Source organism: Heptranchias perlo, chromosome 3 (assembly GCF_035084215.1).
Source record: "Heptranchias perlo isolate sHepPer1 chromosome 3, sHepPer1.hap1, whole genome shotgun sequence".
Classification (NCBI taxonomy): domain Eukaryota; kingdom Metazoa; phylum Chordata; class Chondrichthyes; order Hexanchiformes; family Hexanchidae; genus Heptranchias; species Heptranchias perlo.
Window position 1 is genome coordinate 117,950,825 of NC_090327.1, and position 288,358 is coordinate 118,239,182.

The 288,358-nt window shown below is 47.2% G+C and overlaps 4 protein-coding genes across 8 annotated transcripts; 2 read left to right on the forward strand and 2 right to left on the reverse strand.

Annotated features, from left to right (window-relative positions):
* Positions 1 to 10,635: 10,635 nt before the first annotated feature.
* On the reverse strand, positions 10,636 to 45,203 carry pomgnt2 (protein O-linked mannose N-acetylglucosaminyltransferase 2 (beta 1,4-)). 2 transcript variants are annotated; one of them, XM_067981706.1, is made up of 2 exons: positions 44,672 to 45,203; positions 10,636 to 18,812 (listed from the first exon to the last, which is right to left on the reverse strand). In XM_067981706.1, the coding sequence occupies exon 2, from the start codon at positions 18,736 to 18,738 to the stop codon at positions 16,984 to 16,986; it is 1,755 nt and encodes a 584-aa protein (XP_067837807.1). In that variant the 5' UTR covers positions 18,739 to 18,812; positions 44,672 to 45,203; the 3' UTR covers positions 10,636 to 16,983. The 2 variants fall into 2 exon arrangements, with proteins under 2 accessions (XP_067837807.1, XP_067837808.1); XM_067981707.1 differs by lacking the exon at positions 44,672 to 45,203 and adding an exon at positions 32,328 to 32,410.
* snrka (SNF related kinase a) lies at positions 44,778 to 77,216 on the forward strand. 2 transcript variants are annotated; one of them, XM_067981704.1, is made up of 6 exons: positions 44,778 to 45,015; positions 51,930 to 52,651; positions 63,871 to 64,012; positions 65,809 to 66,021; positions 67,929 to 68,063; positions 74,117 to 77,216. In XM_067981704.1, the coding sequence occupies exons 2-6, from the start codon at positions 52,063 to 52,065 to the stop codon at positions 75,309 to 75,311; spliced, it is 2,274 nt and encodes a 757-aa protein (XP_067837805.1). In that variant the 5' UTR covers positions 44,778 to 45,015; positions 51,930 to 52,062; the 3' UTR covers positions 75,312 to 77,216. The 2 variants fall into 2 exon arrangements, with proteins under 2 accessions (XP_067837805.1, XP_067837806.1); XM_067981705.1 differs by lacking the exon at positions 44,778 to 45,015 and adding an exon at positions 45,292 to 45,357.
* Positions 77,217 to 80,502: 3,286 nt separating this feature from the next.
* ano10a (anoctamin 10a) lies at positions 80,503 to 163,461 on the reverse strand. Of its 2 annotated transcripts, none has more exons than XM_067981709.1 (13): positions 163,355 to 163,461; positions 159,476 to 159,628; positions 157,333 to 157,515; positions 153,703 to 153,834; positions 153,425 to 153,544; positions 142,035 to 142,604; positions 141,275 to 141,330; positions 138,662 to 138,736; positions 135,080 to 135,262; positions 110,407 to 110,598; positions 106,769 to 106,897; positions 97,143 to 97,259; positions 80,503 to 81,087 (listed from the first exon to the last, which is right to left on the reverse strand). In XM_067981709.1, exons 2-13 carry the CDS (start codon positions 159,612 to 159,614, stop codon positions 81,013 to 81,015), a joined length of 1,971 nt encoding a protein of 656 aa, XP_067837810.1. In that variant the 5' UTR covers positions 159,615 to 159,628; positions 163,355 to 163,461; the 3' UTR covers positions 80,503 to 81,012. The 2 variants fall into 2 exon arrangements, with proteins under 2 accessions (XP_067837810.1, XP_067837809.1); XM_067981708.1 differs by having other exon boundaries at positions 153,703 to 153,837.
* A 20,950-nt stretch (positions 163,462 to 184,411) lies between these two features.
* On the forward strand, positions 184,412 to 217,443 carry abhd5a (abhydrolase domain containing 5a). 2 transcript variants are annotated; one of them, XM_067981710.1, is made up of 7 exons: positions 184,412 to 184,750; positions 190,299 to 190,384; positions 192,180 to 192,552; positions 204,753 to 204,907; positions 208,517 to 208,631; positions 213,505 to 213,691; positions 216,348 to 217,443. In XM_067981710.1, the coding sequence occupies exons 1-7, from the start codon at positions 184,680 to 184,682 to the stop codon at positions 216,435 to 216,437; spliced, it is 1,077 nt and encodes a 358-aa protein (XP_067837811.1). In that variant the 5' UTR covers positions 184,412 to 184,679; the 3' UTR covers positions 216,438 to 217,443. The 2 variants fall into 2 exon arrangements, with proteins under 2 accessions (XP_067837811.1, XP_067837812.1); XM_067981711.1 differs by having other exon boundaries at positions 184,697 to 184,715.
* Positions 217,444 to 288,358: the final 70,915 nt, after the last annotated feature.

Here is a 288,358-nt window from a genome sequence, read left to right on the forward strand (position 1 = left end):
TTATAAAGGTTCAATATAACTTCCTTACTTTTGTACTCTATGCCTCTATTTATCAAGTCCGGGATCCCATATGCTTTTTTAACCGCTTTCTCAATCTGTCCTGCCATCTTCAAAGATTTGTGCACATATACCTCCAAGTCTCTCTGTTCCTGCACCCCCTTTAGAATTGTACCATTTGGTTTATATTGCCTCTCCTTGTTCTTCCTGCTAAAATGTATCACTTTGCACTTTTCTGCATTAAATTTCATCTGCCATGTGTCCACCCATTCCACCAGCCTGTCTATGTCCTCTTGAAGTCTATTACTATTCTCCTCACTGTTTACTACACTTACATGTTTTATGTCATCTGCAAGTTTTGAAATTGTGCCCTGGTCACCCAAGTCCAAGTCATGAGTATATATCAAAAAAAAAGCAGCGATCCTAGTACTGACCCCTGGGGAACACCACTATACACCTTCCTCCAGTCCAAAAAACAACTGTTCACCACTACTCTGTTTCCTGTCACTTAGTCAATTTTGAATCCATGCTGCCACTGCCCCTTTTATTCCATGGGCTTCAATTTTGCTGACAAGCCTATTATGTAGCACTTTATCAAACACCTTTTGGAAGTCCATATACACATCAACCGCACTGCCCTCATCAACCCTTTCTGTTGCCTCATCAAAAAACTCAATCAAGTTGTTAAACGCGATTTGCCTTTAACAAATCCGTTCTGGCTTTCCTTTATTAATCCACACTTGTCCAAGTGACTATTAATTTTGTCCCGGATTATCGTTTCTAAAAGCTTCCCCACCACCAAGGTTAAACTAACTGGCCTATAGTTGCCAGGTTTATCCTTACACCCTTTTTGAACAAGGGTGTAACATTTGCAATTCTCCAGTCCTCTGGCACCATCCCTGTCTCCAAAGAAGATTGGACGATTATGGCCACCATCTCTGCAATTTCCACTCTTACTTCCCTCAGCAACCTAGGATGCATCCCATCTGGACTGGGTGACTTATCTACTTTAAGTACAGCCAGCCTTTCCAGTACCTCCTCTTTATCAATTTTCACCCAATCCAGTATCTCAACTACCTCCCCTTTTACTATGACTTTAGCAGCATCTTCTTCTTTGGTAAAGACAGAGGCAAAGTACTCATTTAATACCTCAGCCATCCCCTCTGCCTCCATGCGTAGATCGCCTTTTTGGTCCCTAATCAGTCCCACCCCTCCTCTTACCTCTTGGATTCCCTTTTATGTTGGCCGCCAGTCTATTCTCATACTTTCGCTTTGCCCCTCCAATTTCTTTTTTCACTTCCACTCTGTACTTTCTATATTCAGCCTGGTTCTCACTTGTATTATCAACCTGACATCTGTCATATGACCCCTATCTCTGCTTCATTTTACCCTCTATCTCTTTCATCATCCAGGGAGCTCTGGTTTTAGTGCCCTACCTTTCCCCCTCATGGGAATGTACCTAGACTGTACCCGAACTTTAAAGGCTGCCCATTGTTCGATTACAGTTTTGCCTGCCAATCTTTGATTCCAATTTACCTGGGCCAGATCCGTTCTCAACCCACAGAAATTGACCCTCCTCCAATTAAGTACTTTTACTCTAGATTGCTCCTTGTCCTTTTCCATAACTTATCTAAACCTTATGATCACTGTTCCCATTGACACTTGCTCCACTTGGCCCACCTCATTCCCCAGAACCAGATCCAACAATGCCTCCTTCTTCATTGGGCTGGAAACGTACTGATCAAGAAAGTTCTTCTGAGCACACTTCAGAAATTCCTCCCCCTCTTTGCCCTTTATAATATTACTATCCCAGTCTGTATTAGGAAAGTTGAAATCCTCCATTATCAATACTCTATTGTTCTTGCCCCTCTCTGTAATTTCCCTGCTAATTTGCTCCCCTATATCCTTCCCACTAGTCGGTGGTCTGTAGAATACATCCATAGTGTAATGGCACCTCTATTGTTTCTTAACTCTAACCAAATAGATTCTGTCCTTGACCCCTCCAGGACATCCTCTCTCTCCAGTACAGCAATATTCTCCTTAATCAATACTGCCATTCCTCCTCCTTTTTTTCCTTTCCTATCTTTCCTGAACACCTTGATTCCAGGAATGTTTAGTACCCAATACTGCCCCTTTTTGAGCCAGGTCTCTGTTATCACCACTACATCATATTCCCATGCAGGTATTTGCACCTGCAGCTCACCAACCTTGTTTACCAGGCTTTGGCGTTTACACACATGCACTCTGAACCTATCTTAGACCTTCTCGTATTCTCCCTTAGTCTGATCCCACCTCATATAGTACTATTTCTTACTCTAATGCTATCTGTCTCTCCCAATCTTGTTTCTCCTTTATAATGCTACATCCTGGTACCCATTCCCTGCCAAATTAGTTTAATTCCTACCCCACAGCACTAGTGAAACTCCCCACGAGGACATTGGTCCCAGCTCTGTTGAGGTGCAACCTGTCTGTCTTGAACAGGTCCCTCCTGCCCCAAGAATCTGAAGCATTCCCTCCTGCACCGTGTCTCTAGCCACGAATTAACCTGCCTCATCTTCCTATTTCTGTACTAACTAGCGTGTGGCACTGGGAGTAATCCAAAGATTACTACCTTTGAGGTCCAACTTCCTACCTGGCTCCTGAAACTGTAGCCACAGGACCTCATCTCTTTTCTTTCCTATGTCGATGGTACCCACATGGACCATTACTTCTAGCTGTTCCCCTTACCACCGCAGAATGTGCTGCACCCTCTCTGTGATGTCCTTTACTCTGGCACCAGGGAGGGAACACACCATGCGGGACTCAGAAACGCCTGTCTGTACCCCTGACTATCGAATCCCCTATGACTACTGCATTTCTACACTTCACTGTGCTCCCCTGTGCAGTCCTCTGCCCCATGCTCGGGACTGCACTCCTTCGTCACCCTCGCTAAATACCAGTTTGAGAATGCCACACACCCAGAAGATTCCTGCACTGCCTGCCTCTTCCTATCCTTTCGGATGGCCACCCACTTGCTCTCCTGAACCCTCTGTGGCTGCAGGGTGACCACCTCCTGGAACATACGATCCAGGAAACCTTCAGCCTCCCTTATGCTCTGCAGTGACTCCAGCTGTCCCTCAAGCTCAGAAACCCTCAGCTTGAGTTCGAGCAACTGGAGGCTTGAGTTCCTGCACATGTGGCCCTCCTGAGCACATGAGGCATCCTGAAGTTCCCACATGGCACATGAATTGTAGGCAATGGGTCTCAGCTGCCTGTCCATTATATTTAGAAACCTTTTTTTTTCTAAACTCCCTTTAGATACTCGATTATTATTAATTTACTTACTATTTACATACCCCGATTAACCTACCCTTTTATTACGGATCTCTCAGAGCTTTTCCTCTCTGTTCACTATCCTTCCTCAACAGTACAGAACAGAAACCGTACAGGCCATTCGGCCCAACTGTTCCATGCCGGTGTTTACGCTCCACACGAACCCACTCCCACCCTACTTCATCTAACCTTATCACCATATCCTTCTATTCCTTTCTCCCTCATGTGTTTATCAACCTTCCCCTTAAATGCATTGGTTATTCGCCCCAACCACTCAAAGGTCGCTAGGTCAAAATCCTGGAACTCCCTACCTAACAGCACTGTGGGAGAACCTTCACCGCACGGACTGCGGCGTTTCATGAAGACGGCTCACCACCACCTTCTCAAGGGCAATTAGGGATGGGCAATAAATGCTGGCCTTGCCAGCGACGCCCACATCCCATGAACGAATAAAAAAAAAGTTCCACGTTCTCACCACTTTGTGAGTAAAGAGATAAACAATTGTAATTGTTTATTTCAGTCATGAAATAGTTTTCATAATTCAATTATGCTTGCAATGCACTGAATTATGCCTTCATAGAATCATAAAAGGTTAGGGCACAGAAGGAGGCCATTTGGCCCATCGTGTCCATGCCAGCCGAAAAAGAGCTATCCAGCTTAATCCCACTTTCCAGGACTTGGTCCATAGCCCTGTAGGTTACGGCACATCCAAGTACTTTTTAAATGAGTTAAGGGTTTCTGCCTCTACCACCCTTTCAGGCAGTAAGTTCCAGAACTCACCACCCTTTGGGTGAAAAGATTTCTCCTCAGCTCCCCTCTAATCTTTCTACCAATCACTTTAAATCTATTCCCCCTGGTTATTGACTCCTCTGCTAAGGGAAATAGGTCCTTCCTATCCACTCTATCTAGGCCCCTCATAATTTTATACACCTCAATTAAATCTCCCCTCAACCTCCTCTTTTCCAATGAAAACAAGACCAGCCTATCCAATCTTTCCTCATAGCTCATAGCCTTTCTCACATTCATGAAATAAACCCAGTAATATACTAACACAATGTCCTCCACTAGACAAACTGACATAAGAACATAAGAAATAGGAGCAGGAGTAGGCCATACAGCCCCTCGAGCCTGCTCTGCTATTCAATCAGATCATGGCTGATCTTCGACCTCAACTCAACTTTCCTGCCCAATCCCCATATCCTTTGATTCCCCTAGAGTCCAAAAATCTATCTATCTCAGCCTTGAACATATTCAATGACTCAGCATTCACAGCCCTCTGGGGTAGAGAATTCCAAATATTCACAACCGTGTGTGTGAAGAAACTCCTCCTCATCTCAGTCTTAAATGGCCACGCCCTAATCCTGAGACTATGCCCCTTAGTTCTAGACTCTCCAGCCAGGGGAAACAACCTCTCAGCATCTACCCTGTAAGCCCTCTTAGAATCTTATATGTTTCAATTAGGTCACCTCTCATTTTTCTAAACTCCAGAGAGTATAGACCCATTCTACTCAACCTCTCCTCATAGGACAACCCTCTCATCCCAGGAATCAATCTTGTGAACCTTTGTTGCGCTGCCTCCAAAGCAAGTATATCCTTCCTTAAATAAGGAGACCAAAACTGTACGTAGTACATCGGGTGAGGTCTCACCAAAGCCCTGTACAACTGTAGTAAGACTTCCTTACTCTTGTACTCCAACCCCCTTGCAATAAAAGCCAACACTCCATTTGCCTTCCTAATTGCTTGCTGTACCTGCACGCTAACTTTGTGTTTCTTGTACGAGGACACCCAGATCTCTTTGAACACCAACATTTAATAGTTTCTCATCATTTAAAAAATGCTCTGCTTTTCTATTCTTCCTACCAAAGTGAATAACCTCACATTTCCCCATATTATACTCCATCTGCCACTTTCTTGCCCACTCATTTAACCTGTCTATATCCCTTTGCAGACTCTTTGTGTCCTCCTCACAGCTAACTTTCCCGCTTACCTTTGTATCATCAGCAAAACTGGATACATTACACTCGGACCCTTCATCTAAGTCATTAATATAGATTGTAAATAGCTGACCATCCTTGACAAATCTAAATACAATGGAAGCTTACATTCAATCTCTTATCAACCAGTCCTATCAGTGACACTTGTTAACAATTTATGGATGGTCAATTACTAGATGTAATGTAGAAGCTGATTCATTTCTTAAATTACGCTAGTGTGGCACAGGAGACTTTCAAGAAGGTAAATGTTATCAGGTTCAGGATATGTAGGTGAGATGAATTGTAAGTTATGCCTTCCTCAGCCAATAGTGAACTGTGTAAAGCTTTTCAGTTACACGGGGAGAGAAGGTGAAATGTCTATCCCTCCCAAAAGAGAATTTCTGCACTGTCTTGCCATAAAATAGCTGCTCTGCTCTCAGTTCTTTTCATAAAGAGCAGCTGCACTATCACCTCCGTGTGCAGGTTCCGCTTCGAAAGGTCTGCCAAGCAAGCTGATGAGTACTGGGGTGGGGGATGGGGAATTGACGTGATTTTAGAATCAGCCAGAAATGGAAGAGACAAACCATTAATAATAGTGTCTCAGCTGAAACTGGAACTGTTGCAGTAGATCGCGTCTGCTGGTTTAACCTAGCAGAAAATAATCTCGAGTGAAGAGATGAAGGGGAGCAGAATCTGATGGGAGACTGTCTTCTGATACAGACATCCCTTAATGCATACTGTACTTACAGAAGCAGGAGTCCGCATCAAAAATGATGTGACGGAGACAAAGCATCGAGGGATGTCATTATTTTCTTATTCTCTTTTTCATTGACGTTATGTATCTCCTAGGTTTATAGGTGCCAAATATACATCCAACTAGAGAAAGGCTAAATTACAAGATGACTTAGTATTCGCTGTTAAGGCAATTACCCTCAGAATATCTGTCCAGAAGCTGCTTCTTACGTAAAGGATGCCACAGGCAAATGGATTAACCAGGTAGCATATTTCCAGCATGGAATGTAAAGGGAAATAAATTACCATTGGGATGAAATGCTGGTGCGTTATATTAGCTTACGGTCTGGGTTCAGGTCTTCATTGATCTAGCAGACACAAGAATTTTCCTAAGAACACATCAACACATCAGTGTGCCAATATCACGCCGCGCAATTTCAGCTCATGGGTTTTGTAATCGGTTGCATCTTGTGTGACCTGAGAGAGTACGCTATTTGAAAGCCAGGATTATTTCGAATGGCCTTTAAGACCGCAAGTTGACTGCGTTGTTTTCACTATTGTAACAATAAGTGAATAGAATTACCAGTCCTAACTGAAGTAAGGTTCCAACCTCCCAGCTTAACGCAGCAGATTGTTTCTCATTCCCAGGTTCAGTATCAGTAATTCCGTGCACAGAGCACTGCAACCCATATTTTATACAACGTTGCATTTCTCTGTAAAATAACTTTTTTTTCCAGGGCAGATAATACAAAAAAGGAAACATGGTTGATACCAAATTGCCCGCAGGTTTCCATTGTAACCGAATATACCTGGGGGGTTTTTCGGGGGTGGGGGGCGCAGTAGAGAAACTGTTCCAGTTTACTTACATTTGTTTTTAGTCAGTCTTTGCTTGACTGCCGAGGTAATTGCTATCAGGAACAGCCATGTATCAGAATTAAATCGGAAAGGGACATGTTTATGTAGTGCTTGATTTTCAGTGCATCAGTGCCGTGTTTAGAGAGATAGGAACAGGAGATGACCATTCAGCCCACTAGAGCCTGTTCTATTAGATCAGGGCTGATCTGCACCTCAACTCCATTTACCCGCCTTTGTTCCATATCCCTTGATTCCCCTCCCTAACAAAAATCTATTGATCTCAGTCTTGAAAGCACCAACTGACCCCCAGTATACACAGCCTTTTGGGGAGTGAGTTCCAGATTTCCACTTTGTGTGAAAAAAGTGCTACCTGCTATCACCCCTGAACGGCTCTGATTTTAAGATTATGGCCACTTGTTCTGAATTCCCCCACCAGAGGAAAGAGCTTTTCTATATCTACCCTAACGAATCATAGAAACATAGAAAATAGGAGCAATAGTAGGCCATTTGGTCCTTCGGGCCTGCTTCGCCATTCAAAATGATCATGGCTGATTGTCTAACTCAGTACCCTGTTCCCGCTTTTTCCCCATATCCCTTGATCCCTTTAGCATTAAGAAATATATCTATCTCCTTCTTGAATACATCTAATGACTTGGCCTCCACTGCCTTCTGTGTAGAGAATTTCACAGGTTCACCACCCTCTGAGTGAAGAAATTTCTCCTCATCTCGGTTCTAAATGGCATACCCCATATCCTGAGACTGTGACCCCTGGTTCTGGACTCCCCAGCCATTGGGAACATCCACCCTGCATCTAGTCTGTCTAGTCCTGTTAGAATTTTATATGTTTCGATGAGATCATCTCTCATTCTTCTAAACTCTAGTGAATATAGGCCTAGTCAACCCAATCTCTCCTCATACGTCAGTCCTGCCATCCCAGGAATCAGTCTGGTAAACCTTCGTTGCACTCCCTCCATGGCAAGGACATCCTTCCTCAGATAAGGAGACCAAAACTGCACACAATATTCCAGATGTGGTCTCACCAAGGTCCTGCATAACTGCAGTAAGACATCCCTGCTCCTGTACTCAAATCCTCTTGCAATGAAGGCCAACATACTATCGCCTTCCTAACTGCTTGCTGCACCTGAATGCTCGCTTTCAGCGACTGGTATACAAGGACACCCAGGTCTCGTTGCACCTCCCCTTTTCCCAATCTATCACCATTCACATAATAATCGACCTTTCTGTTTTTACAACCAAAGTGGATAACCTCACATTTATCCACGTTATACTGCATCTGCCTTGTTCTTGCCCACTCACCCAACTTGTCCAAATCACATATGAGCCTCTTTGCATCCGCCTCACAGCTCACATTCCATCCCAGCTTTGTGTCGTCTGCAAACTTGGAAATGTTACATTTAGTTCCCTCATCCAAATCATTGATATATAGTGAATAGCAATATATATTAATAGAATCCCTTAATCATTTTGAGTACCTCGATTCAATCACCCCTCAACCTTCTAAACTCAAGGGAATACAAGCCAAGTTTATGCAATTTGACCCCATAATTTAACCCTCTAAGCCCTGGTATCATTCTAGTGAATCTGCACTGTACCACCTTCCAAGCCAATATATCTTTCCTGAGGTCAGATGCCTAAAAATGTACGCTGTACTCCAGATGGGATCTGACCAATTGAAGCATCACTTCCTCAATTCAGTTGAATTCTAACCCCCTTGAGTTAAATGCTAACATTCCATTAGCCTTTCTCATTACTTTTTGCACCTGTGCACTAGCTTTTAGTGATTTGTGTGCCTGGATACCCAAATTCCTTTGTTCCTCCACAGCTCCTAGTTTCTCACCATCAAGAAAATATTCTGATTTGTCTTTCTCAGCTCCAAATTGGATGACCTCACAATTCCCCACATTGAACTCCCATCTGCCAGTTTTGCCCACTCACTTAATCTGTCGGTGTCACTTTGTAACCTCCTGCTCCCATCCACACAACTTATTATGCCTCCTAACTTAGTGTCGTCTTAACAACCTGGACACAGCACTAATTCTTAGCATGGGGTTTAGGATCTGAGACAGCGAGTTTAAAAAAAGTGTTTTATTTTTAATTTTCTTTGACTACTTTTGTTTATTAGTTATAAAAATATTGATGGGGAAAAAGGCTGTTTGATTGACAGTCAAGAATCAGCCAATCGGGGAACGAAGAGTCTATTCGCTTTCCAATTGGCCCTGGGAAGGCGGGGCACCATGAGGATGGACATGTTGGACGACCAATGGCGGGAGTATGGGGGGCGAGACGGTTGGAGACAGGCAGTCATGTGATGACACCTCCAGGAATACTTCCAAATAGAGTTGGCAACCCCACTCCTAGTGGATGGCTTAGGCCAAGAAGTAGATTGCTTTTTTACACTCTTGATGAGGGACATCAAACTGTCACTTAAAAAGCCATGATGTGGAGATGCCGGTGATGGACTGGGGTGGACAAATGTAAGGAATCTTACAACACCAGGTTATAGTCCAACAATTTTATTTTAAAATCACAAGCTTTCAGAGATTATCTCCTTCATCAGGTGACTCACTCACCTGACGAAGGAGACAATCTCCGAAAGCTTGTGATTTTAAAATAAAATTATTGGACTATAACCTGGTGTAAGATTCCTTACATTCACTTAAAAAGGGTTAAAATGTCTGCTTGTTTATCTCTGTAAGCCAAGTCCCTTACTGGTGGGCACTTCTGGCTGAAGATGGTTGAAAACACTTCAGCTTTGTCTTTTACAAAAGTTCATAAAGTGAGCAGTAGGTCCAAGAGACACATTGGGCAGCTTTTTCTAAAAAGCAGTTTTGACAACAAGCAGAATGAAGCTGAAACAGGACAATGGCTGCTGCAGCTAGCGTGATTGCTACGCTTTCACAATCACTGATTAGTTTGCTGGGGCACCATGCACCCTCTGTAAACTTGAGCTCATCTAAAACTCTGCTGCCCATATCCTAAGTCCCGTTCACCCATTACCCCTGTGCTCACTGACCTACATTGGCTCCCGGTCCCGCAACACCTAAATTTTAAAATTCTCATCCTTGTCTTCAAATCCCTCCATGGCCTTGGCCCTCCCTATCTCTGTAACTTCCTCCAGCCCTACAACCCTCCGAGATCTCTGCGCTCCTCCAATTCTGGCTCTGGTGCATCCCCGATTTCCATCGCTCCACCATTGGCGGCCGTGCCTTCAGCTGCCTAGGCCCAAGTTCTGGAATTCCCTCCTTAAACCTCTCTGCCTCTCTCTCCTCCTACCTCTTTGACCAAGCTTTTGGTCACCTGTCTTAATATCTCGTTATATGGCTCGCTGTTAAAGGTGCGATATAAATACAAGTTATTGTTGTGGGACCAAATCAGAATGTGAATTATAACACCAAAGTAGAACAATTCAGAAATTCCAATTTGATTGCTGTTAATGAACTAAACCTCTGGTTTAAAAAATTTCCCAGTGTTCGCGGTACATTCAAGAACTGGCATGAATATCGGGCAAGTTGCATTAAGAGTTCAGCAAGGCGATGATGGTAAGAATTACTAACTGGGTTGTGTGTATGGGGGGGATTATTACTCTCTCATTTTGCAAATTATTAAATCATAAAATGAGTAAATACTCATTTGGAGAACTTTGCCAATTTCTTTTTGGAACAAATTGTTCAACGTCACGATTTCAAAATGAATGTGCAGATTAAAAAGATCAGAGAAAAAAACAGAACTGAATGCAGAGGCAAAATTTGAATCTGCTAATCCTATATTTAATTACCCAGGTACAGAAACGTCACAGCAGATTCATGTTAGCACTGAAAACAAACTGGAAAAAAAAAATCACACTGCCTTTGGCTGAAATTTTGCTGGAACAAATAAATGCACATATGTATTTGGACACATTTTAAATAACCTGCAACATCAGAATTATAATAATATTTTTTTTTGTACAACTCATGATACCCTGGTCAATATAACAATACGATTCATTAATAACTGGTTAATATTCCCTGATCCAAAAAAAAACTAAAGCACATACATTACAAACCAGACAAATATTAAAGACATTTCAAAACATTCACAATATAGCTCTTACACCCTCTCACAACACTGTCTATACATTTTGACATTAGTTTGATTTCACTATTTTTGCATGGCTCCCAAAATTGGTGCATTTTTTGAATTGTTTTTATGTTCAGCTCACTTACTGATTTAAAGCACATGCAGTTGACTATCAGTCAGTCATGCTACCCAGGGCAGTTTGCACTTTATTAGTCTTCTATCCAGGTGCTTATTTGGCTGTAAAGAGCTTTGGGATGTCCTGAGGTCATGAAAGGCGCTATATAAATGCAAGTCTTTCTTCTTTATTCCTCTACTGTAATTGATGCTGTTCAGCACTATTCACATTTAATCGATATCATTCATGCAATTCAATCCTAGTCATCAGTACATCACTGCAGCATATAGAAGACTGCCATTCAGCAGCATTAAGATTGCAATACCTGTGTTAGCAAAAGGTTCTCTACCCAAAGCATTAACCTGCCTTTACAGGTGCTGGCAGCCCGGTCCTGTTTTAACTAGCACTGTAATCTCATTCAACAACCTGAGAGAGCTGACAGCTTTTTGTATTTCACGTTCCCATCGACTTTCAGAATGAATCGATTTGGATGATTCATAACCGGCTGCCTGTTCTTTTCATGTTCCTTCAATAAAAGTTACAGATTCGAGTCAAGCAGATTCTGTTACTCAGCTGCTGGGTTAAACTAATGCTGTGAAAATTTACTCCCAATCGTTTGCACCACTTAAGTGCCAGGCAATGACCATCTCCAAGAAAACCTACTCCTGACCTTCAACAGCTTCACCATAGCCAAGTCCTCCCCTGTTGAATCCTGAGGATCATCACTGACCAGAAGCTTAACTGGACCAGCCATATCAACACAGTGGCTTCAAAATCAGGGCAGACACTGGGTACTCCGTGACAAGCGACTCACTCCCTGACCCCTCGATGCCTTTCCACCATTTATAAAGCTCAAGTCAAGAGTGTGATGGAATAGTCACCATTTACCTGAATATGGTGCAGACACAATAACACAAGCTCAACACTATCTATGGCAAAGCAGTCTGTGTGATTGGCGCCCCTACATCCGAACTCAACATCCACCCCTTCCGCCACCAGCGCAATGTGGCTTCAGTATGTACCACTCACAGGAAGCAGTGCAGCGACTCACCCAATTTACTTTGACAGCACATCCTAACTACGCAAACTCTACCACCAAGAAGGATGAGAGCACCAAGATCACGGGAACACCATCACCTCCAAGCTCCCCTCCAAAGTCACACACTATCCTAACTTGGACATATATCGCTGTTCCTTCATCAGCACGGTGTTAAAATCCTGGAATTCATTGTACTCCCACAAAGATAATATTAGGCAATCAGCACAAGGACCGCACCAGTTCAATGAAAAGGCACACCACCACCTTCGCAGGGAAACCAGGGATGGGCAATAAATGTGGCTCTGCCAGTATTGCCCAAATCCTAAGAACAACATTTTTCTAAAAAATGATAGTTCATAGATACTGCAGTTTCTTTAAGGATATTTTGACAGAAGTGGTTCTTGGCTGGTACAAACAGAGCTTTATACATCAGTAGAAGGGGAAAATGTTCCATTGGGTTCACTTTTAGTGTGAGCGCTCACACCAAATTCCTGCCAGTATCATCAGACTCACAGCTCCCTCAAGCACCCACCAGTGACTCAGGCCAAAACGCTCCCCCAGGTCCAGAGATCTGCATTATAGTCAGTAGGGGGTTCACATCCAGTGATCCATCAGCACATTGCAATACTGATTTCAAGATAGCTGCCGACTTTAAAATCAATGCAGAGCCACTCATTGGCATGGCAGCCCAGTTAAATAGCTAGACTGTACATCATAAATTGGGAGACTTACGCCAGTTCTTTTTAATATAGAATTAACAGCACTAAAACTGGCCATTCGGCCCAACAGTTCTATGCTGGTGTTTATGCTCCACCCGAGTCTCCTCCCAATCTAATTAATTTTTAATGTTATGAAAAGTAGTTTTTGGTGGACTGGTTGCTTGTACTTCATTGGGACCAAACAGTCCATCTGGAATTAGCATAATTAGCTAACTCACTTTAAAGGTAACAAATTGGCCTCAGCTGTGTGATTATTTGCAACTGGTATGTCTTATAACCCCAGCCTCCTGAAAATACAGCCCATAGTTTGATTTCTGGGATCGCTGTGGTCACATTGTCAATTGTGAGCCTGTCAAAGTTGGTTGCTATCGACAAAAAGGTTGCTTCTACATCAAAAGAGATCAGATGAATAAAGCTCCATGGCTGTTCATTTTTAGTTCTGGTATTTAGCTGATAAAGCTTTGACAAGTATCATTTCACAAGGTGCTGGGAGAATAACAGGCTCTTTTTCAACAGTCATTCCAATGTATGTATTGTAAATGACTATCTGTACTGCATGGTATTTTATCCACAGAGTGCTTCTAATTCTAAATAAGCTCAATTAGTATTTTGGACTGTACAAAATGGGTTTAATGTTGGAGATTTGCTGCAGCCAGGATTAACAGGAGATGTGATGGGCATCCTACCTAAATTTCAATGAGCAATTTATGATCAGGATTCACTGTAAGATGCAAAGTTAGAGGGAGAGAAAGTGAAGGGAAGAGACAGTTTGTGAAGAGGGGCAAAAGAAAAAGAGGGAGAGGAAGGAAAGAGAGGGAGAGAGAGAGAGAGAGAAAGATAAAGGAAGAAAACAAACTGCAATGGTAGAACATCTGAGTCTTCAACCAAGGTCCCTTTTAACTCCTCAGCCTCAACAGCTTGAAACACACACAGAGCAAAACACGCAGAACAATGTAATGATGTCTTTTTAAGGATATATTCCAAATAAGGAGAACACAAGGTACCAGTGATGCGGGTTCCCCTCATTACTAATAAAACATATACTTGTAAATAGTTGTAAACTAGTAGTACAGTGTTTACACTAAAAATATTTCTAGAACTACCTTTAAGGTAATGGGCCAGATTTTGCTGTCAAAATAATGGTGAGGCTAATGGCGCTTGCTGTTATTTATGCGTAAATGGTACAGCAATTTCAGGCGAGGGGTAGATGCATGGTTAAATGTGAATTTCCAAAAGTGGCTGTCTGGGTTGCTTCACGAAAATGGCATCTCGCTGTCTGCCTCACCATTGAAATGCCGTGAAGTTGCTGTATTTGCACGGTAGATATGAACTAAACTCGCCACAGATATTTAGGGCTAGTAATTACGAGCATAAATACCCTTTTAACGTGATAAGTGTTAATGAGTGCCGATCAACCTCTCTGGCTCTGAAAATGAACTATTACAAGTTTGGAGTGTCATTCCTTCAGGTTTTGAATTTTTCAGGGAGATTTTAATAATGTCAATTTTTTTTTCCAAAAAAAGTTTTTCTTAATTTTCCTTTCTGTCTCTATCTTCTCTCTCTCTCTCTTAATCCAATCTTTCTTTCACTCTCTATTTCCTTTTCTGTACCTGATTTGACATTGAATTCACCCTCTTTAATTCACCCTCCTTCTCAGTCCTTCCACTGTTTATTTCCCAATCCTTAAATCTCATCGGCTAAGGAGATACCCCGTTGCTTGCTCCGTTCACTCAGGTCCCAGATGCCCTGTTTCCCTCGCTGTGACGTTATCAGCTCGCACTTTCAGCAACTTTGTGGGCAACATTTTTTTGAGCTGAAGGGTGCGGGGGCAAGTCTAAGTAACGGCAGGTGCCGTTAGATGCCCTACTACAGCAAATTCTGGCCCAATATTTGCTATCAAGGCTGTACAATGTTTGGCCACCAGTGACGTTTACACCCAATCCTGTAGAGATGAGCAATCTTTCCTGTGTCCATAGGAGCACAATGCAATAATCCAGAATATTCGGTATTTAAGTGTGACACTGGCAAAGGCAAATGTGCAGATTTTGCTTTTTTTTTCACTTTAGAGTTCATAAAGGATCTATTTTATTCCGGATCAGATTGGCTTGCTGATTTTAAACTGCTATTGGCTGCATCAATGTAAATAGTTAGATTTCCTGTAAACCATAATGAGCTAATAGCGATCCCATTGTGTTGGCCCAAAAACGTTGAGTGAATAGGAGGCAAAAAATGGATGTTGCAGATAGGATGGTGCGAATGTTATCTTCCATCAGGTTTACCCATATACCTGCTGTTAAATGCAGCTTTTCTAGTTCTGAATTCTCTCATTAACTTCACCCGATAACCTCACTTCAAATGAATCAAGTAATTAAATACAGGATTAAAAGCAAAATACTGCGGATGCTGGAAATCTGAAATAAAATCAGAAAATGCTGGAAAAGCTCAGCAAGTGAGGCAGCATGTGTGGGGAAAGAAACAGAGTTAACGTTTCAGGTCAAAAGGGTCTTTGACCTGAAACGTTGACTCTGTTTCTTTCTGTTTTGTGTTTCATATTTGTATTTAATTAGTGGTTGCAGTCTGAAAATTCTAATCTGTATATTTCTAATATGCTAAATTATCATACACCAATCTCAAGTGGTCATTTAGCACAAAACTACTGGGGTATTTGGCTACTGAGGTCAGCAGGCCTGCAAGACTTTCTATCCATCAATTTTCATTAGAATCATAGAATGATACAGTATAGAAGGAGGCCATTCGGCCCATCATGCCTGTGCCGGAATTAAATACCAATGACCTCCGTGCACTAATTCCCAGTGCATGATGCTTCCCGTTGGGAATGCAAATCTGTCAAATCTACTTTTACATTTAATCCAATAAAATTACTGCAAGTAAGCACAATTGTTAATGCAGAGTAAGAGTATAACATATAAACCAAGGGGAGATTTTAAGATTGTAATTGGCTTTGGCAGGCCCACATCTGAAGTATAGTGTTAGTAGAGAGGTTCAGCAAATGAAGATCAATACTAGAATTTAGCGCATTGTGCTGCAATTGTGCACATTGGGCTGTTTTTCTCTTTAGAAAAGAGACAGAGAAAGCTTTGAAAGAAGGTTTGAAGATTGTAATTTAAAACCAGTTAATTTAAAAAAAAATCATATACAGGATTCCTTAACTAGGGGAATCGATTCAAGGTAAGGAAGACTGAAGCCAATTGACACTTTAGTCAGGTTCCTTCAGCATAGGCTCATCGATTTATGGAACAAACAATCTGTGGAGATTGGGAACAGAAAGCTTATAAAGGAACTTGTTCTTAGCACTGAAGGGAGTCATGGTTGTTGTATTTTATACAGAATACAGAGATGCTCTTCACCTGACTGAAATACAGTAGTTTTAGCAAAGTACAGTTTCTGATTGAAGACGGACAAACTCTGCTGATGGGAACTTCTATGAGAAAAAAAAATTATAAAAACTCAAAATTGTTGTAACAAGCAGGTTCACTTTAGCTAATCTAAAAACCAACATGTATCCTTTTATGTAAGTGTGGCTCAGATCACAAAACGCACATGTGCAGCTCTCAGCAGCTAAGGTTCACGACGTTTTTGGAGGATCGGTTGGTTGATGAAGCTTTAGTTTGTTTTTTCACTTCAGTCAAATGACGTATAATACTTCTACGTCACACGTATGTGCGAGGTAACCGGTGTTGCTTCAAAACCCCAAGCATTGCCCTCATCATGAACTCAAACATTCACACTCTCTCTGGCTCACATACTGTTCATAATCAACTCACCCTTTTTAGACATTGAACTTCTGATTCGAGAAACCCCTCTGCCCCGGGATTATATCCATCCACTGCTTTAGGAACCAGTCCAAAACAGTTATTACTAATTTTAGTTGTGATCCATCACAACCAGGATGATCTTCATTTCAGCCACATCTTAATTGGCTTCGAACCTGTGCCTCTTTGCATCAAATCAGCACTAGACTACAGGTTCACTGAACTGTGCAAAAAGCCCCAAAACAACCCATTATTTAAGATCTGTCCCGTTATTCGCTACACATTTTTTCAGCTACAGGGCTAACAGAATATTGAATTACACATTTTTAAGCCACGCAACTTATTGAAGTACAAGATGTTTCTTCCTTGCCCATCCAGCAATCTTGCGTTATGTGTTGCAAGCTAGTGCATCTGCAAATGGGCCAAGAAGGTTTTTATTAAAGATGCACCTTATCCAAACCAGATAAGTTGTAAATGGTTTAATGTTTTCTATGAATGTGTAGTTCTGGTGAGGCAAGATGTATGGCATGTATGTGTTCTCACCTTGTTCCTGTATCCATACCTCATACTTCACCTCTTTTACTTTTAAGTACTTCAGATTCCAAGGTACTTGCCATGAAATGGACAACTTTGCCTCATTGGTGCCCTGGACAGAGGCTTGGCACTTGGAATCTCTCACCTTTCCAGGATATATTAGACTGTTTGACTTAACCTTTCTGAGAGGAGGTTTGGATTTCACTGACTGATGAATGGCGCTCATAACTGATGGGATATCCACCTGGGTGTCCTGATAAATCCGAAATAGCCACTCAGGATTTCGGCAGCACAGATGGCGAGGGACCTCCTTGCTCTTTTTTATACGCTCTTGTTCAGCTATATCGAGATGAGCAATTCCGCCTTGCTCCCAAGACCTATCAGGATAGGCAACCGTATTCTCTTCCTTAGTATTCTGCCAGGCAACATACTGCAGGTCCATGCCTGGGAGAGATGCTAGGGTTTTATACGGCGTGTAATGTTCTGGGTTAACAGCATAAGGGAAGAGTTCAACAACCACAGCACCCCGGGGCAAAAAGAGCGACATCACCAGCTGGGATCCGTGCATGCTGACCAGCATGGCGGCTCCACTAATCAGTCGTACGAGGTCTCCAAAGGAATGGTCATCCAGGGACACTGCGATAGTCTTCATCTGAAATTCCTGTGCAAAGCCCAAGATCAATTCCGCTTCATTTAGAATCAACCTATTGATTGTGCGACTGAACACCACAATATACCCTTCACTACTGGAATCTGTAGTAGTGTTTAACTTATCCATTAGGAAGTGTGTGAATTGCCTAATTTCATTCCCAGACACCAATATGTTTGCTTTTGGTCCCTGAGGCTGGTTGAACCCATACTGATACCAAGTTGTCATTTTTGACAACCCAACGTAAGACTTTGTAAAGCAAAGCAACTTCCCGAGACTTTTCAGTTGTTCCCTCAGAAGAGGTTGCTTGTTGCTAAGTAATTTGTAGAGGTCAAAGTGCAACCCTTCATTCCACCCTTCCATAAAGACCAATCGCGAGTCTCGGTCCAAGTCTGGGAACTGCTGCATAGTGTAGTAGATTGGGAGGAGATCATCGTGAAAGATATGCATGAGGTTGTCTGCGTTGAAACGGTTCATGATCAATGCAACATCTGGCACAAAGACAGGCTTTTGCATGAACTTAAGAGCAGCAACAGGCAATTCCACAAAATTGAAGTATTGCGTGTTGTGATCTTCTACAGAAGATAGGTCTAACAGAGCAGGCTGGAAACGTCGGGAGCCCAGATTTGGCAGCAAGACAGAAGCATTGCTGTGGAAGAAGACAAACTCCTCAGCCTCGGTAGAGTAGCAGAGGGACTCGAACCTGCATATCCGCTCAGTGTGAATTCTTCCTGTGCAAACCATCCTGGTACCATCTTCCATGAGGGCTTGTAGCGCGGCATGGTAGTCAATCCTCACTTGGGACAACTCTTGCGTCTGCTGGGACAGCATTAGCTCTTCCTCTATAGACACGGCATGTTCCCACAACTTAACGTACTTCCACAACACAGCTGCCAGGATGGACACGAGCAGAGCGTTGAAAATAGCCGCAATGCTCATTCTGCAGCTTGATCTATGCATGTAGGGGCAAGTGCATTTCACAGTGAGGAGATGGTGATGATAAGAGCTCTTTCAGTCAAGGCAGAAGTCAGGACCTTAAAAAAGAACAAGAAAGCATTATCAAGCAGTTACTTTTAGTCAAAGCCATTGAGAAATTGAATGACACTCCTACTGTAAGAGGGACTACTTAAGGGGGCAGGAAGAAATAGAGGCAACAATAACAACTTGTATTTATGTAACACCTTTAACATAGTAAAATGTCCCAAGACGTTTCACAAGAGCGTTATCAGACAAAATTTGACACCGAGCCACATAAGGAGATATTAGGAAAGGAAGATGTAGGTTTTAAGGAGCATCTTAAAGGAGGAGAGAGAGGTAGAGAGGTGAAGAGATTTAGGGAACAGAGCTTAGGGCCAAGGCAGCTGCCAATGGCAGAGCAATAAAAATCGGGGATGCGCAAGAGGCCAGAATTGGAGGAGTACAGAGATCTCAGAGGGTTGTAGGGCTGGAGGAGGTTACAGAGATAGGGAGGGGCGAGGCCATGGAGGGACTTGAAAACAAGGATGCAAATTTTAAAATTGAGGCATTGCTGGACTGGGAGTCGATGTAGATTAGCGAGCACAGGGGGTGATGGGGGAACGGGACTTGGTGCAAGCTAGGATACAGGCAGCAGAGTTTTGGATGAGCTCAAGTTTACGGAGGGTGCAAGGTGGGAGGCCAGCCAGGAAAACAGAATGAGATCCCCTTGGCTATGAGAAATCTTTCTCTTTCTCTCCTCGCTGGCAGCCTGCTGGACAACTACCATGCCACGTGGAAAAGAGCCATCCAAACGATGCAAGTGGCAGTTCCATCAGCTGCTGACTCAGCACCACTCAGCCCCGGGTGCCATTCCCAGAGCCTGGTGCTGAACTCTTATATCATTGACAACTCTAGGACCTGCATCCAGCCTGCACAGATGCCAATCCTGCCTCTAAATTCATTCATTAATGCATCGGTCCCCTGCATCCACATCAGGCTGACAGTAAGTGGAGAGCGACGAAGGTCTCTCCCAACTGCTGCTGTCCCTTTCCCCCTTTCTCCCCCACCAGCCTCTTCTCCTGTGTAGCTGGGAGGGACATATTTCGCACTGAAAACATTTGCTCCTGCAGCACTGTTCCATCTTAAAGTAACTTTAAAGAGAAGTAAATTTTAAAATTTTTGCCATACGATTAGTTTCATAAACAGCAGATGAATACATAACTCAATACAGGTGTTCAAGATCATGAATGGTTTTGATGGAGTAAATAAGGAGAAACTGTTTCCAGTGGCAGAAGGGTCGGTACACAGATTTAAGATGAACGGCAAAAGAGCCAGAGGCAACATGAGGAAACATTTTTTTTAAACGCAGCGAGTTGTAATGATCTGGAATGCACTGCCTGAAAGGGTGGTGGAAGCAGATTCAATAGTTATTTTCAAAAAGGAATTAAATAAATTCTTGAAGGGAAAAAATTTACAGGGCTATGGGGAAAAAGAGATGGAGATTGGGACTAATTGGATAGCTCTTTCAAAGAGCCGGCACGATGGGCCGAATGGCCTCCTTCTGTGCTGTACCTACCATGATACATCCGTTCTTCCTAAAATACAGTTTTTCCTACCCAGGAAGAAAATTGGGAAAACCCTTCACCTCCTGACTCGGAGGCGGGAACGCTACCACTAAGCCAAAGGCTGGCTCCCCTAATAAGTCTTGTACATCCACAAAAGCTGATCATTGGATGGGACCAATACGCAAAGATCTTGAGGCTCCCGCACTGTATCCCACAACCATTACAAGTGTGGTCCTCTGCTCCAACTATGAAACAGCAGGCAGAACAACAAAAAAAGTAGAAGCCCAGAAGGACGCCTCATGAAAAAGAAGTCTGTGGTGACACTCAGCAACCACACACTGTCCTTTTCTTTTCATTTCTTTATGCTTGCCTGCAATAAACTGTCGGAATTTTATTTTCTCATTTAATCGCCTGCCGTCAAGTGGCTAGCCACAAGGTAACATGGGCGGGGTGGGGAAGGCACCTGATTGTGTAAGCACACAAGTTCCATGTGCTTGCGGGGGTCTGTTTTCAAAGCATTTTGGGACAACTTCAGGTGAACAGCAAGGGAGCGTAGAAAGTTTGCTGACACGTGAATACAAACTTAAAAAGGCTGAGGATGAGTGTGAAATCCTGACAGTTGGCATTTACAGTGGTTTATTTAGATAGAGTGCGGCCAGCCCTCTATCAGTCATGAAGTGAAAAGGACAAATTGTCCAGAAACACCCTACATTGCATGATATCATGGCATTATGCACAAGGCTGGATGGCAATAGCGTAGGAGGCAAATGCATATTTACTTTAATAGTCAGACCGCAGACTCTGAGGTTTTCAAAATAGTAGAAGATGTTATTTACTATATTAGGGTAGTGAGTGAGCAGCTGTGATATGGTTTTTGAAGACTTTTTTCTGTTTGGCCTTCTCCCCACTAAAATAAACATCACTTTCTTCCCAAGCTATCTATTTTTAAAAATTTGTTCTTGGGTATGTGGGTGACACTGGCAAGGCAGGATTTGTTGGCCATCCCTAGTCGCCCTGAGGACAGTTAAGAGTCAACCACATCGTGTGAGACTGGAGTCACGTGTAGACCAGGCCAGGTAGGGGTAACAAGTTCCCGTCCCTGAAGGACATTAGTGAGCCAGTTTGGAGAAAAGCCTGTGTGAAGAATAGCAGAATGATCTTCAAATGGCAGCACGGGAAATAATGGAGGAGAGCTACACGTCAGCCAGCAATGGAGTTGAGTTTGTAACCAAAAGGAGACTCTGGCAGTGGGCTCACATCTTTGTCAGCTGAAGATGCGCTTGCAGCTGTCACAACTCAAGTTATTGCTTCGTGAAGGAAGCACAGCCTTCTCAAGCATTGGCAAGAGTCACGGTGAAATGGTTCACCTGAATCTGCAGATGGGGAAGTGTGAGTACTAGTGGATAGGGACTGGCAGCCACCTACGGAGCCTGTACAGCCTGGTATCTCTGCAGTATTCCTCCTGGTCCCATTCCTTTATCAAGAGAGACCCCACTGGTTGGTGTCAGTCATGGCTCAGTGGGTAGCACTCTCGCCTCAGTGTTAGAAGGAGATGGGTTCAAGTCCCACTCCAGAGACTTAAGCACAAAATCTAGGCTGACACACCCAGTGCAGTACTGAGGAAGTGCTGCAATGTCAGAGGTGCCATCTTCAGGATCAAACGTTAAATCAACATTAACTCCCGTGGCACTATTTCGAAGAAGAGCAAGGGAGTTCTCCCCAGTGACCTGGGCCAATATTATCGCTCAGCCAACAGATTATCTGGTCATCATCACATTGCTATTCATGGGACCTTGCTGTGAGCAAATTGGTTGCTGCGTTTCCTACATTACAACAGTGACTACACTTTTGTACTCAATTGGCTATAAAGCGCTTTGGGACATCCTGAGATCACGAAAGGCGCTATATAAATGCAAGTCTTTCTTTCTTTTTCCTGAGGCCCACCTGCAATATTAAAACTTAAAAATATGGTAAAATCCTTAAAATAGGGACAAAATAATTATTGAAAAATTTGTACAAATTTTAAAAACAATAACCGAGAAGTTCTAACTATCAGGAAAGACTGAACAGGCTGGGAGTCTTTTCTCTAGAAAAGAGAAGGCTGAGAGGTGACCCGATAGAGATCTTTAAAATTATGAAGGGATTCGATAGGGTAGACGTAGAGAAAATATTTCCACTTGTAGGGGAGTTCAAAACTAGGGGCCATAAATATAAGATAGTCACCAATAAATCCAATAGGAAATTCAGGAGAAACTTCTTTACTCAGAGAGTGATTAGAATGTGGAACTTGCTACCACAGAGAGGCAAATAGCATAGATGCATTTGAGGGGAAGCTAGATAAGTACATGAGGGAGAAGGGAATAGAAGGATATGTTGATAGAGTTAGATGAAGAGGGGTGGGAGGAGGTTCGTGTGGAGCATAAACACTAGCATAGATTGGTTGGGCTGAATGGCCTGTTTCTGTGCTTTACATTCTATGTAACTTTAACATTAATTTTTTTTAAATGACCAGGTCCATAGGGCCTTCAAATATGGAGTGCCACAAGCCTACCTCGAACAGGCTCCAACATCTCTTCTCCTGAGGCATTCTCCACCACTACCAGCCACTGGGCAGTTACTTGGTGAAATGTCGCCCGGCATATCCCTTACTCCTTCATCACCATCAAACCAGATGACCAACCCTGGTTCAATGAGGACGTATGAACATACGAATTAAGAGCAGGAGTAGACCAATCGGCCCCTCGAGCCTGCTCTGCCATTTGATAAGATCATGGCTGATCTGATTGTGACCTCAACCCTACTTTCCCATCTACCTACTATAACCTTTGACTCCCTTGTTAGTCAGGAATCTATCTGACTCAGCCTTAAAAATATTCAATGACCCTGCCTCCACCGCTCTCTGGGGAAGGGAGTCCCACAGGCTCACGACCCTCAGAGAAAAAATTTCTCCTCATCTCCGTCTTAAATGGGAGACCCCTTATTTTGAAACTATGGCCCTTAGTTCTAGTCTCTCCCACAAGGGGAAACATCCTCTCAGCATCTACCCCTTCAAGTCCCCTCAGGATCTTATATGTTTCAATAAGATCACCTCTCATTCTTCTAAACTCTAATGTATACCGGCCCAACTTGTCCAACCTTTCCTCATAAGATAACCCCCTCATTCCAGGAATCAGTCGAATGAACCTTCTCTGAACCGCCTCTAAAGCAATTATGTCCTTTCTTAAATAAGGAGACCACAACTGTACACAGTATTCTAGATGTGGTCTCACCAATGCCCTGTACAACTGTAGCAAAACATCTCTACTTTTATATTCCATTCCCCTTGCAAGAAATGACAACATTCCATTTGCCTTCCTAACCACTTGCTGTACCTGCATACTAACGTTTTGTGATTCATGTACTAGGACACCCAGATCCCTCTGTACCTCAGAGTTCTGCAATCTCTCTCCATTTTAATAATAAACTGCTTTTCTATTCCTCCTGCCAAAGTGGACAAGTTCATATTTTCCCACATTATACTCCATCTGCCAAATTTTTGCCCACTCACTTAACCTATCTATATCCCTTTGCAGTCTCCTTATGTCCTCTTCGCAACTTACTTTTCTACCTTCCTTTGTGTCATCAGCAAATTTAGCAACCATACATTTGTTCCCTTCATCCAAGTCATTGATGTAGTTGAGGCCCAAGCACTGATCCCTGTGGCACTCCACTCGTTACAATCTTGCCAACCTGAAAATGACCCATTTATGCCTACTCTCTGTTTCCTGTTAGCTAACCATTCCTTTATCCATGCTAATATGTTACCCCCTACACCATGAGCTCTTATTTTGTGTAGTAGCCTTTGATGTGGCACCTTGTCAAAAGCCTTCTGGAAATCCAAGTACACCACATCCACAGGATCCCCTTTATCCACATTGCTTGTTATTTCCTCAAAGAACTCTAATCAATTAGTCAAATACGATTTCCCTTTCACAAAGCCGTGTTGACGCTGCCTGGTTGCATTGAGATTTTCTAAGTGCCCTGCTATAAACTCCTTAATAATAGATTCTAGCATTTTCCCTATGACAGATGTTAAGCTAACTGGCCTGTAGTTTCCTGCTTTCTGTCTCCCTCCTTTCTTGAATCTGATGGGACCCTTCCAGAATCTAGGGAATTTTGGAAAATTAATACCAATGCATCTACTATCTCTGCAGCCACTTCTTTTAAGACCCTAGGATGAAGTCCGTCAGGACCCGGGGACTTGTCAACTTTTAGTTCGAATAATTTTTTCAGAACACTTTCCCTGGTGATTGTAAATGTTTTAAGTTCCTCCCTCCCTTTCACCTCTTGATTCACAATTATTTCTGGCATATTATTTGTATCCTCTACAGTGAAGACGGACGCAAAATATCTGTTCAATTCATCTGCCATTTCCTTATTCTCCATTATTAATTCCCCAGACTCACTCTCTAGAGGACCAATGCTCACTTTACTTACTCTTATCCTTTTTAGATACCTGTAGAAACTCTTACTATCTGTTTTTATATTTCTAGCTAGCTTTCTCTCGTACCCTAATTTCTCCCTCATTATTCTTTTAGTCATTCTTTGCTGTTTTTTATATTCTGTCCAATCTTCTGACCTGCCACTAATCTTCACGGAATTGTATGCTTTTTCTTTCAATTTGATACTATCTTTAACTTCCTTAGTTAACCACGGATGGCGCATCCTTCCTCTAGAGTCCTTCTTTCTCACTGGAATGTATCTTTGCTGAGTGTTATGAAATATCTCATTAAATGTCTGCCACTGCATCTCTACTGACCTATCCTTTAACCTAATTTCCCAGTTCACTTTAGCCAGCTCTGTCTTCATGCCCTCATAATTGCCCTTATTTAAGTTTAAAACACTAGTCTTAGACTTACTCGTCTCTCCCTCAAATTGAATGCGAAATTCAATCATATTGTGATCACTGCTATCTAGAGGCTCCTTTATAATGAGGTCATTAATTAATCCTGTCTCATTACACTTTACCAGATCTAGAATAGCCTGCTCGCTTGTTGGCTTTAGAATATGCTACTCTAAGAAACTGTCCCGAAAGCACTCTATGAACTCATCTTCCAGGCTACCTTTGCCAATCAGATTCTTCCAATCTATATGTAGATTAAAATTACTCATGATTATTGCTGTTCCTTTCTCACAAGCCCCCATTATTTCTTCCTGTATACCCTGTCCTACAGTGTGGTTACTGTTAGGGGGCCTATAAACTACTCCCACAAGTGACTTCTTGCCTTTACTATTTCTTATCTCTACCCAAACTGATTCTACATCTTGGTCTTTAGAACTAAGGTCATTTCTCCCTATTATACTCATGTCATCCTTAATTAATAGAGCTACCCCTCCACCTTTTCCTAGCTTCCTGTCCTTCCGAAATGTCAAGTACCCTTGAATATTCAGGTTCCAGCCTTTGTCATCTTGCAGCCATCTTACGAATGCTACGCGCATTCAGATACAAAGCCTTTAGTTCTGTCTTTTTACTATTTTTGCAACCTCTAGCCTTATCTGCTGGCGCACTCTTAAGTTTGCATGCTCTGTCCCTTCCTGCCACTCTCTGATTATCATTTCCCTTATTGCTACCTTGCTCTCTTGCCTTGTCTTCTTTCTTTAATTTATCACATCTTCCCTTACTTGATCCCTCACCCCCATTATTTAGGAGTGTAGAAGAGCATGCTGGGAGCAGCACCAGGTGTACCTGGAAATGAGGTACCAACCTGGCAAAACTACAACACAGGACTACATGCGGTGATAAACAGCGAAGCAGCATACTATAGGTAGAGCTAAGCGATCCCATAACCAACAGATCAGCTCAAAGCTCTTCAGTCCTGCCACATCCAGAGGCTCCATGAACATCCCCAACCTAAACAATGGCGGAGTCCAGCACGTGAGAGCAAAAGACAAGGCTGAAGCGTTCGCAACCATCTACAGCCAGGAGTGCCGAGTGGATGATCCTTCTCGGCCTCCTCCTGAGGACCCCACCATCACAGATGCCAGTCTTCAGCCAACTCGATTCCACTCCACACAATACCAGGAAGTGGCTAAGTGCACTCTGGGAAACAGCCATGTTTACCACAAATCCTTATTGGGTCAAAATAAACTTCAACCAGCAAGATTTTAAAAATGTTTATCGAAGCAAAAGTAATTGCATCCTTGGACAATGACAATAGACCTCCATCCCATCTCAAGTCGCAGGAGATAGATTTGGTGCCATTTGTGGTTAGATCACTATTGCCAAAGACATCTTTTCTATCTTCTGCCTAGCTCTGTCCTGCTTTCCTCCCCTGTCTGACACAGATACTTAAAACCAAACGTTTCTTCCATCAAGGATTAAACTGCAACAAAATCCCAACCTTGGGCCTGTCCATCTTCAGCCAATTCCACATGGATCAATAGTAAGTTGGAAGTGTTGAAGGTTCTTTTATAGCTATCAGATCGGTGCTATAATCCGAGCTGTATCCAAGCTACTTCCCTGTTCTGAGCCTGCTCTATTGGTTCTACAGCTGGCTTGCCTTAATTTGCCAGCATCCCAAAGGTTAATCACATGCAGTGCTCCTGCAACCCCCCAAGAGACGGGAACAAGGACAGAAAAAAAACACAAGGTCAATTTTTCCACAGCCAACCAACTGATGCTAATGCAGAAAAGAGCTGCTAACCAGCCTTGTGAGCAGCATGAATAAAACAGCGCAAAATATTTTTCTCAAATATATCAAAGCTTTTGTGTGAAATACTGTTTGCCTGTCTGCGCTCAGAGTAGAGCAACTTATGTTTATATATCTACCTTCTCTCTCTCGCACACCCACACAGGTTTCCTGTGATACTGTTCACGATGAGTCAATGTTTTATAGCACGGTCACACCAAGCCCCTACAGCAACCATCTGAACAGAGCCAGAAGTAGCTTCCCGCTCGCCCACAGGGCTTCTCCCCAACTCTCCTCTCCTCACAGCTCAACAGTTTATGTCTCTCACTGTCTCTACCCATCCCATGTTAACAAGATCTTTTCCCTTTTTCTCCATCCCCCAACAGGTACTCTCTTTCCATCCACCAACCCAACAGGATGTCTTTCCATCTCTCGGCGAACCCCAAACCAAGTCTCCTCTCCATCCCAAAAGTAACCATCTCCTGTCCCTGATCCTGAGCAGCAGAAATGTTGAAAGTTGGGAGTTTGTTCATCAGAGGTGGCATCCTGGGTTTGCACATATTGGAGCCGGCACTGGTTATATTAATCATCAAAAAAAAAATTCTCATAGCTTCTTGCCCATCAGCAGTGACAGGATCATTTCCAACCAGACACTATCGCGTTTGTACTGCCAGATAGCTCGCCAAGGATCCTCAAGCACATTTTATCCTGGATTTGACTCTGAACTCCATTCGCTATCAAACTAACTCCTCAGAAGGTCTCACACTGCTGGGCTCTGGAGTCGGGTGGGACTTGAGTTCAGAGTTATAACTTCAGTGCCACTGCGAAGTAGAAATTTATTCTTGGCATTGCAGTCTAACTGCATCCTTACTTACGGTTCACAGTTTTATAATGGATTGGCTTTCAAAGTAAATGAAGCATCAAAAGGCAATTTTGATGTCATGATGACTAATTCCCAGTTGTAAGTGAATGTGCTCTAATTGGCTGTTCTCAAGTGGAAACCTAAGGGACGCCAAAAAATATTCTGGTTTTGCATTAACTACTCGTCAAATAATGCAAGATTCCAGCTCAGTTTCTATTGATGCCGAATTTCATTGATGTAAGCATTGATACGAGGACCTTTGTTGAGCAGAAGGATTCACTACAACTGGCAGATGGGCACAGCATCTTGGCAGTGAGCCCTTCAATCGCCAAACTATTTTGCTCAAGACCCACCCAAAAACGCCTGAAATTCCGAAAAATGTTCCAACTCCATGGAAACAGTTTGCCAAAAATGTACAACTTCCTGCTCCAGAATTCTTTACAATTTATTAGAAGAGTATTTGGAGGGAAAAAAGATCTTATGAAACTCATAAGGAAATAGTTCCATATCTGTGTGTGGGGCTCAGTGGCATTTACTTTCTTAGCTTATTGTTGCTAAAACAACAATACTTGAATTCACTGATGAAAACTGAGAGTGTTATGGATATGAAATTATTCTGAAAGGGTTGAAAGGGGTGAGGTACATAGCATGTCACTATCGATTGGTTGGAATGGGCGTGCATTCACAGGTCTCTACATGGCAAGTCCCGTGTTTCAGCCAAGCCAAGGGAATTCGCAGGCCAGTACATCCAGACTGCCCTTGTGCACTCCTAGGAGGCAATTACAGTGTACATTATAAAAGAGACTGGGTACTAGCTCTCCAGTCTACCCTTGATCTTGGAATGGTATGAGGTTTGAAGAGCAGGAACCAAAAAAAAATTAGTCATGGATGAAATTAATTTTCATGCATACCTGCACACTAACTGGAAATACTTTTGGAGGTGGCGAGGTGCCATGGAATATGCCACAAACAGGAACAAATGCAGGTTCAAATCCCACTCTGCTTAGTTCCTCGGTCTGGGCCTCATTGAGCAGAAAGATGTCCAGCCCTGTAGCATCTCCCAGTGGGGTGGAGGAGAGAAGAGGCGAGAGTCAATTAGACATTTCCTGGCACCTAGCTCTACGTGGGACTGGCAGCAACCTGAGGGCAGGCTGAGAGCTTGCCCTCTTCATCGCCCAGCCTAGTGCTTACAATCAAAAGAAAAAGCATAAAAATATAACCTAAAGTTTAATCAATACATTTCCTACCCGATTTTAATCGCTCCACCATTGGCGGCCGTGCCTTCAGCTGCCTAGGTCCTAAGTTCTGGAATTCCCTCCCTAAACCTGTCCGCCTCTCTACCTCTAACTCCTCTTTTAAGATGCTCCTTAAAATTTACCTCTTTGACCAAGCTTTTGCTCACCTGTCCTAATAGCTCCTTATGTGGCTTGGTGTCAAATTTTGTTTGATAATCGCTCCTGTGAAGTGCTCTGGGACGTTTTACTATGTTAAAGGCGCTATATAAATGCCAGTTGTTGTTATTGTAGTAGAGTTGATTTCGTCATTTTTATACAGGTGTCTACTTACATTTTGAATCTCTCAGAATTGGTAAACAATTTAAATTTTTGCCCAACTGGATATGAATTGGTGCAATGTTCTTTAACAGTATATACAGGGGTCTCCATACAGCAAAATTGCAGGGATGAAGGGAAAAAATATATCAAACCTTCAGAATAGTGTACAGTATTGTAACACACCGCATGCGTGCAGGAACTGGTTTATCTAAACTGGATTAGCCAGTGAACAACATAGATCACAACAGATTGAAAAAATTGACAAAATAGTGTATATGTAAAATATTTGGCTGGTTGAACTGGTTAGGTGCTTACAAAATACTACAGTACATACGGCAAAGTTGTCACCAAAAAAAAGACATTGTCTTTCTTGCCTTCAGGCAGTTATCCTTTCTTGTTCAATTATTCTTTGCACAATCAGGCACGATTGCAAATCACCGTCGTTTAATATTACAGAAAATCTAGACAGTTTGTTCACCATTGGCACTGCCTGGCTTGAGCGGATGACAGGTTCATGAACACTGTCATTGTCATCCTCTTCCTCACTTTGAATCCTCTCTGCACTGACAGCAGAACTGATTTCTGCATCTGTAAGCTCAGCACAGGTCTCAACAATCATCTATGCTCACTTAAAGGTGATAGACTACGATGCAGCGTTTAGGGCTTCCTGGTCCTCCCGATGGCCATACGAGGGAGGGGGGGGGTCACGCTGAGGGCCATACATTGGAGGGGGAGGAGGGGTCACGCCGAGGGCATGTCCGAATAAACACTTGTATTGGTGCCATAATAAGCAGCTACTTTCATTTCCAGACCCTCCAAAATATTCCCTCAAAGAATAATAAAATCAATACAAGAGAGACTGTAATTGCTACAAGGTGCTTACTCCCCTCAGGGGGACATTTAGTGTTCAGTTAACAATGTACAAGTACCATACATATCACATAGATGAGTGTGAAAATACTTGGAATAAAATGCAACCAGATTCCGATAGGATATTTTCACCCCTTATAACTATGACTTTGGAATTATTCTATTAGTATTCTGCCAATTCAGTATCTTGCTGCATCATTTGGCTTCCCTATACTAATTAATCTGTAAATAAATCTGGCTAACAGTTTTAACTTGAACACATTGGCCTGTCCCTGTATTTTTCTGTCTATTTGGAGAATATAGTGGCCATGATGTGGAGATGCCGGTGATGGACTGGGGTTGACAAATGTAAGGAATCTTACAACACCAGGTTATAGTCCAACAGTTTTATTTGAAAATCACAAGCTTTCGGAGGCTTTCTCCTTCGTCACACTTCACCTGACGAAGGAGAAAGCCTCCGAAAGCTTGTGATTTTCAAATAAAACTGTTGGACTATAACCTGGTGTTGTAAGATTCCTTACATTTGAGAATATAGTGGGCATCATCCTGCATGATCTCCAAACCACACCTAGGAGTTAACTGTTAAAACTGGGCACATTATCCACGCATGGCATGTATAAGGGTTTTGTATCATGTGAGACTTGGAGGGTGAACTCGGTCTGGACTGGTAGGGGCAAAACAGGAGATAGCGAATCGGCGGCCCATTTTACATTTCGCCCGGTTCTCTGTTCCATTGCAGTCAATAGAAAAGAAAACTAGGCAGGGTGTAAACCACGCCGTCCATTCAGTATCCCCGGTTTTGCGCTACCAGCCAAGAATGATTTCACCCTCTTGGTCTGTTTATTGAAACCACCTTCCTTCCATGAACGCAAGACAAAAGTATTACTGAGAAAGACGGAAACCGGTCACACTCTTAGACAGCGATGACTTCCATAATCAAACACTCACAGTCCAGATTCGGATATGAAGGCAGCCAGCAACCCCGTTTGGACCTCAGCAAAATGATATCAACAGAGTGCCAATCATGGACTATTAAAGATAGAAACAAAATCAATGAACACTTACACCCAGCACACATCGTTTACACAGCATAATATTTTAGAGAAAAGCAAGGATGATTGTAGGCTGGAGATTGGAGTATAATTTTGGGGAGCAAAACAAAAAAAAAATCACAAATGATATTATACTATTTGTTTTATACTATTCAGTTTCACTCCTACTCAACCATCAGAATTTAACACTTGTCTGTATAACTGCATGACTACTGCACTTTAAAATACTTTATCAAATGCCAAGTGCTTTGGGACTTTGAAAGTATGGTAAGGCGCTATGTAGATGCAAGTTCTTTAAAGGATCTCTTGTGGCTTTGCAATAGGGTGGTCTCAAGTCTGGAGCACAGCTGTGAAGTGTAGCTGCTAACCTGGTATATCCCTTTAATACTACGGCTGTAAACAGGCAATTCTGGGTAATCATATACAGTTATTGCGAGATCAGATGGTAGCTTTAAGGGCTTGTAAATTTCAGGCTGCAGGTCAATGAATGACTGGCTTTTCAAAAAATATATTGTTCCTTGATCTATCATACTTTGTCACAGATGCACAGCAGATTCAAAACATGAATATTAAGGGACTCACATTTTTCTAAGAACTCTCCCCCGGCTCCCCATGAAATAAATGCATCGCTAGGTGCAAGACGAGAAGGGAAGCAATGATCTGCTCAGGCCGCAGGCAGTAGGTGCTCTGCAAAAAGCACCAGCAGGTGTCTGAGTGGGCCCCATTAACTCAGACCACATTTTCTTTCTCCATTTGTGGCAGCATCTAGCTTTGATTGGCACAGGCCGGAGTTATCTTTGTAATAACAGGCCGTAATATCAACCAGCGTGAATTCAGCAAAAACCATATATAATGTATCGAAAATATACATTATATAGAAACATATACATTGCATCAATAGCATATACACTGTATAGAGACATATACATTGTTTCAAAGCATATGCATTGTATCAAACACTGAACACCGTCATTTATTGTATCTCTTTCACGAACAGACTCTGCCTGCTCCCATACACTTACATCTGGTTGGTACAGTGACAGCGCTGCTTATGCTCACTGACAGCCGACAATCCGGGCCCGGCCCAGCCCGGCGCCGCTTCCACAACACAACCATCTACCTCGGACGCACCGTACGCCGCACGTCACCACACGTCCCTCTATAGCAACCCCCTGCTCTGCCGAAATAGGAGGGGAGTTCAAGTGTAGAAACGGTCGCTGCACTTGTTCTCTAGTTGTATAGTGCTGTGCTTACGCTGCACCGTATAGTTTTGGGTGGGTGAAAAAGGCTGAAAGGGTTCTGAATCTCTCGGTTGTACTGCCATATTGGTCACAGTGTTAATAGAGAAAAGAAACATCTCTCTCGACCCCTCCACTGCCTCTGTGTTGTCATGATGTGGAGATGCCGGTGATGGACTGGGGTTGACAATTGTAAACAATTTTACAACACCAAGTTATAGTCCAACGATTTTATTTGAAATCTACAAGCTTTCGGAGGCTTGTCCCACATCCAGTCCTGTATGAGCTGCAATTTCCTCCAATGAAACATTGGGAAGATTAAAGTCATTATCTTCATCCCTCGCTACAAACTCCTTTCCCTCTTGCATTTATATAGCACCTTTAACGTAGTAAAACGTCCCAAGGTGCTTCACACCAAGCCACATATGGAGATAATAGGGCAGATGACTAAAAGCTTGGTCAAAGAGGTAAGTTTTAAGGAGGGTCTTAAAGGAGGAGAAACAAAGAGGTTTAGGGAGGAATTCCAGAGCTTAGGGCCTAGACGGATGGGAGCACGGTTGTCAATGGTGGGGCGAAGCAAGTGGGAGATGCACAAGAGTTGAAGGAACGTAGAGTTCATGAAGGGTTAGGGTTTGGACATAGTGTTGTAGGGGGTCCACTTATGGCCCTTGTAAGCCAAGCAGATCCACTTCATGTCAGTGTACTTACCCATAGTTGTATAATAGGCGGAAGTGGCAGGATTTCTGGGGGTGCCGACATCCCACCAGTCCCAGCTCTTAAAGTGACATCGCAACAGAGGGGATTCAGGCAGAAGAAGCAACCCCCTTAACTATCAGAATTTGTGAATGAGACCAAATTTTTTTCATTAGCTCATGGGATGTGGGCGTCGCTGGCAAGGCCAGCATTTATTGCCCATCCCTAATTACCCTTGAGAAGGTGGTGATGAGCCGCCTTCTTGAACCGCTGCAGTCTGTGTGGTGAAGGTTCTCCCACAGTGCTGTTCGGTAGGGAGTTCCAGGATTTTGACCCAGCGACAACGAAGGAACGGTGATATATTTCCAAGTCAGGATGGTGTGTGACTTGGAGGGGAACGTGCAGGTGGTGTTGTTCCCAGGTGCCTACTGCCCTTGTCCTTCTAGGTGGTAGAGGTCGCTGGTTTGGGAGTTGCCGCATGGTACACACTGCAGCCACGGTGCACCGGTGGTGAAGAGAATGAATGTTTAGAGTAGTGGATGGGATGCCAATCAAGCGGGCTGCTTTGTCCTGGATGGTGTCAAGCTTCTTGAGTGTGGTTAGAGCTGCACTCATCCAGGCAAATGGAGAGTATTCCATCACACTCCTGACTTGTGCCTTGTAGATGGTGGAAAGGCTTTCGGGAGTCAGGAGGTGAGTCACTCACCGCACAATAACCAGCCTCTGACCTGCTCTTGTAGTCACAGTATTTATATGGCTGGTCCAGTTAAGTTTCTGGTCAATGGTGACCCCCAGGATGTTGATGGTGGAGGATTCAGCGATGGTAATGCCGTTGAATGTCAATGGGAGGTGGTTAGACTCTCTCTTGTTGGAGATGGTCATTGCCTGGCACGAATGTTACTTGCCACTTATCAGCCCAAGCCTGGATGTTGTCCAGGTCTTGCTGCATGCGGGCACGGACTGCTTCATTATCTGAGGGGTTGCAAATGAAACTGAACACTGTGCAATCATCAGCGAACATCTCCATTTCTGACCTTATGATGGAGGGAAGGTCATTGATGAAGCAGCTGAAAAGCATTGGGAACAGGTTCTGGCCCCAAATCCCCCCCCCCAACCTAGATTATGTTAATTTCATGCCAATAACAGTGCAGAATTTCTATGCTATTGTGTTACTGTTTACATAGTAATCCCTAATATTCACATATTTTTGTGCTCATCTTGACACCAATTCCAGTACTGAACTCTCCACTATCCTTTACTGAACAACTTTCATTCAGGTCCTTCCTTCTAGCCTCTTGATCAAGGCTATCATGGCTTTCAAAAGGGAATTGGATAAGTACTTGAAGGGAAAAAAATTAAAGGGCTATGGGGAAAGGGCGGGGGAGTGGGACCAGTTGGATTGCTCTTGCAGAGAGCCGGCATGTACTCAACGGTTCGAATGGCCTCCTTCCGTGCTTTAACCATTCTATTCTATTCACTACTAAATTGGTGGAACATAGAGTAACGTAGAGGGGCTGGATATGGTGGAAGGCGGGAATGTCACCAGTACACGTTTGCCCATCAGGTGAAAGACGTGTTGTTGCCAAGGATGTCACACGGTTCTAGTGAAGGTTGGGAGAAGGAACAGCAAGAACACCAGCCAGCTGTGGCTCAGTAGGTAGCACTGTCACCTCTAAGTCAGAAAGTCATGGGTTCAAGTCTCACTCCAGAGACTTGAGCACAAAATCTAAGCTGACATTCCCAATGCAGTACTGAGGGGGTGCTGCATTGTCAGAGGTGCCGTCTCTCAGATGAGACATTAAATCAAGGTGCTGCCTGCTCTCTCAGGTGGATGTAAAAGATCCCATGACACTATTTCAAAGAAAAGCAGGGGTGTTCTCCCCAGTGTCCTGGCTAATATTTATCCCTCAATCAACGTCACTGAAACAGATTAACTGGTCATTATCACATTGTTATATATTACAACAGTAACTACACTTCAAAAGTACTACATTGGCTGTAAAGCAACTTAGGATACCCTAAGATTGTTAAAGAAAAATAACTTGCATTTATTTTGCACCTTTAACAGTTGAGGCACAATGGAGCAAGAAAGCTCACTTCCTCTTTCTCTGCCTGCTGGGCACCTATCCCCACTTTGAAAAGTGCCATCACTTTAACTTTACTTGCAAAGTGAATTGTTTTAATTTTTTTTAAAAGATAAATTAGCTGTCTGCAGATGATGGCATCACAGATCTGGTTGTACACGAGCCAGCTCTGGTACTTTTCCACAGTGCCATCTGCCTTCTATTGGTACTCACCGCAGTGGACCATTTATCCACTGTTCTGTTAATTGACAATCCATTAACTGCAGTCCGCCTGCACCGTGGACTCTGCAGGTGATTTTATTAGGGTCAAGTTACATGTGACCTTTTCTGCCTTTTGTGGTCATTTAGTGTACAAATCCTAACCCATTCCTAATGAGTTACTGGCACATATTTATAAAATATCAATTATATAAGATCCCAGCAGATTATTTCTGGAATTTATCAATTAAAAAATGAACTTGTGAAACATTTAGCAAATCAGCACATAATTAATTGTATGCTACATAAAATTAAGGTTAGCTACCTGCTAGATGTTGTTGTGGGACTGTTTTTCATGCTTATTATGTTACTGGACTTGTTAGCCATGCAGCCATTTAACAGCTAACTTTGTTGCACTAGGATTTTATAGGGGTAATTTTCCAACTTCACACTCCCTGTGGGGAGCCTAACCCATCGGGAGTGTATACTGGAAATTCAATTGTGCATCGCACATGATTTTCCAGTATGGGCTGTCGACTGGTGAGACTCCCTACTGGGAGCGGGAAATTGGAAAACTGCCCATAATATTGACAGGTTACAGAAATTGGGGCTATTCATCCATTGTCAGCAGTGGCGCAGTGGGTAACACTCTCGCCTCAGTCAGAATGGATGAATAGTCCCAGTTTGAGTGGGTTTAAGTCTCACTCCAGAGTCTTCAGCACAAAATCTAAGCCGATGCTCCCTGTGAAGTGCTGAGGGAGGGCTGCACTGTTGGAGGTGCCGTCTTTCGGTTAAGCCGAGGCCCCTTCTGCCCTCTCAGGTGGATGTAAAAATCCCACGGCACTATTTTGAAGAAGAGCAGGGGCGTTCTCCCCAGTGTCCCAGCCAATATTTATCCTTCCAACTGGTCATTATCACATTGCTGTTTGTGGGAGCTTGCTGTGTACAAATTGCCATTACAACAGTGATTACAAAAGTACGTAATTGGCTGTAAAGCATTTTGGGATGTCCTGAGGTCGTGAAAGGCGCTATATAAATGGAAGTTCTTTCTTTCCTACCTGCAGCGGGCGGGTAAATACCGAAGTTCGCCCCCAGGTTATTGGGGGTGAAGATTCAGCGTTACCCACTTTCCTCCAATTTATTCTCCTAGACTGCCTGAAAAGAGGTGGATTCCCAGATGACAATCTAGTCCCGAACCAGTTTCAAAAGCTGGCCATTTTGAAAAAAAAATCTGCATTTATTTATTTATTTTTGATCATCATCCGCAAACTGCGGCAAGTAGGGGCCGAAATGAATTTAATCTTCGGAGCCTCTGTGTGTATGAGATTTTGCAGCATTTCTCACTCACCAAGCTATTGTGAACTTCTCAGCCTAATATGTATTGAAGAGGCTGCAGAAGGCATGCAAGAACTGTTTTCTTCTTACAGTGCTCCTGTGGATGCTTCAGACATTTACACATCCTGTTAGCTTTGTGCACAGTGCCAGCAATGAATTGCCACAACAATCGTGTTCTTCAAAGGGGATCAGAGTACTGCTGTATTAAGCTTAGACTATCAGTTCGCATCAACCACATTAAGTGTTGGTATCAATTCAGCAAGAAGATGGAACATTGCCAGACACTCTGTGGTGAGAAAATTGCATCAAGAGCTTTATTCTCACACTCTATGGTTGACAAATGCACAAGTTTATTTATATTACATAGAATTACACTACATAAAATTTACAGTACAGAAACAGGCCATTCAGCCCAACAAACACCAATGGCCTCCTCCCACTCTATTTACTTCATCTCACCCTATCAACATATCCTTCTATTCCTTTCTCCCTCATGTACTTATCTTGCTTCGCCTTCAATGTATCTATGCTATTCGCCTCAACTACTCCTTGTGGTAGCAAGTTCCACATTCTCACCACTCTCTGGCTAAAGAAGTTTCTCCTGAATTCCCTATTGGATTTATTAGTAACTATCTTATATTTATGGCCCCTAGTTTTGGACTCCCCCCACATATTTAGACCAGGTAGATGGTGAAGGAGAGAGCAAGAAAATAGCAAGAGAACTTGGACAACTGCAAACAGGCAAAGAAAAAGCAGTGTGATTATGCCATCTACAATGACCAGTACAATACATTTTAACATTCTCAGTGCTTGATATAACAGAATTGGAACACAAGAAATCAGAGGGTAGATTTCCATGTAAGGTGCACATATCAATGATTTTGGCAGCAGAGGCAAAGCAGGATATCCCGTCCATTAAAATTAGTTTGTAAAATCTATTCTCACGCTTTTAAATACACACACGCTAAATGTTGCCAACAGGAATCATACAGGTGCACTAAAGGGTTAATTCTGTGAGGCTTTGATTCCGGCGGGAGCCTCGCTGGTGCTCAGTGTAGCCCCGCTTTCCTGGTGAGGCTCTGTAACGGGAGCGGAGTCTACTAGAAGAGTACTATTAGTACGATAAAGAGATATTGGGGTAAATTCTATGAGTTGGCACTCCCACCGTGAAGCTTCATTTGATGGGAAGGCAGTCGGAAAATGGGGTGGAGAGGTCAGCACACATGATTCACAGCTTTCCCAATTATGCAGTCATTAAAATCAGTAACAACAACAAAGGAGGTTAAGGGGAGATTTAATAGAGGTGTTCAAAATTATGAGGGGTTTTGATAGAGTAAATAAGGAGAAACTGTTTCCAATGGCAGGAGGGTCAGTAACCAGAGGGCACAGATTTAAGGTAGTTGGCAAAAGAACCAGGGGGGAAATGAGCAGAAATTTTTTTTACACAGCAAGTTGTTATGATCTGGAATGCTCTGCCTGAAAGGGTGGTGGAAGCAGATTCAATAGTAACTTTCAAAAGGGAATTGGATAAATACTTGAAGGGAAAAAATCTACAGGGCAATGGGGAAAGAGCAGGGGAATGGGACTAATTGGATAGCTCTTTCAAAGAGCCGGCAGAGGCACGATGGGCCAAATGGCCTCCTTCTGTGCTGTATGATTCTATGAACTTGCATTTATATAGCCCCAATATCTCTTTATAGCGCTAACAATACTCTTAAGGGATAATATGATCGCCTGAGGGGTCGGAAAAGAATTTTCCAGAGATTTTTTCCCTTATTGGCCGTTTTTTTTCCTGCTTCTTTGCCTCTCTTTTGTCCCTTAGACTGATGTCATATTCCAGCCATACAGACCCACCCCCACCCTTCGTGCCCACTGAAATGACACTGGATGTGACAGACAGCACACACGGCCAAGTAGTCACCGCTGCATTGGATGTAGCGGAACCAGTTGCATCATCTCATGACCTAGCACAAGGAGGTACAGATCCTCCTCAATCCCAAGACACTTCCACTCACACCCAGCAGCAAGTCCCTCACACTATGGAAGCACCTAGAAGGTGCAATGTGATTGTCTTTCTGGAACCTCTCACCTCCGCACGCTCTTACTAAGAGCAAGCGATGGGCTACAAAACAGTATAACGCACACGCACCGGTTGCTTACAAGAAAATAAATTGGTTTCACTTTATTTCAGCTTTGTTGAGAGTGCACAATAAGGTAGCAGCAACAGCAACGACTTGCATTTATATAGTGCCTTTAAAGTAGTAAAACGTCCTAAGGAGCTTCACAGGAGTGTTATCAGACACAAACAGACAACGAGCCACATAAGGAGATATTAGGACAGATGAAAGAGGTAGGTTTTAAGGAGCATCTTAAAAAGGAGAGGCAGAGAGGTTTAGGGAGGGAATTCCAGAGCTTAGGGCCTAGACAACCATGGTAGTTGACGTATTGCAAAGGAGAATGTTAGGGAAGGTGTTTTTTTGTTGCCTTTCCACCTTTAGAGCACTGATTTTAATGGCAGCAGCTGACTACCTGACAGCAGGCAGCGTGCCATTCCAGTTCTTGTCTACTAGGTACTTATTGTATCAGTTCTCGATTTTCTCACAAGAGGTCAGATTTACTGGGATCTGAACTCCCAATGTTGCACAATGAGGCTTCCAACCAACTATTTCGACACAACCTAAACCTTTCCCACTAAAACCTCTGGGGTTGCACCTAATTAGCTATTCTATGCGAGTTCCTGTGCCTACAGTGGCTTCACACGATTGGAGGTGGGATTTCCTGGACTTCCAGCTGCCATTTAAAGGGCAAAGTTACGGAGTGATGCACTGGAACGGCATCTTGCTTTGCCAATGAAGCAATAGAGGTGATGCTGCAGGAAGTGGCTGATGGCAAGGTGGCCCTGTTTGGCATTCCAGGGTACCCTTTCTTTAGAAAAGCCCTGCAGCAGGCCTGGGTGGAGATCGCTGCAAGGGAAAACGCCCTCTGCACCACCCAGAGGACACAGAAGGAAGTGAGGATCATCTGTACAATGCCAGAAAAACTGGCAATGCAAGGTTCCTCAACATCTGCATCTATCAAGTAAAGAAAGAAAAGAAAGAACTTGCAATTATACAGCGCCTTTCACGACCTCAGGACGACCCAAAGCACTTGACAGCCAATGAAGTACTTTAGAAATGTAATTACTGTTGTAATGTAGGAAACGCAGCAGCCAATTTGAAAACACAGCAAGTCCCACAAACAGCAATGTGATAATAACCAGATAATCCGTTTTAGTGATGTTAGTTGAGGGATAAATATGGCCAGGACACCAGGGACAACTCCCTTGCTCTTCTTTGAATAGTGCCGTGGGATCTTTTACGTCCACCTAAGAGGACAGATGGGCCTCGGTTTAACGTCTTATCCGAAAAATGGCACCTCCGACAGAGCAGTACTCCCTCGGTACTGCACTGGAGTGTCAGCCTAGATTATGGGCCCAAGTCTCTGGAGTAGATGGGTAAGGTATGCAACCTACAGAGTGTTTCCTATCATTCTTGTAAGAGACAGTCAAATCAACAGAGCTAGGACCAATGACCTTGTGGGGGAGGTTTTAAACTAATTTGGCAGGGGGTTGGGCACAGAATGTAGCATTGGAAAGGAGAAATAAGGTGCACAAAGGACTGGGAGAGACGGAGAGCACTAGAGTAAGAAACAGTATGGTATTAGATGGGATCAGACGAAGAGAGAATACAAGGTCTAAGATAGGTTTACAGAGCGCAATTAGCCACATGGGAATATGATGTTGCGGTGATAACAGAGACCTGGCTCAAAAAAGGGCAGGATTGGGTACTAAATATTCCTGGATAAAAGGTGTTCAGGAAACATAGGGAAGGAAAGAAAGGGGGGGGGGGTGGCAGTATTGATTAAGGAAAATATTGCAGTGCTGGAGAGAGAGGATGTCCTGGAGGGGTCAAGGACAGAATCTATTTGGTTAGAGTTAAGAAACAATTGAGGTGCCATTACACTACTAGGAGTATTCTATAGGCCACAAACTAGTGGGAAGGATATGGAGGAGCAAATTTGCAGGAAAATTAGAGAGAGGTGCAAGAGCTATAAAGTATTGATAATGAGGGACTTCAACTATCCTAATATAGACTGGGATAGTAATAATGTAAAGGGTAAAGAGGGGGTGGAATTCTTGAAATGTGTTCGGGAGAACTTTCTTGATCAGTATGTTTCCGGCCCAACGAGGAAGGAGGCATTGCTGGATCTGATTCTGGGGAATGCGGTGGGCCAAGTGAAGCAAGTGTCAGTGGGGGAACATTTAGGGAACAGTGATCATAGTATCGTAAGGTTTAGATTAGCTATGGAAAAGGACGAGGACCACTCTATAGTAAAAATACTCAATTGGAGGAGGGCCAATTTCAATGGGATGAGAACAGATCTGGCCCGGGGAAATTAGAACCAAAGATTGGCAGGTAAAACTGTAAATGAACAATGGATGGCCTTTAAAGAGGAGATGGTTCAGGTGCAGTCTAGATACACCAGGGAGAAAGGTAGGGCAACTAAAACCAGAGCTCCCTGGATGACAAAAGAGGTAGAGAGTAAGATGAAGCAGAAAAAGAGGGCGTATGACAGATGTCAGGTTCATAGTACAAGTAAGAACCAGGCTGAATATAGAAAGTTCAGAGGTGTTTGATAAAGTGCCGTATAATAGGCTTGTTATCGAAGTTGAAGCACATGGAATAAAGGGGGCATTGGCAGCATGGATATGAAATTGGCTAAGTAATAGGAAACAGAAAGTAGTGGTGAACAGTTGTTTTTCAGACTGGAGGGAGGTATACAGTGGTGTTCCCCAGGGGTCGGTACTGGACCATGGCTTTTTTTGATATATATTAATGACTTGGACTTAGGTGTACAGGGCTCAATTTCAAAAGATGACACAAAACTTGGAAGTGTAGTGAACAGTGAGGAGGATAGTGATAGACTTCAAGAGGACATGGACAGGCCGGTGGAATGGGTGGACACGTGGCAGGTGAAATTCAACGCAGAAAAGTGTGAAGTGATACATTTTGGTAGGAAGAACGAGGAGAGGCAATATAAACTAAAGGGTACAAGTCTAAAAGGGGTGCAGGAACAGAGCGATCTAGAGGTATATGTGCACAAATCATTGAAGGTGGCAGGGCAGGTTGAGAAAGCGGTTATGAAAGCATACGGGCTTTATAAATAAAGGCATAGAGTACAAAAGCAAGAGGGTTATGATGAACTTTTATAAAACACTGGTTCGGCCACAATTGGAGTATTGTGTCCAGTTCTGGGCACCGCACTTTAGGAAGGATGTGAAGGCCTTAGAGAGGATGCAGAAGAGATTTACTAGAATGATTCTGGGGATGAGGGACTTCAGTTACGTGCATAGATTGGAGAAGGTGGGGTTATTCTCCTTAGAGCAGAGAATTGTAAACAATTTTACAACACCAAGTTATAGTCCAACAATTTTATTTGAAATTCACAAGCTTGCGGAGGCTTCCTCCTTCCTCAGGTGAATGTGGAAATGAAATCCTCGAACGGTTTGAGGATTTCATTTCCACATTCACCTGAGGAAGGAGGAAGCCTCCGAAAGCTTGTGAATTTCAAATAAAATTGTTGGACTATAACTTGGTGTTGTAAAATTGTTTACAATTGTCAACCCCAGTCCATCACCGGCATCTCCACATCATTAGAGCAGAGAAGGTTGAGAGGAGATTTGATAGAGGTACTCAAAATCATGAAGGGTCCGGACAGAGTAGATAGAGATAAACTGTTCCCACTGGCGGAGGGGTGAAGAACCAGAGGTCATAGATTTAAGGTGATTGGCAAAAAGAATCAAAGGCGTCACGAGGAAAAACTTTTCTTACACAGCGAGTGGTTGTGGTCTGGAATACACTGCCTGAGGGGGCGGTGGAGGCAGATTCAATCATGGCTTTCAAAAGGGAATTGGATAAATACCTGAAGGGAAAAAATATGCAGGGCTACGGGGATAGGGCGGGGGTGTGAGACTAGCTGGATTGCTCTTGCAGAGAGCCGGCATAGACTCGATGGGCCGAATGGCCTCCTTCTGTGCTGTAACCATTCTATGATTCTATAAAGGGCATCCTTGTAAAAAAATGTGCACATTCTGTTATTTCCAGTAGTAACTAATTAGTATCCTTGTACCAGCTCGAGTCACTATTGAGGACACAAGGTAGGTCATATGTCATGACCCTTAAATTGATAGGGAGCCCCCTAAATAGGGAGCTATCAGTACGACGTCTCCTTCCAATTATTTATTACTTTCCCTTTTTCACCCAGTGATTTAAATGCTATCAGATTGTCGTACAAACCCAACTGATTCACTAATGTCCATTAGGGAAGGAAACCTGCTGTCCTTACCCGGTCTGGGCCCATATGTAACTCCAGTCCCACACCAACCTGGTTGACTCTGAACTACCCTCTGAAGTGGCCTAGCAAGTTCAAAAGTACTTCACTGGCTGTAAAGCACTTTGGGACACCCTGAGGTTATGAAAGGCGCTATAGAAATGCAAGTCTTTCTTTTCAGTTGTATTAAACCGCTATTACACGGACTGCAGCGGTGCAAAAGCATGCATCAACACGTTCTCAGGCCAACTAGGAATGGGCAATAAATGCCAGCCTTGCCAGCAATGCCCACATCCAGAGAACAAATTTTTAAAAATGTACTGCTGTGCCAAAGGAGATGTTAGGAGGGGTGACTAAAATCAGCCCCTCAAACTATATTGCAACAGGTTATTTACTAGCTCGTTCTAAGCATAGCGGGAAATCAAGCAGAACAATTAACAGAGAAAATACAGTAAAACCTAAAAGAAAATATAGAGTACACACAAATTTAGCTGTTGCTAGGAAGAGAAGACGACTAACATGGACTGTTGTACCTGTAATGATTTAGATATTAAGTGCAGCCTTTTCAGAGCTGCTGGCACCAAATATTTAGCCCTCTGACCACCCTGTACTCTCAGCGATTCATGCACGGTGTAGAATTGGTGCTGAAAATTTATTAAAGTGAACCCTGCTTTACAGTATGAAGTCAGCACGACATTCTACAAGAATCTTTTGAGAGCTATCCTGGATGAAGCTTTACCAACAGTTTGCATTCTTGCCATTACACCTTTCTGTTGCAGATTGGTTACAGGACAGGTGTTATTAGCAACCTGTTGGTGCTAACCAGACTTACAGTTGAATCAGCTGATAGGAAACTGTTTCGCTCACACCAAGTCCCATTCACCCATCACCCCTGTGCTTGCTGACCCACACCGGCTCCTGGTCCAGCAATGCCTCAATTTTAAAATTCTCAGCCTTGTTTTCAAACCGCTCCATGGCCTTACCCCTCCCTATCACTACAACCCTCCGAGATCTCTCCCTCCAATTCTGGCCTCTTGCACATCCCTGATTTTTAATTGCACCACCATTGGTGGCCCTGCCTTCAGTTGCTTAGGCCTTAAACTGTGGAATTCCCTCCCTAAACCTCACCACCTTTAAGACACTCCTTAAAACCTACCTCTTTGACCAAGCTTTTGGTCACCTGTCCTAATATCTCCTTATGTGGCTCGGTGTCCAATTTTTGTCTGATTACACTCCTGTGAAGCGACTTGGGACGTTTCACCACGTTAAAAGGTGCTGTATAAATGCAAATTGTTGTTGCTGTTGAGAACCAGCACACCCTGTTTTTTTTTTGCACATTATATCGGACTCTTGTACGATAGGTTATTTACTTAAAGTGCGAAAATAAATACATTCAACACTTAGCACTGGATATCCTCACCCTTGCATTTCAGGAGGGTTGCTACTAACCTGCTGCATGCTTTAATGCTGATTCCAACACAGCCCCACCTCTACCCTATGACGCGTTCTGAACGCTGACCCCGCCCCCGCTGCGCGTTGTCTCTGACGTCGGAGAGGATGCGCAGTTGAGCATTGCGCATGTAGCTGGATCCTTCGCTGGTGTTTGCGGCTGTTCGTTGAGCGGCGGGCGAAATTCCGCCCGAAAGAAAAATTGCCTCAGAGCCCGGGTACGTGCAAGGCGCTTTCCTCCTCGGATCTGTCCGGCCGTCGGTCGTGTGTTTAAATCGGGAGAAGATAAACCGAGTGGTCGACTTCAGATCAGGTGAAGCGGGCGAAGCCGGGCCCGGAGCCAGGTGAGGTGAAATGCCTTCCCCGACCATCTCTCTGCATGCTGTCCCCCGCGCTCGGGTCGGGTGTGAAGCGGCTCCTGTCGCTTCATGAGCGGGCTGTATGTGGCGCTGCTAGCGGTGTCCGGGCCCTCCTCCTCCTCCTCCTCCGTCGTTGTCGTCTGTCGAGCGCTGCGCGAGAGCGAGGCGCTCGCCATCCGGGGCCTCGAGCGACAGAACGCCCGGGAGGTGCGGTTGCTACGGTAACCGGATCAGTCACGAGCAAGGGGGCGGGGCCTCCGCCGCCGCACCTTGTCCTGATCCAGGTTGCTACTGTCGCCACACATCGGAACGGCATGGATGGAGCCCGTGAGTATAAGAGCTCGTTTAGCTCTAACCACTAATACCGTGTTTTACCGGCATTTATTCGCTTGTTGATTCCTTCCTTCCTTCCATCCATCCATCCATCCATCCATCCGCCCGCCCAGGCATTCGAAGAAACGAAAGCTTAAGGGGAAAGTTTCACTTGTTGTCAAAGTGAAACGGGCAGCATTTCCTGCATTGCAAACATTTGAGAGATCCTCAGCAGATCTGGCTTTTCCTGTCTGTGTATTTTTTTTAAAAAAACAAATTCAATTATCTGGCATTTTTTTGAGATTAGTGGCTGTACTTAATTCTGTGGCGTTGTGTTATCACAAAATGTTAATAGCTGTCCTGTAGCATTGCTTGCGGTAAGTCAGATAATGTGCTGTTTCATAAGTGTGATGTGGAGATGCCGGTGATGGACTGGGGTTGACAATTGTGAACAATTTTACAACACCAAGTTATAGTCCAGCAATTTTATTTTAAATTCCACAAGCTTTCGGAGGCTTCCTCCTTCCTCAGGTGAATGGTGTGGAAATGAAATTTTCAAATCCTTCGCATTTGAAAATCACAGAACAATGCCTGGTGACTACTGCCCGTTGCCAAGGCGGCCTTCGAGACACACGACAACACACAATCGTCGAGCAGAAATTGATAGCCAAGTTCCGCACCCATGAGGACGGCCTCAACCGGGATCTTAGGTTTATGTCACACTACACGTAACCCCACCAGCGAACAAATGTTATCTGTTTTTAATATAACGGGTCATTGACTGTCTTCCTTCTCTTTTTTTGGGGGGTTTGTATATTCGGTGGCCTTTTAGGTGACACTTTTCTGTCTGCTCACTGTGATTGCCTTGGCAACGGGCAGTAATCACCAGGCATTGTTCTGTGATTTTCAAATGCGAAGGATTCGAAAATTTCATTTCCACACCATTCACCTGAGGAAGGAGGAAGCCTCCGAAAGCTTGTGGAATTTAAAATAAATTTGTTGGACTATAACTTGGTGTTGTAAAACTGTTTGCAACTGTTTCATAAGGGTAGCAGTGTTATTGTGTATTATGCAGCCGCGGTGGACCTGTGTTCCTTTAAGGCCATTAAGTGTAATTAAGCCAACATAGGATCCAGGTACATCTTGTTGCAGTTTGCCACAATGTAATTCCTGATTTTTTTTTTAAATGCTAAATTTGTATGTACTGGCAACTCTGCTAAATGTCTGTTCAACTTTGTTTGCCAAGTGTTCTCTTAATACATGTTTGTAACATGCACTTAAATTGGGAGCATCTAATCATATTAACATGCAGTGAGAAGGGTGCTCATTTAAATTGTTACAAGCTGGTGGTATTACCATGCACTGAGTCTTTTACATCTGTTTATGAAAGTTGATTCTTGCCCTCATCTATAGTGATGGAGTTCATTTACTACAGGCTGCAAACAATCACAACACCAAATATTAAATGTGGTGCTTGTGATCATTGTCTGTGCTTCTTTCTTCCCTTGTAGAGCCACTTCAATGGAAATATAGGGTAGTGATGGCCACATTCAGCATATAACTGCTCTCCCTCGTCATTGTTTCAAATTACAATGACCGTACTTAGTTTGAGGTTGCGTCGATCATCCCTAATTCAGCCACACGCTCAAATTCGTCACTTCACTATACTGAAAATGTGGCATGATGTATGCTGCTGATATCTTTTGACCAGCCAGCAGGCGTAGTGGCTCAGCCCAGCTATAAGAAAGCAGCTTAAGTGCTTGTTAATCTGTACAAACTGCCTCAGCCATTATCGCTGCCAGCTACATAGTCGCGAACAGTGACATTAAAATTGTTTCACTTTAAAGGAAAAATGAATAGTGTAGAAAATACCTCACAATATAAACTGGGCGGTTCTTATAGCATTTGAGATATGAAGTCATTAAAGTGCTGTCAGCTGAAGTCCAGAAACAAGTCAAGGAGGGAACCTTGGTCCAATCAGGGAATAGAGGGAAAAGTGGAGGTGAATATGGGTCTGAATGGCTGAATTACATACTGTTACCTTGTGTTTGATGTGGTGGAAGGAAATATAATTCTGCATTCATCATGAAGCTTTGAAACTTTAATCACCTAAGTAGTTTTACAAATGCATGGAGAAATGCCTGCTTTTTTGAAGGAAGTTCAGAATTTCTTTGGGAGGTTATAGATTTCTGTTAGTAGTTTAATGATAAGAGTATTTATATTCAGTAGAAACATCTTGGTAGTCTGCATGGTGCTCTGCACTCTAACCAATCTGGGCTTGTGCATATGTGTGTGTGTGTGGTTTCATGCGTCATAATTGAATGTTTCAGATGTAGAGGCAGGAGTTGATGTGAATTATATCAGAAGATGTCACAATCTGGCCTGTTTAGATTCGCATCAGATTATAGTATTTCTCCATTTCTTGCCTTTTTCCCCTGATGCTTCCCGTGTAATTGCAGTGTTGTCACTAGGATTTCAACAAAATTATCATATTACATCCAATTACATTTTGAAAAAATCTCAGCAGTATAATTATAGAACATTTTGAGCTATAATGCCTGAGTGAAGTGCTGGTGGTTATAGATTTGCCAGTGAAGGTGTTAGTTGTGGTGAGATAAATGAATAATGTACATGCCTCGAGGATTGCAGAGGTGATTCTGGTCATTGCCTTGAAGGTTCTGCGCATCTGAAAAGATTTTGGAACTAAGTTTGTAAAGATTTCTCCCCAGAAAGTTTTTTTTATTCAGTCCTGGAAAATAAATAGTATTTTCCTTATTCACTACAGGTAGATAAATGTGTTCCCTCACGAATCACACTTAAGTAAATATGGAAATCTCTGCATGTAAAATAGGGCGCAGCTCATTTATTTAGATTAAGCTAATTTGCGTTTCTTCTTTACTAAATATTTTTCCAGCATTACTTGAGGTTAACTTGAATAAACGTTTCAATTCAGGTTTATTCCGTACCTCCCTTCAAATTTGAACAGTAGTAAACTTCATCCGGAATTTGCTACTCTTTATATTCTGAACTCAAAAACCATTTATTTATATATAAACATATTGGGCTGGAAATTGTTCTAAGTTCCATTGATTTATACTCGCCCACAAACTTACCACGGTCTTTACTGTGGGAACATCCTTTAATGCAAACCTGAAAAGAGTCCAGCGTTAATTCCAGCGAAGCTGGGACCCATGTGAGCGATGAGAGAATCTCTCTCTCCCATCGACCAATCAGATTGCAACATTATTGACAAGCCGCGAAGAGTCAGTGCAAGCTGCAACGAGTCAAAGCCAGGAAGTGAAAGCTACAACAGTAAAATCATTGTAAAAACAGTTAATGACGGCAAAATAAAAAGAGGGTAAGAAATATCGAAATAAAAGATAAAGAAAACGTTTTTAAAAAAAATATTAAATTAAATGTCCAACAACTATTAAAATTACAATGACTGAGACTCCACATTTTTAAAACTTAATTTTCAGTGCCAGAAAGGTGGTTTGGCAGTCATTAAGACTTACCACGCTGTTAGAACTTACTTTAGACCTGATACATTTGAGCATACTTGTTTTGTGACAATATTAATTAGTTTCCAGCTGGGCAGGAGTGCAAGTTGTCGCTGGTCCATTGATTCTATTGATTGCATCCGGCGATGCCCCTTTAAGGTGAAGCTGTCAGATTGCCAGCGAATCAGGAAGCGCAAGTTCCGGATTTCCGCGTTTGTGCGTGTGCGGTCGCCGAAACTTGCTCTTCGATTTCACCACTAACGGTGAGCGCCGTTGGACTCACCATTATTTTGAAAGCAATTTCGGCCCATTACTCTTGAGCCCTTCTCCCCAGCCAACTGTTATCTCAGCTGTATCATTAGTTGTCTTGATGCAGTTATGGGACATCAGCTAGTTTTGCTTTCAAAGTTACCTCCAGCCCATTGTGCCTGTGTCGATTCTGGAAGAACTTAGTTCTGTTTTTCTTCCCTTTCCCCATGTTCCTTTTAATTAAAGAAAAATATTAATCAATTAATGTATCTCACCTATTCTAACTTTTTATACAAAACAATTCTGAGAATACTAAAAAAGGTTTTCCTGTGAGTTTTCTTTCTAATATATCAATCACTGTTTTTTAGACAATGTACACATGAGCAGGGAGTCAGGGCCTCAGTACAACATCTCATTTGAAACATGGCATATGAAAATATGGGGTGATCTAAAAGAAATTAAGTGCGATGCTAAGAGAGGGAAAATGGAAACCTTTTAAAAGCAATTCAGGTGTATACTAAAGAGAAATAACTAAGCTGAACAAGGTGGAATGACAGAAAGTCAAATAGAAAAGTGAAAGAAAAACATACTACATAAAGCACATGGGAAAAGGGAAGACTGACAGGAATATTAAAAATGTATTCGGCTGCAAAAAAAAAAGCTCTGGAGGAATACAGCAAAGGAAATTAAGCACAATAGTAATTTTTTTTCAATATTGTGATACAAGTGATTGGGGAGAAGATTGGTCTTTGGAAGAGAAAAGTGGTGGAATAATTGAAGAGAGATCCTCCTTCAGGTGTCATCTTGATACACTGTACAACTCGAGCTTCTCTACTGTTTCTTCATGCTTCATCCCCATTATGCTTGGGGTCACTCTTGTTGCTCTTCTCTGCGTTCACTTGTGTGTGTTTTTTTGTAGCATGGTGAGCAGAACTGAGCACAGAACTGCAAGTGTGGGTTGACCAGTGGCTTGTATAGTCCCAGCGTAACCTTTGGCGAGTTATACTCTACTCTTAGGGCTATGTATCCTTTATTCTATTTGTTACAATGTTCAGAAACTGATGATGAGGCTACTATCACTCCTAAATCGTTTTCTATGTTGCTTCCTACCCATTTAATCCCATTTATTGTATGAATACTTACTTATAAAAGCACTTTTTCACCAATGTACAATACTTAATATTTATCAATTAAATTTCATTTGCTATTTATCTGGCCAATTGTATAACTAATGTAAATCCTTGTGTAAATATTCTGCAGTATGATCTTTACTTCTGCTCTCTCTGTGTTTGTGTTGTAAGCCTGTCATATTTGCTGATATTTGTTTTTGATATCCAACTCATCAAGCAGTGGCCTTAGCAGGACTACATTCAACACATCCTCGTAGTTTGATATTTAGGCTGTCACGAGGGACCTCTGTTTTCCTTTTTTAATTAACTAATTTTACAGCCCAATATTCTACTTTGGGTTCCTATGGATTTTAGTTGATTAAAAGTCTTTTATGTGGAACTTTCCCAGAAGCTTTTTGAAAACCAAAGTAAACTATATATTAATGTTAGATATTTAAATTTGGACTATACTGGTCCTTTTTGAATTGTTTCCTTCAATATACTTCCTGATCTTATTCTGAAAGATTCCTTGCATCTCACAGATGAGTTTTTTCTGCACTGAATGTAGGAGAATGAAGTTCATTTGTAATCCATTCTCTGCTTCTGATTGTAAAAATGGGTGCGACGCCTTTTAATTATCGCTGCAGGTGTTTCTGAAGATGAAATCTTTTTAAGTTGGGGATATTTGTAAGCATAACACAGATAAAGTCACATAACTGCAGCGAAAATAATTTCGTCAGGCCCTATAATGGTATGGTGATCTTGCACTAGCTTACACGAGCATGAGACATATTAACAAATTGCTACATATATTTTTTGCCGCTTTTGTGCTCATTCTTAGTTTGAGCTTTACCCTCTCCTCTGAAGCTTTTGAGCCAAATATTGAAGTTATTCCTGAATATAGGAGAATTAAAATAGCTTGAATGGAGAGAGTTTGATATCACGTCATTGTTCCTCACAAAACTAATTGTGGTGCTCTGTACCAAGATGACCTTTGCAAGTACGTTATCATTAAGTAAACTTCTGATAACTCATGAAAGTTACTGAAAAATGATTTCACAATTTTGTTTGGTAATGAACAGCTCTATTTCTAAATCTTTAATGTATAAATAACTATTTAGCATATGAACCTAATGTTCAAAGCCTCAGCATCTGATTTGAATTGGGGAATGGTGCACCTTTAGCTTTTGTACTAAAGAATTCCTTTGGTGGGCAAATTAATCTATTTGAGTTTTAACAGCTGTGTAATAAGAAAATTTCAAGTAATAGTTGATGATGACATTAACCGTAAAGGAAACCAAAAGGAAATGTGATGTGGAAACAGTAGAACCATATGTACAAGATTGTTTACTGTGGTTATTTTCATATCACTACATTTACTAGGGAATTTTGAAGTATTTCCATGAGTTCTTGGTATGTTTTGGTGCATCTGGTGAATACTGGTCATTGTAAGTTTGAACATACCTTAGAGACCCCTTGAGTCAGTAACAGAGCTAAGTATTTCCAAAAAATTAAGACCGCAATGGTGAAGTCAACTTGTTTTTAGAAACAGAAGCAATTAGTAAGCATTGTGTGGTGTGTGAGAGATGGATGTGTGTATGTATATAAATTTAAAATAATTTTCCCATGTAGGCATTGATTATGATGGAGAGCATTTATACCGTAGTGCTGTACCCTTTTTTGTACTTGAACACATGTGAACTTAATGTTTTCCTCTTTTGTATTGCAGGGTTCATCGTATTAAACAGCAAGAAAAATGGATTCTTTGCCTATGATGGACTTTTTGAAATAATTGCAGATCAGTGCATCTTATCTGCTATTGGATAAACGTTTAATGTTCTGCTTCCAGTTCCGAAAACAGCATGGCAGGTTTTAAACGTGGGTATGATGGAAAAATCGCTGGGCTGTACGATTTGGATAAAACATTGGGCAGGGGTCATTTTGCTGTAGTGAAACTTGCACGCCACGTTTTCACTGGAGAAAAAGTAGCGGTGAAAGTCATCGATAAGACAAAACTGGACGCTGTAGCTACAGGGCATTTGTTCCAGGAAGTACGATGCATGAAACTGGTGCAACATCCCAACATTGTCCGTCTATATGAAGTGATTGACACTCAAACAAAACTTTATCTTATTCTGGAATTGGGAGATGGAGGTGATATGTTTGATTACATCATGAAACACGAAGACGGTCTTAGTGAAGACCTAGCAAAGAAATATTTTGCACAGATAGTGCATGCAATATCTTATTGCCATAAGCTGCATGTTGTTCACAGAGACCTGAAGCCAGAAAATGTGGTTTTCTTTGAACAACAAGGAATTGTAAAACTTACAGATTTTGGGTTTAGCAACAAGTTTCAACCTGGAAAGAAGTTAACAACAAGCTGTGGGTCACTTGCATATTCTGCACCAGAGATTCTGCTTGGAGATGAATATGACGCGCCTGCAGTAGGTAGGTTCTTTTTAAAATATGGGGTTTTGAGATAAGTAATCAAATTGCTTTTTTAATAATATAAATGGGATTATTTCTTCATGTTTAAATAACGTTGCTAAGCGCTTTATTTGTCAGTAACTGTTAAATTGCTCATAGTAGTTTGTTTAATTTTGAATTTAAAAAGTACCACTTCTACATTGCAGTGGTGCTTTTTAAAATTTGCCCCATGTTATATACGAACATACAGAAAAGGAGGACAGTGAAAAAAAATGAATTGGTCCATCTTCTGAAACTTTTCATTGTTCTCAATATCCCCTGCCATGTGAAGGGACCAAAACAGGACACGGTATTCTAGATCTAGCTAAACCAAGGTCTTGTACAAGGCAAGAACTCTAATTCTTGTTTTATATTTAATTGTCCTAGCTATACACCCAAACGTGCTGTCACTTTCATAACAGCCTAGCGACACTGGTTATGGACCTACAATATTTCAAATCTTTCTCCTGTTCAGCCTTGAGCAGGCAACCCTGTATGGCGTATACATGCCTGGAATTACACCAGTCCAAGTGCACCATGCTGCGCTTGACTTTATTGGAAGACATCAGTCACACATGGGGCCCATTCCCCCAATGCTTCTAGATTCGCCTGCAGACTAATCAATTTGTCCAAGGTACTAACTACCGCACGTATCTTTGTGTCATCAGTAAATTCCCCCAATGCCTGCATCCAGATTATTACTAAAAACGAAGAGCAATGAACCTGATGAGGATTCCTATGGGACTCCTCTAGTTCCCAGCTCCCCATGCAGAGCTACTACCATTAATAACTACCCTTTGTCCACGTGAATGCAATCATTTTGCTCTCCAACCTAAGGTCTGCCCAGCAATCCCACAAGATGGAACCTTATTTAGCAGCCTCTTGTGTGGCACTTTATCAAAGCCTTTTGAAAATCAACATACACATTGCTTACTGGACTGCAATCATCTACCAACTTTGTATCGGCTTTGAAAAATTCGATCTGGGTGGTGAAATAGGACCTCCTTTCTAAAAGCTATGCTGGGATTCCCTAATAACCCTTGCTCTTTCTAGATTATACAACATATCTTTATTAATACCTTCTAGCAACCTGCCTATAAACTGAAGTTAAACTAATGGGCCTTTGGTTTCCTGGTTCTGAATTATTGCCCTTTTTAAATATAGGGACCACATAGGCGCCTCTCCTTCTGTTCCTGTATAACTTTATAAATATTTTGTATCTGTCATGGACATTGAGTCTGTCCAGGTACACATCACTAAAAGCTAGTGCACAGGTACAAAAACTAATCAAAAAGGCTAGTGGAATGTTGGATATGTGCAGATCGACAGTGGCAGAATTATTCTGATGAATGGAGGCCCAAAGGCTAGGCAATTGAAGCGCAGTTGTAAATGGCTTGGGAGGAGTGTTTTTTCCTAGGGATAGACACAGAAAGAAGTGTGGTTGGAAGAGGGTACCGAGACGTGGGCGATGAAGGATACAAGGAAGCCGTTGGAGATGGCCTTGTGTGGGTTTAGAGAAGCTACATGATATGGCAAGGTCAAGGGGGTGACTGTTAATATGGGTAGGAGAGTTTATATGGAGGAGGGTGTTAAGGAAGGATAGAAGATCAGTGAATCCAGAAGAGATAAGGCTAGGGAAGCTGAGATGAAAATTGAAATCATTAAGGATGAGTTGTTCAGCGAAAGGTGCTAATCAAGGAAGTCCCTCCATTAAGAACTTGTTTATTATGAGATCCTCAGCCATCAAAAGCCTGACTCAACAGTTTCCCAATTCTATTAAAATAGCTATTGCCCACCCCCATTAATCATGCGAGCCCAAGAAGGGCATTCTCACTGGACATTAATTTTGGTACATGTGTTGATACTGGTTGTTGCCAGGGCAGTTTTTGTGTTATCTGAAGGTAACGAGCTATGCACTCCCAAGACATCAAAGCAAGTGACTATTTTGCAAAAGAGCAAGTGGATTTCATCATCCTCTGAGCAGAAGAGATTTGGGTGGGGTGCTTTCATTCAGGAATTTTTCCAAGAACCCGTAAGGTGGGCTGGGGCTGGAATGTTGAGCCAGCTCACGTCTTATTTCAGAAGAATACCAGGCTTTTCTTAATTGGTGATCCAGCTATAGACACACTTGGGAAGCGCAAGGTTGTCATAATGAGTCCACTGGTCATTTTTCTGCAGAGTTCCAATTATCCCCTGTGTGGCTGATAAAAACAGAAAGCGGAAGTTTCCTCTGGGCTCTTGTAGCATCCGGCCTGGTAACCACTCTATCCATGATCATTTTGCGTCACAATCGGGCACACAACTGTCACCATCAGTATTATGATTTATTTATAGAATCACACTTTTGCATGTAGGTCACTCCCTGAATCTTGCAGCTGTTTAACTCAAATGGCTGTTTCTTGTGCTAACTGGAGGGCCCTTTCTGCTATGTTTCTTTACTCTCTCACTCGTAAAAGTCACTTTGGACAATTTGTCCAGTTCTTTTGCTGGGTTAGCAGATCATATGCACAAGCACAGATTGACCTGATCAGGAATGTAAGGATTTGAAATTCATCTGCGCACTTTCCATTGATCTGTACAATGCGATAGATGTTAGTGAATCCTGTAAGTGCCTTACGGTATAGAGTAAGGTAGATGAGTTCTTGGGTATGGAAGGACAAGGATGATTCCAAGGCCTTATGAAGAGAGAAACACTGAGCTAAACCTGTTTTCCTTTGAGAAAAGAAGATTGAGGTGGGATCATGACCCAGGTCTTTAAAATGCAGAGACTTAAACATCATTGATATAAGCCATCTGAGACCAAGCACAAACTAGAAGAGAGAGGTTTAAAATTAATAATCCACCAAGTACATGTGGAAATGTACACCTAGCAAAAGCAGTTATTTGTTTGTCAATTACTTCAAAAGGAACTAGATACATACCTGATTGGGAACAGGAATAAAAGTTCTAGGAATGATATGACCAAATATTCCGTGTCATTTAATTATTTCCAGTGCTATTGAGTGCAAAATGGATTCTCGTCTTTGGAGACTGAAGTGCCTGGTCTGGGATACAACTGTGGTTGTCTATCAAATGACTCAGTGGACTTCAAGTTTTGGTCAGCAACTTTGTATTTGATCCTGAAAGATTAGGTTATTTCAAAACATAATGTTAAATTCCTTCCATAGATTGTTTAAAAACTATCCAGAAATATAATCCAGATTTCTGTAGGTGTGTCTGCTTGGTAAATAAACCAGATCACCTCTAGCCAAATAGCCTAGACTTAGGTCAGACTACTATTGATTGGGTAGTCAGGCTTGGATCCATCCATTTTATTAATTAGTCTGGTTAAGTCTGTGTTGCATTCTCACAATCTGATTGTCTAAAAGAATTTTATGATCCATGGCCTCCCCCCTTCCTTTTCTGACGATCTGATGGGTCAGTGAAAACCATGTGACATTGGAGTTGGATCTTGGGATTTATTTCCTTGCAGTAGCTGTGGAAACTCTTGCATGTTGCCTCTAACTGGCCATGTGCCACCCTGGAACTTGTTGGTATGGGGTGCAGATGTACCATTTGGGGCAGAGTGTTGGATCGTCCTTGTCGCTCTCATAATTTTTTTCAGAATTAAAAATATTGAATATAGTGCTGCTGTAGCGATCTGATATTAGCTAGAAGGGGGAAGGAGACTCCCTCGCTCTTTGCTCCCTTCGCAGATGCTCTTTCCCAGTCCAGCTTCCGGCTTGATTCCTCCTACCTTGCGGTGACTCCAGTCAACATAGTGGAGAAAGAGGCTAAGTGGGCCTCGGAGATCCACTAGGCTTTTTTTTAATACATCTCATTCTTATCTTCGGTTTTCTTTGCAACCTTTTTAAGGGCTTAATCAGTGTGGCCACTTGTGCAACAGTTCTGTATAAAGGTGCAAGGAAATGACTTACTGTACTGTAATTTATTTAAAGGATGACTTAATTTCTCTGAAATTGCTGACTAGTCACAGGTGTGGCTACGGCGACACCCTTTTAGCCACATGCACTAGTTTTAGTGGAAAACGCCCGTCATGCACTTTCACAATATGGGTAAATGTACTTCACGTATATTTATTTAACAAACATCTACCACCATTCAGTAAGGAAGTAAAGCACTCAACTATCAAAAAGCACTTGCACACTCCTTTTTGTCTTACCATTTTACAAACACATGCACAAAAACATTAAAGTACACATGCATACGCCGTGCGAATATAGGTATTGAGATCACATGCTCAACTAGGGTGTCTGTTACTCTTTTTTAAATTTACTAATCAGTCATGTACTTAGCCACATCTGGATTCCCAATTAGCCACACATATAGCTAGAGTGGTTATGTCTTTTTCTGTTTTTCTTTAATTACTGGCATCTGTAATATTTTGCTTTTAACTTGATGGATCTGTGTATTTGGCTGCCACAAGAAATAGGAATGGACACACTCTCATTTGTTACTTCGTTGGCTCAGTTTTCCCAGTGAATAGTTGAGCTATACAGATTGGAAGATCCCAGCTTCAATCACCAGTCAGCTAAATTAGCTGATCTCAGCCAGTGCAACTGTTGGGAACTAAAAGTAGGAGGGGAAAATTGCTTCTGATTGCTGTTCAGTAACCCTTGGTGGTAGTGCATGTGTAGACTTAAGATTAGAACATAATCTAGCTCTGCTGTGTTGTCCTCCACTGTCAAACGGCCTGCCAACAGTCACTGAGTAGGCTCCTGCTGGAGTATGGCACCACATGCATCAATCAGGAGAAGTGATAGAAGGAGGGGGTTCATTTGATGAATTTGGTTTTTTTAAATCACTCGCTTATTCAAAGGAGATGTTAGTGCCCAATATCTGAGACAGTATGGATGAGTGAATTACAAAATCTCCTAATTGAGTAAATTCACTTTATGTGCAAGAGCTTCCTCCTTCAGAACACAGTGTGTAATTTCTATTTCTCTTGCTTGAGGTATTGTTAGAGGTGTGGTTGGAATGTGCTACAGGTATGTTTTTATTAGAGCTGGGTTAGCTGCAGTAAGTGTGAGACAGTTTTTTTTTGTGCTGTATGACTGTTCTGACTTGTTAGGATGCCATGGGTATTTCTGATTACATACCTGTGAAGGAAAGAATGCTGAATACAGCCAACATAACCAGTTATCTTACATTCTGAAGATGTTGCTCAAAACCTTTGCGTGTAGAGCAATTAATTAATTCTGTTTTTTGTATACAGTGTTCAGTTTTTAATGTCAACGGTAGTGGTAACTTACTTTTTAAGCTTATTTGTCAGCATTAAGCGCTCCTAACTCAAATATAGTTAAGTACAGAGTATTGTTCCCTGTACTCCATCCCAACAATGTGCCTGAGCCTTTTACCTTAGAAGATCATGCCCTACATTAGTTACCCTATGCTTCTCTTGAGTCAGTTAACACCAGGAACTGAATTCAGACTGCAAAACTTATTGGGGCCCTTACAAACTACTGACTGAGGAAATTTTCGTCCCATCAGCCTGGGCTGGAATTGAGCGACGGCCTTGGTGGTAAAAGCTCATTGTGTTCAGCACTTCACCTTCCAGTCCCTTGAAGCCCAATGTAAAACTACTGCAGATTGGGTGATGGCTTTGCTAAACATCTCCGTTCAGTCTGCAAGCTTGACCCTGAGCTTCCAGTCGCTTGCCATTTTAATTCTCTGTCCCACTCCCACTCTGACCTCTCTGTCTTCAACATCTTGCACTGTTCCAAGGAAGCTCGAGGAACGGCACCTCATCTTTCGATACAGCACTTCACAACCTTCTGGACTTGCCATTGATTTCAATAACTTCAGATCACAACCACTGCTTTTTTAGACAGCAGGTGCTGGTAATGGTTCTGCTGTTGCCATTTACATATCCTCTAGACCCATCTTTTGTTTCTTTTACTTGTTCCATTACCATCCCCCTTTGCCTTGCACCATCATCCCTTTTGTCGTTTAATCACTCCTGCCCTCCACTCTATCAGAGACCATCCCTTTTGTTCTTTCCTTCCTTCCGCAGCCCTCCCCCCACCCCCCCCCCCTTCCCTGGCTCTGTACTTGCTTAAAAACTGTTAAATCTTTACTACTTCCAGTTCTGACAAAAGGTCATCGACTTGAAACATTAACTCTGTTTCTCTCTCCACAGATGCTGCCTGACCTGCATTTCTTTTTTAGTTCAGATTTCTAGCATCCGCAGTATTTTGCTTTTGGTAAAACCACCTTAGGTGGGTTTCCAAAGTAGGCAGCCAGAAAAACCACTGATTTTGCTTTCCCATTACTTTAAATATTGTGTTTGATTTATCACTCTAAAAGGTATACTTGCATTAGAATGGGTACAGAAAAAAATCCATGTTGGATCACAAGTGTAAGGGAGATGAGCTATGAGGAAAGTTTAGAAAAGCTAAAGCACCACAGCCTAGAAAGACTGTGGTGGGATGTTTAAATTAAAGTGTACGAGCAGCTTGGCACCTTTTGTGTCTCTGTGCAAGCCCTCAGATTTGATGACATTGTCTCAAATCTTTTTATTTTGACCTTTTTAAGGAGTGCAAAATTCCAATACTTTGCAGCAGTTACAATGCCATTCCTCAAAGTGGATTGCAAGATACTTCCCACAAAGGGTTTTGACCTTCTGACCAACCTATATGGCTCCAGGAGGAAAGCCATGCCTTTGACCATGTAGATTTCAGAATTTGTAGCATGTGGGGAGAATGAAATCCTTGAGAATCACTTTTTAGCTACTTTTGGCACATATTTGGGAAGTTGCATTAATAGGAGCTGCACTAAACCCACTTGATTTCCCTTTATGCAGGTAACATATTGCTTTTATAGCTGACTCCTGTACATTATTATTTTTGATTGTCCTTTTTGGAGCTTTAATTACAAAGTTGGCTAAGTCCAAGACAATTTGGCATGTGGTTTCCTCCTTTTCCTGAAACCTACTTTTTATTTGGACCAAAGAAAGATTTAAATATTTAATTCAACTCAGACCTGGAAAAAATCATGATTACTTGCAGAAATTAAAAGTTTACTGGCAATACCAGTTGACTCATGGGTAGGACACTCTGCAGTACACTCAAAGTGAATGATCTGTCTTTCTGTGAGAGAGGGGATAAAAGTCACGTGGCACTGTGACTAGTATACTATTTGGCATCTAGTGCTCTGGGGCTCCTTCACTGTGGAGATACCTTTTGAGTACATGTACATGGAGGGAGGGATTTAGATTCCTGGGACATTGGGACCGGTTCTGGGGAAGGTGGGACCTCTACAAGTGGGACGGGTTACACCCGAGCAGGACCGGGACCGATGTCCTCGCGGTGGTGTTTGCTAGTGCTGTTGGGGAAGGTTTAAACTAGAATGGCAGGGGCATGGGAACCTGAGCAGGGAGACAGGAGGGGGAAACAAGGATAGAAACAAAAGACAGAAAGGGAAGAAGCAATAGTGGAAGGCAGAGAAAACAAGGGTGAAAAACAAATAGGGCCAGAGTGCAAAATAAAACTAAGATGACTAGCAATCTTAAAAAGACAAGTCTAAAGGCATTGTGTCTAAATGCGCGGAGCATTTGCAATAAGCTAGATGAATTAACAGCGCAGATAGATATTAACGGTTATGATATAGTTGCGATTACGGAGACATGGCTGCAGGGTGACCAAGGATGGGAACTGAACCTCCAGGGGTATTCAATATTTAGGAAGGACAGGCAAAAAAGGAAAGGAGGTGGGGTAGCGTTATTAGTAAAGGAGGAAATCAATGCAATAGTGAGGAAGGATATTGGCTCGGAAAATCACGATGTGGAATCTGTATGGGTGGAGCTAAGAAACACAAAGGGGCAGAAAACGTTGGGTGTTGTCTATAGGCCCCCAAATAGTAGTGGAGATGTAGGGGAGGGCATTAAACAGGAAATTAGAGACGCGTGCAAGAAGGGTACAACTGCAATCATGGGTGACTTTAATCTACGTATAGATTTGTCAAACCAGATTAGCAATAATACTGTGGAGGAGGAATTCCTGGAGTGTGTACGTGATCGTTTTCTAGACCAATACGTTGAGGAACCAACTAGAGAACAGGTGATCCTGATCCTAGACTGGATATTGTGCAATGAGAAAGGATTAATTAACAATTTTGTTGTGCGGGGTCCCTTAGGGAAGAGCAACCATAACATGATAGAATTCCTCATTAAGATGGACAGTGAAGTAGTTGAATCCGAAACTAGGGTCCTGAATCTAAATAAAGGAAATTACGAAAGTATGAGGTGCGAGTTGGCTAGGATAGATTGGGGAACTTTACTAAAAGGGATGACGGTGGATAGGCAATGGCTAATATTTAAAGAACGTGTGCCGGAATTACAATTATTCATTCCTGTCTGGCGAAAAAATAAAACCGGAATCGTGTCTCAACTGTGGCTTACAAAAGAAATTGGGGATAGTATTAGATCCAAAGAGGAGGCATATAAAATTGCCAGAAAAAGCAGCAAGCCTGAGGATTGGGAGCAGTTCAGAATTCAGGCTGTGCATTCCAGATCATTACAACACGATGCTTAAAAAAAAATGTTTCCTCATGTCACCTGGCTTTTTTGCCGATCACCTTAAATCTGTGTCCTCTGGTTACTGACCTTTCTGCCACTGGAAACAGTTTCTCCTTATTTACTCTATCAAAACCATTCATGATTTTGAACAACTCTATCAAATCTCCCCTTAACCTTCTCTGTTCTAAGGAGAACAACCCCAGCTTCTCCAGTCTCTCCACATAACTGAAGTCCCTCATCCCTGGTACCATTCTAGTAAATCTCTTCTGCACCCTCTCTAAAGCCTTGACATCCTTCCTAACATGTGATGCCCAGAATTGAACACAGTACTCCAGCTGAAGCCTAACCAGTGATTTATAAAAGTCCAACATAACTTCCTTGCTTTTGTACTCTGTGCCTCTGTTAATAAAGTCCATGATCCCATGTGTTTTTTTAACAGCCTTCTCAACTTGTCCTGCCACCTTCAAAGATTTGTGAATGTGCACCTCCAGGTCTCTTGGTTCCTGCACCTCCTTTAAAATTGTGCCATTTAATTTATATTGCCTCATTCTTCCTACCAAAATGTATCACTTCCCACATCTCTGCATTAGGGTTTCATCTGTCATGTTTCTGCCCACTTCACTAGTCTGTCTATGTCCTCCTGAAGTCTGTTACTATCCTCCACATTGTTTACTATATTTTGAAGATTTGTGTAATCTGCAAACTTTGAAATTATAGCCCCTATACCCATGTCCAGATCAATAATATATATCAAAAAGCAGAGTTCCTAACACTGACCCCTGGAGAACACCACTGTATACTTCCCTCTAGTCTGGAAAACAACCGTTCACCACCACTTTCTGCTTTCTGTCTCCCATACCCATGCCGCCACTGTCCCTCCAATCTCACTGGCTTCAACTTTGCCAACAAGCCTACCATATGGCACCTCATCAAATGCCATTGGAAAGTCCACACACACATCAACCGCACAACCCCCATCAACCCCCTCCACCATACCATCAAAAAACCCAACCAAATTAGTCAAACACGATTCTCCTTCAACAAATCTGTGCCGACTCTCATCCACTAGCCCATACCCCTCCAAATAGCTTAAGTATACAGATGATCTCAATGCCTTTGCTAAATCTTGGAAACATTATAAATTAGGGATTTTGGTTGAGTGCATGATCAGCTAAGGCAATATTGAGGCAATATCAAATGGATGCTTTACTTGAGTTTTCTGTGGGCAGCCTGAAACCTGTATAATTAAATCTTGTCTTCCACGTCCATTGTTTTATTTCCTCTCAAAGGCGTCTCACAGGGTAAAAATGATTGGCTGCACATGTCTATTAAGATACCAGTCAAGTAACTGATTCACTAAATGTGAATGAGTCAAAAAATAGCGAAGTACCAATGGGAACAAGTAAGCAGCAGAAAACTGAGTATGTAATACCTCGTTTTTCAAAACTGCCTTTCATGAATTGGCAAGTGCCATAAAACCAACCAATCAAATTGTTCAAATTTCTTCACAATCTTGGGTGCCTCCTAGTTATTTTGTAAATAAGCAGAGTGTGACTATCAATGTTGGGGTGACACAAGCTGTGGAAGGATTTGTAGATGAGCCGGCTTTTGAAATCTGTACTGTGGTGCATACCAAGTTAGCCGAGATCAGCGAGCACAGGGATGATGGGTGAGTGGAGCTTATTTATTATCCACTAACTTCCCTCTCTCTCCTTTCTCCGCCCCCCCCCCCGACCCCCAAAAAAAATCCTCACTACTTTCCTACAATATTTAAAGATTCTGCAACTTAAAAGTGGATGAAAGTTTCTGGATGATGCATTACATTTAGTGTAATTAACCTGTCCACTCTGAAATTTGCAAATTCTGGATGCATCCAAATGGCTTTGGAGCTGTGGATAGTTGCTGATGGGTCTCATCAGGTCATTCTTCAAAATAGGCTAAACATTATACTGCAGTTTGGTAGCTTTTGATCGTCTTTTGTTCATGGAAGTGAGGGAGGGTTAAACCGTGTGTTTCTTCATGCAGTTATTGCATTATCTTTAGACAGTTCCCTCTTTCCCTTTGATCTGGAATTTACAGGGGAGTAATGGGTAAATGTGAATGATACCAATTACCTCAGTGAATTGCAAAAGTAATCGAATTGAGGGAATTAGCTTGAACCTTGAAATCAAAGCCTGTGGGTGGTAAGAGCTGGCACAGACATGGTGGTCCAAATTCTTGTACTTTATCCACTTGAATGGTGGTAAAACTTTTGGCAGTATAATTGGGTTACAGATTTTATTCTTTCAAATTTGGTTTCTGTCTGGAGAGTGTAGATTGAACTAGGATAAAGTATTGAAGATTACAGGACTACTGGTGCTGGTGGTAGGGAGAGCAGTTTTTCTGAACTAACTTTAAACACACATCGGTCATACATTATTGAAAATTTCTGTTCTTAATTGGGAACAGTAGAGACTACTGTTAGACAAGTTCATGATGTTTGTGGTAGTAATGGAGTAACACTGAAAAATTTATCAAGGCAAATAATTCACAATTAAAAGTGTAGAATTCTTGAACTCTTCCAAAAGAACCAAAACATCTGTAGGTATGTGGCCATTTTCTAAATGTAGGTTTACAGTTTTAAATAATGCAGACTGTTTTACCTTTTTTTCTCCCCCTCTTTCCCCCCCCCCCCCCCTTTCTGCAGATATTTGGAGCTTGGGAGTTATACTTTTCATGTTGGTATGTGGCCAACCTCCATTTCAAGAGGCAAATGACAGCGAGACTCTTACCATGATCATGGACTGCAAATATACAGTGCCATCGCATGTCTCTAAAGAATGCAAGGAGTAAGTGGAAAAGGCATTGCTATCAATTTTAAGTTTTAAATTGACTATTTCTGTCCTATCTTCAATAAATTATGTAAATGTTTTAAAAAATATTTTGTATTTATAACAGCTGTACATTACAACACTTTTATTCATTCATGGGATGTGGGCGTTGCTGGCAAGGCCAGCATTTATTGCCCATTCCTAATTGCCCTTGAGAAGGTGGTGGTGAGCCACCGCCTTGAACCACTGCAGTCTGTGTGGTGAAGATACTCCCACAATGCTGTTAGGGAGTTCCAGGATTTTGACCCAGCGACAATGAAGGAACAGCGATATATTTCCAAGTCAGGATGGCTTGGAGGGGAACGTGCAGGTGATGGTGTTCCCATGCGCCTTTGTCCTTGTCCTTCTAGGTGGTAGAGGTCGTGGGTTTGGGAGATGCTGTTGAAGAAGCCTTGGCGAGTTGCTGCAGTGCATCTTGTAGTATGTATAAGCTGCACATAGGTTTCAAAATGGTAATGTAAGGGAAAATATGATGTCACCTAGTCATCTCATGATATTTCTTCATAAACTTTATATCCCACTTATATATGGGACATTGGAGTCACATGTGAGTTTGGTCAAATCTGTCCATTTTATATGGTAATCTGTAAGTTACTAATCTCTAAATTGAGCAGAACATTGCACAGGTCTTGATCTGAATTTGGCTGGAGGCCAATTTGAAGATACCTGGAGTGAAGGTGTGGGCGATGATGCCCACATTATGTACACAGAGACCGCTGCTATTTCCTTCCATGCAATTTCCCCCCTTTTGCCTGATGCCCAAATACTAGCAAGAGAAACTTGAAATAAAATGTCAATGTTTCTGCTCCAGTGCAATGTTTATTTCAGTGGTGAGTGTAAAGTTAGGACCTTAGTATGAGCAGCAAGCCATCCACATTAGGAGAGGGGTGATGGGCAAGTGGAAAGGAAAACCAGACTTTTTAAATAAGACTTCAAGACTATATATTTAAAGAAATAGGCCACATACAGCATTTAGCAGAATGTTCAAGGTTTAAACTGAAATTGATAAATGAGTAAATGTAAATTATTTTCATTGAGAGCAATACACTTTTCATTTAGCCATTAATATTTAAATAATCGCTAAATTGAAGCATGTAACATCTTTTGGAAGCATAAGTAATATCTAAGATTGCCCTGATGTGTCCTAATTCACTAGTTTTGAATCCATTTCCTACACTCCAGTGATGTGGGCGATGGGGAAATCCCAACAGTGACTTGTCATCGCACTTTAACAAAATGTATTTATTTTAAAAAGCTGTCTTTCATATGCATGAAATATTTCCTCTAACCCCAGAAATGACAGTAGTAACACTTTTAACTATTTCTTATGTTCTGTCCTTATCAGAATCTTGAGTTTAGTTAGAAATTTTCATTTTTAGTCAATCCTAAAATTAGTATTTTCTGTTCACTGATAATCCTCTGCTAACTTGTTAAATTGCATAATGATAGCATATCAATTAAAAAAAAAGTGCAACACTTTTCAAACTGGGTCCTATTAGGAGCGGGACAAGGAAATAGCACTATCAAGTTTAATTTTACTATCTGGGTTTAGACTATCTTCTGTATTAATTCCGTAAAGGGGATTTTCCTGAGCATTTCTCACATCTAGTTCTATTTTCAGGCCCAACTACAGTGCTGCTAAATGTTTTAAGTATTCCCAGTCCCTCAGATGAGTCATAGAAGGCAATGATTCTGAACTGTTTCAGAACACACAACTTAAAAACAGACTTTTTTTTAATATGACTTTCCAACAGTCTTATTAATCGGATGCTGCAGAGAGATCCAAAGCGAAGAGCCTCACTGGAAGAGATAGAGAACCACCCCTGGCTACTAGGAATTGACCCGTCGCCTGCAACTAAGTGCAACATACCTCTTGTCTCTTACAAGAATCTCTCCGAGGAAGAGCACAATGGCATTATCCAGCGTATGGTGCTTGGTGACATAGCAGACCGAGAAACCATTATTGAGTAAGTGTAGAGAAAGGCTGGCGACAAGAAGCAAGTCTTTATCACAATACTGGCTTTGTTTTCTGTAGGGTATTGCGAATGTGTTGTTTACAATACTTGAACTCTGTCTAATTCTAGGCATTGATAAGTTTAATCACTTGCATCTCACAACTCAAGTTTATGAATTACATATTAAACAGGCAGTTTTCAGAAAAAAATAAGACTTTGATTAAAAGTTATTGAGATGTCAGTTGTAGCCGAAATGTACTTAAATACAAGGTATCAAAATATTCTTATAGGGAGATATGGAATTGTGGGAGAGCATGTTAGAAATTGTGTCACTGCAACAATTTTAACACCAAGGCTTTAATTGTAGGTGTTCACTGCTGAACAGAGATGAGGAAATGAAAGTAGAGGGGAGCATAGTCATAAAAATACAATGTTGGGTGGAGAAGTGATACCTTATTAACTGTCTAAAATTGTGATCAACTTTCATGTCTGCAATTGAAAAGTTGTTGGCCTCTATCAAATATCCTTTACTAATTGTCAGTACACTACACATTTCTGTAACACAGATTTGATTAGTAGGTCAGCTTATTCATGACTAAGGCGAGCAAGAGATGAGGAGGGCAAATTAGTTTGTAGAGATGTCTTGTTAGCTCTCCCACTTTCCCCAAAAATAAGAGTTGATTTTATTTCAAATACAGTGGTTGCAAATAAATTAATTAATTAAAAATATGTATATGTTCAGCAGATCTCTCATGGCATGGTTCAAAGGTAAGTGGGGGTCATAATGTTTTATAACAGTAGGTGTTATACAATGTAATGCACTATTGTATTATGCTGCTACGGTGAAGCTGATTCTTGAAGGCTATAGTCTTAATTTTGAAGTAAACACTGGCTGAGATCAGAGTTTAATTATTTGGTCAGGAAACTTTGCAATTTGGAATGTGCTTGTTGGTTTCAGGCTGTAGTTCAAGAGCAACCGTTCAAGATTATTTTGTATTTGTGACAAAATGTGATGTCTAGAATATTAATCTGTGGATAGACAGATATACTGTATAAAAACATTACATTTAGTCCACATTTTCTCCATCACACTGTAGATGTCACGTTTTGTTACAGATGGAGATCAGCCTTCAGAAGAGAGAAAGGAACCCCATCACTCAATGCTGGGCGCTCCTTACCCGAAGCCTGAAACTTAACAGCATTTTCCATCGGCACAGTTGCTTCACGGAGCAACAATTAACTCTGATTAACCTTGGATTCTGTTTAATTAACAACAATTGGACTTTGTGGCCTTGGAGACACACTTCCACCTGAGCAGAATAACACATTATGCATTACATGGAATAATAGCCCTGTCCTGAAAAACAGCATATCATCTGACTTAATGTGAGCAACACCAGGGGGAGATATGCTAGTATAAAGAATCTACAACTTGACACAAACGTACAACAAAAGCTCTGCTTCTTTATGGCATTTCTCCAGCACGTTTAAAAGTGTATTGCTGGTGGTGGAAAGGTTTTGTTCATGTACAGCATTATTTTAGTGCCAAATTTGCTATAATTCTGGCTGTAGTTTGTAAGGTATAGATGAGTCTGTGAATTCAAGTTACAAAGATACTATTCAATTTTAGCAAAATTGCATTTTACGTTTTAGAGTACTGGGAGCTGGTCATACAAGTTATAGTCCCATTTTGTACACAAATAGGATAAAATTTGTATGTGAGTGACTATCAGCATGTCATCTGTGGAATTACTGCACAGCAATTACTGCTTGTTACAGGGAATTCCAATGAAGTACATGGCTTTTGCAACCTGTTTCAAATTTATTTCACATAGGGTGTGCACAAAATGTTTATTAAACATGTAGGTTTCTAAATGGCTACTGATGGGTACTTTTTGCTGCTTGCTTATCTTCTTAAGGGCCCTGGAAAGTAATAAGTACAATCACATCACTGCCACTTACTTTTTGCTGGCTGAGAGGATCTTGAAGGAAAAACAGGAGAAAGAAGTCATGAACCGATCTGCCAGTCCAAGCAATATCAAAGCTCACTTCAGGTAAGGACAAACAGAGACTAGAATGATAGTTAACATGGACATTGTAAAGGAGCAGACATGCACAATCAAACAAATGCTTTTTTTTAATGGCTCCAACATAACTCTGCACTGCTTGTGTTTGCCAGATTTGCCATTCCCACTGGGTTGTAGGAGGTGATGTTATACCTAGTTTGTCAACAATACTGCAAGCAGCTGATGTGCTGAAATCCAACACTAACACATTTGGATTAGAACTGCTGCAATATTGCAAAAATCAATAATCCAAATATACCACCAGATTGTATTTTGTGTGTTTTACTGCAGCTAGTTAATGGAAATGTGTTTGTAATAATCTTTTGTGTTTCGGCTTTTGATTGAACATCCTCACACTGCTCTACAGTGTGTGTGTGTGTAATGTATTCCCTTTGAGGAGGTTGACAGTTAACCACTGCAAGGTACACTTGGTGAAACTGCCTTCTCTTACTGCTTGGGAATCTGTCCTAAAGCAATCATTACAAAGACTAGGACTGGCCAAATGGATCGCAATGGTCTATATTCCTATATCTGATTCATTTAATTCCAGGGCACCCAGATGTTGTACAGGGGTGCTCTGAACAGGCTTTTCCTATTTCCTGGCTTAGTTTAGAGTAAGGAGCTTCTTTGTAAAAACTAAAGATACTTTTCTACTGTAGGGTTACTGGATTCATGAGAAAGGAAAGTTTGAGTAGTCAGTTTTCACCTGAGGAATCCTTTTCTCCATGAGGGCTTATCTCCCTGCTTCTAGAATCTTGAGTGAACTGCTCTGCCAACCCACTTCCCTGCAAGTAAAGGTATATGAGCTCTTGAATTTGAGATTAAGTGATTTGCAGAAATGACTAGAGTAGACCCCTTGCTTTAACTAAGATTTTTTTTAAAGCTAGAAATATGCATTTTGAATAGAGTGCTTGAGGGAGGAATACATTGATACATTAATATTTCTTGGGGTGGTTGTACATGTGCTGGGAGCAATGTCTGGTTAAGTACCTGTTTGACTTAGTGATGGCACTCTTGCCTCTTAAGTCATAAGGTTGTGAGTTCAAGCGCCACCGCAGGACTTGAGCACATAATCTAGGCTGACACTTCAGTGTAGTACTGAGGGAGTGTTGCATTGTCGGAGGTGCCGTCTTTTGGATGAGACGTTATTCATGGGGAAGTATAAGATGTCATGGCACTATTTGATGAGGAGCAGGAAAGTTCTTCCAGTATCCTAGCCAATATTGATCCCTCAACCAACACCACCAAAACAGATCAATTGGTCATTTATCTCATTTGCTGTCAGTGGAATTTTGTGCAAAAATTCATTAATTTTGGATTGCTTAAACAAAGAGCCAGCACAGAAACTGAGCAGAATGGCCTCATTCTGTGGCTATGAAGGGCTTTAAGATGTTCTGAGGATGTGAAGGCACTATACAAATACAACTTCTTTCTTTCTTAAGGTTTTGTTTTTGGTCTCTGGATTTAGTTTGCAAGGAGGTTCTGCCTATTAGTTTCCTTCTTGGCGGGGCCTGGGCTCTGATTGATTGATTGGGTGGCGGGGCCTGGGCTCTGATTGATTGGGTGGCGGGGCATGGGCTCTGATTGATTGATTGGGTGGCGGGGCCTGGGCTCTGATTGATTGGGTGGCGGGGCCTGGGCTCTGATTGATTGATTGGGTGGCGGGGCCTGGGCTCTGATTGATTGATTGGGTGGCGGGGCCTGGGCTCTGATTGATTGATTGGGTGGCGGGGCCTGGGCTCTGATTGATTGATTGGGTGGCGGGGCCTGGGCTCTGATTGATTGATTGGGTGGCGGGGCCTGGGCTCTGATTGATTGGGTGGCGGGGCCTGGGCTCTGATTGATTGATTGGGTGGCGGGGCCTGGGCTCTGATTGATTGATTGGGTGGCGGGGCCTGGGCTCTGATTGATTGATTGGGTGGCGGGGCCTGGGCTCTGATTGATTGATTGGGTGGCGGGGCCTGGGCTCTGATTGATTGATTGGGTGGCGGGGCCTGGGCTCTGATTGATTGATTGGGTGGCGGGGCCTGGGCACTGATTGATTGATTGGGTGGCGGGGCCTGGGCTCTGATTGATTGATTGGGTGGCGGGGCCTGGGCTCTGATTGATTGATTGGGTGGCGGGGCCTGGGCTCTGATTGATTGGGTGGCGGGGCCTGGGCTCTGATTGATTGATTGGGTGGCGGGGCCTGGGCTCTGATTGATTGATTGGGTGGCGGGGCCTGGGCTCTGATTGATTGATTGGGTGGCGGGGCCTGGGCTCTGATTGATTGGGTGGCGGGGCCTGGGCTCTGATTGATTGATTGGGACAAACGCATCGGTTTCATTTTACTTCCTGGTCTGGCCAATTAGCTGCATTTCCTAGCAACGTGGTGAACAATACAGCAGCTGGGGCCGGAGCCACAAGATCGGACCTCCGGACACTCCCGAGCACCAGAGGCAGAACAGCCCACCTGGGGCTGGAGCACTGGGGACTGGGCTCTGATTGATTGATTGGGTGGCGGGGCCTGGGCTCTGATTGATTGATTGGGTGGCGGGGCCTGGGCTCTGATTGATTGATTGGGTGGCGGGGCCTGGGCTCTGATTGATTGGGTGGCGGGGCCTGGGCTCTGATTGATTGATTGGGTGGCGGGGCCTGGGCTCTGATTGATTGGGTGGCGGGGCCTGGGCTCTGATTGATTGATTGGGTGGCGGGGCCTGGGCTCTGATTGATTGGGTGGCGGGGCCTGGGCTCTGATTGATTGATTGGGTGGCGGGGCCTGGGCTCTGATTGATTGGGTGGCGGGGCCTGGGCTCTGATTGATTGATTGGGTGGCGGGGCCTGGGCTCTGATTGATTGGGTGGCGGGGCCTGGGCTCTGATTGATTGATTGGGTGGCGGGGCCTGGGCTCTGATTGATTGGGTGGCGGGGCCTGGGCTCTGATTGATTGATTGGGTGGCGGGGCCTGGGCTCTGATTGATTGGGTGGCGGGGCCTGGGCTCTGATTGATTGATTGGGTGGCGGGGCCTGGGCTCTGATTGATTGGGTGGCGGGGCCTGGGCTCTGATTGATTGATTGGGTGGCGGGGCCTGGGCTCTGATTGATTGATTGGGTGGCGGGGCCTGGGCTCTGATTGATTGATTGGGTGGCGGGGCCTGGGCTCTGATTGATTGGGTGGCGGGGCCTGGGCTCTGATTGATTGATTGGGTGGCGGGGCCTGGGCTCTGATTGATTGATTGGGTGGCGGGGCCTGGGCTCTGATTGATTGATTGGGTGGCGGGGCCTGGGCTCTGATTGATTGATTGGGTGGCGGGGCCTGGGCTCTGATTGATTGATTGGGTGGCGGGGCCTGGGCTCTGATTGATTGATTGGGTGGCGGGGCCTGGGCTCTGATTGATTGGGTGGCGGGGCCTGGGCTCTGATTGATTGATTGGGTGGCGGGGCCTGGGCTCTGATTGATTGGGTGGCGGGGCCTGGGCTCTGATTGATTGATTGGGTGGCGGGGCCTGGGCTCTGATTGATTGGGTGGCGGGGCCTGGGCTCTGATTGATTGATTGGGTGGCGGGGCCTGGGCTCTGATTGATTGATTGGGTGGCGGGGCCTGGGCTCTGATTGATTGATTGGGTGGCGGGGCCTGGGCTCTGATTGATTGATTGGGTGGCGGGGCCTGGGCTCTGATTGATTGATTGGGTGGCGGGGCCTGGGCTCTGATTGATTGATTGGGTGGCGGGGCCTGGGCTCTGATTGATTGATTGGGTGGCGGGGCCTGGGCTCTGATTGATTGGGTGGCGGGGCCTGGGCTCTGATTGATTGGGTGGCGGGGCCTGGGCTCTGATTGATTGGGTGGCGGGGCCTGGGCTCTGATTGATTGGGTGGCGGGGCCTGGGCTCTGATTGATTGATTGGGTGGCGGGGCCTGGGCTCTGATTGATTGGGTGGCGGGGCCTGGGCTCTGATTGATTGATTGGGACAAACGCATCGGTTTCATTTTACTTCCTGGTCTGGCCAATTAGCTGCATTTCCTAGCAACGTGGTGAACAATACAGCAGCTGGGGCCGGAGCCACAAGATCGGACCTCCGGACACTCCCGAGCACCAGAGGCAGAACAGCCCACCTGGGGCTGGAGCACTGGGGACTGGGAAGGCAGAGCTGGAGAAGGGCCTGAAGCCCGGGGACTGGTCAGTGTGGGAGAGGGGCCTGGCGACTGGTCATTGATGTTGAGAGCACTGTTTTCGTGCGCGGACGGTATGATTAAGTGTGCGGCAAACAACAGACTGCTGCGTGGCCGTACACGCGCGCAGCTTAGAGGGAGCAGTGGATATGGACTAATATATGCAAATTATGGTGGTCCTGTAGCGGCATTTAAGATAGATAAAGGAATGGAAAAGGTAAATTTGGACTATACTTCAAAATAAATTGAGTGTACTGTGGAAGAGCAGAGGGATTTGGGGGTTCAGGCTCACAGGACATTAAGGGCAGCATCTCAGGTTGGTACGGCTGTAAAAATGAAAAGCTTATGGAATTCTAGGTATAGAATATAAAATCCAAGAGGTAATGTTAAGCCTATATAAAACCGTAAGACCTCAGTTAGAACTGGAATGAGTGGAGGAATTACCTCATCCCAGGCAATCTCCAGGTGAATCTGTGGTTGTACCCTCTAATGCCTCAATATCCTTCTTAGTGTGGAACCCAATACCGCACAGTACTCTAACTGAGGTCTTATTTTTAAAAAAAGGTTCCAGAACCTACATATCTCTCTCTCTCTCTCTCTCTCTCTCCTATCGATCTGCAAAACAAACTATTGCAGGCCCTTGTATGAAGCAATGTAATGTCCCTAGAAACTGTACAACTAGGCTATGCTCCTACAGTGTGCAGAGGATGAATGAAGACTCTACCAGGTGGGTAATCTATATTGGCCAATTCTACAGGTTTAGACAAGATGATGTGAACATCTGCCTGTCCAGCTTCTAACAGGCTAACTTATCACATAAGTAAGGGTTTTCCGACAGCTGCATGATGAGTGAGGTGGCACTTTTCCTTGTGTAATTTTGTTTCAGAATTTAGTAGAAGTTCTCTAGGGTTTGCAAGTATCATGGCTCCAGTTTCTCCAGTACAACAGTAGGCCAAGTCATGTATTTTTTGGGGGCTGAAAGATGGCCTTGTTTCTCACAGATGCTGGTCCACATTTTACCTGTTAGGTTTGGTACCTATCTAGTTAAAGATCGTTAAGTGACACCCACTACGTGTCACTCAGCCTTCTGATTTGACCTATAACTCTCCGCTACTCATCGTTTGCGAAAACATCAATTCAAGGATCTACTCCCTTGTACCAGCATGTGAAGTGACCTGCATACTGGTCACCTAGTTGAAGCAACAACACCATAATTATGTCATCAATTCCAGTCACAATGTTTAACCAGCTTCATCTGTCGGGTATTATCACCGCAACAGATTGAGTTGAGACTTAAATGATTTTCTCATCATTGGATAAGTTAGTCACATCTTATCATTCTGCACCCCATGCCACCACCAAAAGGGACTGGTTCTTACGCCAAGTGACAAACGCTCAGGCTGAGAGTGTTGCTTGCGGGGAAAGTAAGGAGTTTTTGATCCATTACTCCACAGTGCTTGGAGTTTGATCTGTCTGAGCATAAGCTTGAAAGACTTGAATAACTTTCTGGAAAGAGATGTTCAAGGAAGTCACTATCTCAGCTTTGTTACAATAGATATAAATCTGCACTAACTGAAGTGCCTACATTGATTCTCCCTTGGAATTCAGGAATTGTATAGGTACTATTCCTTTAGCATAGCATATACTCCTGTAGTTTTCTTCACTATGGAGTATTTCATAGCCCAGCATAAACTGACTGTGATGTTAATGGATTTATTATGAAGAGGCAGGATTAGCCTGGATGTCTAATGTTAAATATAATCAATTCTGAGTGTTAGATAGCTGAAATATAAATCAAAATTGAAGTTAGTACTGTAAAGGCTCAAATAAATGAGAAAATGGGTGACTAAAGTTTTTTTTTCCCCTTTCTCCTTTTTTGTTTTCAAATCTAGGCAATCCTGGCCTACAAAAATTGATGTGGCCAAGGATATCGAAGATATCACATCACCCATCAGCCATCCTGTGTCTATTACTGGCAGCTGCTCGCCAGCCCGCACTGCAGAGTCCATTATTAACGGGCACCGAATGAAATCTGGTGAGCCCGCAAGAAAAGAAGAATCGTCAACAACTGGGACAGGTGGAAAGACTAGTGCAAGCAATAGGACATGTCTATTCAGAGTGGAGGAGGATGAGGAGGACGATGATGATGACAAAAAAGCAATTCCTCTTCCCACTCAGGTGGTTTTGCGGCGTAAACCTTCCATAACAAACCGTCTTACTACCAGAAAGAGTGCTCCTGTCCTCAATCAGATTTTCGAGGAAGGGGAGTCGGATGATGATTTTGACATGGATGAAAACCTACCTCCCAAACTCAGTCGACTAAAGATGAATATAGCTTCTCCGAGTACCGTGCACAAGCGCTACCATAAACGCAAAAGTCAAGGGCGAGGTTCAAGTTGCAGCAGCTCAGAAACTAGTGACGATGATTCAGAAAGCCGCAGGCTTCTAGACAAAGATAGTGGATTCACTTACTCCTGGCACCGTCGTGACAGCAGTGAGGGGCCTCCGGGAAGTGGAGGAGACGGAAGTGGGCAGGGCAAACCGAGCGATGGGAATGCTGGCCTTGACAAGAGCAGCCCAAGCGATGGTAACAAAGGCGGGAGCAGCCCTTCCAACGACTCTAATGGGAGTACCAACAACACAGGATCAACAACTCGCACCTGTGCAGCCCAGGAAAATTCCTCCCAGTCACCCAAAACGGCAGAGGATTTAGTGGAGAGCCTGAAGCTGATGAGCCTTTGCCTAGGGTCACAATTGCACGGTGGCAATGGTAGCAGATACATCATTGAGCCAAATGGCACAACGTCCGGTATCCGAATACATGAGAAATCAGCCTGGAAAATGTGCATCACCTCGAGCAATATTGTAGAGCGAGCCTCTCCGTCCGGCAGCAGCAGATCCTATTCTGACCAAATGGCTGACCTGCTGAATGAGCTTGAAATGTCAAAAGAGAACAACATGAACTTGAAAAACAATGTTCTGCAGCTACCTCTCTGTGAGAAAACGATTTCTGTGAATATTCAGCGGAGCCCTAAAGATGGGCTGCTGTGTACCTCCAGTCAGACTAGCTGCTGTCAAGTTATTTAAGTAGTTTCAGCCTGATCTAACTGTCATTCTTACTAGTTACAGTTTGTGACTTTCTTAGCAAAGTGAAATCCTTTTTCAGTCTTGAGCTTTTAAATGGGCTTTGAGAGTTATTTATTGCTATGTTTAAATTTGTTTGCTAGATATCTGACAATGCATGGTCTTTGTGCATGCTGCTTGCTACTGCTCTCATTTCTCAACAAGAAAAACATGAGCAGTGCAGAGTTTTAAAATCTGTATTAACTTAGGAGTTTTAACCTGTTGATTGTACATTGTTAATGGAGCTAAATGCAGTTTAAGTAAATGGAGCACTTTGTAGCTCTACATGTAGCACTTAAGGGAGAATACAACAAATCTATATTGTTTTAAACCGTCTGATCAAAGAATGCAAGATCAAATGGCATACTCCAGTGCACCTGACAGAAAAGAACCAAAGCAATAACAAAAATATTGCAGCTCCTGAGAAAACATTTCAATATTCCACAGCCAATAAAATGCTGTCTGCAAAACTGCAGAATAACCACACTGGAGAGTCTTAACATGTTTAAAGCAACCAGTGAGCTCACATCAGTGCAAGTCAGTCTGTGTTGACTTAAACTCAGGATAAGGCAAACATGAGCCGGATTTTTAAGGTGCTATAGACAGAGATAGTTGGAAGTATCTCTGCTGGTTATTAGTGTCCATGACACCATGCTGCCCCGTAAGGGAGAAAGCACTGCACTCAGGCTAGCCTGTCTCTTAGTCTATATATATGTTTGCATCTACTTGTTCTGTCAGTTCAATGGGGTAAGCCATATGGTGTAGTGACTGGAAATATATAAAGCAAAGTTGCATTGTATCTTGTATAAGATGTGATTTGTTGGAAGGACAATGTCAGTGTAGTGGTAATTTAAATGTGAAGTACTTGCTGCTTATGTCCTGCAGTGTAAGTTTTGAAATGCTTCCCACCCCCTTCCTGCTGTTAAAGGGATGATCCATGGACACCTGCAGATTCACATTTAAGGTCCCAGAATCACATTTGTGATGATGAGGAGGGATGGTCAGTCCTGACTGTAGCTGCATTGAATGATTTGTAATCAGAACTTCAGTCATTTATAGAAAGTGTCTGTGGAATGTTTTCTATTAAACTCACTGGGGAGTAGCTTTTAAAAGTAAACCCTTCCTAATCCATCTGTAAATCAGCTGTTTCAATCAGTAGTGGATAGTGGATTATTCTGTTAAGGGTTCCCCTACTTAACATCAGTAGAAGGCTGGAGAACTTTGCTTTTGCTTCCCTAAAATGTTGATCTGCAGGACTCTGGGGGAAAAGCCTACCAATTAATTATTCGGTGGTGGAAGTATGTTCCAAAGCAAACACTGTGGGGGAAATGGGGTGGGTTAGTAATTTACACTTAAAAGTATATTGGCATTCCAGTTTTTAATAACTTGTTTTTAATTGTGGAGAAATATAAATAGTGAAGGGAATTCACAGCAATTGTGTAGTTGCAGCTAAGTTTCTGGATTATTGTAAATAGTTTTGTTTATATTTTATGATGTACAGCCTTGTGATGGCACCTTTTAGAACTCCTACCCTGTGTATTTGTAAAAGAAATGTAAATATTTGTGTATACATGGTACTGAGTATAACAGTGACTATATACAGCTGTAGAATCGTATTAGGTTAATGGAGGTGAAAATGCCCAATCTTAAAACTTTGTCTGTATTCTGTAGGAGCTGTCCAAGTAAATGATGGTGCATGTTGTATGTTGTGATGCATCGTTTGGTGCAAAGAATGGAAAGAGTAACCACTACTTATGAATGTTATTGGACCAAATAATGTAACAGTCTGAAAATGTGGCATCCCGTGCCCAACCTGTCTTCAAATTAGTATATTCATGTCTGAATAAAACATTGTGGCTGACTTCTAAATGGTTGTGTCTTTCAAATTACAAGAGCATATAAACTTTTTTTTGGAGTATGAAGACAGACAGTCTAACCTTTGGGTTGACTTTTGCACATGTACATGTGCTGCTTTGGTAAAAAAGTTCCAAAAAAAATCTCGTTAGGGCCTGCAAAAAACACAGGCAGATCACTTAGTGATGTAGAAGTCACAAGTTCCCCATACCGTTACTGCTCTGGTATTTGTGACAGCAGCAACATACCGTAGGGGATTCTGGAACCGACACACAGGGCTTAAGCAACCGATCGGATTGGATGGAGATGCAATCCTGCAGCACTAGTACATTGACCCCAATGCCTAATATTTGCATGCTGAGAGAATGGACTCTAAAGTGGCCATATCAAGAGCTTTAGAAGCACTATCAGCACTTCAGTGTCTGCCCAACTGTTATGCTGGGAGTTTTATTTCCTCCTCAAATTCTATTCCATTATGGGTGCCTGGTACTTAAATGTCAGTACACTACCCACACTTGTTTTGGGGAATTTGGCTTGAATACTGCTGATGCCTGCTGCCCTAGTGACACAGTGGAGACAAACTTGTTCAAGGTTTCTGTTCTGATAAATGCATGGGCTGTGGCTTTATCTGGATCCCCAACCAGAAAGTCACTATTTGAGGCCACCCACTTCTTTCATAAGGCTTTCAACTTATCCCCTTGGGGTTGCATGAAGAAACTCAAAGCTATTGCAGTATATGATCAAATTTATTTAGATTATGTACTCCAGCCCCAGGATCTAGGTAAGATGACTTAAGGCAAGATCACCCTTCATATTCGATGTCCTTGTAAACTTGAGCTAATCCAAAACTCTGCTGCCTAACTCACACCAAGTCCCGTTCACCCATCACCCTTAAGCTCGCTGACTTATGTTGGCTTCTGGTCCGGCAATGCCTCGATTTAAAAATTCTCATCCTTGTTTTCAAATCCCTCTGTGGCCTCGCTATGCCCTATCTCTGTAACCTCATCCAGCCCTACAACCTTCTGCTCATCAGAGAGGGCCATATCTTCAGCTGCCTATACCCTAAGCTCTCATTCTCTCCCTAAACATCTTAAACCTCCATCTCTTGTCCTATAGGAAGCTCCTTAAAACCTACCTCTGACCAAGCTTTTGGTCACCTGTCCTAATAGCTCCTTAAGTGTCAAATTTTGTTTGTTAATCTCTCCTGTGAAGCACCTTGGGATGTTTTACTACATTAAAGGCACTATATAAAATGTCCCATAGATTGACCATTGAGGATAGGGTGGGATTATGGTAGGTGCCATATTATGACTGGTTCATGAGGCTGTCAAAGGTACTGATTGGAGAAAATATGCATTCATATCGACACCTCGGGGTTCTGGTGGATGCCCACTGAGTCAAGCACAGTTCATCAGGACTGGGCTGAGGAGGAGCAAAGGACACTGATCTCATTGAAGAGATGAAAAGAACAAAGCCCTGCTGCAAGTTAAGCTTGTGACTTGTAGGTTCTTCATGGTTTGAAGCCCTTGGGTATGCAATGCAAGGGCTTTGGTCCTTGCAGAAGATCACTGCCAAGTTGTGAGGTAGCAAAAAGAAAGTAAGATTTGCATTTACATAGCACTTTAGCAAATTCAGTGTGATAGAGGAATGAGGAGAGGAAATATATACTAAATGGTAAAACTTAAGCATAATGGAGCAGAGAGGATGTTCATATACTTAAATCTTTCAAAGTGAGAGCACTCGGGGGTGTGTGTAAAAAAAACACCTGGGATCCTAGATTTTTTAAATATATATATGCATACAGTATAAAAGCAGAAGTAATGCTAAAGCTATACAATGAATGGTTAGGGTGCATTTTGAATATTATGTCTAAATGTGGGCACCTTTCCTTGGGAAGTATGTCATGTCCATAGAATCATAGAAGTTACAACATGGAAACAGGCCCTTCGGCCCAACATGTCCATGTCGCCCAGTTTATACCACTAAGCTAGTCCCAATTGCCTGCACTTGGCCCATATCCCTCGATACCCATCTTCCCCATGTAACTGTCATAAGAGACAATACAAGAGATTTACTAAGATCATACCAGTGATGTGACTTTACATATGAGGAGTGACTAGAGAAACTGTGATTCTTTTCACTAGAACAAAGGTGGTTGATGAGGTACATAGGGAAAAACTTTCCCCTGGTTAAGTTGGTAAGCAGAGGGGATCTTCAAAAGAACAAGGAGGGGTTAGGAAAAAATTGTTAGAAATACTCATCAGAATCAGTGGTGGGAGCTTTTAAAAGGGATATGGATAAATGTGTGGGGAACAAACTGGGGAATGGGACTAAGTGGATAGCTCTGAGATTAGGGCAGGCACTGTAGTTCTATGATTCTAGCTAAGTAAAATCAATAGAAAAACATTAGCATTATTAAAAAAAGTGACAGGAAAAGTTTTGCAGGAAAGAGGTGCACCAGTTACAGGAGATACAGAAGCAACACTTTAATGTATTATAGATAAGTAGCTATGTTATCACAGTTCAAGGTGAGGCCTAACCAGAGAATTATATAGCTTCAGCATAAAGGCTGATTCAGCAATTTGGTGTAGCACTTTTGTGGATTGCTGCTTGCTCTGCAATGACAAGTGTTGAGTCCACCACCACTCCCAGATCTCCTGAAGTTTGTTTTATTGAAGGAGAATGTGCCCTTACTGCATCTATGGACATCGGCCCTTCTAGTGTACTCCTGCCGTAACTCCAGCCAGTGAGTGTGCTGGAAGGGCTGCAAGTGAAGCGGGAACGAGGCCTGGAACCCTGGCGCTGCAGGTAAAATCATTAGTTTTTGGGAGCTGATGGGGGCACTGTAAGATGTTGCTGGTGGGGTGGAGTTGGGTGCTCAGCACAAACATCCCCACTACACAAGCTTCCTCCCACCTTACTTCATCTAACCCTATCAGCATAACCACCTATTCCTTTCTCCCTCATGTGTTTATCTAGCTTCCCCTTAAATGCATCTATATTATTCACCTCAACTACTCCTTGTGGTAGCGAGTTCCACATTCTAACCACTCTTTTGGTAAAGAAGTTTCTCCTGAATTCCATATTGGATTTATTAGTGACTATCTTATATTTATAGCCCCTAGTTTTGGACTCCCCCACGAGTGGAAACAAATACACAATCTTTGTGAACTGCAAGGGCTACCATGAAAATTCGGTGTAAAGTAACAATTTACAATAACTTCAATATAAGCAATTTAGACCAGAAGCCATTTACTTTGTACACTGTTTGCAAAGAAAGGAGCTATCAGGTCAAGAGCAATTATTTGTGATTTATACAAGGTTTATTACTCAAGCGCACCACCTTTTACAGAATTCAAGACAAAGACCAGGAGAAACTTTCATACACTCGTATGTCCTAAACATTCACCCGCTGCTTAATGCCAGTGACCGAGAACAGCTCCATCCTTCTGCTTGTGATGTTGATCATTTGGAAGTGGCAGCTCAAATGTTCACCTGCTAGAACAAATCTTCAAGTTATACTTCACCATCCATCCACGCTCTGGTATATGTTTTATTCTACAGCAATAATTGTTGATTCATCATTCTCATTTTATACGCATAAACCACCCAATAATGCATCACGCAAGTTGTGTTAGTGGATAATAAGTTTACAAAAGAAACTGAATATATTTAGCACCGTGCTGAGGAGAGTTTTCATGCAATGAATACTTTCACACCCACTACTTGTCGATTATTAATCTTGGTATATGGCTTAATCCATTTGAGGGCAGTAATGGGTCACTTTTCACAAACTTCCCTTTTCTATGCTTTATCTGCTTCTCTTCTTTTCTTCATGTTCCTGTTCCTGTTCCTTTGCCAGTGACTCATCAGCTTCCTTCATTTGCTGTAGGAACAAACAAACATTTGTTTACCAAAAGGTCTAGGAAACTTTATGCTTACTGCCTTAATTGGGGCAAAAAATGAATAACTACAGCATTGTGTTCAATGCCAATAGTTATGTGCATCCTTGGAGGGAACTGGATAATCCAGTGGACTGGTACAGTTGTTTTACCTCTGGGACATAGAATGAAAATCTTCTCTGTTACCTGCAAGTCTAGGAGTCCTCAATGCAGTTCCTCATGAGCAGAGACCCACAGCACAAAACTTCTCTGGATGCGGCAATCTCAGTCAGAAGAACTGAAAGGATGACTGATGTCAGAGATGGAAACATCACACTGCTATAGCAAAGAATGATGTGCGGTGGTTGGGGCTAATGCGCGTTGTTGGGACAGAGAACGGTTCGTTCTGTAGCTGGTAATGCAGTACCTACCTTGAGACTGCTTGATAGTGAACATGAGGTACTTGTTTCTTTGACTGAAAGGTTGTGGTGAGCAGTGTTCCAAAGTGGTGTGTTATAATTTATTTATGCTTAAATAATCTGGACTTGGGAAATTGAGGAAACATGGGCATTTGGTCATGACACCAAATCAGAAGTGTGGCAAATTGTGACAAAGTTTATGAAAGACTGCAGGAGGATATAGGTGGGCTGACGGGATGTGCAGACAGGTGGCAGATACAGTTCATATGGAACAATGTGAAGTAATACATTTTGGAAGAAAGAATAGGGAAAGGAAACACACCTTAAATGGTAAAAATGTAAATGAATTGAAGAGCAGAGGAACTTATAGGAACAGGAGGAGGCCATTCAGCCCTTCGAGCCTGCTCCGCCATTCAACTAGATCATGGCTGATCTGTACCTTAACTCCATTTACCCGTCTTTGCTCCATATCTCGATACCCTTACCTAACAAAAATCTATTGATCTCAGCCTTGAAAATTTTAATTGACCCCCCCAGCATCCACAGCCTTTTGAGGGAGAGTGTTCCAGATTTCCACTACGCTTTGTGTGAAAAAATGCTTTGTGATTTCACTCCTAAATGGCCTAGCTCTAATTTTATTATGCCTCCTTGTTGGGGATTCCCCCACCAGAGGAAATAGTTTCTCTGTATCTACCCTATCAAATCCCTTTATCATTTTAAACACCTCAATTAGGTCAACCCTCAGCCTTCTAAACTCAAGGGAATACAAGCCAAGTTTATGCAACCAGTCCTCAGAATTTACCCCTTCTTACCAATCTACACTACCCCCTCCAAGGCCAATATGTCTTTCCGGAGGTTTGGTGCCCAAAACAGAGGGACCCTGGCGTGCAGACACACAGGTCATTAACAGTGGCAGTACAAGTAGAGAAAGTCGTAAAAAAGCAAATGGAATTCTTGGTGTTGTCTCTACAGGCAAAGAATACATAAGTAAAGAGATAATGTTGAACTTGTACAGGACCTTAGTTAGGCCATACTTGTATGTGGATAGTAAAAGCAATGAAAAAGCTATTTTGTAGATTGACTGTAGGGGGTTACAGTTATGAAAGACTTAAGTTGGGGCTTTTTGCACTAAAGATGAGAAGGTTAAGAGGTGACCTGATAGAGGTCTTCAAAACTATGAAGGGTTGGTGATAAGGCAAGTAGCGATAGATTATTCCCATTCGTCAACAAGATGGTAACAAGAGGGCAGAAATTTATATAATCACAAAAAAATTAAAGGGGAGATTAGAAAGATTCCTTTATGCAGAGGGTTACATAGAATGTACAGCTCAGAAACAGGCCATTCGGCTCCAACTGATCAAAGTGGTTAGAATGCAGAATTCTCTGCCACAAACCACTGTTGAAAGAGTCTGTCAATTCTTTTAAAATGGAATTTGATGGCTGCTTCAAAAAGAGGATCGTTAAAAGGTATGGGGAGTGAGCCAGGAAGTAGATGAGCAAAATACCAGAAGAGAGAGTGCTGAATTGGCAATTTCTGTGCTGGATAGTCTATTATGGTTTCTTTAACTGTTAGAGCCATTTATTGCCCCAATACTCTAACCATAGGGAGTGCTGCTGATCTCTCGCCACCCTTCCCTCACGCCAAAGTTGGATAAAGCATCTTCTGCTAACAGAAGAGGTACACAGGCACAAGGTGAGAATTAGCATGCAATTCTCATGGGAGACTACAATGTACACACAGCAGGCATACTTAATATATCTCCCAGAATTTTGTGGAAAGGAAAGTTGTGTCAGAAGACTGGAGGATGGCAAATATGAATTCTCTCTTCAAAAAGAGGGGCAGTAAACCAGGAAATGATAGGCCAGTTAACCTTACATCAAAACTGTTGATAAGCTATGCTCCCAAACAGTGCCATTTCTATATCATCTTTTTTCTTCACATTGCTAAACTAGATTTCAATCCATCTACTCGATTGATATTCTTGAAAAGTTTTACACATGCCGTCTAAAAATCTGAAGTTATATTTAGGGGATATTGCCTGGCTGATAATTTAGTTATCTCATCAAAGGATTACAGATGATTTGTGGAGCAGGAGTTACTGCTGCATTAAATCATCTTGAATACTGGGTTCTGCACCCTTAAGATAATCAACATCATCTTGTCCCAGTGGGTCACAGAACAGAATAGCTCCCAGAAATACTGCATAATCAACATGAAGACATTATCTCTACAGTATTACATGTAATATTTTTGCCAAAAAGACATATGATTTGGACTTAGTCAGATAGTCCTCCTTGTATCCAACGTCAAAAACCAGTTCCCACAGGCGGGCCTTCATAGGAACTGAAGTGATACCCTCAGTGGGTAGCACTCTCACCTCAGTCAGAAGATCATGGGTTCAATCTCCACTCGAGACTTTAGCACAAAATCTAGGCCGACACTCTCATTGCAGTGCTGAGGGAGTGCTGCACTGTCGGAGGTGCCGTCTTTCAGATGAGACATTAAACCGAGGCCCCGTCTGCCTTCTCAGGTGGACGTAAAAGATCCCATGGCAGTATTCGAAGACAATCAGGGGAGTTCTCCCCAGTGTCCTGGCCAATATTTATCCCTCAAACAACACCTAAAATAGATTATTTGGTCATTATCACATTGCTATTTGTGGGACCTTGCTGTGCGCAAATTGGCTGTCGCGTTTCCTACATTACACCAGTGACTACACTTCAAATGTACTTCATTGGCCATAAAGCACTTTGGGACATCCTGTTGTTGTGAAAGATGCTATATTAACGCAAGCTCGCTCTTTCTTTAATCTGGGATAACATGGACAAGTGTGGACAATTAACCTGCTCAGTGTCTCTGGATTTCAAGTATGCGGCTACATCATTTCAAAGGCTGATTTACATCAGTCACACCAGATACTTCCATAACAGAGTGACCTCCCAAACAGCTTTATTCAGAGAGAGAATCATCTACAGCAGCAAGCAAGTGCAAGCAGTTGTTGAAGTCAGTCCAAATAACACAGCAGATTTGAGCCAGCACAAGGACAGGTTAAACAGACAAACTAGTCAGTGGAATTCCTTTGAATGGCTTTGAACAATAGGCAAACACTTTTTTTTAAAAAAAAGGGGAGTAGCCACCCAATTACAATCTTACTAGGAATTATGTAGGCATCTTACCCCAGAGCTGTATTTTGCCTCTGAATCTGTTGCAGCTGGATCAAAGTCATAATTAACTGGTCCATCCAAGCTTCCCAATCCTTATGCCCTTACCAACCTTGTGAAATACAGTCTCATTGATAAGTTAAGATACAGGACCGATCTCTCCAATGATGTGTTGCAGAGGTTTAATCTTTTTTTGGGATAGAATTTGGTATATCTTGCTGCAGGTATGACTATCACAAACGAAATACCAAAATCATGTGGTAATTTTGCAATTAGGACTATTTTAGGGATGGGCAATAAATGCTGGCCTTGCCAGCGACACCCACATCCCATAAAAAAAATTCTCCACAAACAAAATTCCTGTCAGCTCACACCATATTACAATTATATGGCAACTTATTTCCATGAAATCAGTCTTTCCCATCATAGGGTTTTAGTCAATGCCACAGGGTTGGGAGGTGCTTCTATTTACACCTACGCAATTTAGGTTTAAATCCAGCATGGGTGCATTAATACAATATAAACCAATGTGTTGTTCTCAGGCTCTTATCCAGTTCTTACTTACCCCTAGAGTGCATAGGGGTGGAAGTTATGCTCTGGTTAGACACCATCTGGAGAACTGCGTTCGGTTCTGGGCACCACACCTCAAGAAGGATATATTGGCCTTGGAGGGGGTGCAGTGCAGATTCACCAGAATGATACTGTGACTAAAAAGGTTAAATTATGAGGACAGGTTGCATACAGTAGGCTTGTATTCCCTTGAGTAAAGAACATAAGGAATAGGAACGAGGGGGTCAGAGTCTCAGGTTATGGGGTAGGACATTTAGGACTGAGATGAGGAGAAATTTCTTCACTCAGAGGGTGGTGAACCTGTGGAATTCTCTACCACAGAAGGCTGTGGAGGCCAAGTCACTGAATATATTTAAGGAGCTAGATAGATTTCTAGACACAAAAGGCATCAAGGGGTACGGGGAGAGAGCGGGAATATGGTATTGAGATAGAGGATCAGCCATGATCATATTGAATGGCGGAGCAGGCTCGAAGGGCGGCATGGCCTACTCCTGCTCCTGTTTTCTATGTTTCTATGTTTAGGAGTAGGCCATACGGCCCCTCGAGCTTGCTCCGCCATTCAATAAGGTCATGGCTGATCATCTACCTCAACTCCACTTTCCTACCTGATCCCTGGATTCCCTTAGTGTCCAAAAATCTGGTAATCTCCGTCTTGAATATACTCAATGACTGAGCATCCACAGCCCTCTGGGGTAGAGAATTCCAAAGATGCAGAACTCAGTGACGAAAATTTTCCTCATCTCAGTCCTAAATGGCCGACCCCTTACCTTGAAGACTATGACCCCTAGTTCTAGACTCTCCAGCCAGGGGAAACAGCCTCTCAGCCTCTACCCTCTAAGAATTTTATACGTTTCAATGAGATCACCTCTCATTCTTCTAAACTCCAGAGAATATAGGCCCATTCTACTCAACCTCTCCTCGTAGGAATCAATCTAGTGAACCTTCGTTGCACCACCTCTAAGGCAAGTACATCCTTCCTTAGATAAGGAAACCAAAACTGTACACAGTACTCAAGGTGTGGTCTTATCAGAGTCCTATATAATTGCAGCAAGACCTCCTTGCAATAAAGGCTTAGATACCATTTGCCTTCCTAATTGCTTGCTGTACCTGCATGTTGACTCTGTGATTCATGTTAAAGGACATCCAAATCTCTGACTAACAACATTTCTTAGTCTCTCACCTTTTAAGGGGTGATCTAATTGAGGTGTTTAAGATGATTAAAGGAGTTGATAGTTTCTCTCCATCAACCCTATCTCCTCTGGTGGGGGAGTCCAGAACAAGGTGGGTATAACCTTAAAATTAGAGCTAGGCCATTCAAGGGTGATGTCAGGAAGTGTATCTTCACACAAAGGGTAGTGGAAATCTGGAACTCTTCCCCCTAAAGCTGTTGATGCTGGGGGTCAATTGAAAATTTCAAAACTGAGATTGATAGATTTTTGTTAGTCAAGGGTATTAAAGGTTACAGAACCAAGGTGGGTAGATGGAGTTAAGAAACAGATCAGCCATGATCTAATTGAATGGCGGAACAGGCTCGAAGGGCTGAATGGCCTCTTCCTGTTCCTATGAAAACCTTTGGGACTCTTCTCTCAAGTAAATTATGTTTTTTGGCAGGTAATTTCTAGAAATGTTTATAATTGACAGGAAGACAAATCATTTACAGAGAATGTTGGTTCATTGCCCCGTCTACATTCTCAGAGATACAAAAATTGCTGACTGAAAATATAAATTATTTTTTTATTAAACTAGCCATGCAACTATTTCCCATTCCAGAAATGCAGAGACAGTGAGTGGAATCTGTACATTTGCTGGTGTAGCTGTGATATTTGCTTATATAAGGGAAATTGTATTTCCCCAGGAATCAATCATAAAACAATTAAATCAACGTCTGCAGAGATCTATCAGATAGATAGAAGCCACTGCTGCCAGATCTAGGACCCGCTTCCCACAACCCAATCACATTTTATTCCCTTTCCCCTTCCCACTGTTGAATGACTCCAATATCCACCAGTGAACCAACCCCTAAACTCCCCCCCACTAAGTTCCTCTTCCATCGTGCTCCTGCATCAAGCCAACAAGTCACCTCCTTCCTCCTGATGCCAAACCCTAACATCTCCACCCCACTGCTACCAAACTTCAGGACCCCCCCCCCCACCCCACCCCAATGCTACCAAACTTCAGGACCCCCCCCCCCACACCACCCCAATGCTACCAAACTTCAGGACCCCCCCACCCCACTGCTACCAAACTTCAGGACCCCCCCACCCCACCCCAATGCTACCAAACTTCAGGACCCCCCCCACCCCAATGCTACCAATCTTCAGGACCCCCCCCACCCCAATGCTACCAATCTTCAGGACCCCCCCCACCCCAATGCTACCAATCTTCAGGACCCCCCCCACCCCACTGCTACCAAACTTCAGGACCCCCCCCACTGCTACCAAACTTCAGGACCCCCCCCACCCCTACCAAACTTCAGGACCCCCCCCCCCCACCCCTACCAAACTTCAGGACCCCCCCCCCCACCCCTACCAAACTTCAGGACCCCCCCCCACCCCACTGCTACCAAACTTCAGGACCCCCACCCCACTGCTACCAAACTTCAGGACCCCCACCCCACTGCTACCAAACTTCAGGACCCCCCCCCCACCCCCACCCCACTGCTACCAAACTTCAGGAACGCCCCCACCCCCACCCCACTGCTACCAAATTTCAGGATCCCCCCCACCCCACAGCTACCAAACTTCAGGACCCTCACCCAACCCCACTGCTACCAAACTTCAGGACCCCCCCCCCACCCCCACCCCACTGCTACCAAATTTCAGGATCCCCCCCACCCCACAGCTACCAAACTTCAGGACCCTCACCCAACCCCAATGCTACCAAACGTCAGGACCCCCACTCCACCCCCACCCCACCCCACTGCTACCAAACTTCAGGACCCCCACCCCACCCCCACCCCACCCCACTGCTACCAAACTTCAGGACCCCCCCCCACCCCAATGCTACCAAACTTCAGGACCCCCCCCCACGCTACCAAACTTCAGGACCCCCACCCCCACCCCAATGCTACCAAACTTCAGGACCTCCCCCCCCACCCCACCCCAATGCTACCAAACTTCAGCACCGCCCCACCCCAGTGCTGCCAAACTTCAGGACCCCCACCCACCCCACTGCTACCAAACTTCAGGACCCCCACCCCACTGCTACCAAACTTCAGGACCCCCACCCCACTGCTACCAAACTTCAGGACCTCCACCCCACTGCTACCAAACTTCAGGACCCCCCCCACCCCAATGCTACCAAACTTCAGCACCGCCCCACCCCAGTGCTACCAAACTCTCTCTCTCTCCTCCCTTGGTGTTGTTACATCTTGGGTACCTACCTCTGGCCTAGTACTTTTGTACCCCATCTTGCAGTGTATTCTTAGCTTTAAAAAGGTACAGGATAAAAATGATAAAGTAAATAGGGGAAAACGATTCCCACCGGTAGTTGAGTCAGTAACTAGAGAGAATAAATTGAAGATTATCACCAAAAGGAGGATGGGAGAGGTCAGGAGAAATCTTTTTGCTGTAGTGAACTAATAGAACGCCATGTCAGAAACAGTGATGGAAGCATAATCCATAACAGCTTTTAAAAAAGGAAAGAAGATAAATATTCAAAAATATAAAAGGGAATGGGGAAAGGGCAGAGGAATGGGACTAAGTGGGTGGATCTTCCAAAGATATCGACCACCTAATAGAATGAAGAAAATGGTCAGTCTCTTTCCATTGCAAGTGAATAAAAATATTACTCCCCAGCACTGAGTGTTTCTCACTATGAACAGTATGAAATAGGGACAAAAAAATAAAATTAAACCGTCGAAGAGAGCGACACAAGATTTAACATTCGGGGGCGAATTTTTATTTTTTTTACCATTGGGCTTAAAACGGGCGGGAGTGGATCGGGCGTCTGTTTCACACCCGCCCGCTGAAGTCAATGGAAATGGATATCGGGTGGGGCAGAAAACGGGCAGCTGATCCACTAACTCCCAACAGTAAAAGTGAAAATTCACCCCGCAGATTTCACATGCAGCCTCTCGGGGTGGAGAAACACACTGCTCGCCTATTTCAAGCTTCATTCTGTGTGACGGACGCAAGTTTCATGTTAGCTTACTCAGTGCTATTAAAAAGACCTAGATTAAAAAACGTAGTTGAGATGTGAATAAATTATAACTTTACAGTTTTGAAAATTGTGTCTCGCTAGCTCAGGCTGAGATTAGTCACTGCTGATCTCTCTGCCAAATGAGGAATTAATTTCTTATCAACAAAACAGCAGATATAACTGAGCTCACTCACTGAATAATTTAGCTCTGCGGGAATTGTACTGTATTTGTCACTGTGACTAATCAGACTGATTACTGTGAATATATTTGATTAAAGTAGATTAATCTGCTGCTTAATTTTGTTAGTGTTTATAGAACAGCCTTCTACAGATAATGTAGGATCTTTTGAAAGGGTCTGTTTGTAATTGCTGTGATTGGATCTGAAGCTGCACATCCATTTCACAAGAGTCAGTAAAGAAATCGGTGACTGGACAATTTTGAGCTGTTCATTCATTCAACCTTTTGAACGACGTTAAGTATTTCTAGCTGGCAGGAAGACACTGGGACATTTACCAGCTGCGATTTTAAATCACTCCTGTGGTACAATGCATTTCTACAGTTGCAACTAAGGCAGAAAATGCTTTGAGTTTGCAGCCTTATTCTTTCCGTGAACAAAGAAAATCCTGCTGGAATAACATTACACGATGCAAAAAAAAAACAACCAGCTGTATCCCAGAAAAACCTGGCCAGTGTCCAAGCTCGGTGGGTGGTCACCTTTTCCCTGTGTTTTGGTCAGCCGCCCATGCGGTATGGGCACATCTTGGGTTCCGCTAGAGAGGTGGGTGGGGGAAGGAACATGGGCTGTTGGGTGCATGTTTGGGGATGAGGCTAGTGGGCCCCTACCAAAAGTGAAACATCACCAGCAGATTTGGCTCCTTTTATAACTTGGCGGCCAAATTGACCCATACAATTAAAAATGTCTAGTGTTTAGTGCATATTTAGATACGTACATTTTAAAAATTCATTCTCAGGATGTGGGTGTCGCTGGCAAGTCCAGCATTTATTGCCCATCCCTGGTTGCCCTGAGAAGGGTGGTGGGCCTTCTTGAACCGCTACAGTCCATGCGGCAATTCTCGTTATTCCTTGTAGCCTGGATTGATACAACTGAGGGCCTTGCTAGGCCACTTCAGACAGCAGTTAAGAGTCAACCATGTTGGTGTGGGACTGGAGTCACAGATTAGACTGGTTAAAGATGGCAGATTTCCCTCCCTAAAGGACATCCTTGAACTAGTCAGGTTTTTATGACATTCTGATAGCTTTTACTGATACTGTTTTTTAAATTTTCAGATTCTAAGTATCCAGTCATATATTACACACATTAACAGATTCCCCATGGCCAAAATGGGCTTGGGCTGACAAAGCCAATGGGGCTCAAGAAAACTCATATTAGTGGGGCTGGGATATAGCTACAGGAAAAAAGAATTTGGATGGTAAATGTTGTCAAGTTTAATTCACAATGGTACAGGCAATTTGTAAAAAAGACTTGCATTTCTATAGCGCCTTTCACGACCTCAGGACATCCCAAAGCGCTTCACAGCCAATGAAATGAAACTGTTCTAATGTAAGAAAAGTGGCAGCCAATTTGTGCACAGCAAGCTCCCACAAACAGCAATGTTATAATGACCAGATAATCTGTTTTAGTGAAGTTGGTTGAAGGATAAATATTGGCCAGGACAAGTAAGGGAGAACAAGCAGGAAGTGGAGCAGAAGAGGAGCTTTTCAGGCATTTCTGGCACAGGCTCAGCAGCTGGGGAGATGGACGCACTGCAGCACCAACGGTAGCAGGACTACAACTGCATTGTGACAAGCTAGGAAAGGTTTACATCTTTAGATAGGGTTTTCCCGTTAAAAATCCAAATGTAAACATTTCTAATGACACAAAAAGCATTATTCAAAATTGTGACGCAGGACACAAAGTTTTGTGGACATGAAGTGTGCACCATACCCAAGGTTTTGAATATAGAATAGATTTGGCTATAATAGTATATTAAAAATCTTGCATATGGCATACACTTCCTGTCCACAAAAACTTACTTCCGGTGTCACGATTTTATAATGGCAAAATCATATCAATATTTGCTGTCACGATATAATCGCTCCTGACACGGTTATAGTTTCCCGGACTCGCTGAATGCTGGCTGAAAATCTAAGCTGGGAAAGCAACAACTTAAATTATTTTATTTTAAAATTTTGAAGCTGCATTACATTTTAAAACTGTTTTCACGCTCCCTGTGACCTCATTAGCCAACAATTAGACATGCGTCCCTGCAGCCCCCATTGTAAACCCACTACTTGCTCCCAGCTTATGGCAGCCCCATCTGCCTTTTCTGCTTCCCACTCATGGTGGCCCCATTGCCCACTCCACCTTCCTCTCCATGCCTATAGTGGTTTTGTCCAGCCTCAGTACCGGCTCCCCAGCTCCATTATTTATTTGTCAAATGTGGAAACAGATTCAAGTATGATAAAACAAGTCAAATCTCTGTTCCTTGTTATAAGAGTACTACACTTGAGCTCATCAGATGTTATGAAGGGTTTTAGAGAAACTGTTTCAACTGGCAGGAGTGTCGGTGACCAGACCACACAGATTTAAGGTAATTGGCAAAAGAACCAGAGGGGAGACGAGAAGAAATTATTTTACGCAGCGAGTTACATGATCTGAAATGCTCTGCCTGAAAGGGTGGTGGAAGCAGATTCAATAGTAACTTTCAAAAGGGAACTGGATAAATAATTAGAAAGGAAAAATTTGCAGGGCTGTGGAGAAAGAGCAGGGGAGTGGGACTAATTAAATAGCTCTTTCAAAGAGCCGGCAGAGGCACAATGGGCTGAACGGCCTCCTTCTGTGCTACAAGATTCTACGAATAGGCTTCTCTTTGGGTCCCATCCAGTGCTCCTGCCTGATTTGCCTATTAAAAGGATATGGTGGCCCAGTTGGCCCTGTTTCTTGGCTCCATTGTTTAAAAAAGGCAAGATGCAATTTTCAAAACATATGCCAACAAAAAACTTTTTAAAAATGCAATTTATTTGCAATATCCCAATTACATTTAAAAATAAAGAGCTTTTTTTTCAAAAAAAAAACACTGCATAAACTACCAGGGCACACATAAAACTCATGTCAAGTAGTGACACAGGCACAAAGAAACAATTTGTTCTCATTTAGTTTGTTAGTGACATCACTGGGATCAACTAGCTATGTTAAAAGTCTTTCATATAGCAACTACTTCCTGCACGTTTTTAAAAATTCATTCTCGGGATGTGGGCGTCGCTGGCATGGCCGGCATTTATTGCCCATCCCTAGTTTCCCTGAAGGCATTAAGAATCAACCACATAGCATGGGACTGGAGTCACATGTAGGCCCAGACTGGGTAAGGACAGCATGTTCCCTTCTCTGAAGGATGTTGGTGAAGCAGTTGGGTTATTACAACCATCCGGCATACTTTCATGGTCATACTTACTTGCTATAACACTTTTGCCATCACACTTTACTGATAACACCCCTATTGTTATTAAGCAGCCTATCCTCTGACTCACTATGAACGGCAGCATTATATAATATTCTGTATCTTTAAAGGTATAATGCTCCTGCCATTATAAAATACTATATTCCCCAACTTCCATTTACAAGGCCACAGGAGATCTGCTGGTAATATGTAATGTTTGTAAACAATTTTACAACACCAAGTTATAGTCCAACAAATTTATTTTAAATTCCACAAGCTTTCGGAGGCTTCCTCCTTCCTCAGGTGAACCGTTCACCTGAGGAAGGAGGAAGCCTCCGAAAGCTTGTGGAATTTAAAATAAATTTGTTGGACTATAACTTGGTGTTGTAAAATTGTTTACAATTGTCAACCCCAGTCCATCACCGGCATCTCCACAATATGTAATGTGTGTGTCATACTATAATTCTCCTGTTGAAATAAAACAGTGTATCCTCCGACTTACTGTAAAGGTCACAGGAGATCTGCAGGTTTATGTTATTTTTAATCTCCATTCATCCTGTAGCTGGACTTAAATTATAAAGCATTACAGAAAGTCTGATCCTCTTCATTTACAAATACCTTTTACACAAGTATCTGGTATCTCAGCACCTTTACCAGAGAGAAACAAAATAATGTGTAGTTTTATTATGCCAGTGCCCAGGGCTTTGTAATGAATAATTAATACTAGTATTTAAATAGCATCTCATCATGTTGAAAGTCTCAAGTGCTTCAGACAATGTCATTTTGAAATGCTGTATTTAGTCCTCTTAGTCTATTTTCGCCCCTGCACCCTTTAATCCTGTTCGCAAATATTTAACAGTTCATGACTGTAAAATGACACCCCAAAGCTCATCCATTACATGCTTTAGGTGGATGATTTGTACATTAATTACAAAGGAGGGAGGAAAGCAAGCCTTTGGTGAACAGTATGTTCCTCCAGAGACCTGAACCACCTGTTGCAGCTTCCGAGAGGAACTATGCCACATTTCACTCTAAGACAGTGGACGATGCTTGCAAGAAAGAGTTAAATATCAATGAAGTCTAGCTCTAATATTACAATTTAGCCTTTTAGAGTAGTCAAGCCTCCAAGAATGGCATATTATGGGAGTTTCAATATAGAAACTCCAATTTCTTAACATCCTTGGTGATGTACCCAATGTCAGCATTGGTTTACTATACTGATGACGGACTCTGTATATTGACACAGGAGTCATTTTGTACACCTTCATGTGAAAGTAATTGCTCAGCAGCTTGTGAATGGGTTATTGCAAGCCTGAACTTATCTTTCTGACTACATCCAAGAAAATGCCTCCTTTGAAAGGGGTGGGGGGGGGGCGGGGTCTATCTAGACAGCCGTCTTTATTCCCAAGTCTGACAATCTTCCCCTTGTTAGAGTGTAATGGTAGAGAATCCAATCTGATTCATGGCTTGCTCTAGTGGAGGTGTCTAGCTCCTGGTGGTCTGGGCATATCTGATTCCTGGCCTACTGGTGAAGGTTGTATGTGTCTGGTTTTAAAACACCAAAAAGTTCGACACAGCCTCATTTAACCAATCCTCGATAGTCTAGCCAAGAGTCCGATCCCTGGCAGTTTTCTACCTGGTGAACGTGACCTGGGACGGTAATTTGTCCTTACAGGGCTGGCTCATCAGTACTATTGCTAAACAACTGCTGATATTTTGGAATGTGCTGCCACAGCATTCAAATAAGGACTTTGGTTTTGGAGAATGTGTTTAAAATCTTGCAAAGCAAAACGTGAAGCTGAATTCCGAAGTAACCAGTGATAAAAGGATTCAATAGGGTAGATATGGAGAAACTATTTCCTCCGGTGGGGGAAACCAGAACAAGGGGGCATAATCTTAAAATTAGAGCCAGGCCATTCAGGACTGAAATCGCACAAAGGGTAGTGGAAATCTGTAACTCTCTCCCCCAAAACGCTGTTGATGCTGGGGGACAATTGAAGCTTTCAAGACTGAAAACAATAGATTTTTGTTGGGTAAGGGTATCAAGGGATATAGAGCAAAGGTGGGGAAATGAAGTTGAGGTACAGATCAACCTTGACCTAATTGAATGGTGGAACAGGCTCGAGGGGCTAATTGGCCTCCTCCTGTTCCTATGTTCCTAACCAGGTGTGGTATGCGGCTAAATGGGTGGCCTATTGCTGCCAGCCTTCAAAAGAGAAAGACTGAGTGTCAAGCAAAATATAACTTTTTAAATCATCTCCCCCCCCCCCCCCCCCACCATCCCCCTGCCAAAGGTTGTTGGTGAGGAATATTCACCTTAGTGAACATTTTCTATTTATAGTACAGGCAAATGCTAAATGATAAAAATTTTGATATTTTCCAAAAGACCAGCGAGCCATTGGATTCTAGTTGAGAAGGTCATTTATCTTCATGCCTTCTGTTCAAGGAAAATGTGGGCAGGGAATAATTTGAGGTTAGAAATTGGAATGTTACTAAGGACATACACAAATCTGTGAAGGTGGCAGGACAAGTTGAGAAGGCTGTTAAAAAGGCATATGGAATCCTGGGCTTTATTAACAGAGGCACAGAGTATAAAAGCAAGGAAGTTAGGCTGGACCTTTATAAATCACTGGTTAGGCCTCAGCTGGAGCATTGTGTTCAATTCTGGGCACCACACATTAGGAAGGCTGTCAAGGCCTTAGCGAGGGTGCAGAAGAGATTTACTAGAATGGTATCAGGGATGAGGGACTCCAGTTATGTGGAGAGATTAGAGAAGCTGGGGTTGTTCTCCTTAGAACGGAGAAGATTAAGGGGAGATTTGATAGAAGTGTTCAAAATCATGAATGGTTTTGATAGAGTAAATGAGAAACTGTTTCCAGTGGCAGAAGAATCAGTAACCAGAGGACAGAGATTTAAAATGATCGGTAAAAGAGCTGGAGACGACATGAGGGAACACTTTTTTTTTTGAACACAGCGAGTTGTTACGATCTGGAATGCACCGCCTGAAAGGGTGGTGGAAGCAGATTCAATAATAACTTCCAAAAGCGAACTGGATAAAAACTTGAAGGGAAAAAATTTACAGGGCTATGGGGAAAGAGATTAATTGAATAGTTCTTTCAAGGAGCCGGCACAGGCATGATGGGCCGAATGGCCTCCTCCTGTGCTGTACCTACTGTTATATTATGAAAGATCAACTTTCAAACAAAATGACTTACAGCTGCAATATGGATTCCCCCCCCCCCCCATTTTTAGCAAGATCACTGACATGTAACAGAATTAGCAGAGTGGCAGAGTGAGATAATAAACATCACTTCGATCACAGGTGTTGCTATGCAGCTCTGCCTGTGGTAAGACTACTAAATAGATGACCTACTTTTGCCAGCTTTGAAAGAAAATGACTGAATGTAAAATAAAAAACAAATAGATTCAGTTGAAAGTCAGTTGTGGTCCTTCACTGATATGCACCAGTGTCATTGTTTATTGCAAAAATATAAACTGAAAACTACCAAAGGATATTTAGCTATTAATCACTTACAGAATATTCCTCTCCAGTGTTACTTGCCTATTTGCTGTCAGCAATGAAGACTCTATTTTACACAATCTCTGGTGAATAAGATCTCTGTTACCAAACGCTATTCTTTTTTGTAAGATATGTATGTAATTAATAAAATGTTTTTGGATGTTATGAAACTGTTGTTTGCTCTTTAGCTTCCAGGTTCTTTGAAATTCTGACCCCATGCATGAGCTATTTGTGAAATTTAACCTGGTTGCATAAACTTTTTCCACGTACTGGGTTGTATGAAGGATGACATCCTCAATTTTCTTTCATATAACATACATAGATCACGACCAACACCATCATCATCTACAGGACAGTGGCCCTCCAAACTGCAAGTTACTTTGGCTTTCAACCATAATTTAACAAATTAGCAGCTTTTTAAACATTATAAATTCACTGTGTATACCAGTAGCTTGCTAATCAAGTGAATCCAACGAGCATTAAAATAACGAGAACACAAAAATTGAAGACTCATTAGATATATTTGGACAAGTAAAATTATCTTAATATTATTTTAATAAATGCAATCTTTTTTCTATTGTACTATGCCTAACTAAACCAGTTAATCAGTTAAAAGTACAAAGATAAAGTTAAGCATTTGTGCTTTATCTGAATAACTGGTCTAGTTAGCTATGGTATAGTGGAGAGAGACTGCAGAAATTCCCTTAAAATGTCCCTCACATCCATGTTTTAGAAATTCACGAGGATAAATTACTTTTCAAATCTTAAATTGCTAATTTATCATTAGCTATCTTAAACAAATCTCCTCTACCTTTTGTTTGAGGGCCTCTATTGACTCGAATTCCAGCCTGGCTAGTTTATTATGAATATCACTTGGTATATCGGAGATGGCAAATGCCAGGATAAATTTCAGAGCCAACAGGATATGCTGCAAAACATAAAACAGAGAACATGAGATTATTCAACATCGCAACATTATAATTAATGGAAATACTCAAAATTTCAAGTTTTACAAAAAATTGTACATATATTGCATACTACAATACATCCCATAATGTCCAACGTGGAGGAGATACCTATACCTACAAAAATTATTCCTTGGGAGACATATCTGCCATGCAGAGGCTCCAATACTTCCAACATTTACAGTTAACCACTTATAGACCTAAATGGGACCCTAAGAATCTTCCTTCTCTCCTCGCCGTTCTTTCATTTAGGATATGTCTTGAACCAAATATCCCCAAATCTCAACACACTGGAGTGCATTCTGAAATTAAATCTTTATTAACTCGGTGGATTTCTACCGGTACCGCTACAATTAAACACCAACACTTTGTACTGAAGTGCTGTCCTTTCACATCAGGAACTTTCCAACAGGATGTTTAAGAGCACATTCTAGGTCTTTTCTCTAGAATGAAAGAAGTAGTGGCCTTTAATTTATTACAAACCTCAGACTGTAAGTCTCAGGGTAAGCACCTGTAAAATGTATTCACAGTTATCTTCACAATCCTTTCCACACTTCCAACATTTCATAAAACCTTACACCACAAAGGCTAGCCCATTAGCCAATTCCATCTGTACCCAGTCTCTAAAAGAACTATCCAGGTTCAGGGGTGATTTAATCAAGACCTATAAAACGATTAAGGGATTCCATACGGTAGATGCAGAAAAACTATTTCCTCTAGTGGGGGAGTCCAGAACAAGAGGACATAACCTTAAAATTAGAGCCAGGCCATTCAGGAGTGAAATCAGGAAGCACATCTTCACACAAAGGGTAGTGGAAATCTGGAACTCCCTCCCCCAAAAGGCTGTAGATGCAGGGCGTCAACTGAAATTTTCAAGACTGAGATCGATAGATTTTTGTTAGGTTAAGGATATCAAGGGAAATGGAGCAAAGGCGAATAAATGGAGTTGAGGTACAGATCCGCCATGATCTAATTGAAGGGCTGAATGGCCTCCTTCTGTCCACTCAGTTCGATTCCTTTTCCTCAAACTGTTTAAAATTTTTCTTTAATAAATACTAAAGGCTCTCATAATAGGGAGGTTATGTATTCTCAGATCATGAAGACCTTTCTGTGCTCGCTGAGTAAACAGGACCGTCACAATGACTTCAGCACCCTGAAGGATTCCAAAAGTATGTAAACTATGATAGACCCTGTTCTCCTGTCTACAAGAATGTCATCTGTAAAGAGTGCTAACTTTAATATTCCTTGGCTAATGAATTTACTTTCTGCATGAATGAAAAAAATCAGCCAGAAATTTTAAAAGGTCAGTCTGTCAACATTCATAAAGATATCACTTGTGTCTCCAAATTCCTATGGCACATCAAAGAATAAAAAGGATGTAGAAATGCTGTTTATTACCAGGGGTGTCCAACTGCATTTGTTAAGACATGGGTGGGTAATTGGCACCTTGTCAGCATGCAAGGCCGTTGCAATTTATTTTTTTATTGCAATTGCATTTACATGGACTTTCAAGACCAACGTGTTAGACTAAGTGCTCTAACCATTCAATAGCTGAGTGAAGGACATTGTGTATGTCCATTAGGGAACCAGGCTGTCCTTGCTGATAGGTGCAGCCTGCAAGTATGTGGCAAGTCATCATTATGCACATGCTAAGACCAAAAAACTAAAACAAAAAGATTTGTCCCTAAGCTCACTCCTATGAAAATGATGCAGGCGAAAAACCCACAAATAGCAAATGACCAATCAATCTGTTTGAGTGGTATTTATTGAGGGATGAAAGTTAGCCAGGACGCCAGGAGAACTCTTCTTAGCTTTAAGTGGTGTCATGGGATCTTTCACATACACCTGATCAGGGGTTTACCATTTAATGTCTCATCCAAAAGACAGCACTTTCAACAGTGCAGCACCCCCCTCAAGTCTACAGTGAGGTATTGGCCTAGATTGTGTGCGCAAATACTGGAGTGAAGCTTGAACCCACAATTTTCAGGCTCAGACAAGATGGAAATGGATATAGATATAGATGGACCAATAGATTGATAGATCGAGAGTTACAGATTGATATGGCTAGCTAGACGGTTCGATAGAGATAGATCTACATAGGTGGAGGAGACACATAGGCAGGTAGGTAAATGGTGGAAAGAGGGACTAGCAAGCGGAGGGGCAGAGAGATCAATCAAGGGAAAAAAGTATTAATTGCATAATTTACCATTTTTATCATTTATGATGAGCAGAAAAACAGTAGAACAACCTTTAAGTTTTGATTACATGAAATTAAAAATTAATCAATATTTATGGCTTGCTAATGTATGCAAAATAGTATTTTCTTAAATCTACTCCAAAATAAATGTTTAATAAAAGTCTGTCAGGTTTTGACATGGAAAAAAGTTAGTACTTTAATGTTTCATAAGACCATCTAGTTATTGTTTTATTGTTGTGGTCCCACTACACCCCCTGCTGGAGTTAACATGCTACTGAGTAAACAATAACAAGAATTATTATAACTGGGAGGGTTGATTGCATCTGACTAAATTGTGTTTTTTTGAATTTAGTACCACGTCAGATCATGGTAGGGGCCCCAGTATCCTTAATGGTACTAAAGTTTCAATGCACTACAGTTTCAGACCTATTTAGTTTGAAAAAATATTGTGTTTTATATAGTGCCTTTTACAACCTCAGGATGTCCCAAACTGCTTTGCAGTCAATGAAGTACTTTTGAAGTGTAGGCACTGTTGTAATGTAGGCAAATATGACAGCCAATTTGTGCACAGCAAGATCCCACAAACAGTAAAGCGATTAATGTGATTTTGGTGATGTTGGTTGAGGGATAAATATTGGCCAGGACACCGGAAAAACTCTGCTGCTCTTTTTTGAATAGTTCCGTAGGATCTTTTATGTCCATCTGAGGGGGCAGACGGTTTAACATCCCTTCTGAGGCTGTGAACATTTTCGTTCAGCCTGAGACAGTGTCCAGGGAGGGTGATAAAATCGGTGGCAAGGGAACATGGAGGCCATTCAGCCCCTCAAACCTGTATCACCATTCAATTAGATTATAGCTGATCTGTACCTCAACTCCATTTACCTGCCTTTGATCCATATCCCTCGATACCCTTGCCTAATAAAAATCTGTTGATCTCAGTCTTGAAAAATTTAATTGACCCAGCAGCCATAGCCTTTTGGGGGAAGAGAATTCCACATTTCCGCTACTGTTTGTGTGAAGAAGTGCTTCCTGATTTCACTTCTGAATGGCCTAGCTCTAATTTTAAGATTGTGCCCCCTTGTTCTGGATTCCCCCACCAGAAGAAATAGTTTCTCTATCAATTTAAACACCTCGACTGGATCACTCCTAACCTTCCATAGGGATTATAACCCAAGTTTATGCAACCTGTCTTCATAATTTAACCCTTTAAGTTCTGGTATCATTCTGGTGAATCTGTGGTGCATCTCCTCCAAGGCCAATATATCCTTCCTGAGGTACGGTGCCCAGAACTGAACGCAGTACTCCAGGTGGGGTCTGAACAAGGCTCTAAACAACTGAAGATAACTTTCTCCTCAGTGTAATCCAACCCCCTTGAGATAAAGGCCAACATTCCATTGGCCCTTTTGATTACTTTTTGTATCCATACACTAGCTTGTACTGTTCCGAACACCCAAATTCCTCCAGTTTTTAGTCTCTGGCCATTAAGAAAATATTCCTATTTGTCTTTCTTGGATCCAAATTAGATGACCTCACACTTCCCCGCACTGAACTCCATTTGCCACAGTTTTGCCCACTCACTTAATCTGTCCATGTCCCTTTGTAACTTGCTGCTCCCATCTACAAAACTTACTGTGCCCCCTAATTTAGTGTCATCTGCAAACTTACATGCACAATTCTCTCTATTCCTTCATCCAATTCATTGATATATATGGTGAAAAGCTGAGGCCCCAGTACAGATTCCTTGGGGAACACTACTTATCGCGTTCTGCCAATCAGAGTACATTCCCTTTATCCCGACTCTGTTTCCTACCTCCCACCCAACTGCCAAGCCATGTCACAAGGCTACCTCCAATTCCATGCACTCTCATTTTTGCTAATAATTTCTTGTGCGGAACCGTATCAAATTCATAGAATCATAGAAAGGTTACAGCATGGAAGGAGGCCATTCAGCCTATCGAGTCCGAGCCGGCTCTTTGCAAGAGCAATCCAGCTAGTCCCACTCCCCTGCCCTTTCCCCGTAGCCCTGCAAATTTTTTTCTTTCAAGTACTTATCCAGTTCCCTTTTGAGGGCCATGATTGAATCTGCCTCCACCACCCCCTCGGGCAGTGCATTCCAGATCATAACCAGTCGCTGTGTAAAATAGTTTTTCCTCAAGTCACCTTTGGTTCTTTTGCCAATCACCTTAAACCTATATCCTCTGGTCCTTGACCCTTCCGCCAATGGGAACAGTTTCTCTCTATCTACTCTGTCCAGACCCTTCATGATTTTGAATACCTCTATTAAATCTCTTTGCAACCATCTCTATTCCAAGGAGAACAACCCCAGCTTCTCCAGTCTATCCACATAACTAAAGTCCCTCATCCCTGGAATCATCCTAGTAAATCTCTTCTGCCCCCTCTCTAAGGCCTTCACATCTTTCCTGAAGTGCGGTGCCCAGAACTGGACATAATACTCCAGTTGTGGCCGAACCAGTGTTTCATAAAGGTTCATCATGACTTCCATACTTTTGTACTCTATGCCTCTACTTATAAAGCCCAGGATCCCATATGCCTTTTTAACCACTTTCTCAACCTGCCCTGCCACCTTCAACGATTTGTGCACATATATCTCCAGATCTCTCTGTTCCTGCACCCCTTTTAGAGTTGTGCCCTCAAGTTTATATTGCCTCTCCTCATTCTTCCTACCAAAATGTATCACTTCATATTTTTCTGCGTTAAATTTCATCTGCCACGTGTCTGCCCATGCCACCAGCCTGTCTATATCCTATTGAAGTCTATCACTATCCTCCTCACTGTTTACTACCCTTCCAAGTTTTGTGTCATCTGCAAATTTTGAAATTGTGCTCTGTACACCCAAGTCCAAGTCATTTGTATCAAGAAAAGCAGTGGTCCCAGCACTGACCCTGGGGAACACCACTGTACGCCGCCCTCCAGTCCGAAAAACAACCGTTCACCACTACTCTGTTTCCTGTCCCTTAGCCAATTCTGTATCCATGCTGCTACTGCCCCCTTTATTCCACGGGCCGCAATCTTGATAAGCCTACCATGCGGCACTTTATCAAACGCCTTTTGAAAGTCCATATACACATCAACTGCATTGCCCTCATCGACCCTCTGTTACCTCATCAAAAAACGATCAAGTTAGATAAACACGATTTGCTTTCCCTAATCAATCCACACTCGTCCAAGTGACTGTTAATTATGTCCCAAATTATAGTTTCTAAAAGTTTCCCCACCACTGAGATTAAACTGACTGGCCTATAGTTGCTGGGTTTATCCTTACACCCTTTTTTGAACAAGGGTGCAATATTTGCAATTCTCCAGTACTCTGACACCACCCCCAAATCTAAGGATGTTTGGATGATTATGGCCAGTACCTCCGCAATTTCCACCTTACTTCCCTCAGCAACCTAGGATGCATCCCATCTGGACCGGGAAGTCCATATAAACCACATCCATAGACACTCCCCTGACCTGTCAGCCTGGTTAGTGACCTAAACATAAGAACATAAGAAATAGGAGCAGGAGTAGGCCATACGGCCCCTCGAGCCTGCTCCGCCATTCAATCAGATCATGGCTGATCTTTGACCTCAACTCTACTTTTCTGCCCAATCCCCATATCCCTCGATTCCCCTAGAGTCCAAAAATCTATCGATCTCAGCCTTGAATATAATCAATGAATCAGCATCCACAGCCTTCTGGGTAGAGAATTCCAAAGATTCACAACCCTCTGCGTGAAGAAATTCCTCCTCATCTCAGTCTTGAATGGCCAACCCCTTATCCTGCGACCATGCCCCCTAGTTCTAGACTCTCCAGCCAGGGGAAACAACCTCTCAGCCTCTACTCTGTCAAGCCCCCTCATAATCTTATGTTTCAATGAGATCACCTCTCATTCTTCTAAACTCCAGAGATTATAGGCCCATTCTACTTAACCTCTCCTCCCAGGACAACCCTCTAAGCCCAGGAATTAATCTAGTGAACCTTCGTTGCACCACCTCCGAGGCAAACATATCCTTCCTTAGATAAGGAAACCAAAACTGTACGCAGTACTCCAGGTGAGGTCTCACCAAAAACCCTGTACAAAAGTAGTAAAACTTCCTTACTCTTGTACTCCAACCCCCTTGCAATAAAGGCCAACGTGCCATTTGCTTTCCTAATTGCTTGCTGTACCTGCCTACTAACTTTGTGTTTCTTGTACGAGGACACCCAAGTCTCTCTGAACACCAACATTTAATAGTTTCTCACCATTTAAAAAATATTCTGTTTTTCTATTCTTCCCACCAAAGTGAATAACCTCACATTTCCCCACATTATACTCCATCTGCCACCTTCTTGCCCACTCACTTAATCTGTCTATATCTCTTTGCAGACTCAGTGTCCTCCTCACAGTTTACTTTCCCACCTAGCTTTGTATCGTTAGCAAACTTGGACACGTTACATTTGGTCCCTTCATCTGAGTCATTAATATAGATTGTAAATAGCCGAGGCCCAAGCACCAATCCTGGCAGGACCCCACTAGTTACAGCCTGCCAACCTGAGAATGACCCGTTTATCCCTACTCTGTTTTCTGTTCTTTAGCCAATCCTCTATCCATGATAATATATTACCCCCAACCCCATGAGTCCTTACCTTGTAACAACCTTTTACGTGGCACCTTATCGCAGCCTTAGCCTTTTGAAAATCCAAATATACTACATCCACTGGTTCCCCTTTATCTATCCTGCTCGTTACATCCTCAAAAGACTCTAAAAATTTGTCAAACACTATTTCCCTTTCATAAAACCATGTTGACTCTGCCTAATCATATGATGTTCTAAGTGCCGTTACCACTTCTTTAATAATAGATTTCAGCATTTTCCCGACGACTGGTGTCAGGCTAACTGGCCTGTAGTTCCCTGTTTACTCTTCCCCCTCCCTTCTTGAATAGTGGGGTTACATTTGCTACCTTCCAGTCCACTGGGACCGTTCCAGAATCTAGACAATTTTGGAAGATCACAACCAATGCATTTGCTATCTTTGCAGCCACGTCTTTAAGAACCCTAGGATGTAGGCCATCAGGTCCAGGGGATTTGTTGGCTTTTAGTCCCATTAGTTTGTCCAGTACTTTTTCTCTCGTGATATTAATTGTTTTAAGTTCCTCATTCTCATTTACCCCTTGGTTCCCTACTATTTTTGGTCTTCTACTGTGAAGACAGATACAAAGTATTTGTTTAACACATCTGTCATTTCCTGATTCCCCATTATAATTTCCCCTGTCTCAGCCTCTAAGGGACCCATGTTTACTTTTGCTACTCTCTTCCTTTTTACATACTTGTAGAAGCTCTTACAATCCATTTTTATATTTCTTGCTAGTTTACTTTCATATTCTATTTTCTCCCTTATCATCAATTTTTTGGTTGTCCTTTGCTGGTTTCTAAAACTCGCCCAATTCCCAGGCTTATTACGCTTCTTGGCAACATTATAAGCCTCTTCTTTTAATCTAATACTCTCCTTAATTTCTTTAGTTAGCCACGGGTGGATCACTTTTCCTGTGGAATGTTTATTTATCAATGGAATGTATATTTGTTGAGAATATCAAAATATTTCTTTAAACGTTTGCCATTGCTTTTCAACTGTCAAACCCTTTAATTTAATTTCCCAATCTACCTTTGACAACTCACCCCTCATACCTACGTAATTGGCTTTACTTAAACTTAAGACTCTAGTTTCTGACTTAAGTATGTTACTTTCAAACTCAATGTGAAATTCTATCATGTTATGATCACTCTTCCCCAGAGGTTCTTTTACTGTGAGATTACTAATTAACCCTATCTCATTACATAATACAAGATCTAAAATAGCCTATTCCCTGGTTGATTCCATGATGTATTGCTCTAGGAAACATCTCAAATGCATTCCATGAACTCGTCCTCCAGACTACCTTTGCCAATTTGATTTGCCCGGTCTATAGGCAGATTAAAGTCCCCCATGATGACTACACTTCGTTTGTTACAAGCTCCTATTATTTCACGATTAATACTCTTTCCAACAGTATTGCCACTATTTGGGGGCCGATAAACTACTCCCACCAGTGTTTTCTGCCCCTTGTCATTTCTAATTTCCACCCTACTTCCTGATCTTCCAAGCCAAGATCCTTTCTCACCACTGTCCTTATGTCATCCTTTATATTAGGGTTACACCCCTTTTCCATTCTGCCTGTCTTATCTAAATGTCATGTACCCTGGAATATTTAGCTCCTGACCTTGGTCATTTTGCAACCATATCTCTAACAGCTGTTAGGTCAAATCCATTTATCTCTTTGTGCAATTAATTCATCCATCTTGTTATGAATGCTCCGTGCATGCAGATAAAGACCTCCTCAAAACATTTAGATTAGTCAGACATGATCTACCACAAATCCAGGCTGACTTCCTGATCAGCTCATACTTGTCCAAGTGCTCAGTCACTATCTCTGATAAATTCCAGTAACTTCCCCACAGCTGACATTAAACGGACAGGTCTGTAGTTGCCTCTTTTGTCCCTCTCTCCTGTCTTAAATAATAGAGTAACATTTGTAATTTTCCAATCTAAAAGGCACAATTCCTGAATCTAGAGCACTTTCGAAAATTATGACTAATGCATCCGCAATTTCCCCACCTGTTTCTTTTAATACCCTAGGGTGGAAACCATCGGGTCCAGGAAAGTTATCTACCTGATGCCCTATTACTTTCTCAGTTATCATTTTTTAAAAACGTATATTAATTCCATTAAGTTCATCTCCTTGACTTATTGTAGTTTGGCTTGTACCACTGGTATTTTGTCCACTGCTTCTGATAGTGTATTTGGTAAATAAAATCCTATCACGATGTATCTAGTAGGTCTGTGGCAAAAGACTATTCTGAGACATGACAAAGGAGTTATGTGTTTAATTGTCAACTGATTTCCCGCAATCCCAAAGTAACTAATCAAAAAAAAATCTCAGATAAATTGTTTAATTTGCTCTACATAAACCTGCAACTCATCATCTGAAACAAGATTTTTTTTTCCCCCCCATCAGTTTTGCAAATGAAACAGATCAGGTTCAGACAATACATGACTGTGCATAAATGGAAAGTATTGTACCTTGCTGACAGGATGACACGCATCAAATAAAACCAACTGTTCAATGTGAAGGCCAACTAATTCTTACACAAGTACGTTACAAGATTAAACATGAGGAAGGGAAAGATTCCTCAGTTAATACATAATTGATATTAAATCCTATTAAAGTCCAATAGGTGCAAATGTTTAGCTTACCTCAATACCCACGACTAACAGGACAAGCTCTATATTGTTTTCCTGGAAAAGGCCCTTCACTTGGGGTGAGAGTCCAATCAGTGCACAGTTGGTCATCACTGATATAACTCCCATAATTTCGAAAGCCAGCTATATAAAAAGAAAAGTACGTAGGGTTTTGCTCAATAAAATCTGGTAATAATAAATCAGAAAACAGATTTATTCAAGTTACTTCGAGATCACATGGACTAGCATCAGTTAGCGAGTTAAAATAATGAAAATTCCGTGAGGATTAGCTTTAAAGTTTGTCCAAAAATGAATCCTACACACAAAAATTTTCGGTATAATAAATACTTAAAGATAATCAAGCACTCAAAAGGAACTAATAAATTTCTTCTAACTTTAAATCCCGACAGAAATTTCTGTGAAAATTCTCCATCCTGCACCCCCACCCCCCTCCAAAAAAACCTGATCAACCAAAACTACAGAATTTCTGTCCAATCTTACATCTACATTACATGCCCGACCTATCGACCTGCTACATGCCACCCTTGTATCTACCTGCAAATGCCAACCTTGAATCGACGAAGTTCTGACGAAGGGTCATCGACCTAAAACGTTAACTCTGTTTCTCTCTCCACAGATGCTGCCTGACTTGCCGAGTATTTCCAGCATTCTCTGTTTTTATTTCAGATTTCCAGCATCCGCAGTATTTTGCTTTTGAATCGACCCGTTACATATAAAAGGTATAGGTGCGCTTATTAGTTTTAGTATAATCATGTAACGGGTAGATGTGACAGTAGTCACGTACAGCGAGGACTTTGGTTTTATCAGCTCCGTGAGTAGATCCCGGGACCATTCAAGATAGAAGTGCTCCAGGTTAATGAAATTACTGGTGTCTGTCTCCCAGGTCAATATACATCTGTTTATGTGCATTGAACACAGTTGTAGCAGAGACTTTTGGTGGTGGAGTCTCTCATTTTAAAGTTTGGCTTGTAATTTAAGCTCAAGACTCAACGAAAGTTCATAATCCTCAAATTTGAATAATCTAACAAGTAACACCAACAGGACCAACTCAGTTCTTTAATAAATTTAATATTGAAGATAGTTTGTTCCACTACTAGGATCTTTACCAAGAATTTATTTTTTAAGTTTACATTAACCTTGCTCTTGCAAAAACTGGTCATCAATCATTGCTAGGACAAGAGAAGAAAGCTTTCCCCACAGCACATAAGTACTTTGAAAGCCATATTACTACATCCAACTCTTAAATCAACTTTTTAAAATATATGCATGTTTCACAGAATGAAGGTTCAAAGTTCCAAGGCTTCAAGATTATAACCAAAGCTAAAAGATACTGAATTTATTAGCACATTGAATGCAGGGCCTATGTTTCCACACATTAGCATATGCATTAGGTTCCTGCTGTCATGTTACACAGCATCATTTGTATAAATAGACCCTGGATATTCTCAGCATAATAGAAATTCTTGTGAATTGCACAGGGACAAATTAAAACATTAAAACTCTTTTTTAAAAAAAAAAGCTTGTTGCAGGAGGCTCAATTTGAAGTTATTTTTCAGGTTTGTGATTATTATTGATTGTTTGTTGCTAAAGAGAACTGTCCCAATTTAGGTCCCAACTTGAAAGCTACAAAGTTGTGGCTCTTATAAACCCTGAATATTAGAAGGCATATGCATAAATAGTAATGCATTTGGGTCTATAAAAATGGCAGCTACATTTAAGTTGGGAATGTGCAGCAAATGCTGTGCCTACAACTTCGATCCATCCTGGATCCTGGCACACTCTACTTTTATCATAGCAATTCCTATTCCTATTATCTCTCTCTCCTCCTTTAAGACGCTCCTTAAAACCTACCTCTGACCAAACTTTTGGTCACCCTGTCCTAACATCTCCTTACGTGGCTCGGTGTCAAATTTTGTCTGATTCCGCTCCTGGGAAGCGCCTTGGGACGTTAAAGGCGCCGTATAAATGCAAGTCGTCGTTGTTATCACACTTCACTTTCTTCCTGGAGTTAATTGCTGTCCAACCAGGTAAATCCAATTGTACACAGGTCTGATTCTAATTCTACATGAGTTCTAATCTAAACTGGGCAATTAGTTTACACAAGCACAACACAAATAAGAACGCTGGTACCTGCACCATCAAGGCACATCCTCAATTAGGTGATTAGCTCACGCAAGCATAACCTTGTTGCAAGGATCAGTTTCCATAATACTTTCATTCAAAATTCACTGGCCTCCATCTTAGACAGGTGTGTATAACAGTACAACGTTATATTTGTCCAGTTCCCAAAAATCTCATCAGCTTACATACTCAGCCATACAGATGAGGAAAGTCCCAATTTCAATCCCTGGTCTGTGGTAAGTTCGCTGGTATTAGCTGGGGTTGTGGTAAGTGTGTGGCAAATCAATTCAACAGCTTACGGCAGAGAGTTCCACATTCTGACCACACGGACGTAAAGAATTTTTTCCTATCCTCCTTTATATTTCTTTGTGATTATCTTAAATCCGTACCCTCTCACTGACCAATCTATCACTGTTGCAAGTCGTTAAACACGATCATAACAGAAGCAGAATCCATCATTTTTTTTTTAAAAATGGAACAGCATAGTTGCTTGAAAAAGAGGAATATTGAAGGATATGAGGAGCAAGCAGGAAAATGGGATTATATAGGGTGGGTCATTTGAAGAAAAACACTGGCACAGAGTTGATGGGCTGAGTGGCCTGTTTCTGTGCTGGGAACATTGCATCATTTATTGAAAAGGACTTAGTCAAAATATTACAATAAAAACACAAAGACTTGCATTTCTATAGTGCCTTTCACAACCTCAGGACATCCCAAAGCCAATGAAGTACTTTTGAAGTGCAGTCACTATTGTAATGAAGGAAACGCTGCAGCCAATTTGCGCACAGCAAGCTCCCACAACCAGCAATGTGATAATGACCAGATAATCTGTTTTAGTGATATTGATTAAGGGATAAATATTGGCCAGGACACTGGGGAGAACTCCCCTGCTCCTCTTCAAAATAGTGGCCACGGGATCTTTTATATCCACCCAAGAGGGCAGACGGGATCTCGGTTTAATGTCTCATCCGAAAGACAGCACCTCCGACAGTGCAGCAGTTCCTCAGTACCGCAATGGGCATGTCAGCCTGGATTATGTGCTCAAGTCTCAGGAGTGGGACCATCATTTAGGAACATACTGGAGGAAAAGCTCTCTCAAATATCGAAGAGAACTCTTACTGCTGATAATAGGCAATAAAAAGGAAACAAAAATAAAAAGTGAGTCTCAGACTGGAGACATTTTTACAGGGAAAAATCACCGGACCAGTAATGCAGAGAAATTACTTCAAAAGTTAATGAGATTTTCTTATGGTAGAAAACAGGCAATGTACTACTTTGTGTGACGACTGAACAAAAGGAAAAATGGGGTCATCGGACAGTAATAATGATTAATATATTTCTCATTCATGTAGCAAGCTGCTCATAAGTTGAAATAGGGCGGGGGAGTGGGACTAGCTGGATTGTTCTTGCACAAAGCAGACTCGATGGGCCGAATAGTCCCCTTCCGTGCACTAACCTTTCTATGATTCTTTCTATGAAATGTAAACAGAACAGGCAAGAGCTCTGCTTACCATCCAGACTCCCATGTCAGCTGCTGGCTCGGAGAACGGCCGTTTGAAAACACGACACATTTTCAGAGCGTCGGAGTAGACTTCTGCGACGTTGTTCAAAACTGCCAATATAGCTGCCAGTGGGTAGACACACGAGAAAAGACTGACATAGCCAAATTGCTGAAACAGTTCCAAGTAATCATCAAAGGTTCCCTGGTGAGAGAGAGAGGGGAGACAAAAAAATATATAAAAACTCAATATTAAAACAAAACATATTAAAGAAAGAACTTGTAGCTGTGGCTCTGTGGTTAGCACTATTGCCTCTTGAATCAGAAGGTCGTGGGTTCCAGTCCCACTCCAGAGACTTGAGAACACAATCCAAGCTAACACTCCCAGTACAATACTGAGGGGGTGCTACACTGTCGGAGGTGATGTCTTTCAGATGAGACGTCAAACAGCACAAATAGATGCAAACGGATATGATATAATTGCAATTACAGAGACATGGCTGCAGGGTGACCAAGGCTGGGAGCTGAATATCAAAGGGTATTCGATATTTAGGAAGGACAGGCAAAAAGGAAAAGGAGGTGGGTTGGCATTGTTAGTAAAGGATGAAATCAGAGCAATCGTGAGAAAGGATATTGGCTCAGAAAATCAAGATGTAGAATCAGTCTGGGTGGAGTCAAGAAGCACCAAGAGGCAGAAAACACTGGTGGGAGTTGTCCATAGGCCTCCAATCAGGAGTGGTAATGTAGGGGATGGGATCAAACAGGAAATTAGAGATGCATGTAACAAGGGTACTACAGTAATCGTGGGTGACTTTAATCTACATATAGACTGGCCAAACCAAATTAGCAATAATACGGTGGAGGATGAATTCCTGGAGGGTGTACGAGATGGTTTTTTAGACCAGTACGTTGAGGAGCCAACCAGGGAACATGCTATCCCAGATTGGGTATTGTGCAATGAGGAGGAGTTAATTAATAATCTTGTTGTGCGGGGTCCTTTAGGGAAGAGTGACCATAACATGATAGAATTCTTCATTAAGAGGGAAATTGAAGTAGTCCAATCCGAAACAAAGGAAACTACGAAAGTATGAGGAGTGAGTTGGCTATGATAGATTGGGAAGCTTCATTAAAAGGCATGACGGTAGATAGGCAATGGCTAACATTTAAGGAATGAATGCATGAATTGCAACAATTATACATTCCTTTCTGACGCAAAAGCACAAAAGGAAAAGTGGCCCAACCATGGCTAACAAAAGAAATTAAGGATAGTATTAGATCCAAAGTGGAGTCATATAAATTTGCCAGAAGTAGCAGCAAGCCTGAGGATTGGGAGCAGTTTCGAATTCAGCAAAAAGGGACCAAGAGATTGATTAAGAGGGGAAAAATAGAATATGAGTGTAAACTTGCAAGGAACATAAAAGTGGACTGTAAAAGCTTCTACAAGTATGTAAAAAGAAAAAGATTAGTGAAGACAAATGTAGGTCCCTTACAGTCAGAAATGGGAGAATTTATAATGGGGAACAAGGAAATGGCAGAGCAATTAAACAAATACTTTGGTTCTGTCTTCACGGAAGAGAACACAAATAATTTCCCAGAAATGCTAGGGAACCAAGGGACTAGTGAGAAGGAGGAATTAAAGGAAATTAGTGTTAGTGAAAAAAATAGTGCTGGAGAAATTAATGGGACTGAAAGCCGATAAATCCCCAGGGCTTGATAATCTGCATCCCAGAGTATTCCAAAATTCTATAGATTATGGAACAGTTCCTGCAGATTGGAGGGTGGCAAATGTAACCCCACTATTTAAAAAAGGAGGGAAAGAGAAAACAGGGAACTACAGATCGGTTAGCCAAACATCAGTAGTAGGGAAAGTGCTAGAGTCTATTATAAAGGATGTGATAACAGGACACTTAGAAAATATCAACAGGATTAGATAAAGTCAACATGGATTTATGAAAGGGAAATCGTGCTTGACAAACCTACTGGAGTTTTTTGAGGATGTAACTGGTAGAATAGATAAGAGAGAACCAGTGGATGTGGTTTATTTAGATTTTCAGAAGGCCTTTGATAAAGTCCCACAAGAGGTTAGCGTGCAAAATTAAAGCACATGGGATTGGTGGTAATATACTGGCATGGACTGAAAATTGGTTAACAGACAAGAAACAGAATAGGAATAAATGGGTCTTTTTCGGGGTGGCAGGCAGTGACTAGTGGGGTACCGCAGGGATCAGTGCTTGGGCCCCAGCTATTCATAATATATATCAATGATTTGGATGAGGGAACCAAATGTAATATTTCCAAGCTTTCTGACGACATAAAACTAGGTGGGATCGTGAGTTGTGAGGAGGATGCAAAGAGGCTTCAAGGCGATTTAGACAAGTTGAGTGAGTGGGCAAATACATGGCAGATGCAGTATAATGTGGATAAATGTGAAGCTATTCACTTTGGAAGGAAAAACAGAAAGGCAGAGTTTTATTTAAATGGTGACAGATTGGGAAATGTTGATGTACAAAGGGACCTGGGTGTCCTTGTACACAAGTCACTGAAAGCAAACACGCAGGTGCAGCAAGCAGTTAGGAAGGCAAATGGTATGTTGGTTTTCATTGCAAGAGGATGTGAGTACAGGAGCAAGGATGTCTTACTGCAGTTATACAGGGCCTTGGTGAGACCACACCTGGAGTATTGTGCGCAGTTTTGGTCTCCTTACCCAAGAAAGGATATACTTGCCAGAGGGAGAGCAGCGAAGGTTCACCAGACTGATTCCTGGGATGGCAGGACTTTCGTATGAGGGGAGATTGGGTCGACTCGGCCTGTATTCACCCGAGTATGGAAGAATGAGAAGGGATCTCATTGAAACATAAAATTCTGACAGGGCTGGACAGACTGGATGCAGGGAGGATGTTTCCCCTGGCTGGGGGGGTCCAGAATGAGGGGTCATAGTTTCAGGATACAGGGTAGGACATTTAGGACTGAGATGAGGAGAAATTTCTTCACTCAGAGGGTGGTGACCCTGTGGAATTCTCTACGACAAAGCTATGGAGGCCAAGTCACTAAATATATTTAAGAAGGAGCTAGGTAAATTTCTGGACACAAAAAGCATCAAGGGGTATGGGGAGAGAGCGGGAATATGGTATTGAGATAGAGGATCAGCCATGATCATATTGAATGGCGGAGCAGGCTCGAAGGGACGAACGGCCTACTCCTGCTCCTATTTTCTATGTTTCCACGTCCCGTTTGTCCTCTTGGGTGGACGTAAAAGATCCCAGGGCATTTTTTGAAATAGAACCGGGGAGTTCTCCCCAGTGTTCTGGCCAATATTTGTTCCTCAACCAACATCTAAAATAGATTATCTGGTCATTATAACATTGCTGTTTGTGCGACCTTGCTGTGCACAAATTGGCTGCCGCGTTTCCTACATTAGAACAGTGACTGCACTTCAAAAGTACTTAATTGGCTATAAAGCGCTTTGGGACATCCCAAAGTCATGAAAGGTGCTATATAAATGCAAGTTTTTTTTCTTGTAGCGAGAGTGCTACCATTGAGCAACAGTTGACACCGCAAAGAAAATATCTCAAAAGGAAAAGTGGAATGGGACCTTAGAAAGAATCACAGCAGTGCTGGGCATGGGTGACGACATGGGATTATTGGGTAAAGAAGCAACAGCTTTGAGGACGAAAGCAGATAATCAGGTTTCAAAGCTCAATCGCATAGAAAAGGTTCAAAGTGCGGCCCATTAATCCCAAACTCTGGCAATCTGGCCTTTGAAACACAGGTGACTCAGTCCTATTTGCACTAGTATTATTTGCTGGTTTGTCCTGTTTGAATTTTTTGGGTTTGAGAGGTTTGGAAAGAGGCTGTTTTCAAACCTTCAGCCCCAAAGAATTCAAACAGGTTTTAGTATCAGGAACTGAGATATAGGCAAAGTAATGGGAATCTGGATTTAAAGTCTGCACGTGGCCTATGCAATAGAAAGCTTGGATACCCCAGGCTTAACAGACTACATAGTGAAAGCAATTCACCATCTGTTCTATAGCATGAGAATGGTGTTTCTAATAACTGGGGTTTGTGAAATCAAAATTGGAACACAAAAGCCTTATGAATTAGCTTTGACCAGAAGCAACAGCATTCTGTCACTAACTAAATCTTTTTGAACTTCATGATCCAAACCACAAATTATAGAACCAACTTATTTCAACAACGTAGAGAGGTAGGATTTGTAGGCACCTTGCAGCTTGACGATGGGATTTATATTCATCTTGTAGCTTTGAGTACTTTATACAACAGCGCTAAAGGGAGAAGAATACTCCCAGATGAAATGTTTATGAATGCTTTTCAGAAGCTACATTATCATCACTAGATATGCCTGCGCAAACTTCGCCAAGATCAAAGCTGCTTTGATTCTCCCATTTATTCATTTTGATACACTGGCTGCTGGGGTGGACAAATTCTCAAGGTGCCTCTGAAATAGTAAAGATACTTGCTTTGTTTTTCTAGCATTAATATTTATGGATTATAGTAACATGCTAGCCAAATAGCATCAGCCCATTGCTGGGGATATATTGTGTTATGAGTTTAAACTATACCTGGCATTCTCTGAAGGTACAGATTACCAATGTATTAAGTTAGATGTATAAGTAGTTTTTGGGAGTGGCCAGATGTACTGTAAAGTTCTGGACTTTCCTATATTAATTCATAAGTTTGAAATTCTGTTTATATCTGTACCAAAATACTGAACCAAGCAGAAATACTTTTACAGCTGTCCTTCAGAATGTGTGCAATCCCATTTTACACCAGGTACTGTACTACAATCATTATTAGTTACTCCCTTGAAGTTCCAGACAGCATTCTTTGTGTTGCTGATTAGTGGTGAGAGTGTGGAACTCACTACCACAAGGAGTGGTTGAGGAGAATAGCATAGATTCATTTAAGGGGAAGCTAGATAAACACATGAGGGAGAAAGAAATTGAAGGATATGCTGATAGGGTTAGATGAAGTAAGGTGGGAGGATGCTCGTGTGGAACATAAACACTGACATAGACCAATTGGACCAAATGGCCTGTTTCTGTGTTATAAAATTCTGTCATGATGTGGAGATGCCGGTGATGGACTGGGGTTGACAATTGTAAACAATTTTACAACACCAAGTTATAGTCCAGCAATTTTATTTTAAATTCACAAGCTTTCGGAGATTTTCTCCTTCCTCAGGCAAATGTTTCAAGATCTCCTTGAAGCCTACGCATTTATACATATTGAACAATAATAAATGGTGTTTACAGACTGCCTCTGCAACTGCCCGTTGCCAAGGCAATCACCGTGTTCAGACAGAGAGGTGTTACCTGCAGAACCTCCGAATACACATTCAATAAAAAAACAAACAAACAGAGAAAAAAAACACAGAGAGAGGCAGAAACATCCGGAAGGCAGAGAGAGCCAGCAAATGACCCATTATATTAAAAACAGATAACATTTGTTCGCTGGTGGGGTAACGTGTAGCGTGACATGAACCCAAGATCCCGGTTGAGGCCGTCCTCATGGGTGCGGAACTTGGCTATCAATTTCTGCTCGACGATTTTGCGTTGTCGTGTGTCTCGAAGGCCGCCTTGGAGTACGCTTACCCGAAGGTCGGTGGATGAATGTCCATGACTGCTGAAGTGTTCCCCGACTGGGAGGGAACCCTCCTGTTTGGCGATTGTTGCGCGGTGTCCGTTCATCCGTTGTCGCAGCGTCTGCATGGTCTCGCCAATGTACCATGCTCTGGGGCATCCTTTCCTGCAACGTATGAGGTAGACAACGTTGGCTGAGTCACAGGAGTATGAACCATGCACCTGGTGGGTGGTGTCATCTCGTGTGATGGTGGTATCTGTGTCGATGATCTGGCATGTCTTGCAGAGGTTACCGTGGCAGGGTTGTGTGGCGTCGTGGACGCTGTTCTCTTGAAAGCTAGGTAGTTTGCTGCGAACGATGGTCTGTTTGAGGTTGGGTGGCTGTTTAAAGGCGAGTAGTGGAGGTGTGGGGATGGCCATAGCGAGGTGTTTGTCCTCATTGATGACATGTTGAAGGCTGCGGAGAACATGGCGTAGTTTCTCCGCTCCGGGGAAGTACTGGACGACAAAGGGTACTCTGTTGGTTGCGTCCCGTGTTAGTCTCCTGAGGAGGTCTATGCGATTTTTTGCTGTGGCCCGTCGGAACTGTCGATCGATGAGTCGAGCGTCATATCCCGTTCTTACTAGGGCGTCTTTCAGCGTCTGTAGGTGTCCATCGCGTTCCTCCTCGTCTGAGCAGACCCTGTGTATTCGCAGGGCCTGTCCATAGGGGATGGCCTCTTTGACGTGGTTAGGGTGGAAGCTGGAAAAGTGGAGCATCGTGAGGTTGTCCGTGGGCTTGCGGTAGAGTGAGGTGCTGAGGTGCCCGTCTTTGATGGAGATTCGTGTGTCCAAGAAAGAAACTGATTCTGAGGAGTAGTCCATGGTGAGCTTGATGGTGGGATGGAACTTGTTGATGTTATCGTGTAGTCTCTTTAGTGATTCCTTGCCGTGGGTCCATAGAAAGAAAATGTCGTCGATGTATCTGGTGTATAGTGTTGGTTGGAGGTCTTGTGCAGTGAAGAAGTCCTGCTCGAACTTGTGCATGAAAATGTTGGCGTATTGGGGTGCGAATTTGGTCCCCATGGCTGTTCCGTGTGTTTGGGTAAAGAACTGGTTATCGAAGGTGAAGACATTGTGATCCAGGATGAAGCGGATGAGTTGTAGGATGGCTTCCGGAGATTGGCTGTTGTTGGTGTTGAGTATTGATGCTGTCGCAGCGATGCCGTCATCGTGGGGGATACTGGTGTATAGTGCCGAGACGTCCATCGTGGTGAGAAGTGTTCCTGGTTCAACTGGTCCGTGGGTACTGAGTTTTTGTAGGAAGTCTGTAGTGTCACGACAGAAGCTGGGGGTTCCCTGTACGATGGGTTTCAGGATGCCACGTAATCCCCGCGTGGGAGACTTCTACTGCCTCCCAAAGATACACAAAGCCAACACACCCGGACGTCCCATCGTATCAGGCAACGGAACCCTGTGTGAGAACCTCTCTGGATACATCGAGGGCATCCTGAAACCCATCGTACAGGGAACCCCCAGCTTCTGTCGTGACACTACAGACTTCCTACAAAAACTCAGTACCCACGGACCAGTTGAACCAGGAACACTTCTCACCACGATGGACGTCTCGGCACTATACACCAGTATCCCCCACGATGACGGCATCGCTGCGACAGCATCAATACTCAACACCAACAACAGCCAATCTCCGGAAGCCATCCTACAACTCATCCGCTTCATCCTGGATCACAATGTCTTCACCTTCGATAACCAGTTCTTTACCCAAACACACGGAACAGCCATGGGGACCAAATTCGCACCCCAATACGCCAACATTTTCATGCACAAGTTCGAGCAGGACTTCTTCACTGCACAAGACCTCCAACCAACACTATACACCAGATACATCGACGACATTTTCTTTCTATGGACCCACGGCAAGGAATCACTAAAGAGACTACACGATAACATCAACAAGTTCCATCCCACCATCAAGCTCACCATGGACTACTCCTCAGAATCAGTTTCTTTCTTGGACACACGAATCTCCATCAAAGACGGGCACCTCAGCACCTCACTCTACCGCAAGCCCACGGACAACCTCACGATGCTCCACTTTTCCAGCTTCCACCCTAACCACGTCAAAGAGGCCATCCCCTATGGACAGGCCCTGCGAATACACAGGGTCTGCTCAGACGAGGAGGAACGCGATGGACACCTACAGACGCTGAAAGACGCCCTAGTAAGAACGGGATATGACGCTCGACTCATCGATCGACAGTTCCGACGGGCCACAGCAAAAAATCGCATAGACCTCCTCAGGAGACTAACACGGGACGCAACCAACAGAGTACCCTTTGTCGTCCAGTACTTCCCCGGAGCGGAGAAACTACGCCATGTTCTCCGCAGCCTTCAACATGTCATCAATGAGGACAAACACCTCGCTATGGCCATCCCCACACCTCCACTACTCGCCTTTAAACAGCCACCCAACCTCAAACAGACCATCGTTCGCAGCAAACTACCTAGCTTTCAAGAGAACAGCGTCCACGACGCCACACAACCCTGCCACGGTAACCTCTGCAAGACATGCCAGATCATCGACACAGATACCACCATCACACGAGATGACACCACCCACCAGGTGCATGGTTCATACTCCTGTGACTCAGCCAACGTTGTCTACCTCATACGTTGCAGGAAAGGATGCCCCAGAGCATGGTACATTGGCGAGACCATGCAGACGCTGCGACAACGGATGAACGGACACCGCGCAACAATCGCCAAACAGGAGGGTTCCCTCCCAGTCGGGGAACACTTCAGCAGTCATGGACATTCATCCACCGACCTTCGGGTAAGCGTACTCCAAGGCGGCCTTCGAGACACACGACAACGCAAAATCGTCGAGCAGAAATTGATAGCCAAGTTCCGCACCCATGAGGACGGCCTCAACCGGGATCTTGGGTTCATGTCACGCTACACGTTACCCCACCAGCGAACAAATGTTATCTGTTTTTAATATAATGGGTCATTTGCTGGCTCTCTCTGCCTTCCGGATGTTTCTGCCTCTCTCTGTGTTTTTTTTTTCTCTGTTTTTTTTTCCCTGTTTGTTTTTTTATTGAATGTGTATTCGGAGGTTCTGCAGGTAACACCTCTCTGTCTGAACACGGTGATTGCCTTGGCAACGGGCAGTTGCAGAGGCAGTCTGTAAACACCATTTATTATTGTTCAATATGTATAAATGCGTAGGCTTCAAGGAGATCTTGAAACATTTGCCTGAGGAAGGAGAAAATCTCCGAAAGCTTGTGAATTTAAAATAAAATTGCTGGACTATAACTTGGTGTTGTAAAATTGTTTACAATAAAATTCTGTGTGATTGGTTAATTGCTCAATACCGTGGTAATATTTATTCTGGGGATCATATGAACAGTCAAATATTTTCTATTGCAGATAATCATGAATCCTGTTGAACTAATCAGACTTTATTCTACCTGCCGAAATTCACTAAAAGCTTCTCAGAACTAATGAAAGAGGCGCTGGGTGCCTGCCAGATATAGAAGCGGACATATTGAATGTAAGCACTTACTCAGCGTTTTTCAGGTCCCAACGTGTAAACTAGGTTCCTCTGTCTGCTGGTTGTCAGGGTCTTATGTTAATGCTGTACGGTTGTCAGTCTCAAATGAAGTTCCCACTGGGCAATGGCCCACAGCACAAACATGCACCTAACTCTACATCAATTGGTAATCTCACAGAGATGGAGCTGGAAGGCTGCAGTGGTAAATGGGGGAGGGAGGAGAAACGGATGCTCGTCTGAAACTGGGGTAGTTGGGGCAGAGTAGAAATAACTTCACTCTAACCATTGTTGTATCTGACCTGGGAATGCTTGATGGTGCAGTGCGAAGAAAGCTTTACTTGGCTTCAAACCAACGTTGTCCCTGACCTGGGGGTGCTCGATGAAGCAGTGTAGACAGAATTTTACCTGTATCGAACCCTACCATATATGACCTGGTTTTGGGGTGGGGGGTGGTGTTTGATGGGGCAATGCAAAGAGAACCTGCTGTGCCTACGATGTGTTCCATTCCTCAGGGTCTAACCTTTTTGAAAACAAAAGTCATACAAAGAAGTCATGAAAATACATTTTATTCAAATGAAAAAAAATAAAATGTATGAAGATTAACGCACAAGTATGAACAAAAGAAGATACCGACCTGTCTGTCGAATGTTATAGAATTTCACAACACAGAAACAGACCAAGTCTGTGTTTCTCTCCACAAGCCACCTAGTCAAATTCCACTCTCCTGCTCAATCCTCATACTGTTTAATATTCCTCTTTTTCAAGTAATTATCAAAAACCCTTTTAAAAGAACTTATGGACTTTACTTCAATAATTATCTGTGGCAGAGAATTCCACATTCTGACCACACTCTGGTGCAAAGTATTTTTCTCTAACATCTCAATTCTTTTTGTGGTTATCTTGAATTTGTGATGATCACGAATTTGTGATCAACAGCACTAGTTACTTTATCAAAACCCTTCATAATCTTGAAGGTCTCCATCAGGTCACCCCTTAACTAGATTAGCTCCAGTTAAAAAAGCCCCAACTTCTCAAGTCTCTTTTTGTGAATCTAATCTCTCATTGCTGACAACAAGCTAGCTTTTATTTTCCTTCCTACAATAGGGTGCCCAAAACAGCACACAGTACTCCAACTGAGGCCCCACACAAGCCCAAGATCATCTCTCCAGGATGGCCTACGATCTCTCCGCTTCTTCCTTGAACAGAAACCCAACCAGGTCCCCATCTGTCACCACCCTCCTCCGCCTGTCTGAACCTGCTCTTACACGGAACAACTTCTTAAAAAATCTTTCGATTCGGCACTTTACAGCCTTCCGACCCAAGCACTGAGTTCAACAACTTCAGATTACAACCACCACTCCCATTTTCTCAGACAGCATCTGCTGGTAATGGTTCTACTGTAATCATTTACACCTTCTTTGGAACCATCTTTTGTTTCTTTATTGTCCCATTACCATCCCCATTTGCCTTGCACATCATCCCTTTTGTCATTTAATCACTCCTGCCTCCAACCCATCGCAGACCTTCCCCTTTTGTTCTTTCCTCTTTCCCCCCCACCTTTTCCCTGGCTCTGAACTTGCTTAAATCATCTACCCACCTTGGTTCCGTAACCCTTAATATCTTTGCCCGACATAAATCTATCAAATAAAAAACGTGGTTATGGGAACCCGTATGGGTCCTAGCTCTGCCTGCCTTTTTGTGAGATACGTGGAGCATTCCTTGTTCCAATCCTACTCAGGTCCCCTCCTTCACCTCTTTCTCCAGTACATTGATGACTGTATCGGTGCCATTTCCTGCCCTCGCCCCGAACTGGAAAATTTCATTAACTTTGCTTCCAATTTCCACCCTTCCCTTGTCTTCACATGGTCCATCTCCGGCTCTTCCCTTCCTCGACTTTTTTATCTCCATTTCTGGGGATAGGCTGTCAACCAACATCCACTATAAGCCAATCAATTCCCACAGCTACCTTGATTACACTTCCTCCCACCCCGCTTCCTGTAAGGACTCCGTTCCATTCTCCCAGTTTCTCCGTCTCATCTGTTCTGACGATGCCACCTTCCACACCAGTGCTTCCAATATGTCTTCCTTTTTCCTCAACCAAGGATTCCCCCTCCCTCTATAGTTGACAGGGCCCTCGGCCACGTCCACTCCATTTCCCGCACTTCTGCCCTCACCCCTTCCCCGAACCATGATAGAGTCCCCCTTGTCCTCACCTTCCACCCCACCAGCCTCCACGTTCAACGTATCATCCTCCGCCATTTTCGCCACCTCCAGCGCGATGCCACCAAACATTTTCCCCTCCCTTTTTAGCATTCCGAAGGGACCATTGCCTCTGCGACACCCTGGTCCGCTGTTCCATCACCTGCTCTCCTTCCCACAGCACCTTCTCTCGTGGGAGTGCAGGAGATGCAACATCAGCTCTTTCACCTCCTCCCTTCCCACCGTCCAGGGCCCCAAACACTCCTCCTGGGTGAAACAGTGATTTACTTGTACTTCTTTCAATTTAGTATATTGTATTCGCTGTTCACGATGCGGTCGTCTCTAAATTGGGGAGACCAAACACAGATTGGGTGATCACTTTGCTGAACACCTCCACTCAGTCCGCGAGCGTGAACTTGACCTGCCGGTCATTTGCCATTTTAATTCCCCGTCCCGCTCCCGCTCTGACCCCTCTGTTCTCGGCCTCCTACACTGTTCCAATGAAGCTCGAGGAACAGCACCTCATCTTTCAATTAGGCACTTTACAACCTTCTGGGGGGGGGGTAAGGACGGGAGACAGAGTGGGGGGGGGGGTAAGGACGGGAGACAGAGTGGGGGGGGGGGGGTAAGGACGGGAGACAGAGTGGGGGGGGGGGGTAAGGACGGGAGACAGAGTGGGGGGGGGGGGGTAAGGACGGGAGACAGAGTGGGGGGGGGGGTAAGGACGGGAGACAGAGTGGGGGGGGGGGGGTAAGGACGGGAGACAGAGTGGGGGGGGGGGTAAGGACGGGAGGACAGAGTGGGGGGGGGGGTAAGGACGGGAGACAGAGTGGGGGGGGGGTAAGGACGGGAGACAGAGTGGGGGGGGGGGTAAGGACGGGAGGACAGAGTGGGGGGGGGGGTAAGGACGGGAGACAGAGTGGGGGGGGGGGGTAAGGACGGGAGACAGAGTGGGGGGGGGGTAAGGACGGGAGACAGAGTGGGGGGGGGGTAAGGACGGGAGACAGAGTGGGGGGGGGTAAGAACGGGAGACAGAGTGGGGGGGGGGTAAGGACGGGAGACAGAGTGGGGGGGGGGGTAAGGACGGGAGACAGAGTGGGGGGGGGGGTAAGGACGGGAGACAGAGTGGGGGGGGGGGGTAAGGACGGGAGACAGAGTGGGGGGGGGGTAAGGACGGGAGACAGAGTGGGGGGGGGGTAAGAGACGGGAGACAGAGTGGGGGGGGGGGTAAGGACGGGAGACAGAGTGGGGGGGGGGTAAGGACGGGAGACAGAGTGGGGGGGGGGGTAAGGACGGGAGACAGAGTGGGGGGGGGGTAAGACGGGAGACAGAGTGGGGGGGGGGTAAGGACGGGAGACAGAGTGGGGGGGGGGTAAGGACGGGAGACAGAGTGGGGGGGGGGTAAGGACGGGAGACAGAGTGGGGGGGGGGGTAAGGACGGGAGACAGAGTGGGGGGGGGGGTAAGGACGGGAGACAGAGTGGGGGGGGGGGTAAGGACGGGAGACAGAGTGGGGGGGGGGGTAAGGACGGGAGACAGAGTGGGGGGGGGGTAAGGACGGGAGACAGAGTGGGGGGGGGGGTAAGGACGGGAGACAGAGTGGGGGGGGGGTAAGGACGGGAGACAGAGTGGGGGGGGGGGTAAGGACGGGAGACAGAGTGGGGGGGGGTAAGGACGGGAGGACAGAGTGGGGGGGGGGTAAGGACGGGAGACAGAGTGGGGGGGGGGTAAGGACGGGAGACAGAGTGGGGGGGGGGGTAAGGACGGGAGACAGAGTGGGGGGGGGGTAAGGACGGGAGACAGAGTGGGGGGGGTAAGGACGGGAGACAGAGTGGGGGGGGGGGGTAAGGACGGGAGACAGAGTGGGGGGGGGGGTAAGGACGGGAGACAGAGTGGGGGGGGGGGTAAGGACGGGAGACAGAGTGGGGGGGGGGGTAAGGACGGGAGACAGAGTGGGGGGGGGGGGTAAGGACGGGAGACAGAGTGGGGGGGGGGGTAAGGACGGGAGACAGAGTGGGGGGGGGGTAAGGACGGGAGACAGAGTGGGGGGGGGGTAAGGACGGGAGACAGAGTGGGGGGGGTAAGGACGGGAGACAGAGTGGGGGGGGGGGTAAGGACGGGAGACAGAGTGGGGGGGGGGGTAAGGACGGGAGACAGAGTGGGGGGGGGGTAAGGACGGGAGACAGAGTGGGGGGGGGGGGTAAGGACGGGAGACAGAGTGGGGGGGGGGGGTAAGGACGGGAGACAGAGTGGGGGGGGGGTAAGGACGGGAGACAGAGTGGGGGGGGGGTAAGGACGGGAGACAGAGTGGGGGGGGGGTAAGGACGGGAGACAGAGTGGGGGGGGGGTAAGGACGGGAGACAGAGTGGGGGGGGGGTAAGGACGGGAGACAGAGTGGGGGGGGGGGTAAGGACGGGAGACAGAGTGGGGGGGGGGGTAAGGACGGGAGACAGAGTGGGGGGGGGGTAAGGACGGGAGACAGAGTGGGGGGGGGGGTAAGGACGGGAGACAGAGTGGGGGGGGGGTAAGGACGGAGACAGAGTGGGGGGGGGGTAAGGACGGGAGACAGAGTGGGGGGGGGGGTAAGGACGGGAGACAGAGTGGGGGGGGGGTAAGGACGGGAGACAGAGTGGGGGGGGGGTAAGGACGGGAGGACAGAGTGGGGGGGGGGTAAGGACGGGAGACAGAGTGGGGGGGGGGTAAGGACGGGAGACAGAGTGGGGGGGGGGTAAGGACGGGAGACAGAGTGGGAGGGGGGGGTAAGGACGGGAGACAGAGTGGGGGGGGGGTAAGGACGGGAGACAGAGTGGGGGGGGGGTAAGGACGGGAGACAGAGTGGGGGGGGGGGGTAAGGACGGGAGACAGAGTGGGGGGGGGGGTAAGGACGGGAGACAGAGTGGGGGGGGGGTAAGGACGGGAGACAGAGTGGGGGGGGGGTAAGGACGGGGAGACAGAGTGGGGGGGGGGTAAGGACGGGAGACAGAGTGGGGGGGGGGTAAGGACGGGAGACAGAGTGGGGGGGGGGTAAGGACGGGAGACAGAGTGGGGGGGGGGTAAGGACGGGAGACAGAGTGGGGGGGGGGTAAGGACGGGAGACAGAGTGGGGGGGGGGGTAAGGACGGGAGACAGAGTGGGGGGGGGGGTAAGGACGGGAGACAGAGTGGGGGGGGGGTAAGGACGGGAGACAGAGTGGGGGGGGGGTAAGGACGGGAGACAGAGTGGGGGGGGGGTAAGGACGGGAGACAGAGTGGGGGGGGGGTAAGGACGGGAGACAGAGTGGGGGGGGGGTAAGGACGGGAGACAGAGTGGGGGGGGGGTAAGGACGGGAGACAGAGTGGGGGGGGGGTAAGGACGGGAGACAGAGTGGGGGGGGGGTAAGGACGGGAGACAGAGTGGGGGGGGGGGTAAGGACGGGAGACAGAGTGGGGGGGGGGTAAGGACGGGAGACAGAGTGGGGGGGGGGTAAGGACGGGAGACAGAGTGGGGGGGGGTAAGGACGGGAGACAGAGTGGGGGGGGGTAAGGACGGGAGACAGAGTGGGGGGGGGTAAGGACGGGAGACAGAGTGGGGGGGGGGGTAAGGACGGGAGACAGAGTGGGGGGGGGGTAAGGACGGGAGACAGAGTGGGGGGGGGGGTAAGGACGGGAGACAGAGTGGGGGGGGGGGTAAGGACGGGAGACAGAGTGGGGGGGGGGGTAAGGACGGGAGACAGAGTGGGGGGGGGGTAAGGACGGGAGACAGAGTGGGGGGGGGGTAAGGACGGGAGACAGAGTGGGGGGGGGGGTAAGGACGGGAGACAGAGTGGGGGGGGGGGTAAGGACGGGAGACAGAGTGGGGGGGGGGTAAGGACGGGAGACAGAGTGGGGGGGGGGTAAGGACGGGAGACAGAGTGGGGGGGGGGTAAGGACGGGAGACAGAGTGGGGGGGGGGTAAGGACGGGAGACAGAGTGGGGGGGGGGTAAGGACGGGAGACAGAGTGGGGGGGGGGGTAAGGACGGGAGACAGAGTGGGGGGGGGGGTAAGGACGGGAGACAGAGTGGGGGGGGGGGTAAGGACGGGAGACAGAGTGGGGGGGGGGGTAAGGACGGGAGACAGAGTGGGGGGGGGGGTAAGGACGGGAGACAGAGTGGGGGGGGGGGTAAGGACGGGAGACAGAGTGGGGGGGGGGTAAGGACGGGAGACAGAGTGGGGGGGGGGTAAGGACGGGAGACAGAGTGGGGGGGGGGTAAGGACGGGAGACAGAGTGGGGGGGGGGTAAGGACGGGAGACAGAGTGGGGGGGGGTAAGGACGGGAGACAGAGTGGGGGGGGGGTAAGGACGGGAGACAGAGTGGGGGGGGGGGTAAGGACGGGAGACAGAGTGGGGGGGGGGTAAGGACGGGAGACAGAGTGGGGGGGGGGTAAGGACGGGAGACAGAGTGGGGGGGGGGGTAAGGACGGGGAGACAGAGTGGGGGGGGGGGTAAGGACGGGAGACAGAGTGGGGGGGGGGGGTAAGGACGGGAGACAGAGTGGGGGGGGGGTAAGGACGGGAGACAGAGTGGGGGGGGGGTAAGGACGGGAGACAGAGTGGGGGGGGGGTAAGGACGGGGAGACAGAGTGGGGGGGGGGGTAAGGACGGGAGACAGAGTGGGGGGGGGGGTAAGGACGGGAGACAGAGTGGGGGGGGGGTAAGGACGGGAGACAGAGTGGGGGGGGGGGTAAGGACGGGAGACAGAGTGGGGGGGGGTAAGGACGGGAGACAGAGTGGGGGGGGGGTAAGGACGGGAGACAGAGTGGGGGGGGGGTAAGGACGGGAGACAGAGTGGGGGGGGGTAAGGACGGGAGACAGAGTGGGGGGGGGGTAAGGACGGGAGACAGAGTGGGGGGGGGGGTAAGGACGGGAGACAGAGTGGGGGGGGGGTAAGGACGGGAGACAGAGTGGGGGGGGGGGTAAGGACGGGAGACAGAGTGGGGGGGGGGTAAGGACGGGAGACAGAGTGGGGGGGGGGGTAAGGACGGGAGACAGAGTGGGGGGGGGGGTAAGGACGGGAGACAGAGTGGGGGGGGGGTAAGGACGGGAGACAGAGTGGGGGGGGGGGGTAAGGACGGGAGACAGAGTGGGGGGGGGGGTAAGGACGGGAGACAGAGTGGGGGGGGGGTAAGGACGGGAGACAGAGTGGGGGGGGGGGTAAGGACGGGAGACAGAGTGGGGGGGGGGTAAGGACGGGAGACAGAGTGGGGGGGGGGTAAGGACGGGAGACAGAGTGGGGGGGGGGTAAGGACGGGAGACAGAGTGGGGGGGGGTAAGGACGGGAGGACAGAGTGGGGGGGGGGTAAGGACGGGAGACAGAGTGGGGGGGGGGGTAAGGACGGGAGACAGAGTGGGGGGGGGGTAAGGACGGGAGACAGAGTGGGGGGGGGGTAAGGACGGGAGACAGAGTGGGGGGGGGGTAAGGACGGGAGACAGAGTGGGGGGGGGTAAGGACGGGAGACAGAGTGGGGGGGGGTAAGGACGGGAGACAGAGTGGGGGGGGGTAAGGACGGGAGACAGAGTGGGGGGGGGTAAGGACGGGAGACAGAGTGGGGGGGGGGGTAAGGACGGAGACAGAGTGGGGGGGGGGTAAGGACGGGAGACAGAGTGGGGGGGGGGTAAGGACGGGAGACAGAGTGGGGGGGGGTAAGGACGGGAGACAGAGTGGGGGGGGGTAAGGACGGGAGACAGAGTGGGGGGGGGTAAGGACGGGAGACAGAGTGGGGGGGGGTAAGGACGGGAGACAGAGTGGGGGGGGGGTAAGGACGGGAGACAGAGTGGGGGGGGGTAAGGACGGAGACAGAGTGGGGGGGGGGTAAGGACGGGAGACAGAGTGGGGGGGGGGTAAGGACGGGAGACAGAGTGGGGGGGGGGTAAGGACGGGAGACAGAGTGGGGGGGGGGTAAGGACGGAGACAGAGTGGGGGGGGGTAAGGACGGGAGACAGAGTGGGGGGGGTAAGGACGGGAGACAGAGTGGGGGGGGGGTAAGGACGGGAGACAGAGTGGGGGGGGGTAAGGACGGGAGACAGAGTGGGGGGGGGGTAAGGACGGGAGACAGAGTGGGGGGGGGTAAGGACGGGAGACAGAGTGGGGGGGGGTAAGGACGGGAGACAGAGTGGGGGGGGGGGTAAGGACGGGAGACAGAGTGGGGGGGGGTAAGGACGGGAGACAGAGTGGGGGGGGGGGTAAGGACGGGAGACAGAGTGGGGGGGGGGGGTAAGGACGGGAGACAGAGTGGGGGGGGGGTAAGGACGGGAGACAGAGTGGGGGGGGGGTAAGGACGGGAGACAGAGTGGGGGGGGGGTAAGGACGGGAGACAGAGTGGGGGGGGGGTAAGGACGGGAGACAGAGTGGGGGGGGGGTAAGGACGGGGAGACAGAGTGGGGGGGGGGGGTAAGGACGGGAGACAGAGTGGGGGGGGGGTAAGGACGGTGAGACAGAGTGGGGGGGGGGGTAAGGACGGGAGACAGAGTGGGGGGGGGGTAAGGACGGAGACAGAGTGGGGGGGGGTAAGGACGGGAGACAGAGTGGGGGGGGGGTAAGGACGGGAGACAGAGTGGGGGGGGGGTAAGGACGGGAGACAGAGGTGGGGGGGGGGTAAGGACGGGAGACAGAGTGGGGGGGGGGGTAAGGGACGGGAGACAGAGTGGGGGGGGGGGGGTAAGGACGGAGACAGAGTGGGGGGGGGGTAAGGACGGGAGACAGAGTGGGGGGGGGGTAAGGACGGGAGACAGAGTGGGGGGGGGGTAAGGACGGGAGACAGAGTGGGGGGGGGGTAAGGACGGGAGACAGAGTGGGGGGGGGGGGTAAGGACGGGAGACAGAGTGGGGGGGGGGGTAAGGACGGGAGACAGAGTGGGGGGGGGGTAAGGACGGGAGACAGAGTGGGGGGGGGGGTAAGGACGGAGACAGAGTGGGGGGGGGGTAAGGACGGGAGACAGAGTGGGGGGGGGGGGTAAGGACGGGGAGACAGAGTGGGGGGGGGGTAAGGACGGGAGACAGAGTGGGGGGGGGGTAAGGACGGGAGACAGAGTGGGGGGGGGGTAAGGACGGGAGACAGAGTGGGGGGGGGGGTAAGGACGGGAGACAGAGTGGGGGGGGTAAGGACGGGAGACAGAGTGGGGGGGGTAAGGACGGGAGACAGAGTGGGGGGGGTAAGGACGGGAGACAGAGTGGGGGGGGGGTAAGGACGGGAGACAGAGTGGGGGGGGGGTAAGGACGGGAGACAGAGTGGGGGGGGGGGTAAGGACGGGAGACAGAGTGGGGGGGGGGGGGTAAGGACGGGAGACAGAGTGGGGGGGGGGGGGTAAGGACGGGAGACAGAGTGGGGGGGGGGGGGGTAAGGACGGGAGACAGAGTGGGGGGGGGGGGGTAAGGACGGGAGACAGAGTGGGGGGGAGGGGGGGGGGGGAAGGATGGGAGACAGAGGGGGAATAAGCGAGGGAATGAGGCATACATATATATTGTACACACTATATGTGTCTGTAAATAATATCTCTTTAACCAGGAACAGAACATTTTGCAACAGGACAAATCTAAAGCTGCAACACAGAAAAAAAAAAATCTACAAATAATGGAAATCTGAAACAAAAACATAGCTAACATGCTCGACTTCCAATGTCCTAACCATTGGAAGTTACTTTGTAGATTCAAGTGATGGTTTTTCCAGCTGTTCGAACAAAGTGTATTTTGAAACACTCCAGACTGACCCTCGCATGACCACAGACTTGCTCCAGCAACTAACATGGACCTGAGTCAGAAAAGATTTGCATCCGAGGAGGCACATCAGAGAGCCAAGGTAATGAGAAAACATGCCATATTGATGCTTCCATTTGACAAGTAATGTGGTTTAAGTCACTAATGGAACGGGATTGTTCTGATCACAATCCTTCAGGTGAAAACAGGTATAAAGCTTGGAGTCTGAAACAGTTGTTTCTTGTAGCCTATGGCACGGTCTTCTACAAGTCATTCTTAAATAACACACACGGCTAAACGGTAAAAATTAGCACTGTTGTTATAATACTACTGGCTTACTGCTACAACACTAATACTACAAATTGCCACCACCAATACTACCACCACACGACCAGCATTTATATAGCACTTTTAACACAGAAAAAAAGTCCCACGGCGTTTTATGGAGGCACAAGGAAAATGGATGTTTAGCCAAAGGAGGAGAGCTCACAAAGGGTGACCAAAAGCTTGTTCATGGATGTGGGTTTTAAGGAGGGCCTTAGAAGAGTACAAGAAGTGGAAAGGTGGCTGGATTTCGGGAGGGAATTCCAGTGAGTGAGATACGTAAGTTTATGTGAGCAAGATGGATTCAGTTATGATACCTCAGGTCACAGCAACCAAATTATTTGGCTGCACATAACATGACATTCTGCCTTCCTCCATAATTCAAAGCACTACTGAATGTATCAAGTAATGAGCATACTGCATCATGAAGATGCACAGCAGTCCTCCAAGTTTCAAAAGCCAAAACAATTCAGCTAAATCTCGTGCCACATATTGTATTTGCCTAGATTCAGCAACCCTATATCTGCACTGCTTCTCCAAGCATCAAATGTAGCATAGCGATGCTAATCCAGATCTAAATCAAAGTCCTGTATATTGTGTATGCCCGTGTCTGTAGCACCTCAGGTATTTCGTTTGACACCCAAATTTTTGTGCAATGCTCCACCCAATAGGCTCAAATTTTATATTCATCAAATCAGAACTGAGCAGATAGTGAACGTATCAATCAGCTGGCAGGGATCAACACCTAAATTGAATGATTATAAATAAAAAAATGGGCAGTCAATAACACCTAGCAAATTAAAAAACATAGGAACAGGAAGAGGCCATTCAGCTCCTCGAGCCTGTTCCGCCATTCAATTAGATCATGGCTGATCTGAATCTTAACTCAATCTACCCACCTTGGTTCCATATCCCTCAATACCAATCTCAGTTTTGAAATTTTCAATTGACCCCCAGCCTCAACAGCTTTTTTTTGGGGGGGGGGGGGGGGGGAAGTGTTCCTGATTTCCACTACCCTTTGTGTGAAGAAGTGCTTCCTGACATCACCCCTGAACGGCCTAGCTCTAATTTTAAGTTATGCCCCCTTGTTCTGGACTCCCCCACCAGAGGAAATAGTTTCTCTCCATCCACCCTACCAAACAGCAAGAAGGTAAACCAATCCAAATTACTCAAAATATTTGTTTGACTACTATCTTGGTTTCTCTACTAACCTAATGAATTACTACTGGAAATGTGCTTTGTAATATAAGACAAAAAAATTACAAAATTTACAAGAAAATTTGCCTATGCAACAACATTTTCTGTGTTTGAAACACTTCTAACAAAGATCTGTGCCTGTGCGAGAAACACCCGGCTTGGAACTCTTGGAGGTTCCCAGAGCCATTACTCTCAGCCAGAGTCTGGAGGACGCTGCTCCCAACAAGCAAGGCTGCCCGTTTGCAGAATAACCTAGACTGAGCACCACCTTCCCATTGTCTCAATGCTTTCGATCCGTACGTTCCCCACTTCTTCAGATCTGATTTGAAGCTTTACTTTTGAGCCAGTCCCAAAAAAAAATGAAAGAGCGATAACAAAAAAAAAATGACAAGGTGTGACAAACTGGACATGTGTCCTAGATGCAAGACTTTACCGGCAGACTTCTTCTGGTCTTACTTCATGGTGAGTCTTGGAATCTAAGATCACTGGAAGAGAGGTCCCTAGGTCTGGGAGCATCTGGGAAGAGAGGTCCCTAGGTCTGGGAGCATCTGGGAAGAGAGGTCCCTAGGTCTGGGAGCATCTGGGAAGAGAGGTCCCTAGGTCTGGGAGCATCTGGGAAGAGAGGTCCCTAGGTCTGGGAGCATCTGGGAAGAGAGGTCCCTAGGTCTGGGAGCATCTGGGAAGAGAGGTCCCTAGGTCTGGGAGCATCTGGGAAGAGAGGTCCCTAGGTCTGGGAGCATCTGGGAAGAGAGGTCCCTAGGTCTGGGAGCATCTGGGAAGAGAGGTCCCTAGGTCTGGGAGCATCTGGGAAGAGAGGTCCCTAGGTCTGGGAGCATCTGGGAAGAGAGGTCCCTAGGTCTGGGAGCATCTGGGAAGAGAGGTCCCTAGGTCTGGGAGCATCTGGGAAGAGAGGTCCCTAGGTCTGGGAGCATCTGGGAAGAGAGGTCCCTAGGTCTGGGAGCATCTGGGAAGAGAGGTCCCTAGGTCTGGGAGCATCTGGGAAGAGAGGTCCCTAGGTCTGGGAGCATCTGGGAAGAGAGGTCCCTAGGTCTGGGAGCATCTGGGAAGAGGGGTCCCTAGGTCTGGGAGCATCTGGGAAGAGAGGTCCCTAGGTCTGGGAGCATCTGGGAAGAGAGGTCCCTAGGTCTGGGAGCATCTGGGAAGAGAGGTCCCTAGGTCTGGGAGCATCTGGGAAGAGAGGTCCCTAGGTCTGGGAGCATCTGGGAAGAGAGGTCCCTAGGTCTGGGAGCATCTGGGAAGAGAGGTCCCTAGGTCTGGGAGCATCTGGGAAGAGAGGTCCCTAGGTCTGGGAGCATCTGGGAAGAGAGGTCCCTAGGTCTGGGAGCATCTGGGAAGAGAGGTCCCTAGGTCTGGGAGCATCTGGGAAGAGAGGTCCCTAGGTCTGGGAGCATCTGGGAAGAGAGGTCCCTAGGTCTGGGAGCATCTGGGAAGAGAGGTCCCTAGGTCTGGGAGCATCTGGGAAGAGAGGTCCCTAGGTCTGGGAGCATCTGGGAAGAGAGGTCCCTAGGTCTGGGAGCATCTGGGAAGAGAGGTCCCTAGGTCTGGGAGCATCTGGGAAGAGAGGTCCCTAGGTCTGGGAGCATCTGGGAAGAGAGGTCCCTAGGTCTGGGAGCATCTGGGAAGAGAGGTCCCTAGGTCTGGGAGCATCTGGGAAGAGAGGTCCCTAGGTCTGGGAGCATCTGGGAAGAGAGGTCCCTAGGTCTGGGAGCATCTGGGAAGAGAGGTCCCTAGGTCTGGGAGCATCTGGGAAGAGAGGTCCCTAGGTCTGGGAGCATCTGGGAAGAGAGGTCCCTAGGTCTGGGAGCATCTGGGAAGAGAGGTCCCTAGGTCTGGGAGCATCTGGGATGTTCTTGGGATTAGAATTTTTTTAATTTTAAGATTAGTGTAACATAAGGCAAGTTGGGAACCAAGATTCAGTTCTTTACGAAAGGTTGTGTTTGAAACAATAACCTGTTTCAAGCATTTTTGGTTTCCACTGGAATTGAAAAACTGGTAGTGCGGATAAATATAACTAATAGGTGCATATTTTAGCTCCACCTTTCTAAATCTAAGTAAAGGAAAATAAAAATGTGTGCAATATCGCCAAATGGGTGCAGAGTTTTTTTGCAATTTTTGAGGGGGTTAAACGGCCCTTTATTTTAACTGAGGCATTAAATGGGTAGTATTGAGGGAGTGCTGCACTGTTGGAGGTGCCATCTTTCGGATGAAACGTTAAACCGAGGCCCTGTCTGCCCTCTCAGATGGATGTAAAGATCCCATGGTACTATTCAAAGAAGAGCAGGGGAGTTCTCCCAGTGTCCTGGCCAACATTCCTCACTTAACCATCACCAAAACAGACTATCTATTCATTGACCTCACTGTCGTTTGTGGGATCTTGCTATGCAAAATTTGGTTGCCGCTTTTACCTACACTATAACAGTGACTACACTTCATTGGCTGTGAAGTGTTTTGGGACGTCCTGAGGTTGTGAAAGGCGCTGTATAAATGCAAGTTCCTTCTTTCTTTATTGAGGTCGCAAGAGGAGCTCTACACAAACATGTCTGTTCCCAAGCTGTCTCTAACCTGCAGTAAATGTCTTGTGAACACCAGCTACATTGCTCTGTACTTAATTCTTTTAAGTGAGTTTCTGAAGAAAGAAAAAAAATTGTTAATGTTGCAGAATCTGCAGAAATTAATACAGAATCAGAGATTTATAACAGAGAAGGAGGCCAGTCGACCCATCATTTCTGTCCCGGCTCTTTGCTAGAGTAATCTAAAACTTATCCCACAGCCCCGCTCTCCCCATAGCCTTGCATCTTCCTCTAATATTCAAATATTTATCCAATTTTCCCTTAAAAAAGATGCAATGGTCTTTGCCTCAACTTCTTCCTGCGGCAAAGCATTCCTTGCTCCAACAACCTTGTGTAAAGAAATTTCTCCTAACCGCTTTCCTCGTTTTATTAGTTCTAATTTTTCATTGATAATCCCTCATCAGAGGAAACAGTCTCTCCCTTCTCACCCTATCAAAACCCTCGATATTTTTAACACTTTCCATTAAATCGCCCCTTAGCATTCCTTGTTCCGGTGGAAATAGTTCCTGTAGCTCAAGTCTCTCCTTATAACAATAATTTCCCATCCCTGGTATCATCACGGTGAAATCATGCTGTACACTTTCTATAATGGCAGTCCCAAAACTCCACACAGTACTCTGTGACCTAACTATTCCTTTTTACAAATTTATCATTGCGCCTTTCCTCTTGTCCTATTTATAAAACCCAAAGTTCTATTGGCTTTATATAGTATTTACAGCACAGAAACAGGCCATTCAGTCCAACAGGTCTATGCCGGCGTTTATGCTCCACATGAGCCTCGTCCCACTGTGCTTCAGCTTGCCCTAGCTTGAGCTAGTACATACCAGGGGGCAGTAAACAAAACAAGGGAAAAGGCAAGTGTGGAAAAAATTCCACCTTTTAATAATTTTAAATTATCCTAATTAGCCAAAGTGACTTTCGCGTCATGATTTTGTTCTATTGTTCTGTCATGTTGATACTGTTATCGACCAGCACGCGCACTTTCAGGGACTAATGTCCTTGCACCCTAGGTCTCTGGTCATCCATACCTTTCAGCATCTTTGCATTGAGCATTCACTCCCGTTTCTCACTTTTCCTCCCAAAACGTATTGCCTCACACGAGTGTTTTGAAGTACATCTGCACTTGTCTGCCCATTCCACTGACCTATCTCCTCCTGAAGTCATTTACAGTCCTGCCGGCTGTTTGCCAAGAAGGTGGAGCATACAGCTTCCTAGATGCTTGATATAGTTATCTAAAATTGAATTGAATGCTTTCAACATTGTTTATTATTTGCATCCCATAGCACAATGATATAATGTTTGAGCGATTCCACCCCATGCCCAGGAGTCCAAAACCCAGCCACATTAAGCTCACCCTAAGATTCCTAGCTGAAAAAAAAAATCAGAATTCAATCTTACAAGTCCAGGATTAGTCCGAGACTAAAGACATTTCGGTTTGAAGGGTTCTCGTGTAGTGGCATTGCAGAACAGTGGTTCATTTCACTCTGCTTGTCCCTACTACTGTGATTTAAACTCACCAAATATGTGTCCATATCTCCTTCCAGCTTGATTTGATCAGTTAATGGTAGTTCTTTTTTCACACTTGATATTCTAAGCTTTTGCTTCACCTTCCTGTTACGACGTTTTTGAAGCCAGTAGGGAAGCAAGGATTCGACAAACTGATTGAGTATTTGAGAGGTGATGAGTAGAGCAGCCAGATTCTATAACAGAGCACAAAATAAATCGGGCATGTTAGGGATATTTCTTTCTTTTTTTAAAATGCAGAAGCTTAAGATTTTTTTCCCCCTCATCGAGCTTTCTCCCTTCAACCCCCGAAGGAGTCAATTCAGGAGATGCTGATTGATTTTCGGTACTTTGCCCAAGTGGCCATTATTCATTTACAAGCTGCAGCGATGAATGCCTGAAAACTACTTCTTGCTGGAGGGCCAGCCACGCCCCGTACGGTCTTCATCACAGAATCATAGAGCACAGGAGGCCGCCATTCGACCCATCGGGCCTGCTCTCAAAGAGCTATCCAATTAATCCACTACCCTGTTCTTTCCTCATACCCCTGCAAATTTTTCCTTTTCAAGTATTTATCCAATTCTCTTTTGAAAGGGACTATTGAATCTGCTTCCACCATCCTTTCAGGCTGTACATTCCAGATCATAACTCGCTGTGGTTCTCATCTCCCCTCTGGTTCTTTTGCCAAGTACCTTAAATCTGTGTCCTCTGATTACCGACCCTCCAGCCACTGGAAACAGTTTCTCCTTATTTACTCTGTCAAAACCCTTCATAATTTTGAATCTATTAAATCTCCCCTTAACCTTCTCTGCTCCGAGGAGAACAACCCCAGCTTCTCCAGTCTCTCCACATAACTGAAGTCCCTCATCCCTGGTACCATTCTAGTAAATCTCCTCTGCACCCTCTTCAAGGTCTTGATATCCTTCCTAAAGTGTGATGCCCAGAATTGGACCCATTACACCAGCTGAGGCCTAACCAGTGTTTTATAAAGGTTTAGAATACTTTCCTTGCTTTTGTACTCCACGCCTAGGATCCCATATGCTTTTTTAAAAAAAAACAGCCTTATCAACTTGTCCTGCCACCTTCAAAGGTTTGTGTATGTGAACCCCCAGATCTCTCTGTTCCTGCACCCCCTTTAAAATTGTACTAGACATCTAGCACACTTCAGTAATTAGAAGCTGAAACATTAGCCAATTTCCTTTCCCTAATGCAGAGGCACTGAAGTCACCCAGCTAGGATCAGCCAAATCAGTCCAGACCAAGGATTGTACTTGGGAGCTTTCTGATCTATAAGGCTGACTTACTGACTGGATAAACTTGCTAAGCCTTTAAACATGGTTTTATGAAAGGGAAATCGTGTTTGACAAATTTATTAGAGTTTTGAGGATATAACTAGCAGGGTAGATAAAGGGGAACCAATGGATGTCGTAAACTTGGATTTTTTTTTTAAAAGGCATTCAATAAGGTGCCACATAAAAAGGTTATTACACAAGGTAAGGGCTCATGGGGTTGGGGGTAGTATATTAGCATGGATAGAGGATTGGCTAAAGGACAGAAAACAGAGAGTAGGAACAAACGGGTCATTTTCAGACTGGCAGGCTGTAACTCGTGGGGTGCCGCAAGGATCGGTGCTTGGGCCTCAGCCATTTACAATCTATTAATGACTTAGATGAAGGGACCGAGTGTAATGTATCTAAGTTTGCTGATGATACAAAGCTAGGTGGGAAAGTAAGCCATGAGGAGGACACAAAAAGTCTGCAAAGGGATATAGACAGGTTAAGTGAGTGGGCAAGAAGGCGGCAGATGGAGTATAATGAGTAAATGTGAGGTTATTCACTTTGGTAGGAAGAATAGAAAAAAAAAACTATTTTTCAAATGGTGAGAAACTATTGAATGTTGGTGTTCAGAGAGACTTGGGTGTCCTCGTACAAGAAACACAAAAAGTTAGTATGCAGCAGGTAATTAGGAAAGCAAATGGCATATTGGCCTTTATTGCAAGGGGGTTGGAGTACAAGGGTAAGGAAGTCTTACTACAGTTGTACAGGGCTTTGGTGAGACCTCACCTGGAGTACTGCATACAGTTTTGGTCTCCTTATCTAAGGAACGATATACTTGCCTTAAGAGGCGGTACAATGAAGGTTCACAAGATTAATTCCTGGAATGAGAGGGTTGTCCTATGAGGCGAGGTAAAGAATGAGAGGTGATCTTATTGAAACATATAAGATTATGATGGGGCTTGACAGGGTAGATGCTGAAAGATTGTTTCCCCTGGCTAGAGAGTCTAGAACTAGGGGGCATGGTCGCAGGATAAGGGATCAGCCATTCAAGACTGAGATGAGGAGGAATTTCTTCATGCAGAGGGTTGTGAAACTTTGGAATTCTCTACCCCAGAGAGCTGTGGATGCTGAGTCGTTGAATATATTCAAGGCTGAGATCGATAAATTTTTGGACTCTAGGGGAAATCAAGGGATATGGGGATCGGGTGGGAAATTGGAGTTGAGGTCGAAGATCAGCCATGATCTTATTGAATGGCGGAGCAGGCTCGAGGGGCTGTATGGCCTACTGCTGCTCCTATTTCTTATGATCTTGAGAGATCTAATTTTATCATTTTAAATATTGAATTGCTTGCTCTCATGTCATTATTATTTGAGTTAGAGATTAGATTTACTACTCTTAATATTAGCGAATTACAAACAAATAGTTACCAACTAGTACAAACGTTATGGGCTGCAGCACAAACAACAGACCTTTAAATAACGCTTTTCATGTAATTAAATGTTCCTGGACATTTTACGTGGTGAGCAGGAAGTGGGAGAAAGGTTAGAGGTAGGTGACTGAAGGAATGATCAAAGAGGTATCTTTTGAGGGAATTTTTAAAGCTAGGGGGAGGGGAAGGGGTTTAGGAAAAGAATTCCGGAGTAAAAGGTCTGGTGGCTGAAGGCTCGGGCATGATGCTGGAGCAGAGGAACGGAGAGGCATACTTTAGGTCAGAGTGAAGAGAGTTGAAAGGTGCAAGCTGTGACATGGAGCTGCAGGTCAGGTTTGAAGTTTAGCTCATGATTGAACACAGAACACTGAAGTTGTGCACCTTTGAGTTCAGAGAGGGAGCCGCTGGGTGGGAAATCACGTCGGCAGCGGAGACACAAAGTTTCAGATTAAATACTGATCTAGTCAGCGGTGAGCACACAAAAATGCTGCTCGATCCAGGACTCAATATCCAACATCCAGTCAAACAACAGGGTGACATTTGTGGATCAAAGGCTCTAGTGCAAAGGTACTACGGCCAACATAAAGGAAGCTGAGAACTTATTTGTGGACAATTCTACCAAAGGACAGCGTAGCAATAAGGAACAGAAAGATGCCTAGGAGAAACAGCTATTTGGAGAAAATGTACTCAGTGCACTTGCTGAGATTTCCCCATTTGGATAATGGGCAAACCTTAAAGAACTAACGCAAAGCATAACAAACAAGGAGGGTTGCCACTTTTAGCAAAATACTGCAGAACTAACGGGAGCTTTACAAAGCCTTTTTATCCCTTCTATTAGTGACGTTCAACAGACAAATTAGTCAAGCCACTTAAATTTCAAAAACTTTTACCTGTCGCAGAAGTTTCATATCCTGAAGAACAAACGCAATGTAGAAGAGGGATGCAAAACAGTTTGTGAAATTGAACTGGAAAACAGAAAAGTATCTGTGTAAGGAAATAGTTAAGACAAGATTTTAAATGGATGACAAAATCCCAACATGCATCATTAGTGTCCTAAAAAGCCCTCTAGTTCACAAGTTTCAATTGCTGGCATTTACTTTGATACAGTTACTTCAGTAGTTTTTAGGTTAACACTAGTCATCTTCAGCCAAGAAATTTCTAATAATTATAAACAGTATTTAATATTTTCAGATATGTCAATCACTCCATTTTTTCCCTCCCTCTATACAAGACTTGCCAAATTACCCATTTTTGTAGCCAAAGTGGGCAGGTATCCTCCTCCAAGGTCACAGGTAATGGTCTTGAACCAGGTGGCTGATGAGACACTCCTCCATTCCCCAACATGAAGTGGCACCTGGCTCCCACTAGTACAACATGACAACAATCTTCCCAATTTGCACTCATCTCCCTCTCCTCGCGGCTTTCACTTGTAACTGCCCATAGCTACGTCTTTCTCCCCCAATTTATTTCACTTTTCACCTCTCCTCTATAGCCGACAACCCTTCAGTACTCAAATAATGTCACCATTCTTCACGTTGTCAGCCTAGCAAACGTTTGCAGATTATTTAACCGAGTCACACCCAGACCAAATCTGCCCTCACCCAATGTCGACGCATGCTCACTACAAAGCAAAGCGTGCCAAATAGATTTGGGAATAGGAACCCTGATTAACTACTCCATTCCTCATCCCCCACAGCTCAGGAAAGTTGATGCTGACTGTAGAATCCCCACCGTTGTCATAATTGTTACATAGAATCTTACAGCACAGAAACAAGCCATTCAGCCCAACTAGTCTATGCCGGTGTTTATGCTCCACACGAGCCTCCTCCCCACCTTACTTCATCTCACCCTATCAACATATCCTTCTATTCCTTTCTCCCTCATGTACTTAACTATCTCCCCCTTAAAAGATATCTATACTATTCGCCTCAGCTACTCCTTGTGGTAGTGAGTTCCACATTCTGATCACTCTCTGGGTAAAGAAGTTTCTCCTGAATTCCCTATTGGATTTATTAGTGACTATCTTATATTTATGGCCCCTAGTTTTGCACTCCCCCCATAAGTGGAAACATCCTGTACACACTGGAGTTTAGAAGAATGAGAGGTGATCTTATTGAAACATACAAGATCCTGAGGGGACTTGAAGGGGTAGATGCTGAGAGGATGTTTCCCCTTGTGGGAGAGACTAGAACTAGGGGCCACAATTTAAAATAAGGGGTCTCCCATTTAAGACGGAGATGAGGAGAAATTTTTCTCTGAGGGTCGTGAGTCTCCCTTCCCCAGAGAGCAGTGGAGGCAGGATCATTGAATATTTTTAAGGCTGAGTTAGATAGATTACTGATTAACAAGGGAGTCAAAGGTTATAGTAGGTAGACGGGAAAGTAGGGTTGAGGTCACAATCAGATCAGCCATGATCTTATCAAATGGCAGAGCAGGCTCGAGGGGCCGAATGGCCTACTCCTGCTTTTAATTCGTCTGTTCGTACGTATCTTCTCGACGTCAACCCTATCGAACTCCTCCATAATTTTAAAAGACATCAATCAGGTCACCCCTCAGTCTTTTTTTTAAAAAAGAGAAAAAAAGAGCTGAATTGTTGTAGAACTTATTTGAGGAGGACATGAAACTGATTTTTAAGAAGGCTGAGGCATTAATGATGTGACCATCTATAGGTGACTTAACTTGGGCAAATAGGAATTATAGAATCATACAAAGGTTACATCATGGAAGGCCATTCAGCCCATCGCGTCCGTGCTGGCTCTATGCAAGAGCAATCCAGCTAGTCCTACTCCCCCGCCCTACAATTTTTTTCCTTTCAAGTACTTACCCAATTTCCTTTTGAAAGCCATGATTGAATCTGCCTCCACCACCCCCTCGGGCAGTGCATTCCAGATCATAACCACTCGCTGTGTAAAGAAGATTTTCCTCATGTCACCTTTGGTTCTTTTGCTAAACTCCTTAAATCAATGCCCTCTGGTTCTTGACCCTTCTGCCAATGGGAACAGTTTCTCTCTATCTACTCTGTCTGGACCCTTCATGATTTTGAATACCTCTATCAAATCTCCTCTCAACCTTCTCTGTTCCAAGGAGAACAATCCCAGCTTCTCCAGCCTATCCATGTAACTGAAGTCTCTCATCCCTGGTACATCTGTTTTGCACCCTCTCTAAGGCCTTCACATCTTTCCTGAAGTGCGGTGCCCAGAACCGGACACAATACTCCAGCTGTGGTCGAACCAGTGTTTTATAAAGGTTCATCATGACTTCCTTGCTTTTGGACTCTTATGCCTCTATTTATAAAGAGGATACCATATTCTTTTTTAATTCAGGCATATTTTGGTACCCGTCACCACCGAGTTGAGATCAGCTAGCTCTATGCAGACTGGGGGTCTTCCGTACACTGGGCAACACCGTGGGTGACTTTTGATTAAATGTAGCCGTTATTAAACTTTCTACGTTTACACAGTAAAATAATGATATTTAACAGATTTATAGATGAACACCCTTACCACCAACACTTTCACAATTAAATGATTCTGATACGACGACTCAAGTCTGTGGTTTTCTGCAACACAAAATATGTAAAACAATCAATTGATAAGTCAGAGACATTTTTAAAAAGAGAACTAAGAATAAAAAATTGTTGTAATATATTTCTTACTGAAGAAAAAGTACCATGCAATCTTATTTCAATGTTTATTTAGAAATGATTCGAGTCAATTTTTATTGGTTTTAGAACTTTGTTGGTTTTATTAAATTGGGTTGGTTTCACTATATTATTGCTCCAAAGTTAGTAAAAACAATTCCCAGAGTAAAATACCACAGTAACAAACAGCTGAGGATGAGCTCTTGAAAATGCAGAAGTGTCTCAGAATTTTCACCACTGTACATTTCTGTATGTTTACAGGAGGGAAAAAATATTTCCTCTGTTTGTTACTTGTGGAAATTTGTTATAAAAATATGAACTATTGTTTTATTCAGTTGCAACGAGCTTAAATTGGAGGTTGCTCCTTTAGGAAGTTTAAAATGTAGTCTGCTCAGAGACACTTCATCTAACTCAACAGCTACAGAATTCAGTTTGATTTATGTATGAAGAAACTAGTATGGTGTTTACTCCCTCAGTTGCACACCATGAGATCTCTCAATTACACAGGGGGCAGACTATTGTGCGATTTCCAACTGTAACAATCTTAAGATAGTCGAATGGAGATATGAGAAAGTTTCAGGGAGGCGGCGGGACTCCCAAGCTATTACCTAGTTTGTGCTTACCCCAAGAGGTTAAATATTCGGCAGCATATCTGTAGATACGATTCATGATTTCAATAACTACAACGTAAAGTACACTGGGGAAGAACAGCAAGGCGGTGCTGAAGGCGGACTGAACCTCTTCATTGTAGGTCGAGGCCCATTTCTCCAAACGAAAGTAGACCATCATAACACAAAGGCAGGTGTAGAGGCTCAAGCAGACAAAGGGCATGGAAATAAGGTAAATGCGCATCTGTCTCTTGTAAGTAGGGTACGTGGGCTCTTTTCTGCCAGTCGCTGGATTCAGTCCCAACTTTCCGTGAAAACCAGGCCTGGGTTCCTCAAACTCTCTCTTCATTGTCAGCGTCCCCCAGCTATATGAAAGTTTAGCGCACCAACGCTTCCAGACTTCCAGGACGATAGTCGACCACAGGAGGTTGAAAGTGGCAAACACTATGTACTTGTCATAATCTTCCCACGCAAACAGATAGTAAGGCACTCCAATTACAGCCATGGGAAACAAAGCAATGGTGAAGTACTCTAAGAAAGCAAAGTAGAGTGCAATATTCTGTCCAAAGTATTTCTGGATATCATCTACGAGAGAAAAAAATGAATGTTTTTAATGTTTGGTTTATTTACCAGACAATTCATAATTTTGAAATATACTGATAGAAGCCAAGACTGATTTAAATTGGTGAACAAAATATTTGAGATTCAACCGCAAAACATCCGACACACACACACTCACTTGTGGATCTCTGTGGTATTGCTCCTGGTCAGTCACTTGTTATATAACAGGGACGACGTGCCACGTAAATCAGAATACATTAAAGGGTCACTGATTTACAGTGACTTAAATCAAACTGCACACATTACGTGATATTCTGGAATCGTTAACTGGTATTTTGGGAATCAAATTACGCAACTTTGTCATTCTTTTTCCATAAATTTGCATATAGTTTTGCTAATGATTAAATATGACAGACACAAGTGCAACAGATAGGTGATATGCACAATAGCACTGTTTTTAGAATATTTTATATAGAGTATCAGATCTCCTGTGGTGTTGCTTACTGTTAGTTGAAGGATATGCTGTTGTATGACCAGATTGTATGCCTTGCAACGTAGAATAAGTGAGATTACATCAACAAAGGTCAGCAAATGCAGTGAGAAAGCATTTTGATGAGTAGGTTATAACTATCAGGAAAGACTGAACGGGCTGGAGTTCTTTTCTCTGACTGAGGGGAGACCCGATAGAAATCTTTAAGATTATGAAAGGGTTCGATAGGGTAGACGTAAAGAAAATATACCCGCTTGTGGGGAAATACAAAACTAGGGGCCATAAATATAAGATAGTCACTAATAAATCCAATAGGGAATTCAGGAGGAATTTCTTTACCCAGAGAGTGGTAAATGGGGAACTCGCTACCACATGGAGTTGAGGCGAATAGCATAGATGCATTTAAGGGGAAGCTAGATAAACACATGAGAAAGGAATAGAAAGTTATGCTGATAGATGAAGTAGGGTGGGAGGAGACTTGTTCGGAGCATAAACGCCAGCACAGACCAGTTGGGCCGAATGGCCTGTTTCTGTGCTGTAAATTCTATTTAATTCTATGTAATGAACTAGCACCCAACTCCTGGCTGAGCGCTGGGAAACCAACTTCAAAATGCCACCTGCCATCATTGGGCCCCTTGACCCTATGGCCACCCCCTCCCCTCACCCACTTGCTTGCTGCAAGTTGATTAAACCGCATGCTGCTTTTTTTAAAAAAAAAACTAACTGCCAAATTTATTCAGCTTTCAGCCAGCTTCTATGGCCAGTGTAGGGGACCTGATGGGATTGGAGATGGGGGATGTTAGACCATAAGAGATAGGAGCAGGAGTAGGCCATTCAGCCCTTCGAGCCTGCTCCACCATTCAACGAGATCATGGCTGATCTGATTTTTACCTCAATTCCACTTTCCCGCCTTTTCCCCATATCCTTTGACTCCCTTGCTGATCAAAAATTTGTCTAACTCAGCCTTGAATGTATTCAATGACTCAGCCTCCACAGCTTTTTGGGGTAAAGAATTCCAAAGATTCACAACCCTCTGGGAGAAGAAATTCCTCATCATTTCCGTCTTAAACGGGCGACCCCTTATTCTGAGACTATGCCCCCCTAGTTTTAGATTCCCCCATGAGGGGTAATATCCTCTTAGCATCCACCCTATCGAGTCCCCTCAGAATCTTGTATGTTTCAAAAAGATCTCCTCTCATTCTTCTAAACTCCAATGAGTATAGACCCAACCTGTTCAACCTTTCCTCATAAGACAACCCTTCCATACTCTGAATCAACCTAGTGAACCTTCTCTGAACTGCCTCCAATGCCAGTATGTCCTTCCTTAAATAAGGGCACCAGTACTGTACGCAGTACTCCAGGTGTGGTCTCACCAGCACCCTGTACAGTTGTAGCATGACTTCCCTGCTTTTATACTCCATCCCCCTAGAAATAAAGGCCAATATTCCGTTTGCCTTCTGGATTACCTGCTGCACCTGTATGTTGACTTTTTGTGTTTCATGTATGAGGACACCCAGATCCCTCTGTACCGCAGCATCTTGTAGTATTTCTCCATTCAAATAATATTTTGCTTTTTTATTTTTCCTCCCAAAGTGGATGACATCACATTTTCCCACATTATATTCCATCTGCCAAATTTTTGCCCATTCGCTTAACCTGTTAATATTCCTTTGCAGACACTGTGTCCTCATCGCAACTTGCTTTTCCACCTATCTTTGTAGCAGCAGCAAATTTGGCCACAAGACACTCTGTTCCTTCATCCAAGTCATCGATATATATTGTAAATAGTTCAGGCCTCAGCACTGAGCCCTGTGGCACCCCACTAGTTACAGATTGCCATTTTGAAAATGACCCTTTTATCCCAATTCTTTGTTTTCTGTTAGTTAGCCAATCCTCTATCCATGCCAGTATATTACCCCCAACACCATGAGCTCTTATCTTGTGCAGTAATCTTTTATGTGGCACCTTATCGAATGCCTTTTGGTTCCCCTTTGTCCATCCTGCCCGTTACTTCCTCGAAGAGCTCTAATAAATTTGTCAGACACGATTTCCCCTTCATAAAACCATGTTGACTCTCCTTGATTGTATTATGAGTCTCCAAATGTCCTGCTACTACTTCCTTAATAATGGATTCTAACATTTTCCCAATGACAGATGTGAGGCTAACTGGTCTATAGTTACCTGCTTTCTGTCTCACTCCCTTCTTGAATAGGGGTGTTATGTTTGCCGTTTTCCAATCGCTGGGACCTTTCCAGAATCTAGTGAATGCTGGAAGATTACAACCAATGCATCCACTATCTCTGTAGCCACTTCCTTTAAGACCCTCGGATGACAGCCATCAGGTCCAGGGGACTTGTCAGCCTTTAGACCCATTAGTTTACCTTGTACTTTTTTCTCTCGTGATAGTGATTGTTTTCAGTTCCTCCCACCCCTTTGCCCCTTGATTTTCTACTATTATTGGTATATTATTAGTGTCTTCTACTGTGAAGACAGATACAAAATCTGTTCAATTCCTCTGCCATTTCCTTCTTTTCCATTATTTCCCCAGTCTCATCCTCTAAGGGGCCAATGTTTACTTTAGCTACCCTCTTCCTTTTTATATACTTGTGGAAGCTCTTACTGTCAGTTTTTATATTTCTTGCTAGTTTACTCTCTTTATTTTCTCCCTCTATTATTCTTTTAGTCATCCTTTGCTGGTTTTTAAAGTTTTCCCAATCTTCGGGCTTACCAGTAATCTTTGCCATGTTGTATGCTTTTTCTTTTAACCTGATACCATCCTTGACTTCCTTAGTTAGCCATGGTTGGTTCACCCTTTTTGTGGAGTCTTTCCTCCTCACAGGGATATATTTTTGTTGCGACTCATAAAATATCTTTTTAAATGTTTGCCACTGCTTATCCACCATCATACCATCTAATCTGCTTACCCAGTCCACTTTAGCCAATTCCGCCCTCATTCCTTTATAATTGCCCTTATTTAAGTTTAATACAGTAGTTTCAGACCCAAGATCCTCGCTCTCAAGCTGGATGTGAAATTCTATCATGTTATGATCACTGCTTCCCAAGGGATCCTTTGCTTTGAGATCATTAATTAATCCTGTTTCGTTACCCATTACCAGATCCAAAATGGCCTGTTCCCTGGTTGGTCCCCGACGTATTGGTCCAAGAAACAGTCCCTAATACACTCTATGAACTCCTCCTCAGGGTTATTTTTGCCAATTTGATTTGTCCAATCTATGTGAAAGTTAAAATCGCCCATGATTATTACCTTTTTTTACAAGCCCCCCTTATTAATATTTTGCCCTACAGTGCAGCGACTGTTAGGGGGCCTATATACTACTCCCACCAGTGATTTCTTTCCCTTGCTATTTCTTACCTCCACCCAAATTGAATCGATATCTTGATCTTCTAAGCCAAGATCATTTCTCACTATTATACCAATTTCATCCTTTATTAACAGAGCTACCCCACCACCTTTACCTTTTATCCTATCCTTCCGAAATGTTAAATAACCCTGAATATTTAGCTCCCAACCTTGGTCACCTTGCAACCACGTCTCTGTAATGGCCACGAGATCGTACCCATTTGTTTCTATTTGTGCCGTCAATTCATCTATCTTATTACCAATGCTGCGCTCATTTAGATAAAGAACCTTTAATTTTGTCTTTTTACCATTCTTTCCTACCCTGGCCCCATTTGAAGTGCACTCTTATGTTTGTACGCTCTATTCCTTCCTGACACACACTGTTTATCATTACCCCCATCACTTTCCTGTACTACTTCCTTGTCTTTTCTCTTTATCAATCTAAACTTCGCCCCACCTGAGCCCTCCCCCCCTCTATTTAGTTTAAAGCCTTCTCTAACGCCTTAGATATTCGGTTTGCCAGAACACTGGTCCCAGCACGGTTCAGGTGAAACCCGTCCCAACGGAACAGCTCCCTCTTTCCCCAGTACTGGTGCCAGTGCCCCATGAATCGAAACCCACTTCTCCTACACCAATCTGAGCCACACATTCATCTCTCTGATCTGATTTACCCTGTGCCAATTTGCTCATGGCTCAGGTTATAATCTGGAGATTATCACCTTTGTGGTTCTGCTTTTTAATTTAGTCCCTAGCTGCTCAGCAGAACCTCTTTCTTAGTCCTACTTATGTCGTTGGTACCTACGTGGACCACGGCAACTGGATCCTTCCCCTCCCACTCCAAGTTTCTCTCCAGCCCTGGGGAGATGTCCTTAACCCTGGCACCGGGTAGGCAACACAGCCTTCGGGACTCTCGCTCTTGGCTGCAGAGAACAGTATCTATCCCTCTAACTATACTGTCGCCTACTACAACCACATTCCTTTTACTCCCCCCACTTGAATGGCCTCCTGAACCACGGTGCCGTGGCCAGTTTGCTCATCCTCCCTGCAGTCCCTGCACTCGTCCACAAGGGCTGCAAGAACCTCATATCTATTTGACAAGTGCAGAGGCTGAGGCTCCTGCAATGCCACCTCCTGGATCCCCGTACCTGCCTCACTCAGAGTCACATCCTCCTGTCCCTGACCACGTGCCAATTCTACAGTATTTAGTCTAAGGGGCGTGACTGCCTCCTGGATCAAAGTGTCCAAGTAACTTTCTCCCTCCCTGATGCCTCGCAATGTCTGCAGCTCGGACCCCAGCTCCTCAACTCGGAGCCGAAGTTCCTTGAGCTGCAGTCACTTACCGCAGATGTAGTCGTCCTGGACAAAACTGTCCAGTAGCTCCCACATTTTGCAGCTGCAACACATCTCCTGTCCTGTCATAACTATTTTGTTTATTTAATTGATTACTACAATGCCAATCAAATTATTTTTAGGTTGAACCTTGTTGAATTTATTAAATTAAGTTTAGTTTTTTTTTTAAATTTAGTTTTATGCTTATAAGTTACTTAGCTCACAGTCCTAAGAAAGAAGAAAACAGAAGAGATACTCACCAACAACTACCTACCTGCCTGCCTTACCTGTGACGTCACACTGCAGTTTTGTTTTGTTGTTGCTGTGGCCCGCTCTTGGTACGCTCCTCTCCTCTCTGCTGACTAATCAAATGCACTTCACCCCTTACTGTACCGAATCCCCTCACTCACCAAATTCCCAATTATAGACTCTTGAATCCAGACGCCGTCGATAGCTGCTACTCCGTGCTCCCTCACTGTTCGAGGGAGGCTGCTGGTGACCAGTGGGAGACTTCGAGATCCCAAAGCGCAGTAAGTTCTTTAATGAAAGGTGGGAGGAGCAACTTATAAAGGGTGCGACTTATGACGGGTGCATCACGCTCATCAGCCTTCTGCTTCTAAGTAATGGGAAAGGCCCGAGGGGAAGGCAGGCTGTGCACCTAGTGTTTGGAGGATGCCTCAGTTCAAAAACAGTAAAGACAATCATGGGAGACAAGTATTCTATTTTCTTCATTCTTGCCATCCTCCACATCCTACAAGAGGCTGACCAAGTATCACAATCAGGAAATGGGGAACCCTTGCAAGGAGAGAAGAGTACAACCACTAGGACAGATGTGCCAAAATGTGGATTATTTGTGTCACCCCTCCTATTACCTCCTCCTTTGGCTCGGCATCTTTATAAAAAATTATGCCTCTGAAGTGCCTTGGGATGTTTTTCCATGTTTAAAGGCATTAAATAATTTTCAGTTCCGATACCAACTGTTTGTTCTTTCCACACAAGCTGTTTGACCTGCTGTGCTTTTCCATCTTTTTTCCTGTTTTTGTTTCAGAATTCCAGCATTTTTCTTTTCACTAGTGTTTGCAGACTGCTTTGAATGTTCTTGTAGCATTCCCACTGGCTCCACATGGAGATGCCTAAACCAATTTGACACATTTTTGCAATGCCAGGTTTAAATGACTAGTATCGCAAGTGAAGTAAAAGAGGCAGCAACAAGTTGCACTTATATAGTGCCTTTAACATAGTAAAGCGTCTCAAGGTGCTTCACAGGAGCGATCAGACAAAATTTGACACCGGCCACATAAGGAGATATTACGAAAGGTGATCAAAAGCTTGGTCAAAGAAGTAGGTTTTAAGGAACGTCTTAAAGGGTAGCGAGGCGGAGGGGTTTAGGGAGGGAATTCGAGAGCTTCAGGCCTCTGTGGGAAGACACTTCCCATATTTCTTACACCGTTGAAATCTGACCTCCCTGATGTACTTGGGAATTACTGAGGCAAATATTCCATTGGAACTTGTCTACCCATTTTAGGAGTACACAACTAAATGAACTAAGACTTTGAGGTTTGAAAGAAAGACATGAAGCAACTCATTTGTTCCTTGAAGTAATAGGGGGCCAGGCCACTTTCACAGAGATTAAAACAAACTTGAGCCTTGCAAGCCTGACACATCCCTTATATGATCAGTCACTTGTGAGCATAAATGATCAGTCCTCATTGCAAAACTTGTGAAGAAAGATGGTTTCCCATTGCACACATATTTGTGAAAATTATGTGAAAACATGTTTTGTTTTTGTGGACCGAAAGCACAAATAACATTCTAAAAGATAGACTGCATTCCCATTCTCTTCCCAAATGCCATCAAGGAGGGAGTGTCTCAATCTTAAAAATAACTTCTTCAGTGAATCATTTTAATGCCATTTCAGACACCCCCGTATTTTGTCCAGTGTCTTAAAACTTAATTTTAAATTTCAAAATGTGTATTTTTTTTTAAAAACTAGATTACACAGGGAGTAAAAGCAGTACAGGAAGACCGCTACACATAGAATAATGCATAGAATGGATATGGTTAGATCAGATATTTGGATTACATCACCTCAACTTGATGAACAGTAATGGTGAATATTACAGTATGTTTAAAAAAGCAAAATACCTTAAGTAATATTTACTGTTAATTTAGCAATGATTTATGTGGACCACATAACGAGTTTAAAATAAGCAACTCGTTATTTCAGGGCAAACTATTCACCTTTCCTACATTACAACAGTAACTACACTTCATAAGAACGTAATTGGCAGCAAAGCGTTTTGTGACATCCTGAGTTTGTGAAAGGTGATGTATAAATGCAAGTTCTTTCTTCCTTGTGTTCTCTCCACCGATGACAAGGGAGCCACATGGCCTGCTCCCAGGCCATCACAAATTCAGATGTATAACAACTTTTCCACTTACTTTGCCTCCCCCACATAGGAAGATACATGGCCTCCATTTGCTGCCTCCCCATCCGAGACCAGGAACTCAACAGAATGGGTCAAATTAAAATCTAGATCTCAGCACTCCAGAAGACACCTCAAATGGTACACCAAGCTGCACTGTATTGGATTTGTGAAAGAAAAAAAGAACTTGCATTTATACATCACCTTTCACAAACTCAGGATATTCCAAATCGCTTTACAGCTAATTCATAGAATCATAGAAAGGCTACAGCACGGAAGGAGGCCATTCAGTCCATCGAGTCTGCGCCCGCTCTATGCAAGTTCTTTTGAAGTGTAGTCATTGTTGTCATGTAGGAAATGCAGCAGCCAATTTGCGCACAAGGTCCCACAAACAGCAATGAGATAATGACCAGATAATCTGTTTTAGGTGTTGGTTAAGGGATGCAAATGTTGGTTAGGTCACCCAGGGAACTCCCGTTCTTCTTCAACTAGTGCCATGGGGTCTTTTGTGTCCACCTGTGAAGGCAGTCGGGGCCTCGGTCTGGCCTATACGTGACTCCAGTCCCAAACCAATGTGGTCGACTCTTAACTGTCCTCTGAAGTGGCCCAGCAAGCCATTCAGTTGCAGCAAACCAGTTCTAAAAGAAAGCCCATCACCATCGTCTCAGGGAAACTAGGGATGGACACCAACATCCTGAGAATGAAAGAAAAACATGAAGATGATCATGGGGTTGAGGCGAGTACTGGAGAGGTAAAGTGGGATATTGTCAGCAGACTTGTGGAGTCACATGTAGATGGGGAGAAACAAGGCCAGATCATTGAGGAACTCCAGAGGTGAATCTGGGGGAGAAGAAGCCATTGATGGAGAAGCGCTGATTCCATTCGAACAGGCAGAGTGGAAACATGCAAGGGCAGTCCCACAGAGATAAACTATGGGGGAAAAGAGGTGGTGGAGGAGAATGGGGTGCATTGACTGTTTTGAACACTGCAGAGGTAGACAAGGAGGAACCAAATACCACGGTCGCAGTAACTAAGCAACATACCAACCGAACATCACTTCCCCAAAAGTTATCTGAACAAACCTCTCAGAGGTCCACTCCCTTCCCCCCAAACCCCTCCACTCCACAGAGGCCCTTTCTCCCCCCCCCCCTCCAGCCCTTCCACTTCATCCCCTCTAGTCCAGACAAACTCTCCCCCTCCAATCCCCCAGTTCATGTAAGCATTCTATCATCTTAATGCAGTTCCGGCTGCACATCCTACTTGATAGCGCTGCTTTGTTCAGACAGTGTACTCCGTGCTGCAAGCAGGAATTCCTAATCATGAGACCAGCAATCTCCAGTTGCAGTTCAGTCCCAAATGAAGTAAGAAGCGAGTATTGATACCACTGTGTAAGCCATGTGTTGGAGGCAGGGCGGGACTTACGGCAGGACTCACAGCAAACTGTCTATTTTACAGCAGTCTATTGACTTAGCAAGCAAAGTTTATTTAAAAAAAGAGTCTCTACGAACTAGAGCGAATAGAACTCATCACTGAAACTACTGCAAAGTCTCCTGATAAAAGCAGGAGATTTTTTCAGCAAAATGCAGAGAGTGCAGGATAGTTACTTAATACAAATTACATGCGTAAAATCAATCCCAATCACTTACAGCAGTGCGATCTCTGGGCATGATTGACGGGGGAATTACCTAATCATCTCCATTCTGGCTGGGAATAGTGGTGTCACTATATGCAGCCAATGAAGTGTCAGGAAAAAGAACGTCAGTGAACGGAGCACAGTAATTTCTGGCCAGATCCCTTAGGGCAACAAATCCCTTAGGACACAAAGTTGAACTTCAAAGGCTAATTCCCTGCCCCAGGAAACAAATAGTGGACACGCTTAACATGTGTCTGGCTGTATTGCTGATTGTACTGGACTGAGTTTTTATGACGTATGCAAATCAGGATTTGATGATTTACATTGTTACATAGAGTCTACAGCACAGAAACTGGCCATTTGCAGAGCTTGTCTATGCTCCATGTGAACCTCCTCCCACCCCTCTTCATCTAACCCAATCAACATATCCTTCTATTCCTTTGTCCCTCCATTTGCTTATCTTGCTTCTCCTTAAATGCATCCATGCTATTCACTTCAACTACTCCTTGTGGTAGCGAGTTCCACATTCTTACAACACTTTGGTTAAAGAAGTTTCTCTTGAATTACCTATTGGATTTATTAGTGACTGTTTCATATTTATGACCTCTAGTTTTGGACACCCCCACAAGTGGAAATATTTTCTCTATATCTACCCTATCAAACCCTTCCATAAGCTTAAAAACCTCTATTAGGTCACCCCTCAGCTTTCTCCTTTCTAGAGAAAAGAGCCCCAGCCTGTACAGCCTTGTCTGAGAAGTACATCCTCTCCGTTCTGGTATCATCCCTATGAATCTTTTTTGCACCTTCTCCAATGCCTCTATATCTTTTTTATACTATGGAGACCAGAACTGTTCACAGTACTCCAAGTGTAGTCTATCCAAGGATCTATGCAAGTTTAATATAACTTCTCTGCTTTTCAATTTTATCCCTATAGAAATGAACCCCAGTTCTTGGTTTGCTTTTTTGTTTAAAAAAAAATGGCCTTATCAACCTGCATCACTACTTTTAGTGATTTATCTGTACCCCTAGATCTGTTTGCTTCATTTAGACTCTTAATTTCCAAGCAATGAGGCCTCCTTACTCTTCCTACCAAAATGCACCACCTCACACTTATCTATATTGAAATGAATTTGCCATTTACATGCCCATTCTGCACGTTTATTGTCTTCCTGTATTTTGTTGCATTCTTTCTTCGTATTAACTACTCCCCCCAATTTGGTGCCATCCGCAAATTTTGAAATTGTACTTCCGATTCCCGAGTTCAAATCTTTAATGTAAATTGAACAACAGTGGTCCCAGCACCGATCCCTGGGGAACACCACTTTTCACCTTTTGCCAGTCTGAGTAGCTACCCTTAATCCCTACTCTCTCTCTCCTGTTTTGTAGCCAGCTTGCTTTCCATTCTGCTACTTGTCCCCGACTCCACATGCTCTGATCTTAGTCGTGAGTCTACAATGCGGTATATCTGCTGCATTACCCTTGTCGACCCTTTCTGTTACTTCTTCAAAGGATTCAATAAGGTTGGTCAAGCATGACTTTCCCTTCTGCAATCTGTGCCAACTATTATATTTTCGGTTTCTAGATTTACCTCATTTATTGACTTACCAAGAGGCTGAAAGGCAAGTTTTAACCGCCCGTACCAGATGAAGCTGAGCTTTTTCAGTTCTGCCCCGTCGTGTAGTGGATAGAGCTGAATTAGAATTCCACTGGTCTGTAACCGACGAACTATAAGAAAATACACATTGTTCTTCATACATAATCATTTCTTTCGCAAATCAATGCCCTTGTTCAAGCCTTACTGCAGCAATTAGTTCTGTCACCTTACTATTTTTTCCATTTTCCTGATCAACAGAAGCTGAAATTTATAACTATGAGGAACTTACTGATCGATTTCCCAGGATAGAGCTTCACCTGCGGATGACCAGGGACTGTGGTTTCATTTACCGCCCTCAGATTTTCTAATTCACGCTTGATAATGAACTGCCGTTCTGCCATCGTCAGAAAATCGTTATCATCATCTGAAAACAACATTACACTTATATAGCGCCTTTAACATAGTAAAACGTCCCAAGGAACTTCACAGGAGCGTTATCAGACAAAATTTGACACCAAACTACATAAGGATATTAGGACAGGTGACCAAAAGCTTGGTCAAAGAGGTAGGTTTTAAGGAGCATCTTAAAGGAAGAGAGGTGCAGAGGGGTTTAGGGAGGGAATTCCAGAGCTTAGGGCCTAGACAGCTGAAAGCATGGCCACCAGTGGTGGAGTAATTAAAACCGGGGATGCGCATGAGGCCAGAATCAGTGGAGCGCAGAGATCCCACAGGGCTGGAGGAGGTTACAGAGATAGGGAGAGGCGAGGCCATAGAGGGATTTGAACACAAGGATGAGAATTTTAAAATTGAGGCGTTACCAGACCGGATGCCAAGGTAGGTCAGCGAGCACAGGGGTGATGGGTGAACAGGGCTTGGTGCGAGTCAGGATACGGGCAGCAGAGTTTTGGATGAGCTCAAGTATACAGAGGGAGGCCGGCCAGGAAAGCACTGGATTAGCTGCTAGTAGAGCATTGGAATAGTAGAGTCAAAGCAAGGCAGTTCATAAGGTATAGACCCCAGTGTGTATCAAATTAGCGAATCTCAGCTGGGGCACTAGTGGGGGAACTACAAATATCTTCAGTGCTCCAGGTTAGGGATGGGCTCACATACTGTTCCAAAAATCTATAAGTGCATGCGTGGGCATTGGATGAAGACAGAATTAGGTTTGGCTGTGATAACCAATGCGGTTACGGTTAAGGTTAAGGTTCACTCGTGAACTATGATCATCTGAGTGAGGTACCAGTGGGCAAGAAATGGTAAGAATAGACTTTTATTAAATGGTATTCTAGGATTTTTACTAGTGTTTTAGGGATTGAATTTCACAACTCACTCCTTAATTGTGTGAAAACGGTAAATGATCCTTTATATATTTCACATATATTCCTCTACCTATGTATTTCATTTGTATCCCTAACTATTTTTAAAGCTGAGAATGCAATTCAAGATGATATGCAAGATATACCAATTGGAGGTACATAGTTGGTATTTAGCAATACTGGGGAGGGGAGGAAAATGATGTTTAGCTGCTCTTGGGGAATGGTAGTTGGCTTTGATAGGACTGGGGGTAATCCTGGGGACAGGCAGAACTGGCTTGGGGGTCCTGGAGTTTGACAGTACTACAGTGGGCCTACTGATGTTTGCAGCATGTGTGCGTTGGGTTGGGGTGGGTGGGGTGCTGATATACTGTCACTCTGGAGGAGGAACGTGGGATTTGGCACAACTGGTGGCTGAATGCAAGGTTTGGCTCACTAGTGGAATTCCTGACGTGTGTCAGCTGTTAGGGGTGGAGCAGGGCATGAACCTGACAGCACATGGGAAGAGTGCGGAAGAAATCCCATGTCTGGCTGCACTAATTTTAACTTAGGGATCTCCGCAAGCACTGACTTTGGTATTTGGTGATTGGTTCCTGGATATGTATGTACATGCGTATAACAGTCCAACAGCTATAAGAAAACAAACATTCCAATTATCAACAAAACACTGGTGGTAGAGGTTTCAAAAGTCAACTCATTGATATTTTATTTGAAAAAACAAACTAAGATGTGGAAACGTACAGTGTGTGTCTCTCTTCCTTTGTCTGACATGTTAGTAATTAGAATGCTTACATTTTCTAACCATCAAAACAGGTAATAATCAGGTGTTCTAACCATCCACACAGGACAGCTGATAATCAGGTGAAATAATTAGAGCATGTGCTTCAAAATTCAACTTTAAAAAAATAATGAACTCAATTACAATGAGGAAAGGCACTGTTTCTGATTTTAATTCATTTTCTAAATTATATAAAAATATGATCACATTTGCAATCTAGCTTCATATAATTTTGAAAAACATTTGAGAAACATTTGGAAGCTGCAGAAAAATATTCTTTTGTTACATCAGTATCACTGACTGAACAGTATTGATGTATCCTTTGACATTAGGCACAGTGCACACACTTAAGACTTCAAAATCCAGATTCATCTCAGAGTCACAGCTCTGGGTCAAAAACCAAGTCAAAGCCTAGGCTTCTGGGCGAGGCTGAGGCCTTCAAGTTATAACTTGAATGAAGGCATTAAAAGACTCAAGGTAATTTAACAGATAAATTTAATCATGTTATTTTGAAATATATAATTTTTTTGACATTTTTGTTTTAGTTAATCACTTACTTTGGACATTTGAAATTTCAGTTACTGGGAAAAAAAATTCACGACGGAATTTTCTTTCCAGGAAGTATTTTGAGTGATTTATGGGAATCCGATGGGATGATTGTGCAATCAGTGACGAGTTTATAGCGACAAAATCCATTATAAAGACAGGGACATTGAGGAAGACACTGCTCCTAGACTTACTAGGGTCTCAAGTCTTCTTTTCAAGTCGTGATTACAAATGGAGTTCAATAGGGCCACAACATGTACTCTACACGGTGACCATGTATAAGATAATGCTTCTACTTTTCAGTCAAAAATAAATGTTGAATGGAAGACTAGCTTTGGACAAAGTGGAGCTGACTCCTTAACTTGCTGACTGTACTTGTAATGCTGTGGCTGTCGCCCGCACCATTTTAAACAGCTGGAAATCTGCCATAGCATCGTAAGTGCAGCCAAGGTCAGTGCTCATTCCCATCAGTACCTTATGCAATGCTAGTCTCCTGCTCCATTTTACACAAGCGTACAAGACAACCAACCATTGTACATTAATTTCCAAACCGTGGCAGAAATTTCTCCCTTTAAATACAACTGTATACGGTACATTTTATTAACCATCACTAATAATTAATATCTGAATTAAAATGAATTTAACCGCTTGCTATGTCATCAATTCACTAAAACAGAGTGTAGCCACCAGAATTCAATAATTGCTAGAGGCCAATGAAAATGGCTGGATATTAAATGTCTTACAAAGAATTATGAAGAATATACAGCACATAAATAGGCCATTCGGCCCGACAGGCCCATGCCGGTGTTTATGCTCCACGTGAGCCTCCTCCTACCCTTTTTCATCTCACCCAATCAAAATATCTTTCTATTCCTTTCTCCCTCATGTGTTTATCTAACTTCCCCTTAAATGCATCTATTCACCTCAACTACTCCTTGTGGTAGCGAATTCCACATTCTTACCACTCTCTGGGTGAAGAAATTTCTCCTGAATTCCCTATTGGATTTGTTAGTAACTACCTTATATTTATGGCCCCTAGTTCTAGTCTCCCCTGCAAGCGGAAACATCTTCTCTACCCTATCAAACGCTTTCATAATCTTAAAGACCTCTTATCAGGTCACCCCTCAGTCTTCTCTTTTTTAAGGAGAAAAGTGCCCCAGTCTATTCAATCTTTCCTGATGTCTTGCCATAGTATATGCTTTTGAGTTCCTTCCTGTGGATGGAGTACACCGTAACATTCCAAATTATTTGCTACAAATTAAATAGTTAATGATAAACTTACCTGAAAAATATTTGTAGTCTTCTTTGTTCTGGTAAGTAAAGGCTCTCATTGATCCATCCTGATACTCCTTAACGAAACCCAATGCTTCAGCTCCCAGCAGTAATCTTCTCCAGGATGCTCCAACGAGATATACTTTGGAGTTTTCAACTTGGTCATCCAAGGGTCTAATATTAAAATGGGCTCCTTTAAAATAAATGGGTGAATCCTTCAGTATATTAGAGGCCTTAGGGTAGGCAGCCAACCATCTTTGATATGACCAGCACAGCCTTATTGGCATTTATGATAGTTGATGGGCCGGATTTTGCTCTGAAAATAACAGCGAGGCTAACGGGGCTCACCGTTATTTCTGTGCATCTGGTGCAGCGACTTACGGCGACCGCACATGCAGAGTCAAACCCGGAAATCCGGGAGTTGCTCTACCAGATGCCCTGCTCCTCTGTAAGCTTCACGAGACCGACATCTCGCCAGCTGGCTCCCCATTCAAATGAATGCAACGGCATGAAGTTCCTGCACTGACCTGATGAATACAAAGTAATCTCGCGAAAGATTGGTACTTCAAGTTATTTAAGTCTAAGCACACTTTTAACGGCGTGGTAAGTCTTAACAACTGCCAAACAACCTCTCTGGCACTGAAAATTAACAAGTTTGGAATCTCAATCCTTCAGATTTTAATTGTTGTTGGTCATTTAAAAAAAATATATTTTTTTAAACTTTGTCTGTTACATCAATATTTTTTCCCTCTCTTTATTTCGCTTTCTGTACTTGATCTGACATTGAATTCACTATTCTAACTTACACTTCCTGGTTCTGACGCTTCGCTGCTTATTAACATGCTTTGATTTGATTGTCTAAGGGGATAGACAGCTGCTTGACCCGTTCACACAGGTCCCAGATGCCCGGGAGAGGGGGCTGTTTTGGATTCAGCGCCCAATGAGGGGAACATGCCTTAAAAAAAAATCAAGAGAAGTTTATGGGGTACGTGCAAGTCTAACGAGCGGTGGGCACCGTTCATTTGCCGCTCAGGAGGAAAATCCGGGCCAGTAAGTTTTATTTGATCTTAAAGTAGAAGAGCAGGTGCAGAATAAACACAAACACACTACTGGCATTGCTCATAGTAGGTCGCACCATATTAATTATAAAGACAGGAGCATGACACCATGAAACATGCAATGAATTATATAATACTTCCACATCACTTGTAGTGTTACTCATGGTGAGTCTGAGTTTTTTTTGCAAGAACAGAGATACTTATTTAACAATGGGAGCGACCCTGGGATCTGAGAAAACTGGGATGGGGCTCAAGAGTGTAGCATTATTTTGATGGAGGTCCCAGGAACGCCGGAGAGGGAGGTCCTGGGATAATAGGAAAGTATGATCTCAGGATCTGGGAGCATTGGGTAATGTCTTGGCATCAAGAAGCACTGGAAATGTGGTCTAGGGGGTTCTGAGCACTGAGAGGGGCTCCTAGGATCTTGGGGAGGGGGTTGGGGGGAAGAGTCTGTGTAGGGACTGGGTTTTAGAGCACTGGGGAGTGGGGACAGAGTTTGGCAGTACTGGGGGGAAAGCAAGCTGGGTCTAGCAGCCCTGTGAGGAAAGGATGGCAGAACAGGACCACTCTGTTTTCATCTCTCGGCCTCCTCCCACAACCTGTCCACAGCACTTTTTGCACCCCCACCCCCCACTCAGGCAACCCCCAGACCACCATCATTTTCCCCATTGTCAGCCAGTTCCTGTCTTGAAAGTGTGCGTGTGAGAAAGAGTGAGATTTCTCTCCACCTTCCCTTTGTTCTGTTTTTTTTTAAATGCTGTTCATCTATAGTTTCTTCCAGTTCTAAAGAAGGGTCCACACCCAAAACATTAACTCCTCTGCTCTCCACAGATGCCAACCGATCTGCTAAGAGTTTCCAGCATTTTCTCGCTTTTAAGTCGTGATGTGCTAGCTTGTGAATTTTGCATTCGTCTCACATTTTGGTTGGGATCCTGATTTTTTTTTTAAAAATCTGAGACTGAAGAAAATAAACCAACTAAGCATATTCCGGACCAAAATTCCCTTTAGTCATGTACCATCAAAATATATCTGCTCAGCAACAACTGCAATAAATTCAATCAGACAGTATAATATATACACATGCATTATACTCACCGCCCAAGTGCTTTCTCCCTTCTATCCTTTGAATTAGCCATTCTATTGTCTCTCTGTGGGTATCTTTAGCAAGCTCTAGTACCACTAGTGGTGTGAAAGTAAATTCATTGTCTTCAGAAATGGAGCTGTTTCTTTTCATCCTTGTAGCACTTTCTGAAACAGATAAATAATAGTAGAAAAGGTTAAAAAAACAGCACAATTGCAGGTGGAATAAAAACAGAAAATGCTGGAAATACTCAGCAGGTTAGGTAGCATCTGTGGAGAGAGTTAACGTTTCAGGTCAAAAACCTTACTACTTGCAGGTGGACTGTTCTATCAGCAGTAGATTGCCAGAGGTAGAGATTGGAATTCCAGCTCTGATTGTCATCTTAACTTAGCTGTTCTCTACTGGGACATTTTAGCATTTTTTTTGGGCGGCAACCAGATGAAATACCTCAACGTGCCTAAGCCCTGCATTTAGAGGGAATGGGAGGTGCAAGAAAGACTATCGATGTGCCTGTCGCATCTGTTCAGACGATGCCACCTTTCACGCCAGTGCTTCCGATATGTTGTCTTCTTCCTCAACCGAGGATTTCCCCACACTGTAATTGACAGGGCCCTCGACCGTATCCGTCCCATTTCCCGCACTTCTGCCCTCACCTTTTCCCCTCCCTCCCAGAATCATGATAGGGTCCCCCTTGTCCTCGCCTTCCACCCCATCAGCCTCCACAATTAACGTCCTCCACCATTTCCGCCACCCCCAGTGCGATGCCACCACTAAACACATCGCCCCCTCCCAGCATTCCCACTGCGACACCCTGGTCCACTCTACCATCACCCCCAACACCTGCACCCCTTCTTATGGCACCTTCCCACGCGAGCGCAGGAGATGCAACACCTGCCCTTTTACCTCCTCCCTTCCCACCGTCCAGGGCCCCAAACACTCCTTCCAGGTGAAGCAGAGATTTACTTGTACTTCCTTCAATTTAGTAAGTCTTTAACTATTATTTTTTCCCCATGGAGAATGAGACACAAAAGCTTAACCCCCGCCCTCTGTGATAAGGTTTGGCTTATCGAGCTGCCAATCAAAATTGCCAACTTGAATGAGGACTCTCCCCAGTTCAGCCAGGCCACCTGTTGTGCTCAAGGGATGGAAGCCATTGTAACATTACAGGTGCAACTATCTCTAGGAGGAGGTGGATGATTCCCATTATCTCAAACTAATCCAGTATGCAAGAGACAGTATTTATCTGGTACTCTAGCTAATGGACCTAATCAGAGTTAACTCTTCACTTAAATTCACAGCAACATCTTAATATGAGTGAACCCCAAAATCTCTTCCCAGCCAAAGTAAAAGTCTTGAAGTGTGATCTCCTCATATGCTATTTCCAAAAATCTTCTACAATATGTAGTTTGGCACTTTAATTATGAAATTACTATCTTATGTTGAATTGAACCCAACTAGTGTTATGCTGTGGTTATCTTGCACTAAATTGTTATGTTGTTGCAATCAGTGACAATCTTAAAATTAAATTATTTTTAATGCAGGTGTGTGCGCACACACAGTTCTCAATAACTAATGACTACTTAATACATTCCAGTTGGTAATTAAACAGGATTTGATCTTTTAATTTGAATAGGAGGCAGGTTTGTGTTATATGTTTCAGAGTGAACTAAATCCAGTATCTCATAAAACCTTGGAAATATGTAAATTATTTTCCAACAGCATCCTATGCTCCTTCTGAATAACCATGTCCAAGCAAAAGTTGGAATTGCTAGGACCTCGAGGTTAATATGAATCAAAATCAGGACTGATGCTCCTTGTATCGTCCCAATTGATACCGTTTGAGGTTGCCTCTTGAGCTTTCCAGAGCCACTTAGTCAAGTCGACCAATTAACCCATAGCTTACGATAGCAAGTTAAGCACACTAATTCCCCATCAATAGCTTGCATTGATACAACATAGAAAAAAAAGTGTTCCATGGCACTTTGCAGAGGTGCAAGGAAAAAAATGGATATGTAAGGAAAAGAAAGAGATTAGAAGAGGTAACCAAAAGCTTAGAGGTGGGTTTTGAGGAGGGTCAAAAGAGAGGGAGGTGGAGAGACAAGGGAGGCTTAGGGAGGGAATTCAAGAGCTTGGGCCCTAAGTGGCTGAAGGCATGGCTACCAATGGTGGGGCAAATCGAGGGGGGGTGGGGCAAATCGAGGGGGGGTGGGGCAAATCGAGGGGGGGGTCACCCTACACCCCCCCTTCTTATAAAAGGGGGGCCTAAGAACACACAAAAAAAAAATCGAGGGGGGGTGGGGCAAATCGAGGGGGGGTGGGGCAAATCGAGGGGGGGTGGGAAATGTACAAGAAGCCAAAATAAGTGGAAGGAAGAATTCTAGGGCTGGACGATAGAGATAGGGAGGGGCAAAGTCACAAAGGGACTTAAACACAAGGCTGCAAATTTTAAATTGGAGGCACTGGGGGACTGGCAACCAATGTACATCATGGAGAACAGGGGTGATGGGCAAGTAGGACTTGGTACAGGATAGGATACAGGCAGTAGCGTTTTGGATGAGCTGAAGTTTACAGAGGGTGGAGGACGAGAGGCCAGCCAGGAGAGTAATGGAATAGTTGAGTCTGGAGGTGACAAGGGCATAGATGAGAGTTTCAGCAACATATGGGAGAGACAGGGGTGAAGGTGGGCAATGACAGCACATTGAAAGGGGGGTGGGGGGGGAAAGAGGGGAATATCTGAGGTGAGGGAAACATTTAAAATATCAGCTATTATGGGGGCCAGGGAGAGAAGTTGGGTGGTCAACAATTTGGTGGGAATGGGGTCAATGGAGCAGGAAGTGGGTTGTATGAACAAAGTGAGGTTGGAGAGGACATGAGGAGATGGAAGAGAAAGACATGCATTTAGGGTTAGAGCAGTCACATCGGGTGTCATTTATGACTTTGATTAGGACCATTTCAGTGCTGTGGCAGGGCAGAAACATGATCGGGGAGTTGCGAGAAAGATGGGCACGGATTTGAGGAGCGGTGCTATATTGAAGTGCAGTACTAAGGGAGCTCCACGTTGCATCTGAGATCCCACAGCATTATCTGAAAGAGAACAGGGAGTTGCCCAGTGTCTTGGGCCAACACTTCCCTCTTCAATCAACTTCAGATGATCTGGCCATTCATCCTCTTGCTGTTTGCAGATCTTTGCCAGACTGGCTGCTGCATTTGCCCATGTTCTTTGTTAAAGAGTTTTGGGGCCATCCCAGTGGAAGGTGTTGGATAGCCCCAGAATCTCCCCATCCCCATCCTCTGGCTAGACTCAGACCCTTCCCCTCCCCATCCTCGGACTCAGACCCTTCCCCTCCCCATCCTCGGACCCAGACCCTTCCCCTCCCCATCCTCGGACCCAGGCTCTTCCCCTCCCCATCCTCGGACCCAGATCCTTCCCCTCCCCATCCTCGGACCCAGGCTCTTCCCCTCCCCATCCTCGGACCCAGGCTCTTCCCCTCCCCATCCTCGGACCCAGGCTCTTCCCCTCCCCATCCTCGGACCCAGACCCTTCCCCTCCCCATCCTCGGACCCAGACCCTTCCCCTCCCCATCCTCGGACCCAGACCCTTCCCCTCCCCATCCTCGGACCCAGGCTCTTCCCCTCCCCATCCTCGGACCCAGGCTCTTCCCCTCCCCATCCTCGGACCCAGGCTCTTCCCCTCCCCATCCTCGGACCCAGGCTCTTCCCCTCCCCATCCTCGGACCCAGGCTCTTCCCCTCCCCATCCTCGGACCCAGGCTCTTCCCCTCCCCAGGCTCAGGCTCAGGCTCTTCCCCTTCCCCAGTCCTGCCAGACCCCCATTCAAAGGGCGAGTCGCTGGTTCTCCACCGCAATGAGGCCTCTGCTGCTCTGAGTACTCACCGGACCCCCGAAGGCCACAGGCTCAATCTCACAACGGGGAATGGGAGAGAGGCGGGGCTTCCAGCTGGCCGTGACTCCGTCACTCGGTGACCGCCCCGCCCCTTTAAACGTCACTCGGTGACCGCCCCGCCCCTTCAAACGTCACTCGGTGACCGCCCCGCCCCTTCAAACGTCACCCGCCTTCCCTGGTAACTGACTGGAAACGGCAGCAGCTAATATTTTATGAACTCTTTGTATGGGTCTCTGACCATGCTGTATATCTGTAAGTAATGTAAATTGAATATCCCATTGCAGGGCACTTTGTATTTTATAACTTTTAATTTAAAAATAGCAAAATAAAAATTGTGGCTTGAAAGCAAAAAAAAAAGAAACGGCAGCAGCGGGGTTCTTTGTGATCCATGGGCTCAGATGATGCTGATACAAGACACAGATCAGCCATGATCTAATTGAATGCTTCAAGGAGATCTTCAAGGCTTCAAGGAGATCTTGAAACATTTGCCTGAGGAAGGAGAAAATCTCCGAAAGCTTGTGAATTTAAAATAAAATTGCTGGACTATAACTTGGTGTTGTAAAATTGTTTACAATTGTCAACCCCAGTCCATCACCGGCATCTCCACATCATAATTGAATGGCAGAAGAGACTCGAGGGGCTGAATGGTATATTCCTGTTCCCATGGGGTCACGCTGCTGCTAACGTATGGGCCTCGTCCAGGTGTGTCAGCTCCCGCTGGTGCTAATGCATTGGCCCGCGCTCGGTGTGTCTGCAGCTGGTGCTAGTGTGCGGGCCAATACCAAGTGTGTCAGCTAGCGTGTTAATACATGGGCCCTCACTGGTGCTGATGCATGGCTCTGTGCCAAAGATTCGGTCAGTAGTCCATCTCAGCAGCTCCATTTATATCTACCCAAAGTCCAAAGGGTTGAGATTCATAGTCAATTATGGGAAGTCACACCAACAACCAACGTGGGGGCTGATTTTTATGGGCATTATTACAGACAACCCAGCAATAGGTTTGTCTACCATCAGTCCTGCTTTCAGTACTCAAGAATATTTCCAGGTAGATAGGTCCAGGAAGGTAAAGACGGATAAAGCAACATTATTAGAGTTGCAGAAGAGACATTTGCAAGGACTGATATGGTGCTGTGAGAGGGGTGAAAGCCTGATTGGACAGGTTCAAACTGAGTTTCTATTGGGATGAGGAGCTGGCAGGCAACAATGCATTCAAAGACCTTGGAGAGGAAAGAGAATTGGATGTGGGGCAATAATTTGAGAGGATAGGTCGAGTGTTTTTTTAAGGAGGGGACGATGATGGCAGTTTTGGAGGGGACGGGGATGAAGCTTGAGGAAAGGGAAGCATTGATGATGCCAGCCAACATGGGGGCTAGGAAAGGACATTGAATGAGCAGGAGTTGAGTGGAAAGGAATCAATTGGGTACGGTAGCATAGTGGTTATGTTACTGGGCTAGTAATCCAGAGGCCTGGACTAAAATCCAGAGTCATGAGTTCAAATCCCGCCACGGCAGCTGGCGAATTTAAATTCAATTAATTAATTAAATTCAATTAATTAAATAAAAATCTGGAATTAAAATACTAGTATCAGTAATGGTGGCCATGAAACTACCGGATTGTTGTAAAAACCCATCTGGTTCACTAATGGCCTTTAGGGAAGGAAACCTGCCGCCATTACCCGGTCTGGCCTATATGTGACTCCAGACCCACAGCAATGTGGTTGATTCTTAATTGCCCTCTGAAATGGCCTAGCAAGCCACTCAGTTGTAAAATCTCGCGACGAAAAGTCATAATAAGAATAAAACCGGACGGACCACCCGGCATCGGACCACTGGCCACCGGACACGACAACGGCAAAACACCAAGCCCAGTCGACCCTGCAAGGTCCTCCTTACTAACATCTGGGGACTTGTGCCAAAATTGGGAGAGCTGTCCCACAGACTAGTCAAGCAACAGCCTGACATCGCCATACTCACAGAATCATATCTTTCAGCCAACGTCCCAGACTCTTCCATCACCATCCCTGGGTATGTCCTGTCCCACCGGCAGGACAGACCCACCAGAGGTGGCGGTACAGTGATATACAATCAGGAGGGAGTGGCCCTGGGAGTCCTCAACATTGACTCTGGACCCCATGAAATCTCATGGCATCAGGTCAAACATGGGCAAGGAAACCTCCTGCTGATTACCGTCCTCCCTCAGCTGATGAATCAGTCCTCCTCCATGTTGAGCACCACTTGGAGGAAGCAAGGGCACAAAATGTACTCTGGGTGGGGGACTTCAATGTCCATCACCAAGAGTGGCTCGGTAGCACCACAGCTGGCCGAGTCCTGAAGGACATAGACTGGGCCTGCGGCAGGTGGTGAGCGAACCAACACGCGGGAAAAACTTACTTGACCTCGTCCTCACCAATCTACCTGTCGCAAATGCATCTGTCCATGACAGTATTGGTAGGAGTGACCACCGCACAGTCCTCGTGGAGATGAAATCCCGTCTTCGCACTGAGGACACCATCCAACGTGTTGTGTGGCACTACCACCGTGCTAAATGGGATAGATTCAGAACAGATCTAGCAGCTCAAAACTGGGCATCCATGAGGCGCTGTGGGCCATCAGCAGCAGCAGAATTATATTCCAGCACAATCTGTAACCTCATGGCCCGGCATATTCCTCACTCTACCATTACCAACAAGCCAGGGGATCAACCCTGGTTCAATGAGGAGTGTAGAAGAGCATGCCAGGAGCAGCACCAGGCGTACCTAAAAATGAGGTGCCAACCTGGTGAAGCTACAACTCAGGACTACATGCATGCTAAACAGCGGAAGCAACATGCTATAGACAGAGCTAAGCGATTCCACAACCAACGGATCAGATCAAAGCTCTGCAGTCCTGCCACATCCAGTCGTGAATGGTGGTGGACAATTAAACAACTAACGGGAGGAGGAGGCTCCGCAAACATCCCCATTCTCAATGATGGCGGAGTCCAGCACGTGAGTGCAAAAGACAAGGTTGAAGCGTTTGCAACCATCTTCAGCCAGAAGTGCCGAGTGGATAATCCATCTCAGCCTCCTCCCGATATCCCCACCATCACGGAAGCCAGTCTTCGGCCAATTCGATTCACTCCACGTGATATCAAGAAACGGCTGAGTGCACTGGATACAGCAAAGGCTATGGGCCCCGACAACATCCCAGCTGTAGTGCTGAAGACTTGTGCTCCAGAACTAGCTGCGCCTCTAGCCAAGCTGTTCCAGTACAGCTACAACACTGGCATCTACCCGACAATGTGGAAAATTGCCCAGGTATGTCCTGTCCACAAAAAGCAGGACAAATCCAATCCGGCCAATTACCGCCCCATCAATCTACTCTCAATCATCAGCAAAGTGATGGAAGGTGTCGTCGACAGTGCTATCAAGCGGCACTTACTCACCAATAACCTGCTCACCGATGCTCAGTTTGGGTTCCGCCAGGACCACTCGGCTCCGGACCTCATTACAGCCTTGGTCCAAACATGGACAAAAGAGCTGAATTCCAGAGGTGAGGTGAGAGTGACTGCCCTTGACATCAAGGCAGCATTTGACCGAGTGTGGCACCAAGGAGCCCTAGTAAAATTGAAGTCAATGGGAATCAGGGGGAAAACTCTCCAGTGGCTGGAGTCATACCTAGCACAAAGGAAGATGGTAGTGGTTGTTGGAGGCCAATCATCTCAGCCCCAGGGCATTGCTGCAGGAGTTCCTCAGGGCAGTGTCCTAGGCCCAACCATCTTCAGCTGCTTCATCAATGACCTTCCCTCCATCATAAGGTCAGAAATGGGGATGTTCGCTGATGACTGCACAGTGTTCAGTTCCATTCGCAACCCCTCAGATAATGAAGCAGTCCGAGCCCGCATGCAGCAAGACCTGGACAACATCCAGGCTTGGGCTGATAAGTGGCAAGTAACATTCGCGCCAGATAAGTGCCAGGCTATGACCATCTCCAACAAGAGAGAGTCTAACCACCTCCCCTTGACATTCAACGGCATTACCATCGCCGAATCCCCCACCATCAACATCCTGGGGGTCACCATTGACCAGAAACTTAACTGGACCAGCCATATAAATACTGTGGCTACGAGAGCAGGTCAGAGGCTGGGTCTTCTGCGGCGAGTGACTCACCTCCTGACTCCCCAAAGCCTTTCCACCATCTACAAGGCACAAGTCAGGAGTGTGATGGAATACTCTCCACTTGCCTGGATGAGTGCAGCTCCAACAACACCCAAGAAGCTCGACACCATCCAAGATAAAGCAGCCCGCTTGATTGGCACCCCATCCACCACCCTAAACATTCACTCCCTTCACCACCGGCGCACTGTGGCTGCAGTGTGCACCATCCACAGGATGCACTGCAGCAACTCGCCAAGGCTTCTTCGACAGCACCTCCCAAACCCGCGACCTCTACCACCTAGAAGGACAAGGACAGCAGGCGCATGGGAACAACACCACCTGCACGTTCCCCTCCAAGTCACACACCATCCCGACTTGGAAATATATCGCCGCTCCTTCATTGTCGCTGGGTCAAAATCCTGGAACTCCCTTCCTAACAGCACTGTGGGAGAACCGTCACCACACGGACTGCAGCGGTTCAAGAAGGCGGCTCACCACCACCTTCTCAAGGGCAATTAGGGATGGGCAATAAATGCCGGCCTTGCCAGCGACGCCCACATCCCGTGAACGAATTTAAAAAAAAGTGGTGTAGCTCATGGTTGAGATGAGTTTGGAGAAAGCGGGGATGGAGAAGCTGAAAAAAAGGGCAGGATGCAGGAATCGAGTGGGCAAGAGACAGAGGAGAGATTCGGGGCAGAGAACAAGGAGGGAGGATACAGCTGTGCAGATAGTCTTGATATGAAGAAGTTACCTGAGAACTAGCGTCATCCCATGGATTTTTACTCTCTGCTGCACATTCTGTTTCTCAAGGCTGTGGATGCTGACTGGGCTGGGTCTTTCACCATTCAGCTGACTGGTGGTAGTAATCTGATCATCTCTTCAGTCATTGGGACTCTGATGGTTGTGAAGTTGCATAATTGTCTGCTCATTCACCCAACTGCTTCAGGGTTTTTCTGGTCAAACAACCGTATCCTTAGATCATCATGGCACTGCTTTCAGAAATCTATCTCTCACCATTAGGTGACAAAAATAATGATAATCTTTTACATTTTCATTTTGCAGTCTTAATTTCCATTATTTTCACCTTAAGTGAGAGGCAAATCATATATTTGACCAAGCTTTGGCTTTCTGTCATTTTATTTTCTGATGGCTCCTCTGTAATCCACCTTGAGTCCTTTTTCTATGTTAACAGCATATAGTAGCACTCCAGACATGAAGCTTCATGCGATGGGAACACATATCAGAAATTCAGACAAGGAGATCAGTGTAGCCGATTTGAAGCCTGAATGATTTCCAGCACATTCAAATGAATATTCAGTGCGCTTTAATTCATAAGAACATAGGAACAGGAAGAGGCCATTCAGCCCCTCGAGCCTGTTCCGCCATTCATTCAGATCATGGCTCATCTGTACCTCAACTCCATTTACCCACCTCTGCTCCATATCCCTTGATACCCTTACCTAACAAAAATCTATCTGTCTTGAAAATTTCAGTTGACCTAGCCTCAACAGCCTTTTGGGGGAAGAACATTCCATATTTTCACTACTGTTTGTGTGAATGTGTGGGGTGTATTGCACAGGTATGTCTGTGGATGAGGTTACAAAATGTGTATGACTCGTGAACACAAATTAAAATCAGTTTACAAGTTTAACAAATTATATTTTCCAATGGTTTAGGATTAATAAGGACCATAAACACACTTTGGAATCAATTCCAGTGTCAAGGATGCATCAGTTTTAATAAGATGAAGCACAAGTTGGATTACACTTAAGTACCTGTGACAACCACCATGCAGGTCTATTATCACACATCCTATGGAAAACATAAGTTTCAGTATGAGACTAAATGGATTGAAATTGCTGTTGCTTGTACGTGCATCTCTCCAAAGTTAGGCTAACTAATCATTGCCCACAGAGGCTGAGTCTTACTGCGACTGTATTTGCCAGAATAATCGAAATGTACCAAGATAACCGTAACTATTTTTTTTCTACTGCTCTGAACAGATTTTTGTTGGGTAAGGGTATTAAGGGTTACGGAACCAAGGCGGATAGATGAAGTTAAGATACAGATCAGCCATGATCTAATTGATGGCGGAACAGGCTCGAGGGGCTGAATAGCCTCCTCCTGTTCTTAGGTGTTGGGTTCTCCTAGATTTTTATTTGAACAAGTTTAGTTACTGGCACAAGCTCCATGTGTTTGTGCACTGGGAGAATGAGGAAGGACATACAAGGTCCGTGTACAGTAAGTGTAGTTTCACAAAAATGTACGTTTTTGGAGAACTAGTGTACTTTATAAGTTTTGTTTTAATGCAAAGGAAAGTACTATAAGTGATTTAGAAATATTTGTGAAATATGTAGCGGTAAATCAGTTAGCTGATAATCTCTCACTGGTATGTGAAAACAGAATGCAAAGGTTCCAGAGTAGGAGGATGATAGATGCATCAATGCTGTCTAGATTGGATTGTAAACAATTTTACAACACCAAGTTATAGTCCAGCAATTTTATTTTAAATTCACAAGCTTTCGGAGATTTTCTCCTTCCTCAGGCAAATGTTTCAAGATTGGATTGAGTATAGCAAAGAACAAAGCAACAGGAGGTAACACTTCAACCCAAATAGCAACATTTGCAGATCTATTGAAATTCCTGTAATTTAATAGGTAGCAGATAAAAATACTGGAAAGTGGGAAACCTTGAAAAATGTGAATTTTGCAACTTTTGATAAAATTTCTGCCTGTTTTTAAAGTGGCTACAAGGACCCCAAGAAAATACCCGACTTGATTGTGTGTTTTCTCAGAGAATCTCAGCTGCCATTAGAACTAATTCCCCAGGCAGCAGCGTCGGCCACGGAGGCAGCAAGCAAAGCGAGGAGAGAATAAGGAAGAGAGAGGAAGGACAATAATAAAAAGCAGCATCAGCAGAAAGGCATTCTGGTAGAGAAAGAAAATCACAGCCTGCAAAAAAAAAAGGGGAATACAAAGATAAAGAAAAGCCAAGTTACTTTTGAAGGTACAGAACTTACTTTTTCTGTACTTTGTCCTTGGCAACATTCCTGCCCGTACACATCGGATCAAATTTTTTTTTAACACTTTCCATACTTCAGTGGTGTTCGCCCTTGCGTACAGGAAAAACATCCAGAAAATTGTGTCGTTTGCGGGAAAGGCTGATCGTGACCTGCAACATTACAGAGGCTGTCACCTTGAGACACAAAAACCAAATCTCAAATGTATTGATTCACTCGCGATTAATAGCACCTTCAAACTACACATCACCCTTTTCATCTTGTCGAAAACTTAAACTTAATATTACCTATTATTTACAATGCATTAACTCCCAAACACTTAATTCAGACAAGCAAGAATTTATTATGAAAACTTGTACAAGTGGAAGTGTACCCCAAGCAATGGTTGGGGCTACGTCTTCGCTGAGTTCAAGAAACAGCTCACGTTTATACAGTTCATTAACAACGCCCACCTGTCATGAAATATGGGCGTACACGTACATTCTTTATTGGTTCAGGTAATTAGTCAATCAAAATAGGGAATCCACCCTCTGGTTCCTCATGACCATTTCGTGATGTTGGACACAGGCCTGGGAAAGTGCCTTTCCCTAAGAAACTGTCTTTTTTATCAGTAAGTCTGTACCCAGTCTCAAGGCTATATGGTCATTCATTTCTGTTAGTCAGACAGTTATCAGCATGAGAGAACTTGAAGTAATTAGACAATTGTGCTTGTGTGTGTCTTTCGTGAGAAACTAAAATGTGAGCTTTAAATTGAATTAGCTGGTCAGTTAATATGGTCAAATATCCATCATGCATTTCTTCATTTATGGGTTAGGTGTATTAAAGAGTTAATATGGTCAGGTATCTCTTTATGCATTTCCACAATCTTCTCCATTTGTAATCTGTGTAACCCTAATCCTTATGAAGTATTACATAGATTGTACAGCACAGAAACAGGCTATTCTGCCCAACTGGTCTTTGCCGGTGTTTATGCTCCACATGAGCCTCTTCCCACCTTACTTCATCTCACCCTATCAGCATATCCTTCTATTCTTTTCTCCCATGTGTTTATTTGGCAAATGAATTTCAATATAGATAAGTGTGAGGTGGTACATTTTGGTAGGAATAATAAGGAGGCCACATACGCCTCAGAAAATAAGTCTAAATGGGGTAGAGGAGCAGCGGGATTTAGGGGTACAGATACACAAATCACTGAAAGTAGCGATATAGGTTAATAAGACCATAAAAAAAGCAAACCAAGCACCGGGGTTCAATTCTAAAGGGATAGAATTGAAAAGCAGAGAATTTATGCTAAACTTGGACAGAACCTTGGTTAGACCACATCTGGAGTACTGTGAACAGTTCTGGTTTCCACACTATAAAAAGGATATAGAGGCACTGGAGAAGGTGCAAAAAAGATTTACTAGGATGATACCAGAAATGAGAGGTTATACCTATCAGGAAAGATTGACTAGGCTAGGGCTTTCTTCTCTACAAAAAAAAAGACTGAGGGGGTGACCTGATAGAGGTCTTTAAGATTATGAAAGAGTTTGATAGGGTAGACATAGAAAAGATGTTTCCACTTGCGGGGAGAGCAGAATTAGGGCCCATAAATATAAGATAGTCACTAACAAATCCAATAGGGAATTCAGGAGAAGAAATTTCACCAGAGAGTGGTGAGAATATGGAACTTGCTACCACAAGGAGTATTTGAGGCAAATAGCATTGATGCATTTAAGGGGAAGCTAGATAAACACATGAGGGAGAAGGAAAAGAAGGATATGCTGATAGGGTTAGATGAAGGAGGGTGGGAGGAGGCTCACGTTGAGCATAAACGTTGGCATAGACCATTTGGGCCGAATGACCTGTTTCTGTGCTGTACGTCCTTTGTAACTTCCCTTTAAATGCATCTATGCATTCTGGGTAAAGAAGTTTAATCTAAATAGTACTTTCCTGGGTAGCCAACAAGCGCTGCTACCTCTTTTGTGCATTTCCTGGCGAGGCTTATAAAAAAGAGCTGAGCGCCACAGCATTACTCCTGAATTGCATCTTTTGAAATCCAGATGTACGAGAAGAGTGAGTGCAGCCGCCACATCAACAGTGATAAAATTGTTACAGTTGTGAAGGAACTTTGTGTAAGTGCAGTATACCATGAACAAAGTATGTGTTCAGTATAGAGTACTTCGTTTAAATATAGTGAAATAATCGAAAACCAAGTAAGATTTCTTTTTGGTTCTGTTGGTTTTATTGAATTGTTACAGAAAGTTGCCTTCTGTGAAGGTTTAATATTAAATGCACTTTGCTGTGAACCCAATTAAAACATTTCTATTTTATAAATAGACAGATGAACAACATGCATCAAAATACTAAAATTGTGTGTGTGGGGGGGGGTTGCGGGGGTGGGGGGGGGGGAAGAGGAAAATTATAATCCAATGGTTATAACATGAAGTCCAAGGGCTGCCTCTTGCTCAGTTCCACCTGCCCAATTTTGACAAGTTAAATCATTGGTCAGCGCACCGTAACCGCCCTGCAGACCGAAAATAAATAAATATGACCAAAATAATACATTTTACGCAACTAACCGTAATAGTGAAAAGTACCACGTGGCTATGTCACCCCTTATGTGATCACATTACTGATATTTTTGTAATTGTCCCCAAGCATTGCATAAAAAGGCTGAAAGGATTTCATTTTTAACATTATACTTCTGACATTATGTAGTTGACAAAAATGTGGCACCAACTTATCATGTTCACAGCAAAGACATTGAAGCAATTGCTTTAAATGCCAGACTTATAAGATATAAGAACATAAGAATATAAGAAATAGGACCAGGAGTAGGCCACATTGCCCCTAGAGCCTGCTCCACCATTCAATCAGATCATGGCTGATCTTCGACCTCAACTCCACTTTCCTGCCCGATCCCCATATTCCTTGATTCCCCTAGAGTCCAGAAATCTGTCTATCTCAGCCTTGAATATATTCAATGACTCAGCATCCACAGCCCTCTGGTGTAGAGAATTCCAAAGTTTCACAACCCTCTGAGTGAAGAAATTCCTCCTCATCTCAGTCATAAATGGCCGACCCCTTATCCTGCGACTGTGCCCCCAGTTCTAGACTCTCCAGCCATGGGAAACAACCTCTCAACATCGACCCTGTCAAGCCCCCTCAGAATCTTATATGTTTCAATGAGATCACCTCTCATTCTTCTAAACTCCAGCGAGTATAGGCCCATTCTACTCAACCTCACCTCATAGGACGACCCTCTCATCCCAGGAATTAATCTAGTGAACCTTTGCTGCACCGCCTCTAAGGCAAATATATCCTTCCTTAGGTTACCATCGCCGAATCCCCCACCATCAACATCCTGGGGGTCACCACTGACCAGAAACTTAACTGGACCAGCCATATAAATACTGTAGGTACAAGAGCAGGTCAGAGGCTGGGTATTGTGTGGCGAGTGACTCACCTCCTGACTCCCCAAAGCCTTTCCACCATCTACAAGGCACAAGTCAGGCGTGTGATGGAATACTCTCCACTTGCCTGGATGAGTGCAGCTCCAACAACACTCAAGAAGCTCGACACCATTCAGGGCAAAACAGCCCGCTTGATTGGCACCCCATCCACCACCCTAAACATTCACTCCCTTCACCACCGGCGCACTGTGGCTGCAGTGTGTACCATCCACAGGATGCACTGCAGCAACTCGCCAAGGCTTCTTCGACAGCACCTCCCTAACCCGCGACCTCTACCACCTAGAAGGACAAGAGCAGCAGGCACATGGGAACAACACCACCTGCACGTTCCCCTCCAAGTCACACACCATCCCGACTTGGAAATATATCGCCGCTCCTTCATCGTCGCTGGGTCAAAATCCTGGAACTCCCTTCCTAACAGCACTGTGGGAGAACCTTCCCCACACAGACTGCAGCGGTTCAAGAAGACGGCTCACCACCACCTTCTCAAGGGCAATTAGGGATGGGCAATAAACGCTGGCGACGCCCACATCCCATGAACGAATAAAAAAAAAGATAAGGAGACCAAAACTGTATGCAGTACTCCAGGTGAGATCTCACCAAAGCCCTGTACAATTGTAGTAATTGTAAACAATTTTACAACACCAAGTTATAGTCCAGCAATTTTATTTTAAATTCACAAGCTTTCGGAGATTTTCTCCTTCCTCAGGCAAATGTTTCAAGATCTCCTTGAAGCCTACGCATTTATACATATTGAACAATAATACATGGTGTTTACAGACTGCCCCTGCAACTGCCCGTTGCCAAGGCAATCACCGTGTTCAGACAGAGAGGTGTTACCTGCAGAACCTCCGAATACACATTCAATAAAAAAACAAACAGGGAAAAAAAACAGAGAAAAAAAAACACAGAGAGAGGCAGAAACATCCGGAAGGCAGAGAGAGCCAGCAAATGACCCATTATATTAAAAACAGATAACATTTGTTCGCTGGTGGGGTAACGTGTAGCGTGACATGAACCCAAGATCCCGGTTGAGGCCGTCCTCATGGGTGCGGAACTTGGCTATCAATTTCTGCTCGACGATTTTGCGTTGTCGTGTGTCTCGAAGGCCGCCTTGGAGTACGCTTACCCGAAGGTCGGTGGATGAATGTCCATGACTGCTGAAGTGTTCCCCGACTGGGAGGGAACCCTCCTGTTTGGCGATTGTTGCGCGGTGTCCGTTCATCCGTTGTCGCAGCGTCTGCATGGTCTCGCCAATGTACCATGCTCTGGGGCATCCTTTCCTGCAACGTATGAGGTAGACAACGTTGGCTGAGTCACAGGAGTATGAACCATGCACCTGGTGGGTGGTGTCATCTCGTGTGATGGTGGTATCTGTGTCGATGATCTGGCATGTCTTGCAGAGGTTACCGTGGCAGGGTTGTGTGGCGTCGTGGACGCTGTTCTCTTGAAAGCTAGGTAGTTTGCTGCGAACGATGGTCTGTTTGAGGTTGGGTGGCTGTTTAAAGGCGAGTAGTGGAGGTGTGGGGATGGCCATAGCGAGGTGTTTGTCCTCATTGATGACATGTTGAAGGCTGCGGAGAACATGGCGTAGTTTCTCCGCTCCGGGGAAGTACTGGACGACAAAGGGTACTCTGTTGGTTGCGTCCCGTGTTAGTCTCCTGAGGAGGTCTATGCGATTTTTTGCTGTGGCCCGTCGGAACTGTCGATCGATGAGTCGAGCGTCATATCCCGTTCTTACTAGGGCGTCTTTCAGCGTCTGTAGGTGTCCATCGCGTTCCTCCTCGTCTGAGCAGACCCTGTGTATTCGCAGGGCCTGTCCATAGGGGATGGCCTCTTTGACGTGGTTAGGGTGGAAGCTGGAAAAGTGGAGCATCGTGAGGTTGTCCGTGGGCTTGCGGTAGAGTGAGGTGCTGAGGTGCCCGTCTTTGATGGAGATTCGTGTGTCCAAGAAAGAAACTGATTCTGAGGAGTAGTCCATGGTGAGCTTGATGGTGGGATGGAACTTGTTGATGTTATCGTGTAGTCTCTTTAGTGATTCCTTGCCGTGGGTCCATAGAAAGAAAATGTCGTCGATGTATCTGGTGTATAGTGTTGGTTGGAGGTCTTGTGCAGTGAAGAAGTCCTGCTCGAACTTGTGCATGAAAATGTTGGCGTATTGGGGTGCGAATTTGGTAGTAAGACTTCCTTATTCTTGTACTCCAACCCCGTTGCAATAAAGGCCAACATTCATTTGCCTTCCTAATTGCTTGATGTACCTGCATGCTAACTTTTTGTGTTCCTTGTACGAGGACACCTAAGTCTCTCTGAACAACAACATTTAATAGTTTCTCACCATTTAAAAATGTTCTGTTTTTCTATCCTTCCTACCAAAGTGAATAACCTCACATTTCCCCACATTATACTCCATCTGCCACCATCATGCCCACTCACTTAACCTGTCTATATCCCTTTGCAGACTCTTTGTGTCCTCCTCACAGCTTACTTTCCCACCTAGCTTTGTATCGTCAGCAATCTAGGATACGTTACACTTGGACCCTTCATCTAAGTCATTAATATAGATTGTTAATAGCTGAGGCCCAAGCACCGATCCTTGCGGCACCTCACTAGTTACAGCCTGCCAACCTGAAAATATTTAGAAATATTTGTCAGAAATTTGTTAATTGGCTAGCTCTTTGAAAGAGCCGGCACAGGCATGATGGGCTGAATTACCTCTTTCTGTGCTATATGATATTATGAAATTTGACACTCAAGAAAATTCCAAGTATTCAAATTAAGTTAGAACCTTTTTTGAAGAATGTAAAATTTGTTGCATGTCAGGGCATTAGAATTTACAGATATGGTACCTGTTTCTGGGAAATACACACACTGGGGGTAATTTCGATTTTGGGTGAAAGTGTAAAACAAGTGATATTGATTCAGCTGCCCATTATACATCTCTCCTGATTTTAATTGACTTCAATCGAGAGAGATGTATGACATATAACATATCGCCCGTTTTACACTATCACCCAAAGTCAAAATTATCCCCAGCGTGTGTTACAGAAAGGGGCTAGTTATAGTGCGGTCTCTTAGATAGTTATCCAATCTATGTATTAAAATGTATCATGCAGTTAGCAGCCTGAATTTCTCATGTACAACTGTCATCCAGTTTTCAGTGGAAGAATAAAATATTGACGTGGTCGGCCTTTAATCTACCTTCCAGATAAGTTGTTCTGCTTATTTTTTTTACAGAAGGAGTTCATTAATTTTCTCAATGTTCTACATCATGTAAAACAGAAAGGATCTGAGATAAAATATCATTGCACTCATGAGTGTTCTTGGACCTCACAGAAGTGCGGTGAACCTGAATCAGAATGTACTATTGCAAGGGATTAAAAAGGAAAGGACTTAGATTTCCATAGCGCCTTCTATGACCTCAGGATGTCGCAAAGCACTTTACAGCCAATGAAGTTACTTTTTTTTGAAGTGTAGTCACTGTTGTAATGTAGGAAACAGGGCAGCCAATTTGCCAGCAGCAAGCTCCCACAAACAGCAATGTGATAATGACCGGATAATTTGTTCTTAGTGATGTTGGTTGAGGGATAAACACTGGCCAGGACACCGGGAAGAACTTCCCAGCTCTTCTTCAAAATAGTGCCATGGGATCCTTTACATCCATCTGAGAAGGCAGATGGGGCCTCGGTTTAACATCTTATCTGAAAGACGGCATTTCCGACAGTGCAGCACTCCCTCAGTATTGCACTGGGTGTGTCAGTCTAGATTATGGGCTCAAGTCTCTGGGATGGGATATGAACCCACAACTTTCTGACTCAGAGGCGAGAGTGCTACCCACTGAGCCACAGTTGATACCTGTGCTTCAGGTAGAAATAGGTGGAATTTTAAAAAAATATTTAATTGTATATTTCAACATGGGTATAAAGAAATATTCTAAAGGAAAGGGCCTTATGCAGGCTGCTGCACTGCACCCTGCTGTAGAGTGAGGGGATGCAGGTATAATCCCTACCCCATTCAGTTCCCAATCTGAACAGTGCCGTGTGGGTTGGTGCCAGATGGAGACTTTGGGCCTTTCCCTGCAAATTCAGATTTTGGTGTCATCACTAGATAACTGTGTTAATAGACAGGGAACAGCAATATTATGCTGGTTCGGAAGCAAGCCATCCACCCACACACACTCGCAGCACTCCTCCCCTCCCTGTATGTAGTGATCCTGGGGAGAAAATGAGAGGATGTGTGCCCTTACCTGAAGAGTTAGTACCATCAGAAAAGGAGCATTGGACTGGATCCACTTACGAATTTTCCCCTTCAATTTTCTCCCTTCCTCATGAAGATGTTGACTCTTGCCAGAAATAAAGTACCACTCGCAGTCCTGGAGATGCTGACTCTTGCCAGAGACATTTCCACCACTGCCCGTGCTGTAGTACAGTTCTACCAGAGCCCCGGAAGGTGCTGACTCATGCTGGTGAACGGTTCTACCAGCGCCAGTCACCCTCTGACACTTTCCTTCAGTGGCACGTTCTCCATACATGACTGAGAATTGGAAGGCTGATTTTTTTTCTCCCCCCTTCCTAGCCTCGGTCCCTTGAAGCCAATTATTCGTGTCCCAGCTGAAATCAACTGACTCATCATAAACTAGGAACTTTCCTGGTATGCCAAAATAGGTGATGCATGTATCATCAGATGATCTGAAATCTTGTAATCAATCAGAAATCTGTGATGGTGAAACAATTCCAACATCCAAATTCACTTACCATATAATTGAATGAATGAAATTATGTTTCCATTATATGAATTACTCAGCACTTATAGCAGAACTCTGGGCAGCAGTCATCCATTATTTATTCCCTAAGGAAAGATGAACCGGAAACCAATACTGTCAGTTACCAACTCCTGATCACTGTCTCAATACAACAGGATATATGGATAGGTATTAAAATATCTGTTTTAAAAAGTGTTCATTCTGGATCAACTACTGGGAACAATTTCAGGATCACAATTCCATTTTGTAATGCTTCGCCACTGCAGATCAGGCTGACAACTGGAAGAACATGAGAAAGTATGGAACAAATATTAATCCATCAGGTTCACTTCTTCTACTGAACATACACGAGCTGAATTCTACTTAATTTATTCAATCGCATGAGGAAATTGATCAATCATATGTAAAACTCCACAAAAATAAAGCTCTGTGAAATCTCTCCTGAAGGCACTGTAAAATAGTCTCTCAAAATTCACCCCCAAGTGTCTAAAATCAACATTTTCTGGGGAGGGGGGCATGCGCTCCAAATCCCCCAGGAAATAAATGTCGTGCCTTCAATACTTGTACCCCCATTCTTCTTCAGGCTTCCATGTATTTGTGTCTTTCCCCTCAAACAAGGGAAGGAATGTTGGGTAAACCTACAGTTTAAGTTTCAAGCTCATGTCTCACCGCACTTTCAGGGTAATTACTTGTTTTCGCATGTCGCAGGCTTCTACTCAGGGTTGGTTTCGAGGCGTTATCAGCTTTTAGAGCTGTGTCAGCTTTTTCGAAGCTGTTGGTCAGCTTTTGCTTGTTTGCTAGGTTGGCCTATACGCTATGAAATACAATACAGAATCAGTATGTTGAGATATATAAATAGGAAAGTACAGCAGTAACGATGTCATGGCTTACATCAAGTAGCAGCTGGCAGTCAGTGAACAAATGCTAGCTTTCCAGCTGATGCAGTTATAAAAGTGGTGAGAGATGCCACTAATTTGTAATGTTCTTCTCTTCACAACTGAACTTTTACCACGTTGAGGGAAGAACACACAGTATCAGAAAAATAGATCACAATCTCCATTTCAGTAGAGATTCAGACACATGAATCTATTGTCTCACCACAAGAGGACTTAGCGCAAAAGACACAGCACATCCAGTGTGGGAAGATTTACTGGAGCGATTATTTGTTTCAAAATGTTTCTGTACAGTTCACAAGAATTTATATTATATAAAGGAGAAAATGCAAGGCCGGTTACCACACATTACTGTAATGCAAGAAATAACTCGACAGCACCACCATCTGGCACCTAGTGCATCACCATAGTGTGAATTTTCTCTGTATAATATAAATTCCAGTGAATTGTTCACAAATTAAACTTTTACTACCAAGAACTTGATGTAGGATACACAATTGCAATACTGTTCAGCAGAGACCCGACCAAATTTAGGTCCCATACATAGCAATGCATCATTCCAATTTAATTATAGAGGGGTTAGAAACTCCCTATAGTTTACAATGGCTAAATAAGGTCAAAACTAAACACAAAAGTCAGACAGAAATTTTACAAAAGATACAAGGGAACAAAAAGTAACAAGGGCAGGGAGACTTCCTAAAGTCAGCTGAAGATAACGAAAATAAATATTAGAGGAAAGAAGATCAAAATAGAAACCAAGCTTGAAGAAACCTGCTTCAGCAGATCAGGGAGGGCTATGAGCTCGCCTCTGAGCTTTTATGAGCAAAGCTCGCACTGTGGCTGCAGCCTTGACTGAAGACGTAAACATTTGGCGTGGGATCCTCTTCAATAGTATTTATATTTTAATACGAGTTATGCTCATCATTTGCCCCCAAATCACCCATTGGGCAAGCTGAGAACCGATCGTGCAAGGTTGGGTACCCAATTCTCCTGTGAGGCCTCACACCACCAGGGAGCTCAACGCAAGCTTGAGGAACAGCACCTCTTCTTTCGATTAGGCACTTTACAGTCTTCCGGCCTCAATATTGATTTCCACAACTTCAGATCATAACCACAGCTCCCATTTTCTCTGACATCAGGTGCTGGTAATGGTTTTGTTGTAACCATTTACACCTCCTCTGCACCCATCTTTTGTTTCTTTATTGTCCTATTATCACCCCCTTTTGCCTTGCACCATCATCCCTATTGTCATTTAATTGCTCCTGCCCTCCACCCTATCACAGACCTTCCCCTCTGTTCTTTCCTCTCTCTATCTCTCCACCCCCCACCTTTTCCCTGGCTCTGTACTTGCTTATAAACTGTTAAACCTCTAACATCTTCCAGTTCTGATGAAAGATCTTCAAACTGAAACATAAACTCTGTTTCTCTCTCCAGATGTTGCCTGACCTGCTGAGTGTTTTCAGCATTTTCTGTTTTTACCTCACAAGATCGGGGTTGGTTAGAATCTCAAACACCAGTTAATGCTCTGGGTGAATTATTTTGAAGTACAGATCAGCCATGATCTAATTAAATGGCTTGAGGGGCTGAATGGCCTAATCCTCGTCTTATTTTGGCTCAGGAATCTAGAAACGCTATTAGTATCAGTAAAATTAGGAAAGTGTCTTGGCCCAGATGGAATACAATTCTGCAGGAGATGAGAGGAAGCAGACAAGGCCAATAACTCCAAGAGCTCCATAAATACAGGAGCAGTACCTGAAGACTGCAGGATAGCAAATGCTAACCCAGCGTTGAAAATGTGACATTAACTGGAAAACACGGATGAATTATCTTAACGTCTGTATTGGGGAAAATGCTTGAGATCATTATGAAGGACGCTACCAATGCATTTTCGAAGAATGCAGAAGCCACCAAATATAGTCAGGATAACTTAACAACTACGCGTTCAATTTTATGGGGATTGGCACCAGTGCTGCAGATATATACTGTTGAGCGTCCCAGATCATCAAGTGCTCAAGCCTTAGGTTTGATCTGTGTCCAAGTCGTTTCATGCACCTTCATGTGGTTGGAAAGCACATGTGGTACTGAGGGTCTTCACACCTGCTGTGTTCTAAGCTCGTTAATCCCTTGAAAATTAACTAATTTCAATTAAATTAATTGTACCTGAAATGAGCTCCAGCCACTCAGCACCCATATAAATCAGATGCTGGCTGGTTAGCACATTCAGTAATTTTGTGCTGCTTTCTTTGGATTCACCATTGAAGTAATTCATGTCTTGTTAAAGCTGCACCAAATTTCCAATCACTGTCCAGAGCCTCACTAGTACCCATCTGTCTGTATCACACTGGAAACTCTCTCTGCTGGTCTGGAGGATGTTGAGATGATGTGCACTATTTACAGCCTTGGTGCTGAATACATAGGAACAACAATGGACCGGAAAAGACCCCCTCCTTCATACTTCACAATATATACACTCCCCACCCCACCCAAAACCATGTGATCTCCTGGGAGTGGCGAATATCCAGATAAAAACCCCAGGCCAATTTGGGGAGGATAAAAAAAAGAGAAATTCCTATCCAACCTCCCCCTAGCTAATCAAAACTAGTGCAGGAGATCACCCTGGCCCTGAATTCTATACATTACCGTCCTTTTGTAAGAGGTGATCTCCGCCCCAGCCACAAACAGGTCCAGCTCTCACTTGAAGGGATTCAGCGAATTGGTGTCCACTGCATGAACCAGCAGCCTGTATAAGATTGTGAAGGGGCTTGATCGGGTGGATGCGGTAAGGATGTTCCCAAGGATGGGTGAAACTAGAACTAGGGGGCATAATCTTAGAGTAAGGGGCTGCTCTTTCAAAACTGAGATGAGGAGAAACTTCTTCACTCAGAGGGTAGTCAGTCTGTGGAATTTGCTGCCCCAGGAAGCTACATCATTAAATAAATTTAAAACAGAAATAGACAGTTTCCTAGAAGTAAAGGGAATTAGGGGTTACGGGGAGCGGGCAGGAAATTAGACATGAATTTAGATTTGAGGTTAGGATCAGATCAGCCATGATCTTATTGAATGGCGGAGCAGGCTCGAGGGGCCGATTGGCCTACTCCTGCTCCTATTTCTTATGTTCTTATGTTCCAGAGGCCCACTATTGTCTGGGAAAAGAACCACCTCCCGACATCTAACCTAGACTTGGCCTTGTACAACTTAAAATTGTGGCCACTGGTCCTCCCTAACCTATTTAATTGGAATAAACTGTCAACTGGAACACAGTCTATTCCTTTCATAATCTTATCAACCTCGATCAGATCACCCCTAAGTCTACACTTCTCTAAAGTGTACAGTCCCAACTCATATAGTCTATCTTGGTAACTAAGATAAGACATAGCTACCCTTATCCTGCCACCCTTGTGTTCAGAGAAAAGCGACTGTACCTAGGTAGATCCAAGGAAATCTATATGCAGAGACTACGATTCACTTTGCAGTCTCCTGGAGTCAGGCCTTGAAAGCACTTTGAGGACAGGGATGGCAATTCTTTGGAAACAACAACAGTTTTACCTACATATCTGTCAAATCTCAGCTGCATCTCATAGGTGACAGATGCACTGTTTGACCAGGCCAGAGATTTCATTAAGGATTCCCCAAAGGGCAGGAAATTACTGATGTTACACATGTGGCCATACAGATTCCTCTCCCCAATGCCACCTCCTTCATGACCAGAAATGGTCACCACTCCATGAATGTGGATAGGTATAGCATCAAACATACAAAAGCCCGCTACCCTGGTAACTGCCACGATTCCTTTATTTTACAGCAATCGATGACACCATCATTCAAGGACTTGAAGACAGGATGGATGGCTTTTTGGGGACCAAGGCTATCCACTTAAGCCATGGCTCAAGACCACTTTGAGACACCCACAGACAAGACCTGAAGAGATACAATGAGGAGCATGATCTACTCTGTTCCTTGTGGAACAGACAGATGGGATGTTAAAGCAAAGGTTGAGATTCGGTAGGTGAATCTGGGGGGGGGGGGGGGAGGAGAGAGAAAGAGGAGTCTTGACCAAAGTATTTAAGATTATTGTAGCCTCTGCGCCTCACGTAATTTTATCTTTTGAAAAGGCAGTGCCCTGCGGCTTTCTGTCTTCCTGGATCGTACAAGTGCACCCTAAGGCATTAACCATGGCTCAGAGGGAGCACTGAGTCAGAAGATCAGGTTTAGTCCCACTCCAGAGATTTGAGCACATAATCCAGGAGGGAGTGCTGTACTGTCGGAGGTGCTGTCTTTCGGATGAGACATTAAACCGAGGTCCCGTCTGCCCTCTCAGGTGGACCTAAAAGATCCCACGGCCACTATTTCTAAGAGGAGCAGGGGAGTTAGCAGAGGTTAGAAGAATTCCACCCCCCGAGAGATATGGGGATCCATTCCCACAAGTGGCTATTGAAGATGAATTAATCAAAAAGTCTAGAAGGGAATTGGAAGAGACACTGAAAGAGGAGGCGGGCGGAGGCAGGGGAACGGGACAGCATTTGGGAGGTGTGTGCACTTCCAACAGTGGAGTGAGGGGACAAGCCGTCAACATCGAGGAGTTCAGTTCACGGTGACTACTGACGCCGGGCCTGTAAATCCTGCCATTTACACCGCCCGGGGTGGGGGTTAGAAGCCGCTATTATCCGATTAATTAAAGTTCAAACGGTAATAGGAGTCGACTCTGGCCGGGGGGCGGGGAGGGGGGAACAGGAGACCGCCTTCCGTGACGACGATCCTGAGGAGATAAATGGAGCCGGGCTCGGTCCAACCCCCGACTGCGTGACGTTCAGCGAAAAAGGCCAACGACAGCCGGGCGGGGAGGGCGGCTCCCCGCTTCATTATCAATCCCCTTCATAGAGTGAAAACCAGAAAAATACAACATCGACCTCGCGATTACATTTAAATCCGACCGGACTAACTGCCGGTTTCTCCTCATGATTGACTCCCGCCTCCATTATTAACCCGATTCCTCCCGTTCAGATGCCCGATCGCCCCTCTTGTCCACCTGCAACCTCCTTGTTCCCGTGTGAGGCATGACGCAAGAGGGGACGGTGATGTCATGTCCGGGGGTAAATATGGCGGCGGAATCTTCGGGAGCGGGACTGTGAGTAAAATACCCGGATATACCGGGGCGCCAGCGCACTGTGAACCCCACTTTATAATGTACAGTAATATCCCGGGACAGGGAGTGGACCGAGTGTACCCCCTTTATAATGTACAGTAATATCCCCGGGACAGGGAGTGGGACCGAGTGTACCCCCTTTATAATGTACAGTAATATCCCGGGACAGGGAGTGGACCGAGTGTACCCCCTTTATAATGTACAGTAATATCCCGGGACAGGGAGTGGGACCGAGTGTACCCCCTTTATAATGTACAGTAATATCCCGGGACAGGGAGTGGACCGAGTGTACCCCCTTTACAATGTACAGTAATATCCCCGGGACAGGGAGTGGGACCGAGTGTACCCCCTTTATAATGTACAGTAATATCCCGGGACAGGGAGTGGACCGAGTGTACCCCCTTTATAATGTACAGTAATATCCCGGGACAGGGAGTGGACCGAGTGTACCCCCTTTATAATGTACAGTAATATCCCGGGACAGGGAGTGGACCGAGTGTACCCCCTTTATAATGTACAGTAATATCCCGGGACAGGGAGTGGGACCGAGTGTACCCCCTTTATAATGTACAGTAATATCCCGGGACAGGGAGTGGACCGAGTGTATCCCCTTTATAATGTACAGTAATATCCCGGGACAGGGAGTGGACCGAGTGTACCCCCTTTATAATGTACAGTAATATCCCGGGACAGGGAGTGGGCCGAGTGGACCCACTTTATAATGTACAGTAATATCCCGGGACAGGGAGTGGACCGAGTGTACCCCCTTTATAATGTACAGTAATATCCCGGGACAGGGAGTGGACCGAGTGTATCCCCTTTATAATGTACAGTAATATCCCGGGACAGGGAGTGGACCGAGTGTACCCCCTTTATAATGTACAGTAATATCCCGGGACAGGGAGTGGACCGAGTGTACCCCCTTTATAATGTACAGTAATATCCCGGGACAGGGAGTGGGCCGAGTGGACCCACTTTATAATGTTCAGTAATATCCCGGGACAGGGAGTGGACCGAGTGGACCCCCTTTATAATGTACATTAATATCCCGGGACAGGGAGTGGACCGAGTGTACCCCCTTTATAATGTACATTAATATCCCGGGACAGGGAGTGGACCGAGTGTACCCCCTTTATAATGTACAGTAATATCCCGGGACAGGGAGTGGACCGAGTGGACCCCCTTTATAATGTACATTAATATCCCGGGACAGGGAGTGGACCGAGTGTACCCCCTTTATAATGTACAGTAATATCCCGGGACAGGGAGTGGACCGAGTGGACCCCCTTTATAATGTACAGTAATATCCCCGGGACAGGGAGTGGACCGAGTGTACCCCCTTTATAATGTACAGTAATATCCCGGGACAGGGAGTGGACCGAGTGTACCCACTTTATAATGTACAGTAATATCATGGGACAGGGAGTGGACCGAGTGTACCCCCTTTATAATGTACAGTAATATCCCGGGACAGGGAGTGGACCGAGTGTACCCCCTTTATAATGTACAGTAATATCCCGGGACAGGGAGTGGACCGAGTGTACCCCCTTTATAATGTACAGTAATATCCCCGGGACAGGGAGTGGACCGAGTGTACCCCCTTTATAATGTACAGTAATATCCCGGGACAGGGAGTGGACCGAGTGTACCCCCTTTATAATGTACAGTAATATCATGGGACAGGGAGTGGACCGAGTGTACCCCCTTTATAATGTACAGTAATATCCCGGGACAGGGAGTGGACCGAGTGTACCCACTTTATAATGTACAGTAATATCATGGGACAGGGAGTGGACCGAGTGTACCCCCTTTATAATGTACAGTAATATCCCCGGGACAGGGAGTGGACCGAGTGTACCCCCTTTATAATGTACAGTAATATCCCGGGACAGGGAGTGGACCGAGTGTACCCCCTTTATAATGTACAGTAATATCCCCGGGACAGGGAGTGGACCGAGTGTACCCCCTTTATAATGTACAGTAATATCCCGGGACAGGGAGTGGACCGAGTGTACCCCCTTTATAATGTACATTAATATCCCCGGGACAGGGAGTGGACCGAGTGTACCCCCTTTATAATGTACAGTAATATCCCGGGACAGGGAGTGGGCCGAGTGTACCCACTTTATAATGTACAGTAATATCATGGGACAGGGAGTGGACCGAGTGTACCCCCTTTATAATGTACAGTAATATCCCGGGACAGGGAGTGGACCGAGTGTACCCCCTTTATAATGTACAGTAATATCATGGGACAGGGAGTGGACCGAGTGTACCCACTTTATAATGTACAGTAATATCATGGGACAGGGAGTGGACCGAGTGTACCCCCTTTATAATGTACAGTAATATCCCGGGACAGGGAGTGGGACCGAGTGTACCCCCTGTATAATGTACAGTAATATCCCGGGACAGGGAGTGGACCGAGTGTACCCCCTTTATAATGTACAGTAATATCCCGGGACAGGGAGTGGGCCGAGTGTACCCCCTTTATAATGTACAGTAATATCCCGGGACAGGGAGTGGACCGAGTGTACCCCCTTTATAATGTACAGTAATATCATGGGACAGGGAGTGGACCGAGTGTACCCCCTTTATAATGTACAGTAATATCCCGGGACAGGGAGTGGGACCGAGTGTACCCCCTTTATAATGTACAGTAATATCATGGGACAGGGAGTGGGACCGAGTGTACCCCCTTTATAATGTACAGTAATATCCCGGGACAGGGAGTAGACCGAGTGTACCCCCTTTATAATGTACAGTAATATCCCCGGGACAGGGAGTGGACCGAGTGTACCCCCTTTATAATGTACAGTAATATCCCGGGACAGGGAGTGGACCGAGTGTACCCCCTTTATAATGTACAGTAATATCATGGGACAGGGAGTGGACCGAGTGTACCCCCTTTATAATGTACAGTAATATCCCGGGACAGGGAGTGGACCGAGTGTACCCCCTTTATAATGTACAGTAATATCCCGGGACAGGGAGTGGGACCGAGTGTACCCCCTTTATAATGTACAGTAATATCCCGGGACAGGGAGTGGACCGAGTGTACCCCCTTTATAATGTACAGTAATATCCCCGGGACAGGGAGTGGGACCGAGTGTACCCCCTTTATAATGTACAGTAATATCCCGGGACAGGGAGTGGACCGAGTGTACCCCCTTTATAATGTACAGTAATATCCCGGGACAGGGAGTGGACCGAGTGTACCCCCTTTATAATGTACATTAATATCCCGGGACAGGGAGTGGACCGAGTGTACCCCCTTTATAATGTACAGTAATATCCCCGGGACAGGGAGTGGACCGAGTGTACCCCCTTTATAATGTACAGTAATATCCCGGGACAGGGAGTGGACCGAGTGTACCCCCTTTATAATGTACAGTAATATCCCGGGACAGGGAGTGTGACCGAGTGTACCCCCTTTATAATGTACAGTAATATCCCGGGACAGGGAGTGGGACCGAGTGGACCCCCTTTATAATGTACAGTAATATCCCGGGACAGGGAGTGGACCGAGTGTACCCCCTTTATAATGTACAGTAATATCCCGGGACAGGGAGTGGACCGAGTGTACCCACTTTATAATGTACAGTAATATCCCGGGACAGGGAGTGGGCCGAGTGTACCCCCTTTATAATGTACAGTAATATCCCGGGACAGGGAGTGGACCGAGTGTACCCCCTTTATAATGTACAGTAATATCCCGGGACAGGGAGTGGACCGAGTGTACCCCCTTTATAATGTACAGTAATATCCCGGGACAGGGAGTGGACCGAGTGTACCCCCTTTATAATGTACAGTAATATCCCGGGACAGGGAGTGGACCGAGTGTACCCCCTTTATAATGTACAGTAATATCCCGGGACAGGGAGTGGACTGAGTGTACCCCCTTTATAATGTACAGTAATATCCCGGGACAGGGAGTGGACCGAGTGTACCCACTTTATAATGTACAGTAATATCATGGGACAGGGAGTGGACCGAGTGTACCCCCTTTATAATGTACAGTAATATCCCGGGACAGGGAGTGGACCGAGTGTACCCCCTGTATAATGTACAGTAATATCATGGGACAGGGAGTGGGGCCGAGTGAACCCCCTTTATAATGTACAGTAATATCCCGGGACAGGGAGTGGACCGAGTGTACCCACTTTATAATGTACAGTAATATCCCGGGACAGGGAGTGGACCGAGTGTACCCACTTTATAATGTACAGTAATATCCCGGGACAGGGAGTGGGGCCGAGTGAACCCCCTTTATAATGTACAGTAATATCATGGGACAGGGAGTGGGGCCGAGTGTACCCCCTTTACAATGTACAGTAATATCCCGGGACAGGGAGTGGACCGAGTGTACCCCCTTTATAATGTACAGTAATATCATGGGACAGGGAGTGGGGCCGAGTGTACCCCCTTTACAATGTACAGTAATATCCCCGGGACAGGGAGTGGGGCCGAGTGTACCCCCTTTATAATGTACAGTAATATCCCCGGGACAGGGAGTGGGGCCGAGTGTACCCCCTTTATAATGTACAGTAATATCCCCGGGACAGGGAGTGGGGCCGAGTGTACCCCCTTTATAATGTACAGTAATATCCCGGGACAGGGAGTGGACCGAGTGTACCCCCTTTATAATGTACAGTAATATCCCGGGACAGGGAGTGGGGCCGAGTGTACCCCCTTTATAATGTACAGTAATATCATGGGACAGGGAGTGGACCGAGTGTACCCCCTTTATAATGTACAGTAATATCCCGGGACAGGGAGTGGGACCGAGTGTACCCCCTTTATAATGTACAGTAATATCCCGGGACAGGGAGTGGACCGAGTGTACCCCCTTTATAATGTACAGTAATATCCCGGGACAGGGAGTGGACCGAGTGTACCCTCCATTTATAATGTACAGTAATATCCCGGGACCCAGTATACTCCTTTTTAATGTATAGAAAAATCCGGTACAGGGAGTGGGGCCGAATGTACCCCCTATTTAATGTACCGTAATACATCAGAGTGGGACTGAATGTACACCCATATGTAATGTACAGTAATACTCAAAGCAGGGCATGGGACTGAGTGTTTCTGGACTCCTGGCAATGTTTTCTTGGGGATCTGACAAAATGCCCATTATGAAGAAGATTGAACAGCATTCGGCATAAGACCAGATTCCAGGCTGGGACGCTCAACAGAAATTGAGATGGCCAAGGCCTTTGTGTTAATGGAACTGCAAGTATTTGAGACATTCACAGCTTCTTGCCTGCTCAGAAGTACCTGGCGATGCACCTGTCAGCATTTCATAATCGCTGTGTTTTTTTGTAAATATTAAATGCTTGACAGTCAGTATTGGCCAATGACGTTCTCTGTTCCATTCACCTGAGTAATGATGTGATCAGTATTACTTGAAATGGGTGTGTGCTCGCAAGAAGTACTTTGCTCGGTGATAAATGCAATTATCTCACAGACTTACTGTTGCGTGTATGATATGCACATATTTCTCAATGTTTAACTCTTCTTTTGCTAGGTTGGGATGGCTGATTAGTTGGCTGCCTGCTTGGTGTCCCACATCTTTATCCCTTCTCAAGGATGCTGAGAATAAGATGTTACAGGGTAAGGAGAGATTGTTTAGCACTCCTGCCTTTTGGATTTTCTTTATATTTTTCACTCAGTCCTGGATTTGCATTAGAACAGATATAGAATAGAAAAGTAAGAAGTACTACTTCATTTGTACAGAGTGCTGGTTAGACCTCATTTGGTGTACTGTGTAGAGTTTTGGGCACCCTACCTTAGGAAGGTTATACTGATGGAGGGAGATAGCCTCGCATCCATTCACATGGGTGATACTTGGGATGATGGGAGTGAGTTAATGAGAGACTAGGTAAACTTGGGTTAATTCCCTGCCAATGAGGAGGTTAAGAGGTGTTTTTTAAAAAATGATGGACTAGATAGGGAATGGCTCCTCTTTCCAGTAGGGGAATCCATGGCAAGGGGACATAATGTTAGAATTCGAGTTAAGCTGGTTAACAGTGAATCCACAAAATCTTCTTCACACAAAGGGTTGGAAGAATTTGGAATGCACTGCCCCAGAAAGTCATCGATGCAGAATTAATTGAGGTGCTTCAAAGATAGATACTTACTTGGGAAGCAAGAGTATCTGGAGAAATGGAATGGAATTGTATTTTAAAAAATAGAGCTGCTGTGGCTAACAAAATGGTGGAGTAGGCTCGATGGGCCAAATGGCCTGCTCCTATGTTTCTGTAATACATCTTGATTGAGATTAGAGATATATAGACCGTCAATATTAGAATTAATGCGATGTCGATCAGTTGGTATAATAGTAGACTTAGATACATGTCTGTTAAGTACAAAATTGAAGTAGGTAGGCATAAGTAAGTAATGGTTACTGTGCTGATCGGACAATGGAAATGTCATCTATGCAAAGTAACTGGCTATGGTTAACTAGTGGAGATATGGGAATGGATAGTTATATCGAAATTTTGCTTGGTTATCTTTGCAGGTCAAGGAGAAATTATAAAGAACTTTGGAAGGAATGGGTTTGATGGGCTCAGTAGGCTCCCATGATTTCTCATGTTGTAGAGTTTCATCTAGAGCAGGAGGACATTGTATTGGTGAAGGAACTAACCCATTTCAACAGCACTGTCGAAAATGGTCCCCTACCTTGTTTGATTGTCTCTGCTGCACATCATCCAGTTCTGCAGACACTGGAAACTGCACTTCAGGGCCTTTTATTCAGAAAGGGATGGGGAGAAGGATGAGGACAAATTGTCTTGTGGCAGTTTAACTTCAAAAAGTTAGCTAACTAGTTTAACACCCAAACATTACCATTGCACTGTAACCCGGTTCCTCTGAAGTTCTAGGCTACGGTGCTGTTTGGCACTTCTTGGAGTTTTCAAGCTCCATGGGTTTCCAGGATTTTCCTTCGGTAACTCGTTTGGTTTGTGTTTTTTTCCTCCTCTCACTCAATTTAAATAAGCTTTGGGAGTTTCAGAAACATCAAGGAAGTTGCAGATTCCTTAGTTATATCCCCAATTCAGATGCAGGGAAATTCTCTGTACATGAAAGAGTTCAAGATCTCCCACCAAAAAAGAATCCAAAGAATTAGATCCAAGGGTAGGGAGCTATATTTCCAGGTACTTTGCAAAAAAAGATGGCTGTACATTGGATGCACTGAGGAAATTTATCCCTCAGCACAAACTCAATCCATTGTCCGAACAATCCAGGCTGTAAAAGAGCTTTGGGCTTAATGGGTTTTGAACAGACTAAATTAGATCAAACTGAATCTCTAAATTCAAGTTGGATTGCTGATTCATCAGCCTGTTGTTTGGCAACAGAAAGTGTTGAGAAAAACAAATCAAATTGATTTTAACTACTTTATATTTTGCAGGTGTCAGAAGTAAATTTACGAAAGATTATGTTTCGTTACCAAGTGGCAACAAGATATGGACACTGATATTCAGTCAGGATATTCAGGATAAAACTCCACTTGTTCTGATTCATGGATTTGGAGGGGGAGTTGGACTTTGGACTTTGAACTTTGATGCACTTAGCCTTGAACGCACTGTGTACGCTTTTGACCTTGTGGGATTTGGTCAAAGTAGTAGGCCACATTTCAGCAGTGATGCAGAACTGGCAGAAAAACAGTTTGTGGATTCTATAGAGGAATGGAGGGCTCAGGTGGGAATGGAGAAAATGATTTTATTGGGACATAACCTTGGAGGCTATTTGGCTGCATCGTACGCAATTAAATACCCACAAAGGTAGGTAGAATACATTTTGTTCAAGTAGCAGTTTTGAAGAATTAGCAGGAAGAGGCAAATTTGGAGGGTTTCAGCAAGTAGTTTTGATAAATCTCAAGTTACTGCTTATCTCTACCACTCCAAAAATTGAAGTAACTATTTCTTATTTGATCTATATTTTCTGCTCATGATTGCCATGAATCACCTAACAAGTTACTTCTGCTAAGAGTGTGGGCTACAGATTCCCCATCATTCTCAATCAATGGGCTACAGATTCCCCATCATTCTCAATCAATGGGCTGCAGATTCATAGAACCATAGAAAATTTACGGCACAGAAGGAGGCCATTTGGCCCATCATGTCCGCGCTGGCTGGAAATGAGCCACCCAGCCTAATCCCACTTTTCAGCACTTGGTCCATAGCTTTGTAGGTTATGGCACCTCCCCTCTAATCCTTCTACCAATCACTTTAAATCTATGCCCCCTGGTTATTGACCTCTCTGCTAAGGGAAATAGGTCTGGCCCCTCATAATTTTATACACCTCAATTAAATCACCCCCCAGCCTCCTCTGTTCCAAAGAAAACAACCCCAATCTATCCAATCTTTCCTCATCGCTAAAATTCTCCAGTCCCTGCAACATTCTCGTAAATCTCCTCTGTACCCTCTCTAGTGCAATTACAGCCTTCCTGTAATGTGGTGACCAGAGCTGTACGCAGTACTCAAGCTGTGGCCTAACTAGTGTTTTATACAGTTCTAGCATAACCTCCTTGCTCTTGTATTCTGTGCCTCGGCTAATAAAGGAAAGTATCCCGTATGCCTTCTTAACTAACTTTTCTATCTGTCCTGCTACCTTCAGGGATCTGTGGACATGCACTCCAAGGTCCTTCACTTCCTCTACACCTCTCAGTATCCTCCAGTTTATTGTGTATTCTATTGCCTTGTTTGCCCCTCCCTAAGTGCATTACCTCACACTTCTCTGGATTGAATTCCATTTACCACTTTTCTCCCCACCTGACCAGTTCATTGATATCTTCCTGCAGTCTTTGGCTTTCCTCCTCACTATCAACCACACGGCCAATTTTTGTATCATCTGCAAACTTCTTAATCATGCCCCCTATATTTAAGTCCAAATCATTAATATGTACCACAAAAAGCAAGGGACCTAGAACTGAGCCCTGCGGAACCCCACTGGAAACAGCCTTCCAGTCACAAAAGCAGCTGTTGACCATTACCCTTTGCTTCCTGCCACTGAGCCAATTTTGGATCCAACTTGCCACTATCCCTTGGATCCTATGTACTTTTTTGACCAGTCTGCCATGTGGGACCTTGTCAAAAGCCTTGCTAACATCCATGTAGACTATATCAAATGCACTACCCTCATCGACCCTCCTTGTTACCTCCTCAAAAAATTCTATCAAGTTAGTCAGACACGACCTTCCCATAACATCCATGCTGACTGTCCTTGATTACTCCGTGCCTTTCTAAGTGACGGTTATCCTGTCCCTCAGAATTGTTTCCAATAATTTGCCCACCACTAAGGTTAGACTGACTGGCCTGTAACTACTCTGTCTATCCCTCTATCCCTTTTTAAACAACGGTACAATGTTAGCAGTCCTCCAATCCTCCGGCACAAGCCTGTATCCAGGGAGGATCGGAAAATGATGGTCGGAGCCTCCGCTATTTCCTCCCCTTCATTCTCGGTCAATGGGCTGCAGGATCTCCTTCAGTCTCGGTCAGTGTTGTTTCATGATGAGCTTTCAATGGTTATTATTCAGGTGCCAGTTTTTCCATCCAGTCAGGACGCTCCATCACTGGAACTCCCATCTGTTGAAACCTGTTTAGGAGTGACAGGTGAGCCTGGAAATGAGATTCAAAACCTGAGTTGAGTCAAATCTGGTGGGCTGTCCATAGTTAACAATTTTATAATTTGAAGATAATATTTTACTGTATTGATATAGTTAGAATAAACCTGGTAACCATAGACCTGTTTGTCTAACATCATTTGTTTGAGAATCCATAATTTGAGACCAGATCAGTGATCATGGACAGCCGACACACATTTGTTTGACAAATTTAGGGGTTCAAATACATGATTCCTTAAGAGAATAAGTGCTAATAGATAAAACCATGAAAAAGCATTTTGATAAGTAGGGACATAGAGTACAACAGCAAAGAGACCTCATTACATCCTTGGTCCAAACATGGACAAAAAGAGCTGAATTCCAGAGGTGAGGTGAGAGTGACTGCCCTTGACATCAAGGCAGCATTTGACCGAGTGTGGCACCAAGGAGCCCTAGTAAAATTGAAGTCAATGGGAATCAGGGGGAAAACTCTCCAGTGGCTGGAGTCATACCTAGCACAAAGGAAGATGGTAGTGGTTGTTGGAGGCCAATCATCTCAGCCCCAGGGCATTGCTGCAGGAGTTCCTCAGGGCAGTGTCCTAGGCCCAACCATCTTCAGCTGCTTCATTAATGACCTTCCCTCCATCATAAGGTCAGAAATGGGGATGTTCGCTGATGACTGCACAGTGTTCAGTTCCATTCGCAACCCCTCAGATAATGAAGCAGTCCGAGCCTGCATGCAGCAAGACCTGGACAACATCCAGGCTTGGGCTGATAAGTGGCAAGTAACATTCGCGCCAGATAAGTGCCAGGCAATGACCATCTCCAACAAGAGAGAGTCTAACCACCTCCCCTTGACATTCAACGGCATTACCATCGCCGAATCCCCCACCATCAACATCCTGGGGGTCACCATTGACCAGAAACTTAACTGGACCAGCCATATAAATACTGTGGCTACGAGAGCAGGTCAGAGGCTGGGTATTCTGCGGCGAGTGACTCACCTCCTGACTCCCCAAAGCCTTTCCACCATCTACAAGGCACAAGTCAGGAGTGTGATGGAATACTCTCCACTTGCCTGGATGAGTGCAGCTCCAACAACACTCAAGAAGCTCGACACCATCCAAGATAAAGCAGCCCGCTTGATTGGCACCCCATCCACCACCCTAAACATTCACTCCCTTCACCACCGGCGCACTGTGGCTGCAGTGTGCACCATCCACAGGATGCACTGCAGCAACTCGCCAAGGCTTCTTCGACAGCACCTCCCAAACCCGCGACCTCTACCACCTAGAAGGACAAGGGCAGCAGGCGCATGGGAACAACACCACCTGCACGTTCCCCTCCAAGTCACACACCATCCCGACTTGGAAATATATCGCCGTTCCTTCATTGTCGCTGGGTCAAAATCCTGGAACTCCCTTCCTATCAGCACTGTGGGAGAACCGTCACCACACGGACTGCAGCGGTTCAAGAAGGCGGCTCACCACCACCTTCTCGAGGGCAATTAGGGATGGGCAATAAATGCCGGCCTTGCCAGCGACGCCCACATCCCGTGAACGAATAAAAAAAAATATTGTACAATCAATGGTTAGGCACACGTAGTACGGTGTGAAGTTTTGGACGCTTCATTATAGGAAGACATTCAAGCCACAGAGTGTACGGCAAAAGTTCACCAGGATGAGACCAAGTTTGAGAAACTATGGTTATGAGAGATAAGCTACTGGGACCATTTCCACTGGAGCAGAGAAAGCTAAGAAGAAATTTAATAGAGGTTTTTAAAATTACGAAGAGTTTTGATAGTCTTTCCCTATTCATTCTATTTCCTCTTATTGGGGAGTCAGTGATGAGGGGGTCATCAATTTAAAATTGTTGTTAAGAGAGTGAGGACACAGATTAGGAGAAATTTCTTTACAAGGAGGTTACAGGAACATGGAATGCTTTGCCACAGGGAGTGGTTGAGGCAGAGACCATTGTATCTTTTAAGGGAAAAGTATTTGAAGCGGAAGATGATACAGGGCTTTGGGGCAAGAGCAGAACAGTGGACTAGTTTTGGAGTGCTCCAGCAAAGAGCTGGCACAGACCTGATGGGACAAATGGCCTCCATCTGTGCTGTAAACTTCCATGGTGCTATTTCTATATATTAAAAATCTTGCACTTCCTGCCCACAAACCTTACTTCCTGTTGCTATGATTTTTCATCATGCTTTTATTTCAACATTTACCATTGTAAATTGCTCTTTCAACATATCCCATTTGATTTTGCTATGTCGGCTGTCACGGTGTAGTTGCAGACTCTGGGGCCACTTTCTGAAGTCCCTTTATTCCATCATCATTATGTATATTGAAAAAAAATTTGTATTCATCAAATGATTATTGGCAATTCACCAGTGGTTAATTAAAAGTCTTGTGTCTTGCATCTCTCCATCAATTGTGTTGCATCTCCTAAAGCCATTACACCTCAAAAGTGCGTAGGACAAAAAAGTTAAGATTTACAAATAACCACAATCTGTTAAGTACACTGATTGGCTTAAATATTCCATTGACTACATTCCAAAGAATCAAAAAACAGTTCCATTCAGTGGAAACTTTCCTGTCTATCTAATCAACAACAAGCAATCAGCACAAAATCATCCAATCAAGTTAAAATCATCAAATTATTCACATTATTTCTTCACACTGGTTTTGGCTATATTTTTCACTTAAGATATGCAGCTAAGACATGTTTATGATGTCACAAACAAAAAATACACAATTCTGAAAACTACCACTGGGCCTACCTATAAAATTGATCATATAATGTTAGAAATGCCTGCAAGAAGTTTTGGCTGCATAGTCCTGTCTTTCTGGGGCCTAGGAATTGAGTTGGGAATTTCACCTGGACCTTGGGTGCTGGGGACAGGTGCTGAGATTTCAAAATTCTCATCCTTGTTTTCAAATCCCTTCACGGCCTCACCCCTCCCTATCTCTGTAACCTCCTCCAGCTCCACAACCCTCCGAGATCTCTGCGCTCCTCCAATTCTGGCCTCTTGCACATCACCGATTTTCATTGCTCCATCATTGGCGGCCGTGCCTTCAGCTGCCTAGGTGCTAAGCTCCGGAATTCCCTCCTTAAACCTCTCCGCCTCTCTATCTCTTTCTCACTTTGGTATGAAAAATAGAAAAACTGAATATTTTTTAAATGGTGAGAAACTATTAAATGTTGGTGCTCAGGGGGATCTAAGTGTCTTTGTACACGAAACACAGAAAGTTAACAGGCAGGTACAGCAAGCAATTAGGAAGGTAAATGGTATGTTGGCCTTTATTGCAAGGGGGTTAGAGTACAAGAGTAAGGAAGTCTTGCTGCAATTGTACAGGGCTTTGGTGAGGCCTCTCCTGGAGTACAGTGTGCAGTTTTCGTCTCTTTACCTAAGGAAGGATCTACTTGCATTAGAGGCGGTGCAACGAAGGTTCACTAGATTCATTTCAGGGATGAGAGGGTTGTCCTATGAGGAGCGATTGAGTGGAATAGGCCTATACACTCTGGAGTTTAGAAAAATGAGAGGTGATCTCTTTGAAACGTAAGATTCTGAGAGGGCTTGACAGGGTAGATGCTGAGAGGCTGGTTGGAGAGTCTAGAACTAGAGGACGTAGTCTCAGGATAAGGGGTCGGACATTTAGGACTCAAATGAGGAGGAATTTCTTCACTCAGATGGTCGTGACTATTTGGAATTCTCTACCCCATAGGGCTGTGGATGCTCAGTTGTTGAATATATTCAAGACTGAGGTCAGTAGATTTTTGGACTCTAAGGGAATCAAGGGATATGGGGATTGGGCAGGAAAGTGGAATTGAGGTCAAAGATCAGCCATGATCTTATTGAATGGCGGAGCAGGCTCGTGGGGCCGTATGGCCTACTGCTGCACCTGTTTCTTATATTCTCCTGTAAGACGTTCCTTAAAACCTACCTCTTTGACCAAGCTTTTGATCACCTGTCCTAATATCTTCTTACGTGGCTCGGTATCAAATTTTGTATGATAACGCTCCTGTGAAGCATCTTAGGACATTTTACTATGTTAAGGGCACTATATAAATGCATGTCATTGTTGTGTATGCTTGCATGTGTGTAAGAGTAACACCATCCCAGGTGTTATATCTTCACCCTGCTCCTATAGAACTACAATATTCAAGAGGGCACCATAATAATCCATGTCACATATAAAGCATGTAGAAAAGGACCTGAGTTATATCTCCTGTTGACAGATTCTTTGTGTGTAAAATTTAATTCCAAATAAAAATGCTGCTCTTTAGGATGAGGGTTTTTTTTCTTTCACAGAGGGGAACTAACATTTGCAGGCTGGAGGGGGATGTTTACAAGGTACTTTGATGCTGATGTTAGACATTGCGGCTGCAGTCCGTCAGTTAGCCAGACCTGGACACACTGAGTGACTAACTTATCTGTTCAAGGTTCTGTTTATTTCTTGGGCAGAGACGGCTTCAGGAGGAATTGCAAATCTACTGTGAGAAATAAGGGGGAAGAAAAATATCTTATACAATCATGATAAATAACTATAAAAAGGGAAGCTTAGGAGAGGGAGAAGGCAGGAATAAACAATTATTTACTTGCATATTAACCAAATCTTCCAATCCACAATGGGAGGTAGATCAAAAAGAAAGTTATAGTGTAAATAATTAAGAATGAGATGCTTGGGGGAGGGGAGAACAAAGTTTCTGGTAAGTAAATAGTATTACAAATATTATTCCTACCTATCAAATGCATCCAGTGCATCTCCAGCAATGGCTTTTCTCTTTCTCACTGTCACCACCTAGGTCCCCCAAGGATCTATCCTTGGTCTCCTTCATTTACTCATCCACTTGCTGCCCCTCAGCAACAGCAGCTATAGGCACAGGGCCACATGTACATTGATGATACCCAACTCTACCTCTCCACCATGTCCCACGACCCCTCAATTGCTTCAGTGCTTTGGCCCCCAACATAAACTCCGCTCCCTTGCCTTTGACTCCACCCCCTTCCCCAACCTTTCTTTCAGGGTGAACCTGACTAGTCGCAGTCTTGACTCCCTGTTCAACCCTGAGCTAAGCTTTAAATCCCATATCCTATCCATTACCAAGATCACTAACTTCTGCCTCTGCAACATTTCCCGTTTGCACCCTTAAAATTAGAACGAGGCCATTTAGGAGCAAAATCAGGAAGCACTTTTTCACACAGTGGGTGGTAGAAATCTGGAAATCTCTATCCCAAAACCTGTGGTTGCTAGGAAAGTTGGAGCTTTCAAGACTGAGATCGATAGATTTTTGTTAGGTAAGGGTATCAAGTGTCACACTGCATCATAACGGCAAAATGTCCATCACATTCAAGGATCACACAGGGAAAGTACTGTGACCAAAAGATCCTGTTTTAATGAGCAATGCTGAGTTGCAGAGTGGGAGGAGGCTCATGTGGAGCACAAACACCGGCATGGACCAATTGGGTCGAATGGCCTGTTTTTGTGCTGTAATGCTTTGGGTTTTTTCCTTCTCCGTTCCTGTTTTATCAAATTTTTCTTTGTGTTTCTCTTCCTGTGTCTCACTGTGTTCCTTGTGTTTCTAACTCTTCTTTCTATACGATTCTCTCTTTCTTCTTTGTGTCTCTTACCCTCTTCCTACGTTTCTCACTCTGATCTTCCTGTATTTCTCCCTGGGTGCAGAGGTCGCAAACACACTGAAACTGAAATGTCAAAGAACAACAACGTGACATTGAACTTGTGGACGTTACAGGTTGGAGGTTCCACCCATTTATCCAGCAGGTTTTAGCCACATCTTTCTGCCTGATAAAGATCAGTATTTCAAAGTTCAACTTCGGATTGTGCAGCGGAATTGAAATTAACTCATGAAATTCATCTTTAACATACTGTTCAAAAAAGCATTTTTAATTTCAGCCATTATTCATTTTTATTTTCTCTTATTTTTTCTTCCTCTTTTTGGACATTCTGTAGCCGTGGGATTACGAATATGAATTTTCACACTGCTGCTATGTCCTGTGGGATTGGATAGAGAGTGCCATGAAGCAGGGCTTCACAAGCCCTTAGTCAGCTGTCACATGGTTGGTAGCATTCTCGCATCTGAGTCAGAAGGTTGTGGGTTCAAGTCCCACTCCGGTGACTTAAGGACAAAATCTAGGCTGACAATCCCAATGCAGCACCGAGGGAGTGCTACACTGTCGGAGGTGCCATCCTTCGAATGAGACATTAAACCAAGGTCCCGTCTGCCCTCTCAGGTGGATGTAAAACATCCCATGCCACTATTTCGAAGAAGAGCAGGAGAGTTCTTCCCAGTATCCTGGCCAATATTTATCCCTCAACCAACATCACTTTTAAAAAAAAAAAGTTTATCTGGTCATTATCACATTGTTTGTGGGAGCTTGCTGTGCGCAAATTGGCTGCTGCATTTCCTACATTACAACAGTGACTACACTTCTAAAGCACAGAAAGAGGCCATTTGGCCCTACTGATCCATGCCAATGTTTATGCTCCGCACGAGCCTCCTCCACCCCTCTTCATCTAACCCTATCAGGATTACCCTCTATTCCTTTCTCCCTTAAATGCATCTAGGCAATTCACCTCAACTACTCCTTGTGGTAGTGAGTTCCCCATTCTAACCACTCTCTGGGTAGAGAAGTTTCTCCTGAATTCCCGATAAAGCACTTTGAGGCCGTGAAATGCCCTATATAAACCCAAGTTCTTTTCTTTTAGGACTGCTCCTGTGCATATCAGTGGTCATAATGAGAGAATGCCCAACAACAGGAGCATGGATGTAGATGGCATGAATGAGGCTGCTGTTTCTCAGGATGATACCTCCTCTAGCTGCCCCTCCTCTGCTCAAAGTTCAGTACTTATACCAGCAGTGGACGGGACCGGGTGGAACCAGATTCAGCGCCATCTCCTGACCCAGCACAAGGTGGTACAGGGTCAGCTCTCACGCAGAGATCCAGCAGCCAGTCATCTCACTTACTCCTCCTACTCAGGAAGTTCATAGAAAGAGTACTGAAAGGATGCTCACAATAACTGTCACCAAGGGGAAGCACTGGGGTGCAAAACAATAAAACATACATCCACTGGTCACTTACAGGGAAATAATTTGGTTGCACTTTATTTCAACTTTGTCTAGATAATTTACTTCTGATGGTGCGGAATGAGGTAGCAGTTGATCAAAACGGTGGCATCCATGAGAGTTGAGTTAGTGCAGAGGACAATGTTGGCAATGGTGGTTTGGGTCACTACATAGTACGCATGTGGATAGGATTGTTAGAGCAATGGGTGGCTCAGGCACTTAAAGGTGAATGGTATTTTTGAGAACCTAGCATACTATTCCTGCCTGCAAAGGTATTTAATTGGGAACATCTTCAGGATTATTGTCCATGCCAACATTACATACATAGAATTACATAAGAACGTAAGAAATAGGAGTAGGAGTAGGCCATATATCTCCTCGAGCCTGCTTCACATTCAATAAGATCAAGTCTGACCTTCAACCTCAATTCCACTTTCCCGCCCAATCCCCATATCCCTTGATTCCCTTAAAGTCCAAAGATCTATCGATCTCAGTCTTGAATATATTCAATGACTCAGCATCCACAGCCCTCTGGGGTAGAGAATTCCAAAGATTCACAACCCTCTGAGTGAAGAAATTTTTCCTCATCTCAGTCCTAAATAGCTGACCCCTTATCCTGAGACTAGTTCTAGACTCTCCAGCCAGGGAAAACAACATCTCAGAATCTTATAAGCTTCAATGAGATCACCTCTCATCCTTCTAAACTCCAGAGAGTATAGGCTCATTCTACGCAATCTCTTCTCGTAGGACAACCCTCTCATCCCAGGAATCAATCTTGTGAACCTTCGTTGCACCGCCTCTAAGGCAAGTATATCCTTCCTTAGGTAAGGAGACCAAAACTGTCTCCTAGGTGTGGCCTTACCAAAGCCCTGTGCAATTGCAGCAAGACTTCCTTACTCTTGTACTCCAACCCCCCTTGCAATAAAGGCCAACATACCATTTGCCTTCCTAATTGCTTGCTGTACCTGCATGCTAACTTTCTGTGTTTTGTGTACAAGAACACCCAAATCCCTCTGAACACCAACATATAATAGTTTTTCACCATTATACTCCATCTGCCACCTTCTTGCCCACCAACTTAACCTGTCTATATCTCTTTGCAGCCTCTTTGCATCTTCCTCACAGCTTACTTTCCCACCTAGATTTGTATCGTCAACAAACTTGGATACATTACACTCAGTCCCTTCATCTAAGTCATTGATATAGATTGTAAACAGCTGAGGCCCAAGCACAGATCCTTGCAGCACCCCACTAGTTACAACCGAAAATTACCCATTTATTCCTACTCTCTGGTTTCTATCCGTTAACCAATCCTCCGTCGTCTAACCCCATCAGCATAACCTTCTATTCCTTTCTCCTTCATGTACTTATCTAGCTTCCACTTAAATGCATTGTACAATACCTACTGAGTAATTAAATTTAACTTAAAATATACAAGGTACAACTGAGAATGTATGTGGCCTTCCCTGTACCCCCTCCATGATCAGGCCTCTTTGAATAGCAAAGTTACGTAACATGTCACAGGCAACGGTGATTTTGGAGACCCAGGTGGGGCTGTACTACAAGGTGTGCCTTGATCTGTCGAGGAGCCTGAAATGCTGTTTCATGATATCAATTGTATGTTTTGTCGTCATCCTGATAGATGCATGGGTTTTGTCGTATCTTTGTTCACTTTCTGTCCAGCGCTATCACAGGGGGTTTCCTCTCATTCATTGTGCAGGTGGTTAGTGACCAGTAAAACAGGATCATGTAGGTTAATGCCTACTTTCCGGGCAGTGGTCACCATTCTCTTATATTAAGACAATTCAAAAATGGGTATTATATTAAGTGCCCCTCTCGCCTGGAATATTTTGGAGGCAAAAACAAGGGATGCGAAAGAGATTCACTTATACCAAATGCGACTGTTCAAATCCCCCATTACCCATGGAGTTGTGATTATACACCCAGGCGCAGCTACCTGGGAAAGTCTAAAGAAAACTACCGTTGCAGGCTTAGGTTCACCAGCAAGGCAATGATGGAACCGTGACATCTGCAGATCATCTTGACTACAGGCACGGCACTGCCAGTGGTAGTCAAGGTCACCACTGCCCTTAACTTTTATGCCCCCATTTCCTTCCAATCTGCCGCAGGGGACATCTGCAACATCAGTAAATCTGCATTTGCAGATCACTGCTGTTTTGTACACCAGGGCAAACACATTCGTCATTTTCCCAATGGAAAAGCAACAGAGGACATTGCAGTTCTTTCAGCTCTCAAGATTTGCCAAAGTCTACAGTGTTACTGAACATACCCATGTGGTAATCCAGATGCCTAGATATGATCCCATGGGCTTGATGAGCTGTAAGGGGTTTCACTGTCACAAGGGCTGCGGAGGCAGCATTGATGATCTAGCAACCATTCTTCAAGTTTCCTTACTCCTTCAGATACACCCAGAGACACTGAAGCTGACTATAGGGACCCCCGCCCCGCTATCACACAAGCTGAAATCAGCATAGAGCAGTGATCCATCAGCTTTCCTGGTCTGGCTCAGCCACTCACAAAGGTAACCAACTGATCCATTAGGAACTGGAGTAGCTATTTTAACATGTGTCATCTGCACAAGCAGGATTATGTTTTGTAATCTAGGTGTCAAAACTTGATCTCTTTTGAAATAAATACATATTTGTTTTGTGTGAAGAGAGTGAGGGGGAAAGTGTTCAGCATACATTCTGACACATATGACTCATCTAGCAAGGAGAAAATTAGATTTTCGGATAGTAGTGAATTTATTATGCTGTGTCAGAAGGATGTAGGTTCAAGTTCCACTCCAGAGACTTGAGCACAAAATCTGACATTCCCAATGCAGTACTGAGGGAGTGCTGCACTGTTGGAGGGGCCGTCTTTCGGATCAGACCAATGCCCCATCTACCCTCTCAGGTGGATGTAAAAGATCCCATGACAATGTTTTTGAAGAAGATCAGGGGAGTTCTCCCTGGTGTCCTGGCCAATATTCATCCCTCAACCAACGTCATTGAAACAGATTATCTGTTCATTATCACATTGCTGTTTGTGGGACCTTGCTGTGCGCAAATTGGTTGCCGCGTTTCCCTACATTACAACAGTGACTACACTTCAAAGGTATATCATTGGCCATAAAGCATTTTGGGACGTTCTAAGATCGTGAAAGGTGCTATAGAAATGCAAGTCTTTTATAAGGAAATTCACACCCCAGTTAACTTAAATGAAATCTGTTTGTAAGTGGCTGTCGTTGTGAGAAATAACAATGAATGTATTTACTTTTTGTGCTTTCTTCAGGGTAGAGCACCTCATTCTGGTTGAGCCATGGGGATTTCCAGAGCGACCTAACCACACGGACCAGGAACGACCAATGCCAATCTGGATAAAAGTCCTGGGTGCAATGGTGAGCCCATTCAACCCATTGGCAGGGCTTAGATTGGCTGGGCCCTTTGGTAAGGCAGACTCAATGAGCTATATGCTGTTTGTTGTCAAGTATATTACACCAACAAATCCACTCTCAGCCCTATAGTGGTATTGGTGGAAAATATTTCAGAAGTAATTATGTGCATTTGGGCACGAGTAACTATATTTTAACTTCCATGCTGAACATTATACCCCACAGATAGAGTGTAGCTGAAATGAATGCAAGGCCTTTAGGTTTCTATGATGATAGAATCTGTCAGATATTTTATGTTGCTGTTTCCATATTGTGGGTTTCTTTACTTGACAACTTAGAGATTGAGAAAAGGGCTGCTTGACCCATCAGGCCTGTTCTTTCCACTGACACTGCATGATCTTCTTTACCAGGGACTCTACTCAGTCCATTCATCCTCCTTGGGAAAGGTTACACAGGTACAGGAGTAGGTCATTCAGCCCCTCGAGCCTGTTCTGCCATTCAGTTAGATCATGGCTGATCTGTATCTCAACCCCATTTACGTGCATTTGTTCCATATTCCTTGATACCCTTACCTTACAAAATCTACCGACCTCAGTCTTGAAAATCTCAATTGACGCATCATCCACAGCCTTTTGGGAGAAGAGCATTCCAGACTTCTACTGTCCTTGTTTGTGAAGGAGTGCTTTCTGATTTCACTCCTGAATGGCCTGGCTTTAATTTTAAGATTATGCCCCCTTATTCTAGATTCCCCTACCAGAAGAAAGAGTTTCTTTTTATCTACCCCATCGAATCCTTTTTCTCATTTTAAACACTTTGATTAGATCACTCCACAATGTTTTATTCTCAAGCGGAGTTTATGCAATCTGTCCTCATAAATTAACCCTTTTAGCCCCGGTATCACTCTGGTAAACCTGTGCTGCACCCCCTCTAAGGCCAATATATCCTTCCTGAGATATGGTGCTCAAAATTAAATGCAATACTCTAGATGTAGTCTGACCAAGGCTCTGTATAACTGAAGCATAACTTCTTCCCCTTTGTATTCCAGCCCCCTTTGAGATAAAGGCCAACATTCCGTTAGCCTTTTTGATTACTTTTTTTTACCTGTGCACTAGCTTTTAGTAATTTGTATACATGGACACAAATGCTCCTCCACAGCTCCTAGTTTCTCACCATTTATAAAATACTCAGAATTGTCTTTCTTGGATCCAAAGTGGATGACCTCATACTTCCCCACAGTGAACTCCATTTGCCATAGCTTTGTCCACTCACTTAATCTGCCTATGTCCCTTTGTAACTTGCTGCTCCCATCTGCACAACTTACTGTGCCTTCCAACTTAGATTTTCTCTGCCTCCCCAAATGAACGCAAGAGGCAAGGATGAAGTGTTTGCATCTTCAGCCAGAAGTGCCAACAGGACAGTCCTGCTCGGCCTCCTCCCAGGGCCCCCACCATTAGTCTGGCCAATTCAGTTCATTGCAGATGACATTAAAAAGTGTCTGTGAGCCCTGACAACACCTTGGCTACAGTGCGGAAGTGCTATGCCCCAGAACTAGCCACTCCCATAGCCAAGTTGTTCCAGTACGTGTAGCTTCTCCGGGTTTTAGTGCTAATAATATTCTTCTTGCTTGTTTTATTGGTAGCTGTTTGCTGACTGTTGGTTCTTGATTGGTCGTTTTTGTACCTCCCTTTGATGCATCTTGATTCGTAATTTCGTAATTCGTAATTGATTCCTGGGATGAGAGGGTTCTCCTTTGAGGAAAGATTCAGTAGATTGGGCCTATACTTTCTGGAGTTTAGAAAAATGAGAGGTGATCTCATTGAAACATATAAGATTCTGAGGGGGTTTGACTGGGTAGATGCTGAGAGGATGTTTCCCCTGGCTGGAGAGTCCAGAACCAGGGGACATATTCTCAGGATAAGGGGTCGGCCATTTAGGACTGAGATGAGGAGGAATTTCTTCACTCAGAGGGTTGTGAATCTTTGGAATTCTCTACCCCAGAGGACTATGGAGGTGGATAGATTTTTGGACTCTAGGGGAATCAAGGGATATGGGGATTGAGCAAGAAAGTGGACTTGAGGTCGAAGATCAACCGTGATCTTATTGAATGGCGGAGCAGGCTCGAGAGGCCAGATGGCCTACTCCTACTCCTGCTCCTATTTCTTGTGTTCCTTTGCAATTTTCGTCGCTACGTCCTCTACCTAATCAGGTGCAAGTATGACACAAGAGTTTGCATGTGTGACAAAGTTGGACGACTGAAATGTGACGGGGACAGACACGTGGCAGATACAAGATTCTTGTAGTAGATCTCCCCTGGTGTTACTCATGGGAAGTTGGAAAATGTGTTATCATCCCCTGCTTGCCACATGCATTCCCGTGCTGTGATGAGGCCTCATCTGTGCCCCAATTGTCCAGATTTTCTCATCCTGTTGATGCTCCTGCTACACTGCTGCTCTTTGAGATCTTAACTGCTGGCTTCTCTCCCCCGTTGCTTGTGTCTTCTGTCTGTGGGAATCCCTTGTGTCTGCCCTAGTGGCTTCCCAAATCTCTTCTCCACGCTTTTTTTCTTATGAAACAAGTAATTTGTGTGTTCCCATGCTCATAGAGTATACCCACTGTTTCATCCATTCATACACCCCCACTTCGTGGCCTCTAACCAAGCAAAGTGGTACTTTGTACTTTGCCTGCTTAGCTCCTATTCTGCCACGGTGGTCAAGCATCAGGCCAGGGCCTGGTGCCTACTATTTGCTGACCCTGGCTTGCCCATCATCATCCTGACACCTCCTGCAATTCTGTGTCGATTCGCCATGAGCCCGTTTCACACTACTGACGGACACCAGTTTCACTCCCTCATTTTCTAATTATACTGTTGTTATTCAAAGGCTTTTACAATTCATAGCACCATAGAAAGAAAGAACTTGCCTCTCGCAGCCTCAGGATGTCCTAAAATGCTTCACAGCCAATCAGTTACTTTTTTGAAGTGTAGTCACTGCTTTTGTAGGCAAACATGATAGCCCAAATGACATGAATGACCAGTTAATCTGCTCCATATGCGTCAGCTGTGGCTCAGTGGGTAGCACTGTTGCCTTTGAGTCAGAAGATTGTGGGTTCAAGTCCCACTCCAGAGACTTGAGCACAAAATCTAAGCTGACACTCCCAGTGCAGTACTGAGGGAGTGCTGCACCGTCAGACGTGCCGTCTTTTGGATGAGATGTTAAATCGAGGCCCCATCTGCTCTCTCAGGTGGACGTAAAAGATCCCATGGCACTATTTCGAAGAAGAGCAGGGGAGCTCACCCCGGTGTCTTGGCCAATATTTATTCCTCTACCAAACATCACTAAAAAAACAAATGATCTGGTCATTTAATTCATTGCTGTTTGTTGTACACAAATTGGCTACCATGTTTCCTGCATTACAACAGTGACCACACTTCAAAAAGTACTTAATAGGCTGTAAACGCTTTGGGATGTACTGAGGTGGCGAAAGAAGCTATATAAAAGCAAGTCTTTCTATAAAAATTCTTCGAATTGTAAAATCCCCCTTGACTAACAACAGCAAAATTAGAAACTGATAATCAGCTGATTTCATTTAGCTGCAAAAATGAAGAAACTAGACTTTGTAAATTAAAGTTCATTCAGTGCTGCAATGTTCCTTATATTTATCACAGGTCCAATTCTAGTTCAGCGATTAAGGCCTGACTTCAAGCAAAAGTTCTCCTCTGTGTGCGAAGATGAAAATACTGTCACAGAATACATTTATCACTGCAATGCACAAACTCCCAGGTGAGCACCGAAATTAACTCTGCTGCTTTTTTTAGTTCATTTTTTTTCAGCATGATAATTTCCCAGAGTTTCATCACATATGTTTTGAATGCAACCAATATGGAGTGATTAGTTAGTTCAAATCACCTTCTCCAGAGTAAACCAAGCTCACCGTGCTAAATGGGATAGATTCAGAACAGATCTAGCAGCTCAAAACTGGGCATCCATGAGGCGCTGTGGGCCATCAGCAGCAGCAGAATTGTATTCCAGCACAATCTGTAACCTCATGGCCCAGCATATTCCTCACTCTACCATTACTAACAAGCCAGGGGATCAACCCTGGTTCAATGAGGAGTGTAGAAGAGCATGCCAGGAGCAGCACCAGGTGTACCGAAAAATGAGGTGCCAACCTGGTGAAGCTACAACTCAGGACTACATGCATGCTTATCAGCGGAAACAACATGCTATAGACAGAGCTAAGCAATTCCACAACCAACGGATCAGATCAAAACTCTGCAGTCCTGCCACATCCAGTCGTGAATGGTGGTGGACAATTGAACAACTAATGGGAGGAGGCTCTGTAAACATCCCCAACCTCAATGATGGCGGAGTCCAGCATGTGAGTGCAAAAGACAAGGCTGAAGCGTTTGCAACCATCTTCAGCCAGAAGTGCCAAGTGGATGATCCATCTCGGCCTCCTCCCGATATTCCCACCATCACAGAAGCCAGTCTTCAGACAATTTGATTCACTCCACGTGATATCAAGAAACGGCTGAGTGCACTAGATACAGCAAAGGCTATGGGCCCCGACAACATCCCGGCTGTATTGCTGAAGACTTGTGCTCCAGAACTAGCTGCGTCTCTAGCTAAACTGTTCCAGTACAGCTACAACATTGGCATCTACCCGACAATGTGGAAAATTGCCCAGGTATGTCCTGTTCACAAAAAGCAGGACAAATCCAATCCGGCCAATTACCGCCCCATCAGTCTACTCTCAATCATCAGCAAAGTAATGGAAGGTGTTGTCGACAGTGTTATCAAGCGGCACTTACTCACCAATAACCTGCTCACCGATGCTCAGTTTGGGTTCCGCCAGGACCACTCGGCTCTAGACCTCATTACAGCCTTGGTCCAAACATGGAAAAAAAGAGCTGAATTCCAGAGGTGAGGTGAGAATGACTGCCCTTGACATCAAGGCAGCATCTGACCGAGTGTGGCACCAAGGAGCCCTAGTAAAATTGAAGTCAATGGGAATCAGGGGGAAAACTCTCCAGTGGCTGGAGTCATACCTAGCACAAAGGAAGATGGTAGTTGGAGGCCAATCATCTCAGCCCCAGGACATTGCTGCAGGAGTTCCACAGGGGAGTGTCCTAGGCCCAATCATCTTCAGCTGCTTCATCAATGACCTTCCGTCCATCATAAGGTCAGAAATGGGGATGTTTGCTGATGATTGCACAGTGTTCAGTTCCATTCGGAACCCCTCAGATAATGAAGCAGTCCATGCCCGCATGCAGCAAGACCTGGACAACATCCAGGCTTGGGCTGATAAGTGGCAAGTAACATTCGCGCCAGACAAGTGCCAGGCAATGACCATCTCCAACAAGAGCGTGTCTAACCACCTCCCCTTGACATTCAACGGTATTACCATCGCCGAATCCGCCACCGTCAACATCCTGGGTATCACCAACTGGACCAGCCATATAAATACTGTGGCTACAAGAGCAGGTCAGAGGCTGGGTATTCTGCGGTGAGTGACTCACCACCTGACTCCTCAAAGCCTTTTCACCATCTACAAGGCACAAGTCAGGAGTGTGATGGAATACTCTCCACTTGCCTGGATGAGTGCAGCTCCAACAACACTCAAGAAGCTCAACACCATCCAGGACAAAGCAGCCCGCTTGATTGGCACTCCATCCACCACCCTAAACATTCACTCCCTTCACCACCAGCGCACAGTGGCTGCAGTGTATAACATCCACAGGATGCACTGCAGCAACTCGCCAAGGCTTCTTCGACAGCACCTCCCTAACCCGCGACCTCTACCACCTAGAAGGACAAAAGCAGCAGGCACATAGAAACAACACCACCTGCACGTTCCCCTCCAAGTCACACACCATCCCGACTTGGAAATATATCGCCGTTCCTTCATCGTCGCTGGGTCAAAATCCTGGAACTCCCTTCCTAACAGCACCGTGGGAGAACCTTCACCACACAGACTGCAGCAGTTCAAGAAGACAGCTCACCACCACCTTCTCAAGGGCAATTAGAGATGGGCATTAAATGCCGGCCTCGCCAGCAACGCCCACATCCCATGAACGAATAAAGAAAAGGAAACATCAACAAATGTGTGCAGTTAGTGTAAGTCGTGATGTTACTAGCCTTGATGTCCAAAATGCTGAAACCTCCATTTTAAAGTGATATTCTGCTCGGGAATTTCTGACTTGCAATCCAGAAATACTTGTATGTACTGAGGCTAGTTTAGGGTTGTGAAAATAGCATCCACGGTGGTCCTAATATTTTCATAATAACTAGATCTTTCATTCATTAGCTGTTAAATACAAAGGCTCAGGAAGGTGATATTGCTGAGAAATCACAAAATACAGGGATTAAGTATATCTTTAAAAGAACTCTATGTTGGTACAGTGTGATTCCTTCCTCCCAGCAGCATCTTTGACTCCCCACCAACTGCACTTCCATCAGCATCATTTTCTCTGTACCATTCCTATGTGCAACTAAAATCATTACGGCCCAGAATTTCCTGCACTGGTGAGATCGAGGATATCGGCATAAATTTTGCCGTCTGGCGTGCCAATCGCACCGTTGCTAACTTAGCTCCAAAATTTGCTGGTTCTCTAATTAGAATACACCGCAATGACCAATGTTTGCTGCATCAATTCCGATTTCAACCCACGTGAACAGTATTGCATTATTCATCCACCTGAAAAAGCTCTTTAACATATTTCCGAGACTTGACCTGAACACTTCCGGATTAACTCATTGAAATTTTCAAACGGGAACCATTATTATTGTTTGAGTTCAGGCGCCACAAAAACAAACTCTATAGCTCAGTATCCAAGCATTGGATGATCGATCCCTTTCTATGCAACTCAAAATACTAGGCTTGCCAACCAATCAAAAAAGTATCCAACCTAAAACAGGGAAGAGGGGTGCTAAACTTCCATATACTTATATAAAATGCTCCTAATTATTTCTTACTGTGATTTATCTGCACTAAAATAGTTGACGTCTCCTCCCATCTACGGCTCTGAACCATGAGGTTATGTTATTTTGGAGTCAGACCCGAGCTAATATGGTCAATGTTATGTTTATTTAAAATTCATACCCATCTCTTTAATGGGAAAATATATAATTATTATCCCACCAGACAGCTAAAATATGTGTTGGACATTTTTAAGCAAAGTTTTTGACAGATAATGACAGATATTCAAATGAGCATAGAAACTGTAAGATATTTTTCTGTAGCACCAAATTCTAGCTTTGTATTTCACAGTAACATTACTGTTGTGCTTGTCTTCATTTGCAAAAGGTTCAAAGCTAAATTTTTGAAAACGTGGAACTCTCAGAATGCTGACTGGTATCCATTGCGATGTAATGAAACAACTTTCCTCGTACTGTAGTTACACATTATTAGAAATTGAAATGGCCAATAAATTCTCTTCTTAAGTATATATATTAAGCTAGAATATATATTAAAGAAAGAAAGAACTTGCTTTATATAGCGCCTTCCACAACCTCAGGACTCCAAAAGTGCTTTACAATCAATGAAATAATTTTGAAGCGTAGTCACTGTTATAATGTAGGAAACGTGGCAGCTAATTTTGCGCACAGCAAGGTTCCACAAACTGCAATAAGATATTGACTGAATAATCTGTTTTAGTGATGTGGGTTGAGGGATAAACATTGGCCAGGACATTGGTGAGAACTCCTGTGCTCTTCTTTGAAATAGTGCTGTAGGGTCTTTTACATCTACCTGAGAAGGCAAACTGAAGGGCCTCAGTTTAAAGTCTTGCGCGAAAGACATCACCTCTGACATTGCAGCACTTCCTCGGTAATGCACTGGAGTGTCAGCCTAGATTTTGTGCTCAAGTCCCTGGAATGGGGCTTGAAGCCACACCTTCAGACTCCGAGGCAAGCGTTCTACCACTGAGCCAAGGCTGACACTAAGTACTATGGAAAGGATTTTAGGTTAATTCAGATTTTGTGTTTACGGATGAACTACTGTCATTTTGACTTGACTTTGAGCTGATGATTACTACTACCCTGTTCTTTAGACTAGCTGGATTCCGATAAACACACCATAGTGATGAAGCCACACACCACATTTGCGGGTTTGGAAAGCATATTGGAACTGCTTGTGTCTTAAAGAAGTAGCACTGTGAATGAAAGAATTGCTCGTTGTTTTGTGAGGCTTTTCTGATGAAATTTAAAAACAACTCTTCAAATGGCAATCATTGTAATTGGTCACACTCACAATGCTTAAATTGATAATATTGAAATTTGTTGCTTGGATCTCAAATAAAAAGATGACACCAAATGGAAAATCATGGAATTGTGTTTCAGTGGCATTGTAATGACTTAGGAAACTCAATCACTGATACGCTTTCCTCAATTGTTTAAGTTTTGACAATTTTTCGTTCAAATGCTGATGGAGCTGTTAAAGCTCTCTCCGCATTAAGTTGTTCTATCTCAGCAGTGGGATAAATCTGTAGAACGCCACACTCCATTCAAATTCCTTTTGATAGTCAATCATACGATGGCCATTGTAAAGTGTTGTAGACCTTGCAATCTACCCCAGTTGAATTGGGTTGCATCAGGGAATGGAAAGAAAATTGAAGGATCACCTTAAAAGATTTTCTTTTCCCCATATTTTTAGTGGTGAAACTGCTTTCAAGAACATGACCATACCTTATGGTTGGGCTAAACAGCCAATGCTTCAGAGGATTAATCAGATGCCAGAGGACATCACCATCACAGTGATTTATGGAGCACGCTCTTGCATTGATGGCAACTCCGGAAACCTGATCAAAGCACTAAGACCAAAATCCTCCGTCAACATAAAAGTAAGTAAATAATACTGGATTTTCATTCAAGATCTACACACACTGGGGTCAGTTTTTGAGCCCACCAGTTCATTGGGCATAATGGACTGGAAAAAGACAACAGAGACTTGTGACACTGGTTCTCTGTCCCATTTGTGGTCGACATGCATTTTCGGTGGTTTTCGGCGGGTGGGAGGGCAAACACAGGAAGATCCCACCTGAAACAAGCAAGAAGTTTGTTACAATAATAAAATGTGGGAGAGTCATCCAGCATGCCACTTCCCAACGTTCTTGCTTGCAGAGCGTCCATTCTTAATCACGTTCTTGACAACTAGGCGCCCAAGGATTGGGAAATAAATGGGAATTCATGTAAAGGTAGGTTTTTTTTAGGTCACCTCTGGCCCATTTTTCTTCATTTATGTTGTTTTTTCCAGCTGGCACTCAGGTGGTTTGGCGCTCTGCCTGAAACAAGCCTTGCAAAATTACCGTGTAGAAATTTTAGGTCTATTTGCTTGACTTCTTTAGTGGAAAGACTCTGCACTGACCTCTGCGCCCAATTCTCTGATCTGTTCATCTAATCTTGCCCTTCTGTGGACACATATAAGGCGCTAACTTTAGTTTCTCTGTTCTCAGAGACTTAACTCTTATGTACAAGTGATAAACATTTGTCTATATCTGACAATACTTCTTAAACTTTTTGCAGTCACCCTCTTGACATTTTCTCAATTAGAAGACTTGCTTTGTGGGCTACTCTGAATTTTGCCAGATTTCTTGTGATCTCATCTGACTTCTCTTCGTTTCCTTCTGTGACTTCTACTTTTCTCTCAACCTTCTCTTTGTCAGTGTGAAAAAGCCAATTTTTAAAATAAAATTTGACAAAGTACGGTCCTTTTTGCGACCTATGTTTTAGGTAACCAACCCCCAAGGTGATTGGTCACAGTGATTCACTTTTTAAGTGAGATTCATTTTGACAGACACATGTTAGGAACTTTTCATGGTCAAGTTTTAATCAGCCAACCAAGGTCAGCCTGGTTGTTTGTTTGATGTTTTACGTTCTCTTAAACTTGTTAGAAAAAAAGGATGTAATTCTAATCTATCACCATACATCACAATAATTTTAGTTACAAACAGCCTTCTTCGGGAATACTTTCATGTATACCTTATCTCTTCAGAAAACGTAGCTGCCGAGTGAGGCGACAGTGGCAATCTGAACATTTTAGTTCCAGCTTTTAATTCGAATAATCTGCCAATTCTAAAAGTCCTTTGTTCAAACAGTGCTGTCTGAACTTCCCAGAACTCTTGTTTTAAACCTGTGGGTTTTCTCAGAGTTCTGCAGTGTGATTTAATACACTATTTTTAAGGACACATTTCTTATAACTATCAGTATATGAGGTACACATCAATATTTGAAGTACCTGATTAATATTTGAGATGGACGATCAATATCTGAAGTACGCTATCAATATCTGAGCTACATTATCAATATCTGAGATAGACTATCAATATCTGAAGTACATTATCAATATCTGAGAGACTATCAATATCTGAAATACACTATCAATATCTGAGTAATGCTGTCAATATCTGAGGTACACTATCTGCATCTGAGGTACACTATTGTTATGTTTGGAACTTTTCAAACCTTCTTACTGTAGTTTATTTCAGCTTTCATATTTTAAATCAATCTCCTGGGCAAGTCCCAATTTTCCATATATCTGAGAGCATCTATTTTTAGCTTGAGTTATAGGTAAGCTTTTGGTAATGTGTCTAGGAAACTAATAGCAAACCCTGCCTCGTAATTGCTTTTAGATAGTGGGCATCCTATGCCTCCATAAGATCTCACTCCAGACTTTGAATGCGGTAGAGCATCACATCAGACCTTGTTTGCTGAGTAAATATACTTTGTTTGCTGTATAATAGATTGTTTGCTGTGACTCCTGCCATAAGTCCCCCTCTGCCTCCGACTCATTGACTGACACAGTGGTGTCAATAGATACACTGATTTTTCCCCAGTGTATCTATTGATACCACTGTGTCAGTCAGTGAGTCGAAGGCAGGGCGGGTCTTATGGCAGGAGTCACAGCAAACATAGTGTATTTACTCAGCAAACAGAGTCTGTTTAAACAGCGCACATCAGCAAACAGTCTACAGAGTCTATTTAAAAAGAGGCTTTTCGAATTACAGCCACCAGAACTCATGACTGAAACTAAGCAATGTCGCCCGATAAAAGCAGGGTGATTTCTCCAGCAAAGTGCAGTGAGTGGTGGATAGTTACATATTACAAATTGATTATTTCTCCAGCAAAATGCAGTGAATGGAGGATAGTTACATGCAAATTATGTGCTTAAAATCAATCTCAGTCACTTACAGCACTGCGGTCTCCAGGTATGATTGACGGGGGAAATTACCCAATCATCTCCATTCTGGCCAGGAATAGTGGTGTCACTATATGCAGCCGGGAAAGATAGACACTCTCAAAGGTTTGGAGTGTTGTGATTCACCCACAAGAGTGATCTAACATATAAACATCAAATAATCCATGGCAAGAATGTTAAAAAAGACCATAAAACATAATAACCTTTATGTAAAATTGTATTAAGCGTCAAAACTACTAATTATTCAACATACTTTGTCAACATTAACACATTTGTACTTTTTTTTTTGCTTTGCTTTATAGGCCATTCGAGGTGCTGGCCATTATGTGTATGCTGATCAACCAGAAGACTTCAATCAGACAGTACTGGATATCTGCAGTACTGTCGACTAATAGTCAGGCAATACTGGAAATCTGCAGTACTGTTAATTAACAATCAGGCAATACTGGATATCTGCAGTACTGTACATTAACAATCAGACAATACTGGATATCTGCAGTACTGTACATTAACAATCGGATAGTACTGGATACCTGTAGTACTGTACATTAACAATCAGACAATACTGGATATCTGCAGTACTGTACATTAACAATCAGACCATACTGGATATCTGCAGTACTGTAGCCTAACTATCAGAATACTGGATATCTGCAGTACTGTAGACTAATAATCAGACAATGCTGGATATCTGCAGTAATGTACATTAACAATCAGACAATACTAGATATCTGCTGTACTGTATGTTAACAATCAGAGAATACTGGATATCTGCAGTACGGTAGACTAATCAGAGAAAACCGGATATCTGCAGTACTGTAGACTGATAATCAGAGAACACTGGATCACTGCAGTACTGTATGTTAACAATCAGAGAACACTGGATCACTGCAGTACTGTATGTTAACAATCAGAGAATACTGGATACTGCAGTACTGTATGTTAACAATCAGAGAATACTGGATATCTGCAGTACCATTGACTAACTTCTGCATTTTTTAATTCAAAATGTAATAAATGCAAACAAGATAGTCAATATAAGCTACATTAGTTTAGCACTAGAAGCCAAATTTAATGAAGAATTCTTTTTGAAACTTAGAAATCCAAATAAGACTTATATCAATACCTTCCATCTTCGTTAAAAAATTTCTGTGAACCTTTTTAGTATTACTATACCAAGTATTACTTTTGATTACCTCGACTATAAAAATATTTAATTGTGCAATATTAATACCAATATATCATAACAATTATTTAATATAATGTTTGTATCATTTTAGTTCAAAGTGATTAGGAACAAAGATTTTTGTTTTGATTGAAAATGTGAATGCTGTTGAAAAAATGTTGTTAACTGAAATTGGCACTTAAACACATCTTAGATGACTGATTATTTTTAAAGATTGCTTCGCACTAGTATTCTGTTCATTTTCTCTATGTTGTTTGCTCACATAACTACAGTCACTGCACTCCAAAAAAAAGTAATTTAATGTGTGAAACACTCTGAGACATTCTGAGAGATGTGATGAGATTCTATGTCAGTGCAAGTCTTTCTATCGTTAGTCTAAAATTGTAGTTACCCATTACTGCTCAGTCCCCATCCACAGAAGTTACAACAAGCTAGTTGGATTGGTACATTGATTTGTAGTGTTTGTAACTGGTAGTTTAATGATATTTCAGCAGTGAATCAATAATCAGAACAGATCATCAAATTATACAAGAACTGCAGCAATACCCAGCACCGAGATATAACATGGAAGATGATAAACTACTAACTATCAAAAGCAAAATACTGCGGATGCTGGAAATCTGAAATAAAAACAGGAAATGCTGGTCATACTCAGCAAGTCAGGCAGCATCTGTGGAGAAAGAAATAGAGTTAACGTTTCAGGTCAAAGACGTTTCGTCAGAACTGGAAGAAGTTCAAGACAAAACAGATTTTAAGCAAGTACAGAGCCAGGGAAAGGGGGTGGGAGGAAGGGGAGAGGAGGAAAGAACAAAAGGGAAGGTCTCTGATAGGGTGGAGGGCAGGAGTGATTAAATGACAAAAGGGATGATGGTGCAAGTCAAGAAGGGTGGTAATGGGACAAATAAATAAAAGATGGGTCTAGAGGAGCTGTAAATGGCCACAGCAGAACCATTACCAGCACCTGCTGTCTAAAAAATGGGAGCAGTGGTTATGATGTGAAGTTATTGAAATCAGTGTTGAATCCGGAAGGTTGTAAAGTGCCTAAACGAAAGATGAGGTGCTGTTCCTCAAGCTTCCACTGAGCTCATTGGAACAGTGTAAGAGGTCGAGGTCAGAGTGGGAGTGGAACAGGAAATTAAAATGTCGGGCGACCGGAAGCTGAGGGTCACTCTTGCGACTGAGCAGAGGTGATAGGCAAAGCGATCACCCAACCTGCATTTGGTCTCCCCAATGTAGAGGAGACCGCATCGTGAGCAGAAAATACAATATACTAAATTGAAAAAAGTACAAGTAAATCGCTGTTTCACCTGGAAGGGAAGTGTTTGGAGCCCTGGACAATGGGAAGGGAAGAGGTGAAAGGGCAGGTGTTGCATCTCCTGCGCTCGCACGGGAAGGTGCCGTGGGGAGGAAAGCGGGTGATGGAAGAGTGGACCAGGGTGTCGCGGGGGGAGCGGTCTCTTCAGAATGCTGAAAGGGGAGGGGAGGGGAAGATGTGTTTGGTGGTGGCATCGCACTGGAGGTGGTGGAAATGGTGGAGGATGATGCGTTGAATATGGAGGCTGATGGGGTGGAAGGGGGTCCCTATCATAATTCTGGGAGGGAAGGGAAGGGGTGAGGGCAGAAGTGCAGGAAATGGGACAGACACGGTCGCGGGCCCTGTCAACCACAGTGGAGGGGAAGCCTCGGTTGAGGAAAAAGGAAGACATATCAGAAGCACTGGTGTGGAAGGTGGCATCGTCAGAACAGATGCAACGGAGACAGAGAAACTGGGAGAAGTGAGTAGAGTCCTTACAGGAAGCAGGATGGGTGGAAGTGTGATCAAGGTAGCTGTGGGAGTCGGTAGACTTATAGTAGATATTGGTTGACAGCCTATCCCCAGAAATGGAGATAGAGTAATTGAGGAAGGGAGGGGAAGAGTCGGAGATGGACCATGTGAAGACGAGGGAGTGGTGGAAATTGGAAGCCAAGTTGATGAAATTTTCCATTTTGGGGCGAGAACAGGAAATGGTACCGATACAGTCATCAATGTATCAGAAAAAGAGATGAGGGAGGGGACCTGAGTAGGATTGGAACAAGGAATGTTCCAGGTAGCCCACAAAAAGGCAGGCATAGCTGGGACCCATATGGGTTCCCATAGCAATACCTTTTATTTGGAGGAAGTGAGCGGAGTCAAAGGAGAAGTTGTTAATAAGAACAAGTTCAGCCAGGTAGAGGAGGGTGGTGGTGGATGGGGACTGGTTGGGCCTCTGTTCAAGGAAGAAGCAGAAGGCCCGCAGGCCATCCTGATGGGGGTTGGAGGTGTAGAGGGACTGGACATCGATGGTGAAAAGGAGATGGTTAGGGCTGGGAAACTGTTAAAGTGGCGGAGGGCGTTGGAAGAGTCGCGGACGTAGGTCGGAAGAGACTGGACAAGGGGAGAAAAAATAGAGTCGAGATAGGAGGAAATAACTTCCATGGGACAAGAACAGGCTGAAACGATGGGTCTACCAGGGCAGTCCTGTTTATGGATCTTGGGAAGGAGGTAGAAGCGGGCTGTGCGGGGTTGGGGGACTATGAGGTTGGAGGCCGTGGGAGGAAGATCTCCAGATGAGATGAAGTCAGTGACAGTCTGGGAACATAAGAACATAAGAAATAGGAGCAGGAGTAGGCCAATCGGCCCCTCGAGCCTGCTCCGCCATTCAATAAGATCATGGCTGATCTGATCCTAACCACAAATCTAAATTCATGTCCAATTTCCTGCCCGCTCCCCGTAACCCCTAATTCCCTTTACTTCTAGGAAACTGTCTATTTCTGTTTTAAATTTATTTAATGATGTAGCTTCCACAGCTTCCTGGGGCAGCAAATTCCACAGACCTACTACCCTCTGAGTGAAGAAGTTTCTCCTCATCTCAGTTTTGAAAGAGCAGCCCCTTATTCTAAGATTATGCCCCCAACGATTGATGTTCGGCATGTGGGCCATGGTCCAGGGGAGGTAGGAGGAGTTGTTGGTGAGTTGGCGGTCAGCCTCCGCCAGGTAGAGGTCTGTTCGCCAAACAACAACAGCGCCGCCCTTGTCAGCAGGTTTAATGACAATGTCAGGGTTGGACCTGAGAGAACGGAGTGCTGCAAGTTCAGAGGGAGGTAGGTTAGAGTGAGTTATTATTAAACAACTAACTGTCATCTTCAGTTGTTGCATGTATTATCTCAGAGACACATTTCACTCATTGCCACAAGCTAATCCATAGGCAATGATCAGTAGTAACACTTTTTTCTCAATCATTGATGTTGGTTGATTGGGTACACCAAGACACATTAGCATAGTGTAGGCATGGCAAGGAGGGGCTGGAAAGAGACTCCTAGGCCCCGAGTAGGTCCTGTAGATTGTAAACCAGCTCTTAAATTTAAAGCAAAGGGTTCATAATGAGTGTTGTTGGTCTGCGTAATAGTCACTTCAAAAATGAATGCACTATGCAAAGTGTTTTGAGTGCAAATATTTTTATTATTTTAACCCTCACAGGTGCTGTTGCGTTCATAGAGGGGTCATACCACAAATCATGTGAGATTCAGTGAAGGAGATTGAAACTTCTAGGGCAGAGACTTCATGTCTACATATGCTTAGACAACCATTTTAGACACATTCCCTATTAAACCTGCAAAGACATATGCTCAACAGATTTCAAGTATAGCAGGGAATTCGCAACTCCTTCTTAACCTGCTCAGGATCCGGCCTTCACATTGAAATGTTCACCTGATATTATTACAGTTCCATTTTCATAAGAACATAAGAAATAGGAGCAGGAGTAGGCCATTTGGCCCCTTGAGCCTGCTCCGCCATTCAATCAGATTATGGCTGATCTTCAACCTCAATTCCACTTTCCCGCCCAATCCCCATATCCCTTGATTCCCCTAGAGTCCAAAAATCTATCTATCTCAGCCTTGAATATACTCAACGACTCAGCATACACAGCCCTCTGGGGTAGAGAATTCCAAAGATTCACAAACCCTTGAATGAAGAAATTCCTCCTCCTCTCAGTCTTAAATGGCCGACCCCTTATCCTGAGACTATGCCCCCTAGTTCTAGACTCTCCAACCAGAGGAAACAACCTCTCAGCATCTACCCTATCAAGCCCCCTCAGAATCTTGTATGTTTCAATGAGATCACCTCTCATTCTTCTAAACTCCAGAGTGTACAGCCTCATTCTACTCAATCTCTCCTCAAAGGACAACCCTTTCATCCCAGGAATCAATCAAGAGATTACATGTGTTAATATTTTATCTGCCACTTCATTCTTCCTTTTAAGATTAAGTATCATTTTGTGCATGTCTCTAAAAACCCGGGGGGGGGGGGGGGGGGTGCGTAGGAATTGGATAGCGCCAGCCTGCCAGTGCGGACTGGGCACAGGGAACGTTCCTTGTGTCGGAATAGGTGAGCCCAAGGCCCGGTCAAATTTAAATTAGACCGGCAATCTGCGGACGCCTGCTGCGCCTCCCCAGGCATCTCACCGGCGTACGGGCATTAATTTCGAGCCGCTGCTACACCAGCAGCGGCCCTCAGATAGGTCCTGGGAGAGGGGCTGGCAAAGATCTTCGGGACTGCTGTAGAGGCGGAAGGAGCGCTCCTGGTCAGGTAAGAATTTTTCTTTAAGGAACTGGTGGCAACCTCCAGCGGTCCCTTTAAGGACCATCGGTCAGGCCGCATGTACACCCGGTATAAGCCCGCCACCGGCTGCCATTGAGGGCAGCCCAATTTTGGGAAGGGGGTCCTAAAACAGGCGTGAGGCCCCCTCATAGAGCCTAAAGTTGGCTTTAAGCGGCCACCAGGGACGCCTGAAAAATCACACGACCTGATACGGGGTTGAACGTATTTCAGGCACCTTTTGGAGTTTGGGGCATTACCCCATGAAATTGGCCCTTTCTGCACCTGTGTTCCGGGTGGAAAATGGTGGAGTGTGATCCAATTTCTAGAGCTGGATCTTTTAAGTAGAGCTAAGAACATTCAACAATCTGGGCAACTCTTTTGGAAACATTTGGTTTGCAAATGCATTATAGGATAGTGTTTGGCGAAATGATTAGCTCACTTTATTGCGTCATGAGTTGGTTCCCCATGTTCCACCCAGGCACCTTAAAGGTCATTCGACTTGTTCTGTAGCCACTCGTGGGCCAATAGCGAGAGGGTGTCTCTTCACTCTATCTGCAAGACAGTTACCTAGAGTGATAAACATACTTTTACTGAGCGCTATACTGCAGAGAGTTACCTGCGTTCCCTCCCAGGATGATAGTTACATAGAAACATAGGAATGTACAGAAACTGGTAAGAGCTATTACAGTCCTTCATGCCAGTCAAGTTCCGAAAATATCTCTCAATCACTTGCCCTGCCAAATAATCTGACAGCTCCGTCTTGAATTTGCCATTATCCACCTCCACTACCTCGCTGGGCAGTCCCTTATACACGTTCATCACCCTGTGTGTGAAATAATTAAATCTGAACTGTATGTTCATCTTGAATCTGTGCTACTTTGTAGAGTCTGTGCTACATCAAACATATATTGAGTGAAGAATTCCTCAGTGCACCACATGCAGCAACCCAAATTCTTTGTAAACTGCTTCACAATTTATTTTTATACACAGTGCACAGAGGAAATCTTCTCCCATTATTAGGTTGCCCTTGAGTATCTTGAATACATCAGTAAGATCTCTGTTCCTTTCTCAACTGCAAACATGACGAGTTTTCCTTATCGATCAGCTACCATTCCTCGTAGATCAGGTGCCTCATCTCAGTCTCTTTTGCTGTAACTCTTCCAAAGCCAAGAGGGTAGAAATGATTCTGGACCTGTGTTCAGCCCATACAGAAATTGGTCCCTCAGGCCGCACCTACACGTACAGGCGCCACGACAAAAATGAATTTCGGGCCACCAACAATGGCCCTCAGGTAAGTTCCGGGGGGGCAGGGGGGTGGGAGTTGGATCAGACAACGAGGGGGCTGATGGCCAGGACTGTGGAGTCAGGGAAAGAAACTCCTGCTCTTCCTGGCCCCACAGATTTTTAAAAAACTCACCTTTGGTGGTTACAGGGGCCGCTAAAGAATCCTGAGCGCAGGCTCAACACCTGCCCCCACTCACCGGTAACAAGTTTTGTAGCAGAGTCCTTCAACAGACATTAGGCCTCTGATTAACATAATTAAGGGGCTAATGCCTGTTTTAGGCATCCACTAAAAAATGATCCCCACGAGTTTAGCAGTGGGACCAACACCTGCGCAGATTAGGCGCAGGCCGTCCTACTGCTAAATTGGTCTGCTTTGCACCTGTTTTATATCCAAAAAACCTACCCAACGATTGCCAATTTCTACCCCAAGATATGCGTACTATTGTATAGCAACCAGTTCAATACTCTGTACAAATTCGTTGGGGGTTAAATTGGATAACCCCTGAAAACGAGTGCGGAGATCGAGGTGCCCGGTCATTGCGATGCAGGCAACATGTTACATTCATGCTGCCTGCTGTTTTAAATAATTGCTGCGTGCAGCCAGCGCTACTCACCCTGGTGATTGGCTGCACACATCAGCAGGGGGCCCCGATATCACAAGTGGCTCGCACTTAAAAGCAGTCTGCACCTCTTAAAAGGAGAGGTGCATTGTGGCTGCAAGAAATGGTGAAAGTCGTTTCAAAACTGAATCTGTGCTGTGATACTTTGAAGAATGGCTGCGTCTGGGAGAGAGCATGCATCAAGGTTCTCTGATGATGCACTGGAGGCTTTGGTGCAAGAGGTGGACAGAAGGAGGGGCATCCTGTATTCACAGGGGGATAGAAGGACCTCCACACATATGCTGAAGAGGCAGTGGAAGGAAGTAGCGGAGGAGGTAAATGTCAGGAGCATAGCTCCAAGAACATGAATGCAGTGCAGGAAGAAGTTCAATGATTTAAAATAAGTTGTCAAGGTGAGTGAGTTAAAGCTTCAAGTGGCATATCGTATCAACTGCACCACTAGCCTCATTCACGCTCAATTCACTACACCCCCATCACACACTGACCAACAATCTCAGTCAGTACTCAACCTTTCAAATCATATGCTTTATCTCACCCTCACACACTTAGCACTGATGCAAGCCTCACACACACTGGTAGCTATTCAATCATGACAGCCACATCACCCAAACATCTTGCAGGACACTTACTGACACACTTCCCTCTTTCTTGCAGGAGAAGGTGGCGCATAACTGGAGGCAGCAAGTGGCAGTGGCTCCATGGAACGTGAACCTGCTGGCCTCTCTCAGGATTACAGCATTCCTGCTCCTCCCCTGCTACCCCGCCTATTCCCTTCTGTTGCTCCTTAGCCATACAGCCCCCTGTAGAGTATTGAAACATGATCCAAGTATAGGGAACCTTCAAAAACATGTACAAATGCACCAGCAGCCAGAAGAAATAATCCAGCAATTAATCTTTAACTCCTGCATGATCCCTTTAAATAGCACTGGTGGTGGGTCCTTCATGTCCTTTAGGTCATGTTCAGCTGTGCGAGGTTAAGACAGTGTGTTGGATGGAGTGTGGAGTTCCAAATCAACATTGCACACTGAATTCACGTCATGATCTCCCTACTCTGCATGCTGCCGGCGGTCGCTAGGTGCGCGCGCAAACCTCTTTACCAAGATGGCGTCCTGCGCACTTCCTGTCGGAAGTGTGTGCACGCATCTCGGGCCCCATTTTCGAGGCTTAGTTGACTGGACAAGGGCATCAAAGGTGGAGGTGAGGGAATGGTTGAGCCAATTGATAGCTGCAGGAGGACTGTGGCAAATGGAAACCCAAAGTTTGGGACTTTGAAAGTGCAGTTTCAGTGATTTGGGGGCGAGCTTTTTCCAGGGGCGGATGCAGAAGGAAGCAGGTTTGGAAGCAGGTAAGGGGATGTGGGTGGTGAGGGATACAAAGAAGTGGATGGAGATGTCTGTGATTAAGACCTTGTTTGAATTTGCAGTTCCAGTCCTGAATGGGGAGTTCCATGCCTGAATTGGCAGTATTATTGGCAGAATTTGAAGGTTGATGTCCGAATTTGCTTTTAACAAGTCCCAGTAGAAGATTTGGACCCTGAATTTTCAACATTGCTATTGCACCCATGCAGTTGGGCACAAGCTGTGTCATAACCTCCTTTCATGCAATCCATTAGAACATTGCAGAACACAATTCTTTCAAGGGAAAAAAAAATGACACGACAATCGAGTTGCTCCTCTGTAGCTTTAATAGTTGTGCATGTTGATTTGAGAATGAGATATGAGATTGAAAATTCTTCTCAAATGACAATTTTTTTGTACTTTTCTGATTCCACAAATAAAATATAAATATAAATTATTATAACCTTAAGAGTTTCTTCTTTTCATTTTTCCTGTCATTTTAATAATGTCAACATGTTTTTTTAAAAGAAACCAACTCAAGAAACGTCAAACTGAAATCCTCAAGGCAAACATGGGATTTGAGAACTGCTCCAGAGACCAGGCTGACACTTCCAGTGCAGTACTGATGGAGTGCTGCATTGTTGGAGGTGCCCTCTTTGGATGAGATGCTAAATCGAGCCCCCATCTGCCCTCTCAGATAGATGTAAAAGATCCCATGGCACCTTTTGAAGAAGAGCAGAGGAGTTCTCCCCTGTGTCCGAGCTAATATTTATCCCTCAACCAACATCACTAAAACATTATCTAGTCATTCATCTCATTGCTGTTTGTAGGACCAAATTGGCTGCTGTGTTTCCTACATTACAACAGTGACTACACTTCAAAAAGTACTTCATTGGCTGTAAAGTGCTTTGGGACGTCCTGAGGTCGTGAAAGGTGCTATAGAAATGCAAGTCTTTTCTTTTTATCAGTACCTAAAGGAGTCAATTATGAAGGTGCCGCTTATAACACGTTAAAACGCCCAAGCTATTTCGGGCAGTTCAGTAAGTTCTTCGCCCCTCGTTATCATACTTGTATTTAAATCCCTCCGTGGATAATTCTGTGCCGGTGTCTGTTTTGAGCCCACAATCTCTCTCGTTGTTAACAACCACCCGTTCTGAACTAGAATCCCACCCTGGTATTGATGCAGTTGGTCTTTTGGTTACAAACTATGGAACCCAGAAAGAAGAGGCTTAGCCCATCACTCTTCTGATTCATCTCGTAGGAACCGGAGTAGGCCATTCTGCCCCTCGAGCCCGTTCTGCCATTTAATTAGATCATGGCTGATCTATATCTTAACTCCATCTACCCGCCTCAGTTCCATATCCATTAATACCCTTGCTTAACGAAAATCTATCAATCTCAGTTTTGAAATTTTCAATTGACCCCCGGCCTCAACAGCTTTTTGGGGGAGAGAGTTCCAGATTTCCACTACCTTTTGTGTGAAGAAATGCTTCCTGACATCACACCTGAATGGCCTGGCTCTAATTTTAAGGTTATGTCCCCTTGTACTAGACCCCCCCCAGAAAAGAAATAGTTTCTCTGTATCTACCCTATCAAATCCTTTAATCACCTTAAACATCTCAAGTGGATCACCCTTAATCTTCTATATTCAAGGGAATAAAAGCCTAGTTTACGCAACCTGTCCTCATAATTTAACCCTTTTAGCCCCGGTATCATTCTGGTGTGAATGCGCTGCACCAAGGCCAATGGACCGGATTTAGTTGTGAGCAGAGAGCCGTTCGTTAGGCTTGCACTTGCCCATAGACTTCCTTTGAGTTTTTCTATGAGGTAAGTACAGGAACTTCACGCTGTTTGAACGGGGAGCTAGGCAACAAGAGGCCGTTTTCACGCAGGTTTTGGAGGAGCAGGGTATCTCAAACAGCAACTTCCGGATTTCCGTGTTTAACTGCACGTGTGTGGTCACCAGAAATTACTATCTGATTTGCACATAAATAACGGTGAGCGCTGTTAGCCTCACTTATTTTTACAGCAAAATCCGGCCCAATATATCCATCCTGAGGTGCGGTGCCCAGAACCGAACGCAGTACTCCAGATGCGGCCTAACCAGAGCTTTATACAACTGTAGCGTAACTTCCACCCCTTTGCATTCCAGCCCCCTTGAGATATAGGCTCTCTCTCTCTTCACTCTCCTGCAAAACAGAATCCCAGTCCCATCAAAGGTTTTTAAGAAGGTGAAAGAGTATCTGGATCTGTGCTGGAGCCAACCTTCCATTTGATCGAGTGCCAGGTTCCAAGGTTTGTTTAGTAATGCAACAAAGAGCATTTGCTGTACTGTGCCAAGATTAAATATGTAGCCCGGAACAGAGCCACTTATGGAAAAGCTGAACTCTGATTAAATATTTTTGATACGGTGAAAATATAAGTTTAAAAGAAATTGTGAGTTATATTTCACTGATGTGCAATGTAATTTTCTCCACAACAAAAGGTAAAAACAGCTTTCCAGATTTAAATAGTAATATAATCAATAAAATATTGTACACAGATAGGAATTTCTAAACATATTCATAGAGCTATGAAAGAGCCATTTGGACCCACTTATATCTTAATTGAAAAGTTTTGCTTCAAATTGTAATGCCATATAATTTTAGTTCATTTGTGGCTATCAGGATTAGCTTCTGAGGCAATAATGGTGTCAAAGGTAATGTCTCCCATAAGAGTGATTCCCTGTAATAAAGATTACTGCTTTTCAAATGAAAACTCAGTGATTTAATATCATTTCCCATCCCCACTTTAACCAATCATATTGTAATGCAGTTATTATTTTTCTCTTACCATTTTAGTTCCCCTCATTCATTTAATTCCAATTTCACTCACAGGTTTTTGCTCTTCTACATTGCTGTTTCTTTCTGCCAATTTCCTCTCCCCTCCCCTCTCAGTTGCATCTGACTTTTACATTTGGAAATGTAAAGGGTACGTGTTCGGGGGAAGGTGCAGGTGGAAGCACAGAATGGGCGTAGGATTCAGTGCCATCTTCCTTCTGCCTAGCACTGTCCGTTCAGCTAAATATTTCACAGGAAGGGGAGGCACAGCACTGCTGCCTCCAGCCTCGCCAGAACTTCACAGCACACACCATCGCTCACTCTCCCCCTCCTCCCAAGCACCAGCCTTAGGGTCACCAACCCTCCAGGAATGTCCTGGAGTCTCCAGAAATTGAAGATTACTCTCCTGGACAACCCAGGAGAAAAATCATAGAGGGGCATTAAAAAAAAAGCAAAATCATTTTCTTTCAACGCTTTTAGTTATAAGGCTGTTTGACAGTCAAGAACCGTCTCATCGGGCAACAAAGAATCTGTTCACTTTCCAATTGGCCGTGCTGCTGTGAGAATGGACGTGTTGGGCGACCACTGGGGGGAGCATGGGGGCGGGGCAATTGGAGGAAGGAGGTCATGTGATGAAACCTCTAGGAATATATCCAACCAGAGTTGACAACCCTACATCAGGCCCAGATACATCGCGGTCGATTTCGACTGCCCCTTGCCTGGCATTATTGGGATGGTAACGGCCTCGAAATGTGGTCGGCAACCTCACCATCCCCCAGTAACCCCGGTGATGCAGCCAGCGCCATTTTGAAAAGGGCTACCGTCGGGTGGTCCAAAGTGCCCGCTTCAGACGATCGGCCCATTTGTAATATGGGAATCGGGGTCCTATGACATAAATAGGACCCCGATCTCCATTTTAGGCCTCTTCAGTGCTCACTCCAACCGGTTCCACGGGCAATGGAACCCAGGAGACCCCAGCCAAAGGTAAATGTGAAATTATTTTTGTGGGGCCCCAGAGTCACTGACTCATTGTCCAACGGTCCTGGGAACATTCTCAACATTTATTTTTAAATTGCGACATTCTCTTATGCGGGTTTCGGTAATGCAATCGATCACTCTCCTTAGCAACACTGAACGCCATTCCTTGTACCCTGTGTTGTTAGGGTGCCAATGGTGGCAAATATGTAATTTGACTGCCTCCGAATCCGCTGGAAATTTTGACGAGCGGAAAGGGGGCAGGGACTCAGCATAACTATGCCCTGCCCCCAAACTCTGCCCGTTGCCTGCCCAGATTACAGCTTTTGGACAAGGAAATATTGGAGCCACGGTCTTCTGATCGTTTTTTTAGCTTATATAAACCTACACCCATGACTACTGAGGGAGTGCTGCACTGTCAGAGGTGCCGTCTTTTGAATGAGACTTCAAACCGAGGCCCCGTCTGCCCTCTCAGGTGGACACGTTGGATGGTGCACTGAGGACACCATCCAACGTGTTGTGTGGCACTATCACCGTGCTAAATGGGATAGATTCAGAACAGATCTAGCAGCTCAAAACTGGGCATCCATGAGGTGCTGTGGGCCATCAGCAGCAGCAGAATTGTATTCCAGCACAATCTGTAACCTCATGGCCCGGCATATTCCTCACTCTACCATTACCAACAAGCCAGGGGATCATCCCTGGTTCAATGAGGAGTGTAGAAGTGCATGCCAGGAGCAGCACCAGGCGTACCTAAAAATGAGGTGCCAACCTGGTGAAGCTACAACTCAGGACTACATGCATGCTAAACAGCAGAAGCAACATGCTATAGACAGAGCTAAGCGATTCCACAACCAACGGATCAGATCAAAGCTCTGCAGTCCTGCCACATCCAGTCGTGAATGGTGGTGGACAATTAAACAACTAACGGGAGGAGGAGGCTCTGCAAACATCCCCATCCTCAACGATGGCGGAGTCCAGCACATGAGTGCAAAAGACAAGGCTGAAGCGTTTGCAACCATCTTCAGCCAGAAGTGCCGAGTGGATGATCCATCTCAGCCTCCTCCCGATATCCCCACCATCACGGAAGCCAGTCTTCGGCCAATTCGATTCACTCCACGTGATATCAAGAAACGGCTGAGTGCACTGGATACAGCAAAGGCTATGGGCCCTGACAACATCCCAGCTGTAGTACTGAAGACTTGTGCTCCAGAACTAGCTGCGCCTCTAGCCAAGCTGTTCCACTACAGCTACAACACTGGCATCCACCCGACAATGTGGAAAATTGCCCAGGTATGTCCTGTCCACAAAAAGCAGGACAAATCCAATCGGGCCAATTACCGCCCCATCAGTCTACTCTCAATCATCAGCAAAGTGATGGAAGGTGTCGTCGACAGTGCTATCAAGCGGCACTTACTCACCAATAACCTGCTCACCGATGCTCAGTTTGGGTTCCGCCAGGACCACTCGGCTCCAGACCTCATTACAAAAGAGCTGAATTCCAGAGGTGAGGTGAGAGTGACTGCCCTTGACATCAAGGCAGCATTTGACCGAGTGTGGCACCAAGGAGCCCTAGTAAAATTGAAGTCAATGGGAATCAGGGGGAAAACTCTCCAGTGGCTGGAGTCATACCTAGCACAAAGGAAGATGGTAGTGGTTGTTGGAGGCCAATCATCTCAGCCCCAGGGCATTGCTGCAGGAGTTCCTCAGGGCAGTGTCCTAGGCCCAACCATCTTCAGCTGCTTCATCAATGACCTTCCCTCCATCATAAGGTCAGAAATGGGGATGTTTGCTGATGACTGCACAGTGTTCAGTTCCATTCGCAACCCCTCAGATAATGAAGCAGTCCGAGCCTGCATGCAGCAAGACCTGGACAACATCCAGGCTTGGGCTGATAAGTGGCAAGTAACATTCGCGCCAGATAAGTGCCAGGCAATGACCATCTCCAACAAGAGAGAGTCTAACCACCTCCCCTTGACATTCAACGGCATTACCATCGCCGAATCCCCCACCATCAACATCCTGGGGGTCACCATTGACCAGAAACTTAACTGGACCAGCCATATAAATACTGTGGCTACGAGAGCAGGTCAGAGGCTGGGTATTCTGCGGCGAGTGACTCACCTCCTGACTCCCCAAAGCCTTTCCACCATCTACAAGGCACAAGTCAGGAGTGTGATGGAATACTCTCCACTTGCCTGGATGAGTGCAGCTCCAACAACACTCAAGAAGCTCGACACCATCCAAGATAAAGCAGCCCGCTTGATTGGCACCCCATCCACCACCCTAAACATTCACTCCCTTCACCACCGGCGCACTGTGGCTGCAGTGTGCACCATCCACAGGATGCACTGCAGCAACTCGCCAAGGCTTCTTCGACAGCACCTCCCAAACCCGCGACCTCTACCACCTAGAAGGACAAGGGCAGCAGGCGCATGGGAACAACACCACCTGCACGTTCCCCTCCAAGTCACACACCATCCCGACTTGGAAATATATCGCCGTTCCTTCATTGTCGCTGGGTCAAAATCCTGGAACTCCCTTCCTAACAGCACTGTGGGAGAACCGTCACCACACGGACTGCAGCGGTTCAAGAAGGCGGCTCACCACCACCTTCTCGAGGGCAATTAGGGATGGGCAATAAATGCCGGCCTCGCCAGCGACGCCCACATCCCGTGAACGAATAAAAAAAAACATAAAAGATCTCATGGCCACTATTGGAAGAAGGGTGGGTGAGTTCTCCCCAGTGCCCTGATCAATAATTATCCCTCAAACAACATCACTAAAACAGATGATCTGATCATTTATCTCATTGGGACCTTGCTGTGCGCAAATTGGCTGCTGCGTTTCCTACATCACAACAGTGACAGTACTTCATTGGCTGTAAAGCACATTGGGACATCCTGAGGTCATGAAAGACGCTATAGAAATGCAAGTTCTTATTCTTCCTTTTACAGCCATGTATGTTACTTCTAGTAGCTGTGGGTTGTGGCTGTGGAATTACCTGCTGCCCATTAGTAATCCTCGAAATGCACTCCTGAGCACTTTTGCATTGCCAAGATAATCCTTCATGTAAGTGACAGGCTGGGAGGCTGTCTCGGGAGATTTGGTGATTGGGCTCTTTGCTTAAAATCAATCAGACATCTGCAACTAATGCAGCCGAGAGTCTCCTCAGGAAGTATTAGGTTATTAGCCTCTGCTGGCAGGGAAGCTAAAATATCATTTGTGGGATGGAGCACAGGAAGACTACTGCCTTACAGGGAGCAGAGGAAACCTGGTCATCGGATCTTTGGTAGTAGCAAGTGACTACTTACCAATCATTTTAATGTCGCCAAATCTTACAAGTTGGTTGTCAACCTGCTCAATGGGTAAAGATTTCGGAATGGAAACTGCTGGGATGGGACACACCTCCACATGGGACTGCAGACGTTCAAGAAGAAGGACCATCACTAACCTTCTCAGGGGCTACTAGGGATGGGCAATGAATGCCGGCCTTGCCAGCGACGTCTGCATCCCGAGAATGAATTTTAAAAAAACACTGCCCGATGAGACATCCACCTGACGTGCTGGGCCTGGCCATTCTCCCACCAACGTCCAGTTTGATCTGAATTTTGTACGCAAGGAAGGGTTTCTCACCTGCACAGTGGCTGACGTTGGGAATACGCAAGCATGGATGTGCGATTCCTGAATGCTACTGCAGCAAAGTGCAGAATGAAAAGAAAGAAAGACTTGCATTTATATAACTCCTTGAGATAACAGTGAGATACATGACCAGTTAATCTGTTTTTTTAGTGATGGATAAATATTTGCCAGAACACATTTCCCCCTGCTCTTCTTCGAAATAGTAGCCATGGGATCTTTTACATCCACATGAGAGGACAGACAGGGGCCTCTGCTAAACATTTGATCTGAAAGACGGCTCCTCTGATAGTGCAACACTCCTTCAGTACTGGCACTGGAGTGTCAGCCTAGATTTTGTGCTCAAGTCCCTGGAATAGGAATATGAACCCACAACCTTCTGACTCAGAGGCTCGCTGAGCCACAACAGACACAGATTGTAAGGGGAGCTTCCCCCCTGCACGTGGCTGCCTTTGGGAATACACAAGCACGGAAGTGCGGTTCCTGAATTCTACTGCAGCAAAGTGCAGAATCTTGCTTTCTCTCTTTGTCGTACTGTGGGACAATACTGTGGAATTTGAGACAAAAATAAACATAAGTGGTCAAGCACAGAGTTGGATAAGCAGTGCCCAGACGGTAAAGAGTGACTAGTCATAATCATTGCGCACTGTAAAGATGCAGAGTGTTCAATATCTTCCAATTACTGTAAATTATTTATTTGCACTTTGCCTGAGAAGCAGAATCTCTTTTAAGTGTGAAATTTGTAAGTTCAGTTGCAAATGCTAACACTTGGGGCAAGGCATGGGCTGGGAGCACAGAGAACTGGCATTGTCCAAACTTGCAAGGTTAGCTCCACCCACTAATTTTAATAGGCTCCCCAACAATTGTGTAGTGAGTGCAGAGAGACCAAGTGGCACATGTCAGGTACACGGGTGGGAAATCTGGCAATGCAGCATCTCTTAAAGGGCTGCCACTTGCCATTGAAGAGGAAGAGATCTTTTTAATGCGGCAAAAGATGTCTTTACAATGCAATAAGCAGTGATTGCTGGGCAAAAGGTTTGAGAAGTGTACAAGAAGAAGAAGAAGAAGAAGCAGCATTTATATAACACCTTTAACATAGTAAAACATCCTAAGGCGCTTTGCAGGAGCGTTTATTAAACAAAATTTGACACTGAGCCACATAGGGAGATATTTGGATAGGTGACCAAAAGCTTGGTCAAAGAGAGGTAGGTTTTAAGGAACGTCTTAAAGGAGGAGAGAGAAGTAGAGAGGCGGAGAAGTTTAGGGAGGGAATTCCAGAGCTTAGAGTCTAGGCAGCTGAAGGCACGGCCGCCAATGGTGGAGCGATTAAAATCGGTGATGCGCAAATGGCTAGAATTGGAGGAGCGCAGAGATCTCGGTGGGTTGTAGGGCTGGGGAAGGTCACAGGGATAGGGAGGGGCGAGACCATGGATGGATTTTAACACAAGGATGAGAATTTTAAAATCGAATGCAGCGCCGAATAAAATCTGGAAGCAGAGATGTGGAGAGAACTCCCTCTTTTGATGGTGAAGCCTTGGAGGTTCTGCTGCAAGAAATGCACCAAGGAGAGCGGCATTTTTGGAACTGTGAAGCTAGAGGTGCAAACTACCAGGATGGATGTCACCTTTTTACAATATTTCTAAAGACACAGCTCAATGGGTTCTAAATTTAACATCACTGCACGTGTTTTATGGGCCTAAAACAGGTGCAATGATAACCAATTTAGCAGGACAGAGGCCTGGGAGTTCAGGCCACTGCTAAATTGGTCGGGGCCTTTTTTTTATTGGACTGGCCCAGAGGCCTGCCTGAAATGAGCACAGGCCTCATTTCAATATCGAAGTGAGGCTCCTGTGCCCATTTCAGACTTGGATTGGTAACTTGGTTTTGCCCTAGTCGGGGCATGTGATGTGTGAGCTCCGACTGGCATTTCCGGGCCTTGAACAACCTAACCAGAGGTCCTTAAAGGAGCCGCCGGAGGCTGTTCTCAAAAAAGGCCTCAAAAACCTTGAAAACCTTTTTGTATTTTGTGGAATCAGAAGGAGCAGGTGTTTTCCCCCCCTGACTTCACAAAAGCAACTGCGGGACGCTGTTAGCCCACCCTCACCCCTCTCCCTGTCATTTCCCCTCCCCCGGATGCCTCCCCCTCTTCCCCCCCCCCCACCCCTCCCCACTCACCCAAACCCTGGTCCTACCTCGCGCCAGGTTTGGGCCGCTAAGGATTTTAGGCCCCAGTATTTAGGAACATAGGAACAGGAGGAGGCCATTCAGCCCCTCGAGCCTGTTCCGCCATTCATAGAATCATAGAATCATAGAAGTTACAACATGGAAACAGGCCCTTCGGCCCAACATGTCCATGTCGCCCAGTTTATACCACTAAGCTAGTCCCAATTGCCTGCACTTGGCCCATATCCCTCCATACCCAATAGCTGATCTGTATCTTAACTCCATCTACCCACCTTGGTTCCGTAACCCTTAATACTCTTACCTACCAAAAATCTATCAATCTCAGTTTTTAAATTTTCAATTGACCCCCCAGCCTCAACAGCTTGTTGAGGGAGAGAGTTCCAGATTTCCGCTATCCTTTGTGTGAACAAGTGCTTCCAGACATCAGCTCTGAACGGGCTGGCTCTAATTTTAAGGTGATGACAGTTTCTCTCTATCTACCCTATCAAACTCATTGATCATCTTAAACACCTCAATTAGATCACCCCTCAATCTTCTATACTCAAGGGACTACAAGCTTAGTCCATGTAACCTGTCCTTGTAATTTAACCCTTTTAGCCCTGGTATCATTCTGGTGAATCTGCACTGCACCCCCTCCAATTCCTTGTGCTCTCAATACAAACCTATACAGCGATGTAAAGAATTGAACCAATGCAGTATAGGAAACTCTATTAAAGGCAGCATTACACTTTGTGCTGAATATTAATAGGGAGTTTCACTTGGTATATTCACCCTGATTTGGGAGTCTCTTAAGTGGAATAAATTGCAAGATAAAATCATTAAGTGGAGCAGCTGGAAATTATTTAGTAGGCAGACATCCTTTTAACGGGATTCTGTCAATAAACACATCTTTATCAGCTCTCGCTGGTTCCTAAATACTTCTTATAATCTCAAGGTTTATACGTATTTATGTAATTCTGTAATTACCATGGAAGCTGGCATTTACCATGGATAAGAGTGTCAATTGTAGTGCCATAGAACTGGAGAAGGGTAGGTCCCCACAAAGGGCCAATTATGACTGAGGACAGATTTTAGCCAGAGAGCAAACAGCAACATGATAATGACCGGATAATCTATTTTAGTGATGTTGGTGGAGGGATAAATATTGGTCAGGACACCAGGGAGAACTCATAGAATCATAGAAAGGTTACAGCACGGAAGGAGGCCATTCAGCCCATTGAATCCACGCCAGCTCTATGCAAGAGCAATCCAGCTAGTCCCACTCCCCCGCCCCCGCCCCCGCCCCCACCCTCTCCCCGATAGAACTCCTCCACTCTTTGAAATAGTTGCTGTGGGATCTTTTACATTCACCTGAGAGGGCAGACAGGATCTAAGTTTAACATCTCATCCGAAAGACAGCATTTCCAACTATGCAGCACTCCTTCAGTACTGCACTGGGAGTGTCAGCTTAGATTATAGGCTCAAGTCTCTGGAGTGAGACTTGAACCGACCAGAGAGGTGAGTGTGCGACCCACAGAGCCACGGCAAGTAGAGCAGGGAAAGTGATACATTCAGTGGCTTTACTCTGTAAAAATAGTCACTTGTCTGAAATGTCAGACTGCTCATAGAAGCAGAATGAGAATCCCCAGGAAAGACCCCTCTCACCCTCCTCCACACCCCCTCAACAGACAGACTCACCCTCCTCCACACCCCCTCAACAGACAGACTCACCCTCCTCCACACCCCCTCAACAAACAAACTGACCCTCCTCCACACCCCCTCGACAGACAGACTCACCCTCCTCCACACCCCCTCAACAAACAGACTCACCCTCCTCCACACCCCCTCAACAAACAGACTCACCCTCCTCCACACCCCCTCAACAAACAGACTCACCCTCCTCCACACCCCCCTCAACAAACAGACTCACCCTCCTCCACACCCCCTCAACAAACAGACTCACCCTCCTCCACACCCCCTCAACAAACAGACTCACCCTCCTCCACACCCCCCTCGACAAACAAACTGACCCTCCTCCACACCCCCCTCGACAAACAGACTCACCCTCCTCCACACCCCCCTCGACAGACAGACTCACCCTCCTCCACACCCCCCTCGACAAACAGACTCACCCTCCTCCACACCCACCTCGACAGACAGACTCACCCTCCTCCACACCCCCTCGACAAACAGACTCACCCTCCTCCACACCCCCTCGACAAACAGACTCACCCTCCTCCACACCCCTCTCGACAAACAGACTCACCCTCCTCCACACCCCCCTCGACAAACAAACTGACCCTCCTCCACACCCCCCTCGACAAACAGACTCACCCTCCTCCACACCCCCCTCGACAAACAGACTCACCCTCCTCCACACCCCCCTCGACAAACAAACTGACCCTCCTCCACACCCCCCTCGACAAACAGACTCACCCTCCTCCACACCCCCCTCGACAAACAGACTCACCCTCCTCCACACCCCCCTCGACAAACAGACTCACCCTCCTCCACACCCCCCTCGACAAACAAACTGACCCTCCTCCACACCCCCCTCGACAAACAGACTCACCCTCCTCCACACCCCCTCGACAGACAGAATCACCCTCCTCCACACCCCCTCAACAAACAGACTCACCCTCCTCCACACCCCCTCAACAAACAGACTCACCCTCCTCCACACCCCCTCAACAAACAGACTCACCCTCCTCCACACCCCCCTCGACAAACAAACTGACCCTCCTCCACACCCCCCTCGACAAACAGACTCACCCTCCTCCACACCCCCCTCGACAGACAGACTCACCCTCCTCCACACCTCCCTCGACAAACAGACTCACCCTCCTCCACACCCCCTCGACAAACAGACTCACCCTCCTCCACACCCCCTCAACAAACAGACTCACCCTCCTCCACACCCCCCTCGACAAACAGACTCACCCTCCTCCACACCCCCCTCGACAAACAAACTGACCCTCCTCCACACCCCCCTCGACAAACAGACTCACCCTCCTCCACACTCCCCTCGACAAACAGACTCACCCTCCTCCACCCCCCCCTCGACAAACAAACTGACCCTCCTCCTCACCCCCCTCGACATACAGACTCACCCTCCTCCACACTCCCTCGAGAAACAGACTCACCCTCCTCCACACCCCCCTCGAGAAACAGACTCACCCTCCTCCACACCCCCTCGACAAACAGACTCACCCTCCTCCACACCCCCTCGACAAACAAACTGACCCTCCTCCACACCCCCCTCGACATACAGACTCACCCTCCTCCACACCCACCTCGACAAACAGACTCACCCTCCTCCACACCCCCCTCGAGAAACAGACTCACCCTCCTCCACACCCCCCTCGAGAAACAGACTCACCCTCCTCCACACCCCCCTCGAGAAACAGACTCACCCTCCTCCACACCCCCCTCGAGAAACAGACTCACCCTCCTCCACACCCCCCTCGACAAACAGACTCACCCTCCTCCACACCCCCCTCGAGAAACAGACTCACCCTCCTCCACACCCCCCTCGACAAACAGACTCACCCTCCTCCACACCCCCTCAACAGACAGACTCACCCTCCTCCACACCCCCTCAACAGACAGACTCACCTTCCTCCACACCCCCCTCGACAAACAGACTCACCCTCCTCCACACCCCCTCAACAGACAGACTCACCCTCCTCCACACCCCCTCGACAAACAGACTCACCCTCCTCCACACCCCCTCGACAAACAGACTCACCCTCCTCCACACCCCCTCGACAAACAGAGTCACCCTCCTCCACACCCCCTCGACAGACAGACTCACCCTCCTCCACACCCCCTCAACAAACAGACTCACCCTCCTCCACACCCACCTCGACAAACAGACTCACCCTCCTCCACACCCCCCTCGACAAACAGACTCACCCTCCTCCACATCCCCTCGACAAACAGACTCACCCTCCTCCACACCCCCTCGACAGACAAACTGACCCTCCTCCACACCCCCTCGACAAACAGACTCACCCTCCTCCACACCCCCTCGACAAACAGACTCACCCTCCTCCACACCCCCCTCGACAGACAAACGGACCCTCCTCCACACCCCCTCGACAGACAAACTGACCTTCTCCACATCCCCTCGACAGACAGACTCACCCTCCTCCACACCCCCTCGACAGACAGACTCACCCTCCTCCACACCCCCTCAACAAACAGACTCACCCTCCTCCACACCCCCTCGACAGACAGGCTCACCCTCCTCCACACCCCCTCAACAAACAGACTCACCCTCCTCCACACCCCCTCAACAGACAGACTCACCCTCCTCCACACCCCCCTCGACAGACAAACTGACCCTCCTCCACACCCCCCTCGACAGACAAACTCACCTTCCTCCACACCCCCCTCGACAAACAGACTCACCCTCCTCCACACCCCCTCAACAGACAGACTCACCCTCCTCCACACCCCCTCGACAGACAGACTCACCCTCCTCCACACCCCCTCGACAAACAGACTCACCCTCCTCCACACCCCCTCGACAAACAGACTCACCCTCCTCCACACCCCCTCGACAAACAGACTCACCCTCCTCCACACCCCCTCGACAAACAGACTCACCCTCCTCCACACCCCCTCAACAGACAGACTCACCCTCCTCCACACCCCCTCAACAAACAGACTCACCCTCCTCCACACCCCCTCAACAAACAGACTCACCCTCCTCCACACCCCCCTCGACAAACAAACTGACCCTCCTCCACACCCCCCTCGACAAACAGACTCACCCTCCTCCACACCCCCCTCGACAGACAGACTCACCCTCCTCCACACCCCCCTCGACAAACAGACTCACCCTCCTCCACACCCCCTCGACAAACAGACTCACCCTCCTCCACACCCCCTCAACAAACAGACTCACCCTCCTCCACACCCCCCTCGACAAACAGACTCACCCTCCTCCACACCCCCCTCGACAAACAAACTGACCCTCCTCCACACCCCCCTCGACAAACAGACTCACCCTCCTCCACACTCCCCTCGACAAACAGACTCACCCTCCTCCACACCCCCCTCGACAAACAAACTGACCCTCCTCCTCACCCCCCTCGACATACAGACTCACCCTCCTCCACACTCCCTCGAGAAACAGACTCACCCTCCTCCACACCCCCCTCGAGAAACAGACTCACCCTCCTCCACACCCCCTCGACAAACAGACTCACCCTCCTCCACACCCCCTCGACAAACAAACTGACCCTCCTCCACACCCCCCTCGACACACAGACTCACCCTCCTCCACACCCACCTCGACAAACAGACTCACCCTCCTCCACACCCCCCTCGAGAAACAGACTCACCCTCCTCCACACCCCCCTCGAGAAACAGACTCACCCTCCTCCACACCCCCCTCGAGAAACAGACTCACCCTCCTCCACACCCCCCTCGACAAACAGACTCACCCTCCTCCACACCCCCCTCGAGAAACAGACTCACCCTCCTCCACACCCCCCTCGACAAACAGACTCACCCTCCTCCACACCCCCTCAACGGACAGACTCACCCTCCTCCACACCCCCTCAACAGACAGACTCACCTTCCTCCACACCCCCCTCGACAAACAGACTCACCCTCCTCCACACCCCCTCAACAGACAGACTCACCCTCCTCCACACCCCCTCGACAAACAGACTCACCCTCCTCCACACCCCCTCGACAAACAGACTCACCCTCCTCCACACCCCCTCGACAAACAGACTCACCCTCCTCCACACCCCCTCAACAGACAGACTCACCCTCCTCCACACCCCCTCAACAAACAGACTCACCCTCCTCCACACCCACCTCGACAAACAGACTCACCCTCCTCCACACCCCCCTCGACAAACAGACTCACCCTCCTCCACATCCCCTCGACAAACAGACTCACCCTCCTCCACACCCCCTCGACAGACAAACTGACCCTCCTCCACACCCCCTCGACAAACAGACTCACCCTCCTCCACACCCCCTCGACAAACAGACTCACCCTCCTCCACACCCCCCTCGACAGACAAACTGACCCTCCTCCACACCCCCTCGACAGACAAACTGACCCTCCTCCACATCCCCTCGACAGACAGACTCACCCTCCTCCACACCCCCTCAACAGACAGACTCACCCTCCTCCACACCCCCTCAACAAACAGACTCACCCTCCTCCACACCCCCTCGACAGACAGGCTCACCCTCCTCCACACCCCCTCAACAAACAGACTCACCCTCCTCCACACCCCCTCAACAGACAGACTCACCCTCCTCCACACCCCCCTCGACAGACAAACTGACCCTCCTCCACACCCCCCTCGACAGACAAACTCACCTTCCTCCACACCCCCCTCGACAAACAGACTCACCCTCCTCCACACCCCCTCAACAGACAGACTCACCCTCCTCCACACCCCCTCGACAGACAGACTCACCCTCCTCCACACCCCCTCGACAAACAGACTCACCCTCCTCCACACCCCCTCGACAAACAGACTCACCCTCCTCCACACCCCCTCGACAAACAGACTCACCCTCCTCCACACCCCCTCGACAAACAGACTCACCCTCCTCCACACCCCCTCAACAGACAGACTCACCCTCCTCCACACCCCCTCAACAGACAGACTCACCCTCCTCCACACCCCCTCGATAAACAGACTCACCCTCCTCCACACCCCCTCAACAGACAGACTCACCCTCCTCCACACCCCCCTCGACAGACAAACTGACCCTCCTCCACACCCCCCTCGACAGACAAACTCACCTTCCTCCACACCCCCCTCGACAAACAGACTCACCCTCCTCCACACCCCCTCAACAGACAGACTCACCCTCCTCCACACCCCCTCGACAGACAGACTCACCCTCCTCCACACCCCCTCGACAAACAGACTCACCCTCCTCCACACCCCCTCGACAAACAGACTCACCCTCCTCCACACCCCCTCGACAAACAGACTCACCCTCCTCCACACCCCCTCGACAAACAGACTCACCCTCCTCCACACCCCCTCAACAGACAGACTCACCCTCCTCCACACCCCCTCAACAGACAGACTCACCCTCCTCCACACCCCCTCGACAAACAGACTCACCCTCCTCCACACCCCCTCGACAGACAAACTGACCCTCCTCCACACCCCCTCGACAAACAGACTCACTCTCCTCCACACCCCCCTCGACAAACAAACTGACCCTCCTCCACACCCCCCTCGACAAACAGACTCACCCTCCTCCACACTCCCCTCGACAAACAGACTCACCCTCCTCCACACCCCCCTCGACAAACAAACTGACCCTCCTCCTCACCCCCCTCGACATACAGACTCACCCTCCTCCACACTCCCTCGAGAAACAGACTCACCCTCCTCCACACCCCCCTCGAGAAACAGACTCACCCTCCTCCACACCCCCTCGACAAACAGACTCACCCTCCTCCACACCCCCTCGACAAACAAACTGACCCTCCTCCACACCCCCCTCGACATACAGACTCACCCTCCTCCACACCCACCTCGACAAACAGACTCACCCTCCTCCACACCCCCCTCGAGAAACAGACTCACCCTCCTCCACACCCCCCTCGAGAAACAGACTCACCCTCCTCCACACCCCCCTCGAGAAACAGACTCACCCTCCTCCACACCCCCCTCGAGAAACAGACTCACCCTCCTCCACACCCCCCTCGACAAACAGACTCACCCTCCTCCACACCCCCCTCGAGAAACAGACTCACCCTCCTCCACACCCCCCTCGACAAACAGACTCACCCTCCTCCACACCCCCTCAACAGACAGACTCACCCTCCTCCACACCCCCTCAACAGACAGACTCACCTTCCTCCACACCCCCCTCGACAAACAGACTCACCCTCCTCCACACCCCCTCAACAGACAGACTCACCCTCCTCCACACCCACTCGACAAACAGACTCACCCTCCTCCACACCCCCTCGACAAACAGACTCACCCTCCTCCACACCCCCTCGACAAACAGACTCACCCTCCTCCACAACCCCTCAACAGACAGACTCACCCTCCTCCACACCCCCTCAACAAACAGACTCACCCTCCTCCACACCCACCTCGACAAACAGACTCACCCTCCTCCACACCCCCCTCGACAAACAGACTCACCCTCCTCCACATCCCCTCGACAAACAGACTCACCCTCCTCCACACCCCCTCGACAGACAAACTGACCCTCCTCCACACCCCCTCGACAAACAGACTCACCCTCCTCCACACCCCCTCGACAAACAGACTCACCCTCCTCCACACCCCCCTCGACAGACAAACTGACCCTCCTCCACACCCCCTCGACAGACAAACTGACCCTCCTCCACATCCCCTCGACAGACAGACTCACCCTCCTCCACACCCCCTCGACAGACAGACTCACCCTCCTCCACACCCCCTCAACAAACAGACTCACCCTCCTCCACACCCCCTCAACAGACAGACTCACCCTCCTCCACATCCCCTCAACAAACAGACTCACCCTCCTCCACACCCACCTCGACAAACAGACTCACCCTCCTCCACACCCCCCTCGACAAACAGACTCACCCTCCTCCACACCCCCTCGACAGACAAACTGACCCTCCTCCACACCCCCTCGACAAACAGACTCACCCTCCTCCACACCCCCTCGACAAACAGACTCACCCTCCTCCACACCCCCCTCGACAGACAAACTGACCCTCCTCCACACCCCCTCGACAGACAAACTGACCCTCCTCCACATCCCCTCGACAGACAGACTCACCCTCCTCCACACCCCCTCAACAGACAGACTCACCCTCCTCCACACCCCCTCAACAAACAGACTCACCCTCCTCCACACCCCCTCGACAGACAGGCTCACACTCCTCCACACCCCCTCAACAAACAGACTCACCCTCCTCCACACCCCCTCAACAGACAGACTCACCCTCCTCCACACCCCCCTCGACAGACAAACTGACCCTCCTCCACACCCCCCTCGACAGACAAACTCACCTTCCTCCACACCCCCCTCGACAAACAGACTCACCCTCCTCCACACCCCCTCAACAGACAAACTGACCCTCCTCCACACCCCCTCGACAGACAAACTGACCTTCTCCACATCCCCTCGACAGACAGACTCACCCTCCTCCACACCCCCTCGACAGACAGACTCACCCTCCTCCACACCCCCTCAACAAACAGACTCACCCTCCTCCACACCCCCTCGACAGACAGGCTCACCCTCCTCCACACCCCCTCAACAAACAGACTCACCCTCCTCCACACCCCCTCAACAGACAGACTCACCCTCCTCCACACCCCCCTCGACAGACAAACTGACCCTCCTCCACACCCCCCTCGACAGACAAACTCACCTTCCTCCACACCCCCCTCGACAAACAGACTCACCCTCCTCCACACCCCCTCAACAGACAGACTCACCCTCCTCCACACCCCCTCGACAGACAGACTCACCCTCCTCCACACCCCCTCGACAAACAGACTCACCCTCCTCCACACCCCCTCGACAAACAGACTCACCCTCCTCCACACCCCCTCGACAAACAGACTCACCCTCCTCCACACCCCCTCGACAAACAGACTCACCCTCCTCCACACCCCCTCGACAGACAGACTCACCCTCCTCCACACCCCCTCAACAAACAGACTCACCCTCCTCCACACCCCCTCAACAAACAGACTCACCCTCCTCCACACCCCCCTCGACAAACAAACTGACCCTCCTCCACACCCCCCTCGACAAACAGACTCACCCTCCTCCACACCCCCCTCGACAGACAGACTCACCCTCCTCCACACCCCCCTCGACAAACAGACTCACCCTCCTCCACACCCCCTCGACAAACAGACTCACCCTCCTCCACACCCCCTCAACAAACAGACTCACCCTCCTCCACACCCCCCTCGACAAACAGACTCACCCTCCTCCACACCCCCCTCGACAAACAAACTGACCCTCCTCCACACCCCCCTCGACAAACAGACTCACCCTCCTCCACACTCCCCTCGACAAACAGACTCACCCTCCTCCACACCCCCCTCGACAAACAAACTGACCCTCCTCCTCACCCCCCTCGACATACAGACTCACCCTCCTCCACACTCCCTCGAGAAACAGACTCACCCTCCTCCACACCCCCCTCGAGAAACAGACTCACCCTCCTCCACACCCCCTCGACAAACAGACTCACCCTCCTCCACACCCCCTCGACAAACAAACTGACCCTCCTCCACACCCCCCTCGACACACAGACTCACCCTCCTCCACACCCACCTCGACAAACAGACTCACCCTCCTCCACACCCCCCTCGAGAAACAGACTCACCCTCCTCCACACCCCCCTCGAGAAACAGACTCACCCTCCTCCACACCCCCCTCGAGAAACAGACTCACCCTCCTCCACACCCCCCTCGACAAACAGACTCACCCTCCTCCACACCCCCCTCGAGAAACAGACTCACCCTCCTCCACACCCCCCTCGACAAACAGACTCACCCTCCTCCACACCCCCTCAACGGACAGACTCACCCTCCTCCACACCCCCTCAACAGACAGACTCACCTTCCTCCACACCCCCCTCGACAAACAGACTCACCCTCCTCCACACCCCCTCAACAGACAGACTCACCCTCCTCCACACCCCCTCGACAAACAGACTCACCCTCCTCCACACCCCCTCGACAAACAGACTCACCCTCCTCCACACCCCCTCGACAAACAGACTCACCCTCCTCCACACCCCCTCAACAGACAGACTCACCCTCCTCCACACCCCCTCAACAAACAGACTCACCCTCCTCCACACCCACCTCGACAAACAGACTCACCCTCCTCCACACCCCCCTCGACAAACAGACTCACCCTCCTCCACATCCCCTCGACAAACAGACTCACCCTCCTCCACACCCCCTCGACAGACAAACTGACCCTCCTCCACACCCCCTCGACAAACAGACTCACCCTCCTCCACACCCCCTCGACAAACAGACTCACCCTCCTCCACACCCCCCTCGACAGACAAACTGACCCTCCTCCACACCCCCTCGACAGACAAACTGACCCTCCTCCACATCCCCTCGACAGACAGACTCACCCTCCTCCACACCCCCTCAACAGACAGACTCACCCTCCTCCACACCCCCTCAACAAACAGACTCACCCTCCTCCACACCCCCTCGACAGACAGGCTCACCCTCCTCCACACCCCCTCAACAAACAGACTCACCCTCCTCCACACCCCCTCAACAGACAGACTCACCCTCCTCCACACCCCCCTCGACAGACAAACTGACCCTCCTCCACACCCCCCTCGACAGACAAACTCACCTTCCTCCACACCCCCCTCGACAAACAGACTCACCCTCCTCCACACCCCCTCAACAGACAGACTCACCCTCCTCCACACCCCCTCGACAGACAGACTCACCCTCCTCCACACCCCCTCGACAAACAGACTCACCCTCCTCCACACCCCCTCGACAGACAGACTCACCCTCCTCCACACCCCCTCGACAAACAGACTCACCCTCCTCCACACCCCCTCGACAAACAGACTCACCCTCCTCCACACCCCCTCGACAAACAGACTCACCCTCCTCCACACCCCCTCGACAAACAGACTCACCCTCCTCCACACCCCCTCAACAGACAGACTCACCCTCCTCCACACCCCCTCAACAGACAGACTCACCCTCCTCCACACCCCCTCGACAAACAGACTCACCCTCCTCCACACCCCCTCAACAGACAGACTCACCCTCCTCCACACCCCCCTCGACAGACAAACTGACCCTCCTCCACACCCCCCTCGACAGACAAACTCACCTTCCTCCACACCCCCCTCGACAAACAGACTCACCCTCCTCCACACCCCCTCAACAGACAGACTCACCCTCCTCCACACCCCCTCGACAGACAGACTCACCCTCCTCCACACCCCCTCGACAAACAGACTCACCCTCCTCCACACCCCCTCGACAAACAGACTCACCCTCCTCCACACCCCCTCGACAAACAGACTCACCCTCCTCCACACCCCCTCGACAAACAGACTCACCCTCCTCCACACCCCCTCAACAGACAGACTCACCCTCCTCCACACCCCCTCAACAGACAGACTCACCCTCCTCCACACCCCCTCGACAAACAGACTCACCCTCCTCCACACCCACCTCGACAAACAGACTCACCCTCCTCCACACCCCCCTCGACAAACAGACTCACCCTCCTCCACATCCCCTCGACAAACAGACTCACCCTCCTCCACACCCCCTCGACAGACAAACTGACCCTCCTCCACACCCCCTCGACAAACAGACTCACCCTCCTCCACACCCCCTCGACAAACAGACTCACCCTCCTCCACACCCCCCTCGACAGACAAACTGACCCTCCTCCACACCCCCTCGACAGACAAACTGACCCTCCTCCACATCCCCTCGACAGACAGACTCACCCTCCTCCACACCCCCTCAACAGACAGACTCACCCTCCTCCACACCCCCTCAACAAACAGACTCACCCTCCTCCACACCCCCTCGACAGACAGGCTCACCCTCCTCCACACCCCCTCAACAAACAGACTCACCCTCCTCCACACCCCCTCAACAGACAGACTCACCCTCCTCCACACCCCCCTCGACAGACAAACTGACCCTCCTCCACACCCCCCTCGACAGACAAACTCACCTTCCTCCACACCCCCCTCGACAAACAGACTCACCCTCCTCCACACCCCCTCAACAGACAGACTCACCCTCCTCCACACCCCCTCGACAGACAGACTCACCCTCCTCCACACCCCCTCGACAAACAGACTCACCCTCCTCCACACCCCCTCGACAGACAGACTCACCCTCCTCCACACCCCCTCGACAAACAGACTCACCCTCCTCCACACCCCCTCGACAAACAGACTCACCCTCCTCCACACCCCCTCGACAAACAGACTCACCCTCCTCCACACCCCCTCGACAAACAGACTCACCCTCCTCCACACCCCCTCAACAGACAGACTCACCCTCCTCCACACCCCCTCAACAGACAGACTCACCCTCCTCCACACCCCCTCGACAAACAGACTCACCCTCCTCCACACCCCCTCAACAGACAGACTCACCCTCCTCCACACCCCCCTCGACAGACAAACTGACCCTCCTCCACACCCCCCTCGACAGACAAACTCACCTTCCTCCACACCCCCCTCGACAAACAGACTCACCCTCCTCCACACCCCCTCAACAGACAGACTCACCCTCCTCCACACCCCCTCGACAGACAGACTCACCCTCCTCCACACCCCCTCGACAAACAGACTCACCCTCCTCCACACCCCCTCGACAAACAGACTCACCCTCCTCCACACCCCCTCGACAAACAGACTCACCCTCCTCCACACCCCCTCGACAAACAGACTCACCCTCCTCCACACCCCCTCAACAGACAGACTCACCCTCCTCCACACCCCCTCAACAGACAGACTCACCCTCCTCCACACCCCCTCGACAAACAGACTCACCCTCCTCCACACCCCCTCGACAGACAAACTGACCCTCCTCCACACCCCCTCGACAAACAGACTCACTCTCCTCCACACCCCCCTCGACAAACAAACTGACCCTCCTCCACACCCCCCTCGACAAACAGACTCACCCTCCTCCACACTCCCCTCGACAAACAGACTCACCCTCCTCCACACCCCCCTCGACAAACAAACTGACCCTCCTCCTCACCCCCCTCGACATACAGACTCACCCTCCTCCACACTCCCTCGAGAAACAGACTCACCCTCCTCCACACCCCCCTCGAGAAACAGACTCACCCTCCTCCACACCCCCTCGACAAACAGACTCACACTCCTCCACACCCCCTCGACAAACAAACTGACCCTCCTCCACACACCCCTCGACATACAGACTCACCCTCCTCCACACCCACCTCGACAAACAGACTCACCCTCCTCCACACCCCCCTCGAGAAACAGACTCACCCTCCTCCACACCCCCCTCGAGAAACAGACTCACCCTCCTCCACACCCCCCTCGAGAAACAGACTCACCCTCCTCCACACCCCCCTCGAGAAACAGACTCACCCTCCTCCACACCCCCCTCGACAAACAGACTCACCCTCCTCCACACCCCCCTCGAGAAACAGACTCACCCTCCTCCACACCCCCCTCGACAAACAGACTCACCCTCCTCCACACCCCCTCAACAGACAGACTCACCCTCCTCCACACCCCCTCAACAGACAGACTCACCTTCCTCCACACCCCCCTCGACAAACAGACTCACCCTCCTCCACACCCCCTCAACAGACAGACTCACCCTCCTCCACACCCACTCGACAAACAGACTCACCCTCCTCCACACCCCCTCGACAAACAGACTCACCCTCCTCCACACCCCCTCGACAAACAGACTCACCCTCCTCCACAACCCCTCAACAGACAGACTCACCCTCCTCCACACCCCCTCAACAAACAGACTCACCCTCCTCCACATCCACCTCGACAAACAGACTCACCCTCCTCCACACCCCCCTCGACAAACAGACTCACCCTCCTCCACATCCCCTCGACAAACAGACTCACCCTCCTCCACACCCCCTCGACAGACAAACTGACCCTCCTCCACACCCCCTCGACAAACAGACTCACCCTCCTCCACACCCCCTCGACAAACAGACTCACCCTCCTCCACACCCCCCTCGACAGACAAACTGACCCTCCTCCACACCCCCTCGACAGACAAACTGACCCTCCTCCACATCCCCTCGACAGACAGACTCACCCTCCTCCACACCCCCTCGACAGACAGACTCACCCTCCTCCACACCCCCTCAACAAACAGACTCACCCTCCTCCACACCCCCTCAACAGACAGACTCACCCTCCTCCACACCCCCTCAACAAACAGACTCACCCTCCTCCACACCCACCTCGACAAACAGACTCACCCTCCTCCACACCCCCCTCGACAAACAGACTCACCCTCCTCCACACCCCCTCGACAGACAAACTGACCCTCCTCCACACCCCCTCGACAAACAGACTCACCCTCCTCCACACCCCCTCGACAAACAGACTCACCCTCCTCCACACCCCCCTCGACAGACAAACTGACCCTCCTCCACACCCCCTCGACAGACAAACTGACCCTCCTCCACATCCCCTCGACAGACAGACTCACCCTCCTCCACACCCCCTCAACAGACAGACTCACCCTCCTCCACACCCCCTCAACAAACAGACTCACCCTCCTCCACACCCCCTCGACAGACAGGCTCACACTCCTCCACACCCCCTCAACAAACAGACTCACCCTCCTCCACACCCCCTCAACAGACAGACTCACCCTCCTCCACACCCCCCTCGACAGACAAACTGACCCTCCTCCACACCCCCCTCGACAGACAAACTCACCTTCCTCCACACCCCCCTCGACAAACAGACTCACCCTCCTCCACACCCCCTCAACAGACAGACTCACCCTCCTCCACACCCCCTCGACAGACAGACTCACCCTCCTCCACACCCCCTCGACAAACAGACTCACCCTCCTCCACACCCCCTCGACAAACAGACTCACCCTCCTCCACACCCCCTCGACAAACAGACTCACCCTCCTCCACACCCCCTCGACAAACAGACTCACCCTCCTCCACACCCCCTCAACAGACAGACTCACCCTCCTCCACACCCCCTCAACAGACAGACTCACCCTCCTCCACACCCCCTCGACAAACAGACTCACCCTCCTCCACACCCCCTCAACAGACAGACTCACCCTCCTCCACACCCCCCTCGACAGACAAACTGACCCTCCTCCACACCCCCCTCGACAGACAAACTCACCTTCCTCCACACCCCCCTCGACAAACAGACTCACCCTCCTCCACACCCCCTCAACAGACAGACTCACCCTCCTCCACACCCCCTCGACAGACAGACTCACCCTCCTCCACACCCCCTCGACAAACAGACTCACCCTCCTCCACACCCCCTCGACAAACAGACTCACCCTCCTCCACACCCCCTCGACAAACAGACTCACCCTCCTCCACACCCCCTCGACAAACAGACTCACCCTCCTCCACACCCCCTCGACAGACAGACTCACCCTCCTCCACACCCCCTCAACAGACAGACTCACCCTCCTCCACACCCCCTCGACAAACAGACTCACCCTCCTCCACACCCCCTCGACAGACAAACTGACCCTCCTCCACACCCCCTCGACAAACAGACTCACTCTCCTCCACACCCCCCTCGACAAACAAACTGACCCTCCTCCACACCCCCCTCGACAAACAGACTCACCCTCCTCCACACTCCCCTCGACAAACAGACTCACCCTCCTCCACACCCCCCTCGACAAACAAACTGACCCTCCTCCTCACCCCCCTCGACATACAGACTCACCCTCCTCCACACTCCCTCGAGAAACAGACTCACCCTCCTCCACACCCCCCTCGAGAAACAGACTCACCCTCCTCCACACCCCCTCGACAAACAGACTCACCCTCCTCCACACCCCCTCGACAAACAAACTGACCCTCCTCCACACCCCCCTCGACATACAGACTCACCCTCCTCCACACCCACCTCGACAAACAGACTCACCCTCCTCCACACCCCCCTCGAGAAACAGACTCACCCTCCTCCACACCCCCCTCGAGAAACAGACTCACCCTCCTCCACACCCCCCTCGAGAAACAGACTCACCCTCCTCCACACCCCCCTCGAGAAACAGACTCACCCTCCTCCACACCCCCCTCGACAAACAGACTCACCCTCCTCCACACCCCCCTCGAGAAACAGACTCACCCTCCTCCACACCCCCCTCGACAAACAGACTCACCCTCCTCCACACCCCCTCAACAGACAGACTCACCCTCCTCCACACCCCCTCAACAGACAGACTCACCTTCCTCCACACCCCCCTCGACAAACAGACTCATCCTCCTCCACACCCCCTCAACAGACAGACTCACCCTCCTCCACACCCACTCGACAAACAGACTCACCCTCCTCCACACCCCCTCGACAAACAGACTCACCCTCCTCCACACCCCCTCGACAAACAGACTCACCCTCCTCCACACCCCCTCAACAGACAGACTCACCCTCCTCCACACCCCCTCAACAAACAGACTCACCCTCCTCCACACCCACCTCGACAAACAGACTCACCCTCCTCCACACCCCCCTCGACAAACAGACTCACCCTCCTCCACATCCCCTCGACAAACAGACTCACCCTCCTCCACACCCCCTCGACAGACAAACTGACCCTCCTCCACACCCCCTCGACAAACAGACTCACCCTCCTCCACACCCCCTCGACAAACAGACTCACCCTCCTCCACACCCCCCTCGACAGACAAACTGACCCTCCTCCACACCCCCTCGACAGACAAACTGACCCTCCTCCACATCCCCTCGACAGACAGACTCACCCTCCTCCACACCCCCTCGACAGACAGACTCACCCTCCTCCACACCCCCTCAACAAACAGACTCACCCTCCTCCACACCCCCTCGACAGACAGGCTCACCCTCCTCCTCACCCCCTCAACAAACAGACTCACCCTCCTCCACACCCCCTCAACAGACAAACTAACCCTCCTCCACATCCCCTCGACAGACAGACTTACCCTCCTCCACACCCCCCTCGACAAACAGACTCACCCTCCTCCACACCCCCTCAACAGACAGACTCACCCTCCTCCACACCCCCCTCGACAGACAAACTGACCCTCCTCCACACCCCCCTCGACAGACAAACTCACGTTCCTCCACACCCCCCTCGACAAACAGACTCACCCTCCTCCACACCCCCTCAACAGACAGACTCACCCTCCTGCACACCCCCTCGACAGACAGACTCACCCTCCTCCACACCCCCTCGACAAACAGACTCACCCTCCTCCACACCCCCTCGACAAACAGACTCACCCTCCTCCACACCCCCTCGACAAACAGACTCACCCTCCTCCACACCCCCTCGACAAACAGACTCACCCTCCTCCACACCCCCTCGACAGACAGACTCACCCTCCTCCACACCCCCTCAACAGACAGACTCACCCTCCTCCACACCCCCTCGACAAACAGACTCACCCTCCTCCACACCCCCTCGACAGACAAACTGACCCTCCTCCACACCCCCTCGTCAAACAGACTCACCCTCCTCCACACCCCCTCGACAAACAGACTCACCCTCCTCCACACCCCCCTCGACAGACAAACTGACCCTCCTCCACACCCCCCTCGACAAACAGACTCACCCTCCTTCACACCCCCTCGACAAACAGACTCACCCTCCTCCACACTCCCCTCGACAAACAGATTCACCCTCCTCCACACCCCCTCAACAGACAGACTCACCCTCCTCCACACCCCCTCAACAGACAGACTCACCCTCCTCCACACCCCCTCAACAGACAGACTCACCCTCCTCCACACCCCCTCAACAGACAGACTCACCCTCCTCCACACCCCCCTCGACAGACAAACTGACCCTCCTCCACACCCCCCTCGACAAACAGACTCACCCTCCTCCACACCCCCTCGACAAACAGACTCACCCTACTCCACACCCCCTCGACAGACAGACTCACCCTCCTCCACACCCCCTCAACAAACAGACTCACCCTCCTCCACACCCCCCTCAACAAACAGACTCACCCTCCTCCACACCCCCTCGACAAACAGACTCACCCTCCTCCACATTCCCTCGACAGACAAACTGACCCTCCTCCACACCCCCCTCGACAGACAAACTGACCCTCCTCCACACCCCCTCGACAGACAAACTGACCCTCCTCCACACCCCCTCGACAGACAAACTGACCCTCCTCCACACCCCCCTCGACAAACAGACTCACCCTCCTCCACACCCCCCTCGACAAACAGACTCACCCTCCTCCACACCCCCTCGACAGACAGACTCACCCTCCTCCACACCCCCCTCGCCAAACAGACTCACCCTCCTCCACACCCCCTCGACAAACAGACTCACCCTCCTCCACATTCCCTCGACAGACATACTGACCCTCCTCCACACCCCCCTCGACAGACAAACTGACCCTCCTCCACACCCCCTCAACAAACAGACTCACCCTCCTCCACACCCCCCTCGACAGACAAACTGACCCTCCTCCACACCCCCTCGACAAACAAACTGACCCTCCTCTACACCCCCCTCAACAGACAAACTGACCCTCCTCCACACCCCCCTCGACAAACAAACTCACCCTCCTCCACACCCCACTCGACAGACAGACTCACCCTCCTCCACACCCCCTCGACAGACAAACTGACCCTCCTCCACACCCCCTCGACAGACAGACTCACCCTCCTCCACACCCCCTCAACAGACAAACTGACCCTCCTCCACACCCCCCTCGACAAACAGACTCACCCTCCTCCACACCCCCCGCGACAAACAGACTCACCCTCCTCCACACCCCCCTCGACAAACAGACTCACCCTCCTCCACACCCCCTCGACAAACAGACTCACCCTCCTCCACACCCCCTCAACAGACAAACTAACCCTCCTCCACACCCCCCTCGACAGACAAACTAACCCTCCTCCACACCCCCTCAACAGACAAACTAACCCTCCTACACACACCCCTCGACAAACAGACTCACCCTCCTCCACACCCCCTCAACAGACAAACTGACCCTCCTCCACACCCCCTCAACAGACCAACTGACCCTCCTCCAAACCCCCCTCGACAAACAGACTCACCCTCCTCCACACCCCCTCAACAGACCAACTGACCCTCCTCCAAACCCCCCTCGACAAACAGACTCACCCTCCTCCACACCCCCACAACAGACCAACTGACCCTCCTCCAAACCCCCCTCGACAGACAGACTCACCCTCCTCCACACCCCCTCAACAGACCAACTAACCCTGCTCCACACCCCCCTCGACAGACAAACTGACCCTCCTCCACACCCCCCTCGACAAACAGACTCACCCTCCTCCACACCCACCTCGACAAACAGACTCACCCTCCTCCACATCCCCTCGACAGACAGACTGACCCTCCTCCACACCCCCCTCAACAGACAAACTGACCCTCCTCCACACCCCCCTCGACAAACAGACTCACCCTCCTCCACACCCACCTCGACAAACAGACTCACCCTCCTCCACACCCCCCTCGACAAACAGACTCACCCTCCTCCACACCCACCTCGACAAACAGACTCACCCTCCTCCACACCCACCTCGACAAACAGACTCACCCTCCTCCACACCCCCCTCGACAAACAGACTCACCCTCCTCCACACCCCCTCGACAAACAGACTCACCCTCCTCCACACCCCCCTCGACAAACAGACTCACCCTCCTCCACACCCACCTCGACAAACAGACTCACCCTCCTCCACACCCCATCGACAAACAGACTCACCCTCCTCCACACCCCATCGACAAACAGACTCACCCTCCTCCACACCCCCCTCGACAAACAGACTCACCCTCCTCCACACCCCCTCGACAGACAAACTGACCCTCCTCCACACCCCCTCAACAGACAAACAGACTCACCCTCCTCCACACCCCCCTCGACAAACAGACTCACCCTCCTCCACACCCCCCTCGACAAACAGACTCACCCTCCTCCACACCCCATCGACAAACAGACTCACCCTCCTCCACACCCCCCTCGACAAACAGACTCACCCTCCTCCACACCCCACTCGACAAACAGACTCACCCTCCTCCACACCCACCTCGATAAACAGACTCACCCTCCTCCACACCCCATCGACAAACAGACTCACCCTCCTCCACACCCACCTCGATAAACAGACTCACCCTCCTCCACACCCCATCGACAAACAGACTCACCCTCCCCCACACCCCCTCAACAGACAAACAGACTCACCCTCCTCCACACCCCCTCAACAGACAAACTGACCCTCCTCCACACCCCCCTTGACAGACAGACTCACCCTCCTCCACACCCCCTCGACAAACAGACTCACCCTCCTCCACACCCCCCTCGACAAACAAACTGACCCTCCTCCACACCCCCTCGACAAACAGACTCACCCTCCTCCACACCCCCTCGACAAACAGACTCACCCTCCTCCACACCGCCCTCGACAAACAGACTCACCCTCCTCCACACCCCCTCGACAGACAGACTCACCCTCCTCCACACCCCCTCGACAGACAGACTCACCCTCCTCCACACCCCCCTCGACAAACAGACTCACCCACCTCCACACCCCCTCGACAGACAGACTCACCCTCCTCCACACCCCCCTCGACAAACAGACTCACCCTCCTCCACACCCCCTCGACAAACAGACTCACCCTCCTCCACACCCCCCTCGACAAACAGACTCACCCTCCTCCACACCCCCCTCGACAAACAGACTCACCCTCCTCCACATCCCCCTCGACAAACAGACTCACCCTCCTCCACACCCCCCTCGACAGACAGACTCACCCTCCTCCACACCCCCTCGACAAACAGACTCACCCTCCTACACACCCCCTCAACAAACAGACTGACCCTCCTCCACACCCCCTCGACAGACAAACTGACCCTCCTCCACACCCCCTCGACAAACAGACTCACCCTCCTCCACACTCCCCTCGACAAACTGACTCACCCTCCTCCACACCCCCTCGACAAACAGACTCACCCTCCTCCACACCCCCCTCGACAGACAAACTGACCCTCCTCCACACCCCCCTCGACAAACAGACTCACCCTCCTCCACACCCTCTCGACAAACAGACTCACCCTCCTCCACACCCCCCTCGACAAACAGACTCACCCTCCTCCACACCCTCTCGACAAACAGACTCACCCTCCTCCACACCCCCTCGACAAACAGACTCACCCTCCTCCACACCCCACTCGACAGACAGACTCACCGTCCTCCACACCCACCTCGACAAACAAACTCACCCTCCTCCACACCCCCTCGACAAACAGACTCACCCTCCTCCACACCCCCCTCGACAGACAAACTGACCCTCCTCCACACCTCCCTCGACAAACAGACTCACCCTCCTCCACACCCTCTCGACAAACAGACTCACCCTCCTCCACACCCCCCTCGACAGACAGACTGACTCTCCTCCACACCCCCCTCGACAAACAGACTCACCCTCCTCCACACCCTCTCGACAAACAGACTCACCCTCCTCCACACCCTCTCGACAAACAGACTCACCCTCCTCCACACCCCCTCGACAGACAGACTCACCGTCCTCCACACCCACCTCGACAAACAAACTCACCCTCCTCCACACCCCCTCGACAAACAGACTCACCCTCCTCCACACCCCCCTCGACAGACAGACTGACCCTCCTCCACACCCCCCTCGACAAACAGACTCACCCTCCTCCACACCCCCCTCGACAGACAAACTGACCCTCCTCCACACCCCCTCGACAAACAGACTCACCCTCCTCCACACCCACCTCGACAAACAGACTCACCCTCCTCCACACCCCCTCGACAAACAGACTCACCCTCCTCCACACCCCCCTCGACAAAGAGACTCACCCTCCTCCACACCCCCCTCGACAAGCAGACTCACCCTCCTCCACACCCCCTCGACAAACAGACTCACCCTCCTCCACACCCCCTCGACAAACAGACTCACCCTCCTCCACACCCCCTCGACAGACAAACTGACCCTCCTCCACACCCCCCTCGACAAACAGACTCACCCTCCTCCACACCCCCCTCGACAAACAGACTCACTCTCCTCCACACCCCCCTCGACAAACAGACTCACCCTCCTCCACACCCCCCTCGACAAACAGACTCACCCTCCTCCACACCCACCTCGACAAACAGACTCACCCTCCTCCACACCCACCTCGACAAACAGACTCACCCTCCTCCACACCCCCTCGACAGACAAACTGACCCTCCTCCACACCCGCCTCGACAAACAGACTCACCCTCCACCACACCCACCTCGACAAACAGACTCACCCTCCTCCACACCCACCTCGACAAACAGACTCACCCTCCTCCACACCCCCCTCGACAAACAGACTCACCCTCCTCCACACCCACCTCGACAAACAGACTCACCCTCCTCCACACACCCCTCGACAAACAGACTCACCCTCCTCGACAAACAGACACACCCTCCTCGACAAACAGACACACCCTCCTCCACATCCCCTCGACAGACAAACTGACCCTCCTCCACACCCCCCTCGACAGACAAACTGACCCTCCTCCACACCCCCCTCGACAAACAGACTCACCCTCCTCCACACCCCCCTCGACAGACAAACTGACCCTCCTCCACACCCCCCTCGACAAACAGACTCACCCTCCTCCACACCCCCCTCGACAAACAGACTCACCCTCCTCAACACCCCCTCAACAAACAGACTCACCCTCCTCCACACCCCCCTCGACAACCAGACTCACCCTCCTCCACACCCCCCTCGACAGACAAACTGACCCTCCTCCACACCCACCTCGACAACCAGACTCACCCTCCTCCACACCCCCCTCGACAGACAAACTGACACTCCTCCACACCCCCCTCGACAAACAGACTCACCCTCCTCCACACCCCCCTCGACAGACAAACTGACCCTCCTCCACACCCCCCTCGACAAACAGACTCACCCTCCTCCACACACCCCTCGACAAACAGACTCACCCTCCTCCACACCCCCTCGACAAACAGACTCACCCTCCTCCACACCCCCCTCGACAGACAAACTGACACTCCTCCACACCCCCCTCGACAAACAGACTCACCCTCCTCCACACTCCCCTCGACAGACAAACTGACCCTCCTCCACACCCCCCTCGACAAACAGACTCACCCTCCTCCACACACCCCTCGACAAACAGACTCACCCTCCTCCACACCCCCCTCGACAAACAGACTCACCCTCCTCCACACCCCACTCGACAAACAGACTCACCCTCCTCCACACCCCCTCAACAGACAGACTCACCCTCCTCCACACCCCCCTCGACAGACAAACTGACCCTCCTCCACACGGCCCTCGACAAACAGACTCACCCTCCTCCACACCCCCTCGACAAACAGACTCACCCTCCTCCACACCCCCTCAAAAAACAGACTCACCCTCCCCCACACCCCCCTCGACAAACAGACTCACCCTCCTCCACACCCCCTCGACAAACAGACTCACCCTCCTCCACACCCCCCTCGACAAACAGACTCACCCTCCTCCACACCCCCCTCGACAAACAGACTCACCCTCCTCCAGACCCCCTCGACAAACAGACTCACCCTCCTCCACACCCCCCTCGACAAACAGACTCACCCTCCTCCACACCCCCTCGACAGACAGACTCACCCTCCTCCACACCCCCTCGACAAACAGACTCACCCTCCTCCACACCCCCTCGACAGACAGACTCACCCTCCTCCACACCCCCTCGACAAACAGACTCACCCTCCTCCACACCCCCTCGACAAACAGGCTCACCCTCCTCCACACCCCCCTCGACAAACAGCCTCACCCTCCTCCACACCCCCCTCGACAAACAGACTCACCCTCCTCCACACCCCCCTCGACAAACAGACTCACCCTCCTCCACACCCCATCGACAAACAGACTCACCCTCCTCCACACCCCCCTCGACAAACAGACTCACCCTCCTCCACACCCCCCTCGACAAACAGACTCACCCTCCTCCACACCCACCTCGATAAACAGACTCACCCTCCTCCACACCCCATCGACAAACAGACTCACCCTCCTCCACACCCACCTCGATAAACAGACTCACCCTCCTCCACACCCCATTGACAAACAGACTCACCCTCCCCCACACCCCCTCAACAGACAAACTGACCCTCCTCCACACCCCCCTTGACAGACAGACTCACCCTCCTCCACACCCCCTCGACAAACAGACTCACCCTCCTCCACACCCCCCTCGACAAACAAACTGACCCTCCTCCACACCCCCTCGACAAACAGACTCACCCTCCTCCACACCCCCTCGACAAACAGACTCACCCTCCTCCACACCGCCCTCGACAAACAGACTCACCCTCCTCCACACCCCCTCGACAGACAGACTCACCCTCCTCCACACCCCCTCGACAGACAGACTCACCCTCCTCCACACCCCCCTCGACAAACAGACTCACCCTCCTCCACACCCCCTCGACAGACAGACTCACCCTCCTCCACACCCCCCTCGACAAACAGACTCACCCTCCTCCACACCCCCTCGACAAACAGACTCACCCTCCTCCACACCCCCCTCGACAAACAGACTCACCCTCCTCCACATCCCCTCGACAAACAGACTCACCCTCCTCCACATCCCCCTCGACAAACAGACTCACCCTCCTCCACACCCCCCTCGACAGACAGACTCACCCTCCTCCACACCCCCTCGACAAACAGACTCACCCTCCTCCACACCCCCTCAACAAACAGACTGACCCTCCTCCACACCCCCTCGACAGACAAACTGACCCTCCTCCACACCCCCTCGACAAACAGACTCACCCTCCTCCACACTCCCCTCGACAAACAGACTCACCCTCCTCCACACTCCCTCGACAAACAGACTCACCCTCCTCCACACCCCCCTCGACAGACAAACTGACCCTCCTCCACACCCACCTCGACAAACAGACTCACCCTCCTCCACACCCTCTCGACAAACAGACTCACCCTCCTCCACACCCCCCTCGACAAACAGACTCACCCTCCTCCACACCCTCTCGACAAACAGACTCACCCTCCTCCACACCCCCTCGACAAACAGACTCACCCTCCTCCACACCCCCTCGACAGACAGACTCACCGTCCTCCACACCCACCTCGACAAACAAACTCACCCTCCTCCACACCCCCTCGACAAACAGACTCACCCTCCTCCACACCCCCCTCGACAGACAAACTGACCCTCCTCCACACCCCCCTCGACAAACAGACTCACCCTCCTCCACACCCTCTCGACAAACAGACTCACCCTCCTCCACACCCTCTCGACAAACAGACTCACCCTCCTCCACACCCCCCTCGACAGACAGACTGACTCTCCTCCACACCCCCCTCGACAAACAGACTCACCCTCCTCCACACCCTCTCGACAAACAGACTCACCCTCCTCCACACCCTCTCGACAAACAGACTCACCCTCCTCCACACCCCCTCGACAGACAGACTCACCGTCCTCCACACCCACCTCGACAAACAAACTCACCCTCCTCCACACCCCCTCGACAAACAGACTCACCCTCCTCCACACCCCCCTCGACAGACAGACTGACCCTCCTCCACACCCCCCTCGACAAACAGACTCACCCTCCTCCACACCCCCTCGACAAACAGACTCACCCTCCTCCACACCCCCCTCGACAAACAGACTCACCCTCCTCCACACCCCCCTCGACAAGCAGACTCACCCTCCTCCACACCCCCTCGACAAACAGACTCACCCTCCTCCACACCCCCTCGACAAACAGACTCACCCTCCTCCACACCCCCTCGACAGACAAACTGACCCTCCTCCACACCCCCCTCGACAAACAGACTCACCCTCCTCCACACCCCCCTCGACAAACAGACTCACCCTCCTCCACACCCCCCTCGACAAACAGACTCACCCTCCTCCACACCCCCCTCGACAAACAGACTCACCCTCCTCCACACCCACCTCGACAAACAGACTCACCCTCCTCCACACCCACCTCGACAAACAGACTCACCCTCCTCCACACCCCCCTCGACAGACAAACTGACCCTCCTCCACACCCACCTCGACAACCAGACTCACCCTCCTCCACACCCCCCTCGACAGACAAACTGACACTCCTCCACACCCCCCTCGACAAACAGACTCACCCTCCTCCACACCCCCCTCGACAGACAAACTGACCCTCCTCCACACCCCCCTCGACAAACAGACTCACCCTCCTCCACACACCCCTCGACAAACAGACTCACCCTCCTCCACACCCCCTCGACAAACAGACTCACCCTCCTCCACACCCCCCTCGACAGACAAACTGACCCTCCTCCACACCCCCTCGACAAACAGACTCACCCTCCTCCACACCCCCCTCGACAAACAGACTCACCCTCCTCCACACTCCCCTCGACAGACAAACTGACCCTCCTCCACACACCCCTCGACAAACAGACTCACCCTCCTCCACACACCCCTCGACAAACAGACTCACCCTCCTCCACACCCCCCTCGACAAACAGACTCACCCTCCTCCACACCCCCCTCGACAAACAGACTCACCCTCCTCCACACCCCCTCAACAGACAGACTCACCCTCCTCCACACCCCCCTCGACAGACAAACTGACCCTCCTCCACACGGCCCTCGACAAACAGACTCACCCTCCTCCACACCCCCTCGACAAACAGACTCACCCTCCCCCACACCCCCCTCGACAAACAGACTCACCCTCCTCCACACCCCCTCGACAAACAGACTCACCCTCCTCCACACCCCCCTCGACAAACAGACTCACCCTCCTCCACACCCCCCTCGACAAACAGACTCACCCTCCTCCACACCCCCCTCGACAAACAGACTCACCCTCCTCCACACCCCCTCAACAGACAGACTCACCCTCCTCCACACCCCCCTCGACAGACAAACTGACCCTCCTCCACACGGCCCTCGACAAACAGACTCACCCTCCTCCACACCCCCTCAAAAAACAGACTCACCCTCCCCCACACCCCCCTCGACAAACAGACTCACCCTCCTCCACACCCCCTCGACAAACAGACTCACCCTCCTCCACACCCCCCTCGACAAACAGACTCACCCTCCTCCACACCCCCCTCGACAAACAGACTCACTCTCCTCCAGACCCCCTCGACAAACAGACTCACCCTCCTCCACACCCCCCTCGACAAACAGACTCACCCTCCTCCACACCCCCTCGACAGACAGACTCACCCTCCTCCACACCCCCTCGACAAACAGACTCACCCTCCTCCACACCCCCTCGACAGACAGACTCACCCTCCTCCACACCCCCTCGACAAACAGACTCACCCTCCTCCACACCCCCTCGACAAACAGGCTCACCCTCCTCCACACCCCCCTCGACAAACAGACTCACCCTCCTCCACACCCCCCTCGACAAACAGACTCACCCTCCTCCACACCCCCCTCGACAAACAGACTCACCCTCCTCCACACCCCATCGACAAACAGACTCACCCTCCTCCACACCCCCCTCGACAAACAGACTCACCCTCCTCCACACCCCCCTCGACAAACAGACTCACCCTCCTCCACACCCACCTCGATAAACAGACTCACCCTCCTCCACACCCCATCGACAAACAGACTCACCCTCCTCCACACCCACCTCGATAAACAGACTCACCCTCCTCCACACCCCATCGACAAACAGACTCACCCTCCCCCACACCCCCTCAACAGACAAACAGACTCACCCTCCTCCACACCCCCTCAACAGACAAACTGACCCTCCTCCACACCCCCCTTGACAGACAGACTCACCCTCCTCCACACCCCCCTCGACAAACAAACTGACCCTCCTCCACACCCCCTCGACAAACAGACTCACCCTCCTCCACACCCCCTCGACAAACAGACTCACCCTCCTCCACACCGCCCTCGACAAACAGACTCACCCTCCTCCACACCCCCTCGACAGACAGACTCACCCTCCTCCACACCCCCTCGACAGACAGACTCACCCTCCTCCACACCCCCCTCGACAAACAGTCTCACCCTCCTCCACACCCCCTCGACAGACAGACTCACCCTCCTCCACACCCCCCTCGACAAACAGACTCACCCTCCTCCACACCCCCTCGACAAACAGACTCACCCTCCTCCACACCCCCCTCGACAAACAGACTCACCCTCCTCCACACCCCCCTCGACAAACAGACTCACCCTCCTCCACATCCCCCTCGACAAACAGACTCACCCTCCTCCACACCCCCCTCGACAGACAGACTCACCCTCCTCCACACCCCCTCGACAAACAGACTCACCCTCCTCCACACCCCCTCAACAAACAGACTGACCCTCCTCCACACCCCCTCGACAGACAAACTGACCCTCCTCCACACCCCCTCGACAAACAGACTCACCCTCCTCCACACTCCCCTCGACAAACAGACTCACCCTCCTCCACACCCCCTCGACAAACAGACTCACCCTCCTCCACACCCCCCTCGACAGACAAACTGACCCTCCTCCACACCCCCCTCGACAAACAGACTCACCCTCCTCCACACCCTCTCGACAAACAGACTCACCCTCCTCCACACCCCCCTCGACAAACAGACTCACCCTCCTCCACACCCTCTCGACAAACAGACTCACCCTCCTCCACACCCCCTCGACAAACAGACTCACCCTCCTCCACACCCCCTCGACAGACAGACTCACCGTCCTCCACACCCACCTCGACAAACAAACTCACCCTCCTCCACACCCCCTCGACAAACAGACTCACCCTCCTCCACACCCCCCTCGACAGACAAACTGACCCTCCTCCACACCCCCCTCGACAAACAGACTCACCCTCCTCCACACCCTCTCGACAAACAGACTCACCCTCCTCCACACCCTCTCGACAAACAGACTCACCCTCCTCCACACCCCCCTCGACAGACAGACTGACCCTCCTCCACACCCCCTCGACAAACAGACTCACCCTCCTCCACACCCCCTCGACAAACAGACTCACCCTCCTCCACACCCCCCTCGACAGACAAACTGACTCTCCTCCACACCCCCCTCGACAAACAGACTCACCCTCCTCCACACCCCCCTCGACAGACAGACTGACCCTCCTCCACACCCCCCTCGACAAACAGACTCACCCTCCTCCACACCCTCTCGACAAACAGACTCACCCTCCTCCACACCCTCTCGACAAACAGACTCACCCTCCTCCACACCCCCTCGACAGACAGACTCACCGTCCTCCACACCCACCTCGACAAACAAACTCACCCTCCTCCACACCCCCTCGACAAACAGACTCACCCTCCTCCACACCCCCCGCGACAGACAGACTGACCCTCCTCCACACCCCCCTCGACAAACAGACTCACCCTCCTCCACACCCCCCTCGACAGACAAACTGACCCTCCTCCACACCCCCTCGACAAACAGACTCACCCTCCTCCACACCCACCTCGACAAACAGACTCACCCTCCTCCACACCCCCCTCGACAAACAGACTCACCCTCCTCCACACCCCCTCGACAAACAGACTCACCCTCCTCCACACCCCCCTTGACAAACAGACTCACCCTCCTCCACACCCCCCTCGACAAGCAGACTCACCCTCCTCCACACCCCCTCGACAAACAGACTCACCCTCCTCCACACCCCCTCGACAAACAGACTCACCCTCCTCCACACCCCCTCGACAGACAAACTGTCCCTCCTCCACACCCCCCTCGACAAACAGACTCACCCTCCTCCACACCCCCCTCGACAAACAGACTCACCCTCCTCCACACCCCCCTCGACAAACAGACTCACCCTCCTCCACACCCCCCTCGACAAACAGACTCACCCTCCTCCACACCCACCTCGACAAACAGACTCACCCTCCTCCACACCCCCTCGACAGACAAACTGACCCTCCTCCACACCCGCCTCGACAAACAGACTCACCCTCCTCCACACCCACCTTGACAAACAGACTCACCCTCCTCCACACCCACCTCGACAAACAGACTCACCCTCCTCCACACCCCCCTCGACAAACAGACTCACCCTCCTCGACACCCACCTCGACAAACAGACTCACCCTCCTCCACACACCCCTCGACAAACAGACTCACCCTCCTCGACAAACAGACACACCCTCCTCGACAAACAGACACACCCTCCTCCACATCCCCTCGACAGACAAACTGACCCTCCTCCACACCCCCCTCGACAGACAAACTGACCCTCCTCCACACCCCCCTCGACAAACAGACTCACCCTCCTCCACACCCCCCTCGACAGACAAACTGACCCTCCTCCACACCCCCCTCGACAAACAGACTCACCCTCCTCCACACCCCCCTCGACAAACAGACTCACCCTCCTCAACACCCCCTCAACAAACAGACTCACCCTCCTCCACACCCCCCTCGACAACCAGACTCACCCTCCTCCACACCCCCCTCGACAGACAAACTGACCCTCCTCCACACCCACCTCGACAACCAGACTCACCCTCCTCCACACCCCCGTCGACAGACAAACTGACACTCCTCCACACCCCCCTCGACAAACAGACTCACCCTCCTCCACACCCCCCTCGACAGACAAACTGACCCTCCTCCACACCCCCCTCGACAAACAGACTCACCCTCCTCCACACACCCCTCGACAAACAGACTCACCCTCCTCCACACCCCCTCGACAAACAGACTCACCCTCCTCCACACCCCCCTCGACAGACAAACTGACACTCCTCCACACCCCCCTCGACAAACAGACTCACCCTCCTCCACACTCCCCTCGACAGACAAACTGACCCTCCTCCACACCCCCCTCGACAAACAGACTCACCCTCCTCCACACACCCCTCGACAAACAGACTCACCCTCCTCCACACCCCCCTCGACAAACAGACTCACCCTCCTCCACACCCCCCTCGACAAACAGACTCACCCTCCTCCACACCCCCTCAACAGACAGACTCACCCTCCTCCACACCCCCCTCGACAGACAAACTGACCCTCCTCCACACGGCCCTCGACAAACAGACTCACCCTCCTCCACACCCCCTCGACAAACAGACTCACCCTCCTCCACACCCCCTCAAAAAACAGACTCACCCTCCCCCACACCCCCCTCGACAAACAGACTCACCCTCCTCCACACCCCCTCGACAAACAGACTCACCCTCCTCCACACCCCCCTCGACAAACAGACTCACCCTCCTCCACACCCCCCTCGACAAACAGACTCACCCTCCTCCAGACCCCCTCGACAAACAGACTCACCCTCCTCCACACCCACCTCGACAAACAGACTCACCCTCCTCCACACCCCCTCGACAGACAGACTCACCCTCCTCCACACCCCCTCGACAAACAGACTCACCCTCCTCCACACCCCCTCGACAGACAGACTCACCCTCCTCCACACCCCCTCGACAAACAGACTCACCCTCCTCCACACCCCCTCGACAAACAGGCTCACCCTCCTCCACACCCCCCTCGACAAACAGACTCACCCTCCTCCACACACCCTCGACAAACAGACTCACCCTCCTCCACACCCCCCTCGACAAACAGACTCACCCTCCTCCACACACCCTCGACAAACAGACTCACCCTCCTCCACACCCCCCTCGACAAACAGACTCACCCTCCTCCACACCCCCTCGACAAACAGACTCACCCTCCTCCACACCCCCTCGACAAACAGACTCACCCTCCTCCACACCCCCTCGACAAACAGACTCACCCTCCTCCACACCCCCTCGACAAACAGACTCAACCTCCTCCACACACCCCTCAACAAACAGACTCACCCTCCTCCACACCCCCCTCGACAAACAGACTCACCCTCCTCCACACCCCCCTCGACAAACAGACTCACCCTCCTCCACACCACCTCGACAAACAGACTCACCCTCCTCCACACCCCCTCAACAGACAGACTCACCCTCCTCCACACCCCACTCGACAGACAAACTGACCCTCCTCCACACCCCCCTCGACAAACAGACTCACCCTCCTCCACACCCCCTCGACAAACAGACTCACCCTCCTCCACACCCACCTCGACAACCAGACTCACCCTCCTCCACACCCCCCTCGACAGACAAACTGACCCACCTCCACACCCCCCTCGACAGACAAACTGACCCTCCTCCACACCCCCCTCGACAGACAGACTCACCCTCCTCCACACCCCCCTCGACAAACAGACTCACCCTCCTCCACACCCACCTCGACAAGCAGACTCACCCTCCTCCACACCCCCCTCGACAGACAAACTGACCCTCCTCCACACCCACCTCGACAAACAGACTCACCCTCCTCCACACCCCCTCGACAGACAAACTGACCCTCCTCCACACCCCCCTCGACAAACAGACTCACCCTCCTCCACACCCCCTCGACAAACAGACTCACCCTCCTCCACACCCCCCTCGACAGACAAACTCACCCTCCTCCACACCCACCTCGACATCCAGACTCACCCTCCTCCACACCCCCCTCGACAAACAGACTCACCCTCCTCCACACCCACCTCGACAACCAGACTCACCCTCCTCCACACCCCCCTCGACAGACAAACTGACCCTCCTCCACACCCCCCTCGACAGACAGACTCACCCTCCTCCACACCCCCCTCGACATCAGACTCACGCTCCTCCACACCCCCCTCGACAAACAGACTCACCCTCCTCCACACCCCCCTCGACAGACAAACTGACCCTCCTCCACACCCCCCTCGACAGATAAACTGACCCTCCTCCACACCCACCTCGACAAACAGACTCACCCTCCTCCACACCCCCTCGACAGACAAACTGACCCTCCTCCACACCCCCCTCGACAAACAGACTCACCCTGCTCCACACCCACCTCGACAAACAGACTCACCCTCCTCCACACCCCCTCGACAAACAGACTCACCATCCTCCACACCCCCCTCGACAAACAGACTCACCCTCCTCCACACCCCCCTCGACAAACAGACTCACCCTCCTGCACACCCACCTCGACAAACAGACTCACCCTCCTCCACACCCCCTCGACAAACAGACTCACCCTCCTCCACACCCCCTCGACAAACAGACTCGCCCTCCTCCACACCCCCTCGACAAACAGACTCACCCTCCTCCACACCCCCTCGACAGACAAACTGACCCTCCTCCACACGGCCCTCGACAAACAGACTCACCCTCCTCCACACCCACCTCGACAAACAGACTCACCCTCCTCCACACCCCCTCGACAAACAGACTCACCCTCCTCCACACCCCCTCGACAAACAGACTCACCCTCCTCCACATGCCCTCGAGAGACAAACTCACCCTCCTCCACACCCCCCTCGACAAACAGACTCACCCTCCTCCACACCCCCTCGATAAACAGACTCACCCCCCTCCACACCCCCTCGACAAACAGACTCACCCTCCTCCATACCCCCTCGACAAACAGACTCACCCTCCTCCACACCCCCTCGACAGACAGACTCACCCTCCTCCACACCCCCCTCGACAGACAAACTGACCCTCCTCCACACCCCCTCGACAAACAGACTCACCCTCCTCCACACCCCCCTCGACAGACAAACTGACCCTCCTCCACACCCCATCGACAAACAGACTCACCCTCCTCCACACCCCCCTCGACAAACAGACTCACCCTCCTCCACACCCCCTCGACAAACAAACTGACCCTCCTCCACACCCCCTCAACAAACAGACTCACCCTCCTCCACACCCACCTCGACAAACAGACTCACCCTCCTCCACATCCCCTCGACAGACAAACTGACCCTCCTCCACACCCACCTCAACAAACAGACTCACCCTCCTCCACACCCCCTCAACAGACAGACTCACCCTCCTCCACAACCCCCTCGACAAACAGACTCACCCTCCTCCACACCCACCTCGACAAACAGACTCACCCTCCTCCACACCCACCTCGACAAACAGACTCACCCTCCTCCACACCCACCTCGACAAACAGACTCACCCTCCTCCACACCCCCTCGACAAACAGACTCACCCTCCTCCACACCCCCTCGACAGACAGACTCACCCTCCTCCACACCCCATCGACAAACAGACTCACCCTCCTCCACACCCCCCTCGACAAACAGACTCACCCTCCTCCACACCCCCCTCGAAAAAACAAACTGACCCTCCTCCACACCCCCTCAACAAACAGACTCACCCTCCTCCACACCCCCTCGACAAACAGACTCACCCTCCTCCACACCCCATCGACAAACAGACTCACCCTCCTCCACACCCCCCTCGACAAACAGACTCACCCTCCTCCACACCCCCCTCGACAAACAAGCTGACCCTCCTCCACACCCCCTCGACAAACAGACTCACCCTCCTCCACACCCCCTCGACAAACAGACTCACCCTCCTCCACACCCACCTCGACAAACAGACTCACCCTCCTCCACACCCCCTCGACAAACAGACTCACCCTCCTCCACACCCCCTCGACAAACAGACTCACCCTCCTCCACACCACCTCGACAACCAGACTCACCATCCTCCACACCCCCCTCGACAAACAGACTCACCCTCCTCCACACCCCCCTCGACAAACAGACTCACCCTCCTGCACACCCACCTCGACAAACAGACTCACCCTCCTCCACACCCCCTCGACAAACAGACTCACCCTCCTCCACACCCCCTCGACAAACAGACTCGCCCTCCTCCACACCCCCTCGACAAACAGACTCACCCTCCTCCACACCCACCTCGACAAACAGACTCACCCTCCTCCACACCCCCTCGACAAACAGACTCACCCTCCTCCACACCCCCCTCGACAAACTGACTCACCCTCCTCCACACCCCCTCGACAGACAAACTGACCCTCCTCCACACGGCCCTCGACAAACAGACTCACCCTCCTCCACACCCACCTCGACAAACAGACTCACCCTCCTCCACACCCCCTCGACAAACAGACTCACCCTCCTCCACACCCCCTCGACAAACAGACTCACCCTCCTCCACATGCCCTCGAGAGACAAACTCACCCTCCTCCACACCCCCCTCGACAAACAGACTCACCCTCCTCCACACCCCCTCGATAAACAGACTCACCCCCCTCCACACCCCCTCGACAAACAGACTCACCCTCCTCCATACCCCCTCGACAAACAGACTCACCCTCCTCCACACCCCCTCGACAGACAGACTCACCCTCCTCCACACCCCCCTCGACAGACAAACTGACCCTCCTCCACACCCCCTCGACAAACAGACTCACCCTCCTCCACACCCCCCTCGACAGACAAACTGACCCTCCTCCACACCCCATCGACAAACAGACTCACCCTCCTCCACACCCCCCTCGACAAACAGACTCACCCTCCTCCACACCCCCTCGACAAACAAACTGACCCTCCTCCACACCCCCTCAACAAACAGACTCACCCTCCTCCACACCCAGCTCGACAAACAGACTCACCCTCCTCCACATCCCCTCGACAGACAAACTGACCCTCCTCCACACCCCCCTCAACAAACAGACTCACCCTCCTCCACACCCCCTCAACAGACAGACTCACCCTCCTCCACAACCCCCTCGACAAACAGACTCACCCTCCTCCACACCCACCTCGACAAACAGACTCACCCTCCTCCACACCCACCTCGACAAACAGACTCACCCTCCTCCACACCCACCTCGACAAACAGACTCACCCTCCTCCACACCCCCTCGACAAACAGACTCACCCTCCTCCACACCCCCTCGACAAACAGACTCACCCTCCTCCACACCCCCTCGACAAACAGACTCACCCTCCTCCACACCCCCTCGACAGACAGACTCACCCTCCTCCACACCCCATCGACAAACAGACTCACCCTCCTCCACACCCCCCTCGACAAACAGACTCACCCTCCTCCACACCCCCCTCGAAAAAACAAACTGACCCTCCTCCACACCCCCTCAACAAACAGACTCACCCTCCTCCACACCCCCTCGACAAACAGACTCACCCTCCTCCACACCCCATCGACAAACAGACTCACCCTCCTCCACACCCCCCTCGACAAACAGACTCACCCTCCTCCACACCCCCCTCGACAAACAAGCTGACCCTCCTCCACACCCCCTCGACAAACAGACTCACCCTCCTCCACACCCCCTCGACAAACAGACTCACCCTCCTCCACACCCACCTCGACAAACAGACTCACCCTCCTCCACACCCCCTCGACAAACAGACTCACCCTCCTCCACACCCCCTCGACAAACAGACTCACCCTCCTCCACACCCCCTCGACAACCAGACTCACACTCCTCCACACCCCCTCGACAAACAGACTCACCCTCCTCCACACGCCCTCGACAACCAGACTCACCCTCCTCCACACCCCCTCGACAAACAGACTCACCCTCCTCCACACCCCCGTCGACAACCAGACTCACCCTCCTCCACATCCCCTCCACAGACAAACTGAACCTCCTCCACACCCCCTCGATAAACAGACTCACCCTCCTCCACACCCCCTCGATAAACAGACTCACCCTCCTCCACACCCCCTCGACAGACAGACTGACCCTCCTCCACACCCCCTCGACAAACAGACTCACCCTCCTCCACACCCCCCTCGACAAACAGACTCACCCTCCTCCACACCCCCCTCGACAAACAGACTCACCCTCCTCCACACACCCTCGACAGACAAACTGACCCTCCTCCATACCCCCCTCGACAAACAGACTCACCCTCCTCCACACCCCCCTCGACAGACAGACTGACCCTCCTCCACACCCCCTCGACAAACAGACTCACCCTCCTCCACACCCCCCTCGACAAACAGACTCACCCTCCTCCACACCCCCCTCGACAGACAGACTGACCCTCCTCCACACCCCCTCGACAAACAGACTCACCCTCCTCCACACCCCCCTCGACAAACAGACTGACCCTCCTCCACACCCCCTCGACAACAGACTCACCCTCCTCCACACCCCCCTCGACAAACAGACTCACCCTCCTCCACACCCCCTCAACAAACAGACTCACCCCCCTCCACACCCCCTCGACAAACAGACTCACCCTCCTCCATACCCCCTCGACAAACAGACTCACCCTCCTCCACACCCCCCTCGACAGACAAACTGACCCTCCTCCACACCCCCTCGACAAACAGACTCACCCTCCTCCACACCCCATCGACAAACAGACTCACCCTCCTCCACACCCCCTCGACAAACAGACTCACCCTCCTCCACACCCCCCTCGACAAACAGACTCACCCTCCTCCACACCCCCTCGACAAACAGACTCACCCTCCTCCACACCCCCCTCGACAAACAGACTCACCCTCCTCCACACCCCCTCCACAAACAGACTCACCCTCCTCCACACCCCCGTCGACAACCAGACTCACCCTCCTCCACACCCCCTCAACAAACAGACTCACCCTCCTCCACACCCCCCTCGACAGACAAACTGACCCTCCTCCACACCCCCTCGACAAACAGACTCACCCTCCTCCACACCCCCCTCGACAAACAGACTCACCCTCCTCCACACCCCCTCGACAAACAGACTCACCCTCCTCCACACCCCCGTCGACAACCAGACTCACCCTCCTCCACATCCCCTCCACAGACAAACTGATCCTCCTCCACACCCCCTCGATAAACAGACTCACCCTCCTCCACACCCCCTCGACAGACAGACTCACCCTCCTCCACACCCCCTCGACAGACAGACTGACCCTCCTCCACACCCCCCCGACAAACAGACTCACCCTCCTCCACACCCCCCTCGACAAACAGACTCACCCTCCTCCACACCCCCTCGACAGACAGACTGACCCTCCTCCACACCCCCTCGACAAACAGACTCACCCTCCTCCACACCCCCCTCGACAAACAGACTCACCCTCCTCCACACCCCCTCGACAGACAAACTGACCCTCCTCCACACCCCCCTCGACAAACAGACTCACCCTCCTCCACACCCCCCTCGACAGACAGACTGACCCTCCTCCACACCCCCTCGACAAACAGACTCACCCTCCTCCACACCCCCCTCGACAAACAGACTCACCCTCCTCCACACCCCCCTCGACAAACAGACTCACCCTCCTCCACACCCCCCTCGACAAACAGACTCACCCTCCTCCACACCCCCCTCGACAGACAGACTGACCCTACTCCACACCCCCTCGACAAACAGACTCACCCTCCTCCACACCCCCTCAACAAACAGACTCACCCTCCTCCACACCCCCTCGACAGACAGACTCACCCTCCTCCACACCCCCTCGACAAACAGACTCACCCTCCTCCACACCCCCTCGACAGACAGACTCACCCTCCTCCACACTCCCCTCGACAAACAGACTCACCCTCCTCCACACCCCCCTCGACAGACAAACTGACCCTCCTCCACACCCCCTCGACAACAGACTCACCCTCCTCCACACCCCCCTCGACAAACAGACTCACCCTCCTCCACACCCCCTCAACAAACAGACTCACCCCCCTCCACACCCCCTCGACAAACAGACTCACCCTCCTCCATACCCCCTCGACAAACAGACTCACCCTCCTCCACACCCCCCTCGACAGACAAACTGACCCTCCTCCACACCCCCTCGACAAACAGACTCACCCTCCTCCACACCCCATCGACAAACAGACTCACCCTCCTCCACACCCCCTCGACAAACAGACTCACCCTCCTCCACACCCCCCTCGACAAACAGACTCACCCTCCTCCACACACCCTCGACAGACAAACTGACACTCCTCCATACCCCCCTCGACAAACAGACTCACCCTCCTCCACACCCCCCTCGACAGACAGACTGACCCTCCTCCACACCCCCTCGACAAACAGACTCACCCTCCTCCACACCCCCCTCGACAAACAGACTCACCCTCCTCCACACCCCCCTCGACAGACAGACTGACCCTCCTCCACACCCCCTCGACAAACAGACTCACCCTCCTCCACACCCCCCTCGACAAACAGACTGACCCTCCTCCACACCCCCTCGACAACAGACTCACCCTCCTCCACACCCCCCTCGACAAACAGACTCACCCTCCTCCACACCCCCTCAACAAACAGACTCACCCCCCTCCACACCCCCTCGACAAACAGACTCACCCTCCTCCATACCCCCTCGACAAACAGACTCACCCTCCTCCACACCCCCCTCGACAGACAAACTGACCCTCCTCCACACCCCCTCGACAAACAGACTCACCCTCCTCCACACCCCATCGACAAACAGACTCACCCTCCTCCACACCCCCTCGACAAACAGACTCACCCTCCTCCACACCCCCCTCGACAAACAGACTCACCCTCCTCCACACCCCCTCGACAAACAGACTCACCCTCCTCCACACCCCCCTCGACAAACAGACTCACCCTCCTCCACACCCCCTCAACAAACAGACTCACCCTCCTCCACACCCCCGTCGACAACCAGACTCACCCTCCTCCACACCCCCTCAACAAACAGACTCACCCTCCTCCACACCCCCCTCGACAGATAAACTGACCCTCCTCCACACCCCCTCGACAAACAGACTCACCCTCCTCCACACCCCCCTCGACAAACAGACTCACCCTCCTCCACACCCCCTCGACAAACAGACTCACCCTCCTCCACACCCCCGTCGACAACCAGACTCACCCTCCTCCACATCCCCTCCACAGACAAACTGATCCTCCTCCACACCCCCTCGATAAACAGACTCACCCTCCTCCACACCCCCTCGACAGACAGACTCACCCTCCTCCACACCCCCTCGACAGACAGACTGACCCTCCTCCACACCCCCCCGACAAACAGACTCACCCTCCTCCACACCCCCCCCGACAAACAGACTCACCCTCCTCCACACCCCCCTCGACAGACAGACTGACCCTCCTCCACACCCCCTCGACAAACAGACTCACCCTCCTCCACACCCCCCTCGACAAACAGACTCACCCTCCTCCACACCCCCTCGACAGACAGACTGACCCTCCTCCACACCCCCTCGACAAACAGACTCACCCTCCTCCACACCCCCCTCGACAAACAGACTCACCCTCCTCCACACCCCCTCGACAGACAAACTGACCCTCCTCCACACCCCCCTCGACAAACAGACTCACCCTCCTCCACACCCCCCTCGACAGACAGACTGACCCTCCTCCACACCCCCTCGACAAACAGACTCACCCTCCTCCACACCCCCCTCGACAAACAGACTCACCCTCCTCCACACCCCCCTCGACAAACAGACTCACCCTCCTCCACACCCCCCTCGACAAACAGACTCACCCTCCTCCACACCCCCCTCGACAGACAGACTGACCCTACTCCACACCCCCTCGACAAACAGACTCACCCTCCTCCACACCCCCTCAACAAACAGACTCACCCTCCTCCACACCCCCTCGACAGACAGACTCACCCTCCTCCACACCCCCTCGACAAACAGACTCACCCTCCTCCACACCCCCTCGACAGACAGACTCACCCTCCTCCACACTCCCCTCGACAAACAGACTCACCCTCCTCCACACCCCCCTCGACAGACAAACTGACCCTCCTCCACACCCCTACGACAAACAGACTCACCCTCCTCCACACCCACCTCGACAACCAGACTCACCCTCCTCCACACCCCCCTCGACAAACAGACTCACCCTCCTCCACACCCCCCTCGACAAACAGACTCACCCTCCTCCACACCCCCCTCGACAAACAGACTCACCCTCCTCCACACCCCCTCAACAGACAAACTGACCCTCCTCCACACCCCCCTCGACAAACAGACTCACCCTCCTCCACACCCCCCTCGACAAACAGACTCACCCTCCTCCACACCCCCTCGACAGTCAAACTGACCCTCCTCCACACCCCCCTCGACAGACAGACTCACCCTCCTCCACACCCCCCTCGACAAACAGACTCACCCTCCTCCACACCCCCCTCGACAGACAGACTCACCCTCCTCCACACCCCCCTCGACAGACAAACTGACCCTCCTCCACACCCCCCTCGACAGACAGACTCACCCTCCTCCACACCCCCCTCAACAGACAAACTGACCCTCCTCCACACCCCCTCGACAAACAGACTCACCCTCCTCCACACCCCCCTCGACAAACAGACTCACCCTCCTCCACACCCCCCTCGACAAACAGACTCACCCTCCTCCACACCCCCTCGACAGACAGACTGACCCTCCTCCACACCCCCTCGACAAACAGACTCACCCTCCTCCACACCCCCCTCGACAAACAGACTCACCCTCCTCCACACCCCCTCGACAGACAAACTGACCCTCCTCCACACCCCCCTCGACAAACAGACTGACCCTCCTCCACACCCCCCTCGACAGACAGACTGACCCTCCTCCACACCCCCTCGACAAACAGACTCACCCTCCTCCACACCCCCCTCGACAAACAGACTCACCCTCCTCCACACCCCCCTCGACAAACAGACTCACCCTCCTCCACACCCCCCTCGACAAACAGACTCACCCTCCTCCACACCCCCCTCGACAGACAGACTGACCCTACTCCACACCCCCTCGACAAACAGACTCACCCTCCTCCACACCCCCTCAACAAACAGACTCACCCTCCTCCACACCCCCTCGACAGACAGACTCACCCTCCTCCACACCCCCTCGACAAACAGACTCACCCTCCTCCACACCCCCTCGACAGACAGACTCACCCTCCTCCACACTCCCCTCGACAAACAGACTCACCCTCCTCCACACCCCCCTCGACAGACAAACTGACCCTCCTCCACACCCCTACGACAAACAGACTCACCCTCCTCCACACCCACCTCGACAACCAGACTCACCCTCCTCCACACCCCCCTCGACAAACAGACTCACCCTCCTCCACACCCCCCTCGACAAACAGACTCACCCTCCTCCACACCCCCCTCGACAAACAGACTCACCCTCCTCCACACCCCCTCAACAGACAAACTGACCCTCCTCCACACCCCCCTCGACAAACAGACTCACCCTCCTCCACACCCCCCTCGACAAACAGACTCACCCTCCTCCACACCCCCTCGACAGTCAAACTGACCCTCCTCCACACCCCCCTCGACAGACAGACTCACCCTCCTCCACACCCCCCTCGACAAACAGACTCACCCTCCTCCACACCCCCCTCGACAGACAGACTCACCCTCCTCCACACCCCCCTCGACAGACAAACTGACCCTCCTCCACACCCCCCTCGACAGACAGACTCACCCTCCTCCACACCCCCCTCAACAGACAAACTGACCCTCCTCCACACCCCCTCGACAAACAGACTCACCCTCCTCCACACCCCCCTCGACAGACAGACTCACCCTCCTCCACACCCCCCTCGACTGACAAACTGACCCTCCTCCACACCCCCTCAACAGACAGACTCACCCTCCTCCACAGCCCCCTCGACAGACAAACTGACCCTCCTCCACACTCCCCTCGACAAACAGACTCACCCTCCTCCACACCCACCTCGACAACCAGACTCACCCTCCTCCACACCCCCCTCGACAGACAAACTGACCCTCCTCCACACCCCCTCGACAGACAAACTGACCCTCCTCCACACCCCCTCAACAGACAAACTGACTCACCCTCCTCCACACCCCCCTCGACAGACAGACTCACCCTCCTCCACACCCCCTCAACAAACAGACTCACCCTCCTCCACACCCCCCTCGACAGACAAACTGACCCTCCTCCACACCCCCTCAACAGACAAACTGACCCTCCTCCACACCCCCTCAACAGACAAACTGACCCTCCTCCACACCCCCCTCGACAGACAGACTCACCCTCCTCCACACCCCCCTCGACAGACAGACTCACCCTCCTCCACACCCCCCTCGACAAACAGACTCACCCTCCTCCACACCCCCCTCGACAGACAGACTCACCCTCCTCCACACCCCCCTCGACAGACAAACTGACCCTCCTCCACAACCCCTCGACAAACAGACTCACCCTCCTCCACACCCACCTCGACAAACAGACTCACCCTCCTCCACACCCCCCTCGACAAACAGACTCACCCTCCTCCACACCCCCTCGACAAACAGACTCACCCTCCTCCACACCCCCTCGACAACAAGACTCACCCTCCTCCACACCCCCCTCGACAAACAGACTCACCCTCCTCCACACCCCCCTCGACAAACAGACTCACCCTCCTCCACACCCACCTCGACAAACAGACTCACCCTCCTCCACACCCCACTCGACAGACAAACTGACCCTCCTCCACACCCCCCTCGACAAACAGACTCACCCTCCTCCACACCCCCCTCGACAAACAGACTGACCCTCCTCCACACCCCCCTCGACAAACAGACTCACCCTCCTCCATATCCCCTCGACAGACAAACTGACCCTCCTCCACACCCCCTCGACAAACAGACTCACCCTCCTCCACACCCCTTCGACAAACAGACTCACCCTCCTCCATATCCCCTCGACAGACAAACTGACCCTCCTCCACATGCCCTCGACAAACAGACTCACCCCCCTCCACACCCCCTCAACAAACAGACTCACCCTCCTCCACACCCCCTCGACAAACAGACTCACCCTCCTCCACACCCCCTCAACAAACAGACTCACGCTCCTCCACACCCCCTCGACAAACAGACTCACCCTCCTCCACACCCCCCTCGACAAACGGACTCACCCTCCTCCACACCCCCCTCAACAGACAGACTCACCCTCCTCCACACCCCCCTCGACAGACAGACTCACCCTCCTCCACACCCCCTCGACAAACAGACTCACCCTCCTCCACACCCCCGTCGACAACCAGACTCACCCTCCTCCACACCCCCCTCGACAAACAGACTCACCCTCCTCCACACCCCCTCGACAGACAGACTCACACTCCTCCACACCCCCTCGACAGACAGACTCACCCTCCTCCACACCCCCTCGACTAACAGACTCACCCTCCTCCACACCCCCTCGACAAACAGGCTCACCCTCCTCCACACCCCCTCGACAAACAGACTCACCCTCCTCCACACACCCTCGACAAACAGACTCACCCTCCTCCACACCCCCCTCGACAGACAAACTGACCCTCCTCCACACCCCCTCGATAAACAGAATCACCCCCCTCCACACCCCCTCGACAAACAGACTCACCCTCCTCCACACCCCTCGACAAACAGACTCACCCTCCTCCACACCCCCTCGATAAACAGAATCACCCCCCTCCACACCCCCTCGACAAACAGACTCACCCTCCTCCACACCCCTCGACAAACAGACTCACCCTCCTCCACACCCCCTCGACAAACAGACTCACCCTCCTCCACACCCCCCTCGACAGACAAACTGACCCTCCTCCACACCCCCTCGACAAACAGACTCACCCTCCTCCACACCCCCTCGACAAACAGACTCACCCTCCTCCACATCCCCTCGACAGACAAACTGACCCTCCTCCACACCCCCCTCGACAAACAGACTCACCCTCCTCCACATTCCCTCGACAAACAGACTCACCCTCCTCCACACCCCCTCGACAGACAGACTCACCCCCCTCCACACCCCCTCGACAGACAGACTCACCCTACTCCACACCCCCCTCGACAGACAGACTCACCCTCCTCCACACCCCCTCGACAGACAAACTGACCCTCCTCCACACCCCCCTCGACAAACAGACTCACCCTCCTCCACACCCCCTCGACAGACAGACTCACCCTCCTCCACACCCCCCTCGACAGACAGACTCACCCTCCTCCACACCCCCTCGACAAACAGACTCACCCTCCTCCACACCCCCTCGACAGACAGACTCACCCTCCTCCACACCCCCTCGACAAACAGACTCACCCTCCTCCACACCCCCTCGAGAAACAGACTCACCCTCCTCCACACCCCCCTCGACAAACAGACTCACCCTCCTCCACACCCCCTCGACAGACAGACTCACCCTCCTCCACACCCCCCACGACAGACAGACTCACCCTCCTCCACACCCCCTCGACAAACAGACTCACCCTCCTCCACACCCCCTCGACAGACAGACTCACCCTCCTCCACACCCCCTCGACAAACAGACTCACCCTCCTCCACACCCCCCTCGACAGACAAACTGACCCTCCTCCACACCCCCCTCGACAGACAGACTCACCCTCCTCCACATCCCCTCGACCGACAAAATGACCCTCCTCCACACCCCCTCGATAAACAGACTCACCCTCCTCCACACCCCCCTCGACAAACAGACTCACCCTCCTCCACATCCCCTCGACAGACAAAATGACCCTCCTCCACACCCCCTCGATAAACAGACTCACCCTCCTCCACACCCCCCTCGACAGACAGACTCACCCTCCTCCACACCCCCTCGACAAACAGACTCACCCTCCTCCACACCCCCCTCGACAGACGGACTCACCCTCCTCCACACCCCCTCGACAGACAGACTCACCCTCCTCCACACCCCCCTCGACAGACAGACTCACCCTCCTCCACAACCCCTCGACAAACAGACTCACCCTCCTCCACACCCCCCTCGACAGACGGACTCACCCTCCTCCACACCCCCTCGACAGACAGACTCACCCTCCTCCTCACCCCCTCGACAAACAGACTCACCCTCCTCCACACCCCCTCGACAGACAGACTCACCCTCCTCCACACCCCCTCGACAAACAGACTCACCCTCCTCCACACCCCCTCGACAGACAGACTCACCCTCCTCCACACTCCCCTCGACAAACAGACTCACCCTCCTCCACACCCCCTCGACAGACAGACTCACCCTCCTCCACAACCCCTCGACAAACAGACTCACCCTCCTCCACACCCCCTCGACAGACAGACTCACCCTCCTCCACAACCCCTCGACAAACAGACTCACCCTCCTCCACACCCCCTCGACAGACAGACTCACCCTCCTCCACACTCCCCTCGACAAACAGACTCACCCTCCTCCACACTCCCCTCGACAAACAGACTCACCCTCCTCCACACCCCCTCGACAGACAGACTCACCCTCCTCCACAACCCCTCGACAAACAGACTCACCCTCCTCCACACCCCCTCGACAGACAGACTCACCCTCCTCCACACTCCCCTCGACAAACAGACTCACCCTCCTCCACACTCCCCTCGACAAACAGACTCACCCTCCTCCACACCCCCTCGACAGACAGACTCACCCTCCTCCACACTCCCCTCGACAAACAGACTCACCCTCCTCCACACTCCCCTCGACAACCAGACTCACCCTCCTCCACACCCCCTCGACAGACAGACTCACCCTCCTCCACAACCCCTCGACAAACAGACTCACCCTCCTCCACACCCCCTCGACAAACAGACTCACCCTCCTCCACACCCCCTCGACAGACAGACTCACCCTCCTCCACACTCCCCTCGACAAACTGACTCACCCTCCTCCACACCCCCCTCGACAGACAAACTAACCCTCCTCCACACCCCCCTCGACAAACAGGCTCACCCTCCTCCACACCCCCTCAACAGACAAACTGACCCTCATCCACACCCCCCTCGACAAACAGACTCACCCTCCTCCACACCCCCCTCGACAGACAGACTCACCCTCCTCCACACCCCCTCGACAAACAGACTCACCCTCCTCCACACCGCCCTCGACAAACAGACTCACCCTCCTCCACACCCCCTCGACAAACAGACTCACCCTCCTCCATACCCACCTCGACAAACAGACTCACCCTCCTCCACACCCCCTCGATAGACAGACTCACCCTCCTCCACACCCCCCTCAACAAACAGACTCACCCTCCTCCACACCCCCTCGACAAACAGACTCACCCTCCTCCACACCCACCTCGACAACCAGACTCACCCTCCTCCACACCCCATCGACAAACAGACTCACCCTCCTCCACACCCCCTCGACAAACAGACTCACCCTCCTCCACACCCCCTCGACAAACAGACTCACCCTCCTCCACACCCCCTCGACAAACAGACTCACCCTCCTCCACATCCCCCCGACAAACAGACTCACCCTCCTCCACACCCCCTCGACAGACAGACTCACCCTCCTCCACACCCCCTCGACAAACAGACTCACCCTCCTCCACACCCCCTCGACAAACAGATTCACCCTCCTCCACTCCCCCTCAACAAACAGACTCACCCTCCTCCACATCCCCTCCACAGACAAACTGACCCTCCTCCACACCCCCTCCACAGACAGACTCACCCTCCTCCACACCCCCCTCGACAAACAGACTCACCCTCCTCCACATCCCCTCCACAGACAAACTGACCCTCCTCCACACCCCCTCGACAAACAGACTCACCCCCCTCCACACCCCCCTCGACAAACAGACTCACCCTCCTCCACACCCCCTCGACAAACAGACTCACCCTCCTCCACATTCCCTCGACAGACAAACTGACCCTCCTCCACACCCCCCTCGACAAACAGACTCACCCTCCTCCACACCCCCTCAACAAACAGACTCACCCTCCTCCACATCCCCTCCACAGACAAACTGACCCTCCTCCACACCCCCTCAACAAACAGACTCACCCTCCTCCACATCCCCTCCACAGACAAACTGACCCTCCTCCACACCCCCTCAACAGACAGACTCACCCTCCACCACACCCCCCTCGACAAACAGACTCACCCTCCTCCACACCCCCCTCGACAGACAGACTCACCCTCCTCCACACCCCCCTCGACAAACAGACTCACCCTCCTCCACACCCCCTCAACAAACAAACTGACCCTCCTCCACACCCCCTCGACAGACAGACTCACCCTCCTCCACACCCCCCTCGACAGACAGACTCACCCTCCTCCACACCCCCCTCGACAAACAGACTCACCCTCCTCCACACCCCCCTCGACAGACAAACTGACCCTCCTCCACACCCCCTCGACAAACAGACTCACCCTCCTCCACACCCCCCTCGACAGACAGACTCACCCTCCTCCACACCCCCCTCGACAAACAGACTTACTCTCCTCCACACCCCCCTCGACAAACAAACTGACCCTCCTCCACACCCCCTCGACAAACAGACTCACCCTCCTCCACACCCCCCTCGATAGACAGACTCACCCTCCTCCACACCCCCTCGACAAACAGACTCACCCTCCTCCACACCCCCCTCGACAAACAGACTCACCCTCCTCCACACCCCCTCGACAGACAGACTCACCCTCCTCCACACCCCCCCGACAAACAGACTCACCCTCCTCCACACCCCCTCGACAGACAGGCTCACCCTCCTCCACACCCCCCCGACAAACAGACTCACCCTCCTCCACACCCCCCTCGACAGACAAACTGACCCTCCTCCACACCCACCTCGACAAACAGACTCACCCTCCTCAACACCCCCTCAACAAACAGACTCACCCTCCTCCACACCCCCTCGACAGACAGACTCACCCTCCTCCACACCCCCTCGACAAACAGACTCACCCTCCTCCACACCCCCTCGAGAAACAGACTCACCCTCCTCCACACCCCCCTCGACAAACAGACTCACCCTCCTCCACACCCCCTCGACAGACAGACTCACCCTCCTCCACACCCCCCACGACAGACAGACTCACCCTCCTCCACACCCCCTCGACAAACAGACTCACCCTCCTCCACACCCCCTCGACAGACAGACTCACCCTCCTCCACACCCCCTCGACAAACAGACTCACCCTCCTCCACACCCCCCTCGACAGACAAACTGACCCTCCTCCACACCCCCCTCGACAGACAGACTCACCCTCCTCCACATCCCCTCGACCGACAAAATGACCCTCCTCCACACCCCCTCGATAAACAGACTCACCCTCCTCCACACCCCCCTCGACAAACAGACTCACCCTCCTCCACATCCCCTCGACAGACAAAATGACCCTCCTCCACACCCCCTCGATAAACAGACTCACCCTCCTCCACACCCCCCTCGACAGACAGACTCACCCTCCTCCACACCCCCTCGACAAACAGACTCACCCTCCTCCACACCCCCCTCGACAGACGGACTCACCCTCCTCCACACCCCCTCGACAGACAGACTCACCCTCCTCCACACCCCCCTCGACAGACAGACTCACCCTCCTCCACAACCCCTCGACAAACAGACTCACCCTCCTCCACACCCCCCTCGACAGACGGACTCACCCTCCTCCACACCCCCTCGACAGACAGACTCACCCTCCTCCTCACCCCCTCGACAAACAGACTCACCCTCCTCCACACCCCCTCGACAGACAGACTCACCCTCCTCCACACCCCCTCGACAAACAGACTCACCCTCCTCCACACCCCCTCGACAGACAGACTCACCCTCCTCCACACTCCCCTCGACAAACAGACTCACCCTCCTCCACACCCCCTCGACAGACAGACTCACCCTCCTCCACAACCCCTCGACAAACAGACTCACCCTCCTCCACACCCCCTCGACAGACAGACTCACCATCCTCCACAACCCCTCGACAAACAGACTCACCCTCCTCCACACCCCCTCGACAGACAGACTCACCCTCCTCCACACTCCCCTCGACAAACAGACTCACCCTCCTCCACACTCCCCTCGACAAACAGACTCACCCTCCTCCACACCCCCTCGACAGACAGACTCACCCTCCTCCACAACCCCTCGACAAACAGACTCACCCTCCTCCACACCCCCTCGACAGACAGACTCACCCTCCTCCACACTCCCCTCGACAAACAGACTCACCCTCCTCCACACTCCCCTCGACAAACAGACTCACCCTCCTCCACACCCCCTCGACAGACAGACTCACCCTCCTCCACACTCCCCTCGACAAACAGACTCACCCTCCTCCACACTCCCCTCGACAACCAGACTCACCCTCCTCCACACCCCCTCGACAGACAGACTCACCCTCCTCCACAACCCCTCGACAAACAGACTCACCCTCCTCCACACCCCCTCGACAAACAGACTCACCCTCCTCCACACCCCCTCGACAGACAGACTCACCCTCCTCCACACTCCCCTCGACAAACTGACTCACCCTCCTCCACACCCCCCTCGACAGACAAACTAACCCTCCTCCACACCCCCCTCGACAAACAGGCTCACCCTCCTCCACACCCCCTCAACAGACAAACTGACCCTCATCCACACCCCCCTCGACAAACAGACTCACCCTCCTCCACACCCCCCTCGACAGACAGACTCACCCTCCTCCACACCCCCTCGACAAACAGACTCACCCTCCTCCACACCGCCCTCGACAAACAGACTCACCCTCCTCCACACCCCCTCGACAAACAGACTCACCCTCCTCCATACCCACCTCGACAAACAGACTCACCCTCCTCCACACCCCCTCGATAGACAGACTCACCCTCCTCCACACCCCCCTCAACAAACAGACTCACCCTCCTCCACACCCCCTCGAGAAACAGACTCACCCTCCTCCACACCCACCTCGACAACCAGACTCACCCTCCTCCACACCCCATCGACAAACAGACTCACCCTCCTCCACACCCCCTCGACAAACAGACTCACCCTCCTCCACACCCCCTCGACAAACAGACTCACCCTCCTCCACACCCCCTCGACAAACAGACTCACCCTCCTCCACATCCCCCCGACAAACAGACTCACCCTCCTCCACACCCCCTCGACAGACAGACTCACCCTCCTCCACACCCCCTCGACAAACAGACTCACCCTCCTCCACACCCCCTCGACAAACAGATTCACCCTCCTCCACTCCCCCTCAACAAACAGACTCACCCTCCTCCACATCCCCTCCACAGACAAACTGACCCTCCTCCACACCCCCTCCACAGACAGACTCACCCTCCTCCACACCCCCCTCCACAAACAGACTCACCCTCCTCCACATCCCCTCCACAGACAAACTGACCCTCCTCCACACCCCCTCGACAAACAGACTCACCCCCCTCCACACCCCCCTCGACAAACAGACTCACCCTCCTCCACACCCCCTCGACAAACAGACTCACCCTCCTCCACATTCCCTCGACAGACAAACTGACCCTCCTCCACACCCCCCTCGACAAACAGACTCACCCTCCTCCACACCCCCTCAACAAACAGACTCACCCTCCTCCACATCCCCTCCACAGACAAACTGACCCTCCTCCACACCCCCTCAACAAACAGACTCACCCTCCTCCACATCCCCTCCACAGACAAACTGACCCTCCTCCACACCCCCTCAACAGACAGACTCACCCTCCACCACACCCCCCTCGACAAACAGACTCACCCTCCTCCACACCCCCCTCGACAGACAGACTCACCCTCCTCCACACCCCCCTCGACAAACAGACTCACCCTCCTCCACACCCCCTCAACAAACAAACTGACCCTCCTCCACACCCCCTCGACAGACAGACTCACCCTCCTCCACACCCCCCTCGACAGACAGACTCACCCTCCTCCACACCCCCCTCGACAAACAGACTCACCCTCCTCCACACCCCCCTCGACAGACAAACTGACCCTCCTCCACACCCCCTCGACAAACAGACTCACCCTCCTCCACACCCCCCTCGACAGACAGACTCACCCTCCTCCACACCCCCCTCGACAAACAGACTTACTCTCCTCCACACCCCCCTCGACAAACAAACTGACCCTCCTCCACACCCCCTCGACAAACAGACTCACCCTCCTCCACACCCCCCTCGACAGACAGACTCACCCTCCTCCACACCCCCTCGACAAACAGACTCACCCTCCTCCACACCCCCCTCGACAAACAGACTCACCCTCCTCCACACCCCCTCGACAGACAGACTCACCCTCCTCCACACCCCCCCGACAAACAGACTCACCCTCCTCCACACCCCCTCGACAGACAGGCTCACCCTCCTCCACACCCCCCCGACAAACAGACTCACCCTCCTCCACACCCCCCTCGACAGACAAACTGACCCTCCTCCACACCCACCTCGACAAACAGACTCACCCTCCTCAACACCCCCTCAACAAACAGACTCACCCTCCTCCACACCCCCCTCGACAAACAGACTCACCCTCCTCCACACCCCCTCGACAGACAGACTCACCCTCCTCCACACCCCCCACGACAGACAGACTCACCCTCCTCCACACCCCCTCGACAAACAGACTCACCCTCCTCCACACCCCCTCGACAGACAGACTCACCCTCCTCCACACCCCCTCGACAAACAGACTCACCCTCCTCCACACCCCCCTCGACAGACAAACTGACCCTCCTCCACACCCCCCTCGACAGACAGACTCACCCTCCTCCACATCCCCTCGACCGACAAAATGACCCTCCTCCACACCCCCTCGATAAACAGACTCACCCTCCTCCACACCCCCCTCGACAAACAGACTCACCCTCCTCCACATCCCCTCGACAGACAAAATGACCCTCCTCCACACCCCCTCGATAAACAGACTCACCCTCCTCCACACCCCCCTCGACAGACAGACTCACCCTCCTCCACACCCCCTCGACAAACAGACTCACCCTCCTCCACACCCCCCTCGACAGACGGACTCACCCTCCTCCACACCCCCTCGACAGACAGACTCACCCTCCTCCACACCCCCCTCGACAGACAGACTCACCCTCCTCCACAACCCCTCGACAAACAGACTCACCCTCCTCCACACCCCCCTCGACAGACGGACTCACCCTCCTCCACACCCCCTCGACAGACAGACTCACCCTCCTCCTCACCCCCTCGACAAACAGACTCACCCTCCTCCACACCCCCTCGACAGACAGACTCACCCTCCTCCACACCCCCTCGACAAACAGACTCACCCTCCTCCACACCCCCTCGACAGACAGACTCACCCTCCTCCACACTCCCCTCGACAAACAGACTCACCCTCCTCCACACCCCCTCGACAGACAGACTCACCCTCCTCCACA

Excerpts from the sequence above, each read along its gene's own strand:
- ano10a (XM_067981708.1), bottom strand. The coding sequence starts at position 159,614 with ATGAAAAGAAACAGCTCCATTTCTGAAGACAATGAATTTACTTTCACA. Across the intron at positions 153,545-153,702 it reads CTATCCTGGGAAATCGATCA|TTCGTCGGTTACAGACCAGT; the intron begins GTAAGTTCCTCA and ends ATTTTCTTATAG. Across the intron at positions 142,605-153,424 it reads ACTTGCCTTTCAGCCTCTTG|ATGATATCCAGAAATACTTT; the intron begins GTAAGTCAATAA and ends TTTCTCTCGTAG.
- pomgnt2 (XM_067981706.1), bottom strand. The coding sequence starts at position 18,738 with ATGCATAGATCAAGCTGCAGAATGAGCATTGCGGCTATTTTCAACGCT.
- abhd5a (XM_067981710.1), top strand. The coding sequence starts at position 184,680 with ATGACGCAAGAGGGGACGGTGATGTCATGTCCGGGGGTAAATATGGCG. Across the intron at positions 208,632-213,504 it reads TGCAATGCACAAACTCCCAG|TGGTGAAACTGCTTTCAAGA; the intron begins GTGAGCACCGAA and ends CCATATTTTTAG. Across the intron at positions 213,692-216,347 it reads AATCCTCCGTCAACATAAAA|GCCATTCGAGGTGCTGGCCA; the intron begins GTAAGTAAATAA and ends TTTGCTTTATAG.
- snrka (XM_067981704.1), top strand. The coding sequence starts at position 52,063 with ATGGCAGGTTTTAAACGTGGGTATGATGGAAAAATCGCTGGGCTGTAC. Across the intron at positions 64,013-65,808 it reads GTCTCTAAAGAATGCAAGGA|TCTTATTAATCGGATGCTGC; the intron begins GTAAGTGGAAAA and ends ACTTTCCAACAG. Across the intron at positions 66,022-67,928 it reads GACCGAGAAACCATTATTGA|GGCCCTGGAAAGTAATAAGT; the intron begins GTAAGTGTAGAG and ends TATCTTCTTAAG.